At 35.1% G+C, this 288,358-nt stretch overlaps 9 protein-coding genes and 2 long non-coding RNA genes across 56 annotated transcripts in view; 4 read left to right on the top strand and 7 right to left on the bottom strand.

The window, feature by feature from the left end:
* Positions 1–71,009: 71,009 nt before the first annotated feature.
* Ass (argininosuccinate synthase) lies at positions 71,010–74,543 on the bottom strand. The gene is made up of 3 exons (XM_073988638.1): positions 74,000–74,543; positions 73,466–73,948; positions 71,010–71,408 (listed from the first exon to the last, which is right to left on the bottom strand). The coding sequence occupies exons 1-3, from the start codon at positions 74,411–74,413 to the stop codon at positions 71,076–71,078; spliced, it is 1,230 nt and encodes a 409-aa protein (XP_073844739.1). The 5' UTR covers positions 74,414–74,543; the 3' UTR covers positions 71,010–71,075.
* Positions 74,544–87,928: 13,385 nt separating this feature from the next.
* On the bottom strand, positions 87,929–94,331 carry LOC141406145 (uncharacterized). 2 transcript variants are annotated; one of them, XM_073991261.1, is made up of 7 exons: positions 94,162–94,331; positions 92,335–92,607; positions 91,425–92,215; positions 91,266–91,357; positions 89,154–89,544; positions 88,682–89,092; positions 87,929–88,622 (listed from the first exon to the last, which is right to left on the bottom strand). In XM_073991261.1, exons 2-7 carry the CDS (start codon positions 92,429–92,431, stop codon positions 88,482–88,484), a joined length of 1,923 nt encoding a protein of 640 aa, XP_073847362.1. In that variant the 5' UTR covers positions 92,432–92,607; positions 94,162–94,331; the 3' UTR covers positions 87,929–88,481. The 2 variants fall into 2 exon arrangements, with proteins under 2 accessions (XP_073847362.1, XP_073847363.1); XM_073991262.1 differs by lacking the exon at positions 92,335–92,607 and having other exon boundaries at positions 94,162–94,329.
* An 18,458-nt stretch (positions 94,332–112,789) lies between these two features.
* Positions 112,790–117,061, top strand: LOC141404736 (thioredoxin-related transmembrane protein 1). The gene is made up of 4 exons (XM_073988437.1): positions 112,790–113,198; positions 113,425–113,586; positions 113,872–114,046; positions 115,463–117,061. Exons 1-4 carry the CDS (start codon positions 113,038–113,040, stop codon positions 115,922–115,924), a joined length of 960 nt encoding a protein of 319 aa, XP_073844538.1. The 5' UTR covers positions 112,790–113,037; the 3' UTR covers positions 115,925–117,061.
* LOC141404737 (uncharacterized) lies at positions 117,049–119,157 on the bottom strand. 2 transcript variants are annotated; one of them, XR_012413071.1, is made up of 3 exons: positions 118,779–119,157; positions 117,569–118,727; positions 117,049–117,449 (listed from the first exon to the last, which is right to left on the bottom strand). It is a non-coding gene; the product is annotated as an uncharacterized lncRNA (long non-coding RNA). The 2 variants fall into 2 exon arrangements; XR_012413070.1 differs by having other exon boundaries at positions 117,569–119,157.
* Positions 119,158–124,943: 5,786 nt separating this feature from the next.
* cer (crammer) lies at positions 124,944–125,718 on the bottom strand. Its single transcript, XM_073990412.1, has 2 exons — positions 125,463–125,718; positions 124,944–125,381 (listed from the first exon to the last, which is right to left on the bottom strand). The coding sequence occupies exons 1-2, from the start codon at positions 125,499–125,501 to the stop codon at positions 125,190–125,192; spliced, it is 231 nt and encodes a 76-aa protein (XP_073846513.1). The 5' UTR covers positions 125,502–125,718; the 3' UTR covers positions 124,944–125,189.
* A 9,055-nt stretch (positions 125,719–134,773) lies between these two features.
* On the bottom strand, positions 134,774–258,254 carry hts (adducin 1-like protein hts). 38 transcript variants are annotated; one of them, XM_073988425.1, is made up of 15 exons: positions 258,011–258,242; positions 256,024–256,205; positions 221,532–221,635; positions 176,034–176,288; positions 175,409–175,889; positions 174,593–175,331; positions 174,407–174,530; positions 168,119–168,229; positions 167,752–168,046; positions 167,375–167,512; positions 164,970–165,041; positions 161,124–164,604; positions 159,011–159,079; positions 135,675–135,742; positions 134,774–134,943 (listed from the first exon to the last, which is right to left on the bottom strand). In XM_073988425.1, exons 4-12 carry the CDS (start codon positions 176,127–176,129, stop codon positions 164,465–164,467), a joined length of 2,196 nt encoding a protein of 731 aa, XP_073844526.1. In that variant the 5' UTR covers positions 176,130–176,288; positions 221,532–221,635; positions 256,024–256,205; positions 258,011–258,242; the 3' UTR covers positions 134,774–134,943; positions 135,675–135,742; positions 159,011–159,079; positions 161,124–164,464. The 38 variants fall into 38 exon arrangements, with proteins under 38 accessions (XP_073844526.1, XP_073844505.1, XP_073844528.1 ...); XM_073988404.1 differs by lacking the exon at positions 161,124–164,604 and having other exon boundaries at positions 258,011–258,249; XM_073988427.1 differs by lacking the exon at positions 159,011–159,079.
* On the top strand, positions 256,611–258,032 carry LOC141404738 (uncharacterized). Its single transcript, XR_012413072.1, has 3 exons — positions 256,611–256,742; positions 257,611–257,842; positions 257,895–258,032. It is a non-coding gene; the product is annotated as an uncharacterized lncRNA (long non-coding RNA).
* A 6,280-nt stretch (positions 258,255–264,534) lies between the features above and the next one.
* On the bottom strand, positions 264,535–272,387 carry LOC141404814 (uncharacterized). 3 transcript variants are annotated; one of them, XM_073988533.1, is made up of 3 exons: positions 266,906–267,081; positions 266,736–266,852; positions 264,535–266,073 (listed from the first exon to the last, which is right to left on the bottom strand). In XM_073988533.1, the coding sequence occupies exon 3, from the start codon at positions 266,053–266,055 to the stop codon at positions 264,916–264,918; it is 1,140 nt and encodes a 379-aa protein (XP_073844634.1). In that variant the 5' UTR covers positions 266,056–266,073; positions 266,736–266,852; positions 266,906–267,081; the 3' UTR covers positions 264,535–264,915. The 3 variants fall into 3 exon arrangements, with proteins under 3 accessions (XP_073844634.1, XP_073844636.1, XP_073844637.1); XM_073988535.1 differs by lacking the exons at positions 266,736–266,852; positions 266,906–267,081 and adding an exon at positions 272,162–272,387 and having other exon boundaries at positions 264,562–266,073; XM_073988536.1 differs by lacking the exons at positions 266,736–266,852; positions 266,906–267,081 and adding an exon at positions 267,140–267,290 and having other exon boundaries at positions 264,562–266,073.
* On the top strand, positions 269,732–276,674 carry ytr (U4/U6.U5 small nuclear ribonucleoprotein 27 kDa protein yantar). 2 transcript variants are annotated; one of them, XM_073988539.1, is made up of 3 exons: positions 269,732–269,884; positions 269,985–270,424; positions 275,122–276,674. In XM_073988539.1, exons 2-3 carry the CDS (start codon positions 270,153–270,155, stop codon positions 275,411–275,413), a joined length of 564 nt encoding a protein of 187 aa, XP_073844640.1. In that variant the 5' UTR covers positions 269,732–269,884; positions 269,985–270,152; the 3' UTR covers positions 275,414–276,674. The 2 variants fall into 2 exon arrangements, with proteins under 2 accessions (XP_073844640.1, XP_073844639.1); XM_073988538.1 differs by having other exon boundaries at positions 269,982–270,424.
* eIF6 (eukaryotic translation initiation factor 6) lies at positions 270,610–271,957 on the top strand. The gene has a single exon (XM_073988537.1). It carries the CDS (start codon positions 270,918–270,920, stop codon positions 271,653–271,655), a length of 738 nt encoding a protein of 245 aa, XP_073844638.1. The 5' UTR covers positions 270,610–270,917; the 3' UTR covers positions 271,656–271,957.
* Positions 276,675–285,568: 8,894 nt separating the features above from the next.
* AGBE (1,4-alpha-glucan-branching enzyme) overlaps positions 285,569–288,358 on the bottom strand; it is a 13,963-nt gene continuing 11,173 nt past the window's right edge. For all 4 annotated transcript variants that reach the window (XM_073992866.1, XM_073992867.1, XM_073992868.1 and 1 more), the window contains one exon: positions 285,569–286,623. In XM_073992866.1, the coding sequence (XP_073848967.1) occupies positions 285,757–286,623 (867 nt within the window). In that variant the 3' untranslated portion in view covers positions 285,569–285,756. The remainder of the gene's footprint in view (positions 286,624–288,358) is intronic.

The raw sequence follows: 288,358 nt of genomic DNA, 5'->3' as shown, positions 1-288,358 counted from the left end.
CCCTTTATGTAAAATAAATTGAATAAATAAGAAGGGTGCTCCTATAGACCCTTTCTGAAAGAAAAGTTGCGTCTATAGACACCTTCCGAAAGAAAGGGTGCTTTTATAGACCATTTCTGAAAGACAAGGTGCTTCTATAGACTCTTTCTGAAAGAAAAGGTTCTGCTGTAGACCCCTTCTGAAATGGTGCTTCTATAGACCCTTCCAGAAAGAAAGGATGCTTCTATAGACCCTTTAAGAAAGAATGGAATCGAACCATTTTCGAAAGAATGGGTGATTCTATAGAACCTGTTCCGAAAGAAAGGGTGCTGCTATAGACTCTTTCTGGAAGAAAGGGTGCTTCTATAGACCCTTTGTGAAAGAAAGGGTACTGCAATATACCCTTTTTGAAAAAGGGTGCTTCTATAGACCCTTTCTGAAAGAAATGGTGCTTCTATAGTCCCCTTCTGAAAGAAAGGGTTCTTCTATAGACCCTTTTTGAAAGAAAGGGTGATTCTATTGAAAGGTTGTTTCTATAAATCCTTCCTGAAAGAAAGGGTGCTTCTATAGAAAATTTCTGGAAGAAAACGTGCTTCTATAGACGATATCTAAAACAAAGGGTTCTACTATAGACCCTACCAGAAAGAAAGGGTGCCTCTGTAGACTCTTCTTGAAAGAAAGGGTGCTTCTATAGATATTTTTCTGAAAGAAAGGGTGCTTCTATAGATACTTTCTGAAAGAAAGGGTGATTCTATAGATACTTTCTGAAAAAAAGGGTGCTTCTATAGATACTTTCTGAAAGAAAGGGTGCTTCTATAGATACTTTCTGAAAGAAAGGGTGCTTCTATAGATACTTTCTGAAAGAAAGTGTGCTTCTATAGATACTTTCTGAAAGAAAGGGTGCTTCTATAGATACTTTCTGAAAGAAAGTGTGCTTCTATAGATACTTTCTGAAAGAAAGGGTGCTTCTATAGATACTTTCTGAAAGAAAGGGTGCTTCTATAGATACTTTCTGAAAGAAAGGGTGCTTCTATAGATACTTTCTGAAAGAAAGTGTGCTTCTATAGATACTTTCTGAAAGAAAGGGTGCTTCTATAGATACTTTCTGAAAGAAAGTGTGCTTCTATAGATACTTTCTGAAAGAAAGGGTGCTTCTATAGATACTTTCTGAAAGAAAGGGTGCTTCTATAGATACTTTCTGAAAGAAAGGGTGCTTCTATAGATACTTTGTGAAAGAAAGGGTGCTTCTATAGATACTTTCTGAAAGAAAGGGTGCTTCTATAGATACTTTCTGAAAGAAAGGGTGCTTCTATAGATACTTTCTGAAAGAAAGGGTGCTTCTATAGATACTTTCTGAAAGAAAGGGTGCTTCTATAGATACTTTCTGAAAGAAAGGGTGCTTCTATAGATACTTTCTGAAAGAAAGGGTGCTTCTGCAGATACTTTGTGAAAGAAAGGGTGCTTCTATAGATACTTTGTGAAAGAAAGGGTGCTTCTATAGATACTTTCTGAAAGAAAGGGTGCTTCTATAGATACTTTGTGAAAGAAAGGGTGCTTCTATAGATACTTTGTGAAAGAAAGGGTGCTTCTATAAATACTTTCTGAAAGAAAGGGTGCTTCTATAAATACTTTCTGAAAGAAAGGGTGCTTCTATAGGTACTTTCTGAAAGAAAGGGTGCTTCTATAGATACTTTCTGAAAGAAAGGGTGCTTCTATAGATACTTTCTGAAAGAAAGGGTGCTTCTATAGATACTTTCTGAAAGAAAGGGTGCTTCTATAGATACTTTCTGAAAGAAAGGGTGCTTCTATAGATACTTTCTGAAAGAAAGGGTGCTTCTATAGATACTTTGTGAAAGAAAGGGTGCTTCTATAGATACTTTCTGAAAGAAAGGGTGCTTCTATAGATACTTTCTGAAAGAAAGGGTGCTTCTATAGATACTTTCTGAAAGAAAGGGTGCTTCTATAGATACTTTCTGAAAGAAAGGGTGCTTCTATAGATACTTTCTGAAAGAAAGGGTGCTTCTATAGATACTTTCTGAAAGAAAGGGTGCTTCTATAGATACTTTGTGAAAGAAAGGGTGCTTCTATAGATACTTTCTGAAAGAAAGGGTGCTTCTATAGATACTTTCTGAAAGAAAGGGTGCTTCTATAGATACTTTCTGAAAGAAAGGGTGCTTCTATAGATACTTTGTGAAAGAAAGGGTGCTTCTATAGATACTTTGTGAAAGAAAGGGTGCTTCTATAGATACTTTCTGAAAGAAAGGGTGCTTCTATAAATACTTTCTGAAAGAAAGGGTGCTTCTATAAATACTTTCTGAAAGAAAGGGTGCTTCTATAAATACTTTCTGAAAGAAAGGGTGCTTCTATAAATACTTTCTGAAAGAAAGGGTGCTTCTATAAATACTTTCTGAAAGAAAGGGTGCTTCTATAAATACTTTCTGAAAGAAAGGGTGCTTCTATAAATACTTTCTGAAAGAAAGGGTGCTTCTATAAATACTTTCTGAAAGAAAGGGTGCTTCTATAAATACTTTCTGAAAGAAAGGGTGCTTCTATAAATACTTTCTGAAAGAAAGGGTGCTTCTATAAATACTTTCTGAAAGAAAGGGTGCTTCTATAAATACTTTCTGAAAGAAAGGGTGCTTCTATAAATACTTTCTGAAAGAAAGGGTGCTTCTATAAATACTTTCTGAAAGAAAGGGTGCTTCTATAAATACTTTCTGAAAGAAAGGGTGCTTCTATAAATACTTTCTGAAAGAAAGGGTGCTTCTATAAATACTTTCTGAAAGAAAGGGTGCTTCTATAAATACTTTCTGAAAGAAAGGGTGCTTCTATAAATACTTTCTGAAAGAAAGGGTGCTTCTATAAATACTTTCTGAAAGAAAGGGTGCTTCTATAAATACTTTCTGAAAGAAAGGGTGCTTCTATAAATACTTTCTGAAAGAAAGGGTGCTTCTATAAATACTTTCTGAAAGAAAGGGTACTTTCTGAAAGAAAGGGTGCTTCTATAGATACTTTGTGAAAGAAAGGGTGCTTCTATAGATACTTTGTGAAAGAAAGGGTGCTTCTATCGATACTTTCTGAAAGAAAGGGTGCTTCTATAAATACTTTCTGAAAGAAAGGGTACTTTCTGAAAGAAAGGGTGCTTCTATAGATACTTTGTGAAAGAAAGGGTGCTTCTATAGATACTTTGTGAAAGAAAGGGTGCTTCTATAGATACTTTCTGAAAGAAAGGGTGCTTCTATAGATACTTTGTGAAAGAAAGGGTGCTTCTATAGATACTTTCTGAAAGAAAGGGTGCTTCTATAGATACTTTCTGAAAGAAAGGGTGCTTCTATAGATACTTTCTGAAAGAAAGGGTGCTTCTATAGATACTTTCTGAAAGAAAGGGTGCTTCTATAGATACTTTCTGAAAGAAAGGGTGCTTCTATAGATACTTTCTGAAAGAAAGGGTGCTTCTATAGATACTTTCTGAAAGAAAGGGTGCTTCTATAGATACTTTCTGAAAGAAAGGGTGCTTCTATAAATACTTTCTGAAAGAAAGGGTGCTTCTATAAATACTTTCTGAAAGAAAAGGTGCTTCTATAAATACTTTCTGAAAGAAAGGGTGCTTCTATAAATACTTTCTGAAAGAAAGGGTGCTTCTATAGATACTTTCTGAAAGAAAGGGTGCTTCTATAGATACTTTCTGAAAGAAAGGGTGCTTCTATAGATACTTTCTGAAAGAAAGTGCTTCTATAGATACTTTCTGAAAGAAAGGGTGCTTCTATAGATACTTTCTGAAAGAAAGGGTGCTTCTATAGATACTTTCTGAAAGAAAGGGTGCTTCTATAGATACTTTGTGAAAGAAAGGGTGCTTCTATAGATACTTTCTGAAAGAAAGGGTGCTTCTATAGATACTTTCTGAAAGAAAGGGTGCTTCTATAGATACTTTGTGAAAGAAAGGGTGCTTCTATAGATACTTTCTGAAAGAAAGTGTGCTTCTATAGATACTTTCTGAAAGAAAGGGTGCTTCTATAGATACTTTGTGAAAGAAAGGGTGCTTCTATAGATACTTTCTGAAAGAAAGGTTGCTTCTATAGATACTTTCTGAAAGAAAGGTTGCTTCTATAGATACTTTCTGAAAGAAAGTGTGCTTCTATAGATACTTTGTGAAAGAAAGGGTGCTTCTATAGATACTTTCTGAAAGAAAGTGTGCTTCTATAGATACTTTGTGAAAGAAAGGGTGCTTCTATAGATACTTTCTGAAAGAAAGTGTGCTTCTATAGATACGTTCTGAAAGAAAGGGTGCTTCTATAGATACTTTCTGAAAGAAAGGGTGCTTCTATAGATACTTTGTGAAAGAAAGGGTGCTTCTATAGATACTTTGTGAAAGAAAGGGTGCTTCTATAGATACTTTCTGAAAGAAAGGGTGCTTCTATAGATACTTTCTGAAAGAAAGTGTGCTTCTATAGATACTTTCTGAAAGAAAGGGTGCTTCTATAGATACTTTGTGAAAGAAAGGGTGCTTCTATAGATACTTTCTGAAAGAAAGGTTGCTTCTATAGATACTTTCTGAAAGAAAGGTTGCTTCTATAGATACTTTCTGAAAGAAAGTGTGCTTCTATAGATACTTTGTGAAAGAAAGGGTGCTTCTATAGATACTTTCTGAAAGAAAGTGTGCTTCTATAGATACTTTCTGAAAGAAAGGGTGCTTCTATAGATACTTTCTGAAAGAAAGTGTGCTTCTATAGATACGTTCTGAAAGAAAGGGTGCTTCTATAGATACTTTCTGAAAGAAAGGGTGCTTCTATAGATACTTTGTGAAAGAAAGGGTGCTTCTATAGATACTTTGTGAAAGAAAGGGTGCTTCTATAGATACTTTCTGAAAGAAAGGGTGCTTCTATAGATACTTTCTGAAAGAAAGGTTGCTTCTATAGATACTTTCTGAAAGAAAGTGTGCTTCTATAGATACGTTCTGAAAGAAAGGGTGCTTCTATAGATACTTTGTGAAAGAAAGGGTGCTTCTATAGATACTTTCTGAAAGAAAGGGTGCTTCTATAGATACTTTCTGAAAGAAAGGTTGCTTCTATAGATACTTTCTGAAAGAAAGTGTGCTTCTATAGATACGTTCTGAAAGAAAGGGTGCTTCTATAGATACTTTCTGAAAGAAAGGGTGCTTCTATAGATACTTTGTGAAAGAAAGGGTGCTTCTATAGATACTTTCTGAAAGAAAGGGTGCTTCTATAGATACTTTCTGAAAGAAAGTGTGCTTCTATAGATACTTTCTGAAAGAAAGGGTGCTTCTATAGATACTTTGTGAAAGAAAGGGTGCTTCTTTAGATACTTTGTGAAAGAAAGGGTGCTTCTATAGATACTTTGTGAAAGAAAGGGTGCTTCTATAGATACTTTCTGAAAGAAAGGGTGCTTCTATAGATACTTTCTGAAAGAAAGTGTGCTTCTATAGATACTTTCTGAAAGAAAGGGTGCTTCTATAGATACTTTGTGAAAGAAAGGGTGCTTCTTTAGATACTTTGTGAAAGAAAGGGTGCTTCTATAGATACTTTCTGAAAGAAAGGGTGCTTCTATAGATACTTTGTGAAAGAAAGGGTGCTTCTATAGATACTTTCTGAAAGAAAGGGTGCTTCTATAGATACTTTCTGAAAGAAAGGGTGCTTCTATAGATACTTTGTGAAAGAAAGGGTGCTTCTATAGATACTTTGTGAAAGAAAGGGTGCTTCTATAGATACTTTGTGAAAGAAAGGGTGCTTCTATAGATACTTTGTGAAAGAAAGGGTGCTTCTATAGATACTTTGTGAAAGAAAGGGTGCTTCTATAGATACTTTCTGAAAGAAAGGGTGCTTCTATAGATACTTTCTGAAAGAAAGGGTGCTTCTATAGATTCTTTCTGAAAGAAAGGGTGCTTCTATAGATACTTTCTGAAAGAAAGGGTGCTTCTATAGATACTTTCTGAAAGAAAGGGTGCTTCTATAGATACTTTCTGAAAGAAAGGGTGCTTCTATAGATACTTTCTGAAAGAAAGGGTGCTTCTATAGATACTTTCTGAAAGAAAGGGTGCTTCTATAGATACTTTCTGAAAGAAAGGGTGCTTCTATAGATACTTTCTGAAAGAAAGGGTGCTTCTATAGATACTTTCTGAAAGAAAGGGTGCTTCTATAGATACTTTCTGAAAGAAAGGGTGCTTCTACAGATACTTTGTGAAAGAAAGGGTGCTTCTATAAATACTTTCTGAAAGAAAGGGTGCTTCTATAAATACTTTCTGAAAGAAAGGGTGCTTCTATAAATACTTTCTGAAAGAAAGGGTGCTTCTATAAATACTTTCTGAAAGAAAGGGTGCTTCTATAAATACTTTCTGAAAGAAAGGGTGCTTCTATAAATACTTTCTGAAAGAAAGGGTGCTTCTATAAATACTTTCTGAAAGAAAGGGTGCTTCTACAAATACTTTCTGAAAGAAAGGGTGCTTCTATAAATACTTTCTGATAAATACTTTCTATAAATACTTTCTATAATACTTTCTGAAAGAAAGTGCTTCTATAGATACTTTCTGAAAGAAAGGGTGCTTCTATAGATACTTTCTGAAAGAAAGGGTGCTTCTATAGATACTTTGTGAAAGAAAGGGTGCTTCTATAGATACTTTCTAAAAGAAAGGGTGCTTCTATAGATACTTTCTGAAAGAAAGGGTGCTTCTATAGATACTTTCTGAAAGAAAGGGTGCTTCTATAGATACTTTCTGAAAGAAAGGGTGCTTCTATAGATACTTTCTGAAAGAAAGGGTGCTTCTATAGATACTTTCTGAAAGAAAGGGTGCTTCTATAGATACTTTCTGAAAGAAAGGGTGCTTCTATAGATACTTTCTGAAAGAAAGGGTGCTTCTATAGATACTTTCTGAAAGAAAGGGTGCTTCTATAGATACTTTCTGAAAGAAAGGGTGCTTCTATAGATACTTTCTGAAAGAAAGGGTGCTTCTATAGATACTTTCTGAAAGAAAGGGTGCTTCTATAGATACTTTCTGAAAGAAAGGGTGCTTCTATAGATACTTTCTGAAAGAAAGGGTGCTTCTATAGATACTTTCTGAAAGAAAGGGTGCTTCTATAGATACTTTCTGAAAGAAAGGGTGCTTCTATAGATACTTTCTGAAAGAAAGGGTGCTTCTATAGATACTTTCTGAAAGAAAGGGTGCTTCTATAGATACTTTCTGAAAGAAAGGGTGCTTCTGCAGATACTTTGTGAAAGAAAGGGTGCTTCTATAGATACTTTCTGAAAGAAAGGGTGCTTCTATAGATACTTTCTGAAAGAAAGGGTGCTTCTATAGATACTTTGTGAAAGAAAGGGTGCTTCTATAGATACTTTGTGAAAGAAAGGGTGCTTCTATAAATACTTTCTGAAAGAAAGGGTGCTTCTATAAATACTTTCTGAAAGAAAGGGTGCTTCTATAAATACTTTCTGAAAGAAAGGGTGCTTCTATAAATACTTTCTGAAAGAAAGGGTGCTTCTATAGGTACTTTCTGAAAGAAAGGGTGCTTCTATAGATACTTTCTGAAAGAAAGGGTGCTTCTATAGATACTTTCTGAAAGAAAGGGTGCTTCTATAGATACTTTCTGAAAGAAAGGGTGCTTCTATAGATACTTTGTGAAAGAAAGGGTGCTTCTATAGATACTTTGTTTTTTTTTTTTTTTTTTTTTTTAATTCATCTTTATTGATATATATAACTATATAATTTACATTTCATGATTCCCACGAAGCGTCTTGCTTGTCTGCAGGATAACTTAGATGTACTTTACATAGATACATTTACTTAAATAGATTTTATAAGCTCAGCTGTATTAAGTTCAGATTTAATGATTATGAAGTTTACAAATTATTAGATTTCATTGTATAAGGTTTACTGAAAATTTATATAGTGATTTTTTAACAATTTCTTTCTTTTCATCTTATTTCTAGTGTTGAGTAGTCCTAGAGGCAATTCGTTTAACGTTGTTGGTAAACTCACTGCTAGGGCTCTTTTACTATAGTCATTTTTGAAGCTTGGTATTTTGTATCTTCCTTCCTGGCGCCTTCTAGTGTTCATTTGGTGACTGATGCGATGTAGAAGATCTGTATTCTCGGAGAATTCATTTATTATTGTAGTTTTGTAGAGGTTTTTAATGTTTAGGACATGTAAATTTTTGTGTAATTCGCTGGTACTGTTTTGCAGGTTTCGTCGCGATGTGGTGTTGATCTGACTATTTTCAGTTGTTAATGTAGAGTTGGTTGTTGTAATGTTATTCTGATGGTATAATGTAGATTTTTGGAGGCTTTTTTTGAGTATTTTGAGTATACTATTTTGGGCATTTTGTAATGTTCTGCAGTATGTGGCATTCCCCCAGGCTGTTATTCCATGCCTAATGTATGATTCTACCAGGGAAAAGTACGCTTGTCTTAGGACGTGGTATGGAGCGCAATTGCTTAAGTGATATATTGCATATGTTGATTTTCTTAGTTTCTTCCTCACGTTGTCTATTTGGGGTTTCCATTTTAAAGTACTGTCTAAGATTACACCAAGATATTTGTATGTGTCTACCACTTCTATTTTGGTTGCACATGTTTCTTCGTTATGTTGGCTGAATGTGGTGTTTTTGTGTAGACAGTTATAGTCATGGAATAGTATCGATATTTCCGAGGTTGGGGAATGTTTCGATCTGAAATGCATCAGTTTCGTTTTATTTGCATTGATAACTAGCTCATTATCATGGCACCATCTGGTTATTTTATTCATTTCAGATTGCATCCTTTGTTCTGCGGAGTGTAGAGATTTATCGAATACTAATAAGGCTGTGTCATCCGCGTATGAGAAAGCCAGACTATCGTTAAGGGACTTTAACATATCATTAGTATATATGATGAAGAGAATGGGTCCAAGTTTTGATCCTTGTGGAACTCCATACTCTAATCTATGTTTGCTGCTGGTGCACTTATCTATTTTGACTGTAAATGTTCGACATTTTAAATAGCTCTCGAACCATTTCAAACTGTGTCCTCTTATTCCATTCGATTCTAGAATGTTAAGCAGCTTTTGATGAGACAGTGTATCGAATGCTTTACTGAAATCTATAAACATTGCCAGGCAATGTTTTTTCTCTGATAAATTTTGGTTAATTTCATTCGCGAAATTACCTAAAAGTTTATTTATACTTTTTCCTTTTTGATAACCATATTGATTTTTGTTTATGACTTTAAATTTTTGTAAGTAACTATTCAATCTCCTTGTAATTATTTCCTCTAGTATCTTTTCAATGATTGGAAGTAAGGAGATCGGTCTGTAATTTTCATATTCAGATTTCGTTCCATTCTTATATATTGGGCGTATTACAGAAGTTTTGAGCATATCAGGTATAAAAGATTCGAATATACTTTTGTTAATCAGTTCTGTTAATATTGGAGCTAGAATGTCTGCGTTGTTTTTAAGATCAATTGGCCGAATTCCGTCTGAGCCTGCGCTTTTCTGGTGTTAAGACTTTTTAATATGTTTTTAATTTCTATAACATTAGTTTCTTCGAGGAACATAGTGTTTAGCCTGTTTGTTTCGGTCTGTTGCAGAGTTTGTTTATCACATTTATGTAAAATTTTTTCAACATTATTTTTGAATTGCAATGCGAAGTTTTCAGCAATTTCATTTGTATTTTGGTTTGTGAAGTTCATTTTTATAGTGTCATCTATATTGTAACATTTCTTTCCCATCACCTCATTTAATGTTTTCCAGGTCTCTCTGATATTGCTCCTGTTGCGTATAAATTCTCTGTAGTAATATGAGTTTTTGGCGAATATTATTTTCTTATTAAGTTGGTTGTTGAACTTTTATAAAGTTTCTCGTTATACGCATTTTTTGTTTTTCGATATTTTTTATACAATCTATCTCTTACATTGCAACAATTTATTAACTCTTCATTCAGCCATGGATACCCATTTCTGCTCGCAGTTTTATTTCTTCTAGATTCTTTCGATTTTTCGTATACATCACAGAATGTTTTATGAATTTTTTTAAAAAGGTCTTCCGTTCCATTTGCTTCTCTAGCTATATCCGACCAGTTTATTTGTTTTAATAGACTATTAACTTTTCTATTATTCATTTTAGATACTTGCATTGGTACCTCACCTATGTTCAAGTTTGTGGTTCCCATTTCGATGCATCCGCAAATCGTATAGTGATCTGATATGGTTGTGTTGATTATGGCTGATTTGATATTTTGTTTCGAATTGTGTCTTATGAACAGATGATCAATACAGCTTTCCCTTCCACTATGTTCATCTACTCGAGTTACCCCAGATATTATACATTCCAGACCATTGGACGCGCACATGTCTAAATAGTTTTTTGTTGATATGCTGTTTACATTAATATCAACGTTCATATCACCCACTAAAATGATTCCTTGTTTGGTGTTTACATTCTTCAAGCGCTGGTCTAATTCTTCGATGAAATGTTTTATGTTTAAATTGGGAGGTCGATAGCACGGAATTATTGATAATTTATTGTTGTCATTTATTGATATTTCAATGAAAATCGCTTCCATGTATTTTGTTTTCATATCTATATTTTTAAACGGGATTTGTTCAGTAATGTAAATTGCGATACCTCCTCCTCTGTTTTCTCTATTTAAAAAGGCTGAGTTTAAAACCACAGATTTCATAAAATTGGTTTTCATCATCATTAATATTTGTTTCTGTAAGTACTATTATTTTTAATTCGCTGATTATGTCTTTAATTCTTGTTAAAAATTCGGTGAAATTTTTTCTCAGTGACCGAATGTTCATGCATAATATGGATAGTGTTTGAGTATTCACATACTCCTTGAGTTCATTAAAGGTATTACAAATTTTGGTTTGGGAATTCATTTTAATTCTTTTGATTTTTTATAGTTTTACTTTTTCACAAAAAAGATTAAAAAATAGGCTTTGTTTATCTTTTTCACAAAAAGATTAAAAATAGGTTTTGATTAAATTGTTTGAAAAGAATTTATTTAATTTTGCATTAATTTAATATCATCTAAATGGGGCGGTTCGTTTATTATTGGGTTTTAGTGATCAGTTCCATATCTGATAAATTGCTGATAATAATTTGGGGCGAAGTTTCATTTTTTCTGGCGTAAATACGACCATCTCTCACCCATACATACTTCCAATCATTTTCTTTTGCTCTGTTTTTGGCCATCCATAGGATGCGCCTATTATCTGTCGTAAGCTCATCATTGATATATATATCTGTTAGTTGGACTATCAGTACCATCTGACAGAACGTTTTCATCAACTCGATGCCTATTCAAATGTTTCATCATCTCCTTTTTCTTTTTCATTGAAGAGAATTCCACAATTATTTTGTTTTTGGGTTTAACTCTGTATGTATTCTCAATGTGAGAGTCGTTAATTTCTACTCCTATTGAAGCTGCAATTTTTTTGACGACAGTCTCTGCTTCCATATCTGCAGCGCTTACATTATTTATTTCAATGTTTTTTTCTATCGCCTTCTGTTCAAGTCGTTTCACTTTCCCATCCAATTCTTTGATTTGCCTACTCTTCTCTTTATCTTTGTTTTGTAGGTCAACGACCTGTAACGAAATGTTATTGAGTGTTTCGTTTATTTTGTTTAGACTGGTGTTAATACTCGCAGTCATGTTGTTATTGCTGACCGCCAATGCGTTCATATTAGCAATCATTTGATGCATTACAGACTTGAGTTCTGCCATGTCTGTCTTAAGCTCAGCGTACTGTACATTATTATTGTTGTAGGGTTCTGTTGGCATAGGATTGTTGTCGTTTGTGATATTTGTTGTGTGAGCATCTCTAAAACGTTTTCTGTAAGAAAGAAAGGGTGCTTCTATAGATACTTTCTGAAGGAAAGGGTGCTTCTATAGATACTTTCTGAAAGAAAGGGTGATTCTATAGATACTTTGTGAAAGAAAGGGTGCTTCTATAGATACTTTGTGAAAGAAAGGGTGCTTCTATAGATTACTTTCTGAAAGAAAGGGTGCTTCTATAGATACTTTCTGAAAGAAAGGGTGCTTCTATAGATACTTTCTGAAAGAAAGGGTGCTTCTATAGATACTTTGTGAAAGAAAGGGTGCTTCTATAGATACTTTCTGAAAGAAAGGGTGCTTCTATAAATACTTTCTGAAAGAAAGGGTGCTTCTATAAATACTTTCTGAAAGAAAGGGTGCTTCTATAGGTACTTTCTGAAAGAAAGGGTGCTTCTATAGATACTTTGTGAAAGAAAGGGTGCTTCTATAGATACTTTGTGAAAGAAAGGGTGCTTCTATAGATACTTTCTGAAAGAAAGGGTGCTTCTATAGATACTTTCTGAAAGAAAGGGTGCTTCTATAGATACTTTCTGAAAGAAAGGGTGCTTCTATAGATACTTTCTGAAAGAAAGGGTGCTTCTATAGATACTTTGTGAAAGAAAGGGTGCTTCTATAGATACTTTCTGAAAGAAAGGGTGCTTCTATAGATACTTTCTGAAAGAAAGGGTGCTTCTATAGATACTTTGTGAAAGAAAGGGTGCTTCTATAGATACTTTGTGAAAGAAAGGGTGCTTCTATAGATACTTTCTGAAAGAAAGGGTGCTTCTATAGATACTTTCTGAAAGAAAGGGTGCTTCTATAGATACTTTCTGAAAGAAAGGGTGCTTCTATAGATACTTTCTGAAAGAAAGGGTGCTTCTATAGATACTTTCTGAAAGAAAGGGTGCTTCTATAGATACTTTCTGAAAGAAAGGGTGCTTCTATAGATACTTTCTGAAAGAAAGGGTGCTTCTATAGATACTTTGTGAAAGAAAGGGTGCTTCTATAGATACTTTCTGAAAGAAAGGGTGCTTCTATAGATACTTTCTGAAAGAAAGGGTGCTTCTATAGATACTTTCTGAAAGAAAGGGTGCTTCTATAGATACTTTCTGAAAGAAAGGGTGCTTCTATAGATACTTTCTGAAAGAAAGGGTGCTTCTATAGATACTTTCTGAAAGAAAGGGTGCTTCTATAGATACTTTCTGAAAGAAAGGGTGCTTCTATAGATACTTTCTGAAAGAAAGGGTGCTTCTATAGATACTTTCTGAAAGAAAGGGTGCTTCTATAGATACTTTCTGAAAGAAAGGGTGCTTCTATAGATACTTTCTGAAAGAAAGGGTGCTTCTATAGATACTTTGTGAAAGAAAGGGTGCTTCTATAGATACTTTCTGAAAGAAAGGGTGCTTCTATAGATACTTTCTGAAAGAAAGGGTGCTTCTATAGATACTTTCTGAAAGAAAGGGTGCTTCTATAGATACTTTCTGAAAGAAAGGGTGCTTCTATAAATACTTTGTGAAAGAAAGGGTGCTTCTATAGATACTTTCTGAAAGAAAGGGTGCTTCTATAGATACTTTCTGAAAGAAAGGGTGCTTCTATAGATACTTTCTGAAAGAAAGGGTGCTTCTATAGATACTTTCTGAAAGAAAGGGTGCTTCTATAGATACTTTCTGAAAGAAAGGGTGCTTCTATATATACTTTCTGAAAGAAAGGGTGCTTCTATAGATACTTTCTGAAAGAAAGGGTGCTTCTATAGCTACTTTCTGAAAGAAAGGGTGCTTCTATAGATACTTTCTGAAAGAAAGGGTGCTTCTATAGCTACTTTCTGAAAGAAAGGGTGCTTCTATAGATACTTTCTGAAAGAAAGGGTGCTTCTATAGATACTTTCTGAAAGAAAGGGTGCTTCTATAGATACTTTGTGAAAGAAAGGGTGCTTCTATAGATACTTTGTGAAAGAAAGGGTGCTTCTATAGATACTTTCTGAAAGAAAGGGTGCTTCTATAGATACTTTCTGAAAGAAAGGGTGCTTCTATAGATACTTTCTGAAAGAAAGGGTGCTTCTATAGATACTTTCTGAAAGAAAGGGTGCTTCTATAGATACTTTCTGAAAGAAAGGGTGCTTCTATAGATACTTTCTGAAAGAAAGGGTGCTTCTATAGATACTTTCTGAAAGAAAGGGTGCTTCTATAGATACTTTCTGAAAGAAAGGGTGCTTCTATAGATACTTTCTGAAAGAAAGGGTGCTTCTATAGATACTTTCTGAAAGAAAGGGTGCTTCTATAGATACTTTCTGAAAGAAAGGGTGCTTCTATAGATACTTTGTGAAAGAAAGGGTGCTTCTATAGATACTTTCTGAAAGAAAGGGTGCTTCTATAGATACTTTCTGAAAGAAAGGGTGCTTCTATAGATACTTTCTGAAAGAAAGGGTGCTTCTATAGATACTTTCTGAAAGAAAGGGTGCTTCTATAAATACTTTGTGAAAGAAAGGGTGCTTCTATAGATACTTTCTGAAAGAAAGGGTGCTTCTATAGATACTTTCTGAAAGAAAGGGTGCTTCTATAGATACTTTCTGAAAGAAAGGGTGCTTCTATAGATACTTTCTGAAAGAAAGGGTGCTTCTATAGATACTTTCTGAAAGAAAGGGTGCTTCTATAGATACTTTCTGAAAGAAAGGGTGCTTCTATAGATACTTTGTGAAAGAAAGGGTGCTTCTATAGATACTTTCTGAAAGAAAGGGTGCTTCTATAGATACTTTCTGAAAGAAAGGGTGCTTCTATAGATACTTTCTGAAAGAAAGGGTGCTTCTATAGATACTTTCTGAAAGAAAGGGTGCTTCTATAAATACTTTGTGAAAGAAAGGGTGCTTCTATAGATACTTTCTGAAAGAAAGGGTGCTTCTATAGATACTTTCTGAAAGAAAGGGTGCTTCTATAGATACTTTCTGAAAGAAAGGGTGCTTCTATAGATACTTTCTGAAAGAAAGGGTGCTTCTATAGATACTTTCTGAAAGAAAGGGTGCTTCTATATATACTTTCTGAAAGAAAGGGTGCTTCTATAGATACTTTCTGAAAGAAAGGGTGCTTCTATAGCTACTTTCTGAAAGAAAGGGTGCTTCTATAGATACTTTCTGAAAGAAAGGGTGCTTCTATAGCTACTTTCTGAAAGAAAGGGTGCTTCTATAGATACTTTCTGAAAGAAAGGGTGCTTCTATAGATACTTTCTGAAAGAAAGGGTGCTTCTATAGATACTTTCTGAAAGAAAGGGTGCTTCTATAGATACTTTGTGAAAGAAAGGGTGCTTCTATAGATACTTTCTGAAAGAAAGGGTGCTTCTATAGATACTTTCTGAAAGAAAGGGTGCTTCTATAGATACTTTGTGAAAGAAAGGGTGCTTCTATAGATACTTTGTGAAAGAAAGGGTGCTTCTATAGATACTTTCTGAAAGAAAGGGTGCTTCTATAGATACTTTCTGAAAGAAAGGGTGCTTCTATAGATACTTTCTGAAAGAAAGGGTGCTTCTATAGATACTTTCTGAAAGAAAGGGTGCTTCTATAGATACTTTCTGAAAGAAAGGGTGCTTCTATAGATACTTTCTGAAAGAAAGGGTGCTTCTATAGATACTTTCTGAAAGAAAGGGTGCTTCTATAGATACTTTGTGAAAGAAAGGGTGCTTCTATAGATACTTTCTGAAAGAAAGGGTGCTTCTATAGATACTTTCTGAAAGAAAGGGTGCTTCTATAGATACTTTCTGAAAGAAAGGGTGCTTCTATAGATACTTTCTGAAAGAAAGGGTGCTTCTATAAATACTTTGTGAAAGAAAGGGTGCTTCTATAGATACTTTCTGAAAGAAAGGGTGCTTCTATAGATACTTTCTGAAAGAAAGGGTGCTTCTATAGATACTTTCTGAAAGAAAGGGTGCTTCTATAGATACTTTCTGAAAGAAAGGGTGCTTCTATAGATACTTTCTGAAAGAAAGGGTGCTTCTATAGATACTTTCTGAAAGAAAGGGTGCTTCTATAGATACTTTGTGAAAGAAAGGGTGCTTCTATAGATACTTTCTGAAAGAAAGGGTGCTTCTATAGATACTTTCTGAAAGAAAGGGTGCTTCTATAGATACTTTCTGAAAGAAAGGGTGCTTCTATAGATACTTTCTGAAAGAAAGGGTGCTTCTATAAATACTTTGTGAAAGAAAGGGTGCTTCTATAGATACTTTCTGAAAGAAAGGGTGCTTCTATAGATACTTTCTGAAAGAAAGGGTGCTTCTATAGATACTTTCTGAAAGAAAGGGTGCTTCTATAGATACTTTCTGAAAGAAAGGGTGCTTCTATAGATACTTTCTGAAAGAAAGGGTGCTTCTATATATACTTTCTGAAAGAAAGGGTGCTTCTATAGATACTTTCTGAAAGAAAGGGTGCTTCTATAGCTACTTTCTGAAAGAAAGGGTGCTTCTATAGATACTTTCTGAAAGAAAGGGTGCTTCTATAGCTACTTTCTGAAAGAAAGGGTGCTTCTATAGATACTTTCTGAAAGAAAGGGTGCTTCTATAGATACTTTCTGAAAGAAAGGGTGCTTCTATAGATACTTTCTGAAAGAAAGGGTGCTTCTATAGATACTTTCTGAAAGAAAGAGTGCTTCCATAGATTCTTCCAGAAAGAAACGGTGCTCCTATAGATCCTTCCAGAAAGAAACGGTGCTCCTATAGATCCTTCCAGAAAGAAAGGGTGCTTCTATAGTACCTTCCAGAAAGAAAGGGTGCTTCCTTCCAGAAAGAAAGGGTGCTTCCTTCCAGAAAGAAAGGGTGCTTCTATAGTACCTTCCAGAAAGAAAGGGTGCTTCCTTCCAGAAAGAAAGGGTGCTTCCTTCCAGAAAGAAAGGGTGCTTCCTTCCAGAAAGAAAGGGTGCTTCCTTCCAGAAAGAAAGGGTGCTTCTATAGATCCTTCCAGAAAGAAAGGGTGCTTCTATAGATCCTTCCAGAAAGAAAGGGTGCTTCTAAAGATCCTTTTTGAAAGAAAGGGTGCTTCTAAAGATCCTTTTTGAAGGAAAGGGTGCTTCTATAGATCTTTTCTGAAAGAAAGGATGCTTCTATAGATCCTTTCTGAAAGAAAAGGTGCTTCTATAGATCCTTTCTGAAAGAAAGGGTGCTTCTATATATCCTTTCTGAAAGAGAGGGTGCTTCTATAGATCCTTTCTGAAAGAAAGGGTGCTTCTTTAGATCCTTTCTGAAAGGAAGGGTGCTTCTATAGATCCTTCCTGAAAGACAGGGTGCTTCTATAAATCCTTTCTGAAAGAAAGGGTGCTTCTATAGATACTTTCTGAAAGAAAGGATTCTTCTATATATCCTATCTGAAAGAAAAGGGTGCTTCTATAGATCCTTTCTGAAAGAAAGGGTGCTTCTTTAGACCCTTTATGAAAGAAAGGGTGCTTCTTTAGACCCTTTATGAAAGAAAGGGTGCTTCTTTAGACCCTTTATGAAAGAAAGGGTGCTTCTTTAGACCCTTTATGAAAGAAAGGGTGCTTCTTTAGACCCTTTATGAAAGAAAGGGTGCTTCTTTAGACCCTTTATGAAAGAAAGGGTGCTTCTTTAGACCCTTTATGAAAGAAAGGGTGCTTCTTTAGACCCTTTATGAAAGAAAGGGTGCTTCTTTAGACCCTTTATGAACGAAAGGGTGCTTTTATACACCCTTCCAGAAAAAAGGGTTCTTCTATGGTCCGCTTCTGAAAGAAAGGGTGCTTCTATAGACCCTTTCTGAAAAAAGGGTGCTTCTATAGACCCTTTCTGAAAAAAGGGTGCTTCTATAGACCCTTTCTGAAAAAAGGGTGCTTCTATAGACCCTTTCTGAAAAAAGGGTGCATCTATAGACCCTATCTGAAAGAAAGGGTGCTCCTATAGACCCTATCTCAAAGAAAGGGTGCATCTATAGACTCTATCTGAAAGAAAGGTTTATTGTATAGGCCCTTTCTGAAAAAAGTGTTCTTTAATAAATAGGGTGCTGCTACAGATACTTTCTGAAAGAAATATACTACCGCTCTCCTGCTGCTTAGTCCATTAAATTTCCTTTCCTTTTTTACGAGTTAAGTGCCTTACCCCTCTCCTAAAAACTACAATACCTACGCCAATGTCTATCAAGAAATCCTCCAACAAGACAAAAAAAACGCTTCTCATTGTTTGTTAACGGGCCAGAAAATAATCTCACATACAAAATATTTGCAATGAACGCGCGTTTGTGCGTATGTGTGTGTTTGTGATAAGGAAAAATATGAGTGTGCAAGTGTTTTTGCTGCTTAAGGATATTTATAAGAGATCACGGCTATATCTTTGGGCTAGAACGTGTTTTTATTAAGGAAATGTTGAATGGTTATGAATGTGTCGACCGACCACGACCTGCCATCTCACCTAACCGCCTTCCATGCTTCTTCTTTTTAGCCTGTCAATTTGCAATGTATGGCCTCAAATGTTTGGGGCATAATTGTGAATTATGGAAAAGACATTTCACCAGACACTTGTCTAACTTTCGACACATACTTCAGGACAGGGCTTCAAACAAAAAAAAAAAGAAGGAGGACGAACGTATAACGTATATAAGTAACACTGCGGCTTAGCAGACACTTCATGTTTTGTGGTTGATTTAATTTGGATGAAGATGAAGAAATGAGTGTTTTACGTGCTATTTTTTTGTTTTGTTTTGAAATAAAACGAAGGTAAGATAGGTAATTAAATAAGTAAAGCCTGTATTAACCTCGGATTATTCAAAATCTGATGATGACGTCTCCAGATGAGTCAGACCATCTCTCCATAATTGTTTATTTATATTAGCAGATTTTATTATACGTTATATGTTTATTTATATTAGCAGATTGGATCATCAGTTCTGGACGTCGCACTTCCATCAATCATGGGAAAGCTAATTAGCTTAGATTGAGAGAGTTCACTAATCACTCCTCCGGAGATCTGTCCAATCCTACTGATGTTCGGGTAGCAGAGACGGCGTTCCGAAACAACATCACTGCTACAGCCGCTCTCCATATACCTGCTGGTCGATTACCCGATGTGAGACCAAACTTCCCAGCAGAGTCGACGGGATTAGCAAATGAGCGTCGTGCTCAGGTTATCTGGGCGATTATCTTGCCGGGTTTGGATGGGTCACGCGCGCATTTATCCAGACGGTTGTGGGGCTCTTGACCTAGCCAACTTTGCGTATGAAGACGGATGGTTGCCCGACTGACATTCCAGCACTCTTTTGACCTCAGGCTGAGGATCTACAGAAGATCTTAACCTCTGCACACATGCCTGCTGCAAGGAAGTCTTCAGTTTGTGGTTAATGGACCGTCAATCGATTCTGACACTTGTCTTCTCGCCTGACCGTCATAGATCTTCTACTTCCAGCTCCAACTTTCCCAAATTTCTGTGGGCCAAACAGTCGCAGATGATGCTGTAGCACTGGTTAAGACCTTGTATGGCTAGCGTTGTCTTCGGTCCTTCTATTCCCCCAGAATACTGATAGCAGTTCTAATTATATGAATTTTCATAAATTGTTATTTATGCAGTACATAAGGTCGTATAACTACTAACGGTCACATAACAAGCATACGCATTGTTGTACCCTTAGGGTTAATTTTCATTTACAGTCAAACAAATATTTTAAGAATATTTTTGTGGGTCAGGCAGAGAATTAAAAAACAAAAAATCGACGATTTTTAGAATATAGTTAAAAACGTATTTTACAATTGTTAATGTCTGTCAGCTCTTGCTGTACGAGTATCAGTTCCCAGATTCCCTTCATCATCTTCGCAGAGAAATGTGCCTGCATCATACCCTTCAATCACCCAATTTTTATTTTCTCAATGGGTTTTGAATAGAAAACCTCCATTTCACAACAACTTCAATTCAATTTCAAAGAGAGAAAACACATTCTCCATCATCTATAGAACACAAACATTCTGTGGTACACTGCACACAGATGCTTCTTTATAACCACTTACCTTCCTACACACGCTATTACATATCATTAAATATCTGTGGTTATTGTCTTAAGTTGTTCGTACGACTTACAAAAGAAGCCAAAACAGAGAGAGAGAGGGAAAGAAAAATGCATTGACTTTACGTAAATAATGTGTAAGTAGGTAAGTACATACCAAGAAAAAGGAAAACAACAACAAAGTTGAAGAACAACAAGAACTATAATAAGTCCTTTTTGTACCACTTATTCTATTTGTTTGAGGCAAGAAACCCTGTAAATATACAGCAGCATCAGTCTACAAAAGAGGCTGAAGTCATGAAAGTTTGCAAGAAATTACCCAAGAAAATTATGATGCCACTTTAATGCAGGCACACCCACAGACTCCATATGACAAGGTACGCACATCTGCACATACAATGTGGTAAGTACACCTAAATAAAATAATAAACATAACGATGATATGAAAGCAGGAGTACACAATGAAAAGTAAATTCTACACATAGATCTATAGACCCTTTCTGAAACAAAGGGTGCTTTCTGAAAAAGGATGCTTTCTGAGAAAAGCGGGCTTCTCTAGACCCTTTCAAAAAGAAAGGGTGCTTCTACAGACCCTTTCTGAAAGAAAGCGGGCTTCTATAGACCCTTTCTGGAAGAAAGCGGGCTTCTATAGACCCTTTCTGGAAGAAAGCGGGCTTCTATAGACCCTTTCTAAAAAGGAAGGGTGTAACTACAGACCCTTTCTGAAAGAAAGCGGGCTTCTATAGACCCTTTCTGGAAGAAAGCGGGCTTCTATAGACCCTTTCTAAAAAGGAAGGGTGTAACTACAGACTCTTTTTGAAACAAAGGGTGATTCTATAGACCCTTTTTGAAACAAAGGGTGATTTTATAGACCCTTTCTGAAACATAGGGTGCTGCTATAGATTCTTGATGAAACAATGGGTGTTCCTATAGACCCTTTATGCAAAAGGGGCCTCTATTGACACCTTCTGAGAGACAGGGTGCATCTATAGACCCTTTCAAAAAGAAAGGGTGCTTCTACATACCCTTTCTAAAAGAAAGCGGGCTTCTCTAGACCCTTTCAAAAAGGAAGGGTGCTTCTACAGACCCTTTCTGAAAGGAAGCGGGCTTCTATAGACCCTTTCTGGAATAAATTGGGATTCTATAGGTCCTTTCTGAATTAAAGTGTGCTTCTATAGACCCCTTTCTGACAAAAAGGCACTTCTATAGACCCTTTCTGAAAGAAAGGGTGCTTCTATAGACACTTTCTGAAAGAAAGGGTGCTTCCATAAACCATTTCTAAAAAAACGGGCTAATATAGACACTTTCTGAAAGAAAGGGTGCTTCTATAGACACTTTCTGAAAGAAAGGGTGATTCTATAGACACTTTCTGAAAGAAAGGGTGATTCTATAGACACTTTCTGAAAGAAAGGGTGCTTCTATAGACACTTTCTGAAAGAAAGGGTGCTTCTATAGACACTTTCTGAAAGAAAGGGTGCTTCCATAAACCATTTCTAAAAAAACGGGCTAATATAGACACTTTTTGAAAGGAAGGGTGATTCTCTAGACACTTTCTGAAAGAAAGGGTGATTCTATAGACACTTTCTGAAAGAAAGGGTGCTTCTATAGACACTTTCTGAAAGAAAGGGTGCTTCTATAGACACTTTCTGAAAGAAAGGGTGATTCTATAGACACTTTCTGAAAGAAAGGGTGCTTCTATAGACACTTTCTGAAAGAAAGGGTGCTTCTATAGACACTTTCTGAAAGAAAGGGTGCTTCTATAGACACTTTCTGAAAGAAAGGGTGCTTCTATAGACACTTTCTGAAAGAAAGGGTGCTTCTATAGACACTTTCTGAAAGAAAGGGTGCTTCTATAGACACTTTCTGAAAGAAAGGGTGCTTCTATAGACACTTTCTGAAAGAAAGGGTGCTTCTATAGACACTTTCTGAAAGAAAGGGTGCTTCTATAGACACTTTCTGAAAGAAAGGGTGCTTCTATAGACACTTTCTGAAAGAAAGGGTGCTTCTATAGACACTTTCTGAAAGAAAGGGTGCTTCTATAGACACTTTCTGAAAGAAAGGGTGCTTCTATAGACACTTTCTGAAAGAAAGGGTGCTTCTATAGACACTTTCTGAAAGAAAGGGTGCTTCTATAGACACTTTCTGAAAGAAAGGGTGCTTCTATAGACACTTTCTGAAAGCAAGGGTGCTTCTACAGACCCTTTCTGAAAGAAAGCGGGCTTCTATAGACCCTTTCTAAAAAGGAAGGGTGTAACTACAGACCCTTTCTGAAAGAAAGCGGGCTTCTATAGACCCTTTCTGGAAGAAAGCGGGCTTCTATAGACCCTTTCTAAAAAGGAAGGGTGTAACTACAGACCCTTTCTGAAAGAAAGCGGGCTTCTATAGACCCTTTCTGGAAGAAAGCGGGCTTCTATAGACCCTTTCTAGAAAGGAAGGGTGTAACTACAGACCCTTTTTGAAACAAAGGGTGATTCTATAGACCCTTTTTGAAACAAAGGGTGATTTTATAGACCCTTTCTGAAACATAGGGTGCTGCTATAGATTCTTGATGAAACAATGGGTGTTCCTATAGGCCCTTTATGCAAAAGGGGCCTCTATTGACACCTTCTGAGAGACAGGGTGCATCTATAGACCCTTTCAAAAAGAAAGGGTGCTTCTACATACCCTTTCTAAAAGAAAGCGGGCTTCTCTAGACCCTTTCAAAAAGAAAGGGTGCTTCTACAGACCCTTTCTGGAAGAAATTGGGATTCTATAGGTCCTTTCTGAATGAAAGTGTGCTTCTATAGACCCCTTTCTGACAAAAAGGCACTATAGACCCTTTCTGAAAGAAAGGGTGCTTCTATAGACACTTTCTGAAAGAAAGGGTGCTTCTATAGACACTTTCTGAAAGAAAGGGTGATTCTATAGACACTTTCTGAAAGAAAGGGTGCTTCTATAGACACTTTCTGAAAGAAAGGGTGCTTCTATAGACACTTTCTGAAAGAAAGGGTGCTTCTATAGACACTTTCTGAAAGAAAGGGTGATTCTATAGACACTTTCTGAAAGAAAGGGTGATTCTATAGACACTTTCTGAAAGAAAGGGTGATTCTATAGACACTTTCTGAAAGAAAGGGTGATTCTATAGACACTTTCTGAAAGAAAGGGTGCTTCTATAGACACTTTCTGAAAGAAAGGGTGCTTCTATAGACACTTTCTGAAAGAAAGGGTGCTTCTATAGACACTTTCTGAAAGAAAGGGTGCTTCTATAGACACTTTCTGAAAGAAAGGGTGCTTCTATAGACACTTTCTGAAAGAAAGGGTGATTCTATAGACACTTTCTGAAAGAAAGGGTGATTCTATAGACACTTTCTGAAAGAAAGGGTGCTTCTATAGACACTTTCTGAAAGAAAGGGTGCTTCTATAGACACTTTCTGAAAGAAAGGGTGCTTCTATAGACACTTTCTGAAAGAAAGGGTGCTTCTATAGACGCTTTCTGAAAGAAAGGGTGATTCTATAGACACTTTCTGAAAGAAAGGGTGCTTCTATAGACACTTTCTGAAAGAAAGGGTGCTTCTATAGACACTTTCTGAAAGAAAGGGTGCTTCTATAGACACTTTCTGAAAGAAAGGGTGCTTCTATAGACACTTTCTGAAAGAAAGGGTGCTTCTATAGACACTTTCTGAAAGAAAGGTTGCTTCTATAGACACTTTCTGAAAGAAAGGGTGCTTCTATAGACACTTTCTGAAAGAAAGGGTGCTTCTATAGACACTTTCTGAAAGAAAGGGTGCTTCTACAGACCCTTTCTGAAAGAAAGCGGGCTTCTATAGACCCTTTCTGAAAGAAAGCGGGCTTCTATAGACCCTTTCTAAAAAGGAAGGGTGTAACTACAGACCCTTTCTGAAAGAAAGCGGGCTTCTATAGACCCTTTCTGGAAGAAAGCGGGCTTCTATAGACCCTTTCTAAAAAGGAAGGGTGTAACTACAGACCCTTTCTGAAAGAAAGCGGGCTTCTATAGACCCTTTCTGGAAGAAAGCGGGCTTCTATAGACCCTTTCTAAAAAGGAAGGGTTTAACTACAGACCCTTTTTGAAACAAAGGGTGATTCTATAGACCCTTTTTGAAACAAAGGGTGATTTTATAGACCCTTTCTGAAACATAGGGTGCTGCTATAGATTCTTGATGAAACAATGGGTGTTCCTATAGACCCTTTATGCAAAAGGGGCCTCTATTGACACCTTCTGAGAGACAGGGTGCATCTATAGACCCTTTCAAAAAGAAAGGGTGCTTCTACATACCCTTTCTAAAAGAAAGCGGGCTTCTCTAGACCCTTTCAAAAAGAAAGGGTGCTTCTACAGACCCTTTCTGGAAGGAAGCGGGCTTCTATAGACCCTTTCTGGAAGAAATTGGGATTCTATAGGTCCTTTCTGAATGAAAGTGTGCTTCTATAGACCCCTTTCTGACAAAAAGGCACTATAGACCCTTTCTGAAAGAAAGGGTGCTTCTATAGACACTTTCTGAAAGAAAGGGTGATTCTATAGACACTTTCTGAAAGAAAGGGTGCTTCTATAGACACTTTCTGAAAGAAAGGGTGCTTCTATAGACACTTTCTGAAAGAAAGGGTGCTTCTATAGACACTTTCTGAAAGAAAGGGTGATTCTATAGACACTTTCTGAAAGAAAGGGTGCCTCTTTAGACACTTTCTGAAAGAAAGGGTGCTTCTATAGACACTTTCTGAAAGAAAGGGTGCTTCTATAGACACTTTCTGAAAGAAAGGGTGATTCTATAGACACTTTCTGAAAGAAAGGGTGATTATATAGACACTTTCTGAAAGAAAGGGTGATTCTATAGACACTTTCTGAAAGAAAGGGTGATTCTATAGACACTTTCTGAAAGAAAGGGTGATTCTATAGACACTTTCTGAAAGAAAGGGTGCTTCTATAGACACTTTCTGAAAGAAAGGGTGCTTCTATAGACACTTTCTGAAAGAAAGGGTGCTTCTATAGACACTTTCTGAAAGAAAGGGTGCTTCTATAGACACTTTCTGAAAGAAAGGGTGCTTCTATAGGCACTTTCTGAAAGAAAGGGTGCTTCTATAGACACTTTCTGAAAGAAAGGGTGCTTCTATAGACACTTTCTGAAAGAAAGGGTGCTTCTATAGACACTTTCTGAAAGAAAGGGTGCTTCTATAGGCACTTTCTGAAAGAAAGGGTGCTTCTATAGAGACTTTCTGAAAGAAAGGGTGCTTCTATAGACACTTTCTGAAAGAAAGGGTGCTTCTATAGACACTTTCTGAAAGAAAGGGTGCTTCTATAGACACTTTCTGAAAGAAAGGGTGCTTCTATAGAGACTTTCTGAAAGAAAGGGTGCTTCTATAGACACTTTCTGAAAGAAAGGGTGCTTCTATAGACACTTTCTGAAAGAAAGGGTGCTTCTATAGACACTTTCTGAAAGAAAGGGTGCTTCTATAGACACTTTCTGAAAGAAAGGGTGCTTCTATAGGCACTTTCTGAAAGAAAGGGTGCTTCTATAGAGACTTTCTGAAAGAAAGGGTGCTTCTATAGACACTTTCTGAAAGAAAGGGTGCTTCTATAGACACTTTCTGAAAGAAAGGGTGCTTCTATAGACACTTTCTGAAAGAAAGGGTGCTTCTATAGAGACTTTCTGAAAGAAAGGGTGCTTCTATAGACACTTTCTGAAAGAAAGGGTGCTTCTATAGACACTTTCTGAAAGAAAGGGTGCTTCTATAGACACTTTCTGAAAGAAAGGGTGCTTCTATAGACACTTTCTGAAAGAAAGGGTGCTTCTATAGACACTTTCTGAAAGAAAGGGTGCTTCTATAGACACTTTCTGAAAGAAAGGGTGCTTCTATAGACACTTTCTGAAAGAAAGGGTGCTTCTATAGACACTTTCTGAAAGAAAGGGTGCTTCTATAGACACTTTCTGAAAGAAAGGGTGCTTCTATAGACACTTTCTGAAAGAAAGGGTGCTTCTATAGACACTTTCTGAAAGAAAGGGTGCTTCTATAGACACTTTCTGAAAGAAAGGGTGCTTCTATAGACACTTTCTGAAAGAAAGGGTGCTTCTATAGACACTTTCTGAAAGAAAGGGTGCTTCTATAGACACTTTCTGAAAGAAAGGGTGCTTCTATAGACACTTTCTGAAAGAAAGGGTGCTTCTATAGACACTTTCTGAAAGAAAGGGTGCTTCTATAGACACTTTCTGAAAGAAAGGGTGCTTCTATAGACACTTTCTGAAAGAAAGGGTGCTTCTATAGACACTTTCTGAAAGAAAGGGTGCTTCTATAGACACTTTCTGAAAGAAAGGGTGCTTCTATAGACACTTTCTGAAAGAAAGGGTGCTTCTATAGACACTTTCTGAAAGAAAGGGTGCTTCTATAGACACTTTCTGAAAGAAAGGGTGCTTCTATAGACACTTTCTGAAAGAAAGGGTGCTTCTATAGACACTTTCTGAAAGAAAGGGTGCTTCTATAGACACTTTCTGAAAGAAAGGGTGCTTCTATAGACACTTTCTGAAAGAAAGGGTGCTTCTATAGACACTTTCTGAAAGAAAGGGTGCTTCTATAGACACTTTCTGAAAGAAAGGGTGCTTCTATAGACACTTTCTGAAAGAAAGGGTGCTTCTATAGACACTTTCTGAAAGAAAGGGTGCTTCTATAGACACTTTCTGAAAGAAAGGGTGCTTCTATAGACACTTTCTGAAAGAAAGGGTGCTTCTATAGACACTTTCTGAAAGAAAGGGTGCTTCTATAGACACTTTCTGAAAGAAAGGGTGCTTCTATAGACACTTTCTGAAAGAAAGGGTGCTTCTATAGACACTTTCTGAAAGAAAGGGTGCTTCTATAGACACTTTCTGAAAGAAAGGGTGCTTCTATAGACACTTTCTGAAAGAAAGGGTGCTTCTATAGACACTTTCTGAAAGAAAGGGTGCTTCTATAGACACTTTCTGAAAGAAAGGGTGCTTCTATAGACACTTTCTGAAAGAAAGGGTGCTTCTATAGACACTTTCTGAAAGAAAGGGTGCTTCTATAGACACTTTCTGAAAGAAAGGGTGCTTCTATAGACACTTTCTGAAAGAAAGGGTGCTTCTATAGACACTTTCTGAAAGAAAGGGTGCTTCTATAGACACTTTCTGAAAGAAAGGGTGCTTCTATAGACACTTTCTGAAAGAAAGGGTGCTTCTATAGACACTTTCTGAAAGAAAGGGTGCTTCTATAGACACTTTCTGAAAGAAAGGGTGCTTCTATAGACACTTTCTGAAAGAAAGGGTGCTTCTATAGACACTTTCTGAAAGAAAGGGTGCTTCTATAGACACTTTCTGAAAGAAAGGGTGCTTCTATAGACACTTTCTGAAAGAAAGGGTGCTTCTATAGACACTTTCTGAAAGAAAGGGTGCTTCTATAGGCACTTTCTGAAAGAAAGGGTGCTTCTATAGAGACTTTCTGAAAGAAAGGGTGCTTCTATAGACACTTTCTGAAAGAAAGGGTGCTTCTATAGACACTTTCTGAAAGAAAGGGTGCTTCTATAGACACTTTCTGAAAGAAAGGGTGCTTCTATAGAGACTTTCTGAAAGAAAGGGTGCTTCTATAGACACTTTCTGAAAGAAAGGGTGCTTCTATAGACACTTTCTGAAAGAAAGGGTGCTTCTATAGACACTTTCTGAAAGAAAGGGTGCTTCTATAGACACTTTCTGAAAGAAAGGGTGCTTCTATAGACACTTTCTGAAAGAAAGGGTGCTTCTATAGACACTTTCTGAAAGAAAGGGTGCTTCTATAGACACTTTCTGAAAGAAAGGGTGCTTCTATAGACACTTTCTGAAAGAAAGGGTGCTTCTATAGACACTTTCTGAAAGAAAGGGTGCTTCTATAGACACTTTCTGAAAGAAAGGGTGCTTCTATAGACACTTTCTGAAAGAAAGGGTGCTTCTATAGACACTTTCTGAAAGAAAGGGTGCTTCTATAGACACTTTCTGAAAGAAAGGGTGCTTCTATAGACACTTTCTGAAAGAAAGGGTGCTTCTATAGACACTTTCTGAAAGAAAGGGTGCTTCTATAGACACTTTCTGAAAGAAAGGGTGCTTCTGTAGACACTTTCTGAAAGAAAGGGTGCTTCTATAGACACTTTCTGAAAGAAAGGGTGCTTCTATAGACACTTTCTGAAAGAAAGGGTGCTTCTATAGACACTTTCTGAAAGAAAGGGTGCTTCTATAGACACTTTCTGAAAGAAAGGGTGCTTCTATAGACACTTTCTGAAAGAAAGGGTGCTTCTATAGACACTTTCTGAAAGAAAGGGTGCTTCTATAGACACTTTCTGAAAGAAAGGGTGTTTCTATAGACACTTTCTGAAAGAAAGGGTGCTTCTATAAACCCTTTCTGAAACAAAGGGTGCTTCTATAAACCCTTTCTGAAACAAAGGGTGCTTCTATAAACCCTTTCTGAAACAAAGGGTGCTTCTATAAACCCTTTCTGAAACAAAGGGTGCTTCTATAAACCCTTTCTGAAACAAAGGGTGCTTCTATAAACCCCTTCTGAAACAAAGGGTGCTTCTATAAACCCTTTCTGAAACAAAGGGTGCTTCTATAAACCCTTTCTGAAACAAAGGGTGCTTCTATAAACCCTTTCTGAAACAAAGGGTGCTTCTATAAACCCTTTCTGAAACAAAGGGTGCTTCTATAAACCCTTTCTGAAACAAAGGGTGCTTCTATAAACCCTTTCTGAAACAAAGGGTGCTTCTATAAACCCTTTCTGAAACAAAGGGTGCTTCTATAAACCCTTTCTGAAACAAAGGGTGCTTCTATAAACCCTTTCTGAAACAAAGGGTGCTTCTATAAACCCTTTCTGAAACAAAGGGTGCTTCTATAAACCCTTTCTGAAACAAAGGGTGCTTCTATAAACCCTTTCTGAAACAAAGGGTGCTTCTATAAACCCTTTCTGAAACAAAGGGTGCTTCTATAAACCCTTTCTGAAACAAAGGGTGCTTCTGTAAACCCTTTCTGAAACAAAGGGTGCTTCTGTAAACCCTTTCTGAAACAAAGGGTGCTTCTGTAAACCCTTTCTGAAACAAAGGGTGCTTCTGTAAACCCTTTCTGAAACAAAGGGTGCTTCTGTAAACCCTTTCTGAAACAAAGGGTGCTTCTGTAAACCCTTTCTGAAACAAAGGGTGCTTCTGTAAACCCTTTCTGAAACAAAGGGTGCTTCTGTAAACCCTTTCTGAAACAAAGGATGCTCCTAAAGACCGTTCTGAAAGAAAGGGTGCTTCTGTGGACACTTTCTGAAATAAAGTGTGTTTCTATAAAGTGTGCTTCTTAATCAAAGTGTGCTCCCTTTCTGAAAGATGATACCATCTTTCCCGAGCGACTATTACAAAAATTTCCTCAATTATGAATTCCCTCCTGCCATTGTCGTCTAGTGCAGTGCATTCTTTCATAATGGCGTCGATGATGAAAGTACGCAAAAGGCACTTGCCATCATACTAATGTGTGTTTGGTGTTTTTGTGTGTTTGTTTTGACATTTTTACCCGTCGCTTATTGTTAACTACAACTTTAACTTGCTGCTGCAGGTGAGTTGTGTTTTGGATGATGATAATGCTGCTGCGAGATATTATCTTCATTATTTACAGCATCTTTTGGAGTTTGTTTTCAAATGCCAACATTCATGTCAACCTCCTTTGCTTTTCTTTATCTCTTTGTTTTTCGAACATTTCTTTATCAGTGTGTCTGTATGTCTTTTTCGCTTTGTGTTTTGCATAGAAACACGTTCTGCTTAGAAAAAACCTGACAGTGCAATGCCATTTTCATAAATTCTGAGTGATATGGTCGTTTTGAAAGAGGTTGGGACGAGTTGTTGTTTTCTGCTGCAAGCGTGCATTTCATTGTTGGTGGAATATCCTTGGATGATAAAGGACACCTAATGCAAAGAGTGTTAAAGGTACATAAGTACGCATATGTAGGTATTGGATGAGTTTTTACTTCAACAATAAGAAAGAAATGTAGTGACGTATGAGTGATGGGGAGGTTAGGTATAGCAGAAAGTCAACATCAACTGCCCAAATGCCTTGCCAAATGAAACAGAACGAATAAAACACCCTTCCTTTTAACAAGAATGGGTCTATGGAAGCTCCTACTCTTTCAGAAAGTGTCTTTAGAACCACAATTTCTTTCAGAAAGTTTCTATAGAAGCACCCTTTCTCCCAGAAGAAGTCTTTAGGAATACCCTTTCTCACAGAAGGGGTTTTTAGTAACACCCTTTCTTTCTGAAAGGGTCTATAGGAACACCCTTTCTTTCTGAAAGGGTCCATAGGAACACCCTTTCTTTCTGAAAGGGTCTACAGGAACACCCTTTCTTTCTGAAAGGGTCTATAGGAACACCCTTTCTTTCTGAAAGGGTCTATAGAAACACCCTTTCTTTCTGAAAGGGCCTATAGAAGCACCCTTTCTTTGAGAAAGTGTCTATAGAGGCACCCTTTCTTTGAGAAAGGGTCTATAGAGGCACCCTTTCTTTGAGAAAGGGTCTATAGAAGTACCCTTTCTTTGAGAAAGGGTCTATAGAAGCACCCTTTCTTTGAGAAAGGGTCTATAGAAGCACCCTTTCTTTGAGAAAGAGTCTATAGAAGCAGCCTTTCTTTGAAAAAGAGTCTATCGAAGCACACTTTCTTTTAGAAAGAGTCTATAGAAGCACCCTTTCTTTCAGAAAGCTTCTATAGAGGCACCCTTTCTTTGAGAAAGGGTCTATAGAGGCACCCTTTCTTTGAGAAAGGGTCTATAGAAGTACCCTTTCTTTGAGAAAGGGTCTATAGAAGCACCCTTTCTTTGAAAAAGGGTCTATAGAAGCACCCTTTCTATGAGAAAGGGTCCATAGAAACACCCTTTCTTTGAGAAAGGGTCTATAGATGCACCCTTTCTTTGAGAATGGGTCTATAGATGCACCCTTCCTTTGAAAAAGGGTCCATAGAAGCACCCTTTTTTTGAAAAAGGGTCCATAGAAGCACCCTTTTTTTGAAAAAGGGTCTATAGAAGCACCCTTTCTATGAAAAAGGGTCCATAGAAACACCCTTTCTTTGAGAAAGGGTCTATAGATGCACCCTTTCTTTGAGAATGGGTCTATAGATGCACCCTTCCTTTGAGAAAGGGTCTATAGAAGCGCCCTTTCTCAAAAAGGTCTATAGACTTTCTTTGAGAAAGGGTCTATAGATGCACCCTTTTTTTGAGAAAGGGTCTATAGATGCACCCTTTTTTTGAGAAAGGGTCTATAGATGCACCCTTTTTTTGAGAAAGGGTCTATACATAGATGCACAATTTCTTTGAGAAAGGGTCTATAGAAGCACCCTTTCTTTGAGAAAGAAAGGGTCTATAAGTGAACCCTTTCTTTGAGAAAGAAAGGGTCTATAAGTGAACCCTTTCTTTGAGAAAGGGTCTATAGAAGCACCCTTTCTTTGAGAAAGGGTCTATAGAAGCACCCTTTCTTTGAAAAAAGGGTATATAGAAGCACCCTTTCTTTGAAAAAGGGGTCTATAGAAGCACACTTTCTTTGAGAAAGGGTCTATAGATGCACCCTTTCTTTGAGAAAGGGTCTATAGATGCAACCTTTCTTTGAGAAAGGGTCTATAGATGAACCCTTTCTTTGAGAAAGGGTCTATAGAAGCACCCTTTCTTTGAAAAAAGGGTCTCTAGAAGCACCCTTTCTTTGAAAAAAGGGTCTATAGAAGCACCCTTTCTTTGAGAAAGGGTCTATACAGACACCCTTTCTTTGAGAAAGGGTCTATAGAAGTACCCTTTCTTTGAGAAAGGGTCTATAGATGAACCCTTTCTTTGAGAAAGGGTCTATAGAAGCACCCTCTCTTTGACAAAGGGTATATAAAAGCACCCTTTCTCTGAGAAAGGGTCTGTAGATGCACCCTTTCTTTGAGAAAGGGTCTATAGATGCAACCTTTCTTTGAGAAAGGGTCTATAGAAGCACCCTTTCTTTGAGAAAGGGTCTATAGAAGCACCTTTTCTTTGAAAAAAGGGGCTATAGAAGCATCATTTCTTTGAAAAAAGGGTCTATACAAGCACCCTTTCTTTGAAAAAAGGGTCTATAGAAGCACCCTTTCTTTGAGAAAGGGTCTATAGAGACACCCTTTCTTTGAGAAAGGGTCTATAAAAGTACCATTTCTTTGAGAAAGGGTCTATAGAACCACCCTTTCCTTGAGAAAGGGTCTATAGATGAACCTTTTCTTTGAGAAAGGGTCTATAGATGAACCCTTTCTTTGAGAAAGGGTCTATAGATGAACCCTTTCTTTGAGAAAGGGTCTATAGAAGCACCCTCTCTTTGAGAAAGGGTCTATAGATTCACCCTTTCTTTGAGAAAGGGTCTATAGATGCACCCTTTCTTTGAGAAAGGGTCTATAGATGAACCCTTTCTTTGAAAACGGGTCCATAGAAGCACCCTTTCTTTGAGAAAGGGTCTATAGAAGCACCCTTTCTTTGAGAAAGTGTCTATAGAAACACCCTTTCTAGGAGAAAGGGTCTATAGAAGCACCCTTTCTTTAAGAAAGGGTCTATAGAAGCACCCTTTCTTTGAGAAAGGGTCTATAGAAGCACCCTTTCTTTGAGAAAGGGTCTATAGAAGCACCCTTTCTTTGAGAAAGGGTCTATAGAAGCACCCTTTCTTTGAGAAAGGGTCTATAGAAGCACCCTTTCTTTGAGAAAGGGTCTATAGAAGCACCCTTTCTTTGAGAAAGGGTCTATAGAAGCACCCTTTCTTTGAGAAAGGGTCTATAGAAGCACCCTTTCTTTCAGAAAGTTTCTATAGAAGCACCATTTCTTCTAGAAAGGGTCTTTATGAGCACCCTTTTTTTCTGAAGGAGTCTTTAGGAGCACAATTTCTTTCAGAAAGGGTCTTTAGAAGCACCCTTTCTTCTAGAAAGGGTCTTTAGGAGCACCCTTTCTTTCAGAAGAGGTCTATAGAAGCACCCTTTCTTTGAAAAAGGGTCCATAGAAGCACCCTTTCTTTGAGAAAGGGTCTATAGAAGCACCCTTTCTTTGAGAAAGAGTCTATAGAAGCAGCCTTTCTTTGAAAAAGAGTCTATCGAAGCACACTTTCTTTTAGAAAGAGTCTATAGAAGCACCCTTTCTTTCAGAAAGCTTCTGTAGAAGCACCCTTTCTTTCAGAAAGTTTCTATAGAAGCACCATTTCTTCTAGAAAGGGTCTTTATGAGCACCCTTTTTTTCTGAAGGAGTCTTTAGGAGCACAATTTCTTTCAGAAAGGGTCTTTAGAAGCACCCTTTCTTCCAGAAAGGGTCTTTAGGAGCACCCTTTCTTTCAGAAGAGGTCTATAGAAGCACCCTTTCTTTGAAAAAGGGTCCATAGAAGCACCCTTTTTTTGAAAAAGGGTCCATAGAAGCACCCTTTTTTTGAAAAAGGGTCCATAGAAGCACCCTTTTTTTGAAAAAGGGTCTATAGAAGCACCCTTTCTATGAAAAAGGGTCCATAGAAACACCCTTTCTTTGAGAAAGGGTCTATAGATGCACCCTTTCTTTGAGAATGGGTCTATAGATGCACCCTTCCTTTGAGAAAGGGTCTATAGAAGCGCCCTTTCTCAAAAAGGTCTATAGACTTTCTTTGAAAAAGGGTCTATAGATGCACCCTTTTTTTGAGAAAGGGTCTATAGATGCACCCTTTTTTTGAGAAAGGGTCTATACATAGATGCACAATTTCTTTGAGAAAGGGTCTATAGAAGCACCCTTTCTTTGAGAAAGAAAGGGTCTATAAGTGAACCCTTTCTTTGAGAAAGGGTCTATAGAAACACCCTTACTTTGAAAAAAGGGTCTATAGAAGCACCCTTTCTTTGAAAAAGGGGTCTATAGAAGCACACTTTCTTTGAGAAAGGGTCTATAGATGCACCCTTTCTTTGAGAAAGGGTCTATAGATGCAACCTTTCTTTGAGAAAGGGTCTATAGATGAACCCTTTCTTTGAGAAAGGGTCTATAGAAGCACCCTTTCTTTGAAAAAAGGGTCTCTAGAAGCACCCTTTCTTTGAAAAAAGGGTCTATAGAAGCACCCTTTCTTTGAGAAAGGGTCTATACAGACACCCTTTCTTTGAAAAAGGGGTCTATAGAAGCACACTTTCTTTGAGAAAGGGTCTATAGATGCACCCTTTCTTTGAGAAAGGGTCTATAGATGCACCCTTTCTTTGAGAAAGGGTCTATAGATGAACCCTTTCTTTGAGAAAGGGTCTATAGAAGCACCCTTTCTTTGAAAAAAGGGTCTCTAGAAGCACCCTTTCTTTGAAAAAAGGGTCTATAGAAGTACCCTTTCTTTGAGAAAGGGTCTATAGATGAACCCTTTCTTTGAGAAAGGGTCTATAGAAGCACCCTCTCTTTGACAAAGGGTATATAAAAGCACCCTTTCTCTGAGAAAGGGTCTGTAGATGCACCCTTTCTTTGAGAAAGGGTCTATAGATGCAACCTTTCTTTGAGAAAGGGTCTATAGAAGCACCCTTTCTTTGAGAAAGGGTCTATAGAAGCACCCTTTCTTTGAAAAAAGGGTCTATAGAAGCACCATTTCTTTGAAAAAAAGGGTCTATAGAAGCACCCTTTCTTTGAAAAAAGGGTCTATAGAAGCACCCTTTCTTTGAGAAAGGGTCTATAGAGACACCCTTTCTTTGAGAAAGGGTCTATAAAAGTACCATTTATTTGAGAAAGGGTCTATAGAACCACCCTTTCTTTGAGAAAGGGTCTATAGATGAACCTTTTCTTTGAGAAAGGGTCTATAGATGAACCCTTTCTTTGAGAAAGGGTCTATAGAAGCACCCTCTCTTTGAGAAAGGGTCTATAGATTCACCCTTTCTTTGAGAAAGGGTCTATAGATGCACCCTTTCTTTGAGAAAGGGTCTATAGATGAACCCTTTCTTTGAAAACGGGTCCATAGAAGCACCCTTTCTTTGAGAAAGGGTCTATAGAAGCACCCTTTCTTTGAGAAAGTGTCTATAGAAACACCCTTTCTAGGAGAAAGGGTCTATAGAAGCACCCTTTCTTTAAGAAAGGGTCTATAGAAGCACCCTTTCTTTGAGAAAGGGTCTATAGAAGCACCCTTTCTTTGAGAAAGGGTCTATAGAAGCACCCTTTCTTTGAGAAAGGGTCTATAGAAGCACCCTTTCTTTGAGAAAGGGTCTATAGAAGCACCCTTTCTTTGAGAAAGGGTCTATAGAAGCACCCTTTCTTTGAGAAATGGTCTATAGAAGCACCCTTTCTTTGAGAAAGGGTCTATAGAAGCACCCTTTCTTTGAGAAAGGGTCTATAGAAGCACCCTTTCTTTGAGAAAGGGTCTAAAGAAGCACCCTTTCTTTCAGAAAGGGTCTATAGAAGCACCCTTTTTTGAGAAGGGGCCTATAGAAGAACCCTATATTTCAATAAGGGCTTATAGAAGCACCCTTTCTTTGAGAAAGTGTCTATGGAATCACCCTTTCTTTAAGAAAGGGTCTATAGAACCAATCTTTCTTTTAGAAAGTGTGTACAGAAGCACCCTTTTCTTCAAGAGGGGTCTATAGAACCACTCTTTCTTTCAGAAAGGGTCTATAATCTGTCAATGACTGCTACTCGAAGTTCCGCAAGTTCCTTGTTAGCGTGTGAAGCTGACTTGACTATGTTACCTTTCTGTTGGGTTGGATGTGGTTTCTCCGTTGACCTCATTCTCTTCGCCGTGGTTTTGATGAAGAAGGGTTGGTTTTGGTAGGAACCACACGTCCAGGTGGCCGGACTTCCCAGTTTTCTTAATTTCTGGTTTTATTTCCTTATCTTTCGTCCTCTCCATTCGCTGCCAATGTTCCTACTGAGGAAGTTTTGGTCGTAGTTCCATTCTCAACCGCATCCCTTCTCTAAAGACCAATCCTGTCGGCTACGGCCAATGGTCGGTTTGTTAGTGCGTGAGATGGTCTTCAGATTATCATCAGCTACAGTCGCTGGAATGATCGTGGTGTCAAATTCATTCCGATAAGCTATCCACGACCACAACAGAAATACTTGTGGGGACTTTAAAGCACATCATTAGTTGTGGCATTCGGTCCTCGGAAACGGCACAAGTGGAGCAAGTGGTTAAATCATTTGAAGAGTTGCAACATTGGAGCCGGTATAAATGAATTGTGGGCAACGGTTAAGACACTCTCGAACCCTGGAAAGAAGGAAAATAGGACCTCAGACACGTTTGGCGACGTTTCGTTGACTGACCCGGAGTGACAGAGCGAAGAAAGTAGTACTACTTTGCATCAGATCTCTTCCTGCCGTTGATGAACCACCGCACATTTCAATGGATGGTGTTGCGAATGCCATCAGCAACGCTTGATCATTCAAAGTTGTGGACCCTGATGAAATCTCCATGATAATGCTGAAACAGCTAGATGAGTCTGGAGAGGAGAATTTCACTAACGTTCTCAATCTGTCGCTAGACACACTTATTGTTCTCGAAGCCTGAAAAATGGGCAGGATGATCCCGCTACTTAAACCAGGCAAGGATGCCAGCAAAAGTGAATCGTACAGGCCGAGCTCGCTTTTGTCGCCCGATGCAAAGGCCCTTGAGGCCTTTATTCTCCCCAGCGTCAGAAATAACTATCCAGTTGCCGATCATCATCCATCTGTAAGCAGCACACATATTTGTCGAAGACTCAACCAGGATAAGCCGTATGATAGAACAGTGATGATGGCTCTTGACTTATCAAAAGCCTTTGGTCCTGTGTGGCACTCAACGCTGTTTGAGGACATTGAGCAGACAATCCTCCGGCCAAGTCTGAAACATTGGATAATCAATTTTATGTGTGGACGCCAGTCATAGATGGTATTCAGGAACAAGTACTCCAAACCCCGTAGAGAGAAACCATGAGTTTTCCAAGGCGGGGTGATATCTCCGGAACTTTTTAAAATCTACCTCTCCTGTATTCTGCCCCCTCCAGACGGCATCGAGATCGTAACGTATGCGGATGATTGCACAATCCTGGCGTCAGGTACCTTCCTTGATGACATCTGTAAAAGACTGAACTGAACCGATCTTACCACCTTCTTCCATGTGAGGAATATGCAGATATCCTCAACTAAATCTACGGGCACTCTGTTCATCACATGGACGGCACAGGTGGGAAGAGAGTTGAATGTCGTGGTCGATGGTAGCAGAATTCCGACAGGAAACTGCCACAAAATTTTAGGGATCACATTCGATAGCACATTCACGTCGTCCTCGCATGCCACAGCTATCTGCGACAAAGCGAAAAGCAGGAACAAGGTCCTCAAGTCCCTAGCCGGCAGCACTTGGAGTGCAGATAAAGACACCTTGTTGGTCTGTGGTTCGCGAGTTTATGTGATACGCAATGGAATAATAATTCAAACATCTCAGAATGCCGGCCTGAGAATAGCAACAGGGTGTATCCTCATGTCTTCAGTGGACCATCTATATGAGCAGGCAAAGATTCTTCCAGTACAGCAGCACAATAAGATGCTTTCGATGCAGTACTTGATTAGGTGTTACCGTGAGAGCCATCCCAATCACCATCTGGTGGGGACCCGACACACCCAGGTACATCAAGAAGGATCTTCACGTTCTAGAGCGCGAGGACAAACAGGTTGGAACAGCATTCACACGGACATAGTTGCTAAGACCGTAAGCAACTATAGTGTGAATAAAGTCCTCGGAGTACAAACTCCCTCTATTGCAGCTGAGGAGCGTCAGCTGCCACGACAACATAGAGAAGTTTTGGCTCATCTAAGCTCGGGATATTGCAGTCGCCTAAATTTTTATAGGACAAAGATCGATAGCACCATGCAAAACATCTGTCCAGCAAGCGGCATGGGCCCGTCCAACACACTGCACTTTTTCAACTGCCCTGCCAAACATACTCATTTAACTCCAGTGGATCTCTCATCATCTCATCGAAACAGCCACATTTCTGGAACTGGAGATAGGCCCAGAACTAGATTGAGCAGAATAACGAACACACAAACATACAATAACACTGTGTGTAATTTTTTGAGTCATGTTTTATTAACCATATTCTGACACCGCAGTGTGATAGAACACCAAAAATGAGAAGACACGTGTCTCGCCGTTTTTCCCTATCTCATCAACTTTCGCGGTTATAGGCCTCCAAAGGTTTGAGGCTTTGATGTAAAAAGGGTAATTAAGTCAGGACTATATCTTCCAAACCGTTAGGAAATTTGAATTTATCTCAGAGGCAAAGTTGTAGCTCGTGTCTTAAAGAACAAAAATTGTGAACACATATAACCCGTCAAGCTTCATCTGTAAGGTCAAAATCGCCATGGTCAAATTTCTTTTAAAACTTTTCTCAAGTTTTGTTATACAGCTTTCAAACCGATCAAATTTGAAGCAAACAACCAACTACAAAAATGTACCTCAGATCTCAATAAACATCTTTCTAGAATATACGAACTCTGTAGAAACGAATCTTAATGGTCAAAATAGCAAAACAATTGGGATTTTTATTCTCTTTTCTAGGATTCTGCTCCATAGATATTCAACTGTTCAAAATTCAAGAAAACAATCTTAAGTACATTTTTAAATCTTAAGTACATTTTTGTGGTTGGCGGTATCCTTAATTTTTGGGCGGTTGCGAATCTTTGGACCAGAGTCTGAGAAAAAAGTATAAAAATTGGATATTTTCAAAAGATTTTTGCTATTTTTACCATTAAGAACCGTTCATAGACATTTCGCATATTCCAGAAAGTTGTCTATTGAAGCCTTTGCTATACTATTGTGGTTGATTGTTTTCTTGAATTTTGAACGGTTTAATATCTATGGAGCAGAATCCTAGAAAATAGAATAAAAATCCCTATTGTTTTGCTATTTTGACCATTAAGATCCGCTTCTACAGAGTTCGTATATTCTAGAAAGATGTTTATTGAGATCTGAGTTACATTTTTGTAGTTGGTTGTTTGCTTCAAATTTGATCGGTTTGAAAGCTGTATAACAAAACTTAAGAAAAGTTTTAAAAGAAATTTGACCATGGCGATTTTGACCTTACAGATGAAGCTTGACGGGTTATATGTGTTCACAATTTTTGTTCTTTAAGACACGAGCTAAAACTTTGCCTCTGAGATAAATTCAAATTTCCTAAAGGTTTGGAAGATATAGTCCTGACTTAATGACCCTTTTTACATCAAAGCCTCAAACCTTTGGAGGCCTATAACCGCGAAAGTTGATGAGATAGGGAAAAACGGCGAGACACGTGTCTTCTCATTTTTGGTGTTCTATCACACTGCTGTGTCAGAATATGGTTAATAATTTTCGTGTTGCACAGTGTAATAAACACAGTTAAAACAACCATGGTTTTTTTCGCTGCCAAGTCTATCCGCAAACCAAAATCGTTTTGGGAGCTATGTCACGGCACCGTAGTCTTCATATAAGACCACTGAAAGGCCTTTTACTTATAAAAAGCAATTCTAAATAATGGTATAGGGCCTTCAGAATTGAATCCTCTTATTAACTTCTTCTTACTAAAACCCCGAGTATAGTCTTTAAATGGAAAGTGTAAGGGAGGGTTCTCCTAAGTGTCTTATGTGTGATTTTCTTTTATTTTTTGCCACAGATATGTTAATGATTTGTGAAGTTTGTGTTATTTGGCTAAAAGCCACCGTCGTCAGTGTGTTATGAAATATTTTATTTCTGTGGAAATTTCGTAACAATTTTCATAATTCACTTAATGTAACAGTTTAGCATTATTTGTCGCCGTATTCATAAGAATATTTAAATATTACAATAATAACAAAAACAGAGCAAGAAAAATATTATGGCTGTATTACACAAGTATACTTATTTCCCTGCCAACCTAATCCCTACCTTCCCGGGAAAACAAAAAACAAACAATTCTTGCTGACTCCATTTAAGGAAAGTTAAAAAAGCCCAGGAAAAGTAGCAGCAGACAATGAACATTGTCGGCTAATGTTGGTTGGTTGGTGCTGATGACAATAAATGTATTCAAATATATTCTGATTGAATTCAATGGAAGTCATCAGCTAGATGAGCGTTAGTATTTACCCATTCCAAGTGATACTTTTTCCAAATTGATACTGCTGGTTTGAAATGTATGAGGAGAATCCTCTTTGGCTTTCATGTCATACTTTCAAAGTTAAGTGGCCAAAGGCTTTTTCAAAGCGCAAATCCCCAACACCACCACAAGGCCGAGAGTTGTTTGTTTTTCTTAGCAGGACGGTTTTTTTATTTGTTTTTTTGCTTTTGAGACTGCCGCACTCACACTTATGTAAATTTCCACACTTTCCTTTCTCCATATAAATGAGCATCAGCAGCAGCACTTTGGTCATTTGTCCTTCTCGCAGTGATTCCTAAGAGTTATTTTTTTTTACTTTCCAATGTGACACTTGTCCAGGCAGTCGGGCAGTCATCATGAATGGTATTTGCGTAACGTCGTCTACATTTATTTTCATAATGGAAAAACTGTGTTCGGTAATTTTTCTTTGCATTATACATTTATATTTTATTTCACGTTCTTCTCTACACTTCATTGAGATTCTTCTTTTTAGTTTTAAGACATGAAATGCTTCATCACAATTGGATTGAGGTTTGGGGGGTGGCGGGGGGTTTAGGTTGGAATCGTTGAATGGCTTTGCAAAAACAGATTTTTCAAATAGATGCCGAAAGGATGTTACACGTGTTGAGTACTATTTTGTGTTCAGCGGGAAACGAAGTGGTGAGTACCTTACACTTCGCCCTAATGATGTTGAAATAAAATTGTGCTTCTATAGGCGCGTTTTAAGAGAAACGGTGGTTCCATAGACCCTTTCTAAGAGAAAAGGTGATTTTATAGGTCCTTTCAAAGAGAAAGGGTCTTCTATAGACCCTTTGTAAGAGAAAGGGCTCTCCTATAGACCTTTTGTAATATAAAAGGTGCTTCTATAGACCCTTTCTAAGTTAAGGTGTGCTTCTATAGACCCTTTCTAAGAGAAAGGGTGGTTCTATAGACCCTTTCTAAGAGAAAGGGTGCTTCTTAAGACCCTTTCTAAGAGAAAGGGTGCTTCGTTAGACCCTTTCTAAGAGAAAGGGTGCTTCTTTAGACCCTTTCTAAGAGAAAGGGTGCTTCTTTAGACACTGTCTAAAAGAAAGGTGCTTCTATAGACCCTTTCTAAGAGAAAGGTGCTTCTATAGACCCTTTCTAAGAGAAAGGTGCTTCTATAGACCCTTTCCGAAAGAAATGGTGCTTCTTTTGGCCCTTTCCGAAAGAAAGGGTGCTTCTTTTGACCCTTCCCGAAAGAAAGGGTGCTTCTTTTGACCCTTTCCGAAAGAAAGGGTGCTTCTTTTGACCCTTTCCGAAAGAAAGGGTGCTTCTTTTGACCCTTTCCGAAAGAAAGGGTGCTTCTTTTGACCCTTTCCGAAAGAAAGGGTGCTTCTTTTGACCCTTTCCGAAAGAAAGGGTGCTTCTTTTGACCCTTTCCGAAAGAAAGGGTGCTTCTTTTGACCCTTTCCGAAAAAAGGGATGCTTCTTTTGACCCTTTCCGAAAAAAGGGATGCTTCTTTTGACCCTTTCCGAAAAAGGGGTGCTTCTTTTGACCCTTTCCGAAAAAGGGGTGCTTCTTTTGACCCTTTCCGAAAAAGGGGTGCTTCTTTTGACCCTTTCCGAAAGAAATGGTGCTTCTTTTGACCCTTTCCGAAAGAAATGGTGCTTCTTTTGACCCTTTCTAAGATAAAGGGTGCTTATATAGAACCCTTCCAAGATAAAGGGTGCTTATATAGAACCCTTCCAAGATAAAGGGTGCTTATATAGACGCCTTCCAAGATAAAGGGTGCTTATATAGACCCCTTCCAAGATAAAGGGTGCTTCTATAGACGCTTTCCGAGAGAAAGGGTGCTTCTTTTGACCCTTTCTAAGATAAAGGGTGCTTCTTTTGACCCTTTCTAAGATAAAGGGTGCTTCTTTAGACCCTTTCTACAAGAAAGGGTGCTTCTTTAGACCCTTTCTAAGAGAAAGGGTGCTTCTTTAGACCCTTTCTAAGAGAAAGGGTGCTTCTTTAGACCCTTTCTAAGAGAAAGGGTGCTTCTTTAGACCCTTTCTAAGATAAAGGGTGCTTATATAGAACCCTTCCAAGATAAAGGGTGCTTATATAGACGCCTTCCAAGATAAAGGGTGCTTATATAGACCCCTTCCAAGATAAAGGGTGCTTCTATAGACGCTTTCCGAGAGAAAGGGTGCTTCTTTTGACCCTTTCTAAGATAAAGGGTGCTTCTTTTGACCCTTTCTAAGATAAAGGGTGCTTCTTTTGACCCTTTCTAAGATAAAGGGTGCTTCTTTTGACCCTTTCTAAGATAAAGGGTGCTTCTTTTGACCCTTTCTAAGATAAAGGGTGCTTCTTTTGACCCTTTCTAAGATAAAGGGTGCTTCTTTAGACCCTTTCTACAAGAAAGGGTGCTTCTTTAGACCCTTTCTAAGAGAAAGGGTGCTTCTTTAGACCCTTTCTAAGAGAAAGGGTGCTTCTTTAGACCCTTTCTAAGAGAAAGGGTGCTTCTTTAGACCCTTTCTAAGAGAAAGGGTGCTTCTTTAGACCCTTTCTAAGAGAAAGGGTGCTTCTTTAGACCCTTTCTAAGAGAAAGGGTGCTTCTTTAGACCCTTTCTAAGAGAAAGGGTGCTTCTTTAGACCCTTTCTAAGAGAAAGGGTGCTTCTTTAGACCCTTTCTAAGAGAAAGGGTGCTTCTTTAGACCCTTTCTAAGAGAAAGGGTGCTTCTTTAGACCCTTTCTAAGAGAAAGGGTGCTTCTTTAGACCCTTTCTAATAGAAAGGGTGCTTCTTTAGACCCTTTCTAAGAGAAAGGGTGCTTCTTTAGACCCTTTCTAAGAGAAAGGGTGCTTCTTTAGACCCTTTCTAAGAGAAAGGGTGCTTCTTTAGACCCTTTCTAAGAGAAAGGGCGCTTCTTTAGCCCCTTTCTAAGAGAAAGGGTGCTTCTTTAGACCCTTTGTAAGAGAAAAGGGTGCTTCTTTAGACCCTTTCTAAGAGAAAGGGTGCTTCTTTAGACCCTTTCTAAGAGAAAGGGTGCTTCTTTAGACCCTTTCTAAGAGAAAGGGTGCTTCTTTAGACCCTTTCTAAGAGAAAGGGTGCTTCTTTAGACCCTTTCTAAGAGAAAGGGTGCTTCTTTAGACCCTTTGTAAGAGAAAAGGTGCTTCTTTAGACCCTTTCTAAGAAAAAGGGTGCTTCTTTAGACCCTTTCTAAGAGAAAGGCTGCTTCTTTATACCCTTTCTAAGAGAAAGGATGCTTCTTTAGATCCTTTCTAAGAGAAAGGATGCTTCTTTAGATCCTTTCTAAGAGAAAGGATGCTTCTTCTTTAAAATAAAACGTTATGATCACCTGTTTTTTCTCAGCTTTATAGGTATCTTTCAATCGACTTTGGTACGATCAATTAATTGTTCACAATTTTCCAGATTACAATTAAATTTTGTTGTTTTTTTATTGGAAATCAAGCAAAGTATACCATTCGCTTTTAGTAGCGAACTTCTCCATAACAAAAAAAATATCATGCAAAACATGTCACTTCAAATAAAAAAAAAAAAAAAAAACAAACAAAAAGAAAGAAATGGTAAAAAGGGATAATACCACACCGCTGATTGCTTTCTAACCCATGTCTCAACAAATATTCTTCGTTTACTCTTCCAGCTATGTAAATGAAAGGCCAAACAGTCCCACACTGTTGGCATGATAGCCAACCATTTTTTCTTCTTACTTTTATTTGTATAAATAAGCATAAGAAAATACAACGAATTGAAAGCGCCAATCCTTGGTCTCAAAGTAAACTGATTTGTCTTACTTCTGCAAAGAGTATCAGCAGTGGCATCGGTTGAGTTTAAACAAATAGAGGTTGGTGGTAATTCAGCAAGAAAAAGTGTGAGGGAGAGACCCTGGCCTTCGTTATTATGGATTGTAAGTAATTGGCTTATGAAGAAGAAATAACAGCTTCAAATAGCTGCAGTAAATACTCAAATATTTCACGTCACAATATTTTCACTAAAGATTATAATAAAAAATTGAAATTGGCATTGAAATTTGCTGATGCTGCCGTTCGCTTTTGCTACTTCTTTATTACGTTCGGGACATTTGTTATGGCCATAAAACAAACAATAAAAAACGTTAATACGAAGGACATTATTTATTGAGAGTGAAATGAGATATGGCAAACGCGAATGCAAAAGACACCAAATAATATTGAACCTGTAATGCATTCGATATTTTTTCCAATGGCTTTATTTGCTGACTTCAGGTGAAGTACAATGAAGAAAACAGAATTGGTGGTGAATGGTGATGGGACTTGGTTGCAAAATAATGTAATGGAAGGTGTGTACAACAAAAAAAATAATTGTATATCTTCATACAAATGTAACATATTTTTAAAAATTTTCTGTGGATCCAAAGTCTAAAATTGTTGTTGATTTTTTAAAGATAATGTTCAAAACGTACTTTTGAAAATGTTGATAAGTCGACAATAAACATGAATAGCTTTTAATTCTTTAGGAAGCACCCTTTCTTGCAGAAAGGAACTATAGAAGAACCCTTTCCACTAGAAAGGGTCTATAGAAGCAGCCTTCTTCTTGAAAAGGTCTATTGAAGGACATTTTCTTCCTGAAAGGGTCTATAGAAGCATCCCATCTTTGTAAAAGGGTCCATAGAATCCACTTTTCGTTGAGAAAGGGTATATAGAAACACCCTTTCTTTCACAATAAACCTTTCTATTAGAAAGGCTCTAAAGAATAATCCTTTCTATTAGAAAGGCTCTATAGAAGCAGACTTCTTCCTGAAAAGTTCTATAGAAGGAACTTTTCTTCCTGAAAGGGTCTATAGAAGCACCCTTTCTTACAGAATGGGTCTATAGAAACACACTTTCTTTCAGAAAGGGTCTAAAGAAGCCACCATTTCTTTCAGAAAGGGTCTATAAAGCACCCTTTCTTTCAGAAAGGGTCTATACAAGCACCCTTTCTTTGTAAAAGGGTCTATAGAAACACCCTTTCTTTCAGAAAGGGTCTATAGAAGAACCTTTTCTATTAGAAAAGGTCTACAGAAACAGCCTTCTTCCTGAAAAGGTCTATAGAAGGTCCCTATCTTCCTGAAAGGGTCTATAGAAGCGCCCTATAGAAGGACCTTTTGTATAGAAGCACCCTTTCTTACAGAAAAGTTCTATAGAAACACCCTTTCTTACAGAAAATTCTATAGAAACACCCTTTCTTTCAGAAAGGATCTATACAAGCACCCTTTCTTTGTGAAAGGGTCTATAGAAGCCACTTTTCTCTGAGAAAGTGTCTATAGAAATTACTCGTCTTTGAGAAAGGGTCTATAGAAACACCCTTTCTTTCGGAAAGGGTCTATAGAAGAAGCCTTTCTATTAGAAAAGGTTTTCAGAAACAACCTTCTTCCTGAAAAGGTCTATAGAAGGACCATTTCTTCCTGAAAGGGTCTATAGAAGCACCCTTTCTTACAGCACAGTTTCTTTCAGAAAGGGACTATAGAAGTACCCTTTCTTTTAGAAAGGGACTATAGAAGTACCCTTTCTTTTAGAAAGGGACTCTAGAAGTATCATTTCTTTTAGAAAGGGACTATAGAAATACATTTTCTTTTAGAAAGGGACTATAGAAGTACCCTTTCTTTTAGAAAGGGACTACAGAAGTACCCATTCTTTTAGAAAGGGACTATAGAAGTGCCCTTTCTTTTAGAAAGGGACTATAGAAGTACCCTTTCTTTTAGAAAGGGACTATAGATGTACCCTTTCTTTTAGAAAGGGACTATAAATGTACCCTTTGTTTTAGAAAGGGACTACAGAAGTACCCATTCTTTTAGAAAGGGACTATAGAAGTGCCCTTTCTTTTAGAAAGGGACTATAGAAGTACCCTTTCTTTTAGAAAGGGACTATAGATGTACCCTTTCTTTTAGAAAGGGACTATAAATGTACCCTTTGTTTTAGAAAGGGACTATAGAAGTACCCTTTCTTTTAGAAAGAGACTACAGATGTACCCTTTCTTTTAGAAAGGGACTATAGAAGTGCCCTTTCTTTTAGAAAGGGACTATAGATGTACCCTTTCTTTTAGAAAGGGACTATAGAAGTACCCTTTCTTTTAGAAAGGGACTATAGATGTACCCTTTCTTTTAGAAAGGGACTATAAATGTACCCTTTGTTTTAGAAAGGGACTACAGAAGTACCCATTCTTTTAGAAAGGGACTATAGAAGTGCCCTTTCTTTTAGAAAGGGACTATAGAAGTACCCTTTCTTTTAGAAAGGGACTATAGAAGTACCTTTTCTTTTAGAAAGGGACTACAGAAGTAACCTTTCTTTTAGAAAGGGACTATAGAAGTGCCCTTTCTTTTAGAAAGGGACTATAGAAGTACCCTTTCTTTTAGAAAGGGACTATAGAAGTACCATTTCTTTTAGAAAGGAACTAAAGAAGTACCATTTCTTTTAGAAAGGGACTATAGATGTACCCTTTCTTTTAGAAAGGGACTATAGAAGTACCCTTTCTTTTAGAAAGGGACTACAGAAGTACCCTTTCTTTTAGAAAGGGACTATAAATGTACCCTTTGTTTTAGAAAGGGACTACAGAAGTACCCATTCTTTTAGAAAGGGACTATAGAAGTGCCCTTTCTTTTAGAAAGGGACTATAGAAGTACCCTTTCTTTTAGAAAGGGACTATAGATGTACCCTTTCTTTTAGAAAGGGACTATAAATGTACCCTTTGTTTTAGAAAGGGACTATAGAAGTACCCTTTCTTTTAGAAAGAGACTACAGATGTACCCTTTCTTTTAGAAAGGGACTATAGAAGTGCCCTTTCTTTTAGAAAGGGACTATAGATGTACCCTTTCTTTTAGAAAGGGACTATAGAAGTACCCTTTCTTTTAGAAAGGGACTATAGATGTACCCTTTCTTTTGGAAAGGGACTATAGAAGTACCCTTTCTTTTAGAAAGGGACTATATATGTACCCTTCCTTTTAGAAAGGGACTACAGAAGTACCCTTTCTTTTAGAAAGGGACTATAGAAGTACCCTTTCTTTTAGAAAGGGACTACAGAAGTAACCTTTCTTTTAGAAAGGGACTATAGAAGTGCCCTTTCTTTTAGAAAGGGACTAAAGAAGTACCCTTTCTTTTAGAAAGGGACTACAGAAAAACCCTTTCTTTTAGAAAGGGACTATAGAAGTACCCTTTCTTTTAGAAAGGGACTATAGAAGTACCTTTTCTTTTAGAAAGGGACTACAGAAGTAACCTTTCTTTTAGAAAGGGACTATAGAAGTGCCCTTTCTTTTAGAAAGGGACTATAGAAGTACCCTTTCTTTTAGAAAGGGACTATAGAAGTACCATTTCTTTTAGAAAGGAACTAAAGAAGTACCATTTCTTTTAGAAAGGGACTATAGATGTACCCTTTCTTTTAGAAAGGGACTATAGAAGTACCCTTTCTTTTAGAAAGGGACTACAGAAGTACCCTTTCTTTTAGAAAGGGACTATAAATGTACCCTTTGTTTTAGAAAGGGACTACAGAAGTACCCATTCTTTTAGAAAGGGACTATAGAAGTGCCCTTTCTTTTAGAAAGGGACTATAGAAGTACCCTTTCTTTTAGAAAGGGACTATAGATGTACCCTTTCTTTTAGAAAGGGACTATAAATGTACCCTTTGTTTTAGAAAGGGACTATAGAAGTACCCTTTCTTTTAGAAAGAGACTACAGATGTACCCTTTCTTTTAGAAAGGGACTATAGAAGTGCCCTTTCTTTTAGAAAGGGACTATAGATGTACCCTTTCTTTTAGAAAGGGACTATAGAAGTACCCTTTCTTTTAGAAAGGGACTATAGATGTACCCTTTCTTTTGGAAAGGGACTATAGAAGTACCCTTTCTTTTAGAAAGGGACTATATATGTACCCTTCCTTTTAGAAAGGGACTACAGAAGTACCCTTTCTTTTAGAAAGGGACTATAGAAGTACCCTTTCTTTTAGAAAGGGACTACAGAAGTAACCTTTCTTTTAGAAAGGGACTATAGAAGTGCCCTTTCTTTTAGAAAGGGACTAAAGAAGTACCCTTTCTTTTAGAAAGGGACTACAGAAAAACCCTTTCTTTTAGAAAGGGACTATAGAAGTACCCTTTCTTTTAGAAAGGGACTATAGAAGTACCTTTTCTTTTAGAAAGGGACTACAGAAGTAACCTTTCTTTTAGAAAGGGACTATAAAAGTGCCCTTTCTTTTAGAAAGGGACTATAGAAGTACCCTTTCTTTTAGAAAGGGACTATAGAAGTACCATTTCTTTTAGAAAGGAACTAAAGAAGTACCATTTCTTTTAGAAAGGGACTATAGATGTACCCTTTCTTTTAGAAAGGGACTATAGAAGTACCCTTTCTTTTAGAAAGGGACTACAGAAGTACCCTTTCTTTTAGAAAGGGACTCTAGAAGTACCCTTTCTTTTTAGAAAGGGACTATAGAAGTACCCTTTCTTTTAGAAAGGGACTCTAGAAGTACCCTTTCTTTTAGAAAGGGGCTATAGATGTACCCTTTCTTTTAGAAAGGGACTATAGAAGTACCCTTTCCTTTAAAAAGGGACTATAGAAGTATCCTTTCTTTTAGAAAGGGACTATAGAAGTACTCCTTCTTTCAGAAAGGGACTATAGAAGCACCCCTTCTTTCAGAAAGTGACTATAGAAGCACCCATTCTTTCAGAAAGGGAATATAGAAACATGCTATCTTTCAGAAAGGGACTATAGAAGCACCCTTTCTTTCAGAAAAGGAACTATAGAAGTACCCTTTCTTTCAGAAAAGGAACTATTGAAGTACCCTTTCTTTCAGGAAGAGACTACAGAAGCACCCTTTCTTTCAGGAAGGGACTATAGAAGCACCCCTTCTTTCAGTAAGGGTCTAAAGAAACACCATTTTATTCAGAAAGGGACTATAGAATCACCATTTCTTTAAGAAAGGGACTACACACACTACACCACATGTTTTAGCAAGTGACTATAGATGCACAATTTCTGTTAGAAAGTGACTATAGAAGCACCCTTTCTTTTAAGAAGGGACCATAGAAGCACCCTTTCTTTTAAGAAGGGACCATAGAAGCACCCTTTATTTTAAAAAGGGACTATAGAAGCACTCTCTCTTTCAGAAAGGGACTATAGATGTACCCTTTCTTTCATTAGTTTTTTTGTACCAAAGTTGACACTTTTTTATGTTTATTATCAATGTTTTTATCATAGCGATTATGAATCTTCACGTAGGGAGCTACTCACAAGTGAGTTGCAGTTCACTTTCACCTGCTCGAGCTATTACGATTGGGCAGGGAGGAGCACAAAAAGTGAACAAGGGTTGACAAGTCGGAAAATGGAAAATAATGGCGCGACTTGTGAACCCTTGAAATAATAATTTGTGTTACCATACCGTCATTTTTTGCACAAATAACTTTGGGATTATTAAATTCTTATTTTTTGCATAAAAAGTAAATAAATTTTCAAATTAATAAACATTTCTAGCAAGAAAAATGTCGGTTATTAAAAATCCACTGTAAAAGAACATGAATATTGGTAAAAGAAAATACAACATTGAAACAACATGGCAACATCTGTAACAGCTGTTCTTTTGTTTTGACAGATATGTGAAAATTGTTTATTTACACTGAAGAATTCGTGAAATTTATTGGAAAATCGTAAAAAAGTGAACAAATGTCGTTTAAAAACGTCATTAAATGGCTACAATAAGTAAATGTTTAATGTTGCATTTTGGGTAATAACAGAAATGGCAAGTTCTGAGGAATACCAAGGAAATGGAGTGGAAGCTGTACCAGCGATGTTAGGACATCACAGGAGATCAATGATTGGTTCAAATGAGGTTCAGCATTTAGCCAATTCCAAGAATTGTAAATACAATTCGTGAAACATCCGATATTTTCTCCAGTATAAGAACCAATTCTGTGAATGCTATGTATAATTCCTAATGCTTTCTTCAACACCTTAACCAATTTAATGAATTTTAAATACAATTTCAGTAAATTTCAATTGTAATTCCAATTTTTTTTGTTCATGGCATATAACAACCGGTACTTAAAATACTATTCCAGGAAATTGCTTGGTGTAGATACCATTCCACTGGGTTATCGACGATGACGTGATTAAGATCTCAAAATGGTTTGGATCTTTTTGGGGCAACGGTCTGGACTTATATTCCATCAAAATATTTGATTCTATTCAAGCTTGAGGGCAAGTGATTGGACATGTCATCTTTTTAGCACCAGCACCCATTTTTTCCAAGACTGCGACCCCAAAAGTTCCAAATCGTGTACATTACTCTCTCTAGGAACAACAATCGCAGACATGGGTTGCTCCAGATTGGGTCCTTGTATATTTGTGAACCGCTTTATACAGTATGCACCTTTTTGATCTGTCCATACCTGAAAACGGGGAACGCTTTAGTTACAGTACTTGCTTGGGCAGTACTTACCGTGAGAGCCATCCCAATCACCATCTAGTAGGTTGGCCCGACACACTAGGTCCATCAAGAATGATCTTCACTTTCTAGAGAGGAAAGCCCAACGATACAGGAGAGAACCCCTTGCTCAACAAGCATTTCAAGTAGGTTTGTATAGCTTTCACATAGTCGCAGTTTCTAATGTAAACAAATATAGTGTGAATAAAGTCCACCACAAACCAGAGTAGTTTTTGCTCAACTATACTCGGGATATTGCAGTCGTCTAAATTCTTATAGGGCAAATGTTGATAGCACCATGCATAGCACTCTTCGTCTTTTAAAGGTGCGATGCCAAACCTAGTCATTTAACTTCAGTGGATAGTTACATCCCATTCTTGGAACTGAAGTTAGACCCAATTTTGTACCAAATTCTGAAAGAATTCAGAGATTCAGACCGAGTTCGTAAAGAACTCTGAAAAAATGTTAGCGGTAAATGTCCTAATATTTGTTTTTGTCGAAAACATATTGCGATTAAAAATATAAAGAAACTCTTATCACAATAAGGTAGAATCTATTCCATTTCCAATATTTCAACCATCTTTGATGGTCATCCTCAGGGATTGGCTTTCAAAAACAAGAACATTTGTTTTATGCAACTATAAGCAATATGGTAGAAATTTATAATGATATTTCTTTCTTTTTATAAGAATAAAAACAAAAAAATTTTAATTCTTAAGTTGACCTCAAGCCAAAATTAAAACCAAAGAAAAAAGCGTCCAAAGGTCAACAATAACCTCAAAACATAAAAAATTTCTAATTATTTTTTGTTGCTTTCAACCTAAAATACAATTAATTATCATTACAGATACAAAATATTCGTATTTTTTAAAATAAATGACCACACTTAAATTTTTTTGTTCAACTCACTTTGATTTCGGTAGTGAGAAATTTCAGCACAAATTTGCCTCTTTTTCTCACTTTTTTTACATTTGTAATAGCTAATTTTTTCACGAACGTGAGTTTTGCTTACTTGTTGTTTATAATAAGGGAAGAGTGAGAACATAACAGCACTCACGGCGATATGATGTTTATAATAGGGGAGGAGGCGAGAAAGAGAAAACTCACGGTGAGATGCCGTTCATAATTGGGCTGTATATATATTGAAAATTATTTTTTAGAAATATTTTTTAAATATATTAAAACAAATCGTGCTCAATTTGCCACAGTTAAAATAAAGTGGATTTTTCTATTTTAAGATGGGAGATTTTTTTTTTGTAAATACCTGTTGTGACTGTACGTAGTATCCAATTGAAACAGAACGGCAATACCCACATCTATCAACCGATTTTCCTTAAAATTCATATTTAAGGGTTTCAGAGTGTAGAAAACAAGTATGTATATTTTTTTGGAAACAGTTCCATTTTTTCTCATAGCCCCCACATAAAAGTACCGTGCGATTTTAGATATTTTGTGGATTTTAGCGACACCTTATGACCGATTCGGCTGAAATTTGGTATTTTGACCTCTTGGAAGATATGGATCCTTTGTACCAAAAATTATTAACATAGGTCAATGTTTTGGTTTAGACCCCACACAACGGGACCACCCTGTTCAACAAATTTTGGCAGTTTTTGGTCATTTTGGTCGATAAAACGTAAGAATTGCTGTTTGTACACATTTATTATAAATAATAATCAATTTCAATACAAAATGGACGTTGAAATAGTTTTGGCCGGAAAATTTTGATTTGGGACCATTGTGCAGTGGAGTAGGGTACCATGAAATCGGCCCTGCTCGCCTTTAATTATTTCCTTACTGGTTTTAGTTCAAAATCTCTAATTCTAAACTAAAAAAAAATTATTACGGCCAATTTCAATCGCAACTCTTTATGTTTGCTGCCTTTAATAAAACTCTCCAAAATAACCTCACATAACCTCTATTCACATTAACCTCTTGCATAAATTTAAATTTAAATTTCCACAATAAACGTGAAATTTCGAAATAATTTTAGGTGGATCCAAAGCAGAAAACTGATGTAGATTTTAAGTTCAAAACGTACTTTCGCAAATGGCGATATGACGAAAATATACGTGATTTTTTTAAAAAATTTTAAAAGGATCATAAGATGGTAATAATTGTGAAATTTTTTCTATATACCCCTTCTGAAGGGTGTTTCTATAAATGCTTTCTGAAAGAAAGGGTGCTCCTATAAACCCTTTCTCAAAGAAAGACCACATATAGACCACATTTGAAAGAAAGGGTGCCTCTTTACACCCATTCTGAAAGAAAGGGTGCTTGTATAGACGCTTTCTCAAAGAAAAGTGACTTCTATAGACCCCTTCACAAAGAAAGGGTTCTTCCTGAAAGAAAGGTGGCTTCTATAGACCCTTTCTGAAAGGAAGGGTGTTTCTATAGATCCATTCTGTAAGAAAGGGTGCTTCTACAGACTCTTTCAGGAAGAATAGGTCCTTCTATAGACCTTTTCAGGAAGAAGTCTGCTTCTATAGAGCCTTTCTAATAGAAAGGGTTATTCTAATGACCCTTTCTGAAATAACGGTGGCTTCTATAGACCACTGCTGTAAGAAAGGGTGCTTCTATAGACCCTTTCAGGAAGAAATGGTCCTTCTATAGACCTTTTCAGGAAGAAGGCTGTTTCTGTAGACCCTTTCTAATAGAAAGTGTTCTTCTATAGACCCTTTCTCAGAGAAAAGTGGCTTCTATAGACCCTTTTACAAAGAAAGGGTGCTTGTATAGACCCTTTCTGAAAGACAGAGTAATTCTATAGTCCCTTTTTGAAAGAAAGGGTGCTTCTATGGTCCCTTCCTAAAAGAAAGGGTGCTTCTATAGTCACTTTCTAACAGAAATTGTCCATCTATAGTCACTTTCTAATACATGTGGTGCTTCTATAGTCCCTTTCTAAAGGAAAGGGTGTTTCTATAGTCGCTTTTTAAAGAAATGGTGCTTCTATAGTCCCTTTCTGAATAAAAGGGTGCTTCTATAGTCCCTTTCTGAAAGAAAGGGTGCTTTTATATTCCCTTTCTGAAAGAAGGGGGCTTCTATAGTCACCTTCTGAAAGAAGAGGTGCTTCTATAGCCCCTTTCTGAAAGAAGGAGTGCTTCTATAGTCCCTTTCTGAAAGAAGGAGTGCTTCTATAGTCCCTTTCTGAAAGAAGGAGTGCTTCTATAGTCCCTTTCTGAAAGAAGGAGTGCTTCTATAGTCCCTTTCTGAAAGAAGGAGTGCTTCTATAGTCCCTTTCTGAAAGAAGGAGTGCTTCTATAGTCCCTTTCTGAAAGAAGGAGTGCTTCTATAGTCCCTTTCTGAAAGAAGGAGTGCTTCTATAGTCCCTTTCTGAAAGAAGGAGTGCTTCTATAGTCCCTTTCTGAAAGAAGGAGTGCTTCTATAGTCCCTTTCTGAAAGAAGGAGTGCTTCTATAGTCCCTTTCTGAAAGAAGGAGTGCTTCTATAGTCCCTTTCTGAAAGAAAGGGCATTTCTATAGTCCATTTCTGAAAGAAAGGGTACTTCTATAGTCCCTTTCCGAAAGAAAGGGTACTTCTATAGTCCCATTCTGAAAGAAAGGGTACTTCTAAAGTCCCTTTCTGAAAGAAAGGGTGGTTCTATATACCCTTCTAAAAGAAAGGGTCCTTCTATAGTTCTTTTCTGAAAGAAAGAGTGTTTCTATAGACCCTAACTGAAAGTTCCTTTCTGAAAGAAGAATGCTTCTATAGTCCCTTTCTGCAAGAAAGGTTGCTTCTTTAGTCCCTTTCTGAAAGAAATGGTGCTTCTATAGTCCCTTTCTGAAAGCAAGGCTGTTTCTATAGACCCTTTCTGAAAGAAAGGATGCTCCTTTTGACCCTCACTATGTATGTTTTCGTTTTTTTATTGAATTATTAATATTTTTCTATATGCTTAACTTTGATCTCCCAGTACCACTGCGATGACAACGACCAACCACTGCACTGAAGTGCTTTCTATTTGAATAATGCCCACTTGAAGAAGAAGAATAAAAGAATTTTGTGGTTGCCATTAATTAAGTACAATTCCCCTGCAGGGGTTTCAAAGTAAAGGAAAAACATTATGTATGATGACCTTCTTCAAAATAAAATACACAACTTGTTCTGTTGCTGAAGAAGATACCCAGGATATATCAAGTATATGTTTGGCATTGTTGTTGTTTTTTGTTCTTTTGATATCCATAAATCCACTTCATGCATTGTTAAACAATCAATGGAGAATGAATGGACGAAGGATACTCCACGCATATTCTCTCAATTCATAGCAGACAGTAAGTAACGTATGACGAATACAATGCCTATGACGACTGGCTGTGTCCAGCAGCTTTGGTCAGCGCAAAACAAACACCGGAAAAATCGAATTGAACAACTTTTGTTTCCATATTATTTATTCATTAATTTCGGCCAATTCCGAATAACAAAAACAACAACAGCAAAAAACAGACGGCAAAAGTTAGTCCTTTGCAAATGAATATCCTTTTTCTGGCCGTTCATGGGGAAACAACACTATGCGTTTCACACGGCATACAACTCATCCTACCCCCTCTTTGCATGATGTCCATATGTACATGATGGATTGTTGAAGAATGTTTTTGATAAGACCCCCAACTGGGCAGTCAGCAAACCAGTCAGTTCGCCAACGGCAGCAACAGCAGCCAGCCATTCACTCATAACAAGGCAAAAAACAATAACAAAAAAACTTGTGGCCTCATCGCCAGTTTCCGGATTATAGATATTCATGGAACGGCCACATTTACCCAGCAGGAGAGCGTCCCTCGCTCAACTTGCATGCGTGCGTACATTTGATGTTTTTCTGTTGTCGTTGTTGTTTTTGTTATTATTGTATTCACATTCATTTATTCATTATTTTATTTCACTCTCAGTTCTTCCCGGCATTCAATATTGGCATGAAAACGCAATGCAATATCGGCTTTAGTTTCGTATGGTTAAAGCTCAGTGAAGGTGATGGGACTTTTTATTTTGGAGGGGGTGGTAGGCAACTAATTGAAAGGAAATTGCCAATAAAGAAACAACAAAAAATCCGGAGAAACAAGGAAAATCATGCAGAAACAAATTGTTGTGTATGGGTAATTAATGGTCAAAAGTTTTCGATTGGTATTGTTGTGATTTTTTTGGGGGGAAAGTGACTTGTTTTGGGGAAAAGACGAAACGATTTATTGGAAATTGATGAATTAAAGGTCAAGGGGAAATGAAGGTATTTATAGCAGGATCGAAAACTTAGATTGGAATCTGAATTAAAAAATAAAGCCTTTGTTCGGCTAGTCCGGATCGCAGAGAGAGCTCCCAACCTTGGGTTTTCTCTACAAAACCTCCAAAAAACTATGTATGGGGTGATATTTCCAATCATTGCCCCACAAAGCTTCTCGGAGACTATGTTCGGTCAGTGCGAATCTCTAGAGAGTTCTCTCATGGTAGTGGAATTTCTCTACAATTTCAGCCTGGAACTATGTTCGCTCAGTTTGTATCGTAGTGAGAACTTTCCAATAGCAGTGATTGCCTCAGCCATACTTCTATAGACACCTTCTGAATGAAGGGGTGCTTCTATTGAGCCTTTCTAAATGAAGGGTTGCTTCTCTTGAACCTATCTAAAAGAAAGGGTGCTTTTCAAAGAAATAATGCTTTTATAAACCCTTTATCAAAGAAAGGGTGCTTCTATAGACCCTTTCTCAAAAAAGGGTGCCTCTATAGACACTTTCTCAAAAAAGGGTGCATCTATAGACCCTTTCACAAAGAAAGGGTGCTTCTATATACCCTTTCTGAAAGAAGGGGTGATTCTATAGACTCTTCCTGAAAGAAGGGGTGATTCTATAGACTCTTCCTGAAAGAAGGGGTGATTCTATAGACTCTTCCTGAAAGAAAGGCTGCTTCAATATAAACTTTTTGAAAGAAGGGATGCTTCAATAGACCCTTCCTGAAAGAATGGGTACTTCTATAGACCCTTTCTGAAAGAATGGGTACATCTATAGACCCTTTCTGAAAGAATGGGTACATCTATAGATCCATTCTAAAAGAAAGCCTGCATCGATAGACCCATTCTGAAAGAAGGGGTGCTTCTATAGAGCCTTTCTCAATGAAGGGGTGCTCCTGTAGACCCTTTTTCAATGAAGCGGTGCTTCTGTAGACCCTCTGTCACCCTTTCTGAGTGAAGGGTTGTTTCTATAGACCCTTTCTGAATGAAGGGGTGCTTCTATAGACCCTTTCTGGATGAAGGGGTGCTCCTATAGACCCTTTCTGAATGAAGGGTTGCTTCTATAGACCCTTTCTGAATGAAGGGGTGCTTATATAGACCCTTTCTGAGGGGAAGGGGTGTTTCTATAGACCCTTTCTGATTGAAGGGGTGCTTCGGTAGACCCTTTCTGAAGAGGGGCGCTTCTGTAGGCCCTTTCTGAATGAAGGGGTGCCTCTGAAGACCCATTCTGAATGAAAGGGTGTTTCTGTAGACCCTTCCTGAATGAAGAGTGTTTCTATAGACCCTTTTCTGAATGAAGGGGTGCTTCTATAGACCCTTTCTGAATGAAGGGGGGCTTCTACAGACCAATTCTCAATGAAGGGGTGCTTCTGTGGACCCTTTCTGAATAAAGAGGTGCTTCTGTAGACCCTTTCTGAATGAAAGGGTGCTTCTATAGACACTTTCTGAATGAAGAGGTGCATCTGTAGACCCTTTCTGAATGAAGGGGTGCTTCTGTAGACCCTTTCTGAATGAAGGGGTGCTTCTGTAGACCCTTTCTGAATGAAGGGGGGCTTCTATAGACCAATTCTCAGTGAAGGGGGGCTTCTGTAGACCAATTCTGAATGAAGGGGTGCTTCTGTAGACCCTTTCTGAATGAAGGGGTGCTTCCGTAGACCCTTTCTGAATGAAGGGGTTCTTCTGTAGACGCTTTCTGAATGAAGGGGTGCTTCTGTAGGCCCTTTCTGAATGAAGGGGTGCTTCTATAGAGCCTTCCTGAATGAAGGGGTGCTTCGTAGACCCCTTCTGAATGAAGGGGTGCTTCTGTAGACCCCTTCTGAATGAAGGGGTGCTTCTGTAGACCCTTTCTGAATGAAGAGGTGCTTCTGTTGACCATGCTTTTATAGACCCATTCTGAATGAAGGGCTGCTTCTATAACCCTTTCTGAATGAAGGGCTGCTTCTATAACCCTTTCTGAATGAAGGGTTGCTTCTATAGACCCTTTCTGAATGAAGGGGTGCTTATATAGACCCTTTCTGAATGAAGGGTTGCTTCTATAGACCCTTTCTGAATGAAGGGGTGTTTCTTTAGACCCTTTCTGAATGAAGGGGTGCTTCTATAGACCCTTTCTGAATGAAGGGTTGCTTCTATAGACCCTTTCTGAGTGAAGGGGTGCTTACATAGACCCTTCCTGAGTGAAGGGGTGTTTTTATAGACCCTTTCTGAGTGAAGGGGGTGCTTATATAGACCCTTTCTGAGTGAAGGGGTGTTTCTAAAGACCCTTTCTGAAGAGGGGCGCTTCTGTAGACCCTTTTTGAATGAAGGGGTGCTTCTAAAGACCCTTTCTGAATGGAGGGGTGCTTCTGTAGACCCTTTCTGAATGAAGGGGTGCTTCTGTAGACCCTGTCTGAAAGAAGGGGTGCTTCTATAGACCCTTTCTGAATGAAGAGGTGCTTCTGTAGGCCCTTTCTGAATGAAAGGGTGCTTCCATAGACCATTTCTGAATGAAGGGGTGCTTCTGTAGACCCTTTCTGAATGAAGGGGTGCTTCTGTAGACCCTTTCTGAATGAAGGGGTGCTTCTAGACATCCATTTTGAATGAAGGGGTGCTTCTATAGACCCTTTCTGAATGAAGGGGTGCTTCTATAGACCCTTTCTGAATGAAGGGGTGCTTCTATAGACCCTTTCTTAATGAACTGGTGCTTCTATAGACACTTTCTTAATGAACTGGTGTTTCTCTAGACCCTTTCTGAATGAAGGGGTGCTTCTGTAGACCCTTTCCAAATAAAGGGGTGCTTCTATAGACCCTTTCTGAATGAAGGGGTGCTTCTGTAGACCCTTTCTGAATGAAGGGATGCTTCTGTAGACCCTTTCTAAATGAAGGGGTGCTTCTGTAGACCATTTCTGAATGAAGGGGTGCTTCTGTAGACCCTTTCTGAATGAAGTGGTGCTTCTGTAGACCCTTTCTGAATGAAGGGGTGCTTCTGTAGACCCTTTCTGAATGAAGGGGTGCTTCTGTAGACCCTTTCTGAATGAAGGGGTGCTTCTGTAGACCCTTTCTGAATGAAGGGGTGCTTCTGTAGACCCTTTCTGAATGAAGGGGTGCTTCTGTAGACCCTTTCTGAATGAAGGGGTGCTTCTGTAGACCCTTTCTGAATGAAGGGGTGCTTCTGTAGACCGTTTCTGAATGAAGGGGTGCTTCTGTAGACCCTTTCTGAATGAAGGGGTGCTTCTGTAGACCCTTTCTGAATGAAGGGGTGCTTCTGTAGACCCTTTCCGAATGAAGGGGTGCTTCTGTAGACCCTTTCTGAATGAAGGGGTGCTTCTGTAGACCCTTTCTGAATGAAGGGGTGCTTCTGTAGACCCTTTCTGAATGAAGGGGTGCTTCTGTAGACCCTTTCTGAATGAAGGGGTGCTTCTGTAGACCCTTTCTGAATGAAGGGGTGCTTCTGTAGCCGGTATTTTATTTTGGCATAGATTAAAGCCTCAATATTCACACATGCTGAGGGTTAAACCCGACTGGTACATTTTAATTGTTTTTTATAAAGAACTTTCTCTTAAGTTTTCAGGGTTCGTCAACAACCTTACAATGCTCATTTGCTAGTCCCGTCGCCTTTGATAGGAAATTTAGGTATAATTTTGGCCATCATTTATGTGGTTAGCCTGGGAATGGGCACGGCGGCCGGGCCGTCAACTCGGTTATTCACATTCAAGTTTTCTTCGCTAGTAGTTGAGCTTAGAATTTATTTATGACCATTCTCAAAAGTACGTTTGCTTTAGGTGGTCTAGCCACATTTTTCTATCATGTTCGCCTATCAACCTGTTGACTTCAAGAGTATGTTGAGTATGATTGCCTATTGACTTCTAGAGTAAGGTCCCCAACTGTTGGGTCTTCTGGGCTCGTACGACGAAGCTCATAAAGCTCATTTACTATTTCCAACGCCTTTGCTGGGAAATTTGGTCTAATTTTAGGTATTTGATCGGCAGGCATCTAGCAAGCGGCTGCGATTCTACGCACCGGATTGACTCGGAGGAATCTACGACCTGGATCTGCATTCACATTTATACTTCACTTCGTTAGTTGTTGAAATTAGAATTTAGTTATCACCATTTTCGAAAGTACGTGTTGTAGAGAAAAACTGAACAAGTGAAAACAATACAGTATTGATTTCATTAACCCTCTTCGCGGAAGTTAAAAATTGAATTGAAATTTAATTTTTTAATTTCAACATCCTACAGGTATAAAAATTCCCTTTTTCATCGGATTTTTTCTGGTTTTAAACCTCTTTCTAAAGTTCAAAATTAAGATCGGTTTGGATTTTTTAAGTTTCTTTACAAGTCTGTCAATTTCTTCATCCCTATTGCATTAGTTTTTTCAATTTTTTTCTCAAATCTTTACATTTTCATTCTTTACCTAAAAATATATGTTCTTATTCAGCTTCCCAAGAAATTTGCAAACAAAACAAAGATCCTAAACTATTTCCTCCCCCAACATTTTTACCTTAGACTTTTTCAAATGTACAAGAGATACCACTTAAAACATCATCATGGTCCAAAGTAATTAGAAACAGTTTTCTAATTTTTCCCTCCAGCACAACCATAGAAGTTTGAAAGCTGCAAAGAAAACAAAGATTGCTCAAGTAACTATTTTAGGTAATTAATGCTAAAAAATACCGAGAAAGAAAGCAAATTCCAGTTCAAAGAGTTGCTGTTGAACAAATTTCCTCTTTACCTGGAAGCCATCAAAAACAAAAAAGGAAACAAATATCAGACAACCATCATCGACAGCAGCAGCCACCACATCACTTTCAAAATCAACACCAAAACGTAGACAAAAGTTTTCTTTCTGTGGAAAAGTGGCAAACAATGATTTCCACAGCACCGCCACAACTACTATCATCACAACTGATTGCACACAATTAAAGTAAATTTGTTAAGGAGTTCGTGAGGGGAAGGGGGAAGCAAATATGCAACTATCTAGAGAAACTAGGAAAGGGGAAGGTAAAGAAGAACAAAATCTGCCGGAGTGTATTTAACAATTATTTCTAACATGATTCCAAGTAGTTTATTGTTTCCTAAAAATCTTGGAAACTGCAGCCAGGGAAGTAACAATCGGCAAAGCTTCGACTTGTTCTAGAGGAACTTTACTATGTGGCTGCTTTTCGGCAGCAATCAATTTAATATTCTTAAGGCTTCGCTACAAAAGAAGCCTCGCGTTCTGGCTTAATTTTTTGGCTGGTGTATTCGTCATGAATAAAAGAAAAAAGGGTAACATAGTTCGAAATTTTCGATACAAAAGCTTTGTTCCAGAACTAAAAAGTTTTTACAATTTTTACGACTTTTACACATTTTACCCAAAAATCCGTTCCCGTACACAAAAAAGTTGTAAAATCTTCATGTTCAATGTCGCCGCGAGTAGATTTTCCAACGAATTGTTACTACAGTTTTGTATATTTTTTGAATATACGTTAATAAAGGCGAGTTTAGTACTCCTTTAAACCGTATCAACGATTAATATGTAAAGGCCTGGGAAGCTGCCTCGCCTGCTTGCCTTGCTTACTTCTGATAAAAGAATAAAAAAGAAAAGGGCAACCCAGTTCGAAATTTGCTCGGCCTTCTTTTTTCTTTTATTTTTATCATGTCAGAAATGAAGCAGGAAAGCAAGGCAACCAGGCGAGACAGCTTATGTACCAAGGCCTTAAGAACTCATAATTGAACAACAGCCAACATATTGTTGTTCAATTATTTATCTATTTTTTTCATATTTTCTTATTAATATTGCTTCGGCCACCACTTCACCTACCTGAGAAGCTCCGTTATTAATAAGGTATCTGACAAGTGCCAGATGTAAGCTACTATTTCCAATTGGATGACAATAATACTAATCATTTTAACATGATGAACAATAATAAAGGTATAACATCATAAAGTCTAATCGATAATTAATAACAAATGTAGCATAGCTTTGAGCAACAAAAAGCAAACATATATTCCGGGAGTATAACAAAATAGCAATATTGTTTTTTAGCCAATATATTTTGTATTTCCTTTGTACTCGTTGTGGTGGGAGATTGGGAGATTAATGCTGAGAGTTTCATCCTTGCCTTCTGCTATTGCCATAAATCGTAATAATAACAATAGAATGTATACTGTCTGAGCATAATGACATCTCTCCATTATTTGGTTGACAGCTTGTCTTAATAATAACAATCAGACAAAAGTGTCATCAGAGTTAAGTTTGAATTGAATACTCCTCCAACATTTGGCTTATGGGAATATGCTGTAGATGACGTTATGGGAAAATATAATGTTTGATATGAAGATAAGAGGAAATTGAGTACACTATGGCAGCAGCAAATAAAACAAAGATGGAACAGTATATTTAAACAATGATAAAGAGTTTTTGAGAATCACTAAACTACTCGTCGATTATTTAGTGTAATTGAGTCTCAGGGCAGGAAATGTTCAGATCCTAATTGTCATCCCACCCTGAAAGCAAATATCAGGAACCTCAATATAATAATCGACAACTCATCACTAGATACGAGCGATTATTTTTTTAACTTAACTGGAAATCACCGAGGTAAGCTCAAAAAAACTACGAGAAAGTAAAGAGCTGCTGACCTCTCCTTTAGAAATCAAATCAAAAGAATTCTTAAAAACTGTGGAATTGTTATCTCGGATAACGCACATATGGCAGAAAAACTGTGGCCCCAATTTCATGCACAATGATATCAATTAATTGTGGCACACGATTTCTTTATAAAAAGACAATGTATTTTATTAATGTACAAAATTGGAATACATATTTTTCATATTCAAACTGAAAACTTACAAAAGTCAAAACAATGTGAACTACGATATAAATAATTTATTGTAAAGTAACATATAGTGTACCTACATCACTCCACCTCCTGAAGCATCAATGTCCAACTAATTAAAAGTCACTCGCTTTACTCGTTTGTCCTCATTTTGGGACTCGCTGGTCTCGACAAATGCAGGTTTAATTCTATCTATCGAAATAGTTCTACTATTTCCATCGATTTCTAGCTTGAAAAATTTCTTATCTCTTTCTATAACTTTGTATGGGCCCTCATATGGTTGCGTTTTCTACGCGTACAAATGCATATTTACAACTACAAAGATCTTTGGATATACATACCCCTTTAGTAGTGTTCTTGTAATGCGATAAATTGGATCGAATGTCTTTGAAATAACCCTTCAATTTATCCACCAATTTAGATTTGTAATCGATTGTACTTGGAACTACTAACTCACCAGGTAAACGTACGTCCTGTCCATACACCATCTGAGCAGGAGTATGGCCTAAATCCTCCTTTAATGTACACCTTGGCTCTAACAACACCATCGGAAGCACGTCGAACCAATTTGCTTGCTGATTGCTTACCATAATTGCAGCTATATGGGTCTATCTTGTATTGCCACTAAACTTAAGTTGCGTTGTCAGTTGTCTGCGCGACTGAGACGAAATGTTGTACCATTAATGTCAACTCAACTGGGTGGTCGATAAACATGTTATCGATCAGTATTTTTTCAAACTTGCGACCTCTATTCGCAAAAAAAAAAAAAACATTTTAAAAATAATTGCGCTTTGGATAACTCTTTTGTGTATTCTGGACAATATTTTAATATTTTGGCTGAGTTTTCGAGCAAATTTGGAAAACAACCCAAGATTGGAATATAACCTGCCCATTGAATCTTCGGATCGTCAAGTTTTATTTGCTGTCCCAAAAAATGATAAGTTCGGTGGAATTATTTTTTGATGATGAAGAAAATGTACAGGACATTGCATCTATTAGAAGAAATTTGAGGGACAAGTCGAATCCATTGGAATTGCCATATGCACTGTAAGCTGATGATCATATGGAAAGATCTGTATAATCAGTAAATTATTTCAGGTTTAAGGCGTATTTTCGATTGCCAAAGGATGCCGTAGTTTACGTTGTGGAAACGTTAAAGGATGACTACAAAGTAAGTTACAGATCAACAGCAATACCCCCACTTTTAAAAGTGTGCGCATCGTTGCGATTCTTGGAGGACGGAAGTTTCCAAAAGTCCCATGGCAATGATTTCAACAATTGCATGGCTCAATCTACATTGTCGAGAGTATTGAAGGAAGTTGTCCACTTGATAGAGGACAAATTGTGCCAAAATTGGATCGTTTCGAAGTTGACAGAGGAGGAAAAAAGGCAAAATAAAAACCATTTTTATTCAAAAACGAAATTCCATGGTGTAGTTGGCTATATAGATGGAGGATGTTCGTCATTTGTACTTAAACTGAACCTACTGTATTTGTCACCAAATGTATTTGCAAAAGATTTGCTGTTGTCCGCTCCAAAGGCGATAAATTCACTTATTGTGATGGACCACCACCAGTGTCGTTGAAGTTTATTTTATTTTGAGGCATTTTCTTTTTCAAAATTGCTTTAAAGTGAATCCAGACTCTGCCACTCTTCAGGTGTTCGTGTTTGAGGTTTTCATGGCTGTTTAAACTGTCCGAAATGGACCTCCACGCTTCATCCGCTGTGGCTTTGGTTTCACCAAAACTCCGGAACTCCTTGGGCTAAGTTTGGATTTTCACTCAGTTTATCAATTAATATTAATAATAATTATTATTAATAATAAAACTGCTGCTTTGTCGTTATTTTCACCATATTGATACACAAAATTAATTAATGATGCAAAGAATCAATAATTGTTAATAAAATGTTTATTTTTCCTTCTTGTTTCTTCGAAAATGTTCACTGCAACTGAAAATTTGTGGTTGCTGAAAAACAGCCGCTTCGTCAACTGAGATTCGCAACTTCAGTTGAGAGTTGCCATACGTGGATCAATTTTGACAACTGGCAACGCCACTCAATGATAATTGTTATCGAAGATCGACCCCTTAAGCTGCCTATGAAACCGCTCAACCATGCCATTTGCTTGGGGTTGATACGCAGAAGTGGTAATTCTGTGGCTGCCGAGTAACCGGGTTAATTCCGTAAACATCTTTGATGTGAACTGCGTTCCTCTGTCAATTGTTATAGTGAGTGGCACGACAAAAACGTGACACGTATCTAGAAAATAAAGTCCGAGCGACTGTTTCAGCAGTAATATCCCTAAGAGGGTATGCTTCTGGCCAACGTGTGTACCTATCGATGATAGTCAGTAGATATCGATGACTGCGTGAAGGTGGCAATGGTCCTACAATATTAACATGTATATGCTCAAAGCTGCCCTTCGGAATATCTATTTTTATTACAGAAGATTTTGTGTGCCTAGTTATCTTCGATTTCTGACAACCAATATAATCTCTAGCCCAAACATTAATTTCCTTGCTCATACCTGGCCAGTAATATCTTTTACAAATCATCCGGCGGCTAGTTCTAACACCTGGATGGTAAACAGAATGCAACTTTTCGAACACCACTCTACGCATTGTTAGTGGACTATACGGTCGCGGTGTCTCTTGTGACCCTTCGCAACAAAGATTAATATTAAACAACGGAATTTCGAATAGCTTTAAATTATGGAATGCATCCTTATTTTGCAAGATCTCTGTCAAGTTGTCATCTTTTTGTTGTTCTGCGCTCAATAATTTTAAATTCAGCTCGGAGCTATTCAAGACCTCAACCTCAAACGACCTTGAAAGCGTATAAGCTACGACTTTGGACGTTCTCGAACGTCGAATTGAATATCATTCGTAAATTGTGAAATGTATTCGAATCTGTCTCCATAGCACGTATCAGTGGTTTATCGTCTGTAAACACTGTTAAACATCTTCCTTCAAGCATATACCTAAAATGCTTTATGTTGTCGTGAATCGCGATCAAAAGCACTATATTTCGGTTCTGTAGGATACAGTTTCCTTGAAAAGAACGCCAACGGCTCCGTTACACAACCACGTACCTGCTGTAGGACCCCTTCGATTGCAGTACAAGACGCATCGACCGTCAACGTTAGTTTTGACTTACCATCAAAGTGACTCAACATAATTTGAGATGCGAAAGCTTTTTTAATGTCGACGAAGGCTTTTTCAGCTTTGTCATCCCATGTTACAATTTTCTTCTTATCACTGAAAGCGCAATTTATCATATCATGTATAGGACCCGACATTTCCGCCAGTCCGGAAATGTACCTATGATAATAATTGACCATATCCATAAATTTTTGCATAAGCTTAACTGTAGTCGGTTTCTCAAAATCTCGAATGGCAGAGACCTTATAATATGTTGGTCTAATTCCTTCCTCTGAAACATTATGTCCCAGAAAATCATGAAGGGAGCTTAACGATTATCGGTACATTGATTGAAGACAGAAATTCCTGCAGACCATATGTAGCATATTCCATATGTAGTCCCTAGCAATGATTGATTGGAAATCATAACACACCGATAGTTGAATTTAACGACGACCGACATCCTCAGCTGTTGATGGATCTCTATGGGATGACCAAGGACTTGTTTATCCAGACGTTGTCGAATCAGCCAAAGCGGGGCAATCACCAAAGTTCCAGGCATTGCCCTAAAGATGGCAGGATAAGTTATAATTATTTTCTTACAATCCTATTCAAGCAATCTCCTAGAAGGAAGCATTATTGGTACCAATCCCGAAGCCTAGAGCAGATGCTACCCTGCGTCGAAGCTATTGCCCAATTTCCCTGCTATCGCCCTTTGGTAAATTATTTTAGCATTTCCAACTGCAACGCATCAAATGCAAGTTGGGGACAATGTGGATTCTGAGAGACTGCCGATTTGGATTTCGATTAGTCCACTAAACAATTCAAGCAGTGGTAGCCTTCTTCACGTACGTAAAGGATGACTTTCAGATGAATAGAGATACCTTTGTGGTGAACCTGTAATTCGCCAATGCTTTTGATATCGTGTGGAAGCTATAGACCAAGTCCCCTGCTACCACCCTTTAGGAAATGGTGTGAGCATTTCCTACTGTGCCGGATCATCGGGACAAGGAGGATTCTGACAGACAGTCAATTTGAACACTCAACTCACCAATACTCTGACGTATGTAACGGAAGGCTTTAAGATGAAAAATTGAACATTGCCGTGATCCTAGATTTCGCCAAAGTCTTCGACACCAAGTGAAAGCAATGGGCCAATTTCTCTGCTATCGACCTTTGGGAAAATGTTGAGCATTTCCTATTGGGCCGCATCTAACGGATCATTGAGGCAAGGGGTATGCTGAGAGCCTACCAATTTAGCTTCCGAACTAACCCCTCAACAACCCATGCTCTGACAGTCTTCTCCACATACCTAACGGAAGGTTTCAAGATGAAAAAGGAATTATCGAGGCAAGGAGGATGCTGGAAGACTGTCAATTCGGCTTTCAAGCTAGCCCCTCAACAACCCGTGCTCAGATAGCCTCAAGGAATACTTCTGGGACCAAGTCCTGTATAATTTGTTTATCAGCGATATACCATAACCACCTAATGGAGGAATCTTGCTTACCTATGGCGATGATATCCTATTGGCGATACGACGAGGCTTTGGAAACACTGTGGAAAGAAGTTTGACCGGGTCTCAGGAACTCAACGTTGCAAAATGCGTTTTTAAGGAGCAATCCAAGTGTAAATCGCGTCTTTCGAGTGAGAGTTCATTACAAAATGTCTGAGCAATGGCAGAAGTGCCTCATGAGTCATCCCTGAAGGAGGAATGTTGCTTACCTATGCCGATGATACCCAATCAGCCATGGGTGTACGCTTTTCGGAGTACAGTGGAAACTAGTCTGAATGGGCATATGGGTACACTTCACAATTACTTCAACAAATGAGTACTCAATCTTAATGTTGGAAAATGCGAATCGGCGGTTTGTAAGGGAAAACTCATTTGTATCTCTAGTCTTTCCGGTGAGAATTGATGACAAAATATCTGAGCAACAACCAGGAAAGGCAGCAGTGACTCAAGAAACACTTCTGGGACCAAGTCCTGTATAACTTGTTAATCAGCGATATACCACAACCACCTGAAAGAGGAATGTTGCTTACCTATGGCGATGATATCCTATTGGCGATACGACGACGCTTTGGAAACACTGTGGAAAGAAGTTTGATTCGGTCTCAGGAACTCAACGTTGAAAAATGCGAATCTGTGTTTTAAAGGAGAAATCCATGGTAGAATAAGGAAGGTAGAACAGGTTCGAAAAAACCATAGAAAATCAACCCTACACCTGTGCCCGCTTTCTTTCAAAATTGCCAATGGTGACAATTTTCAAGTTTTGTTTTTGTTTATGTTTTGTTTTTTGTTTTCGAAATTAATAAAATGTTTAAAAAAATAAATGGAACGTTATAAAGAAAAATCAAATATTTTTATGCGGATCTGCTGAAAACGTTGCTATTACAGATGTTGTTGTGTTATAGCAACGCAAATACATATGTACATATTTCAGTTATCTGGTGGTGCTGGTTCCTCTGTATTCAGACTCAAAAATTCTGCAACATATACTGGTTGCGTCCATAAAGAATCAGGAGACAGTGGTGAATGAGCTAAACAAATGCAGGTCCCAATTCACATGCCAGGCATGTGTTGAATATCGTGACATCAATTTGGGCCCGCTACGAATTGAGATGGCTGCATCGTCCTCTAAAACCACTAGTTTTATCTTTATAGTTGGAGTTCTATTGTTGCAATAGATGGGTGGTACTGGCCTCCCAATACGGAATACACACTGTACCATTGTACAGCTGGCGCAACTGCATCAGTATGAATGCTATTCAAGTCTGCCTGATAGGCTCGTTGATAAAGAGGTCTCGATTATACCTCTCTCTCGAGATCATGAAGATTTCTCCTGACGTGCCTGTGCTAGGGAAGCCTGTACACTAGATCGTGGTAATGATGCTCAAGGCACCCAATGAGGTACTGCATCCACATTGTGTTGTGCTGATGCAAGGGTAAAATGTTCGTCTCCTCATGAAGATGGTACAACGGTGTCATGAGGAGTCACCCTGTTGCAGTTCTTAAGACGACATTTTGGCACGTTCGAATATTCTTCTACTGCGTAGCGCTAACATTTACATACCACGCTGCATAGCTTACCACAGATAGGCCTATTGCTTTGTAAGAGGTTACAAGGCTTCTTTCTTCTGCCGGCCAGCGACTTGAGGACCTTGTTCCTGCTTCTAATCTGTGGCATGCACGGACGACTTAAACATGCTATGGAAATTTAAACCCAATATCTTGGGGGAGTTAGTGGTCGGGATCATGGACCAATATATTCTGGAGAGGCCCATTTCAGCCGTCTGTGTGCTGAGCAGAGTGGCGGTGGATTTAGTGGAGGATATTTTCAGATGAAAGTACTGCGCTCATTTATGTAGATATTTAAAGACATTTAACCTATCACATATGTATGTATGTCATCGACGATAGGACCCGACGCTAAGATCGTACAATCATCCGCATACATTACAGCATCAGCCGTCTTTGGGGTGTCATGCGACAACTTCTCATTTTTTTAATTATAACGGCTTTTGTTTTTTGTTTCATTACGATAAAAATTCTTTTCGTTTTATGAAAATGAAAATTGTGTATTTGAAAATTGTCATAATTTGAACATTAAAATCAAAACATATCAAAATGGGTTTGACACAAGTCGGTCACCAAACGAAAAAAAAATTTAATCAGCTGTGAGGTCTGCCATACCTTTCTTATTATACCATGGAGAAATCCAAGTGTACATCGGGTCTTTTATGTGAGAGTTGATGACAAAATGTCTGAGCAATGGAATGAGTGCCTTATGAGTCATCCCTGGGATAAGTCCTGTATAACGTGTTCATCAGAAATGTAGCAACGAAATATCTGAGGAAAGACAAGAGTGCCTCAAGGATGACTTCTGGGTCCAGTCCTATATAATTTTTTAATCAGCGTTATACCAGAATAACCTGAATGAGGAATGTTGCTTACCATGATATCCTATTGACGAAACGTCGACGCTTTGGAAACACTGTGGAAAGAAGTTTGAATGGGTCTCATGGACTCAACGTTGGAAAATGCAAATCTGTGGTTTTTAAGGAGAAATCCAAGTGTACATCACGCCTTTCGCGTGAGAGTTGATGACAAAATGTCTGAGCAATGGCAGGAGTGCCTCATGATTCATCCCTGGGATAAGTCCTGTATAACGTGTTCATCAGCAATGTATCGCGACCATCTTAAGGAGGAATGTTGCTTACCGATGATACCCAATCAGCATTGGGTGTACGCTTTTCGGAGTACAGTGGAAACTAGTCTGAATGGGTATTTGGGTACACTTCACAATTACTTCAACAAATGAGTACTCAACATTAATGTTGGAAAATGCGAATCGGCGGTTTTTAAGGGGAAACTCATGTGTATCTCGAGTCTTTCCGGTGAGAATTGATGACAAAATATCTGAGCAACGACCGGGATAGAAAAGAGTGCCTCAAGGATGACTTTTGGGTTCAGTCCTATATAATTTTTTCATGAGATATAGCAGAAAAACCTGTTGAGGAATTTTGCTTACCTACGGCCATGATATCCTATTGGCTATACGTCGACGCTTTGGGATGACTGTGGAAACAAGTTTGAATTGGTCTCAGGGACTCAATGGAAAATTTGAATCTGTGGTTTTTTCTCGCCTGCTTCATTTCTGACATAACAAAAATAAAAGAAAAAAGAAGGCCGAGCTAATTTCGAACTGGGTTGCCCTTTCCTTTTTTATTCTTTTATCAGAAGCAAGCAAGGCAAGTTGGCGAGGCAGCTTATGTATCCAGGCCTTAAATGCTGAGCTTTGTATATATAAATATAAATCCAATGAATTTACTAAATTTAGTAAAAGGTAAACGTACTGTTAGCTCACTTAAGTAATTTCTTTGATCATCTTTTTCTGTCTCACATCACTAGGTTCCTCTCTCACATGACTGCATGATTGAAGAAGAAAGGGAACTATTAACTAACTGACTGACAAATTTGACAGGCTTTTGTTTCATTAGTGGTGTACAACAAGAACATATGAAAGTAACGTGCTCCCTCCTACATTCATCTTTGGCTCAATTTGGCTACCACCGTTTTGCTGCTGTTTTTTTTTTATTCTCCCTACTGAACTTTGCTGCCAGATTAAAAGGTACTGACAAAGCACTTTTTGAACAACAAAAAACAGCAAATAACCCAACGGATGAAAACAACAAAAACTGAGTCAAAGAAGGCGTTAAAAGTTTCACCACACACATCAACGCAATATAATAAAAGACTTGGTGGAACAGGAAGCAGGGCTCGCACATAGTTAACTAGAACTATAGTTCGAGTGGAAGTGTAGGAGGGGGAATGTAATGATTTTCGTACACCAATCAAGTATTTGATTGATTACGTGACGATTGGAATATACACAAAAATATTGAACGCTTCAAGAAGTAACAACAACAACAAAATGGCAAAGTCAAACCCCAGAATTCATTCTGTTGCTACTGCCATCCATAAAAAAATTTCCAATGAATTTTTGTGCTCAATAAAAAAGTATTACAACAATGATGACGACCGACCATCACCATATAGAAGAAACCAAACTAACATCATCATCCATCCGTTTCCCCTTTTTTTTCTCGTCCACACATTCAACAAACTAGAAATTTCCAATAAAGAAAAAAACTTTCTTTGCCCTTAGCATTTTAACCCAAAACAAAAAGAAAAAAACTACAAAAACTGCAAGTTAACAATAGTTGGCAATTGTTGCAAGTTCTCATCCTTTTTTTGCTGCTCTCTATCTTTATTACTTTTTAACTTCATATGCTCCAAATGCTCGTACATGTTCTCTAAGGCGTACCGAATTGATGGCAATAAAACCGGAAGCATCACGTGGCACATAACCACCATGGACATCCATTGACACCAATTCTTGATTGTACAATGCATTGTCTGTGGTGGCCTTGCGAGCAACAGCAATACAATAACCAGGTCTCAATTCCATTGTCACTTGTCCATTAACATTGACTTGGGACAATTCCAAGCATTGGCGTACATAATTGGCTTCAGGACTAAACCAGAAACCATTGTAAACATAATCAGCCATACGATCACGAAGATATTGTTTGCAGCGCAGCACCTGTAAGTGAAAGAGAGGGAGGAGGAATTAATTGGTGGTTGTCTGAGTGTCATAAAGTATAAATGATACAATTCTCAAAAAATTTTTAGAAAAACTTCACGTTAAAGATTTTCAAGGGATGCCTTGACAAGTCGTTCAAAATGCACCTCCAAGCTTCCGGAGCTACAAACCAACCTTCAAAGTGGTTGATGAAATAATAGGATCTTTATACAGAATGAAATATCTTGGGATTATGAGGTATATGTGCACATAAAAAAGGTTTTTTTGGAACCACAATTTCTTAAGAAACACACTTTCCCTAAGAAAGGGTCTTTAGAACACTTTCCCTAAGAAATGGTCTTCAGAAGCACACTTTCCCTAAGAAATGGTCTTTAGAAGCGCCCTTTCCATAGGAAGGGGTCTTTAGAAGCATCCGTTCCCTAAGAAAGTGTCTTTAGAAGCACACTTTTCCTAAAAAAGGTCTATAGAAGGACCCTTTCGCCAAAAAGGGTCTATAGATGCACCCTTTCGCCGAAAAGGGTCTTTGGAAGCACCCTTTCTCCAAGAAGGGTCTTCCGAAGCAACCTTTCCCTTAGAAAGCATCTTTAGAAGCTTCATTTCGCTAAGAGAGTGTCTTTAGAAGCTCCATTTCCCTAAGAGAGTGTCTTTAGAAGCACCCTTTCCCTTAGAAAGCATCTTTAGACGCACCATTTCCCTAATAGAGTGTCTTTAGAAGCACACTTTCCCTTAGAAAGCATCTTTAGAAACACCATTTCCCTAAGAGAGTGTCTTTTAGAAGCACCCTTTCCCTAAGAAAGGTCTTTAGAAGCAACCTTTCCCTAAGAAATGTCCTTTAGAAGCACCCTTTTTCTAAGAAAAGGTCTTTAGAAGCACCCTTTCCTAAGAAAAGGTCTTTAGAAGCACCCTTTCCTAAGAAACGTTCTTTAGAAGCACCCCTATCCTAAGAAAAGGTCTTTATAAGCACCCTTTCCTAAGAAACGTTCTTTAGAAGCAGAATTTTCCTAAGAAATTTTCTTTAGGTCTTCAGAAGCACCCTTTCCCTAAGAAAGGGTCTTTAGAAGCACGCTTTTCATAGGAAGGGGTCTTTAGAAGCACGCTTTCCCTAACAAAGGGTCTTAAGAAGCACACTTCCCTAAGAAAGGGTCTTTAGTAGCACTCTTTCCCTAACAAAGGGTCTTAAGAAGCACACTTTCCCTATGAAAGGGTCTTTGGAAGCACTCTTTCGATAGGAAGGAGTCTTCAGAAGCACACTTTCCCTATGAAGGAGTCTTCAGAAGCACCCTTTCCAAAGGAAGGGGTCTTTAGAAGCATCCTTTCCATAGGAAGGGTCTTTAGAAGCACCCTTTCCAAAGGAATGGGTCTTTAGAAGCATCCTTTCCATAGGAAGGGGTCTTTAGAAGCAAGAATCACCCCTTTCCCTAATAAAGGGTCTTAAGAAGTACACTTTCCCTAATAAGGAAGGGGTCTTTAGAAGCACCATTCCCCTAAGAAAGGAACTTTTGAAGCACCCTTTCCCTAAGAAAGGGTCTTTGGAAGAAAGTAATCAGGATTCCTCATTCAGGTGGCCCTGGTATATCACAAATGAAAATTAAATTAATTCGAAAATGTGCTCGACCTATTTTATTCTTTTATCAAATGAAAGCAGGCGAGGCTTCTTATGTAGCTAGGCCTTCAAGGTCCAAACTCAACTAGCTCGTCGATTGCTTTGTTTGTTTCTTATGTGTCAATTCCGCCATCGTTCTCCTCTATAATTTTGCTTCGAAAAGCGAAGAAAACGAGATAAGATTGATTGAAGACCTCGTTACATACGAAGCCTCGCCGGCTGTCTTTCTTGTCTTGCTTCATTTCTGACATATGTAATGTAAATAAAACAATGAAGAAGAAAGGGGCAACATAGTTCGAAATTGGCTCGGCCTTCTTTATTCTTTTATTTTTATTATGTTAAAAATGAAGCAGGCGAGGCAGCTTATGTACCGAGGCCTTGAGTTTTGGCCTTAAAGATCTCATATTTCAAACATTCTTTAAGAAAAATGTCCCCATTTCACCTCTCCACTTACCTCTCTATCCAGGCAAAATACTTCCAAATCCTGATGCGCCTTAAACAACACCGTACCGCCGGGAGTTTCATATACACCTCTCGATTTTAAACCGACATAACGATTTTCCACAATATCAATACGACCAATGCCATAGGATCCGGCCACATAATTTAAGATTTCCAATATCTCCAAAGGAGATTGCGGCTTGTCATTCAGCATAACAGGCAACCCCTTTTCAAAGGTTATGGTGATGCGCATTGATTCTTTGGGTGCCTGGGTCAAGGGATTTTTGGTCATTTCATATAACGACTCGGGAGCAATGTGATTGGGATCTTCCAACACCCCCGATTCATAGCTAATGTGTAGAATATTGGCATCTGTGCTCCAGGGAGTGGCAGGCTTGGCAGTCACCGGGATATTATGCAGTTTGGCATATTCAATTAAATCCAAACGGCCCTGGAATTGTTGGCAAAATTCATCGTCTCTCCAAGGGGCAATGATCTGAAAATGTACATGTTATTAAGTTCCCAAGATTTCTATCACATAACTTACCTTAATCTCCGGCATTAGTGCATAGGCACACAATTCAAAACGCACCTGATCATTACCCTTACCCGTGGCACCATGTGCTATGTACTTAGCCTGATATTTCTTGGCTGCCTCTACCAAAGCCACTGAAATACATGGTCTAGCCAGCGATGTTCCCAATAGATAACGTTCCTCATAGATAAGACCCATTTGTATTGCCGGCCATATATAATTGCGTACAAAATCTTCTTTAACATCTTTCACCACCACATCTTTGGCACCAATTTTCAAAGCTTTCTCTTTGGCTGCCTCGAAATCTTCTTTTTGGCCAACATCAGCCATTAGACAAATAACTTCATAGCCTTTCTCCAGCAACCATTTCAGTATACACGATGTATCCAAACCACCGGAATAGGCTAAAATTACTTTCTCAGCCATCTTAACAATGGAATTTGATGTGTGCCAAGTTAGAGATTTAGAATGAAACTAATTTCCAGTCGATTCTAACATTAGTTTATTTTTTCAAGAGATAATACAGCTATCATCATCTAAGGCCGCAGCAGCCAATGCTGCTGCTGGGGACTGATAAGAAAACTTTGTTTCTTTACTTTTGATTTTCTGAGATTCAAGTTTAAGGTTTTCTAATCTGCTATAGAAAAAGAAAACTACTAAAATGTATTCGCATGTAATGACAAGTGTTTTAAAAACAATGATTTCAGGGGGGGGGGGGGGGCAGGACCCGGTAGAAGGATTTTAGAAGCACCTTTTCCGTAGGAAAGGGTCTTTAGAAGCACCTTTTCCTTAGGAAAGGGTCTTTAGAAGCACCCTTTCCCTAGGAAAGGGTCTTTAGAAGCACCCCTCCTCTAGGAAAGGGTCATTAGAAGCAGCCTTTTCTAGGAAAGGGTCTTTAGAAGCACATTTTTCTATGGAAAGGCTGTATAGAATTACCCTTTCCACCCTTACCCTAGAAAAGGGCCTATAGAAGCACCCTTTCACTAGGAAATAGTCTACAGAAGCACCCCTTCTCTGTTAAAGGGTCTTAAGAAGCACCTTAAGATCCACTTTCCCTAGGAAAGGGTCTTTAGAAGCACCCTTTCCCTAAGAAAGGGTCTTCAGAGGCATCTTAAGAAACACATTCCTATGAAAAGGGTGCCTCCAAAGACCCTTTCATATGGAATGGTTGCTTCTATAGACCCTTTTCTATGGGAATAATGCTCCAGTAGACCCTTTGTACAGAATGGGTACTTCGGAAAAAAACCGATTTCTACAGAAAGGCTACTTCAAAAGGTCCGTTTTCTACAGAAGGAGTGCTTCAGAAAACCCTTTCCTATGAAAAGGCTGATTCTAATGAACCTTTCCTATGGAATGGGTGCTTCTAAAGTACCTTTCCTATGGAAAGGGTGCTTCTAAAGTACCTTTCCTATGGAAAGGGTGCTTCTAAAGTACCTTTCCAATGGAAAGGGCGCTTCTAAAGTACCTTTCCTATGGAAAGGGTGCTTCTAAAGTACCTTTCCTATGGAAAGGGTGCTTCTAAAGTACCTTTCCTATGGAAAGGGTGCTTCTAAAGTACCTTTCCTATGGAAAGGGTGCTTCTAAAGTACCTTTCCTATGGAAAGGGTGCTTCTAAAGTACCTTTCCTATGGAAAGGGTGCTTCTAAAGTACCTTTCCTATGGAAAGGGTGCTTCTAAAGTACCTTTCCTATGGAAAGGGTGCTTCTAAAGTACCTTTCCTATGGAAAGGGTGCTTCTAAAGTACCTTTCCTATGGAAAGGGTGCTTCTAAAGTACCTTTCCTATGGAAAGGGTGCTTCTAAAGTACCTTTCCTATGGAAAGGGTGCTTCTAAAGTACCTTTCCTATGGAAAGGGTGCTTCTAAAGTACCTTTCCTATGGAAAGGGTGCTTCTAAAGTACCTTTCCTATGGAAAGGGTGCTTCTAAAGTACCTTTCCTATGGAAAGGGTGCTTCTAAAGTACCTTTCCTATGGAAAGGGTGCTTCTAAAGTACCTTTCCTATGGAAAGGGTGCTTCTAAAGTACCTTTCCTATGGAAAGGGTGCTTCTAAAGTACCTTTCCTATGGAAAGGGTGCTTCTAAAGTACCTTTCCTATGGAAAGGGTGCTTCTAAAGTACCTTTCCTATGGAAAGGGTGCTTCTAAAGTACCTTTCCTATGGAAAGGGTGCTTCTAAAGTACCTTTCCTATGGAAAGGGTGCTTCTAAAGTACCTTTCCTATGGAAAGGGTGCTTCTAAAGTACCTTTCCTATGGAAAGGGTGCTTCTAAAGTACCTTTCCTATGGAAAGGGTGCTTCTAAAGTACCTTTCCTATGGAAAGGGTGCTTCTAAAGTACCTTTCCTATGGAAAGGGTGCTTCTAAAGTACCTTTCCTATGGAAAGGGTGCTTCTAAAGTACCTTTCCTATGGAAAGGGTGCTTCTAAAGTACCTTTCCTATGGAAAGGGTGCTTCTAAAGTACCTTTCCTATGGAAAGGGTGCTTCTAAAGTACCTTTCCTATGGAAAGGGTGCTTCTAAAGTACCTTTCCTATGGAAAGGGTGCTTCTAAAGTACCTTTCCTATGGAAAGGGTGCTTCTAAAGTACCTTTCCTATGGAAAGGGTGCTTCTAAAGTACCTTTCCTATGGAAAGGGTGCTTCTAAAGTACCTTTCCTATGGAAAGGGTGCTTCTAAAGTACCTTTCCTATGGAAAGGGTGCTTCTAAAGTACCTTTCCTATGGAAAGGGTGCTTCTAAAGTACCTTTCCTATGGAAAGGGTGCTTCTAAAGTACCTTTCCTATGGAAAGGGTGCTTCTAAAGTACCTTTCCTATGGAAAGGGTGCTTCTAAAGTACCTTTCCTATGGAAAGGGTGCTTCTAAAGTACCTTTCCTATGGAAAGGGTGCTTCTAAAGTACCTTTCCTATGGAAAGGGTGCTTCTAAAGTACCTTTCCTATGGAAAGGGTGCTTCTAAAGTACCTTTCCTATGGAAAGGGTGCTTCTAAAGTACCTTTCCTATGGAAAGGGTGCTTCTAAAGTACCTTTCCTATGGAAAGGGTGCTTCTAAAGTACCTTTCCTATGGAAAGGGTGCTTCTAAAGTACCTTTCCTATGGAAAGGGTGCTTCTAAAGTACCTTTCCTATGGAAAGGGTGCTTCTAAAGTACCTTTCCTATGGAAAGGGTGCTTCTAAAGTACCTTTCCTATGGAAAGGGTGCTTCTAAAGTACCTTTCCTATGGAAAGGGTGCTTCTAAAGTACCTTTCCTATGGAAAGGGTGCTTCTAAAGTACCTTTCCTATGGAAAGGGTGCTTCTAAAGTACCTTTCCTATGGAAAGGGTGCTTCTAAAGTACCTTTCCTATGGAAAGGGTGCTTCTAAAGTACCTTTCCTATGGAAAGGGTGCTTCTAAAGTACCTTTCCTATGGAAAGGGTGCTTCTAAAGTACCTTTCCTATGGAAAGGGTGCTTCTAAAGTACCTTTCCTATGGAAAGGGTGCTTCTAAAGTACCTTTCCTATGGAAAGGGTGCTTCTAAAGTACCTTTCCTATGGAAAGGGTGCTTCTAAAGTACCTTTCCTATGGAAAGGGTGCTTCTAAAGTACCTTTCCTATGGAAAGGGTGCTTCTAAAGTACCTTTCCTATGGAAAGGGTGCTTCTAAAGTACCTTTCCTATGGAAAGGGTGCTTCTAAAGTACCTTTCCTATGGAAAGGGTGCTTCTAAAGTACCTTTCCTATGGAAAGGGTGCTTCTAAAGTACCTTTCCTATGGAAAGGGTGCTTCTAAAGTACCTTTCCTATGGAAAGGGTGCTTCTAAAGTACCTTTCCTATGGAAAGGGTGCTTCTAAAGTACCTTTCCTATGGAAAGGGTGCTTCTAAAGTACCTTTCCTATGGAAAGGGTGCTTCTAAAGTACCTTTCCTATGGAAAGGGTGCTTCTAAAGTACCTTTCCTATGGAAAGGGTGCTTCTAAAGTACCTTTCCTATGGAAAGGGTGCTTCTAAAGTACCTTTCCTATGGAAAGGGTGCTTCTAAAGTACCTTTCCTATGGAAAGGGTGCTTCTAAAGTACCTTTCCTATGGAAAGGGTGCTTCTAAAGTACCTTTCCTATGGAAAGGGTGCTTCTAAAGTACCTTTCCTATGGAAAGGGTGCTTCTAAAGTACCTTTCCTATGGAAAGGGTGCTTCTAAAGTACCTTTCCTATGGAAAGGGTGCTTCTAAAGTACCTTTCCTATGGAAAGGGTGCTTCTAAAGTACCTTTCCTATGGAAAGGGTGCTTCTAAAGTACCTTTCCTATGGAAAGGGTGCTTCTAAAGTACCTTTCCTATGGAAAGGGTGCTTCTAAAGTACCTTTCCTATGGAAAGGGTGCTTCTAAAGTACCTTTCCTATGGAAAGGGTGCTTCTAAAGTACCTTTCCTATGGAAAGGGTGCTTCTAAAGTACCTTTCCTATGGAAAGGGTGCTTCTAAAGTACCTTTCCTATGGAAAGGGTGCTTCTAAAGTACCTTTCCTATGGAAAGGGTGCTTCTAAAGTACCTTTCCTATGGAAAGGGTGCTTCTAAAGTACCTTTCCTATGGAAAGGGTGCTTCTAAAGTACCTTTCCTATGGAAAGGGTGCTTCTAAAGTACCTTTCCTATGGAAAGGGTGCTTCTAAAGTACCTTTCCTATGGAAAGGGTGCTTCTAAAGTACCTTTCCTATGGAAAGGGTGCTTCTAAAGTACCTTTCCTATGGAAAGGGTGCTTCTAAAGTACCTTTCCTATGGAAAGGGTGCTTCTAAAGTACCTTTCCTATGGAAAGGGTGCTTCTAAAGTACCTTTCCTATGGAAAGGGTGCTTCTAAAGTACCTTTCCTATGGAAAGGGTGCTTCTAAAGTACCTTTCCTATGGAAAGGGTGCTTCTAAAGTACCTTTCCTATGGAAAGGGTGCTTCTAAAGTACCTTTCCTATGGAAAGGGTGCTTCTAAAGTACCTTTCCTATGGAAAGGGTGCTTCTAAAGTACCTTTCCTATGGAAAGGGTGCTTCTAAAGTACCTTTCCTATGGAAAGGGTGCTTCTAAAGTACCTTTCCTATGGAAAGGGTGCTTCTAAAGTACCTTTCCTATGGAAAGGGTGCTTCTAAAGTACCTTTCCTATGGAAAGGGTGCTTCTAAAGTACCTTTCCTATGGAAAGGGTGCTTCTAAAGTACCTTTCCTATGGAAAGGGTGCTTCTAAAGTACCTTTCCTATGGAAAGGGTGCTTCTAAAGTACCTTTCCTATGGAAAGGGTGCTTCTAAAGTACCTTTCCTATGGAAAGGGTGCTTCTAAAGTACCTTTCCTATGGAAAGGGTGCTTCTAAAGTACCTTTCCTATGGAAAGGGTGCTTCTAAAGTACCTTTCCTATGGAAAGGGTGCTTCTAAAGTACCTTTCGTATGGAAAGGGTGCTTCTAAAGTACCTTTCCTATGGAAAGGGTGCTTCTAAAGTACCTTTCCTATGGAAAGGGTGCTTCTAAAGTACCTTTCCTATGGAAAGGGTGCTTCAAAAGGACCTTTCCTATGGAAAGGGTGCTTCTAAAGTACCTTTCCTATGGAAAGGGTGCTTCTAAAGTACCTTTCCTATGGAAAGGGTGCTTCTAAAGTACCTTTCCTATGGAAAGGGTGCTTCTAAAGTACCTTTCCTATGGAAAGGGTGCTTCTAAAGTACCTTTCCTATGGAAAGGGTGCTTCTAAAGTACCTTTCCTATGGAAAGGGTGCTTCTAAAGTACCTTTCCTATGGAAAGGGTGCTTCTAAAGTACCTTTCCTATGGAAAGGGTGCTTCTAAAGTACCTTTCCTATGGAAAGGGTGCTTCTAAAGTACCTTTCCTATGGAAAGGGTGCTTCTAAAGTACCTTTCCTATGGAAAGGGTGCTTCTAAAGTACCTTTCCTATGGAAAGGGTGCTTCTAAAGTACCTTTCCTATGGGAAGGGTGCTTCTAAAGTACCTTTCCTATGGAAAGGGTGCTTCTAAAGTACCTTTCCTATGGAAAGGGTGCTTCTAAAGTACCTTTCCTATGGAAAGGGTGCTTCTAAAGTACCTTTCCTATGGAAAGGGTGCTTCTAAAGTACCTTTCCTATGGAAAGGGTGCTTCTAAAGTACCTTTCCTATGGAAAGGGTGCTTCTAAAGTACCTTTCCTATGGAAAGGGTGCTTCTAAAGTACCTTTCCTATGGAAAGGGTGCTTCTAAAGTACCTTTCCTATGGAAAGGGTGCTTCTAAAGTACCTTTCCTATGGAAAGGGTGCTTCTAAAGTACCTTTCCTATGGAAAGGGTGCTTCTAAAGTACCTTTCCTATGGAAAGGGTGCTTCTAAAGTACCTTTCCTATGGAAAGGGTGCTTCTAAAGTACCTTTCCTATGGAAAGGGTGCTTCTAAAGTACCTTTCCTATGGAAAGGGTGCTTCTAAAGTACCTTTCCTATTGAAAGGGTGCTTCTAAAGTACCTTTCCTATGGAAAGGGTGCTTCTAAAGTACCTTTCCTATGGAAGGGGTGCTTCTAAAGTACCTTTCCTATGGAAAGGGTGCTTCTAAAGTACCTTTCCTATGGAAAGGGTGCTTCTAAAGTACCTTTCCTATGGAAAGGGTGCTTCTAAAGTACCTTTCCTATGGAAAGGGTGCTTCTAAAGTACCTTTCCTATGGAAAGGGTGCTTCTAAAGTACCTTTCCTATGGAAAGGGTGCTTCTAAAGTACCTTTCCTATGGAAAGGGTGCTTCTAAAGTACCTTTCCTATGGAAAGGGTGCTTCTAAAGTACCTTTCCTATGGAAAGGGTGCTTCTAAAGTACCTTTCCTATGGAAAGGGTGCTTCTAAAGTACCTTTCCTATGGAAAGGTTGCTTCTAAAGTACCTTTCCTATGGAAAGGCTGCTTCTAAGGTACCTTTCCTATGGAAAGGCTGCTTCTAAATTACCTTTCCTATGGCAAGGGTGCTTATAAAGTACCTTTCCTATGGAAAGGGTGCTTCTAAAGTACCTTTCCTATGGAAAGGTTGCTTCTAAAGTACTTTTCCTATGGAAAGGTTGCTTCTAAGTACCTTTCCTATGGAAAGGGTGCTTCTAAGGTACCTTTCCTATGGAAAGGGTGCTTCTAAATTACCTTTCCTATGGAAAGGGTGCTTCTAAATTACCTTTCCTATGGAAAGGGTGCTTCTAAAGTACCTTTCCTATGGAAAGGGTGCTTCTAAAGTACCTTTCCTATGGAAAGGGTGCTTCTAAAGTACCTTTCCTATGGAAAGGGTGCTTCTAAAGTACCTTTCCTATGGAAAGGGTGCTTCTAAAGTACCTTTCCTATGGAAAGGCTGCTGCTAAAGTACCTTTCCTATGGAAAGGTTGCTTCTAAAGTACCTTTCCTATGGAAAGGCTGCTTCTAAGGTACCTTTCCTATGGAAAGGCTGCTTCTAAAAAGTACCTTTCCTATGGAAAGGGTGCTTCTAAAGTACCTTTCCTATGGAAAGGGTGCTTCTAAAGTACCTTTCCTATGGAAAGGGTGCTTCTAAAGTACCTTTCCTATGGAAAGGGTGCTTCTAAAGTACCTTTCCTATGGAAAGGGTGCTTCTAAAGTACCTTTCCTATGGAAAGGGTGCTTCTAAAGTACCTTTCCTATGGAAAGGGTGCTTCTAAAGTACCTTTCCTATGGAAAGGGTGCTTCTAAAGTACCTTTCCTATGGAAAGGGTGCTTCTAAAGTACCTTTCCTATGGAAAGGGTGCTTCTAAAGTACCTTTCCTATGGAAAGGTTGCTTCTAAAGTACCTTTCCTATGGAAAGGCTGCTTCTAAGGTACCTTTCCTATGGAAAGGCTGCTTCTAAATTACCTTTCCTATGGCAAGGGTGCTTATAAAGTACCTTTCCTATGGAAAGGGTGCTTCTAAAGTACCTTTCCTATGGAAAGGTTGCTTCTAAAGTACTTTTCCTATGGAAAGGTTGCTTCTAAAGTACCTTTCCTATGGAAAGGGTGCTTCTAAGGTACCTTTCCTATGGAAAGGGTGCTTCTAAATTACCTTTCCTATGGAAAGGGTGCTTCTAAAGTACCTTTCCTATGGAAAGGGTGCTTCTAAAGTACCTTTCCTATGGAAAGGGTGCTTCTAAAGTACCTTTCCTCTGGAAAGGGTGCTTCTACAGAAAGGTGCTTTGAAATTTCTGTTACTTTTGTAACTTTGAAATAAGATTTAAATTGAATTCCAACTCCCATTTATTCCCACATAATCTTATAATCACATTCATCTTTTTCGGTGGATTTTTTTTTTAGTAGCAGCTTCACTTTGACAACAAATAATCTACATACAATACACACACATACATATATATTGTATTTACATTCAATTCCGCTTTATGTTTTCTTTAGCGAGGATATTGTGGGTGGGTGGGGGTACCAAGAAAAGCAAGCAAAAATTGGCATGAAATTTCAATTTATATGCAACCAAACAAATTTCAAATGACTTTTCTTTCATTCCCTTTCCAGGTATTCCAGATAGTGCCACCACACATGTACATAAGGCTGGGAATATATTGATTGTGTTATTTTAATTTACTCCTCCCTTGCGCCGTAATGTTTATCATCACTGGCGTAACTAATATTTAGCTGATGTGTGCCGGTGCGTGCATGTCATTCTCAATAGAATTGGAAATTATTTGTCAAGGTGTCATCAGATGTTGAGTTTGAAGGGAAAATTCGGCGACAGCTTCATATGCATATGAGATCGGAATATATCTGCATGATGTCTTGCTTTTCTAATGAACCACAACCGATGATGATGTGGAGAAGATGGTGATTATCGGATTGTAATTTGCAACGTGTTAAATTTTGGTAATGATTTTTCGTTACGCGGAACTCAATTAATATGCTAAAATAATCGATTAGCCTGAAATTCATTGTTATGCGGGAGCCATTATAAGGAGTCAGCTGATGTGAAAGGGGTAGGGTATAGAAGGCGCCAACACTTCATTGATGACATGTTATAGTGTTATGAAGGTAACGTGAGTCCATAGGTTTTTAGGTTTAAGGACACACAACCGTGATAAAAGGAGGCGCTTAACACGCAGACTCAAGGTCCATTGTGTGGAAAAGATAGAATGGAAGAGAGGTATAAAAAATGAAGTTCCTCTTCTATGGATATGGTGCTTCTAAAGATTTTTTCCTAAGAAAAAGGTTCTCCTAAAGATCCTTTTCTAAGGAAAGGGTTCCTATGGAATGATGCTTCCTATGGAATGATGCTTCTAAAGAGCCTTTCCTAGGGAAAATATGCTTTTTATGCTTCTAAAGAAATTTTCTAGGGAAAGGGTGCTTCTAAAGACCCTTTTCTAGGGAAAGGGTGCTTCTAAAGATCTTTTCTAAGGAAAGCGTGCTTCTGAAGACCCGTTCTAATGGAAAACGCGTTTCTTAAAACTAGGGTGGTACTAAAAACCCTTTCCTAGAAAAAGTGTGGTGCTAAAAACCTATTCCTAATAAATAAATAAATAAGTAATAAAGCGACCCAACCTAACGTCTTTCCAATCGTTCACTTGGTATGTATAAAAAAACACCTTTGGAAAGGGTCTTTTGAAGCACCCTCTCCCTTGAAAGGGGCCTTCAGAAGCACCCTCCCCTTTGGAAAGGTTCTCCGTTGAAAAGGGTCTTTAGAAGCACTCCCTCCCTTGGTAAGGATCTTTTGAAGCACCATCTACCTTAGAAAGGGTCAATAGAAGCATCTTCTCCTTTGGCAAGGGTCTTTAGAAGCACCCTCTTCTTTGGAAAGGGTCTATAGAAGCAACCTTTCCATGGAAAGAGAAAGCACTCTTTCCATGATTCTTAAGAACCACAATTGCCATAGGACGGGTTTATAGAAGCACACTTTGCATGGGAAGGGAAAGCCCGCTTTCCATAAGAAAGGTTGTTTAGAACAACCCTTGTCATAGGAAGGGTTCTTTACACGCACACTTTCCACTGGAAAGGGTCTATAGAAGCATCCTTTCCATAGAAGAGGGTCTATAGAAGCATCCTTTCCATAGAAGAGGGCCTTTTGAAGCGCCCTTTCCTAAGAACAGGATCTTCAGAAGCACCCTTTCCATAGGAAATACTCTTTAGAAGAACCCTTTTCATTGGAAAAGGTCTATAGAAACGCCCTTTTCCGTAGGAAAGGGTGTATAGAACCGGCCTTTCCATGAGAAAAGTTCTTTAGAGTCACCCTTCCATGGGAAAGGGTCTATAGAAGAACCCTTTCTCTAGGAAAGGGTCTGCAGAAGCACCCTTTCCTTAGGGAAAGTGTCTTTAGAAGAACCCTTTCCTTAGGAAAAGGGTCTTTGGAATCACCCTCTCCTTAGGGAAAGTGTTTTAGAAGCACCCTTTCCTTAGGGAAAGTGTTTTTAGAAGCACCCTTTCCTTAGGGAAAGAGTCTTTAGAAGCAACCATTTCTTAGGAAAGGGTCTTTAGAAGAACCCTTAGGAGCACCCTTTCCTTAGGGACAGGGTCTTTAGAAGCACCCTTTCCATAGGGTGTTTGTAGAAGCACCCTTTCCCTAGGAAAGTGTTTGTAGAAGCACCCTTTCCCTAGGAAAGTGTTTGTAGAAGCACCCTTTCCCTAGGAAAGTGTTTGTAGAAGCACCCTTTCCCTAGGAAAGTGTTTGTAGAAGCACCCTTTCCCTAGGAAAGTGTTTGTAGAAGCACCCTTTCCCTAGGAAAGTGTTTGTAGAAGCACCCTTTCCCTAGGAAAGTGTTTGTAGAAGCACCCTTTCCCTAGGAAAGTGTTTGTAGAAGCACCCTTTCCCTAGGAAAGTGTTTGTAGAAGCACCCTTTCCCTAGAAAAGTGTTTGTAGAAGCACCCTTTCCCTAGGAAAGTGTTTGTAGAAGCACCCTTTCCCTAGGAAAGTGTTTGTAGAAGCACCCTTTCCCTAGGAAAGTGTTTGTAGAAGCACCCTTTCCCTAGGAAAGTGTTTGTAGAAGCACGCTTTCCCTAGGAAAGTGTTTGTAGAAGCACGCTTTCCCTAGGAAAGTGTTTGTAGAAGCACCCTTTCCCTAGGAAAGTGTTTGTAGAAGCACCCTTTCCCTAGGAAAGTGTTTGTAGAAGCACCCTTTCCCTAGGAAAGTGTTTGTAGAAGCACCCTTTCCCTAGGAAAGTGTTTGTAGAAGCACCCTTTCCCTAGGAAAGTGTTTGTAGAAGCACCCTTTCCCTAGGAAAGTGTTTGTAGAAGCACCCTTTCCCTAGGAAAGTGTTTGTAGAAGCACCCTTTCCCTAGGAAAGTGTTTGTAGAAGCACCCTTTCCCTAGGAAAGTGTTTGTAGAAGCACCCTATCCCTAGGAAAGTGTTTGTAGAAGCACCCTTTCCCTAGGAAAGTGTTTGTAGAAGCACCCTTTCCCTAGGAAAGTGTTTGTAGAAGCACCCTTTCCCTAGGAAAGTGTTTGTAGAAGCACCCTTTCCCTAGGAAAGTGTTTGTAGAAGCACCCTTTCCCTAGGAAAGTGTTTGTAGAAGCACCCTTTCCCTAGGAAAGTGTTTGTAGAAGCACCCTTTCCCTAGGAAAGTGTTTGTAGAAGCACCCTTTCCCTAGGAAAGTGTTTGTAGAAGCACCCTTTCCCTAGGAAAGTGTTTGTAGAAGCACCCTTTCCCTGGGAAAGTGTTTGTAGAAGCACCCTTTCCCTAGGAAAGTGTTTGTAGAAGCACCCTTTCCCTAGGAAAGTGTTTGTAGAAGTACCCTTTCCCTAGGAAAGTGTTTGTAGAAGCACCCTTTCTCTGGGAAAGTGTTTGTAGAAGCACCCTTTCCCTGGGAAAGTGTTTGTAAAAGCACCCTTTCCCTAGGAAAGTGTTTGTAGAAGCACCCTTTCCCTAGGAAAGTGTTTGTAGAAGCACCCTTTCCCTAGGAAAGTGTTTGTAGAAGCACCCTTTCTCTAGGAAAGTGTTTGTAGAAGCACCCTTTCCCTAGGAAAGAGTCTTTAGAAGCACCCTTTCCCTAGGAAAGTGTTTGTAGAAGCACCCTTTCCCTAGGAAAGAGTCTTTAGAAGCACCCTTTCCCTATGAAAGGGTCTTTAGAAACACCCGTTCCCTAGGAAAGGGTCTTTAGAAGCATCCGTAGGAAAGGGTGTTAGATGAAAGAAAGGGTCTTCAGAAGCACCCTTTCCTTATGAAAGGGTCTAAAAACGCCCTTTCCCTAGAAAAGGGTCTTAAAAACACCCTTTCCTTATGGAAGGGTCTTCAGAAGCACCGTTTCCTTATGAAAAGGTCTTCATAAGCAACCCTTACTTATGAAAGAAGCACCCCTTCCATGAAAAAGGATTTTTCTAAACACTCTTTTCCTAAGAAGGGGTCTCTAGAAGCACACTTTCCCTAAGAAAAGAGTCTTAAGAATGACCCTTTCCCTGGGAGGGTCTTTAGAAGCACCCTTTGCATGGGAAAGGGTCTCCAGAAGTACGCTTTAAATAGGAAAGGGTTTTTATAAGCCCCCTTTCCTTAGGAAAGGGACTATAGAATGACCCTTTTAGTAGGAAAGGGTATTTAGAAGCACTTTTTCCATAGGAAATTGTTTGTAGAAGCACGGTTTCCATAAGAAAAGAAAATAAGCTCCCAATCCATAAAGGAGAGTCTTTAAAAACACACTTTCCATAAGAAAGGGTCTTTAGAAGCAATTTGTTGAATTAAAGTTGATATTCATAGCGACATCTATGAAAATACAAAATTACTATTTGAAACTTACCCACAAAACTTTCCACCATCCTTGAAAACTTTTATAACCCTACAGATGATATTGGCAACTCTAATAGTCACAATGAAAGCTTTACGACATCATATAAAGCTTTTAGTACATAAATCCCTTTCCATTCATTTAAGCACATTTTTCTAGCACATTCAACCACTACGATAGGTTAAAAAGCGTTCCTGAAAGTATGTCAGGTGATTATGAATGCAAACTCCCCGTGAGTTTTGTTTTCCTGCAGTATCAAATTAAAGGAGAAATTGAGAAAACTCACAAGGAGTTTATATTCATGATTGGGATATATAAAAAGATGTATAGGAAAGATTGAGAGGGTGAATAATGTGTAACCGGGAGGGTTGAGAAAGGGTAGTGAAATGTTCATTTTCCGGCGACAACAAATTAGCTGTCGCCGTACATTTTTACTAACGAATAAAAAAAAAATAAAAATAACTTGTTATCGACGATTATTTTCTATCGCTGTACGTAGTGCATTTTTTAAATTTTGTCACAGAGACGATAGACGACGCGACATGACTCGCCTCGCTGTACGGAATCGGCCCATTAGTCATATGCTCACATTGGAATGTTAAACCAAAAGCTCACGACCTATAGAAGCGGATAAGAATCAATGTTGGGAGTATATTCAACATAAAACGCTGACTTCCGAAACGTCAGTTGCTTTGTATTCGTGCATGAAACTATGGGTTCTTAGATCGAGTTCCATACTAGAGTAATTTTATGAAATTGTAGTAGAGGGGAACTCGTAAAATCCATGTGACCACCACGATCACTGACATGTGAATTCTTTGTAAGTTGTAAATTACTACTTCGTCAAGATCAACCAGTAACTGTAAGTATTACAAAACTGATTTCAAGGTAGCAGCATTATCTTTAACACTACTACCTGTAATACCTTAGTTTGGGGCAAAAAGTTTGGTGATGTTCTGTTTTCTTCCATCTCATTAAATAAAAATAGCCCAATGTAAATCCAAAAAATATACTTAAAATTTATCATAAAATATTTAAAAATGTAAATGCACAAATTTCTTCGATAAGTTGGCTCTTATCGAGCCTTACAATAACGGAGTGGACAGAGTGTATCCGGAGAACCAAAAATATAACCGCTTGTTGTAACATACCTATTGTTGTTACAAAATGGATTGAGAATTCAGAACGAAACTCGAGATGTTTGGATCATGGACCCCACTGTCGCGGAAACTAAATTAAATGGTAACATGTAAGGAAGGTAAATATTTATCTTTACATCTGAAAGAAATAATTAAAAATAAAAATTCCAAACAGAAATTAAATTTATATTCTCACATTAATCGCATTTATTAATTTTATTTGATTTGTTCTTGTTTTATCTCTTTTTCTTTATCTTACAGTAATATTTATTATTTATTTATTTTATATCAAAAAAGAGTTGTTGTATTTGCCTAAAACTATCAAATAAATCTTCTTTTCATCAAGATTATTTTGAGAAAAAGAAATTGAATAAGCCATCGAAGATGATAGCTAAATTATTTAGAAGAATAAACCAAACTAATATAAACACTAACATTAAAAAAATAAATGTTCTTTTGTTTCGTTATACATTCAAAATGTACACAAAAATGTAAATTAAACGAGACTACAAACCATTGCATGAATAATACAAACTTTTTAGTTCTCAGCAGCAGCACATCAAATAATTCTAAAATATAATGGCTGGATTGAGTGGCTGCTGAAGCTACTGCTTATTTGTGTCAAGGCATAATGAATACTTTCAAATGTAGAAGGAGTCAAAGACGTTTCATAAAATGAAAACTAAACTCAAAAAGTTATCCTATGTTACTATATTTACACTCCAAGCTAATTAATTGAGTCTCTGGGTAATTGGTAACTTTTTACGTCTACGCTGGCGGGCAAGTTGTTGACGTTCCCAGTATTCATAGTAGCGTTCATGTTTAAGCCATTCTTGATATTTATACCACCATTCTTCCCATTTTATGTAATCCTAAAAAGAAAGATGATTTGAATTTCGACTAATTGCCTAAAGAAATTAATTTAACTTACCTTCAAATCTAAATCTCTCAAGTAGCCACGCGATTTATAATAATCATAACGTACACGTACATCATCCCACGACAGCATACCCGACGGCGCTGTTGTTGCCAATTCCTCGGGAAAATGACCAACCGGTGCTGGAGAATACGAATAACGACGCGGCGGAGATTCGAGACCTTCTTCAATCATAACTTTCAATGCGCCACCGGCCGAATCTTTTGTAATGCGCATATTTTCCATATTGCTGCGATCTATGGACCATTGGGCCATTTTTCCGAAACGTTCCGATAACGTTAGACGCGTTGTTGCGGTAAATGTGGGCAATGGTGTTTCATCGGAATCTGAACCACCGGAATCATCCGACTCGGAAGATGAATGCTTTTTACGTTTCTCCCCTTCAATTTTAATGCGAGTGCGTAACTGAAAAAGAGTAATACAATGGTTTAAGGGTGCCTTCACAATTTCTAATATCTTGACTTACTTCTTTTTCTTTCTTCTTCTTTTTGACCGGAGCTACTACTGCAGGAGTGGGCTCTGGTGGCTCTGGGGGACGATTTTTTAAACGCGGATCTTCTAGGGGAGAGTGGCGACTAGTCCGAACTTTGACAGGCCCATCGGAAACATGACCATCAAGGCTACGTTGACGACTTATACGTCGTACATTCAATTCTCTTTCTCTTTGATATTTGTCGAGATCTGAGCTACGTGGTGGTGAACTTGGTCGCACGGGTATCCGACCACTTGCTGATGTCGATGATGACGATGAGGGTGGTACTGCACCCCTATGATATTGCATTGAACGTGACGAAGATGATTTTGGTGGTGGTGAACGAGGTCCACGTTCACGTGGTGGACGGTGCATATCCATTGAACTGCAAGAAAATGTATATGGTTGTTAATAGGAACGAGAGAGGAAGATCTTTAGGTTAATGACTTTATAGAGACCCAAGGGCTTCCTATAGGACACCGTAAAGGCCTCCTATGGAAGATCCTATGATTATTTCACAGAAAAAAATTGGAAACATAAACATGGATGAAACTGATGGTCTTCCATGGAAAAACTGTATGTCATTTTATACAAAAAAAAACCTAGGGTCTTCTATAGGAAGACCTTAGAATATTAAATAGGAAGTCCTTTGGTCCTCCTATAGAAGAACCCGGGTCTTCTACATGAAGACATTTATCGTCTCCCACAAGAGGACCTCTATTTTTTCTATATGAGAAGATTTTTAGGATCTTCTAGAAAAAGGTTTGAAATTGGAATTATAGAAAAAGGTTTGGAATCATGGGCTTTTCTTGAGGAAGACACTTCGGCTCAAAGGATCTTTTAAAAAAAGCTTCAGGATCCATTCTTAGTCGAGTCTTTGGTTTTTCCTGAGGAAGACGCTACGGCTTTAAGGATCTTTCAGAGGAAGAATTTTAAAGGTTTCTATAGGCTATTTTTATAAAAAGCTTCAGAATCCTTCCTTAGTCGAGCTTCAGTGTATTTTATGAGATAACCCTTTATTATTAGGAAGAACTAGGGTCTTCTGCAGAAAGATATTAGATGTTTCTATTGGAATTCCTTAGTATATTTAATAGAATGTCCTTCGGCTTTCCTATAGGAGATCCTACGGCCTAATATCTTCTAGAATAAGACTTGTACAGTCTTCTACAAAGGGACCTTTATAGTGTTCTAAAAAAATGAAAAAAAGTAAGAAAAAAACCTTTGGGCCTTCTACACCTTTTTCAGATGTAATTCGAACTATTTTAATTGTAATTCGAGAATTATATTTGTAATTCGTAACATTTCATTTGTAATTCGCGAATTCCATTTGTAATTCGAATTATTCCATTTGTAATTCGAATTACTCCATTTGTAATTCGAATTATTCCATTTGAAGTTGGATTATTCCATAAGTAATTCGAATTATTCCATTTGTAATTCGAATTAATCCATTTGTAATTCGAATTATTCAATTTGTAATTCGAATGATTTCCTTTGTAATTCGTGTTATTCCATTTGTAATTCGAATGATTTCCTTTGTAACTACAAATGAAATAATTCGAATTACAAATGGAATAATTCGAATTTCAAATAGAATAATTCGAATTACAAATAGAATAATTCGAATTACAAATAGAATAATTCGAATTACAAACGAAATAATTCGAATTACAAATGGAATGTTAGGAATTACAAATAGAATTCTCGAATTACAAATGAAATGTTACGAATTACAACTAAAATGTTTCGAATTACATCTGAAAAAGTGTAGAAAAAAGCCTGTAAGCGTGACGAACACGCTTAGACTTTATTAGACGAGGATGCTTGGACTTTCTAGACGGAGATGGTCTGCCAGAGAAATACTTTTGAATCTTTCAAGAAGAACCTTTTAGGACCATTTAGAGGAAGAGTTTTAGAGATTTCTGCATGCTTTTCACAAAAGACCTAAGGGTCGGTCTTCCATATGAAAAGCTTTAGGGTCTTGTATAAGAAGAACTTGAGGGTAGGGTTACATTGGTAGAGCGTCAAGTAATACTATAAGAACACCAGAAACTTATATAGTATCTGATCTTATGTAATTATTTCAAAGAAAAAAATTAAACTTACCGAGAACGATGACGATGACTTGGTGAACAAACCGAACACGAATCATCGGAACAACTACTAACCGAGCTATTGGTACGCGAGCGACAAGAGGTCTGTAAAGAAAAGAAAATTTTAATTAGTGTTCATTATTAAAAATAAGACACCTTTGATTAAACTTACCCTAGGTGGTGGCGATGGTGGCCTCTTTGAACGTGGCAATATCTGCCCCCTTGCTTTTGGCGGTATTTCACCTCCGCGACCCAAAACCGGTGGCGGTGGAGTACGGCGACGACTACCACTCATGTTAGGCGGCGAAACACGTCGTCTATCTCTTTCCCGATCAATAGGCGAACGCGAATTCCGACGACGCATGGGAGGTTCTGGTGGCGAACGCGGACGACCACTACCTGCTCCACCGAGAGGACGACGACTTCCACCCATGTCGGAGGGTGAACGCGGCGGTGGACCACCCCCACCACCACGATATGGTGGTGAACGAGGGCGTCCTCTATCACGGCCATCCATTGACGATGGTGGCGAAACGCGATTTCGACTTATACGTTCCATATCACGCGGCGGTGGTGGAGAACGACGACGCATAGGCGGTGATTGTGGTGGTGTTTTACGTAAGCGAGAACGACTGCGTGACCGCGGCGAACGTGAACGTGGTGAACGACCATAACGACCGGGTATGGATTGTGGTGGACCACCAGATGAATTATAACCGCGATAACCATTACCGGCGCCGCTACCACCACCTCTCTCACCGCCAGGACCACCTTCACGATCACTTTCACCCGAACTGCTTTCACCTTGTATATACATTTTCTTGTAGCCTGTATGACGCCAACGATTCGGATCCTTTTCCTCAACTTCCAACAACTTTTTGTCCCAGTAATCGTTGGTATTGGCGCGAGCTTTCTTCATGACGTTATCAATTTCCCGACGTTTACCAGCTGGCAATGAAGGATCTGTAATAGGGTGATAGTAAAATTATAGAAAAAACGAAAAGAAACCAAAGAAAAGACATTTATTAGTTAAATATATTTCGGAAATGTCTAGGGCAACAAAAGCAGCAAAACAAACAAACCATTTATTCTGGTTACAGTCGGTTGACGATCCATGTGTAATTTGGAATTCATTTCCATACCGCCGCCGCCACGACGACGTGAACTAGACGACGACATGTTACTGTTGTCTGCTTTTGATAACTTCTAAGCAGCAACTACTAGCGCGTTATTTTACCGACAAATTAGACGAAAATAAAACGCGTCGTTTGCAATACCGATTTTTATTTTTTCTTATATTTGCACTCACTACTGTTTGGAAATTAGATTAGTTTTGCTTTAGCAAAGTATTAAGGCTGTAAAAATATACAGATCACAGATTAGAATTAAAGCTTTAAGTTAGGTAGTACTACAAGGTATAATATATATTTTGTTTTATAGATTTTTTTAATTTTAGGTATTTTATATTTTCATAGGTTACACACATTTAATTTTTTCAAATTTGATTTGGAACACTTTAAAAGAGCCAATTACATTTAATTCAATACTTTTTTGTAATATGTAGGGAGTTTTTTTTTTTTAAAATATGGCTATGTGAATGGTGGCATCATTTGGCCATTTGATTCTCTAATGGATGATTTCACGCTTGTTGGGGCGAGTAAACCTTTAACGTATACACCGACTGACCACCGACCGAAGATCATTGAAGGCGTTAGCTTTGTGCGAAACGAACTGAGCAGTGGTAATATCCATCATTTCCAAAGCAATACATTTAAACGAACTAATGGTCTTTGATCTATGGAACATATGGGTAATTTTTGAATAATTTGCGGCCTTCCTCTCTAAAGGATGTACATCATCAGATTACAAAATCTGACCAGGAATAGATTCCTCTGCTATCAATTTCATTTCAATAAGAGTGGTGGGCCCTTTAACCAAATACAGCATCACTTTTCCATACAAATTTTAAACATTACTTTCTATGGTAAAAATTCTAAAACGATAAAATATATTCTTATTACCACACGAAGCACGAGATGGCTTCACCCCTATTCCCTTAGAAAATAGTCATATTTAATATGTAAACATAGGAATTGAATAACTGGAAATCTTTAACTGTTTAGCAGTTTCAACATCGAATATCTATAATGATAATATTACAGTGTAAATAAAATTCAATATTTTCTGATTTGGAAATGATTTCTTATTAACCAAACACGATAATACGTACGCGGCGATTTGGCGTTGGCGTAACCACGATATCAAGGGAAAGTCAGCATACATTACTACATAGAAATACGCTGCTGGACTTTTCCAAAACCTTGATTTCAAGCGCGAAAATGAACGAAATATTAATATATCGGTTTATTCCTTTCGGCAATTGTCCGACTTTCCAATAAATATTCGTTTTACAATGACCTTTCTGCATTTTGGATCAGTTTTCTATGGGATTGTTTTTCAGCAAAACAAATTTTGTTCGTAAAAAATCAAATTCATGTCCTTCTAACCGAATAATCACGATACCGATGCACTAGACTGCAACGCGCGCTGCTCTGCTGACGCCGACGTGCATCATAACCGGCCGATACCCCAGTCATAATACCCGAGAGATTTCCGAATCACGCATTGTCTTTTTTTCATCCATGTTGAGTTTTTCCACCAATCAGTCAATCACATGGCGTTTTCCAATTACGTTGGCATTATTTTCAGAGAAAAGGCTAAAATTAAGCAAAATTAGTTTTGTCAACGTAACACCATTTTCCTCGCCGTTTTCGTTGACGCACACACCGACATTTTTTCTTTCAGGGTTAATTTGGTTAATTTCTGGCATTTTTAATTCGTTTTCTCTTCTCTTTTGGTTAATTATGTAGATTTAGCGAACACACTTAATTGTAGTTAACAATGCTTACGTTTTTGTTAGTTAATTATTTATTTTCCGTTGTTATTTTTGATATCAATGTAGTATTTCTTTTGGTTAATAAGAAAATGCTAAAATGCTTTTTATTTGCGGCTGAACCAAACCAAACGACGAACGACAAAGAAAAAATTCTCTATACGAATGAAAAGAAAACGCAGCTCCGTTGATAAGAAAGGACGGCGTTCACTTGATACCATCGATGCTGCAGTTTTATCGATAACATGTAAATAGTCAACAACGTAATGTACGTAGTAGAGCTGGCAAACCATCGATATTCCCAAGTAGTAGTAGTGATTTATTCGAGACTTCCTTTTTTATGTCATGTTCATACCAGCATTTGAATAACATCGTTCGTTCTCATAATTACGTACACGAATTAACCCGTTCATACGACATGGTACACAATTCATAGCAACATGATTCATATTTTCATAGTTTTTGTTTACTGATTTGAAAGAAAGTTTCAGCCAAAAGACGAGTGAAGTTAATTTATATGAACTGCCCCCCTATTCTGTAACTTTTTAACAACTTTACTCATTGTTTATTTTACAACAATTTCATTTGTTTGTTTTGTATTTGTTACAAAAACAAAAGAAATTTTAACAACTTTTCAATCGATAAAAGTTACAGAATAGGCCTACTGAAAAAATACCTATTTCTCTTTCTTTCTGATATCTATTTAATATTAAATTATATTATGCCTTGTTCAGACTGACGCTAATTCGCTCTCTATTCGTTGTTCGACCCCAAATTACGATATAATTACTTCATTTCCCATACAAAATTTTGAGAACGAACAACGATTTTTGTACATTGTTCAATTTAAATTACTCTCAGAACGACGATAAAATATGTCCCATCTCTAACAAATGAGAGAATTTATCGAAATAAATTAATTATGACAGAAAAAATATAAAATTTAAAAATTTATTAAAAACCCAAATATTTTTAGATAAACTGCAAAACGTGAATGAAAAGTGAACGGTTTAACGACTAGTATACATTCAAATCATAGCAAATTTTCTCTTCTCTTTTACTACAGCTGCATTTCCTGTCCATCGTTTTGAATTCGCGTACAAATTTAGAAACAAAAATCAAATGCCTGCCTGAAAGTCTGTATACCAAAAAGTTGTTTTGGCAGGTCTCACTCTCTCGATAATTTTGAAAATAGAAAAATTAAAAAATGTGCTGAAAACACCAAAATTGTGAGTAAAAATAGAAAAGATGAATGAAAATAATATTATTTAATATTAAATAGATATCTGAAAGAAGGACAAATATTTTTTCAGTTTATATCAATTAATTTTACTCGTCTTTTGGCTGAAACTTTCTTTAAATTCAGTAAATAAAAAATATGAAAATATGAATCATGTTGCTATGAATTGTGTACCATGTCGTATGAACGGGTTAATTCGTGTACGTAATTATGAGAACGAACGACGTTATTCAAATGCTGGTCTGAACATGGCATTAGTTTCATTCATGTTTTCTATTTGTTTTCTCTTTTTTTCAGTATATTTTCAAATTTTTCTATTTTAAAAATTAACGAGAGAGAGACGTGCCAAAATAACTTTTTGGTATACAGACTTTCCGGCAGGCATTTGATTTTTGTTATGCGAATTTGAAACGATGGACAAGAAATGCAAGTGCAATGAAAGAGAAGACACAATTTGCTATGATTTGAATATACATATACTAGTCGTAAAACCGTTTACTTTTCATTCATATTTTGCATTTTTTCTAAAAATGTTTGGGTTTTTAATAAATTTTTAAATTTTGTATTTTTCCTGTCATAATTAATTTATTTCGATAAATTCTCTCATTTGTTAGAGATGGGACATATTTTATCGTCGTTCTGAGAGTAATTTAAATTGAACAATGTACACAAATCGTTGTTCGTTCTCAATATTTTGTATGGGAAATGAAGTAATTACCTCGTAATTTGGGGTCGAACAACGAATAGAGAGCGAAACACCTTCAGTCTGAACAAGACATTATAATACAGTGAATTGATAACATTGGTATGATATACATACATTAACCCGGCAAAATTTTTTGGAAGTTTTGCAATTGGAGTTATGATTTCACAACATCTTTCGTTGTAGTAGCTGTGTTCCTTAACTTACCTGAGGTTACCATTTTTAACCTGCAAAGCGTTCCTTAACCCCAAATAGTGGCAAAACTGGCAGCAATTTTTAAGAGAGTGAGAGAGAGCACATATCCCTTTCTCTTCTACCACAGGCTACCAGCAAAATTTCTGCAGGTAAAAAATGGTAGAACTGATTTTTCGACTTTTTTTTGATACCCCGTTTATATATAACCGGATTTAACAAATCACATATTTTTCCAAAATGGATGCTGTGTAACTGTCCAAAAGTAATTCAAACACCTCCCCGATCCCCGGATTTGAATCCTATAGATAATTTATGGAGTATTTTGGAGACAAATATAAAAATCGTAACATCTAAAGCATAGACTAATAAATTCATAGACATTTATTTGCTCTCAGCAGTTATCTTCGAATTTTTCGAAAATTGGTAGATGGCGTTAGTAGGTGTTAGTAGTTTTATTTAAAGTTACTATATATTTTAAACTATTTATTCTGATAAAAGACAAAATATGGATAATCTTTGGCCAGATCTACATCCCCATGTAAACAAATTCAACAAAATATTGTTATTTATCCCAAAACATTGTGTGAAAAGATCAGGCACTGTGCATACCGGCGACACCTACAAAAAAGAAGCACACTACAACTCTCTTTGTCTATGAATTTATTAGTCTATGTCTAAAGTATAGGAACCCTGAAATATGCCATGGTAGAACAAGAAAAGGTAGCAGCAATACCCAGCTGACTGGCATTGCCCGTAACGTTAGTGTCAAATTCGATATAACGTTTTGTCATTTTTGTTCTGTATTTTCTGTCATCCAGTATATTTCTTTCTTCAAAAAGTAAATATAGACAAGAAATATAAATATTCAAATAGAAACAATTTGTTAATTATATTTAAATAAATTGTGAAAAATGCGAAAGTGTGCTCTGTGTTCCAAGAAAGAAGGCAAGGACAAAGGTCCTTTCTTCCGTATTCATTTAGATCCACGCCTCAGGGAAAAATGGATACAAATTTGTAGAATAAATTTCAAACCAAATGCATGATCATTTTTTGCCGGAAGATATGAGAATGTTGGAACAAACATGTAGACTTATGCCACGGACTGAACCATTTCTTTTATATTCTTCTGAAGATTTTAATATTGAAAAGTAAGTAAATATAATTGAATTAAAAGTATTTACGAATTGATATCTATTTGTATCTATTAATAGCAGTACGGATCTGTGTGTTCCAAATCATTCTATTCCTGTGGAAGAATATTCTGAAATGGATATTGATGATGAATATAAGTGTGTATTAATTTCGATTAAGATACTTTATTGAGATTTAATTTTTTTTCGCAGACACTTTTCGCATGACGAAAGTGTAGTAATTGAAACAAAAACTTTCGCAGAGTGTGGTACACAGACAGAGTAAGTTGTATATTAATATCTTTATTATCGCACAACACGTATTTAATGCATATTGACAGAAAATATACTGCAAAACCCAAAACGCCGTTGAAGTGGTTCAGCCAGAACAAATGATAGATGATGGTTTTGCAAATGGATTCAATGATGAAGATGAAATAGATCCTCTGAACTTTGAAGAAATGGAATATGAAGACTTCGGATTTTGAAAGTGATAATATAAAGAACATCGAAACCTCCCAAGAAGATGCTCTTGAAAACATGGCTGGCTACATTATTCGTAAGCTGAATCTTCGAAACCATGAAAGTCGTTCTAACACATTCACCTGGGTTGATCAGGTCTCCAAAGGTTTTCTGAAAAAACCATCTGAAGATTTTCTAAGGGACATTAAGCAGTTAGAACGTGTTTTCAACTCAGTTAACGGTGACAATATTCGACCCACGAAAAATTTAACAAATTTGCTCTTACAAAATAGCATACATGTAGCTCTTGACGAAAAAATAAAGCGATTTTTTTTAAATGTCGCATACATTTTAGGATAGCCTACTTAAATAACCAATTAAAAACTATAAAAGCTACTAAGCGCATTAAGGCTTTGAAAAAACTAAAGAAGATAGCAACATAAATTTGTAAGTTCATTAATTGCTATCTTTTTCTATAGACATTAACATTTATATACATAGCAAGCATATATGATTGAAAAATGTCCGTTAGAAGACCAAGTGGTCGCATAATTATACCTTTTTTATACTCAAATCATTGTAATATTTATATACATACAGTCAACCAAAAAAGTCTACATACACCCTATAAATCTCAGGTTTTAAGTGTAAGGAAGCATTTTTATGAAAATCAAAGTACATAGTTCTATTTCATATCTTTAATAAACAATATTAGATACAACAAAAATATATTCCATAATACGAATAACGGTATATTCTATAAAAACTAAAAAATTAATAGGGAAAAAGTGTACATACACCCAATGAAATATGGATATTACCGTAAAATTTATGGAATAAACAATACAAATTTCACATTTTCTTGCTTTAGCGAATGCCTCTGGTTGTTCATGACATCTTTTAGGCAAAATAGGAACATATTTGTGGATTAATTGCCGTTATTTAAGGTCAGACTTCGCGTACAGCTCGTAAAAGCGGACCCTTGCAGATTTCTTTGAGTTTTTCAGTCTGGTAGTTTATGAAACCCCAGAAAATACAGTGGGACTAATAATTTTGAGATCTTAGAGCGCTTTAAAGTTGTTCTTGTGGATAATATATGCTCCTGAGTTTCGCTAAATATACGAATTCCTGAGATTTCTCATAAATTTTATAGTTTTCACAGCATTCCAAGGAAAATTACATGCAGAAGCCTTGGAATTACTTTGTAATAAGGTCTGATATAATTTTTGGACTTTAACTCAATCAGAAATGTACAATATTTTTCTAAAAACCCGCTCCTAAAGCTTCCAAAGCATCAAAATAAAACCACCACCAAAGAGTGCATGAAATTTGTATGAAATTTACACTGTTAACTACTACGCTCTCGTATTATGATCGTTATGCTTAGTTTACATTTGGCGTCGTTTCGTGATTTCGAAGGCGTTTCGTGATTTCGCGCGGAATCAAGCAAAATTTATCATGATTTCGCATACAAAAATGAAATCCTCTCATTTCGTGATTTCAGCGAAATCAACATCGAAATCACAGTACACATGATATACAACCCTGCTTTTGCCTAAAAAAGTACCAAAAGTTGCAACACTTTTCACGCATCACCATAAACAAGGTAGATAGTCAATTGCTGCAACAAAAAATTTTAGTATCAAAATTTGTAAACAATGTGAAAAAATATTAAATTACTTTGTTACAATGATATTTTTTATTGTGTTTCCGTACTTTTTAATGGTAATGTTAGAAAAAAGAGCGAATTGTCAAAACTTGCTTCCCCATACAAATTTTATAAAAAATAAGGGAACGGAAAAATGACGGAAATTGCAAAAACTCCAGCATAAATATCAAAATCAACGTATCGGCTATAATATTAGATGCCAATGAACATGCTTGCTGCTAGTTTTCTACTAGGCCAAAATTGTATGGCAGAAAACAGAAGAAGAGGGTGTTATTCGGCGCTATTTTTGTTTAAAGAGAAGTGCAAGTCTTGCTAGATTTCGGAGTATGGGAACGCATTTTTAGCACTAAACGGGAAAACTACTGCAAGTACTAATTTTGTGCAGGTTCTGAGCACAATTTTTATCTATCGAATGGCCTGTTCCCGTACTTTATAAAGTGGTAAAAGTTGTAAAAGTCGTAAACGATTTTCATATACATTTTGTGTAAGGGAACGAAAATGTGTAAAAGTGGTAAAAATTGTAAAAACTTTTTAGTTCTGGAACAGAGCTAAAATTTATTATAACGAAGTCTCAACGATAAAATCATTTTTTGATATTTTCATTTGTTAGTACTATACGCAATTAATACGATATATAGGTCATTTTACGATAATTTTCAATATAAAGTTTTAATGTTCTATATTGTCGTATATTTTTGATGCTTAATTCAATTTACAACAACTTGTTTTGAAAATTCATGTTCGATCAGCTGCGCATATGCATCCACCTTGATCATTGTGATATGTTTGAAATCAACAAAAAAATAAGTGTAAACACCGGGGTGTATTTCAGGATTTCGTGAAATCCAGTGGATTTTGGAGCGCAAGTATAAACTTGGCATTAGGGTCACTTAAAGCGCTATAAATGTTGGATACTTTCACATTGCTGATTCAGTGGATGCTCGAGGATCGTACCAGACCTTATTACAAGGTAATTCCAAGGCTTCTGCATATAATTTTCAACTTGGAATGCTGTGAAAGCTATAAAATGTATGATAAAACTCAGGAATTCGTATATTTAGCGAAGCTCAGGAGCATATATTATCCACAAGAACAACTTCAAGGCGCTCTAGGATCTCAAAATTATTAGTCCCACTGTATTTTCTGGGGTTTCATAAACTACCAGACTGAAAAATTCAAAGAAATCTACCAGGGTCCGCTTTAACAAGCTATACGCGAAATCTGACCTGAAATAACGGAAATTAATCCACAAATGTGTTCCTATTTTGCCTAAAAGATGTCATGAACAACCAGAGGCATTCGCTACAGCAAGAAAATGTACAATTTGTATTGCTTATTTAATAAATTTTACGGTAATATCCATATTTCATTGGGTGTATGTACACTTTTTCCCTATAAATTTTTTAGTTTTTATAGAATTTACCGTTACTCGTATTATGGAACATATTTTTGTTGTATCTAATATTGTTTATTAAGGATATGAAATAGAACTATGTACTTTGATTTTCATAAAAATGCTTCCTTACCCTTAAAACCCGAGATTTATAGGGTGTATGTAGACTTTTTTGGTTGACTGTATATGTACATATGTATGTATGTATGTCATTATTTTTTCAGACTTGGATTACTGATCCTTCTTTCTACCATACATGTTGTTGGCATTGAAATCTGTTATTTTGTTGTATTATTTTTTAAACATTGCATTAATTTTAATAATATTTCTAAAATTTTGTATTAAATAATCATGAAATACATGTTAACTAGGCGTTTACACCAGACAGTTTGTCTTAAAATACAACTCTGATTTACTAACACATGCATACATTTGTCGTTTGTCTCTCAGCTGTCCATCAGTTTTTCACAGACAGCCGGGTTGACAAATTTTTGACATTTTTGTGAAAAAAAAGTGAGATGATAATTCAAATGTGCTGAAAACAAAAGAATATGTAAAAAACAAAATATGTGAAAGGAAAACAAAAAGAAATCGGTGATTTTCATTCATAATTTTACAACTGTTTTGCAGTTGTCTGGACGCCTACGTCACACAGGCAAGTGGTCTGATTTTGACAATCAATACATCAAGTCAATTGTCCTATCATGTGTAAACGCAGGGTTAAATAATAAATATATTTTTGTTGCAACAATCCTGAAAAATTGTAGGATACAACAAGGATTTATGTTTTTCATAGTTATTGCTGCATATGGAACGAACTACGATTTGTTCATACGGGTAAAATGTGCCCCATCGAAATAATGGTTTTAGACCTGAAGTATGTTTGGACGAAATTCATTCCAGACAATTTGGCGTTAATTCAGCCATGTCCGTCCGAATGTCTGGCTGCCTGGAGCGCACGATAACTCTCGAATGGATTAACCGATTTGGTCCGAAATTTGACATTCGTAAAATTTTGTCCAAGCTTAATTTCAGTTCGAAGAGGGAGAATACCGGCCCAGCCCAATATTTAAAAATGTCACTACAATGGTACGTACCACATTTCTTGAACGGGACAACCAATTTGGTCGAAACTTAATAGTTTGTCCATATTTAGTTTAACTAATAAACTGGCCCTTATCGGTCCCCCTTAGGGTACCTCTCCCACAAAATTTCGACACTTATGTCTAAGTGCAGTTTAGGGTAAAATCAAAGATCCTTTGGAACAACATCGGAATGCAGTTCGTTGTGGTTGACAGGACCAAAAAGTTATACGATGGCCCAATGACTAGTGGGCGCGATATTTATCGAAAAGATATTACTTCCAAAATAAGATCCACTTTCATAATGGACTGGACCGACATAGTCCTTCAAGTACCTCCTCCGAAACACATTTGAACTTTAATCCACATTTTTGTCGGCAAGTTCAAATGTGCAAAAAGAGCCACAACATTCTGAAAAGACCGGAAATACATTTGATCTGTACATAGAGGAATGTTTCAATTCACATACTGAGGGTATATCTCTGTCGGCAAAGCCAACTGACATTCCTTTTTGGCCTCGGCTCAAAAACGACATAGTCGATTGCCTAGTTGATGATATCTTCGAAATTAGTGGCATTTTAAGTCAAAGAACGTCTCTAACATGTTTGTTATGTGTTGTGTGCGATCGTCCGGCAGCATGCTTTAATAAAAACACTAGTGATTGATGGAACTAGATGTCATTCTACAATTTTTCAGAGATTTTCATTCGTTCGATCGAGTTGTATGGGAGCAAAAATTAATTTCTTCAATTTTCTTAACATGTTTGTGTCCCAGCCCAATTTCCTTCTTTGTCATCTCCGACGAACCTTTACATAATGCTACAGAACAGCTCCGCGTCCTTGGAGACAGTCGATGCTCGTGAAGTACAAGGTTTTAAATACGGGCCAAAAATATGATGTTCCTTTCCGGGATTAACAGCCGACAGACAATTGAACATGCATTATATTTTAATTTATGTACAGCTTGCCGCGAAAACGGTTTTATATTTGTTATCCATTGCATTTTTCTCACATGATGCATGCGAACTATCGAATGCCAAATCGACCTGAGTTCTATAAAATGTTTTATCATATTCATTGACCGTTCATCTTAGTTGTTTTGAGATCTATACTTACTGCATGTTATTTGTCTAAAATTCCGAAAGTTTGATACCATAAACATTGCAAAATAAACGGTTTCTCATCCATTTTCGGATTTACATTACAAGCAATATTTGAAATAATATTTATGAAAGTTCAAAATATATCTTGACATTTTGTATTTTGTTTACATTATTTGAGCATTTTCCGATGACACTAAAGTTCCCAAACAAAAACAATTTTCAATGTGGTTGTTGTTGAGTTGTATTTGTTGTAGTATTAACTTTACCTTGTATTTGTTCTACCATGAGTTGCGAGCATTTTTGAGGTAATTCACGAGGCGCAAATTTTTAATGGATTTTTTTAATTTGTGTTTATATAATAAAGTTCTTTGTATTCTTGTTTTACACAAATAATAAATGCATTTTATTAGTTATGGTATATTTCGCAATATCTTACGTTTTAGCTGCATCTTTAGATTGATTAAAACACAATCCGAAGAGTGCCTTTAAATTCAATCCAAACGACTACGACTAAGCTGTGATTTGGATCGAAAATGGAGTGCATGCTAGCTGTGTGATGTGGAAGCAAAATAGAGTGCATCCTAGCTGCGCGCTCTCTTGTAAAATTCATAAGTGATTTCGTAGGAAAACATGTACTCCAACGGCAAATGTACAGCATCCGCGGATGCAAAAAGTACATTTTTAAAGAAATACATTTTACTTTTCCGAAAAATGTGTATGTATGACTACCGACTTACGTTCTCACACACAAAGTCGAAAAGCAGTGAAATTTCTATTTATTTCAATGAATTTTAGATTAGCGGTTTTTATTGAATTTTTAATAAATAATCGATATTATCGATAGTGCCATCGATTTTTTGCCAGCTCTATTAATTCGTGTTAATTGGCCTGTTCCCGTACTTTATAAAGGGATAAAAGTCGTAAACGATTTTCATATAAATGTTGTGTATGGGAACGTAAAATCATGGTATAAGTAAAGAGGTAGATTTAAATGAAAAAAATCTATAGAACCCTTGTTTTTCTTGAATTCCTAAAACTTCAAAATAAAAGCAACAAGTGGGTTTGTTTACAATCCATTTTTTGAGCATTTTTATAAAAAACGCGAAAAATGAAGGAAGAGTTAAGTTTTCTCTACATAATCGAGTTGTGAATATGATAAACTGATTGTTTCAATGCAAATCTCACCAATTTCTTCCATACAAATGGTCTAAAAACAATTTTAAAAATCATTGAATTCGATTGTTTTTAAAATTGTTTGGCATATTATTCAAACACCACACACACATACACAGTTTGGTTATATTGTTTTGCAGTTTTCGGCATACTCGAATGAAAAAAATTCAAATTGACAAAAAGCTTTGGCTAACCTTTCTTATTAAACCATGCGTAAAATGTGTAAAAGTGGTACAAATTTTAGAAACTTTTTAGTTCTGGAACAGAGCTCATAAATACAACAAGCTAATTGGTCTGTTCCAGTACTGCAAGAATCGACTAATTTCTACTATTTTTCCGATAATATAAAGGAAAAACTGTTATCGTAGTAAAAAAATAGTAGCTTCTTGCGGGTTCTGCAACAGACCAAATAATTTTTACTACGATAACATTTTTTCATTTATGTTATCGAAAAAAATAGTAAAAATTAGTAGATTCTTGCAGTACCAAGGGCTGGATTCTTGTTCTATGAAAAAGTGAAATGAAAAATATTTCCTTTATAATTTTTTTCATTTGACAGTTTTCTCCTTTATAAAAGTTTTCATTTCATAGAACAAGAATTGAGCCCCATGGCGGAATAAGGTGTTACATCAGCTGTGTTCCTTTACTTACCTGAGGTTACCATTTTAATCTGCAAAGCGTTCCTTAACCCCAAAAAGTGGTAAAACTGGCAGCAATTTTTAAGAGAGTAAGAGTGGAGAGAGAGCGCATATGCCTTTCTCTTCTACAACAGACTACCAGCAAAATTTCTGCAGGTAAAAAATGGTAGAACTTTTTGTCGACTTTTGTTTGATACCCCGTTTTTATATAACCGGATTTAACAAACCGACTGGGTTTTAAATGTCAATTCCCATGCTTATATTTCAAACAAATCCTCATAAAGAAGGTTAGCCCTGCAAAAGGCTATAATATGAACGCCATATAAAGTACAAATATATAGAACCAGCATCTTCATCGTAATTGTAAACGTACCATAAGTAGTACTTTCTGAACTCGACATGTTACCATACCACCATAACTATATTTGCTCGGTATTCCCCTATCGACGAGCCAAATACATAGCTACAACGATTCTTCGAATTGATTGAAACGGAAAGTAAGTATTAAATAATAAATAAATAATAAAATATGTATATTCATTTTTCAGAAAAATTATGGAAAAAAAATTGGCAATGCAATTAAGAAACTTATTCTTCATATGCTGGAAAAGTTATAAACCTCGATGTTGGAAGCCGTAAAGAAGTGGCTGCTTAATTTGATTGCAGCAATTCTGTTAAAAGCCATGAACAAAATTTTGCGAGCGATAGTGAAAAGGTTTTGCACATTCATTGTGCAAATACTTTTTTTAAAATTTTTCAACCGATGTCATTAAGCATAAAATAAATAAAACCATAATTCCACATCCACATATTTAACGAAGCTCAGGAGCATATATTATCCATAAGAAAAGCTTCAAAGCGCTCTAGGATCTCAAAATGATTAGTCCCACTGTATTTCCTGGGGTTTCATAAGCTACCAAACTGAAAAACTCAAAGAAATCTGCAAGGGTCCGCCTTAACGAGCTATACGCGAAGTCTGACCGTAAATAACGTCAATTAAAGCACAATTATGTTCCTATTTTGTCTAAAATATATCATAGACAACCAGAGACATTCGATAAAGCAATAAAATATAAAACTTGTATTGCTTATTCCATAAACTTTACGGTAATATTAATATTTCATTCACTTTTCACTTTTTCCCTATTAATTTTTTAATTTTTATGGAATTTACCGTTATTCGTATTATGGAATATATTTTTGTTTTATGTAATATTGTTTATTAGGGATATGAAATAGATCTACAGTATGCAAAGTTCATATTCGTACACCCATAAAAAATTAATAAAATCGTTATTTATTCCATATTTTATGTGCAAATATGAAATAATTGATAGGAATTACCATAACGAAGAAAGATTTTATAATAACAAAACAAATTTTTAATTTATTCCGTCATTTAGGTATAGATGGCGCCTGTGTGGGTGGCAAAGTTCGTATTCGTACACCTATAAGCACTATATATTTGGAGTTTTTAAGGATTTTCAAAGCAAAATTCCGCAATTTTTTGTTCTTTTCTTCTTTTGGAATGCCTCTGCTATAGAAATATGTAAAAATAACGGTAATTTTATTAAAAATGTTGCATGAATAAAAAGTCGGACGAATATTTGGTGTTGCCAACACCATTGAAATTTTTTCTTGTAAGAATTTGCAAGTTTGCTGATTTAAATTCGAATGTTTTGTGGCGGAATTCTTGGCCAAAACATAAATAAATAAATAAATTATGGAAAACGATAATGTAAGTAAAATAACTTTTTTGTAGTTTATGGTGACTATTTTTTTATTTTTAAGGTATCAAATCCCAGCAAAAAGCGGTGCATCCATGGAGTAGGAGAAACACAATGTAGACGGCCAGGTATTCCCAACGATAGTAATAAATATGTATGCCAAACATCGCACTGCGTTCCAGTATGTTTATGCATTGGAAAGGGAATTATAGTTGTAGCAACACTAAGGGCTTCGTCACATAAGAGGCAGAAATGATTTCAGCCAGAAAGCCATGCTTCTTATGTACCGAGGCCTTAACACAATAGCCAGGTGGAACTCAGTTCCGGATCATTGGCGCAAGTCAACGGGGTTGCCTGCATAATTCAATCAACCACTATCAAATAAGAACGTGGAAGGAGAGCCACTACATTTGAAGGCACAAGCTACAACACCATTGGATTTTCGTGTCTTGGATTTCCGTTTTGCCCTATCTCACAAACTTTTGTCATAATCCAATCCGCATTCTCGCACTCAGAACAAGATGTAGGAAAGGCCAGAGAAGGAGAGAAGATTATTTTCACATCTGTTGACACAAAATCAAATAATATAGCTGTTAAGTGTGTTCAAGATTTTATGGATCAAAGAAGAATTTTAAATGAAAAAAATGGTAGACACCTTCAATTGTTAATTTTAATCTTTTCCGCCAACTTCTTGTTTATCAAATCAGCTGATGAGAGAGGTTACCGAGAACTTGCTGAGTGCATGCAAGTACTTTTCACTTGCGAAGTTATCGTACACACCTAATATTGGAGAGTTTTGTTTACAAGTTTTTGCAAGGAAAATTTTTCTTGTAAGAATTTGCAAGTTTGATCAGCTGATTTAAATTCGAATGTTTTGTGGCGGACATCTTGGCAAAAACATAAACAAACGCTATTAAAATAAAAAGATATAAAAAAAGGGAAAAATTATTAAATAAACTATGGAAAACGATGTTTGTGGAGATAAATGGAAATTAAAACAAAATGGTAGAAACCTTCAATTGTTACATTTAATCTTTTCCGCCTACTTCATGTTTATCAAATCAGCTGACTTCTTGCAAGTTTTTGCAAATTGCTGTTCGATAACAATCTGCAATTTTTTGCTTCAAGAGAGTTAAGCTGGGTACACATTGTCAGTTTTGAATGACAGCTGCTTTGTTGTTGCTTGTGTGGCCGTTCAGTTTTGTCATTCATCATGCAACCACAAAATATTTTGTGGTTGCTGAACGGTTGGACAGTTATCGATAATTGCAAAAAATCGTCATTCAAAACTGACAATGTGTACTGTACTTAAAAATGATGGAGAGAGGTTACTGAGAACTTGCTGAGTGCTTGCAAGTACTTTTCACTTGCGAAGTTGTCATACACACCTAATGGCGGAAATGCCAATGCTGTTCTTGACATTTTGCACAAGTAAATAAATGTACCACAAACATCCCAGATGGGACAAGGGAGACTTCTCTCATATCAATGAGTGCACCCCGATTCACATTAGCTCAATGACAGTTTATTGCGGAATCCGAACGGCGTGTCTTAAGACACCACTTGTAGAGAAGTTTTACATGGCTGAAATACTCAGGAAATGTCGCCAACATTACTGAGGGGTATTTTGTCACCGTTCAAAATTATGATGTTGACTGACAGGGGAATCGAACCCCCGACATTTAGTGTGCAAGGCGGGTGTGCATACCTTTGAACCTTCTCGGCCCAAGTAGTTCATAGAAATGCATGGTAGAATAAGGAAGGTAATTTCATGCTAACGGCTGATTTCAATTTTTTTATTTTTTTAAGTTTGAAGTACATTCGTTGTCAAAATGAATTTGACAAACATTGTGTAAATGTATATGTGCACACATACTAACATTTGGAAAAATGTCACATAATCTTAAAAGAATATAACAAGGTGAAAACAAACAAATTCAAATTAAAAATATATTATGTAATCCTGCATTTGAAAACACCAAACAATAGCTAGATGTTTCATTTTCCAATGTCCAGTACCTTCTCCGTGAACACAGAAACGACTAATCAAAATCCTATTGAAGTGTCACGCAACACAAGAAAAATTCCAGCAATGATAGTATGAATACCAAGGCGTCCAACTTTTAAAACATGTCGCCATTGGTTGGTCCATGGTACAATAATTCATAGGTAGGCCACAGCTAACAGCTGATTACAATTTTTTTTTTGTTATGGCTTAATCTGTCAAAACCGTGTTGACATGCAGAGTTGATATTTATTATTGATCAAAAAATTCAACTCTGTTTTGTTTTCATTTCAACATTTCGTTCTTCTTCTTCTTTGTATACTCATCCGTTATCATTCATCAAAACAATTTTGACGTTTTAAGCCATAGCGACAGGGTTGTATTTTTTTGGCGATTCTCATACCTGGCCTACCTATGAATTATTGTACCATGGGTTGGACCAATATTAATAATGTATTTCCTAGAATTTAAACACCAATATCAATAAAATCTTTTAAAATAAGTGATATATTCAAGGAATTATTGAACTTAAACTTAGTATGGAATGACAAAATGACGCAGAGAAAATAGAGCCTTTGCCAGAATGTCTTCTTATTATTTTCCTTTGGACGATTACTATTAATATTGAGGGGGTCTTGCAAAAATATGGTGGTAGTAGAACAGACCAAAAAGTCTTCTTGAAAGTTTCCTCAAAAGAAAAAATGGCCTGTTCCCGTACTTTATAAAGTGGTAAAAGTCGTAAACGATTTTCATATAAATTTTGTGTACGGGAACGCAAAATGTGTAAAAGTAGTAAAAATTGTAAAAACTTTTTAGTTCTGGAACAGAGCTAAAGTCACCTTTAAAAGCAGAAGGGCGCCTTATGGAACCAGAAATTATTTGTACGGAAGAATATTTTTCTGGAAGACCCATGTTCTATACCACAGCCTTGTCTTCTCCTACAAGTCTCTCTTGTCTTAATGGGACGGTTATTTAATTAAACACTGAATGATCTTATGAACATGGTAAGATTCTCTTATAGAAACGGTATAGAAGTCCAGACTCGTATTAAGGAAAGTATCGTAAATTTTAAAGGACTTCAATGTATTTTTTAACAACACATGTTTAGGGTTTTATTGGTGATGATGCATATTTCGTAAAGCCACTAATTGTTGTTGGGTTGATGCGACGGTGTTGGGTTTGATGCGACATCATATATAGTATTTGCTAGGTTGAGATAATACTCGTAATTGCAGATGTTTCTTTTAAAAAATAAAGTTTTCTGAGGTCCAATCTGAACATCCGCATTTAGTTTGGGTGAATTCAGTTCCCTGTCCCCCAGAGAATAGAAGTTTTCAGCACCAATAACTTTAACCAAGGAAAGCTTTTATAGTGAATACTCGTGATGTTGTTGCGTTTCTGCCTTTTGTTGCTGCTTGGTTGTGGTGGGTGTTAGCAAATATTCACTCGGCGGAATACCGGTTTAGGTATCACTCGTAGTATTTGCCGAAATTCTTAAAATGTTCTATTTTTCCAAAACGAAAAAGGTGTAATAATAAATAAATATTTTGGTTTTGTAATGAAATGTCAAATACTATTTTTGTTGTTTTATATCTGACACGGTCATGTACAGACATACAGAGTTGTATTTACATATATTTGACAGATGCGACTACCTTTTATTATTCTACCATGATAGAAATGTAAAGGAGAATAAACAATTACTTTTATTTTATAAAATATTAAAAAAATTTATTTTACTTTTTCCTTTATGTTATCGAAAAAAAATAGTAAAAATTAGTAAATTCTTGCAGTTCTGGAACAGACCATATATTAGAAGTGAAGCAGGAAAGCAAGCAAGAAGGCGAGGCTGCTTATGTACCCAGGCCTTTACTTTCTCACACACACAAAACCCAAAAGCAGCGAAATTTCTATTTATTTCAATGAATTTTAGCTTGGGTTTTTGTTCCGATAATATCGATAGGCAAAACTATCAATCGATATTTAAATTTTAAAAAATAATCGATTTTATCGATAGTGCCATCGATTTTTTGTCTGCTCTAGCCTGGGTTCCCACTGCTATCGAATATATATACACAATACAATTCATATTGGAGCATTTTATAACTTTTGATACTTTTGCCGGTTTTACCATTTTCAAAAGTAAGTCCCGGTCCACATTAGCGTGAATTACATTAAAAAATTTCATGAAATTAGGTGTTCTTAAATCGAGTTCTGCACAACAGCAATTTTAATATTTTACTTTACTATGGAAGTCAGTCTAGAGACGCATAATTTCATGCAATTTTTTCAATGAAATCACTGTAGTGTAGACCGGGGCTAAAGGAACAAACCATATACATATTTATATATATGGTCCGTTCCACCCATGATGAAATAATAAGGTGGCGTAAAACGTCCAGCTGATTGGTTTCAATCTGTCAAATTTTTTGTTATTGTGAATAAATTGTATGAAAACGTAAACAAACATTTTGACATATTGAAGAATTTTCCGCCAAAAATGAGTTGTTGTTGTGCTACTTAAGCTGGGTACACATTGTCAGTTTTGAATGACAGCTTTGTTGTTGCTTGCTAGTGTGGCCATTCGTTTTTGTCATTCATCATGCAACCACAAAATGTTTTGTGGTTGCTGGACGGTTTGACAGTTATCGATAATTGAGAAATATGGACATTCAAAACTGACAATGTGTACCCAGCTTTACGTGACCTGTTAAATAGATCTTGGTTCCACCACTGCAAGATTCTACTCATTTTTACTATTTTTTCCGATAACATAAAAGAAAAAATTGCTCTGTTCCAGAACCTGCAAGAAGCTACCATTTTTTACTACGATAACATTTTTTCCTTTATGTTATCGGAAAAAATAGTAGATTCTTGCAGTACTGGAACAGACCAAATGTTATCGTTGTGAAAAATAGTAGCTTCATGGAGGTTATGGAACAGAGCAATCCCAGAAAAAAAATTTTGGGAGTTGTTCATGTCCATGGTATAAGTAAAGAGGTAGATTTTAATGAAAACAATCTATAGAACCCTTGTTTTTCCTGAATTCCTAAACCGTCAAAGGCTTTGTTCCTTTACTTTTTTAATGGCAACAGTGGTAAAAGAGAAAAGTGTCAGCATTTCTCAAAATTGCTTTCTCATGAACATTTTTACTAGAAAAGTAAAGGAACGAAAAAATTGTAGATCTGCTAGCAATGTCAAAAAGAAACATAAAAGATAAATTTTCGTCTTTTATTTCACAATTTTAATTTAGATTTGTCAGTGTTCGACTTTTTCTTCTGTTTTTCGTTCATTTTTTTTCTTCATTGTGAAATAATCGTCAAACAAAAGTCGAAAAATCAGTTCTACCATTTTTTACCTGCAAAAATTTTGCTCGTAGCCTGTGGTACAAGAGAAATCCATTTTCGCTCTCTCTCCACTCTCACTCTCTTAAAAATTGCTTCCAGTTTTGCCACTTTTCGGGGTTCAGGAACGCTTTGCAGGTTAAAAATAGCTCTGTTCCTTTACCATTCTGAGGTTACCATTTCTTACCATTTTTAACCTGAAAAGCGTTCCTTTACTTTAACAAGCATACAATTTATATCGACGCCTCCAAACAATAGTATGCTAAGTCGACTTAGCATGTTTTCACGTTCTTTACATTTTTACATTTTACGTTCTTTAACTTAAATTCTGTCAAATTTTGGTAATGATCGGTCAATCCGAACAGAAGTTATAAACAAATGTTTACTCAGAATAGTAGTGAAGGTCAAAGGAAACTGAAAACTTTGAGAGCTTCTCCTGCAAAACTCACTTTTCAGACTTAGCATACTATTATTTGGAGTTGTCGATATGATAGCAGTTCACCATTTTTACCATTTTTGCTATTGTTAACATTTTTTAAAGCAAAGGAACAGACCAAATGGTAACAAAATGTAAAAATGGTAACCTCAGGTAAGTAAAGGAACACAGCTAAGTATTGGCGTGTTCCAGTACTGCAAGAATCTAATAACTTTTACTATTTTTTCCGATAACATAAAGGAAAAAATGTTATCGTAGTAAAAAATAGTAGCTTCTTGCAGGTTCTGGAACAGAGCATATATTCTTGCAGTTCCGTAACAGACCATCTACACTACAGTTCCAGTCATTCGTTATCGATAATTCGTTTAATCGAACAAATTAGTTATCGTTGTTTTCACATCACCAATTTATTCGTCATAATTTTTTTTCACAAACGTCACAAGAATTTCAGGCCGGTTCGTGATAAACGAAAATTATTTTCACCATTAACTGTGGAATTTTGAAATTCCCATTATATTCTATTATAATCCAACACAAACGAATTGTGTGGTTGTACAAAAGAATTGTCGCGGTTTAAAATAATAGCATATAAAATGCAGAAAATTGCAATTCGCAATTGGGCGTTTTTAGCCATACTTGCCTTTGTTGTTGTTCAGGCAGCAGAACAGCAGACAGTACAAAAAACTAATTCATTAATTGAGTTAAATGAAGAGAATTGGTCATTAATGTTAAAGGGAGAATGGATGGTTGAATTGTAAGTTTGACTTTTAGAAATGGTCTGATGCGAGATAATGGTAAACGCCGACAAGTCTCGTTAATTTACAACATAAAAATCAACAATGGCATGTGATTTATGTGTTAAGCAATGAAGAGTTGCCAGATACAACCAGTTGTGATTAAAACAAACGAATATTTAATGAGTGTTTATCGTGGTTTGACTTATTAACTTATTTTTCTTTCTTTTCGTGTTATTGTTTTAGTTTCGCTCCATGGTGTCCAGCTTGCAAGAATTTGGCTCCCACATGGGAACGCTTTGCATCGACAGCTGCCGATATTAATGTGAATGTTGCAAAAATTGATGTTACCACGTCGCCTTCTCTCAGTGGGCGATTCTTTGTGACCGCATTGCCAACCATTTATCAGTAAGTTTGTTCTTAATCCATCTTGTGAGGATAATTATTGATCTTTTGGGGGTTTAAATGGGTGTTGTGATTTAAAAATAAAATTACTGACAAATTCAAGAGGTATGGGGTATAAAAAACAGGCGTTAATTTATGTACAAATATTGTGAGCGTAGGTATGGGGTATAAAAAAACAGGCTTTAATTTGTGTACAAATATTGTGAGCGTACTTTTCAAGAGTTATAATTTAAATATACTATAATTTAAAGGACTCATAAAATGTTTCTTTTTTCAAACTTCCTATAGCGTCAAAGATGGTGAATTCCGCCAATATCGTGGATCACGTGATGGCGATGCCTTAATGTTCTTTGTGAAACAAAAACAATGGACAAAATTGGAACCAATTTCTGCCTGGAAGAAACCTGACACTGTCCACATGTCCGTCTTGTCATACTTCTTCAAATTGTCACATACCTTGAAGGTAAGTTGCTTTTGTTTCATATTTTAAATATGTAATTTTTGCCCCACTGAATTGTTTACCAAGTTCTGTCCATAAGGAAAAACTATCGGACATAAGTAAAAAAATTATTGAAGATAAATACACATGTCTTATTATTAACGGCGTGCTGTGCTATCTACGGCCAGATGAAGACCTCATATGGTCTTCTAGAGACAGACAGAACCTTTTAAGGTCTTCTAGAGACAGACGGAAGACCTTTAAGGTCTCTTAGAGACAGAAGAAGACCTTTTGAGGATTTCTAGAAACTGAAGATGTCTTGAGAACCTCTTAGAGCAAGAAGAAGATCGGTTGAGGGGTTCTATGGAGAGAGAACACGTCTTGAGGACTTCTATGGACATAAGACTATTATATCCTTCTGCAATCAGATGAAGCACTCCTAATTTCTTCTATAGGCAGAAGAAGACCTATTGAGGTCATCTTAGACATAAAAACCCATATTGAGATCTTTTAGAGGCAGAAACAGAAGACCTTTTGAGGACTTCTAGAGCTAGAAGAAGACCTCCTGAGGACTTCTAGAGATAGAAGAAGACCACCTGAGGCCTTCTATAGACAGAAGAAGACCTATTTAGGTCTTCTATACACAAAAGAAGACCTCCTGAGGTCCTCTAGAGATAGAAGAAGCCCTCCTAAGATCTTCTAGAGACAGAAGAAGCCCTCCTGAGATCTTCTAGAGACAGAAGATCTATTGACGTCTTCTATTGAAATAAGAACACGTTTTGAGATCTTCTATAGGCAGAAGAATACTTATTGAGGTCCTCTATAGACAGCAAAATACATCTTGAAATCTTAAGAGACAGAAGAAGGTCTATTGAGGTCTTCTATAGACAGGAGGAACTCTATTGAAGACTACTTAGGTTACCCAAATATTTTCCTCCGGCTCGTGTACAAAAACTCCTTTCTGGGGTCTATAGAAACACTACCTTCATCTGTTGAGACTCATCTCACCGACCTCGGCAGACTCCCTTGGGGTCGTCCATAAAAACTAGGCTCAGCTCGCCCATAAAGAATTCCTTCATGTAGACTATAAAGCCTTTCTTCAACTAGAAAATATATTGACTTTCTTCTTGCCGTCTATAAAGACTCCCATCAGATTGTTTATAAAGACCCCCTTCTGATAGCATATAAGGACTTTTTTCTTGTAGTCTATAAAGTTAGCCTTCAGCTCGTCTTCATACCGTCGTCAGCTAGTCAATAAGAATATCATTTTTCAAAACATTTTCTTGGCAATCTGTATTTATATATTTGCTCTCCTATATTCACCATAACACACCTCATTATTTCATGTTTTGTTCACGCATATGTGTTATTGTCCTTGTTTTTTTTTCTGCGTAAATGTTCCCATTTACTAATCTTTAGCTTGTCCAACATTCATTTAAGGATTTCAATGCCCGTCTACAAGAGGAATATGGTCTACCAACATGGGGTTCATATGCTCTCTTTGCCATTGGTACCATATTTGTGGGAGCCGCTTTGGGTTTGATGTTGGTGTGCGTTGTCGATTTCCTCTATCCACCCAAGAAACATCAACGTCAAAGTTTCTCTGAATCCAAGGAAAATGCACAAAATGGTATTGAAGATATAGCCAATGATGAAATTGAAGATGATGCACCCCAAAATGATGATGAAGAAGAGGAGGAGGATGAAGAAGATGCCGAGGCAAATGATGAAGATAATGAAGAAGCCTCCACAGAAGATGATAAACAAAGTGAATCTGAAGAACCAGAAAGTGAGAAAAATCAAGCACCCGCCCAAAAGCCACAAGAAGAGAAAAAGGAGGAAGCCGACACTAAACCTAGTCCCACAGAGGTGCGCAAGCGTAAGCCACGCAAGGCAGATTAAATCCATATTATTTTTCAATACAAAATAAGAAATCCCAAAGTTTCGTTTTCATTCTCTTTTATTGTTTTTTTGGTGTGTTTTTTCTAATACAAAATTTTGTGTAGTAAATTTGAATGAAAGGAAGAAAAAACATGCAACGAGACTCGAAATACGCACACACAAGTAAATAACATTTTTCTACTTTCTTAGACGAAATTTGATATTAAAACAAAACATTAAAGATGGAATTCCTGCAAAATGTATTAACAAAAATTGTACTGTTTCGGTATTAAAAACAACAACAAAACAACCATTCAATTTAATTTACTTTGTTCTTTTTTTGAAAACCTAAAGACATTTGTTTGCCTTATTTAAAGAAAAAACAAAAACAAAAAAAAAATACGATATGAGGTTTTCAAAGCCCAAAACACCCCCAAAAAGAGAAAAATCCGTGAAAAGCATTTTTTTAATTATCGAATTAAACAATAACATAGATATGAGTGTAGTTTTAAAAAACTTTAAAGAAAAATGCCTCTAAGGAAAACAATAAAAAAAAACAGAACTTAATTTTAGTTTGAGTAAAATATATATTTTCTCACTCACATTTAATTTTTAAATAATGACTGCTTAAACATTTCTTCTTAAATATAATTTATGTTTAAAACTTTATGCATAGATGTTGACTTTGTTTCTTAAAAAAAATATTTATAAATTTTCCCTTCTGTCTTTTTTCTTTATATTTACTATTTTTACTACATACTTATTTTTGCAATATTCTTGTCCATATATACAAAAAATATATACAATACCCTTAATTTTTTTTTGTAATGAAAATTCATTTAGTTTTTAGGAAAAGCAAACAAAAACATCGCATATAAGAGAATTTGTAACTCTTTAAACTCATTATTTCAGAATACTTAAGAGCAATGATAATGGTGATGATGGCGGTGCTGATATTTTACACGTCAAACCATGCAATTGCATTGTCATCATCACCATTTTTCTCTAGCATTGACATTAAAAAAATCACAATAATATTACAATTATTATTAAGTTGTAAGACCATTTAAACAAATCAACAACAAGTAACAAAATTATTAAATAATAAATACTAAACAAAAAAAATCAATAAACGACTATAAATGTTTAATATTACAATTAGTGGCGTTTTATTATTATAGTAAAAAGTGGTAAAACTTGAAGATTCTTCAACGTAAAGGAACAGAGCTACGATGTGTCACTTATTATCTTGAGTTGCCGCAAAGTTTGTAAGTACCTACATATGTACAAATGTACATTAAGTAATATGCACATTGTTCTATCGAGGAACAACAACTGAAGAAAGGGGTTGCCTCCTGATTGGGTCATCTTCCATTCCTGTTGCCATCCAATGATTCTGAACAGCTTCCCATATCTGAAAAACATTGGTCAACTTCAACTCCGCCTTCAAATTACGCCAAACTTGATTGAGGTCTTCCTTGCTTCATTAGAACACGGACGAACATGTACAGTTTCCAAAAGAATTTCTAATTGTTTTTTATTTGTTCTTTCAAAGTAAAACACAAATAAATGCAATTAATTATCATTACAAATGCAAAATATTCGTTTTCGTCGATTTTTTTTCTATAAAAAATGTCCATATTTACATTTTTTTGTTCAACTCACCTTGATTTCTGTAGTGAGAGAAAATTGCCTCACATTCTCACTTTTTTGACATTTATGATAGCTACTTTTCTCACGAACGTGAGTTTTGTTCTCCCTTATGATGTTTATAATAAGGGAGGAGGTGAGAGTAAGAAAACTCACGGTGAGATGATGTTTATGATTGGGCTGTATAATTTTGAGGTTATCGTAATTTATTATGGAGACCCATGAGTGACGTTGCCAGTTGTCAAAATTGATTCACGTATGGCAACTCTCAACTGAAGTTGCGAATCTCAGTTGACGAAGCGGCTGTTTTTCAGCAACCACCAATTTTCAGTTGCAGTGAACATTTTCGAAGAAACAAGAAGTAAAATAGAAGGAAAAATAAACATTTTGTTAACAATTATTGATTCTTTGCATCATTAATTAATTTTGTGTATCAATATGGTGAAAATAACGACAAAGCAACAGTTTGAAATATTAATTGATAAACTGAGTGAAAATCCAAACTTAGCCCGAGGAGTTCGGGAGTTTAGGTGAAACCAAAGCCACGGCGGATGAAGCGTGGAGGTCCATTTCGGACAGTTTAACAGCCATGAACCTCCAACACGAACACCAGAAGAGTGGCAGTCTGGATTCACTTTAAAGCAAATTTGAAAAAGAAAATGCCTCAAAATAAAATAAACTTCAACGACACTGGTGGTGGTCCATCACAATAAGTGAATTTATCGCCTTTGGAGCGGACAACAGCAATTTGGTGACAAATACAGTAGGTTCAGTTTAAGTACAAATGACGAACATCCTCCTTTGGACTATAATGTGCACATGTGCTCCATCTATATAGCCAACTACACCAGGGAATTTCGTTTTTGAATAAAAATGGTTTTTATTTTGCTTTTTCCTCCTCTGTCAACTTCGAAACGATCCAATTTTGGCACAATTTGTCCTCTATCAAGTGGACAATTTCCTTCAATACTCTTGACAATGTAGACTGAGCCATGCAATTGTTGAAATCATTGCCATGGGACTTTTGGAAACTTCCGTCCGCAAAGAATCTCAACGCTGCGCACACTTTTAAAAGTGGGGGTATTGCTGTTGATCTGTAACTTTGAAGTCATCCTTTAACGTTTCCACAATGTAAACTACGGCATCCTTTGGCAATCCAAAATACGCCTTAAACCTGAGATAATTTACTGATTATACAGATCTTTCCACATGATCATCAGCTTACAGTGCAGATGGCAATTCTAATGGATTCAAATTTCTTCTAATAGATGCAATGTCCTGTATATTTTCTTCATCATCAAAAAATAATTCCACCGAACTTATCATTTTTTGGGACAATAAATAAAACTTGACGATCCGAAGATTCAATGGTTCAATGGGCAGGTTATATTCCAATCTTGGGTTGTTTTCCAAATTTGCTCGAAAACTCAGCCAAAATATTAGAGTTGTGTAGTTTCGGAACGAACTAGTTCCAAGGAACTATTCCGGACAAGGAATTATTGGAACTATATCCGGCTCTTTCATTTATATAGTTCCTTCAGTTCATATAGTTCCAGCCGTGCATATAATTCCTTTCATTTATATAATTCATTTTCTTTCTTCGATCTTTCACCTTTGGTTCCTTCATCATTCAGATGCGGCCACATTGTTAAATAAATGTAAATTACATCCTCGTTACATTGCTGCAATTTATTTATTTTTGTGTCAATTCATCCACCAAAAAATGAAAACAAAAAGAAAGAGAAAGATGCGTTAAACTACTTCATTCTCGGAACTATTTGGAATTAAGGAAATAAAAAGAACGAGAAAGATGCATTGAACTATAACGGTCCCGGAACTATTTGGAATGAAGGAAATAAAAAGAACATGGAACGAGAAAGATGCATTGAACTATATCGCTCTCGGAACTATTTGGAACTATGGAACTATATTAAGGAACTAGTTCCTTTTAGCAAAAGGAACTAGAAAGATCGATCCGCTCCAGGAACTATATTGCCCAACTCTACAAAATATTGTCCAGAATTTTAAAAAGTTTTTTTTTGGCGAATAGAGGTCACAAGTTTGAAAAAACACTGATCGATAACATGTTTATCGACCACACAGTTGAGTTGACATTAATTGTACAACATTTCGTCTCAGTCGCGCAGACAACTGACAACGCAACTCAAGTTTAGTGGCAATACAAGATAGACCCATTAATTTTACATACCTCCCATGCATTTAGTTCATTTAGGGCAAATGTGTTCTTCTTTGACACGGCGGTGCCGATGATTTTCGGCAATTTACACACACACGACCCGAATGCACAGAAAGAGCGTACAAAACAGAACAAATGTTTTGATTTGTTATTGTTTTATAGCTTGCGTGAATACAAACTTACTAACACACTTGGTTTGTTCCAGAACTGCAAGAATCAACTAATTTTTACTATTTTTTCCGATAACATAAAGGAAAAAATGTTATCTTAGTAAAAAATAGTAGCTTCTTGCAGGTTCTGGAACAGAGCAACTGTTATAAGTTGCCAATATTTTGAATTTTCTCCGTTCTCTTTTTGTTCATGTCTGATTTAGACCTGCGTGAAGTTAGCAACGATAACAAAAGTTATCGAAAAATACAGGGTAACACAGAACGCCCAAAATGTACATTTAATACGTTTTTTCCAACTGTGGGGACGAAAAAGAGCTACGAATATGAAAATTAAATTTATTTATTAATTAAAAAATAATGTCCAATGTAAAAGAAAGAAAGAGGGATGGCATACTCCATATGTTCCAGGTCAGTTTTTTGTAGAACAAAGTTTCCAATTTTCTGGTTTCCAACTGGTGGTCAGGACAGAAAATTGCCTCTGAAAGCCATGATTAAATTTGACAAACATTTCCGTCTTTTTACTGATTTTAATTGTATGATTATTTCGTCGGGCAACCTACAGTTGATTTGCTATACATAATCGACCCATAATCCCCAGCCATAAACAAATAATTATATATATCATATCTATTGATGGTGGTTCAAAAATGATCAAATCAGGTGGTCTGAGAGCAAAGTTTTCAAACTTGTTACGAAATACTCTTCGAGAAAAAGAAAATTGAAAAATTGACGTAGTTCAATGGGAATTTCGTTCCACAAACGCGCGAAGCGAACAATAAATGAATTTTCGTAAACGGATGAATAGAAACGTGGGTAAATCAATTGCGTATTCCTTGAAGATCTGAAAAAACACAGTCTTTCTCGTAGAACACCAGGTAGGTCTAGAAACACAGTTTCGCTCAAAAAATTTTGAAAGCTCATGAAGACCAAGGCAAATATAGAAGGTAGCCGATTCGGCGAATTGCTACAACAAAGCAACTTTTGCCGTAACATAATACGTCAAAATTTGTAAAGAGAATCAATTCGCCTTGGCGCTTAAATTTGCAGCGATTTAGCTTCGGCCAATAAGAACAAGATGTTTGTTTACATTTCACAATCACAACAATTTTATTTGACATTTCATGTTCAATCAGCTGATACGAGTCGGCTACCTTCTTTAATGTACCTTGATGAAGACTACGTTTTGAATTCGCCTATTGCATCACCTTTATAAATTCGCCTTTGAACTAATTAAACAATTTCCGATGCCGAAATCCCGAATTTGAATTTCACGCTAATGTTTATTGTGTAAATATTTCCCCGCTTTCCGCTTTTTTCGTTCCTTCATTTTTATTACAACATCATTCACATCATCTTTACAAGATCATAGTTAATGATATGCGATACTCAGCCAAAAAAGGAAATGAAATATTTTTGTTTGAAAAATATCAGTTTTGCAATCCGAAACAAAATTCAAAAATATTTTTCTTTTATAGAAATCACGTTTCGGAGATAAAACATTGTTAAAATAATATTTTTATCCGCGTTTATTTTTAAATATCTTAACTATATACTTTTAAAAAATAACAACGTTATACATAACAAATATACCATACCATTGACGTATCCCCTATTCCTATTGGACGAATCCCCAGACGTTGGATTTCGAGGTATCAACAGGTAGCAGCATTTAATTAAGTAGCAAACAGCGCCTGAACTCCAGGGGAGCCGCTGAAACTATATTGAAAACTATAAACCCTTCAGAAGGTTCGGTATACCATTAAAGTAGCTCTCCGCTGAAAATAAGAAACAAAAATCCGTCCCCGGCCAAAGCGAACCAATCTGAACCGACATGGAGGAGAAGACGTGGGACCGCTATAATGGGCTCGGCATGAGCATACAAGCTTTGTCGGACGAGAAGAAACTTGCCGAGATGGAGCGCGATACGGTGAGGCACAGGATGCTGGCGTTGAAAGGCAGACTGTTGGCTGAAAAAAGGGAGCGGATGGCTGCCGAAAAGGAGCGGGATGCGCTCCGGCACAGGGTGATGGCCATGAGAGGCAAATGGTTGGCGGAAAAGAGAGAGAGGAAGGCTGCCGAAATGGAGCGGGATGCGCTGCAGAATAGGTTGCTGACAATGACCAATAAAATGGCTCCGTCAGCAGCCTCTCCGCAGCGCAGCCCAGCCCACCTAAGCCGCATGCCGGAATGCTCTGCTTCGTGTTACATAGATGGATCGCTATGTCAAACTCCTCTGGAGTGTATGGTTTTTCTTTTTTTCTTTTTTTGACACTTACCTCACTGCATGTATCATCGTTACATGTTTTGGTGGAAGAGTCTTCGGTACCAGAATCTTCGCTACCACATAATTCAGAAACTCTACCATCTGAATGAACCGCATCAATTGATGTCCTTGAAACAAAAATAAATAATCAGGTATGTGATGAATTTCGAATCGATTTGGTATGAAAACGATTTGTCCAAAACGAGTGAATTGTATTTAGATGTGATGGGAACCGCATCGATTTTCAATTCCACGTTGTTTCAATTTCATTAAATTCCCACATACAAAAAACGGACTAGTGATCCCGAATCTCCAGCTGAAAGCGACATAAAGGACTTTTTGTTGTGACGAAGGCAAAAGTCGAAATAAAATTTAATGAAAAAAAAAAAATAAATGTGTGTTCTTATTTAAATTGGTATATATTAGAGCTAAGTGAAGAAATTCTTGTGCTATTACATAATGAGAACTACAAACAGCGCATAACAAAATATTAAGCGGGTGTCTTCACCAATTTGGAGAAAACACGGATGTAAAAAGCAGATTTTTTGTGTTGTGCTTTTTTATCAAATTATCAAATATTTTGTTAACAAAATATGTCAAAAATAAGAAAAATAAATTTTAATTTATCTTTTTATTCCCTTTTTTACATTCAAACTTTTTTCATAAAAAAATCTATCCAAATTTATTACATCGTTTTTCAATCGACCACAAAAATATGACCGTTTTCAAAACGAGAAAAATAAACGATTATCGGATTGCTTTTTTGATACATTTTTCCATAGAACAAAATGGAATATGAAACCGATATCGAAAACAATTCGATGTCGGAAAATGTACATGCATCACACCTACAGTCGTTTTTGATTCGTTTTGAGCTCGAAATCGATGTCCATCACATACCTGAATATTTATTAATTTTAATTATTGAATAATTATTAATTATCAATTATTATTAATTAATTTATTATTGATTTACTTCGTTGACGTTCAAAACTGATAGTGTGTAAATGTCAATGTAGAATAAGTGTGAAATAAACTGCAGTATTCAATTTGCTTTTTTTGTTAAACGCCCCTTTCCTCTCAGTTTCGACACAACAGAAATTATTAATTATAAAATCATTAGCAGGTAGTCTAGCTTACAATATACATAGATAGACATTTTTTGCATGCAAATTATCCAATATTCAATGTTGTGCAAAGCTGGTGCCAGCCCAATCGGTGGGCTTTCAACAAAGTACAAGTGAAAAGTTAAGAAACATGTTCGCGCAAACTTTAATAACAATCATAATTTGGTTTTTATTTTAAACGGAATATTTGCAAATTGACTATATTCGTTGGTACATTTGAAGGCCGAAGAAGGTACATATATGCCCAATGCACTTGCTCATATGGTAGGCATCATATATGATGCAGTTGAAAATATTGGTGCTGACATCCAATATAATGTATGTGATGCAGAAGATCGGCACCAATTTTTAATGGAAGGCCTTGAGGATGGCATATCGTCGGTGTCATGCTTAAGTGTTCCATACGCCATTTTTGACATTTTGAGATAAAGGTACCTTACAAAGTTTTGAACCATGCTCTTTGAGATTTTTTGGTCGGTTTTTCTCTATCTCCTATAGTTTCTGAGATATTCAGATGCCAGTGTGTTCCATATCCGCTTTGTGACCCAAAAAATCTTGTCGTTTTGTTCCATATCCGTAAAGCCTGGCGTATGGAACAAAACAACTTTGAACATTTTAGTTCCGTATCCATGTCGTTTGGCGTATGGAACAAAAAGAGACAAAAACGAATTGTTCCGCACCAAAAATGATGGCGTTTGGAACAAAAAATTGCCCATTTTGCCCAAGTAACGGAAAAGTGTGGCGCATGGAACAAATTGTTTTAAAGGACTTGGTTTAAAAACTGAAGAATAATAGTTTCTAAATCCAAATATTTTTGAATATTGTATTGTTACATGAAAACGAACATTTATCAATCGTTTAAACAAAAAATCCCTAGTTTAAAGTCAAAATTTTGATGTAAGTCCACAAAAATATACGCAAAAACGTTCATTCGACTTGAAGCTAACCGACTACAAAAATGGTATTATAAGAAAATCGCGTTTAAATATTTTATGTTACCTTAGAAATGCAAAATATCAATCCGTTTTGTCCGATCGAAATTTTTACCACAAAAAAGTAGTGATAAGTGGAGGCAATCCCTTAAATAAGTCTTAAGCAAGCCTTAAATTATGATCCTTATTGAATTTATATGAGAAAAATAAATGTTTCATTTAAAGTCCTGATTTTTAAACTCCACAGTAGCACTTCATATAAGGGAGGTGGAACACGATTGAAATAAGGTGTTTTGGTTGAAATGTGACAAAATGTGTTCCATGTGACACAAACTGCCAAAAACATGAAAAAAAGATTCCACGGAACAATTCAGCAACTTTTTGCAATTATAAAAATTGGCCATAACTTCTAGACTATCACAGATATCTGACTAAAATAAACTACTGATATATTCTATGAGTTTAGTTAAGTAGAACTGAGTTCTTAAAGTATTGTATTATTGCACCATTTTTATCCTGTATGGCCTTAAACATTAACTTGAGTTTTTCTCGAATCAGGCAAATGGCGTATGGAACACTTAAGCATGACACCGACGATATGGGGTGACCTGACCCTGCCTCATAGACCTGAGCTGACCGCATCAAGAACAAAACTTTGGGGGTATGACATAATTCATTTGTTATGCTGACCGCATCAAGAACCTACCACTCCGCTTTATACCCTGCCGTGTTTACTGATAAAAAATTACAACTTTTTTTACAAACATTAATGAGATCATATGCTACATTTTATTGTTAAAAGCTCGAGTCATTTTCAATACAAACAAAAACATACAGATTCATTAACATTTCACTATAAAAAAGCAAAACAAACATTAAAATACATAGGACAAATGAACTGTAATAACTATTTGGTAGATTTTAGGTTTATTACACGGCAGTTGGAGCTACACGTTTCCACAACGACGCGACATTTCTTCTTCAGTGGCATCGGCCAAATGATTAATACCCATGGAATATGATACTTCACCATTTTCGAATTTTTTATTATGTTCCGCTACGCGATTTTTTGTTTTAGAAAAAATTTCACGGCGTAGTTTTTCCTCAGCATCATCGGCATAGGTTTTATTGAATTGTGTCTATGGAGAAAACAACAAAAACAACAACAAATAACTATGAGTTGCATATTTAGATTTTTTTGTAAATAAATTCAAATTTACCTTGAAATCATTCCATTCTTGATCGCTTACGTCGGCCATTTTATTTCTATGGGAAACAAGTATTGTTTGTTAGAGATGCTGGTGGCTTCTGTTGAGTTGATGATGATGAATGATTAATAACACTATTATTTAAGCGTAGTTTCAAGACTGCTTCAGAATAAAGAATCTTTGAGGGGGGCAAAAAACAACAAAATACCAACAAGCAAATCAACAAAGAAAAAATAATGGCCAGTGATCTGTAGATCGAAAAATAAACTGCTATATGGATCTGTAGATCGAAATGTATTGTGCAACAATCGATAATGGGTACTTTACACGATATGTTTTTTTACATATGAGTTGTCACTTTGCACATACATTTTGTATGGGAGAAGTGACAACTCATATGCAAAATACATATCGTGTAAAGTACCCATAACCAAGACACATTAATCTAGATCTGCGTGAAGTTAATACCCCTGTTACACTATTGAAGATTAACCCACTGGGTTAAATAGATCCAGTGGGTTAATCTTTGCTGGTTACACTTAGCTTTTCGAGGATATAAACTGTCAGCTGATGTTTGGTTACGTATACATACAAAATAACTAATAAAGTCGTGTTTTACACTTTTACAATTTCTCGTATGAGATATCGTCCCCTCTTTGCTCATATTGGTATATTTTACGCACAGGGATACATTTTTGTATCATGGTATCAAGCGTACTTTTGTTGAAAAAGTGCCTAATGTAAAAAATAAATAATTTTATGATTTTGAAATAACTTTAGATTTATTAACTCCATAAAATCTCATGCGACCAATCGTTAACGTGTAAAACACGACAAACTCTGTTGCAAGAACAGTTGCAACTTTTGGTACTTTTTGAGTAGAGTTGAATTTTTTGCACAAATACCGAATACAACACTGTATTTTTGGTGGATTTGTGCCGGATTTAAAATAAACCCAGTCGTGAGAGGATTTAACTTTTGTATGGCAAATCTGGTCAGATTTGACCAGATTAAGCAATAAATCCTCATGAAGTGGGTTAACCCGGCAAACAACTGTAGTGTAACCGTTGGTCTGTTCCAGTACTGCAAGAATCTACTAATTTTGACTATTTTTTCCGATAACATAAAGGAAAAATGTTATCGTAGTAAAAAATAGTAGCTTCTTGCAGGTTCTGGAACACAGCACGTGCTATAAACCGTAGTACACACGATCAGTTTTGACTGTCGATTTTTTGGAATTATCGATAATTGTCAAACAGTCCATCAACCACAAAATATTTTGTGGTTGCCTGATGACTGACAAAAATGATTGGCCACACTGGCAAGCAACCGATTATTTGAGCAAAAATTACAGTCAAAACTGATCGTGTGTACCCCACTTAAGTACAGTACACATTAGCTCTGTTCCAGAACTAAAAAGTTTTTACAATTTTTACCACTTTTACACATTTTGCGTTCCCGTACACAAAATTTATATGAAAATCGTTTACGACTTTTACAACTTTTAAGGCCTGCGTACATAAGCTGCCTATCCTGCTTTCCTTGCTTACTTCTGATAAAAGAATAAAAAAGAAAAGGGCAACCCAGTTCGAAATTTCCTCGGCCTTCTTTATTCTTTTATTTTTATTGTGTCAAAAATGAAGCAGGAAAGCAAGGCAATCAGGCAGAGCAGCTTATGTACGCAGGCCTTTACCACTTTATAAAGTACGGGAACAGGCCAATTGTCAGTTTTGGATGACGATTTTTTGCAATTATCGATAACTGTCCAACCGTCCAGCAACCACAAAATATTTTGTGGTTGCATGATGAATGACAAAAATGAACGGCCACAATAGCAAACAACAACAAAGCTGTCATTCAAAACTGACAATGTGTACCCAGCTTTAGCAACGAAAGTTAGCAACGATAACAAAAGTTATCGAAAAATACAGGGTGACACAGAACGCCCAAAATGTGCATTTAATACGTTTTTTCCAACTGTGGGGACGAAAAAGAGCTACGAATATGAAAATTAAATTTATTTATTAATTTAAAAATAAGGTCCAATGTAAAAACTTACACAAAAAATATACATCAAAAGAAAGAGGAAGTCCTTATGAGCATTTTGGCTCATTTTTGTAGAACAAAGTTTCCAATTTTCTGGTTTCCAACTGGTGGTCAGGACAGAAAATTGGCTCTGAAAGCAAAAATTTTCTGTCTTCCCCACAGTTAAAAAAACGTATTAAATGCACATTTTGGGCGTTCTGTGTCACCCTGTATTTTTCGATAACTTTTGTTATCGTTGCTAACTTTCGTTGCTAAAGCTGGGTTGCTAACTTCACGCAGGTTCCAAATTAATGGTGTTGACAACTTAACGCTAATATCGATAGCAATCGATATTTTAAAATATTATATCGAAAATATCTAATGTTGCTAATATCGATGGTTTGTCAGCTCTAACAGAAATGATCTGTTCCAGAACCTGCAGAAGCTACTAGCTGTGTTCCTTTACTTACCTGAGGTAACCATTTTTAACTTGCAAAGCGTTCCTTAACCCCGAAAAGTGGCAAAACTGGAAGCAGTTTTTAAGAGAGTGAGAGGGGAGAGAGGACGAAAATGGCTTTCTCTTCTACCACAGGCTACCAGCAAAATTTCTGCAGGTAAAAATGGCAGAACTGATTTTTCGACTTTTGTTTGACGATTATTTCACAATGAAGAAGAAAAAGTCGAACACTGACAAAACTAAATTAAAAACTGTGAAATAAACGAAAATTGATTTTTTATGTTTCTTTTTGACATTGCTACCAGGTTTACAATTTTTTCGTTCCTTTACTTTTCTGGTAAAAATGTTCATGAGAGAGCAATTTTGACACTTTTCTCTTTTACCACTCTTACCATTAAAAAAGTAAAGGAACAAAGCTACTGTTTTTTACTACGATAACATTTTTTCCTTTATGCTATCGAAAAAATAGTAAAAATTATTAGATTCTTGCAGTACTGGAACATACCAAAAATTAGAAGTTTACGGTTTTATGTTAAAAATTACAGTAAAGTATTGCTCTGTTCTAGAACCTGCAAGAAGCTATTATTTTTCCTACGATAACAATTTTTCATTTATGTTATCGAAACAAATTGTAAAGAGTTGTAGATTCTTGGAGTTCTGGAACGGACCAAATATGTTATTAAAACAAACGAAGAATCATTTTTATCGTTTAGACATCAACAAAGGCAAATAATTTGTAGCAATTTTCATCTGCATCTACCTTGATTATTGTGCCGTTAGCAGAGTTGCCATGAGTCGCAGTTCTCGCACACAAACATTTTTGCTATATTAGCTCAGTTCCTTTACGTGCAATAATCTTCAAGTTTTACCACTTTTTACTGTTACTTTAATTGATATACCCGATTGTAAGGCTTTTTAAAGTTTGAACCATATTTTCAAACAAATCGTTTTGCAAGTCATAATATCCTTAGTAATAAAAATAAACACTTCAAAAACGTTTGTTTTAATTAATCCTTTATTAATTTTACTTCTCTTTGCTATAATAAAGTTAAGAATTAAAAAAGCCATTTTCTTTTTTTTTTTGTTAAATGGATTTTTGTTTTTTTTTTCTGATTATTTTTTTGATTAAAGACACAAAATATATATTTTTGTTTCATTTCGCTGACTTATAACAATGTGATTGATACTTATTTTAAAATTGTTTTTGTTTACTATGGCAGTATAAAATTTTATTTTTTTGGACAAGAATCTCCTCTAACGAATTTCCAAAAAAGTTGAAAAATAAATGCCTAAAAATTGAATGATTGATTTTTGATGAATGAGCTAAAAAAACAAACAACATTGAACACGAATGGTATTAATGTGGTGATGATTAAAAATAAATAATAAAAACTTACCTTTTCAGCATCAATTTTAAAAAATGCCTCATTGACGAGATTGTGCTTTTTACAAAAAGTCTTTATACCAGTTGTAACAACCGTTATTACCAGTTAGAAGATGAATTGTGTTTTAATATAATAGCCTGTTTAGTCCCGGTCCACACCAGAGTTTTTTCACTGTAAAAATTTCACGAAATTATGCGTTTCTAGATCGAGTTCCATACTAAAGTAAATTTTTGAAATTGCTGTAGTGCGCAACTCGATCTAATAACGACTAATTTCATTAAATTATTTCATTGAAATCACTCTAGTGTGGACCAGGACCTATATCCTTCTTCATGAGGATTTATTTGACGTACACGCAATGGGATTTACATTTGTAAGTCTATGGGTTTATTAAGTCCGGTTATATGTAAACCAACGATGAACACGAAGAGAACATTTGTATGGAAAATCGTACGAAAACGTAAAGGCGAGTGCTCATCTTGTTCATCTATGATGTAAACGTACTATATTAATACTCACCATAAGTTTATTTTTTTAGAACTGTCTGACTGGTGACTTGAAAAGGAGAGTCAAAAAATATTATTTATGATGATGTAATGTTATGACAACCTCTAAGCAATCCAAACCAACAAAAAAGCCAATGAAATGGACAGATGATAAAAAGTTATTTAAAATTTTCAATGAATAAATAATTTGCAATTATTTTACAAATTGTTTAATTTTATTATTATCCTCAATCTCAATTCGAAAAAATAGGCAATAAGAAAATAAGGAAACACAATCTCTAACAATGAGGCTTATTTTTTAGCACGACTGTCTTGTTTTTACAATCCACAGAGAAAAAATTCATTCGTTAAATTTTGCATTATTTTCTTTTTTTTATCTAATTATCATTTGATATATAAAAATGTGATTGTTTTATTTCTCTTTTTTATAAATATATGTCGAAATGTTAATAATTTGTTTTTATTATTTCATTATTTTATTTTATCTTATAATAGCACATATATTACATACAATTTATGATTTTTAATTGTTTATTATTATTTAATGTTTTTTTCTAATTTTTTTTATTTTAAATATAAGTTTGATTTTTTTTTAATGTGGGGAAGTTTCAAATATGATGTACTATATGTGTGTTGGAGTATTTGCTTTTTTATTGATTTTGTATGGGGGCACATCAAGGATTTTCGCATGTGCTATAGGTCCGTCAACTTAAATAAAAAAGTGATCTCGAAAAACTTAGAAAGAATACGGGGGTTATCATGAATGAAATTTCCCCGTGAGTTTTGTCTTTCCGTGGGGAATGTGAAAAAATTCACGGGGAATTGCCGTTCATGATAACCACCTTTAATTTAGAAGATCGAATATAGGTTTGAGTTATGTTCCAAGGGATATATGTATGTACAAAGATATTGCTTTGAAGATTATCTAGTACCTTATATGGACCCTGTAAGTTATTATACGCCTTTAAATTACGTTTTTACAGACGACAAAAATAACATTCAAAGGTCAAGTTTCAGAATGCTAAGACGACTTTCAGGATCGTGGGGAACTAACATTTAGGACAAGAAAGCATAGATAATTATACTCCCACCTCCTTCAGTTTGGCTCACTCTCCGTACCTTTTCCAAGCAAGGACATTTGGGCTAGTAGAGTTATCACTCTGGATGGTCTGATAATATACTATAAACTAGTCCAGAGGTTCTTAGGTAATTTTTTCTATAGAAAAAACTAGTGCTGAGGTTCTCAGGAAATTTTTTCTATTAAAAAAACTAGTCCTGAGGTTCTCAGGAAATTTTTTTCTATAGAAAAAATTAGTCCTTAGGTTCCCAGGAGATTTTTTCTATAGAAAAAAATAGTCCTGGGGTTCACAGGAAATTTTTTTCTATAGAAAAAAATAGTCCTGAGGTTCACAGGAAATTTTTTTCTATAGAAAAAATTGGTCCAGATGTTCTCAGGAAATTTTTTCTATAGAAAAAATTGGTCCTGAGGTTCTCAGGAAATTTTTTCTATAGAAAAAATTGGTCCTGAGGTTCTCAGGAAATTTTTTCTATTGAAAAAATTGGTCCTGAGGTTCTCAGGAAATTTTTTCTATAGAAAAAATTAGTCCTGAGTTTCTCAGGAAATTTTTTCTATAGAAAAAATTAGTCCTGAGGTTCTCAGGAAATTTTTTCTATAGAAAAAACTAGTCCAGAGGTTTTAAGGAAATTTTTCTATAGAAAAAAATTAGTACTGAGGTTCTCAGGAAATTTTTTCTATAGAAGAAATTAGTCCTGAGGTTCTCAAGAATTTTTTTCTATAGAAAAAATTAGTCCTGAGGTTCTAAGGAAATTTTTTCTATTATCAGAATAGAAAAAAACTAGAGATCCTCTGGTCTCAGGATTTTTTTCTATAGAAAAAAATAGTCCTGAGGTTCTCAGGAAATTTTTTCTATAGAAAAAACTAGTCCTGAGGTTCTCAGGAAATGTTTTCTATAGAAAAAACCGCTCCTGAGGTTCTCAGGAAATTTTTTTATAGAAAAAACCGCTCCTGAGGTTCTCAGGAATTTTTTTTATAGAAAAAATTGGTCCTGAGGATCCCAGGATTTTTTTTCTATAGAAAAAATTAGTCCTAAGGTTCTTAGGAAATTTTTTCTATAGGAAAAAAAACTTGTCCTGAGGTTAACAGACTATAAAAAAATTAGTCCTGAGGTTCTCAGCAAATTTTTTCTATAGAAAAAATTATCCCTGAGGTTCTCAGCAAATTTTTTCTATAGAAAAAATTATCCCTGAGGTTCTCAGCAAATTTTTTCTATAGAAAAAATTATCCCTGAGGTTCTCAGCAAATTTTTTCTATAGAAAAAATTATCCCTGAGGTTCTCAGGAAATTTTTTCTATAGAAAAAACATGTCCTGAGGTTCCCAGGAAATTTTTCTATAGAAAAAACTTGTCCTGAGGTTCCCAGGAAATTTTTTCTATAGAAAAAACTTGTCCTGAGGTTCCCAGGAAATTTTTTCTATAGAAAAAACTGCTCCTGAGGTTCTCAGAAAACTGCTCCTGAGGTTCTCAGGAATTTTTTTCTATAGAAAAAATTAGTCCTAAAGTTCTCGGGAAATGTTTTCTATATAAAAAAAATAGTCCTGAGGTTCTCAGGAAATTTTTCCTATAGAAAAAAATAGTCCTGAGGTTCGCAGGAATTTTTTTCTATGGAAAAAAGAGTCCTGAGGTTCTCAGAAAATGAAACATGGTGAAGAAGTACGAAAACCCGAAATGTTTGGAAGCCTATTCTATGTTCTTCCTCATGTATGAACTTTAAACACAATTGTAGAAGATCAAACGATCTTCTTATATAAGATCAATATGTCTTCTAATGGAAACAATTAAAACTTCTATTATCTTTATATAGTCGGGTAGTTGACCATGGGTACTATTGTGGGGCAATGGTTAGCTCACCAAGCTGAATGCCCGGCAACGATTCCCAAACAAAAGAATCACATTATTTTTCAATGGTAAACATGAGCAGACCCATATTTCAGTCAAGTAAAACTTCGCTACAAGTGGTGTCGGACTCGGCGATGAAAAGATATACACTTCTTAATAGACCTTTTAGAAGATTGACTTACAAGCATTTGACTTACGGCATTTACAAAATGTCATAGGGGCAAAATATTTCATCACAGAATCAATTCTCAAGTCTTCTAATAGATCTTTTGAAATATTACATTGAAAAAAATTAATCAAGGGGTCAATTCTCAAGTTCATTGTATGACTTTGTATATATTGTCTTGCAAACAACCCCAAGGCCCTTTGAGTATAGACTAATGGCCTGTTTCACTAAGACGATTCGAATTCAAATTTGTTCGAACCACGACTAATAGTACGTTTATATATAGCGGGATTTAACAAACCCACTGGGTTTTAAATGTCAATTCCATTGCTTATATTTCAAATAAATCCTCAAAAAGAAGGTTAGCCCTGCAAAAGGCTATAATATAAACATGGCCTAAAGTTCTGTTTTTTTTTTTTAATTTTTGTTTTCCAACAAACAACAAATCTATAATAGGAGGAATTTGGTTGTAATTCGAACGAATTTGAATTGCTGTAGAAATTTTAGAAAATTAAATTTTTGAGTTGGATGATCTACAACATATGCCAAGATGGGTGATTCCCAATGCTATTATGTTATTATTTCTTTAGTTTCAATATGGAAAATGTTGTTTTACTTTGTTTTTCTTCTTTTCTTTTATTAAATAGTTAGTTTATTTGAAAAAAAAAAATATCTAAAGCATTTTTTTGTTTTTGTTTTATTTATTTTTTGTTTTTATACATTTGTTTTTGTTTTGTTAATCTTAATAATTTGTTTAAATATATATTTTCTTTATAATATATATAATAATAATAATCATTTTTGTGTGTGTGTGGTGTAAATTTGAATTTGAAAGTATATAATTTGTTTTAAATGGTATATAATTAAATTTTTTTTCTTATACATATATACCCTATGTTGTTGTTTTTGCATTTTATTTTCGTTACAAAGTTGTTTGTATGTTTTTTTTTTTGTTATGAACTACTACATCATTTTTGTTGTTGGTTTCTTTTTTGTTTTTATACTGAACATATATAAAAATTGTGTTGTTTCTTTTTGTTTGAAGAAGTAGTGGGGGTGAAGTGGGGTTGTTGGGGTAGGGAGGGTCTACTAATTAAGGATGTCTAAAATAGGGCATTTGTAAATGTATATGTATGCTGTTTCTCTGTGTCTGTGTGTGGGTGGCATTATCTGTCAATTATTGTATAAAAAAATATATTAATTAATGCATATCTGTCTGTTTTAATTTCTCTTAATATTTTTTTTTCTTCAAAAGGAAAAGCTGCTCTTCGTTACTATACTCATGTGGCTGGCAGGCTGGCTATGTGTCAAATTATCAAATCTTTTTGTTTCGTTATTTAAAATTATGCCTCTCTAAGTCGTCGTTTATCGTCGTTTTTTGTAAAAATATTTAGCTTGCACTTTCTTGTTTTGTTTCAGAAAATAAAAACAAAAAAACTTTTATATATAATTAATTATAAAACAAAAAAATTAACACGTAATAAAAAAAAATTGGGGGAAAGGGGATTGTTTTTCTTATTTTTGTTGTTGTTGTTGTTTTTTGCACATTATCATTTGTTGTTCTTAAACTAGTTAATAATAAATCATCCCGCGGAGAAGTTTCCATTTTCCACATAATCTCCTCCGTTCTGTTTTTTCTTTTTCATAACATAATTCGTGTATGTGTGTTGGTGTTTGTCTCCTCTTTTCTTAAATTTCCTTTTTTTGCTTTTATTTTACGTTGTTGTATTGAGTAAAAAGTTCTCTTTATCTTGTTGTTGTTTGTTTAAATAAGAAAAAATATCATCATGTTGTTGTTTTTTGTTTTCTTCTTTTGCATTTCTTTTTCCGTAAGGGCATCATATTTTTATTAGAATATTTCTTTCGTCTTCGCTCGTGGTGTTCATCCTTCTTACTGCTGTTTTTGCTGTTGAATGCATAGAAGAGGAGTTTAGGCTTCGGCCTTCTTCTTCTCCTTCTTCTTTTTCAAGAAGGAAGGTGTTCTTAGGCCCTTCTTCTTTTTCTTGTCTTTCTTGGGTGAACCGTCCGTTGAAATATCCTGGAACCGTAATAGAAATTTGCAATGAGAATATCGTTTGTGGTTTGTTAGTACTGAAGCAAAGGCAATACACCGCGCAAAAGTGTGCCGCCGAAGGAAGATGATGAGTGATGGTTGGGTTAGGTGTGAATGATTGTAAAAAAAATAAAAAAGAAGAAGAAAATCATAGCTAGATAAAAAAACAAAGCATGACAGGGGATATTGAACAAACCTCACAAAAAAGTGAGGTTAAACAAAGCCCCTAAAATCATTTAGAGGTAATATAAAGCTCCATGGCCTCTTTGGGCTGAGCCCCTCCCTCGCTCCTTAGGTGATTTGAAATCATAAAATCGAATTTTAATTCAAACTTAGGTAATTGTTTCCACTTGTTTACAAGTTAAGGCGATAACACACAAAATATGTTCAATTGAAAGCATACTTTTAGGCGTTATTTATTTTATTTTTATTTATTATTATATTAACTTGTAGTAAATACAATGTTAATAAGACATAGCATTGGCTACAACGACCATCAGCTAAAGAAAGCATACTTTTAGGCGTTATGTTGAAAATGGTGTAATGCAAATCATAATTTGTTTAGTTGATTTTATTAAGGTCAGATTTTTTTTTAATATTGAATGTTCTTAGAAACTCCTACAATTTTCTTCTTCAATTTAAAGGAAAAGTAAACAATAAAAGAACAGAAAAGAAAAGGTAGGTATAAAGGGATGACATTGCGCAAAATCTCTTACCTCTTTACTGCTGTGCGAAAATGTGCTCAAATGAGCTTCAGAATGATCACCGTTTTGTACATTTTCACCTAGAATTGGGAAAAGAAAAAAACAAGAAAACAAAAATTATTTAAAATATACAAAATTTGGTTACCAATTTTAAGCTGTTAATGAGTATTTTTATGGACGGATCACAATTTACAAGATATGAAGGAGAGAGAGAGAGACAACATGAGTTTATGAACGACAAAGTAGAAGATGTAGCAGAAGAAAAAAAAAACAAATGTTAGTAGTAAGTAAAGGAAGAGGAGAATGGAAATGAAAAAAATGTTAAAAACTAAATGCTAAACAAAAACATAAAAAATGACTTCTTTGCAGCATGCATGCAAGAAGGAGGCATAACTGGGTAGGAAAGATGGTTTCTATGTTAAACAAATTCAGCCAAATTATGTGAGGTTATGTGTAAGAAAAAACACATTTTTTTCTTTCATAATTGGGATTGCAATGTTTGGGTTTTGGACTAAAACTAAATTTACAACATTTTTTTTTTTCAAATATAAAACTAAGAAAAACTATTAACAATTCACAACACAACAAAACTAATAATAAAAAAAAATTAAATAAAACTTAAAATAATTACCTGTTGTAACTTAAAAATTAGGGATTTTTAAAATTTATATGAAAATTATAGATTAATGATTTTAAGCCATTTTGTTGTCTTCTTTGCACCATTTTTTCTGTTTGTATCTAAAAGTTTAAATTATAACCTAATTTTACAACAATTCTAAAAACTCTTCAACTGGGAATTGTGGGTGTTGTTTATTACATATAAGGCATAAGGGGATTTGTTATACATATTATGTAAGTTTATTTAACAAAAATTATTTCAAAATTTACATATTGACAATTTTCAAAATTAAAAAAAAAAAAAATATATATAAATGAAAAATTTAATACAAAGTAAAATATTTATACAATAGAATGAATTATATGTTACTTATGTGGTGCCTTGATGTACAATATTGACATTTTTAAGACCTTTTGTATTTCAATGCAACACTGAAAGTGAGGTTAGGTTCGCAAAGTGAAGTTTTAGTACAAAAACCCCCATTTTTGGGGGTGTATTGAAATAAACAGACATCCTAATACTTGTTTCGGTCTCTAAAATGTATCCACTACTGACGTCAATAACTTTATTTATACCGCAACAAAACACTACATAACCTCACTTTTTTTTTAAATTATGTACAAATGAAGAAAAACAAAATTCTTAACGCTCACAGGGATACCCACAATTTACACATTAATTTTAGTATTAAATTTATTTGAATTTTAATAAAAAACAATTTTAACTAAAAGTGAGGTTACGATGTTCAAAATTTTACCATAACTTTAATTTCTTGAGATTGGGTTGTAATTAAAAAGAGAATATCAGAATATTTTCATCACTGCTAAGAAAGAAGAAACTATTTTCATTATTAAATATATCTGAATTCTATTAAAACATTAGCTCTGTTCCAGAACTAAAAAGTCGTTACAATTTTTACCACACATTTACACATTTTGCGTTCCCGTACACAAAATTTAATACGGGAACAGGCCAATCATCTAAAAGTGAGGTTATTATAGGAAATTTCGACATAACCTCAATTTCTTAAGATTTCATTGCAATATCAAACAAAACACATGTAACACAAATACCCTAACTGCGCCCTTATAAAGCAAGCGCTACTGTTTTTTATTAATTTATTTGAATTGTAATAAAAACACAAACTTAAATTGAGGTTATGTTTAATATTACAATGAGAAAACATTTAAATAACAAAAAAAGGTATCTTAATATTATCATCGCTGCCTACAAATTAATCTCTATATAGACCTCGTTGTTTCTTTTAGGGCCTGTTTCACTATGTCGAAAAAAATGAATGCTAACGAAAAACACCTAAACCTTGATTTTGTTTTTGTTTCGAAACAGCTACAAAATTTGAAAATCATACACGAGTTTAGCAGCTTTTCTTTCGTTTGGCATAGTGAAACAGCCTGTTAATTCCAATAAAATCTATCTAACTGTGAGGTTATGTTCGGAAGTTTTATCCTATGGATGGCATTACAAAGCTAACTGAAAGTGAGGTTATCGGGTATGTGATGAAAACCGAATCGACTCGATTTGCAGAATCGAACACCCCTTATTTGAATATTTTTAAAATCCATTTTCAATTTCATTAGAATATTCACCAAAATTGGAGATATACGATTTCGATTTATGGCAAAACGAGTCGAATCGGTTTCCATCACATATCAAAGAAAATATATTTCTTAGTCGAAGGTCACACTAGAGTGGTTTCATTGAAACTTTTAGGTATTTATAGATCGAGTTCCCCACTACATCAACTTCATGATGTCACTCTACTGTGAAACTCGACTTAGGAACCCTTGTTTTCATGATATTGTTTTAATGAAACACTCTAGTGTGACCTTCAACTTACTATCATCGCTCTAAAATACACTCTATTTAGACCTCGCGCTATGTTTATGTCAATTCCAAGAAAATCTATTTAATTGTGACGTTATGTTTGGAAGTTTTACCTCATACATTTTGCCTTGAGAGTATTTGTATAGAAATTGAGAGTATTTGTCTGAAAATACCTTAAAACACATACCTGAAAATTCTGTCTAAAAGTGAGGTTATAACCGAAATTTTTACCATAACCTCAATTTCTTGAGATTTGCATTACAAGCAATATAAAAAATAAAACGATGTTTGAATACCCTTCTGCTGTGTACAAAATGAAAATGTATTCCAATTCTATAGAAAATTTATCTAAAATTGAGGTTATGGCCAAAAATTTTACCATAACCTCAAATTTCTTGAGATTACATTGTGATATGAAAAGACAGATGTCCAAAATTCTTCCTGTTGCGTACAAAGTAGACAGGATTGTCTTTGTTAAGGGGGTTTCCATTCGTTTAGAAAATTATTTAAAATTGAGGTTATGTCCGAAAATTTTATCATAACCTCAAATTTTTTGAGATTACATTGTGATATGAAAAGACAAATGTCTCAAAATTCTTCCTGTTGCGTACAAAGTAGACACGATTGTCTTTGTTAAGGGGGCTTCCATTCGTTTAGAAAATTATTTAAAATTGAGGTTATGTCCGAAAATTTTATCATAACCTCAAATTTTTTGAGATTACATTGTGATATGAAAATGCAGATGTCTCAAAAAATTCTTCCTGTTGCGTACAAAGTAGACACGATTGTCTTTGTTAAGGGCTTTTTTCCATTCCTTTAGAAAATTATTTAAAATTGTGGTTATGTCCGAAAATTTTATCATAACCTCAAATTTTTTGAGATTACATTGTGATATGAAAAGACAGATGTCTCAAAATTCTTCCTGTTGCGTACAAAGTAGACAGGATTGTCTTTGTTAAGGGTTTTTCCATTCCTTTAGAAAATTATTTAAAATTGAGGTTATGTCCAAAAATTTTATCATAACCTCAAATTTCTTGAGATTACATTGTGATATGAAAAGACAAATGTCTCAAAATTCTTCCTGTTGCGTACAAAGTAGACACGTTTGTCTTTGTTAAGGGCTTTTTTCCATTCCTTTAGAAAATTATTTAAAATTGAGGTTATGTCCGGAAATGTTATCATAACCTTAATTTGTTGATATTACATTGCAATAATATCTTACTAGTCTCATTGCTGTCGACAAATTACACACTACTGTCTTTATAAGGAGTAGTTGAATTCCAATAAAAAACAATCTTAGAGTGAGGTTATGATCGAAGTTTTTCAGATCCCATTGAAATATAACAAAGAGACGTTTTAATACTTTAACTAATGCCCCCAAAGTGCTATTGTCCTCATTTTATGTATTTGAAAGACTCTCCTAGACTAAGGTTGTGGTTGAAACAAAAAGTTTTCTATCCTAACCTCACTTTTGTTTGGGATCACATTGAAATATAAAAAAACAGTTCTCATAATACTACTAGAGTGCCTACACGTTGCATTGCTGCTTACAAGTGTCCTTTTTATCATTATTTTATGTATTTGCAACACTTTCCAAAAGTCAGGTTATGTTTGGAACATTAAGTTTTTTATAACCTAACCTCACTCTTTATGGGACTGCATTGAAATATCAAAAAACGGAAGAGTAAATTAATAGATGCCTAAAAAGTGTCAATGTTCTTATTTTATGTTTTTGAAAAACTCTCAAGAGTAAGGTTATGTTTAGAACAGGAACGTTTTTTAACCTAACTCCACTTTTTTTTGGAATTTTATTGGAATTTCCAAAAACAGATCTCATAAAGCTATCATGGATGCCTTCACGTTGCCTTATGGTTGTATTTTATGTCATTGTAATTAGCATTCCAAAAGTGAGGTTATGTCTGCAACCTTGAATTTCACCCTAACCTCACTTTTTTTGAGATTACATTCAAATGTGTGTCACTTTCTTGGAACAAGTGAAATTTTTGGTCCTGTCTCTGAATTTTTCTATATTAATTCCCAGTTTCACTAAGTAGATTCGAAACGAAATTCGTTCGAATATGAACAAACTTCTGTTTTTTGAAAAATATTTGACTTAATTTTGTTTTCAATCAAACCAGAAATTTCACGATAACGGGAGTTCGAATCTTCTTAAAGAAACAGGCCATTAGGCTGCAGTTAGCCCTCGATATCCAATTTGCTTTTTTAGGAGTCCATACTATTCAAAATATGACCATGGTATATACCCCAGGTCGGCCAGTTAGACTACTAATGACAAAAAACTTAATAATATATGGTCTGTTCCAGTACTGCAAGAATCTACAAATTTTTACTATTTTTCCCGATAACATAAGGCAAAAATGATTGTCCCAATTTACATTAGGCGAGTTTACTTGCGGCAATTGTCAGTTTGATGGAGAGAGAGGTGAGGTATATGGTAACCCTTTGCCTCTCAACGCCCTCTCTCACCCACAAACTGACAATTGCCGCAAGTAAACTCGCCTAATGTAAATTGGGACTTATCGTAGTAAAAAATAGTAGCTTCTGGCAGGTTCTGGAACAGAGCAACTAATTTACATTTGCTCTGTTCCAGAACCTGCAAGAAGCTACTATTTTTTACTACGATAACATTTTTTCCTTTATGTTATCGGAAAAAATAGTAAAGATTAGTAGATTCTTGCAGTACTGGAATAGAACAATTATTTTGATTTGAAGTTCATTGTAATCCAAATCACAATCAAGTATTTTGGAAGCTTATTTAATAGTCAGCTGGACTTACTATCCGTTATGAACGAACCGAGTCCCAATTTTAAACTACACTTAAGCCCCTTTCTCTCTTTAAACCACTTTCTCTTATTGCAGTTAATTGTTTACAAAAGTAAAGTGATTCTGACATTTACATTGATTCGATTTGACATTTAATTAGCATAAAAAATATAAAAATACATTTCAATTGTTTTGAAGAAAGTAATACAAAAAAAAAAAAAAAAAATGGAATGAAAAAATGAAAATGCATGAAAAGAAAATCAAAATACAATTCATTGTTCTCTTTCTAATTGATCTCTCCTTATGTTCCCTCCTCCTTTTTACAGCCAACCATCTCCAACAGCCGCTGTATCTGCTGTTGATCTTGTGTGATGATGCTGATGATAATGACGTTTATCTCTTGACTTTTTACCACCGCCACCAACAGCACCAGCTCCCGCCGCCGAACTCAAGGGACCCACATGCAAAGTGGCTGTGCGTATATCCTCAGAGATTTGAGAAATTTTTGTCTTACAATCACACATATTGCGAATTATGCCATTCAAAAGCATTTCCAATTCATGTTCCAACAAGGCCAAGGTATGACGATAACGTAAGCTGTGTAAATTCGTTTTATCAGCAGCAGTACCACCAGCCATTAGCCCACCATGACTTGGCAGGGGAGTAGATGCTATGGAATTTAAATCATCATTGTCATAGCTGGAATAATGGCGATCAGCCTCAATGCAAGCTGATTCGGCACCAGCTACTCCCGTCTCATCAATGTGATGTTTATATAGATCTATGGCATCAGGGGCCGACATACATCTTTGTGGATAATTTAAGACAAAATTATTGGCCTCCTCCTCACCCTCCGCCACCGCCGCATCAATATGATGAGCCATGGCAGCAGCATCATTGTCATGATTCTCCAATTCTTGGGTAATCAAATTGATTTCATTGTCAATCACCTTTTCCAATTTCAATTTAAATTCCTGCTCATGATTTTGTAGATTTTTGACGCAATCACTGTTGCGTATATTGACATTTATGTGGATCTCAATTGCTGTTGCTGAGTTGTTACTGTCATCTGTGGTGGATGGGGTGGTCGTGGTGTTTTGTTGTTGTTGTTTATTATGGGCAAAAACTTGTGAAAAAGATGCCGATGATTTGCTGCCCCGGTGATAAGCTGTTTTATCCTTACGCTCATTAAGCGAAGAGGCACGACGTTTCAGTGAGTTCAATGTCAAAGTGACATGGCGATTGTCACTGCTGGAATGCAATGATTGTGTGGAGGAGTAGATGATTTTCTCTTTTGGCTTTGCTGCCTTTGGATTGCCCTTGATGGCCTTTCCGGTTTGTTGTTGTTCACATTCCGGCTTGTGTGGATCATCATCATTGTGTTCATCTTCATTAAAATGATCCGACTCCGGTTGATTGGGTATAAAATGGCGCTGCACATAAGACCGATAAAGGTTTTCTGAAGAAGTCTTACGTCCTGCCCCCAATGGCAGATCACAATTTGAACAATTATCTGCTGAATCGGTGTTGAAATGATAATGATCATGATCTCCATCATTCTGGGAATGGCTGGCTGCCGGATAGGTGCCACTTATTGAGAGTAACGAGGAAAATTGCTCAGACAGCAAATCGATTTGAGGATTATGTGATGATTTCGTTACTGGTTGTTGTCCCGATGAAGAGCTGGATATGTGGCGTGTCTTGCGTTTATTATTTAGCTGAATTTCTTTGATGGAAATAAAGGATTCCCCACTACTTTCAAGTTTCTTGGTATTTTCATAAATGTGATCTTCTTTTCCCGTTAGTTTGAAATCACGTTTTTGATTGGAGCTTCTCAAACTTGACTTTTCGGCCATGGAGGATGAGGATGTTGCTTTTGCTGTGGCTGCAGCAGCTGCATTTGCTTCCATATTTAAACGTTTTATAAAGGCAATCACCTTTTGCCTTTGCAAATCCACTGGTGTGGCTGAACAAGCTGGATGTAAATTAACATGTGGTTTATAGGTTGAGGGGTAATTGAAACCATAATGTGACACAGTACGATAGGGTGGTAAAATATCGTGATCTTCTTCCACCCCGGTTTGTTTATCAACATGTAATTGCAATGCTTCACGGCTCATTTCCAAGGCATGTGTCACGGTTTCGTCATGACAGTGGTCTTCAGAATGTGAGACTGGTGGTGGTGCTGCTGCTGCTGGTGCTGGATATGTGTAATGGGGATATATTTCGATTTTATGTATCATGTATATATGTAACTCCTTACATTGTTCCTCCGGTGGCCATTGTTGCTGATATAAGAATTGATATTTTTTGGCAATTGTTTGAATTTTTTGATAATTTTCATAATTTTTTAAGAATTTTTGTGTCATGGGATGGTGGTATGTAACTAATTCATGGGATTGCAGTTGTTGTTGTTGTTCTTGTAATGATGATGATGGATAATGTATAGTATGTAGATGATCAGCATGATGAAATGTATGAAATGCATAGTCTTCTTCTTCTTCTTTTACTGATTTGTGAAAGAGAAAAATAAAATAAAGAACAAATGTGTGTGTTGGCTGCTGCTGGTTGTATAAAGAAGAAGTATTGACACATACGGACGAGGACGAGACTATGGCACAATGACAACAAGACATTAACCTACAGTTAATAATTATTACAAGTTACTATAGTAGAGTTCCGATACTTCGCAATCCAAAGGAAAGGTTTGGTGACTTATAATTTTAAGTTTAGAGGGTAATTCTGAATGAAAACTCCTCGTGAGTTTTGACTCTTTGCCGTTTCAACTTAAAGTAGAAAGTGAGAAAGCACCCAGGAAGTTTTCATTCAAGAGTAATCTTCGTTAATTTTCGATTTATCGGAGTACTACGAATTATCGGAATTGTGGAATATTATACAAAATCACACAAAAAAATCTTTAAATTGATTAACATCTACCCTATTTTGTTTAAGATATCAGGATTTTACAAATAAAATTTACCTATAAAATACGGTATTTCATTTTGTAAAGTGAGGTTAAGAACGAAAAATAGTAATTTCTTTGAAATTTTTTTTGGAAATCAACTCCTCGTGGCTTACAAATGTGATTAAACGTTGCTTAATGTATCATCAGTAACATAAATTGGTACATCACCTAAGATTTTTTCTTAACATAAATATAATTACATAACCTCACTTTATACACTTTTAACAATTTAAAATCTAATTAAGAAAAAGCTACTAAAATGAACTTTAAGTGATTATAAATCAACATTTAATGGCATAGGAATGTTTAAACCTCGATTGATATGACATTTGTATGCCATAAAGTGGTACATAACCTAACTTTTTCTTAACATAAATTTAATACATAAACTCACTTTTTTATACAACGTTAGCAATTTAAAATGTAAATAAGAACAAGTAAAAAAGTATCAGTCGGCTTTGCCGACAGAGATATACCCTCAGCCTGTGTAAATTGAAACAATTTTTTCCCCAAAAAACGTATGTATTTAGAGGGTTTTACAAATTTTGGGCGTTTGAACAGACAAAAATGTTGATTAGGATTAAATATCAAAAGTTTTGCGGAGGAGATACTAAAAGGAATGGATCGACATTGACCGTTATGGAAGTGGATCTCCAGCCAAAACATATGGTGCCATAGGGGGTTTTTACACTCTTCGGGCTGTTTGCTCAAGAAGTATGGACTTGCTCCTAAAAAAAACTTTTACCATAGTAATTGAGGCAGCGAATGCAAGTAGCTTCAACGAAAATCAAAGTGATTCGATATCAGGTCTTAAAGGGAACTTATTCGAAATTTTGTGTGGGAGGTACCGGATGGAGTGACCAAATATAGTCTATATTTGAACCTGATCTATATCTGGTAGATATATTAGCATGTGTAAAATATAGACCAATTCGGCCACTCCCTTCACCACTCCCACTCCTTTACCGCACGAACAATTTTTCCGAACATTTTTGAACTTTTGTGGGGGAGGTACCTGAAGGAGTGGACCGATATGGCTTATCTTCAAACTTAAACTATGTTTAGACAAAATATTACTAAGGCCATATTTTGGACCGAATCGGCAAATCCGTTCGAGAGTTATCTTGCGCTCCAACCACCTCACACGGTGTCATAGGTTTTTTTTTTGCAACTTTCATGCTATTTTCTCAGGAAGTATGGACTTGCGCCTGATGAAACTTGTACCGTCGTATGGAGGGCAGTGAATACAAGTTGATAAAACAAAAATCAAAGCGATTCGAGAGATGACCCTAAACTGAACTTTTCCGATGTTTTGTGTGGGAGGTACCCGAAGGAGTGGACCTATTGAGACCATATTGGAACCTCATATTACTCTGGTAAAAAGTTTACGCTATACACAGTATGAACCAAATCGGTCACTCCCTTCAAGAGTTATCGTGCGCACAAACTTTCCGAACATTTTCGAACTTTTGTGGGGGAGGTACCCGATGGGGTGGACCGATGTAGCTCATCTTCGAAATTAAACTAAGTTTGGGCAAAATATTACGAAAGCCAAAATTTCAACCGAATCGGTTCATCCGTTCGAGAGTTATCGTGCGCTCCAGCCAGCAGGACAGACAGACGGACGGACATGGCTAGATCGACTCCAAATTGTCTGAAACACATTTCGTCCAAACATACTTGGGGTGTAAAACCATTATTTCGATGAGGCACATTTTCATCGTATCAAAGTGTATATACCCTCCTTAGCCTAAAGGCTGAGGGTATAAACAGCAACCAACCGGCTGAAGAATAATAAAGCAGCAGGAGCCGATGGCTTACCAGCCGAGCTGTTTAAAACCGGAGGCGACGTGCTGATAAGGTGTATGCATCAGCTAGTTAGCACCATCTGGCAGGAAGAATGCGTACCCGACGATTGGAACCTGAGTATCCTATGTCCCGTCAACAAGAAAGGAGATAAGACTGTATGCTCCAACTATAGGGGCATAAGTCTCTTCTCCCTATTGCCTATAAGATAGTGTCAGGGATATTGTGCGAACGACTAAAGCCAATGGTCAACGAAATAATTGGACCATACCAATGTGGCTTTAGACCTGGCAAGTCCACCACTGACCAGATATTTACCCTGCGGCAAATCCTAGAGAAGACCCAAGAGATGTAGATCGACACATATTACCTTTTTGTCGATTATAAAGCAGCATTCGACAGTCCCCTCCTATCAAAGGTATTCCATGCAATGACTGGATTTGGTATCCCCGCAAAGCTCATCCGACTTTGTAAGATTCCTTTAACTGATTCTAGGTCCTCAGTTAAAATTGGAAAGAACCTCTCCGAAGAATTTTGTACCAAAAGAGGTTTCAGACAAGGAGACAGCCTTTCGTGTGACCGATTCAACATTTTGCTGGAAAAGGTAATACGAGATGCAAATGTCAAAAGAAATGGCACAATTTACACCAATAGCCACATGTTACTTGCCTACGCTGATGACATAGACATCATGGGACGATCAGTAAAGGAAGTAACTGATACCTTTAGAAAGGTCGAAGCAGAATCTGCGAAAGTGGGTCTGGCGGTAAACGGCGAAAAGACCAAATTGATGGTGTCGACGCGCAAAGCGTCCATAGAGCTCGGACCAACTGTGGAAGTTGATACCAACAATTTAATTTTGAGGTAGTTAAAGACTTAAACACATAAACACAACAAACAAAATCACTTGTGAAATAAGAAGAAGAATTGTATTGGCCAACAGATGCTACTATGGTTTAAGTAAGCAATTTAAAAACAAAGCCACATCTCGTCAAACAAAAATAACACTATACAAAACGCTGATACTACCCGTGCTAATGTATGGCTCCGAAGCATGGGTACTTGCGCAAGCAGATAAGGCAGTGCTTGGTGTGTTTGAGAGGAAAATTCTTCGAAAGATCTACGGGCCGATTTGCGTTGACGGTGAATATCGACGTCGTATAAACCAAAGACATGAATATAGTTAAACGTATCGAGATGCAACGATTGCGTTGGCTAGGCCATATCATAAGAATGAACAATGATGAACCCACTAAAAAGGCGTATGAATACATGCCACATGGCGGTGCAAGCAGAATCGGCAGGCCTAAGCTTACAAGTGGATGAAGAAATGAAAAGGCTCGGTATTCCAAAAAGTCAAGCGAAAAACAGAGAGGAATAGAGATCTTTTCTTAGTTCGGTCTATGGAACAAATGTTCTGTAATGGGCCAACTAAGTAAGATTTAGATCTGGCCACGGATATTTTATCGGAGTTTTGAGAGACATTTTGCTCTTCATTTTGTGGACTTGATGGCAAATTACTTCCCAAGTCTTGCATAACCGGAAAAGCATCTTTGAGATTAGACTGAATATTCTGGGAAATACTTAAATTTCCTTTTTCTTTATTTGTAAGGATATTTAATTGGTGTCCAAAGAAAAACATTACTACTTTGCTCTTCATTTTGTGGACTTGAGGACAAATTAACCCCTGCAAAACTTGCTTTTCCTTTACAAAGAGAATTTGCAGTTTGGTTTTTGAGGTTAGGTTTAAAATTGAAAATCTCACTATCTCTGGTATCACCATCACACAGCGTATTTAGAGATTTAGGAGATGTAAGAGAGAAGAGATTTAAATATGTAAGCTTTTTTATTAATCTTCTTTTATATCATTTCTAATATCTTTAAAATTTTTGAGGTTAGGTTGAATATTTTTAAAATTTATAAAATATTCATTTGGTTTTTCATTTTTTAAGGTTATAAAAGTCCCCATAGTTACTGGAAATTGTTGTAAATCTCTTTCCCCTTCGATAAGAGGATTCGAATTTTGAGGTTAGGATCAAAATTACAATTCGAATAATTTTTGTTTTCCTCATGATGGGTATTTAGAGACCCAGTGTGTGTATGGAATTGACATAGAAGTTGTTATCTTTAACTCAGCCTCTTCTAAGTACTTTCTAATTTCTTCAAAAATGTTGAGGTTAGGTTGCATAATTTTAAAATTTATGGCATTTTCATACGGTTCCCTTTTTTTGATGCCAAAGAAGTAATGTTGATATCTGGTAATTGCTGCATGTTTCTTTGACTTTGGCTAAAGAAATTTGATTTGTGAATTTTGCGCAAAAGTTCATTTTGGTTTCCTTTAAACTCCTGAACATTTTTAATCTCAATATTTTTTGTCATGAGAACATTTTGTGTTTGTTTCAAAACGCAATAACATTAAATTTTTTTTAATAATGGTAAATGGTAATGTTCGAATTACTATGGTATAAAATATTATCTTAAAGTGAGGTTATGTTTAAAAATATTTTCTTAAAAGGCAATTTTGATAATTTTATACTTCCTAAAATTTGCGCTACAGCTGTTTTATGATTTAAAAAGATATTTCCAAAAGAAATGGTCATATTTATAATATATACAATAAATGTTTTGAAAATGAGGTTATGTAAAAAATATTTTTAATTGCAAAAATGGCATAAAAGATTATTTAAAAATAGTAATGTTTATATAATATATTGAGAGATAAAACTGTATTTTTCACATTGATTTGTGTTTAATATTTATAGAGAGAGGTTATAAAATCTCCTAAAACTTAAAGAAAGTTTTCTTTTTAAGACTAAATCTTAAAACAAAAACAAATTTGTAAAACAAAAACTTTTTTTATTAAAGAAAAAACTCAAATTTATTTCAAATTCAATTGATCAACACATTGTGAATTCTATACGTTCTAAAAAATACTTATACAAGCAATTAAAAACAAAACAAAAAAGCGTGATTCAACATAAAATGCATAAGGAACATAAAAAAGCAACATTCCAAATTTAGCATAAACATAAAACAAATTTACAAAAAAATAAAAAATACATAATAAAACCATAACCATGTTTTAATTGTTAATTTATTTCATTAATTTTGATTTATACAAAAATATACAGTGGAACAAATTTAAAAATAAAAGACAAATGAATATAAAAAAAAAATACACAAAAAACCATAACCATGTTTCAATTGTTAATTTATTTCATTAATTTTGATTTATACAAAAATATACAGTGGAACAAATTTTTTTTGTAAGAAAATAATAAATGTCTGTTTACTAGAGTGTAAGTATGTATGGCACTGCACTGGTCATAACAAGTTCAAAAAAATTGAATGGAAAATTGTTGTTGTTTTTAAGGTTAGGTAGGTGTGTCATAAAAACTTGAAAATGTGATTGGAAATTTGTTGTTTCCTTTAAGAGGTTAGGGGGATTGTTTCTTTGTTGTGTGGTACGGTGTTTGGCGTAGTGACAAAAAAAACAAACTTCAATGCATTTTCTTTGTAATGTTATGGGAGAAGAATTGAGAATAAAAAATATATATTGTTTTATATAAGCAAGACTCTTCATGTCCGCTTTTCTACGATTTTTCCATCATTTTCAAAAATTTTGAGGTTAAGATGAATATTTTTTAAAAAAAGTAATATTTTGAATTGTTTGGCCCTTTGTTGAGGTTAAATCAGTCTCCTAGGCTTCATTCGTAAATGATTTCATTTGTCTAAAAATATTCTTTCAATTCTGTTTTTTCCTGACAAGATAATTTTTATTTAGATTTTTGAGGTTAGGTTGAAAAAAAAAACAAATTAAAAAAAAAAAAAAAAAATTTCATATACTGGCTTTTTAGAAATCCAGTGTATGGAAGAGTCTTAAATGCAAATTTCTTTAATTCGGCTTTTTCTATAAATTTTCCATAATTTTCAAAAATTTTGAGGTTAGGTTGAAGATTTTTTCAATTAGTAATATTTTCAATTCTCTGTGCCTTTGATGACTTTAAATAAGTCTCCTTGGTAGTTGGCAATTGTTGAATATCATTTTTCTTTTACATCGAAATTTTGATGTATTCAAAATTTTTGAGGTTAAGTTGATTTTTTTTTTCAAATTATATTTATATATTATTACTTTATATATTATTATATAATATTTCCATATCTTGATTTCTTTGTTGAGTTCAATTATTATTACTTTATATATTATTATATAATATTTCCATATCTTGATTTCTTTGTTGAGTTCAAAGAAGTCTCAGTGGCTGCTGTAAATTATGGAATAGCATTTTGTTTTAATCGAGATTTTGATGTATCCAAAATTTTTGAGGTTAGATTGAATATTTTTAAAATTTGTAATATTTTCAATTTCTTGTCCCTTTGATGAGTTTAAAAAAGTTTCTTTGGTTGCTGGAAATCGTTGAATATAATTTTCCTTCTATATCGAGATTTTGATGTATCCAAAATTTTTGAGGTTGGGTTGAATATTTTTAAAATTAGTAATATTTTCAATTTCTTGTCTCTTTGCTGAGTTTAAAAAAGTTTCTTTGGTTGCTGGAAATCGTTGAATATAATTTTCCTTCTATATCGACATTTTGATGTATCCAAAATTTTTGAGGTTAGGTTGAAAATTTTTAATTTCTTGTCTCTTTGATGAGTTTAAAAAAGTTTCTTTGGTTGCTGGAAATCGTTGAATATAATTTTCCTTCTATATCGGGATTTTGATGTATCCAAATTTTTGAAGTTAGGTTGAATATTTTTAAAATTAGTAATATTTTCAATTTCTTCTTGTCCCTTTGATGAGTTTTAGAAAAGTTTCTTTGGTTACTGGAAATCGTTGAATATAATTTTCCTTCTATATCGAGATTTTGATGTATCCAAAATTTTTGAGGTTAGATTGAATATTTTTAAAATTGGTAATATTTTCAATTTCTTGTCCCTTTGATGAGTTTAAAAAAGTTTCTTTGGTTGCTGGAAATTGTTGAATATAATTTTCCTTCTATATCGAAATTTTGATGTATTCAAAATTTTTGAGGTTAGGTTGAATATTTTTAAAATTTATAATATTTTCAATTTCTTGTCCCTTTGATGAGTTTAAAAAAGTTTCTTTGGTTTCTGGAAATCATTGAATATAATTTACCTTCTATATCGAGATTTTGATGTATCCAAAATTTTTGAGGTTAGGTTGAAGATTTTTAAAATTAGTAATATTTTCAATTTTTTGTCTCTTTGATGACTTTAAAAAAGTTTCTTTGGTTGCTGGAAATCGTTAAATATAATTATTCTTCTATATCGACATTTTGATGTACCCAAAATTTTTGAGGTTAGGTTGAAGATTTTTAAAATTAGTAATATTTTCAATTCCTTGTCTTTTTGCAGAGTTTATAAAACTATTTATGGTTGTTGGAAATTGTTAAATTCTATTTTCTCTTTGACTAAGGGATTTTGGGTTTTCATTTGTGAGGTTAGGATCAAAACTGAAAATTCCAATCAACAAACGGGATGGTATTTAGACATCCAGACATAGAATGTGACATCATTTATGCAATTTTTCAACTCCGTTTCTTCTAAATCGAGATTATTTTTTAGCCGAAAATTTTGAGGTTAGGTTGAAGGTGTTTTTAAAATTTACGAAATGTTCATTTTGTTTCCCCATTTATGGTGGGTACTAAGATACTCAATAGAGGTATGCGTCATAGAAGTTATTTTATTCAAGTCATTTTCTTCTATGTCTTCAAAAAATTTGGAGGTTAGGTTGAAAATTTTCAAAATTTACGAAAATAAAATTTGAACATAAATTATACAAAATTAAAGATAAATTATTACACCCAAAGGAAGACTGTGAAGACGAAGTATATTCGCCTCAGTCGAAATAGAAGTCTGTACTTCAACCCGGCGTTGGAAGTTATGAACCTTTCGACTCTGGTTGGAGGTGAGGGTTTCTATACTCGACTCTGGCTACATTATAGAAAGAATATATGTCTGTTCCAGAACCTGCAAAAATCTACAAATTTTTACTACGATTTCAATTTTTCCTTTATGATATCGAAGAAAATAGTAAAAATTAGTAGATTATTGCAGTTCTGGAACAGACCATATGTTTCGAGACTACACAGCCTTGCATCCAAAAATGTAGATAAAAATTATCTTTAACTTTGAAAAAAATCCCCTTTTTTGAATTTAAATTTGCTTAAAAATTATCCTTTCTCCTTTCTTAATCTTCAGTTTCCGACAATGAAAATGTATCCACCCGACAAATGATATCATCAACATATTGTTGTATGGTCATGGCTTCCTTAAACTCTTCATGATCGCTAATGATTTCCTCTTGGGCGGTAATGCATTCATCCATATTGCGGGCACATTTGGCCACACGATCACCAAAATCATCCAATTTACGTTTATAATTCTCTAGGCGGGGATGAATTTGTTGAATTTCCTCACCCAAGGCATTAATTTCAGCATCCACTTTAGAAGATAGGCTACTGGAAGAGGTAGTGTCAGGTGAAGAAGTGTGTTTCTTCAATCTCTTTTGGCTGCTGGTGGAAGATTTCTTAAAAGTACTTGGCGTATGGTTATCCCTGAAAGAAGTGAACGATGTCTTTCTTTCCGGGCTCTCAGACATACTAACCCAAAACCGCGGTGAACCACGAACCAATTTTGTTTGAAAAGTATAAACATTGGTGGAGTTACAACAAACCGGAGAAGATTGTGTTTTAGTTAAAGGACTTTTGCGTGGAGATTTTAGTGTTGCTGATGAAGGTCTGGGACCAAATGGATTCCGACAAAATATGGCCTGGCAATTGCCCTGTAAACGTTTAACATGATTGGTGGCCGCCATACTTCCTCCTCTTGGTTTGCTTACATTGCGTATATTTTCCAAAATAAAATTACGAGTTTTAGAGGAAGAGGAGGAGGTTGAGGATTTCAAAGATTTTGTTGAAGAAGAACAAGCACTTGGAGAGGGACTTGGTAGCAGCTGTGGTGTGGCTTCTTCGCTTGTATGAGTGGTGTTTCTTTGCAGGGCCACAGGTGGTGTTGTGGTCTTGTTTAATTTCATCGAATCTTGTTTGAAACATTTGACGTTTTCATTAAGCGGTGTCAGGGACCGCGAACGTCGAGAGGATACTTGACAATGCTGAGGTGGGGGAGTTGAGAAAATTGTTGGTGCTATTTGTGGTAAAACATTGTGATTGGAGCAGTTACTTGCAGTTATCTCATCTTGATTGTAGAGCTTCAACCATTGCTCTTTGATAAGCATTTCCAATTTACTGGGTGTTAATTTGTTGCGAATACTATTTTCAATTTTATTGAAAATTTCCTCACTTTTATTTAGCTGATGTTGTTCAATTTTCTTTAGGATTTCCCGCTCCAAGGAGGACAACTCATTTCCCTCAGCTTGGTTTTCTTTATCATCGAGAAGATTTCCCAAAAGAGTTTGAGAACTTGGAGATGTTAGGGTGTTTTTCTGCTCTTTGTTTTCCTTTAAATTTTTATCTTTATTTTGCAAATTATCAATTCTTTTTAGAAGGTCCTCAAAATCTTCATCAGAGTCACTTGGATGATGATCTTCATGCTTTGAAGATTGTGGCTTGGGATGGTTTTCGAAATACAACTTATCTAAAATACCAGATTTATAACGTACCATAGACGTTCCAGCGGGATTTTGAGAAGAAATTTTCCAAATTTGGTTTTCATTTGAACTCAAATTACATTCCAAATCTTTCATAACCTCAACAACATTTTTGGTAAATTCTGATTTAGAGCGTACCAAAGATAATTTATCAGAGTCTTGAGAGAAAACATTACTATTTTGCTCCTCGTTTTGTGGACTTGAAGTTAAATTACTTTCCAAGGCTTGCATAACCTCAACAGTTTCTTTGAGGTTAGGTTGAATATTGTGGGAATTATTTAAATTTCCTTGTTCTTTGTTATTTGTAAGTAATTCTTTGCCATGTTTGATTGCAAGGAGTTCTACAAAGTTTGTTTTTTCTTGACAAAAAGAATTTGTATTTTGTTTTTTGAGGTTAGGTTCAAAATTAAAATTCCCACAACCTTTGTTATCATCATCACGTTGAATATTTAGGGATCTAGTAGAACCATCCGTTACATATGTAAGCTTTTTCAGTTCATTTTCTTCAATATCTTTGCGAATTTCTTCAAAAATTTTGAGGTTAGGTTGAATGTTTTTCAAATTTATAAAAGTTTCATTTGGTTTTTCATTTGTTGAGGTTATAGAAGTTCCTCCCATTGCTTCTGGAAATTGTTGTAAATCTTTTTCTCCTCCAGTAAGGGAATTTTGATTTTGTGGTTTGAGGTTAGGATCAAAACTAAAATTCCCATAATCGTTGGTTTCCTCATGCTGGGTATGTAGAGATCCACTGTAAGGTAGTGGCATAGAAGTTGTTATCCTTAACTCAGCCTCTTCTATGTATTTTCTAAGATCTTTGAAAATATTGAGGTTAGGTTGTATATTTTCAAAATTTATGACATTTTCATTCGATTGCGGATCTTTTGAGGCTAATTGTTGTATGTCTATTTGACATTGGCTAAGGGAATTGGATTTTTGGTTTTTGAGGTTAAGTTCATTTTGGTTTCCTTTAAACACCACAACTTCTTGAATCTCAATATTTTCTTTGTTGGTGGAGACATGTTGTGTTTTAGTGTTTAGTTCTTCCATTTCAAAGTTGTCTTCTTTTGTTAGTCCTTGGGTTTTGAGGTTATGATCATTTTGATTTCCTTTTAATACCAAAACTTCTTGAATTTCAATATTTTCTATGTTTGTAGGAAGATTTTGTGTTTTGTTGTTTAGTTCCTCCACTTCAAAGTTGATTTCTTTGTTAGTGGGGAAATTTAGTTTTTTTAGGTTAGGTGCCCCTTTTTCATTGTTGGCAAAGAGATTTATAGCGAAATTTCCATCAAGATCTGGATTATTATTTGAATAATCAAATCCAACAGCTCCATCAACAATAGAATTTTCAGTAATGTCATTAGATTCACACGCTTCATGAAATGTCACCTCCTCTTCTGCCATTGTTTTACAACATGATGGAGAATTATTTTCAAATATGCTTTGATTAGCATAATGCCTTTCTTCCTGAAATTCCAATATTAAATCTTCTCTGTTTTCTTCCTCTTCTTGGCTATTTTGTTTGCCTTCCAAAAGATTTGTCTTACCAAAACTGCGCTGCAAAAGAGTCTCTTCAGATGCTGATGAATGTACTTCACTAATGTTAAAGGTTAAATTTGAGTTGGAAGATAAATTATCCTCCTCAAATGGTTCATTACTATCCTTAAAGGATTTGTGGCATATAACCACACTGTGACCATGAAAAATTTCTTGTTGTTGGGCATTTAAATTTTGAAAATCATTCACATTTAGTGTCTCATCAATGGCTGATTCGGTGTCACTTAAGCCACCGCCCAGGCCTCCACTACCAGCACCCCCATCATTCAACAAGACCTGTTCTCGATTACCATGGTAATCAATATGATCTTCCCACAGCTCTTGAAAGACTAATTTGCGACGGGTGCGCTCTTCACGATTCATTAGACAACGTGGGGAGGCGGGACTGTCTTCTTGATGCAAATGAGTTCTATTAAAATGTTCCAAGAAATTATTGTCAAACTCCAAAATTTCTGTAACCGAAATCAAATTGGGATTACTTTGGGATTTTTGAAATTCGGGGGCGGAACTGTCTTCTTGATGTGGATGATTATCATCAGTTCTATAAAAATGTTCCAAGGAATTGTCAAACTCCAAAACTTCTGTAACCGAAATCAAATTGGGATTACTTTGGGATTTTTGAAATTCCCCATGTTGACCATTAATATTTAAATTTTGAAATGCTTGCTCCAAATCTAGAGGCTGTTGATCTTCTTCACCACCTTGTGCTGCCAACTCAAGCTGGGGTGTATTATTTGATATTTGAGAGTAATTCATGCGTGCTATTTGATCAAAAAATGAGGAACTTGGGGCTGAATGATGACTATCGGAGCTATCTTTTTCATCCACTTCAATGAGGGGTTCCAAATGACCCCCCGCAACAACAACTTCCTCATTTTCATTCTTATACAAAATTGATTTTTCTTCAGCATCAGAGGAATTGAAATCATCTGAAGTGGTGGTGGACGTCGTAACCTGGTTATAGAAATCAGACAAATTTCGTAACTTTGTCCGGTATTGCATCAATTCCGGTTTAAAACGTACAATTTGCTCAAAACAATGTTCACACAAATCAATATAACGAACAGAAGAAAAAATCTCCTCATAGGATACTGAACGACGTAAAGGTTTATATTTCGTAGAGTCTTTGGCGGGGGGAACATGTTTGTGCTGTGGTCGAGGATCTTTTTGGGGTGAATTAAAACCAAAGTGAGATAATGTACGATAAGGTGAACGTGGTTTTCTGGGGGAGGTTGTTGTGATGGAATTTCTTTTCCTCCCCTTCTCCCCCTTACGTGGTGTATTTGACATTTCTGGAGTAATACATGGACTATAATGTCTACGTATGGGTATATTCCATATTAAATCCAAAGGACTACGAGCATTAACATAGTGTTCCTGTAGATTTGTGGGTTTATCTAAAGATTCCAAAATGGGTTTACATATTTTGGGTGTACAACATTTTGGAGATATAAAGAAATTTCGATTTAATGTAAAAATTCCGTCTTTAAAATCCATTTCGGAATTATTGGTGTAATCATAGATAGGCGAATTTCCCTCATAGTGGGGGTAATCATAAACTAATGGTTCCACATTGGAAGTATACAAAGAAAATGCATTGAAATTTGATTTGTTATTGTCATTAACTGTTAAATGAGAATCTTCTAAGAGACTTTGTGTGGGGGAACTTCTATTAGTAAAATGGTCTGGTGAATGTCTTTTGGCATTGGGTGTTTTAAATGAATTGAGTTCCTGTTTTCGTTTTTGTCTTCTAAATAAAGAATCTGTTTGCATTTCATTAAATAAAATGTTATGGCCATGTAAATTATTATTAGTAGTGAATTGGCGACGATGATGAGGGTGATTCTGTTCAGCAGTACTAGTATTGCTGTTGTTGTTGCTGCTGCTGCTGCGGTTTTTAAAATGATTGTGAAAATTATTTGCACTATTGCTCTCTAATTGACCACCACTGAATGATGGTGCGGCTGATGGTGGTGTTATGGTTAATGCTATGCTTTGATTTGCTGTTAAATCTATGGTCTCTTGAATACAACAACTTTGATCTTGAGTTATTCTTGATTCATTTGCTATTATATAATCTATAAAATGAAGAGATTTTATTAGTAATGTGAATACAATTAAATGAATCAATTATTCATGAGAAGAATAAAAGGCATTTACATACATATTGAAGAATGTAGTTTGCATGTTTTATTATGAATATAGATATCAAAAGATTTGAAATATAATATAAAGTGTATAATAACTGTTGAAATGTGTTGTAACACCCCCTTTAGTAACTACGGAAAATTTCAAACAAGTTATTTACAAAAAATATTAAAATAAATTTTTAGCGGTATTCACTCATTGTGGTAGATTTACAACTCTTGTTAATGTACTATATGTACCAGGGTTTTTTACAACAAAGTGAGAATGTCTTTTTTGTGAATATCGTAAACAGATCAAAGCATCTTAACGTCGTCGTAAGTCTATCTTTTAGTTTCAGTTTTATTACACTTTTTTCATAAAAAAATTGTTTTTTCTTGGCCTCCATTCTTTATTATTCCTTTATTCTTTTTATTTTCCTCATTTTTCTACCAAAAAAAAAAAAAAATAAAACTCCCGACGTAAATAAAACTCACAACAAAGTGACGACACAACAATCAGCTGTTCTAACCCTTGTAAAAGTACAATGGAATGTTTGCAATCAAAGACATAAATACAACAAGATGACATTTCTTTTGCTAGCATTCTTCAGTGAATGGCTTTTGAATTTAACATAATGTTATGTTACGATATGGTGATATAACATTTTTTTCTTTTATACATTTTTACGTATTTAACCGAATTTACCGATCCAATTGACATGACAATTATTCTTGAATAGATCCTTGAATATATAAATTTCGTTTCTGATACCATTACATGAAATGTTCCTCCTTGGTTGCGATTTTGAATTAACTGCAACCTGTTAAGGGTAATGTTTCTATACATAGTTTCGTAAACATTTTTTTGTTGCATGCATTTTGTCAGGTCTTTATTACTTTATGTCTTTGTTGCAATACTTTTAGGTCGAGTAAATTAACAACCCTGTGGTAAATTAAACTTTCATGTAAGCTCTGTTCCTTTACGTGCAAGAATCTTCAAGTTTTACCACTTTTTACTCGAAAAGCGTTCCTTTACTTTAGACACCTTACAATTCATATGAGAGCAGTTTACAATTTTTACTACTTTTGCCGGTTTTACCATTTTCAAAAGTAAAGGAACAGACCAGTATTTTGTTGTTGTGGTATTGTAAACACTTGTAGATCTACAATATTAACAAGATGTACAAGATCTACAATGCCACTTTACCAACATGAGTGAATACCGCTTTTAATTTAATGAGGTTAAAGCTTTTAAGATTGTATTGACAAGCCTGGCCTGAAGTTATAAACATTGGCCAAGTCTTGTTTCATATAAAACCGTAGATTTGTCCGTTATGTCAACAACTTTTTATTGTTTATGTTTTAGTAGTTATAAATGTAAACATGTTATCAGTTCACCTAAGAATGCCGCTTGTATTAAGTTAATGAAAAGTAAAGCATACTTTCAGGAGTTTCGTGGAGCAATATTGCAAAATGTCATTGTAATGTAATACAATCGAACTTATTTATAAGAAACGTCTCTATAACAAATAACTTTCTATAATGTATGTATTCCCACCAAAAAATTGACTCTTTATAATGATATTTGTCTAGAACACAGCAATTCTTCGTCCCCAACAGCTACGTTGTAGAAATGTTTGGTAGTACTGTCAAACGAGTGCTATATTTTTCCAACATTAGCATACATGGAAATAATTAAAAATAGCTATATTATACGAGTGGAAATCTTATAATCCTTAAATCACATGTTAAATTGCTACCTTTAAGCACCAAATATTGCCGATTATCTTAGGCTTCGAAATTCATATTTACAAGATATATACACTGGATTTTATGAATTTTTTAAAATGATTTTTGAGGTTAGAAAGAGAAAAAGATTATGAAGGGTAACAAATGTGTGTTTGTGGGGTGAGAGGTAGTGAAGTTTGAGGTGGTGGTGGTATTTATTATGCGCAGCTGTTTTGTTAAATATTGCTGCTGCTATTTTGGCATATTGTAGGAACAGGACATATATATTACCTCGACCTGTTGGTGGCTTACGATTTGTAGCCGTATGGGAACGTTCACCATTGATAAAACTTAGAGTTGCTATAAATGGAACGGAGTAGGTGGTGTCAACAAAGTTTGTTCAATCAAAAGGTTTATATTGAAACACACACACACATAGTCGATTGTAAGGGCGGGTGGTGGTAGGTAGAATAGAAGAAACCAAAATAAAGAATAAAAAATAAATAACATTTTTTTAAATAACAATAAATTATTAAAAAGAAATAAGTAAAAAAATTAATGTTTCAATAGAAATCAAGCTTTTTAATACAGTTAGTAAGTGCTGGTTTTTTGTTATGTGGCAAAGAAAGAAAGAAGTATTGGGGTTCGGGGGTTAGTAGTTAGAAACATTTTAGCAGCTGCAGTTAGGTAAAACAAACATATTCTCATTTCTAAACAAAAATAACATTTGAACATTGAAACACATTTAAGCTGTACACTCTCTATGCTATTTTTCACTATATACTAATACATGACTGATAGGTTATTTTGTAACACAATAATAAGCCCATTTTGAAAAGTTATGTACAAACTAAATAGTTTATCAATTGAGTTGAGAACTAAAAAAAACTAGCTAAAGTTGTAAAGCACATCCGTTTTTTTTTCGTATGGACAAGTTATGGTACAGCAAATTGGTGAACACAAGCTGCTTGTTTGGGAGGTATGAAGCATTTTCCTATAAACTAAATGTAAGGAAAAAAAGTATGTGTTGATTTGTTGTTGGTTATTTAAAAGTCCATAACCACAAAGGAGAGGGTTTCATTAGTTGCCCGAGGATGCTTAGATTGTTATAAGCCTAAAATCAAACAGGGATCTTTAGATTGTTATAAGCCTAAAATCAAATTCGCAAAAAACATGGGTGGGGTGGTATTCACAATACCTTAATACGAGTCAGGGTATTTGCAATTCTCAATGTTTAGACATGTGAAGGTCTTAACACGAGAGACATTATACTCAGAGGGGTGGCAATCACATTGGAGATATAATTTTTATTTATTTTATAAATGAGAACCTAGCCAAGAGCGGTTCCAAAAACTACAAAACTCGTACATAATCACCAATCTAAACTTTTATTTACTTAGAGCAATTATCCCAAGCATAGATAGATACATGGATTATGCCAAGAGACCTTCCACACCCTCATACTCTTTATCGTGGGAGTAATAATCTAAACCCAAACATTAAGTTTTTGGCATAAACAAAGAAATTTTCCTTTACATGTCAATAAACAGCATTTGTGCAAAGAAAGCATGCCGAATTTAAAACATACTTTTAGGGGGTTTTAAAGTAACATTTATTTACATTAAATAAATTGCAACTAGATGAACTGTAGAGCCTTTATCATAGATATAATTTCCTTAGAAATAATTTCCTATTTCCAAGAATTTAATAGTCCATGCATAGGATACAAGGATTATGCCAAGAACCCTTCCACACCCTCATTCTCTTCATCGTGGAAGTAATAATCTAAACCCAAACATTAAGTTTTAGGCATAAGCAAAGAAATTTTCCTTTACATGTCAATAAACAGCATTTGTTCAAAGAAAGCATGCAAAATTTAAAGCATACTTTTAGGAGTTTTTAAAGTAACATTTATTTACATTAAATGAATTGCAACTAGATGAACTTTGGAGCCTTTATCACAGAAATAATTTCCTTAGAGCCATAAAATGTGGTACCCCCAGTGTCTTCTAAATAGTATAGTGATGGTCCTGATATAAATTATGCTAATATTTACATGTTCGTATAAACATCTGCCCGGCAACATTATGAAATCCCTCTTCTACTTGGCATTTTGGGGGTAGAATGTCATAACACAAAAAATAAAAGTGAGGCAAATACGAAATTAAAAATTTCCACGATTCTGATGAAGCGAACACTAAATAAATTGTTTTATGCTTATATATAAATTCAATAAAAATGTTATTCGAATGACACAAACACGATAAAATGGGATAACTAAAACGAACGAAAATAATGTAAATAATGTTTCGTTGTTGTTGATTGTGTGGTTGTGAGAAACTACACACTAGAGAAACTTGCTTGATTTTGAAATGTTACCAAAAAAAAGAACCAAAAAACTCACCTCACTTACGTTACGGCAAGATTTGATGTTGTCGAAGAAGTGGTAGAAGAAAATGAAAATTGGATTTTGGAAATTGAAGACGACTGACTGGCGCTTTGCTTTTAATTTTCGTGGAGTTTGATTTTGAATTTTTTCTTCAATCCTAAATGTTCTCAAAAATGTTGATGTGCGCTTCAGACTTTTTTATGTTGGGAAGTGGTAGTGGTGGTGTTGGCCTGTCTCTAAGACGATCTTCGACGACAAACAAGTTAGGGGGGAAGAATTCTTGTGTGCGTGTTTGTGTGTGTGTAAAAAATATTAACTAAAAAACTAATTGGTCTCCAATGGATGTGGTGAACACCGTTTGTGGTTTTCATTAAATAAAACTAAACTATAATTAATTCCTTCGTTTTACCAATTCACTTTTTCTTTTTTGAGCGGGCTATACAAAAATTTGGAAAAAAGGGGAAAATACAAAAACATTTTTGGGGGAAAAAAAATATTTGTCGATGGGTTAATTCGGTTTGATTTCTGGGGTTTTGGCTTATTTACAGAAAAAGAAATACTATTTTTAAATTATTAACTACAAATTAAAAAAAAAAAAAGTATCAAGAAAACGAAATCATGTTGACATACAGTTATCAAAATTGAGGTTATGTGATAGAAATTTCGCTTTAAAGAGCGAATTATAATTTTTGATACAAATATGTATAAAAACTTTGATATTAGGAAATGTCATCCAATCTGCAATATATTAATATTGCATACATATTAATAAACACCATAATCAAAAGTGAGGTTATGTAAAAACAACATTATTGAGGTTATGGCCATAACATAACTTTTAGCAAATAAACAATGTCATATTGGGAAAATTGGTAACATGGAGTATAATAAAACAAATAATATTTGAATATTAAATGAAGACAGTATTAAAAATTGGAATATGATAAATGTCATTTTTAGAGGTTTCTTTTGACAAAATTACATCCTACATACAGAGTATCATCAAACTGCAATGTTTGAATACTCAATTTGGATACTAGATACTGCCATAAATCTGCAATATTTGAATATTCAATAAACAAAATAACTAAAAGTGAGTCTATATAAAAACAAAATATTTGAGGTTATGACCACCAACATAATTTTTTTTTTATATAAAGTCATATTGGGAAAATTGGTATCATGGAAGTAAAATTGCAATGTTTGAATATTAAACCAAGTTAGTATCAAAACCAGTCGGGCGGGCCGACTATATGATACCCTACACCACTGTGAATATGTAAAATATAAATCGAAGCTATATCCAGATCTTAACCGATTTTTATATAATTTGGCACATTTATTTCTAGACTGAATTCAGTCACACATTCCAAATTTCATCGAAATCGGAAATATATAGCGTGTTTGGTACAGAAAATACGTGAAATCGGCCGAAAATATATATGGGAGCTATATCCAAATCTGAACCGATTTCTATATAATTTGGCACATTTATTTCTAGACTAAATTCGGTCACACATTCCAAATTTCATCGAAATCGGACGTATATAGCGTGTTTGGTGCAGCAAATACGTGAAATCGGGCGAACACATATATGGGAGCTATATCCAAATCTGAACCGATTTCGATATAATTTGGCACACTTATTTCTAGACCGAATTCAGTGAAACATTCTAAATTTCATCGAAATCGGAAATATATAGCGTGTTTGGTACAGAAAATACGTGAAATCGGCCGAAAATATATATGGGAGCTATGTATATCCAAATCGGAACCGATTTCGATATAATTTGGCACACTTATTTCTAGACCGAATTCAGTGAAACATTCTAAATTTCATCGAAATCGGAAATATATAGCGTGTTTGGTACAGAAAATACGTGAAATCGGCCGAAAATATATATGGGAGCTATATCCAAATCTGAACCGATTTCGATATTATTTGGCACACTTAATTCTAGACCGAATTCAGTCAAACATTCCAAACTTCATCAAAATCGGACGTGTATAGCGTGTTTGGTGCAGCAAATACGTGAAATCGGGCGAAAATATATATGGGAGCTATATCCAAATCTGAACCGATTTTCACCAAAAGCAATAGCGTTCTTGCTATGGCTAAAAAAATTGTAGTCCCCAATTTTCAGCTGAATCGGACAAAAAATGCGACCTTTATGTTGCGAACAAAAATACATGGACAGACGGAAGGACACGCATAAATCGACTTAGAAAGTGATTATATGTATATCCCCAAAAGGAACGGTGGGTCTATTTCGTTTCCTTTTGTATGTTACATACAAATGCACAAAGACATAATACCCCTTACCACTGTGTGGTGTAGGGTATAAAAATTAGATTATGACAAAAACATTTTTGGAGGTTATGTTTTAAACATGTTTTTTAGCGTTTTTTTTAGCAAATATATAGTGGGATTTTGACAAAATTAAATACTACAGAGTCATCAAACTGCATTGTTTGAATATTCAATAAACGGAGCCATGAAAATGGAATTGAGGCAAAAATATTTTCTTTGAGGTTATGGTCGAAAAATCATTTTTTGGAAGTTAATAATGTGATTTGAAAAAAAAAAAAAATGGGACTACGGAGGCCAGTTTAATTTCAGTTTGTTATTTTTAGACACCAAAATTTACCAAAAACGGAAGTTTTGAGAAAAATTTTAGGTTATGTCAATTTTTTTTTTTTAATAAATTATGACATTTTCCAAATTTTATTTAAACTAATAAAACTGATTTCGTTTTCTTGAAAAAAAAAAAATAAATAAATAAAAATTAAATAAAATTTCAAAAAATCTGAAAAACTGCAGCTGTTTCCTAAAGGGATTTTTTTTTGTGTGGGACTTGGTGTTAGAAATTAAAAAAAAAATGTTTTAAATGGTTGTGCATTGATTTCTTTGATATATAAAAAGATTTTGTTTAAAAGCAGTACACAGGTTGTTGGTAGGTGGTGAGTGAGTGTTATTTGTTAGAAAGAAACAGTTTTCATAACAGGGGATTTTTTTGTTTTAGACAAAGAAATTTTCAATAGAGAGTATACAAGTTGTTGGCCTAGTGTTCTGGTAGTAGTAGTTATTAGCAGTAGTAGTAGTTGTTGTTGTAGTAGTAGAAAATTTGTTGCTTTTGTTTTTTATTGTTGTTGTATGCATAGTTATTTAGAAATTATCTCATATAACACGCCGTACAACATGTAGGGTCTGTGAAAAAAGTTAGCGTATTGAAATATAGAGTTTGTTTTAAAAATAATTGATTATCATGATTAGCAATAAGTTTCTAAAAAAAAAGTATTTTTAATAATGCCCTTTTTCCGTGTTTTACACAACAAATATTGGTTTTCTTTTTTTTTTAAAGAAATGTTATCGAAAGCATATCAAAAATGCATAATAAATGCTCAGTTCTAACCACTACAATATAGGAGGAGGATTTTTCCGATTTTTTACGTTTCTGATTATCAACAACTAATTTTAGCGTAGTAGTAGTTTGTTCTTGTTTTGTTTTTTTTACACAAATAATTAAAACAAAAACAATTTTGGTTATAAATAAAATAAACAAAATAAAAGAAGTAAAAAAAATGAAAAAAATGTTAAAAGAAAAATAAAAAAACAATTTCTATATAAACACAAATATAAATAAAAAGCCAATATGGTTAAGACAAAAACAAAACAATAAATAATTTTCGTAGACAATACACAGTTATTTTTTCACTTGAATTCAATTTAATTAATCGTTGGACAAATGCAAAACAAAAAAACTTTCAATTTTGGAAAAAAATAAATAAAATTTAGAAAAGTAAACTAAAACGGACAATGGACTCACTAGGTAATAGAAGAAAGTTTGGAAATAAACTTACCGTCGCTCAAAACTACTTCGGGCTGACTGGGAACTGGGGCTTGTTGTGTTTCTATTCTCATAACTTGATGTTCTAAAATGAGGGAAGAAAAAGAGAGAGAGAGATAAGAAGGGGAAATGAGAGATTATTATAAACAAATATGTGTTTCAAGGACGAATCATCCTCAGGATAGAATGGATAAGTTAATCCGGACCATAAACAAGACCAACATCTTAAAGAAGACCAATATTCCGTATGGGGTTATAATTACCCAGCAAACCAAATGTCGGATGTCCGACAATGTCGGAAAGAAATTTCCTTTCCGAATTTCCCAAGGATTTTCTTCAGATTTCGTTACGAAATCGGATCGAAATCGATACGATGTCACTCCGACATTTCGTTCCGAAATTATGTCAACCACTTCATACAACTTTCGTTAAGATATCGTTACGATTTCGGATCAGACATCGGACGTATCGTCCGAATTTTGTTCCGATTTCGTTAAGATGTCGGTACGATTGGTTTGCTGGGTAGTCACCTTAAAGAGCTCACCTTCTTATAAAAAACGAATAGATTTTCTTCAATAAGAACCGTATGTCTGCCTCTGGAAGACCAGTGGGTCTTTTAATATAGAGGGTCTTAATTACTTTTTATGGAAGACAATTACGTCTTCTAATAGAACACCGCAAAGTCGTTAGGTAGAAGAAGACCAGTTGAAGATTAAATAAGTCCTTCTGAAGAAGAATAGGCCATTTAAAAGAGGACCAAGGGTCCAAGGGTCTTCTAACAGGCGATAAAGGTTATTAGAGGGCTAATAGATAACCCAGGGTATTTTAATAGAGGACCAAGATTTTTCTAAAAGAGGATCATTGATCTTCTAATAGAGGACCAAGAGCCCTCTAATAGAGTACTAAAGGTCCTCTAATAGAAGACCAAGGATCTTCTAATAGTAGACCAAGAGCTTTCCAATAGATAACTAAGGGGTCTTCTCATAGAAAATCAAGGGTCTTCTTATAGAAGATCAAGGGTCTAATAATAGAGAACCAAAGGTCGTCTAAAAGAGGATCAAAGATCTTCCATGGTCCTCTAATAGAAGACCAAGAACAAAGGGGCTTCTAATAGGAGGCAAAGGGTCTTCTAGGATAGATGACCAAAGATATTCTAGTATAAATCTTCTATTAGAGCACCTAATGGTCCTCTAATAGAGAACCGAGGGCCTTCTAAAAGACGATCAAGGGTCTTCTAACAGAGACCCTTCTATTAGAAGAACAAAGGTCTTCTTACAGAAGATCGAGGGACTTCTTATAGAAGAGCAAAGGTTTTCTAATTGACAGCCAATGGTATTCTATTCGAGGACCAATGGTCTTCTGATAGAAGACAAAGGGTCTTCTAATAGAAGACAAGGGGTCTTCTTCTAATAGAAGACAAGGGGTCTTCTTCTAGTAGAAGAACAAAGGTCTTCTAATAGAGGGGCAGTGGTATTCTATTCGAGGACCCATGGTTTTCTAATAGAAGACAAAGGGACTTCTAATAGAAGACAAAGGGTCTTCTAATAGAAGACAAAGGGTCTTCTAATAGAAGACAAAGAGTCTTCTAATAGAAGACAAAGGGTCTTCTAATAGAAAACAAAGGGTCTTCTAATAGAAGACAAAGGGTCTTCTAATAGAAGACAAAGGGTCTTCTAATAGAAGACAAAGGGTCTTCTAATAGAAGACAAAGGGTCTTCTAATAGAAGACAAAGGGTCTTCTAATAGAAGACAAAGGGTCTTCTAATAGAAGACAAAGGGTCTTCTAATAGAAGACAAAGGGTCTTCTAATAGAAGACAAAGGGTCTTCTAATAAAAGACAAAGGGTCTTCCAATAGAAGACAAAGGGTCTTCTAATAAAAGACAAAGGGTCTTCTAATAGAAGACAAAGGGTCTTCCAATAGAAGACAAAGGGTCTTCTAAAAGAAGACAAAGGGTCTTCTAATTGAAGACAAAGGGTCTTCCAATAGAAGACAAATGGTTTTCCAATAGAAGACAAAGAGTCTTCCAATAGAAGACAAAGGGTCTTCTAATAGAAGACAAAGGCTATTCTAATAGAGGAACAATGGTCTTCTAATAGAGAACCAATGGTCTTCTAATAGAGAAGCAATGGTCTTCAAAAAGAGGAACAAGATACTTCTAAAAGAGGAAGACAAAGGGTCTTCTAATAGAAGACAAAGGGTCTTCTAATAGAAGGCAAAGGGTCTTCTAATAGAAGACAAAGGGTCTTCTAATAGAAGACAAAGGGTCTTCTAATAGAAGACCAAGGACCTTCTAAAAGGAGACCCAGGAACGTCTATTAGATAAATAAGGGCCTTCTTATAGAGGACTAAGCGTCTGCCAATACAGAATCATGGACCTTTTAATAGAGCTTAGAGGTCATTACAGTTCCTTAATTACCTGAAACATCTTCTGGCTCTGATTGACTAACAGCGGCAGTTGTTGTTGTGGTAGTGGTATTTTGTTTAGTTTGTTGTTGTGCGCCTGATGTTTGTAGTGAACTCAACGCTTCAGATTCTGAGAAATCTGTGTCAGTATCTGTAATTTAAAAAAAGGAACAAAGAGGAAAATTCAACGACTGATTAGGAATGGGACCAAAGAAAAGTTACACAATGGGGGTTATTCTGAATCAAAACTCACCGTGAGTTTTGTCTCTCTACCGTGTTTCAACTCACTGGGAGTTTTAATTCAGAATAACTCCCAATATCGTAAGGAAACGATTTTTGATTTCAAAAATCAATAAAATATGCCCAACATCCTGAATCGTCTCTACTTACATTCACCATGAATACTCTTCTTTTTACGTTCCACCGTGCGTTTGTATTCATTCAATTCATCATCGGTAACATTATCGAATGGATTCTTGGCATATGGAGCCTTATAGACGGTAGCATTGTGTTGGAAGCCACGTTGAATGATACCCTTGGAGGCGGCACCCATTAGCACAACATGATCACCGGTTTGACTGACTGTGGCATCCTTAATGCGATTGGCCTCATCCCAGGTGACACCTTCCAAAATGTGTGATTGTGGACCGGCAGAAATTTTATCGGCACGACGATTATCTTTGATCTAGAGGGGGAGAGAGGGGAAAGAAATGTCACAAATATGGCCGAGTAGTATAAGAAATGTTTGTGAAATTACCTGTTGTTGTACCCGTTTAAATTCCTTGGGATTTGTATTGACTGGCACAAATTGTAATGGATCATCAATGCGTACTGGTGTTGAGTGTGTGGGTGAACCTTCAGCAACCCACTATATGGTTATGGAATTTGTGTATATGTGTAGGTTTTTCACAATACATAATGGCAATTATGGAACCCAGCGGAGAGAGATGTAAAAACAACGTAGCAGAATTTGTAATGTGGATCAATGGAAAGAGAAAGAAAAACAAGTTGTTATTTGCTCAATTTTTGTTAAATTCTTAACTAAAAAAAAACTTTTAATGTTTAAAAAACTATTGTTAATAACTGTAAAGGAACATGTCAATAAACTTTTCTGGGAAGAGACTTATTATTTGGTGGTTTTAGGAATAGTCTTATGCAAGTTTAGATTTAAGTTGGAATTGGATAAAAAAATGTTTAACAAAATAGAGTTGAGTTTCTTCAAAATACAGTTAACAAATTAATAAATTGATATACACTGAGTATTGTTATTAGAATGAATCGTAAACCGATTCATTTTGTTACACAATACAAAGGTCAAAGACCGAAATATTGTCAAATGTTAGATTTGACCAATTGAATCTCAACTGTATTATTACGAATATCCAACAAATATTGTTTATACTAGATTTAATGTTCGTTAAATTATCTTAATTAGCGACAATACAAATACAAATGATGATGTAGTGTGAAATTTAGTTTAGATATGATGATGTCATAAAAACAATAACAAAAAATATGTTAATTAACTTAAAATAACACAATATACATACAGTATGAATACATGTTAATTAAAGTTTTCAATGAATTTGTTTTTGGAAATAATTTTGTGCCAAAGAAAGTAATAATGATGATAACTATGTACACACGAGAAGGGCAATTTGGAAACATAACCTAACTATCTAAGCGAAAATATTGATAACAAAAGGCAACTGAAAATATGAGACTATGAATTGTGATTATCTGAAAGATAATACTCAGAAAAATTACTAGTTCCACAGTGGAAATGTCGTTTACTAAGGAGAGAACAATGACTTTTTTAGTTTTTTTTTTTTTTTTTTTTTGATCCCAAGATATTTCAATTCAATATACCTTTCTAAGTTTATTTTGAGAAAAACAGATTCATTGCGAAAATGAATTATCCAAAAAAAAGTTGTGTCATAAAATTTTAATCATACAATGACATTTCCTTTGAAAGATGAACAACAAAAACATGCAATAAATAATTAGAAAAGTCATGAGGTGCTTAAAAATTATAATTTTTAACTTATATTGTCGCTAATGGTTATGAGTAATACTGTAAATCTTTAATATTAAGAATTAAGTTTTTGAGGTTATGTTCAACTTAACCTTAAAAGTAACATTGATGAAAACTCTCCTAAAAACCTATTCAGAAGTACTTTCAAGGTTTTTATAACATTTATAACAACTTTTTTAAACGTTTCAAGGGATATTTGCGATATTTATTCAACATAACCTATAAATATAATTTAAAAAAATATGGCTAATTATGAGGCTAATAAGAAACTATTAGTATTTGCATAAAAATTATAATTTTTAACTTATATTGCCGCTTATGGTTATGGTTAATGCTGTAAATCTTTAATATTAGGAATTAAGTTTGTGAGGTTATGTTCAACTTAACCTTAAAAGAAAAAGTTATGAAAACTCTCCTAAAAACAAATTCAGAAGTACTTTCAAGGTTTTTATAAGATTTATAACAACTTTTTTGAACGTTTCAAGCGATATTTGTGATAGCTATTCAACATAACCTATAAATATAATTTAAAAAATATGCCTAATTATGAGGCTAATAAGAAACTAATAATATTTACTATAACCTGATTAATATTGAGTGAAAAAAAATATTTTAAAATGAAGTCAAACTCTAATTAGTGTTTATAACCCATTTTATTGCTTAAGAGGTTGGTTATGTTAAACATAACCTCAAAATTAATAAGTCGAAAATTGACAACTTTATACAAAAACGATTTTGGAAGCATATATAAAATTTTTCAAACAAACCTAACCAGAAAATAATTTTAAAAAAATCTGTTAAGATTTTGGTTTATATTTTGACATAAAATTAAAAAAAAAAAAAAAAACAATATTAGCTGTGTCTTTTTACGTGATAATTTGTAATAATTATTACTAATGTTGCAGATTTTGACAGTTATATAAAGGAAAAGTTGCTGAAAAAATGTTTCAGCAACATTTAGTAAGTAAAAAGACACCCCTAATATTTGGTTTATTTTTCGGCATAACCTCAAAAAATATACTTAAACAAATACCACCATATTAGAAAACCATTTCTGGGTTGCTCTTTGAAAAATTTACTAATGTGAATTTCCTTTAGTTTCAATAATAATGGTTAAAAGTTTGGTTATGTTGGACATAACCTCAAAATTAATAAGTCGAAAATTGACAAAATTATACAAAAACGCTTTTGGAAGCATATCTAGAAATTTTCAAACAATTCTAACCAAAAATCTGTTAAAATGTTGTTTGGTTTATTTTCTGACATAAAATTTAAAAAAAAAAAAATCTATTAATATTTTGGTTTATTTTTCGGCATAACCTCAAAAAAATATGCTTAAACAAACTCGACAAAATTAGAAAAAACATTTCTCGGTTACACTTTGAAAATTTTACTATTATGAATTTCCTTTAGTTTCAATAATAATGGTGTTGATACCCTATTATTCTGCTTAAGGTTGATTAAGTTGAACATAACCTCAAAATATATGAGTCGGAAACTTAAAATACAAAAAAAGCTTTTAGAAGCATTACTAATTCTATCTAAAAAATAATTCTAACAAAATGTATATTAAGATTTTGCTTTTTTTCGACATAACCTTAAAAATTGTACCTAAAAAAATAGAAAAAATTGGAATACTATTTTTGGATAACTCTTTGAAAATGCTCTAATAACTCTTTGAAAATGCTAAATAAATTACAAATATTATTTTTAAATAATTTCTATAAAAACAGTGTTGATATTGTATTTTTCTGCTTAAGGTTGGTTAAATTGAACATAACCTCAAAATTTATGAGTCGGAAACTTAAAATACAAAAAAAAAAACTTCTAAAGGATAACTAATTCTATAAAAAAAATAATTCTAACAAAATGTCTATTAAGATTTTGTTTTTTTTTTTCGACATAACCTTAAAAATTGTAACTAAAAAATAGAAAAAATTGGAAAACTATTTTTGGATAACTCTTTGAAAATGCTAAATAAATTACAAATATTATTTTTAAATAATTTCTATAAAAACAGTGTTGATATTTTATTTTTCTGCTTAAGGTTGGTTAAATTGAACATAACCTCAAAATTAATAAGTTGACAATTTACAAATTAAAACAAAAAATGATTTTGAAAGCATTTTTAATAATTTTCTCACTATGCTAATATAATTTTTAAAAAATTATATTGATTTATTTCTCGACATAAAATTGGACCTAAATTTTCTAGTTTTTTTAGGTCCAATTTTATGTCGAGAAATAAATCAAAATATCAATATAATTTTTTAAAAATTATATTAGCATAGTGAATGTTGTGTTTCTGGATAACTCTTTGAAAATCCTCTAGTAAAATATGATTTAATATGATTAAATATCATTCCAAATTTTCTCTATAAAAATGTTGTTGATAATAAGTGGAAAATTTACAAATTAATACATGAAATGATTTTGGAAGCATCCGTAACAATTTTCAAATAATTCTAATATAAGTAATTTTCAAAGTTTTCTATAATTTTTTATTTTCATTTCATTCTTCGACATAACCTTAAAAAAATCGAACAAATTGGTCATTCACAAAAAAAAAAAATAGAAATCGGCCCAATCATGAACAACAAAACTCCCCGTGAGTTTTCTCACTTCCTCCCTTAAGTTGAAGCGACAGAAAAAAGCAAAAGTCACGGGGAGTTTACATTCATCATCGCCCTGAATGTATTCTTTAAGGTTTTTCTATAGAATCATGTCTCTTTTGAAGTTATTTCCTATAGAAAAATGCCATCACGACGATATTTTCAATAGAGAAATGTCATTTTAAAGATATTTTCTATAGAAGAATGCCTTCTTTTAGAAGTTGTCTATAGAAGATGGTCTTCTTTTAGATATTTTCTATAGAAGAATGTCTTCTTCTAGACATTCTCTAAGGACTGCTTCAAGTAATTTTCTATAGCATAAATGTTTATTTTTGGATATTTTCTAGAGAAAAGTGGCATCCAGATATTTTCTATACAAAAAAGTAGCCTTGAAAATATTTTAAAAACTAAAAATCCCATCTTGAACATATTTTTTTTAGAAAAAGTGCGACCTTGAAGTATTCTTTTTAAAGAAAAATGTGACCTTGAAGAAATTTTCTAAAAAAATGTATTTTCAATGCATTTTCTATAGAAAAATGTCTTCTACAGCACAATGTGTAAAGAAAAAATCTTCTCAAGACATGTTCTATTGAAAAATATGTTTGTGAAGATATTTTTTATGGAAAAATTGTTTCTTCGGAGGATTTTCTATAGAAAAATATCTTGTTCAATATATGATCGGCAGAAAAATGCCTTCTTCAGAATATTTTCTATAAAGAATGTCTTTTCTAGGGAAAAACGATTTTTCAAAAATTTCTTAAGACATTTTCTATAGAAAATTTTCTAATGACATAATTTTCTACAGAATCATTTTCCACAGGAAAAACATCATCTGCAAAATATTCTAAGTCCTCTAAGACAAATTTTTATCAGGTGGTTATGAATGTCAACTCCCCGTGAGTTTTGCATTTCTGTCGTGGGGAGTTGCCATTCATAATTGGACTGTATATCTTTCCAATTAGAAAACGTCTTTCCCATCTAACTTGACATATCCCATTACAAAACTAAACTATATAACCCATTTTTATAGAAAACTTTTGACGTTAAACAATTGACATTTTTTCTTTCTCTTTCTCGTTGGCAGAGTCTGAGTGTGTGTGTAGGGTGGTGGTTGGGGGTTTAGGGAAATTAAGGAGTGGTCATCAAATAACATTAAGAACTTATTGTTAGAAAAAAATCTTAGAAAACGTAGAAGTGAAAATATTCCAATTTCATTGCCGTTACTGATTGTTTGTTCTTGGTGAATGGAGAAGACGATCGATTAATTTCCTCATAAGGCACAAAATTATTATCCTTGTTATGTGTTAGTAATATAGTAGTTTGGATTTACTTTGACATAGAGAACATTGCATAAGTTTCTACACTTTTTATTGAATATTTTTGTTTTAATTGCTATTACATAGTAATGTATATAATATCGGTTTGTTTAATATATGTGAAAAGGATATACATATACTATATATGACGACATATAAAGCGCGAATATTTCATATTTTATTTCCTTTTATATTGTTTGGTATTTTTTTGGGCGTTATAAAAATTGTATTTCTTTTCAAAAGTTTTGATTGGTTAGTTCTTTTTGGTAAGAGAGTTGAGTGAAGAAGAATTTTACTTGGAATGGTGGTTTGAAAAGTATCAATGGTGGTTAATTGTTAATATAAGCTACAATTTAAATTGTGTGTTTTATCATTTTTTGTTTTCATTTAGTTTTTTATATTTAGCTAAAAAATTATTTAAAACATAAAGTGAGGTTAAAAATGATTTTCCTCAAAAATAAAATGGCAGCAAAAAAGTAAATTTTTCTTTAAACAAAACACATAGACTAGTAGTTGCAAAAAAGGAAACACATAATATATTAAACTTAATAAAAAACCATACTTAAAGTAAAAGGATAAACGGTTTTGATTTAATAGAAGAAATTAACTAAATTAAATGTTTTGTGCTTTGCATAAATACAGAAATTACGGTGCAAGTTAAGTTTAGGTGCTCCAACCACAATTTTTGGGAAATTCTTAACAAAGAATAACTTTTTCTGTGAAAATCTGGAGCACCCAATCCCTACTTAAACCGTACAAACTAAATAAGGAATGTGTTTTACTAGTGGCCTTGATAAAATGTTTTCAAAAAAGGAAAGCTAAAACTAAAAACAAATCAAATGCCTTTGTCTTCTTCGGCGGAAAAAGTTCAGTTCCATGGTGAAGCCCTAATCTGAACTTTAGCCCTTAGACCTCAGCTTTCATCTTTTTCATAATTAATTTTTTTTTAGTTATTTTTTAAAATTATAAATGGAAATAAAATGTCCATATTTTCGTCATTTTGTTTTGTGGTGTGGTTGGTTAATAGCTTAAATCTAATTGTCTTTTGGTTGGGTTTTATCTTCAAATGTTATTATCTCTACCTTGGTAATCTTTTTGGGATCTGGTGTGCCGGTTTCTAAGACTTCCACTTTTTGATAGACATTGGGTGAGTTTAACCAACGGCTGCGATCACCACCCTTGCCTGCAACGCCCTTTTTCCAAATGCTAAAAGTAAACAAAAAATTCAATTTAATAGTCTTTCCAAATAAAAAAGTATTTCTTCTTACCCTTGACGGAAAAGTTCCTCTTCCTCAAGCAAATAACCCAATGATGAGACGGCTGGTGGCAATTCAACATCATTTTTGGGTTTTGGTGGATCCGATTTAATCAATGGATGACGATAAATATAGCCAGTACGATAGCCAGCATTATCCAACATACGCATTAATGCCTCAAATTCAGCACCTCCAACACGCCATTTTGGTGTTTGACCCAAAACCTTGGTGGTTGTAGCTTCCTTTTTCTCTTCACCCTCCTTCTTCTCCTCCTCTTCCTTATTCGAATCACTAGTTATGGCGGCGGCAGCAGCAAATTTCTTGGCCAAATCCTCGGGTGGACTGCGATATTGTTCATAGATGGTTTTGCGCGATTCTTCGGGTATCAATACCAAATTATCCAAACCAACGGGCAGTAATTTCAATTGTGTCTCACATGCCTGGACAATGTGGCAGGCAGCAAAGAAGGCTTCCTCAATGGTTTCACCACAGCACAAGGCACCATGATTGGTCAGTAGCATTACTTTTGAGTTGGGACCCAAATTGCGGACCAATTTTTCACGTTCATCTTGATCGACAAGACAACCAGCATAGGCAAATGTGGTGACCTCACCCAAGACACAGGCATCTTTAGTTAAAGGCAGTAGACCAGTTTTCAAGGATGAAATAGCCACCACGGGACTGCAGCCAATGTAGATAATGCAACGGATATCGGGACGTGCAGCATGGACAACAGAGTGGAGCACAAAATCTAAAAGGGAAGTTAAATAAACAATTCCATTTAAGTCAAGTTCTTATTCTTGTTTTATTCTCCTTCTTCACACTTACGACTTTTGTTAACACCAAAATTTGTTGTACCCTGTTCCACAATATTACCCTGCATATCCACCTTGTTGAGGGATGAGGCGGTAATCTCATGATACAACAAACCATATGGATTAACCAAAAAGTATTCCTGATCAACCTTGAGGCGTGCTGTAATTTGGGCCCCCAAACCCTGGGTCCAACCATATAAATCCAATAATCTAAAAGTGGCAGCCAATTTACAACGTAAAATCTTTTCACCCTTGGCATAGCCCATAGATTCCACACCACGTATGTCATTAATTGGTTGCATGCAATTGGAGGCACGGAATACACTGCCCACACGGGTGGCTGGTACACCCACAATATCGGATAATTGTTGTAAAATACCATCGGCATTGCCACTATCACGTGCTGAATCAACAATACGTTCTAGCTCTTCACGGAAGAGTTTGGAACCCATAATAGCTTCGACACGTTTGCGTCGTTCCATTTCGCGCATATCCTAGAAACAAGAAAAACGATACAACAAATGCAACACATATAGAATTAACAAAAAAATATGAGATGGGAAAAATCAATAGAGGTCAGGTCAGAGGCATTTTGCACCAAATACCCAAATGGATGGATTAGATGGACGTTAAATTACCTGTTCTATGTCAGCTGGCCGGGATTTGCTATTATCATCTTCTTCATTGGCTGACAAATCAATGCCATTCTGTGGTGGTTGCTCAACTTCAGTCATTTTTGTTGAAAATTATGTGTGTTAATAATGATGATAAACGCCGCCGTGTCCTTTTCTTGCTTCCTTTATAAAAAGGGCTGCCTTGCAAAACGAATTTAATCTTCTTCTTCTACTGCACACACAACACACACACGTACAGCCTTAATAATGCAAATTTTTCTGCAAAAACGCAATGAAATATAAAGAAAAGTTATTATAAATATTTAATAAATTATTAACAAAATAGAGTATTCTATTAAATTCTTCTTTAATCCATAACTGGCTGCTATTATAAAACACACACCCTGTCTCTAAGTTAGTTGGCGTCTATATGATGATGAAAAAGTGTCGTCATCATAGTTAAACTACAAAAACAACGAAAATCCACAAAAATTGAGTACTGAGCAAGGAAAACTCCCGACGACAACAGAATACAAGAGAATGAGAGGAAATGCGGAAGAGATAGAGAAACGAAAAATAGATTAGGAAAGAGTGTGGCAAAAAACATGGGCAGTCAGGCGGGCAGGCAAGGCAGCAATTGCACTTTTTGGGGTGTTATAGGGTGGGTGTTTGTCAGTCTGTCACAGTTTGTGCGCCGCCAAACGAACATACATAACAACCAAGCATTGACAACGAGAAAACACCACCAGTGCCCACCGTTGTCGTCACAACCCACAACCCCCACCAACCCATTTTATCAACCACTTATTCTCCTTCTCGAAGCTCTCTCTTCTTCCCCCGCCACCTCCAAAAACACTTCATATTCCTCTCCTGTTGTATTCACATTGTACATAATTAAGCTATGACCTCAACATTCAAATGAAAAACAAAAAAGTGGCAACAACAACAAGTATAAAATAATTGAGCAAGTTTTTTTACTATACTATTCATTGCTCCCCCTTTATTATCTTTTTCAAAAAAAAAAAAAAAAAATAAAAGAATTAAAAAGAGAAATTTAGTTGTATTCAAACAGGAAGAGCCACTACTATGCATGAGAGAGGAAAAGAGAAAACTTGTGGAAAGAATTGGGGGGGGGGGGGGGACCGAATGACACTTTTATAGAGTGCATTGGAGAAAGTTGTTGTTGTTGCTGGGGTTCTTTTGTATGAAAATTCACATTTGGCGACCTCATTAAAATTAATAAAATATGAGTTTAAAAGAAAAACAGATGTTTTTAGTATAAACTAAAATTTTAATTAAAAGGTGTTTCAGAGGGAAAATTCTTTAGGATAAGGATCGTTCGTTTATTTGCCGAAGTTAAATGGCAGGGAAAAATGAAATAATGGTTTGACGAAGAGATCACATCACTTTGCCGCCTTTACCAATAACGCTAGGTTTACATCAAAAAAGAAAAGGAAAAAGGGAATGTTTTTAGAAAATAACAAATGTGTTCCATATAAACCATGGTAGAACAAATACAAGGTAAAGTTAATACTACAACAAATACAACTCGAACAACAACCACAAAGGAATTTGTTTTTGTTTGTAAACCTTAGTGTCAACGTAAATGTAAACAAAACAAGGAAATGTCTATAAATTATTGGAATTTAAAAAACTAATAATTTTTCACATTTGATTGAATATTTTGGAAAACATGAATGAAAACTCGTTAGATTTTCAATTTGAATGTTTCCATATCATTCCACTAAATGCATAATTTCTCGCAGAAAGTAGAATACTTGCAAAAATGTTTCGGGTCGCTGGTAATCCATTGAAAAAAGAGAAGATGTTTCAATCATTTGCTTTTGAAAACAAAAAAGCACATGTTTATTAGGGCTTTATTCTTTTCAAGTTTAACAAAATACCACACATATTAACAAATATTGTACCGCCTCTATAAGCGGTGTTTTAGTGTGCGGCATGTCGTTCGGACCTGGAGGAGGTTACATGTCAATGATATGAAGCCGTCTTTATGGGAAATAGTTTTTTTTTCTGATGAATAAATTTGTTCTTCAAAAATATATATCCCTAATATACATCGAACATAGAAATAAATACATAAAATGTCGAATGGAATTTGACACTAACACTACAACCCAGTTCAGTCAGCTGGGTATTGCTGCTACCTTTTCTTGTTCTACCATGCATATAAACTATACTTTAATTAAAATACTTTTAATGGGAAATTCTTAAGGATAAGGGTCGTTTATTTGCCGATGTTAAGTGGCTATTTACATTGACTATCATATGATAGTCGCTATTTACATTGAGCAATTTTTCTTGCTGCTATTCTCAAAGGGTGTTAAGAGGCAAAGGGTTACCATATGCCTCACCTCTCTCTTTGCATTAAAGTGACAATTGCAGCAAGAAAAATTGCTTAATGTAAATAGCGACATAGTTGGTTCTTTTACATCAAAATTAAGCAAATATCGCTTTAAGGGACATATTTAAGGAAAAGTTTCCTTAATTTGATGAAAAAATTGTATAAAAAGGGAAATGTTGAACGGGTTGACAAAGAAGAGACTTTGCAAAATTTACGGTACCATCCGGCAAGTCTCGATTTGGCGCTATTTTTTTTAAGATAGGCTGACTTCATAAATGCAACATGATTCGTCTCGTTACATCGTTGCGAATTCATAAATGCTGTACGTCTTTTTATAAATGCAACAAGACGCGTCACGTTGCGCAAAATTTGTGCAGTGTTACCACTTGTACTGCACTACAATTGACATTTGTTTAGTACTCTTATGCCAACTGACATTTGCGAAGAAATCCATAAAATACATAAAAAACAATTATAAATGGCTGATTTGTGGTGTGTAAAAAATAGTTAATTTACTTTAAATAAAAACCGGATAAAAAAGAAAACAGAAAATAAAGCAATGTGTGCGTTCATAAATGCAGTAAAAAGACATGCCACTTTTTTGACAAAGTCAGCGTTGCCACACATGTTTCCTTTAGCTCTGTTCCACAATCAAAAAATTTTTACAATTTTTACCACTTTTACACATTTTGCGTTCCCGTACACAAAATTTATATGAAAATCGATTACGACTTTTACCACTTTATAAAGTACGGGAACAAGCCATTTGTCTTTTAATGATGTTGTCAATATTTGCAATGTAAATATTGCATTTATGAAATCACCCATATTTTTATTCAGATGAGTTTCCTCGAATCAGTATTTAATCTTTTATTAAGTCATGGACACACCACTACTATGACCTTGAGACATAACTTTGTACTGCAAACTGAATTTTCAAGTTCTCAATTGGTAAAATTCGACCAAAGTGGGCACCAACACAGACACATCGCCGTTATCGGATCTATTTTTATACGAATTTCGTAGCAATTCAACTGCTAAATCTGTAAAATTCCGTTCATATGGACTTCACCTACAAAAAATGTACTTTCCTGAAATCAGGAGGACAAGATCTTTGCGACAAATTTCACAACAACCTAGCGGGGTCAGCTTTTAAAAACAGTTTTTTGTTCGATTTTTGACTACCTAAAGCTAGGTACACATTATCAGTTTTGAATGACAGCTTTGAGGTAGCTTGCTGGTGTGGCCGCTCTAGGGATAGGTAATGGAAAGCAATAATCGATTTTTCGATTTTGGTCTAAAACTAAAAATGCAATTTGTCGGTCTTGCGATTATTTCAGTTGTCATAAAACTCTACTTTCGACTTTTTCATAACCGCAGAAAATCGATTATAATCGACTATTCTTCGATTTTCGAGTTTTCTTTTGAAACTGTAAAACCGCCAAGTCCGCAATCTATGGGCAAACTCGAAAATCAATCATAAGATAATCGATTATGCGATTTTCCCTCCAGACAAAAGTCGACTACGATTTTTAGATTTTTGACTGCAAAAAGTCGTTTAATCGATTAACCGAAAGTCGACTTACCAATCCCTAGGCCGTTAATTTTTGTTTTGTCACTCATTATGCAACCACAGTTATCGATAATTGCAAAAATCGACATTCAAAACTGGCAATGTGTACCCAGCTTTAAAGCGAGATGCACACGATCAGTTTTGAATGCCAGATTGGCATGTTTTACAGTGTGACCATCCAATGTTTGTCAGTCATCCACGAACATTTTGGTTGTTGGATAGTCAGAAATCTATAAAAAAAACTGGCATTCAAAACTAATCGTGTGTACCTTGCGAAAATGTTCGCCGATGACTGATAAACATGGGTGGTCAGGTCACACTGTCAAGCATGAACAGAATGAGTAAAGCGGGGTACACACGATCAGTTTTGACTGTCATTTTTGCTCAAATATACGGTTGCTTGCCAGTGTGGCCTTTCATTTTTGTCAGTCATCAGGCAACCACTAACTATTTTGATGTTGATGGACAGTTTAGCAGTTATCGATACTTCCGATCGACAGGCAAAACTGATCGTGTACAGTAGAGCTGTCAAACCATCGATATTCCCAACATTAGATATTTTCGATATAATATTTTAAAATATCGATTGCTATCGATATTATCGTTAAGTTGTCAACACCATTACTTTGGAGATGAAAATGGCGGAAATGTCAATGCTTTTCTTGACATTTTGCACAAGTAGTTCTCAGAAATGTAAAGGAGAATAAACAATTGCTTTTATTTTATAAAAAATATAAAAAATACATTTTACTTTTCCGAAAATTGTGTACGTGTGACTACGGACTTACTTTCTCACACACACAAAACCAAAAAACAGCGAAATTTCTATTTATTTCAATGAATTGTAGGTTGGGTCTTTTTGTTCCGATAACATCGATAGGCAAAACTATCTATCGATATTGATATCCCATGATATTATCGATAGTGCCATCGATTTTTGCCAGCTCTAGTGTACGGTGTACACCTAAGATACTCCAGAAATTTCGCGAACAGTAGCCTCTCAGCGCACTTTACTATTTCGATAGTGGCGATTCACCATCGATTTTTTGACATTTCAACAGAAAAAGTCCGATTAATCTACTAAAATCGGCTTACCTGTTCCTATAAAGTGAGGTACACATGATCAGTTTTTCCAGGGGGTGTCTCTAAAGTAACTTGGAAATTTAATTTGACGCTTTAAGTTCTCAGACGACAAGACTTCGATGCAAATTTCATAGCAATCCGAGTGGTCTCCCTAGACTACCTTGACATTTTAATAGTGGGTAAAATACCACCCAACTTCCACACTTCCGAGACTTCCGCAAACACTGTTGTTAGTGCATGGTTTTTCAATTAGTGAGTGGAGAGAGAAAGCTCTCTTTGCTTGCTCGTGAGTAAAGGGCTGTGAAATGTTGGCTTAGATCAGCGCCGCCAATAGGAATACAAACAAAATGAATGAAATTAAGTTTGTGGTTTTCCCGCTACTTGTGGTTATTTTTGACGTACAAAAACCACTTTTTAAGCTGGAATGTCAACTGTTTTAAGGTAAAAATCGCTACAAACCTATGGTGCGTATGTGGCTGTAGCGATTTTTACCTCGGAACAGTTGGCACCCCGATGTGAATATATGAGGGACAAAAGCAAATGCAAAGACAAAGCCAACTCACTGGGATAGCTGAGTATACTGTCTTTGCAAAGAAGCGCAGCCCTGGCTTAGATATGTAGTCGGATTTAATACCGAAACTATTGCTTGGTTTACATTTACGAAATCCACTCGATTTCAACTGTCAATTCCATTGCTTAAACGTCACATGAAATCGAATGGATTTCGGATGAGTTTTCATTTGACGTATACGCAAAGGTAGTGACAGTTGAAATCGAATGGATTTCGTAAAAGTAAACCAAGCATTATTCATTCTTTTCGCAAACGGAAAAATAACAAACGACAAGTGTGCATTGACCACAAAAACTCCCCTATACTCGCACTATCTTTACTTCTACTACAATAAAGTTATCTGAAACACTCTAATATCCATTTCCTAAAAAACTGACAAAAGGCATGTGTTACAAACACCCTAATATCTTCATTATCTCCCATTTGCCATCAGTTACAGGTATTTTTCAATACCAACTTCCCGGAATTGATATTTGCATAAAATACCATGTAAAGTTAAAACTTATTACCGTGACAAAAATTGTTTGCCATTTAAAATCACACAAACAATTATTTTTGCAAAAGTTTTCTTTCATAAAAATAGTGTAAAAATTTCATAGAAATGACAAATATGGTCATAAATTACAATGGCACAAGGGCCACACATCAAATTACAAAAACAATTGAGTAGATAGGTAAGCGAAAGTAAAAAAAAAAACATGCCAACGTCAAATTTCCCTGCTTTTTGTGACAATTGGCATATTGTGAGAGATGATAATGTTGATTATTTTAACGGTTGAATTGTTTGCAGAAGTGGAGAGAGAGAACAAACAACGGCCGATAGTATTTTCATCAGAGAAAGAACATTATTATGAGACAATAGAATACGATGAGCACACGAGAACCCCACCAACATCGTCGTCATAACAGTTAAATGAAATGTAAAACACATTTCAAGCAGGACAGAACAACAACCATTTACCTATCATGACAACGGCGACAACGTCAACGCCGATAAATAGTATGTCATGCGGCACTATAGTGTAACATAAGCACTAAACTAGGCATACAGGTAATTGAACTTTCGATAATGAGTAAGTGTATTAAGTTCTTTTAGTTTTTTCTTCTTTTTGTTAAGCGGCAAGAAAAAAAAAAACAAAGAAACCAATAATTGCTAAAACATAATTACATACACATAAACACATGTATTCTTTCATAGGCATACAAGAAGTGCAAAATAAAACATAAAGAAACCACCACTAAAAAAACAATCAAAGAACTAAAAAAGGAAAACAACCATTAAGAATTGCAAAGGCAAAAAATGGTAGGTAGGGTAGATGATGAAGGTGGCACTTGAAAATCGTACATGTAGTAAAGAAAACGAAAAACGAGTGCCCAATGATTACTATCACTGATGACGACGCTGCTTTCAACAAGACATACTACGACGCTGCTGCATGTCGACACATCCAATGTCTTTTTAATGATGATGACACCAAGTGTGTGTGGTGTAGGCGGTGTTCATGCCAAATGTGTCAATGAAATAGGAATTGAAAAATAAAAAGAGCACTTCTTTATTTTTATTCACAACAACAACACCATTTGACACAAATCGCGTGCAATCAATTATAGCGCCGGCCGTCGCGTCACCTTTTTATTGTACAAGTGGGAAAACTAAATGAACTCTGTGATTATACCATTTTGGGTTTAATGAAGTGAAATGATTTCTGTTCTTATTCGAGAGGGAGATTATGCTTGATTGTGTGTAAATGTAATCAGGGTAATAATAAAAAAAATACGAAAGTAATAGCTCATTTAGACTAGCAATAAATCTTCGACTGGATTTAATAAATCCAGTATAAAATCTCATTGCATTTAGATATACATTTTGGAGGATTTAAATGGCAGTCAGCTGATTTTTGTTCATAGCACAATTAGCAAGGTAGATGCATAGATATTTGTCAAATTTTTTACATTTTAAATTATTTTTACTGTAGCAATTCACCGATGCATCTACCTTGTTTCTTGTGCCAGCTTGCAACTTTTTGTATTTTTTAGCAACATGTCGCTAAAAACAGAGTTGTATACGAGGATTTATGCCAGATTTAAAACAAAACCACCCAATATGAGGATTTATTTGTGTATGGGAAATCTGGTAGATTTTGGCTGGATTTAGCCTGATAATGTGCTAAATCCGGCTAATAGCTCATTTAGACTAGCCATAAATCCTCGACTGGATTTAATAAATCCAGTACAAATCTCATTGCATTTAGATATGCATTTTGGAGGATTTAAATGGCAGTCAGCTGATTTTTGTTCATAGCACAATTACCAAGGTAGATGCATCAGCCAATCTGATCGAATTTGAAACGTCAAAGAATGTTTTGTAAATTGAATTTGTCTCAAAAACATACGCCAAATTACAAATTTATTGTTTAATACTGAAAATGTTAGCACATTATGCTACTAATGCTAACTAAAGAGCAAAAAAAAAAAAAGAGAATTTTATAGAGGTTTTCCCATCTAAAATAAATAAACGAATTATTTTATCGTTTAGACATCGTAAATATTAGTCTTGGTTGATTAAAATCAACTTTGTACATCAAAACAAATTTAATTTTTCCGCCTTGTTTACAAATTTTTATATTTTAAATTATTTTTAGAGTAGCAATTCACCAATGCAATGCATCTACCCTGTTTCTTGTGCCAGCTTGCAACTTTTTGTGTTTTCTAGCAACATGTTGCAAAAAACAGAGTAGTATACGAGGATTTATGAAAAGATTTAAAACAAATCCACCCAATACAAGGATTTATTTGTATATGGGAAATCTGGTCGATTTTGGCTGGATTTAGCAAATAAAACCTGATAATGTGCTAAATCCGGTCATATCTAAATGGGCTATAATGCCCATATTTGTCGTTGCATAGTTATTCTGGTTGCAGATTGGGCCAAAAAAGATCGACTTGGTTAGATACGGATCGTCGACTAATGATTTTTAAAAGTATAAAAAAAAAATCGTTTATAATGGTGTTTATTATTATGATTTCGATTGATGTATAATGTATGAAAAATTAAATCAAAATCATTATTATGATAATAAGCGATAGTATAAATGTACTCTATGTAGAATTCATACTTTTGAAGGTCATTGATGCAAGTTTTTTGAACTTATTTCACACAAAAAAATTGTTAAAAATTAAATATATTTAATTTTTGTTGTTGTATTTTAACACTTACTCTATATTTTCATAAAAAAATATATCTAGCACATGCTATTACTTTCAATCAAATGTTTTTTTTTTCCTTTGCAAAACATAAGAAAATGTGTCTGGTTGTATGTATGTGTGATATTTGTTTATTTTCTCCAAAAAGACGAGAATACAAATCCATTAAAGTGTGTTTATTTATACATGGAGAATTTCAGTTGAACATTTAGCACAGACAAGGGGTCGTAGCATTGGCATACCACATACATAATTTCGAAAAAAAAAAATGCTAATACAAATATATTTCTCCCAACATTTTTTTTGTTAGAATTAAGATATCAAACTTTTTTCTATATTGTATGTTTTTAGTTTTTATACTTCATATTATTTTTGAAAAAGTATTTAAATATGAAAATAAATTTAAATATCGAATAAATGAAGAAAAAAAATATAAATGATATAATATGCCTCACTTTTTCTACTACGTAACGCATTTTTATCTGCTACGTTACGTTACATTACGTATTAATTAATCATAGGTATACAGTATCCCGTTGTCATAACACCTTAATTACTTTTACATTACGCATTTTACAATTGCACTTAATAAAGGCGTTTTGGGAATTTACGTCATTTATTTGACAGATCTTGTATGAAATTGACAACTTAAATGATGCATGATTTATAAAATATGCTAAAAGTAAACTGCGTTTGAGATGGAATTATCTAATTTTTTTTATAATTTAAAATATTTCAACTTACGTTACGTTACATTACGTACTAACTGGTAGTTTACACTAAACATCATAATATATGCACGAACTATCAATAAACACTCTCTACACAATTTTTTATATTTCTCATAAAATTTCCGTATCTGACATCGGATCGGATAAAACGTCATTATTGTGAATGATTAATATTTAATCATAAGGCCGCATTCAGACTTTCATATGTATGGCATCAGCTTTTCTGTATATTAGCATACCCAAAGTGACAACATACATGTGAAAAAGCAGATGGTCTGATGGCCGCTTAAACATGGCACAATAATACAGGTACAGCGGCAAAAACAGCTGATCTTTATACTAGTTGTCAAAATGCATTATTGTGAATACAATTACATACAAAATGTAAACATGCAATTCACAGTAATGCATTATTGTGAGCAAATTTGACGTTTTGCATGATTTGATGTAACACCTTATTCCACCATGATCATAATATAATTACCACTACATTACTTATACGTTACGTACTAACTAATTGATATCGGTAGACGTTGTCGTTAAATTTAATACGGCTTTGCTATATCTGTAGATTTAATCGCTAAATTTACTACGACTTTCCACTAAAGAATTAATGTAAACATAACTTAGGTATAATACCTATACCTCTCTATACGATTTGATATGTGCCCAGATGACTTAAGGTAATGGTTAATCATGAAAAATCGTGTCTAATTGTTCCTAATTAATGGATATAAGGTAAATACCAGGTAATTCGCCAGTTGTGTGTGTTTATTAAGGTACATGGCCACATGACAAATTTCACATAAAACGACAAATTACAAAAAAAATCCTCATAAATACCAACTAAATACTAACTACCATCCCTCAAATAGCTGAGATAATTTAATAAACATTTAAAATGGCATACCATAAATTAATAAATAGAAAAAATTAAAACAAATGTTTAATAACATCATCATCACCGTCGTTATTATGAAGATTGCGTAAACAATTATTTTTTGTTTTCTTCGCTATTATTTATTATTCAATGACGCATACCGGCCTGCTGCTAGGCAGGCATGCCAGGCAGTATGTGCACATGTGTAAATGATAAGCAGCGTATACAGACATATTCTACGATATGCATATTTATATTCATATATAAACTTGTTATTATTTCAAGTGCACTTTGGAAAATTGATAATTGGTACAGGGGCGTATACCGGCAATTCTAAATACAGACGCACACACACCCACATAAACACACATTTGCATACCATAAAACAAACACCAGCCGCACTCACTTGCGAATGTTGTTGATAATTTTATTCTCAGGCATGATAGAATAGAAACGGGATTGCCAGCACAACTAAGTTAATATAACCATGAAGTTAAAATGTTTACTTAGAAGAAGATTAATTTCAATTAGCAAAAAAGTATGTATACAAATTGCATTAAATTCATTTTTGAGTGATTCGAGGTGGAACCTAAAACATGTAAAATCACATAAATGGCTCAAAGGACCAATAAAAAATGATCATCTATCTTCAGACTCTTCGAAAGCTAATATTTCCCTTAACAGATGCCATGTTTAACACATAACGATCAATAATCATGGTGCATTTATATCAAACAGAGCAATAAACAAATAGTAAACTAACTCTTCATTAAACCTAATTTACACTGACACCTAAAACACAAGTTTTGCGTAAATACAAAATGACTAAATGATGCAATTTTTTATCCCTTTGGATGTACATGCGCTAAATTTCGATGTAAATGTGCTATAATTTGACTCTTTTGACGTATACTCAATGCAATTGACATTTGAAATCCAGTGAATGTCGTAAATCATAACGTTCTATAATATTTTTATTAACATTTGCCACGTTTTTATGCCTATAACGTATTGACAACTAATTATAGCGCATTTACATCTATTTAAATCTAACGGGATTAAAAAAACGCATCAAAATACCATAATGATGCTATTTTTAAATCCCGTTAGATGTAAATACGCTATAATTGGAAGTCTTTTGACGTACAGTCAGAGTCAAAAGAAAGTTTACACCTCACAAAAAGTTTACACTTTTGCCAAAAGTAAGACATGTTGTTAATTCTTTAGCTTGACATGCCTTAATTTTGGCTTTTTAGCTTATTTTGATTCTATTCGAGTGTCTAAATAATAAATCCACCAGTATTTTGGTGAAATACCCCATTGGACCCGAATTACAGCTTTCGGATAATTTTGGTACAAAATGGGGCTTTATTTAACATTATTTTGGATTTTTTCGGTAAGTACTCAATATATCAGAGGTCTAGGGACTACAATTAGTGATACTAGATGCATGGGAGTAAAGCATAGCAATATGTTATCCATAAATATGGGCGAACCCTTCATATCCCTGCCCAAATGTCAGATCCCCCTTTGATATACGCCCCATTTCAGTTCACTAGGATCTGTAATCTCGTGTCAATATGAGTATATGATATTGTTCTTGTATCCTCGAACCCATACAAACTATTTCTTTGAAGCCCGCTTCTGTCAGGTACCCGATGAACATATATAGGACACTCCATCAAGTTTGATTTTGTATACAACGTTTTCGCCGTTAACAGCTTCGTTCACAGTGTAAATTAGGTTATACAAGAGTTAACTATTTACTCCTTCGTTTGATGTAAATGCTACACTTGCTGCAAGCCAAAATGGGACAGGGTGAAAAATTGTTTATAAAGTTAAATAAACTCTAAACTATTTGTATTAGATTAACATGTAATATACATTTTAAATGTCTATCATGTCAACATTAAAAAATACAAAAACATTTAGATATAATTAAATATAATAAATAAGTATAGGGTACAATGTAAAAACATCCAAAAATAAACGTGCAAGCCAAAATGGGACAGAGGGCAACACTTATCCCTAATATTACAACGCTGTATATGCGTGTGTTGTTACTTCACTGTGATTACTTACACAATTGTGGGGAACAACTAAAATTACAATTTAGTGTGCATTTTGCGGTGTAATAACAACAAAAATGGCGAAATCTGGACGAGGTGCCCAAACTGCAATAGAAGTTAGAAAACTTGTTATTAAACATGCAGAAGATGGCAAATCTGTTCGTAACATTGCCAAAATGGTTAATCGAAGCCACTCAATTTTTTACAATATCATTAAACGCTATAGAATCTCCAAAATTATACAAAATAAACCAAAAAAAGCCCATAACAAAATTTTTTACTGAAGCCGAAGAACGGTTTCTCGTACGAAAAATAAGATCAAATCCATTTTTAAGTGCGCCAAAACTTGCTTCCATATCACAAAATGAGTTAGGTAAAAAAGTTTGTGAGAATACAATACGCAATGTGCTACGCAGAGCTGGTTTTAATGGAAGAAGAGCACGACAGAAACCTCTTATTAACCCACCTCTTATTAACCGAGTAATTGGATTCAATTTCGCAAAAGAGCACGAAATGAAGAATTTTTCTTTCTGGAAGAACGTTATGTTTACAGATGAATGTAAATTTAACGTTTTTGGGTCAGATGGAAAACCTATAGTGTGGAGAAGAAAAAATGAAGAGCTTCGCTTATATAATCTAAAACCGACGGTTAAGCACGGCGGTGGTTCTGTAATGGTATGGGGCTCATTTTCGGCAGAAGGGCCAGGAATGTTGCATTTTATTGATGGAATCATGGACCGAAATATGTATTTAAACATTTTAAAGGACAATATACCAAAAAGTGTGGAAAAATTGGGTCTTAGCGAAGGATGACAGTTCTACCAAGATAACGATCCCAAGCACAAGGCGTATAAAGTTCGTTCTTGGCTGCTGTACAATGTTCCCCATGTTATGGAAACACCTCCCCAGAGTCCAGACATTAATCCCATTGAGAACTTGTGGGATTTTTTGAAGAAAAAAGTTATTGAACGCGGAGTTTCCAACAGAATTGAACTAAAAAGGGTCCTTTTCGAAGAATGGGGAAAAATACCACCTGACTACTGTAAAAGATTGATCGATTCTGTTCCAAAACGATTAAAAATTGTGAAAAAGAATAACGGATTACATATTGACTATTAGTTTATAAAAAAAAAATCACTTAAAACTTGAAAAAGTATAAACTGTCCCATTTTGGCTTGCGGATGTATTATTGACTATTTTATGTTTTTTCAATACAACTTTTTGAATAATGAATAAATTTCAATTCTGGTTTTTGTTTTTTATAGTTTAGAATATATATAATTAAAGGTCCATATAAAAAGTTTTTAATTTTGTTTTTGCTTTTAATTTACAGTTGAACCTCGATTATCCGTGAATCGATTATCCGGGAACCTCCATTATCCGTGATAGAAAAGAAATGTTGGACTAATTCCATTTCTTCTATTTTTCGTTATAAACTTCATTACCCGGGAGTAAAAACACACTTTCCAATTAATTTGATTAGGTAAACAAAAGGTAAAAAAACGAAAACTGGAAATTCTGCCGTATTACATAATTTGTGTATTTATGGTATCACAAAAACCATGCGACAAAGTCAACTCAGATGAATCTGATAATGATATTATGCGTCCTTCTAAAATTTGGTGGATTACCGTAACAAATTTTATAAAAATTGCAAGTTTTTTTTATTATTGCGATTTTTATTTAAAAATATGTTCAAAAACTGCATAAAAGCATTGCCTCCATTATCCGGGAAAATCGATTATCCGTAATGCTTCCGGTCCCGACCATCACGGATAATCGAGGTCCGACTGTATTTGGTTTACAAATGAAGTTTGAGTACTGTCCCATTTTGGCTTGCACTGAGTGTATGTAATTATTGGTCAGTATGTACTAAACATGATAACTGTTAACATTTAACGTCTAATTATTGCACATTTACATCAAATTATATTACATTTACATCTAATTGTACCACATTTACACCTATTTATAGCGCATTTACATCTAAGGGTTTTTAAAATAGTATAATTTTGACCACTTACATATAATACCTTTCGAAAACAATATGAATTATCATAAAACATGTGTTTTATGTATAAGTGTAAATGATGTTTAGAGAATATTTAACTATTTATTCCTTCGCTTTATGTAAATGTGCTATAACTATTGGTCGTTATGTACTAAACATGATAACTGTTATCATTTAACGTCCAAATATAACGCAATTAACCCATAATTATACCACATTTACATTTAATTATACAACATTTACATCTAACGTGTTTAAAAAAAGCATACTTTTGACAAATTGTATACTATTCCTAGGAAATATAAGATGTATTATCCAAATATGGTGAAATTGACATATAGAAAACATATATCAGAAGAAGAAGATAAGATGTATTATATAATTGTGTTTTAGGTGCCAATCTAAATTAGGTTTAGTGTTTACACTATCATATAATTTATATGCAAGTAGTATATTTAGTCGAATCTCGGCTTAGCATGACATTATTAAACTTCCTTTACAATCCTCGTATAATATGTAATAATCCATTCTTTAATCCACCTCAAATACCATAGAAATTGATATGTTTGTAATGGCGGCTTTTCACAACTTTGGAAAAACAAACAGCCTAACACATGGGCTTTGCAGGGTTGTTGCTTATTATTGGAGGAGTGCGTAATGAATAGAAAGAAAATAACAACAAAACACAAACTTTACAAGTACCTAAATGTACATATTCAAATGCCAAGTGCATTCATATCAACATCATTTGTAATTGTTAATCTTTTTAATTGGATTTTCCACTTTAGTGGCCATAGAAAAAATTACAACATTTGTATGTTCTTTAAATATATTTTTTTTTTGCAGTTGTTATAAGTTTATTGACCTTCAATTTGAAAAATAGAGAGCTACATATGGCATATACATATTTTACATTCCCTTCCACTATTCCACAAACATTTGAATGTACATATGAATAAAACGAATCTACTTATGTTGATTCAAAATAATATTGAAACCTTAGAGAGGTCGGCCGGTCGGTCGTTCATTGGCAATACAAGTTGTCGCATTAGCATTAAAAAAAAAAGACAACATAAAAAACCCAACAACATTTACACCAGAGGCCACAGTCAATATGGCTCCATCAATTGCAATCTACCCCATACCTATCCTCCCTCCCTTCTTCTCACAAACAACAAGAACCAACCACTCTTGGCCGGTCGGTCGGTCATCGAATTGAAATTTGATATTTGGTATTTGTTTTTAGCGGAAGGGCAGCAGCAACTACCAAATGCAACTACTACCAAGAGAATGCAAGCAAGCACCAGAGTTCATATTACAGTCCGTCACCCCGATTCTGTCAGAATACTGCTAGAGAAGAAATGTTGTTTTAATTTAATATTGACCTTTATTTTCGCTTTTCATTATGAGACAGACAACCTAAAATGCATGGCTGGGTGATGGCGCCAGTTATCGCTTGAAATTTGATCGTAAATGCACACATTTCATTGACTGCTCTAACTCTACACTACCGGTATTTTCGGAAATTAGGGAGTGCCATCTTTTCCCTACCTTCAAATCATTGAGTAAAAGTCAAAACAATAAACTGTCGCTTACATACATTGGCATGTGAATGAGCGTATCAAAACATTTTGTTAAAAGCTCTTTGTTAATTAACGGAAATAAAGAAGAAAGCTTTCAACTACTTGATGAAGGGGAGGGTAGATGATAGAAAATGTACAGAGGTTATATTTACACAGAGTATTTTAATAGTGGCAATTCACATTGTGTAGGTGAAAGAGGTGAGAGGAATGCAAACCATTTTTAAACCTTATTTACATTGAGAACTTAAACACATTTTTTGTGAAAAGAAATATTTTATTCCGTATTATATGTATATTGATTTTTAAACGCTTTTCCTATTTTTTGGCATAATTATTGCCAATTGATAACAAAAACCTTGCCACATTAATTCCCCGTACTCAAGCAGAAATTATCGTGACAAATATCTGCTAAACACTTGTCCCTATCTATTTTGAGGTGAAAATCGCGACCATTTCCATGTTAGGCCAACGAGCAAGTCCACATTACGTACAAGGTACAGTAGGTACAAAATATTTTGTGGTTGCTGGACGGTTGGTCAGTTATCGATAACTGCAAAATATCGACATTCAAAACTGACAATGTGTACTGCTCTTTAGAAGTTAATGTAAACATACACTCAGTGCAAGCCAAAATGGGACAGTACTCAAACTTCATTTGTAAACCAAATAAATTAAAAGCAAAAACAAAATTGAAAACTTTTTATATGGACTTTTATTATACAGTTGAACCTCGATTATCCGTGAATCGATTATCCGGGAACCTCCATTATCCGTGATAGAAAAGAAATGTTGGACTTTTTTCCATTTCTTCTATATTTCGTTATAAACTTCATTTCCCGGGAGTAAAAACACACTTTCCAATTAATCTGATAAAGCAAAGAAAAGGTAAACAAACGAAAACTGGAAATTCTCCCGTATTACACAATTTGTATATTTATGGTATCACAAAAACCATGGGATAAAGTCAATTCAGATGAACCTGATGATGATGATATTATATATCCTTCTAAAATTTGGTGGATTACCGCAACAAATTAATTAAAAATTGCAGATTTTCATATTATTGTACAATATTATGTCATTTTTACTTAAAAATATGTTCAAAAACTGCATAAAAGTATTGCCTCCATTATCCGGGAAAATCGATTATCCGTAATGCCTCCGGTCCCGACCATCACGGATAATCGAGGTCCGACTGTATATATTCTAAACTATAAAAAACAAAAACCAGAATTGAAATTCATTATTCAAAAAGCTGTATTAAAAAAACATAAAATAGTCAATAATAAAAAATAAAATGGGACAGTTTATATTTTTTCAAGTTTTAAGTGATTTTTTTGTATAAACTAATAGTCAATATGTAATCCGTTATTCTTTTTCATCATTTTTAATCGTTTTGGAACAGATTCGACCAATCTTTTACAGTAGTCAGGTGGTATTTTTCCCCATTCTTCGAAAAGGACCCTTTTTAGTTCAATTCTGTTGGAAACACGGCGTTCATTAACTTTTTTCTTCAAAAAATACCACAAGTTCTCAATGGGATTAATGTCTGGACTCTGGGGGGAGGTGTTTCCATAACACGGGGAACATTGTACAGCAGCCAAGAACGAACTTTATACGCCTTATGCTTGGGATCGTTATCTTGGTAGAACTGCCAGCCTTCGCTAAGACCCAATTTTTCCACTCTTTTTGGTATATTGTCCTTTAAAATGTTTAAATACATATTTTGGTCCATGATTCCATCAATAAAATGCAACATTCCTGGCGCTTCTGCCGAAAATGAGCCCCATACCATTACAGAAACACCGCCGTGCTTAACCGTCGGTTTTAAATTACATAAGCGAAGCTCTTCATTTTTTCTTCTCCACACTATAGGTTTGCCATCTGACCCAAAAACGTTAAATTTACATTCATCTGTAAACATAACGTTCTTCCAGAAAGAAAAATCTTTCATTTCGTGCTCTTTTGCGAAATTGAATCGAATTACACGGTTTCTGCCGTGCTCTTCTTCCATTAAAACCAGCACTGCGTAGCACATTGCGCATTGTATTCTCACAAACTTTTTTACCTAACTCATTTTGTGATATGGAAGCAAGTTTTGGCGCACTTAAAAATGGATTTGATTTTATTTTTCGTACGAGAAACCGTTCTTCGGCTTCAGTAAAAATTTTGTTATGGTTTTTTTTGGTTTATTTTGTATAATTTTGGAGTTTCTATAGCGTTTAATGATATTGTAAACAGTTGAGTGGCTTCGATTAACCATTTTGGCAATGTCACGAACAGATTTGCCATCTTCTGCATGTTTAATAACAAGTTTTCTAACTTCTATTCCAGTTTGGTCACCTCGTCCAGATTTCGCCATTTTTGTTGTTATTACACCGCGAAATGTACACTAAATTGTAACAAAGACATAAATACAACAAGATAAGACATTTTTTTGCTATCATTCTTCAGTGAATGGCTTTTGAATTTAACATAATGTTATATCACGATATGGTGATATAACATTTTTTTCTTTTATACATTTTTACGTATTTAACCGAATTTACCGATCCAATTGACATAGAATTATTCTTGAATAGATCCTTGAATTCATAAATTTCGTTTCTGATACCATTACATGAAATGTTCCTCCTTGGTTGCGATTTTGAATTAACTGCAACCTGTTAAGGGTAATGTATCTATACAAAGTTTCGTAAACATTTTTTTGTTGCATGCATTTTGTCTAGTCTTAGTTGTATTTATGTCTTTGATTGTAATTTAGGTGTTCCCCACAATTGTGTAAGTAATCACAGTGAAGTAACAACACACGCATATACAGCGTTGTAATATTAGGGATAAGTGTTGCCCTCTGTCCCATTTTGGCTTGCACGTTTATTTTTGGATGTTTTTACATTGTACCCTATACTTATTGATTATATTTAATTATATCTAAATGTTTTTGTATTATTTTAATGTTGACATGATAGACATTTAAAATGTATATTACATGTTAATCTAATACAAATAGTTTAGAGTTTATTTAAATTTATAAACAATTTTTCACCCTGTCCCATTTTGGCTTGCAGCAACAAGTGTAGTTTAAGTATATTGCTGCATATGATTTGATGTGTGCCCAGATGACTTAAGACAGTTGCTAATCGTTTATGGAAACCGACCATTTATCTATTTCGTGGCGTAATTCGTGAAAGGGGTATTAAACGATTATCACATCACGTATTTTTCAAATGTTTACCACTTTACTGTACACAAAAAAGTTGTAAAATGTTCATATCTCTTGAAACAAAAACTACGCTGAATGACACTCTCTTTAAATACTTTTTACACGACAAATTTGAGCGTGTAAAAAATAGTAACATAGTTACCGGCTTTTGATTGGCTGGTATAGGCAGACTTTGAAATTAGTTCCAGTTTTTTGACGTTTTTTCTTTCAATTTTACGTTCCCGTAGTTTTTGAACAAAGTTGTATGTGTATCTCATTTTTCACAGTTCGCACCTTCACTACTTTTTATGAACTGTTAATTTAGGTGAATCGTGTGAACCTACCTTTTAAACGATAAATTCCAACGCTTTAGAAGAAATATATATATAGTATATATCGTCACCTGAAATGCCAAAAGACGTAACCCTCAAAGGTTTACGTTGAAGGTTACGTCTTTGGGCATTTTAGGTGACGATATATAATTGTTCCACAAACCTCTCATACGGGACAAGGAAGACTTCTCTCATATCAATGAGTGCACCCCGATTCATATTAGCTCAATGATATGGGACCTACTGTTTATCGCCGAGTACGAACGGCGTGTCTTAAGACACCACTTTGTAGAGAAGTTTTACATGGCTGAAATACTCAGGAAATGTCGCCAACATTACTGAGGGGTATTTTGCCACCGTTGAAAATTTTGATGTTGACTGGCCGGGGAATCGAACCCCACGACCTTCGTGCGTGCGAGGCGGGTGTACATACAATTGCACCACGGTGACACTAAAATTTGTAATCAAAGTCAAGTTTACGTACGTGGTATAGTAATTATTACATCACGTCTACGTCACGCACTAACTAACTGATATCTCTACATTTAATACGAGTTTTTCACTAAAAAGTTAATGTAAACATAACATAAGTGTATTTCTACATATGATTTGATATGTGGCCATATGGCTAAAGACAACTGTTAATTTTTGGAAATCGTGCCTGTGATCAAATCTTTTTTCAATAGTTCTATAACTATAAAAGCAATAATAATAATTGGTAAAATATTTAATATATCGTCTCTCGCGCTCTCTCTCTTTAACACATTTATTACCAGGGATGCCAACTGTTCCGAGGTAAAAATCGCTACAGCCACATACGCACCATATGTCTGTAGCGATTTTTACCATAAAACAGTTGACATTCCTGCTTAAACAGTGGTTTTTGTACGTCAAAAATCACCCCAAGTAACGGGAAAACCACCAACATGGCACCCCTGTTTATTACCATAAACTGTTTCCAAAGAGTCTGAACTATTTACATAACAGTAGTTTCGCAGTAGGTTCACACGTTTGCCAAAAAACGATTGATTGCCTTAAGCCATCTGGCCACATATCGAATCGTACTGATGTTAATAGATTGTCATGCCAGTGCTGCGGCTCTGTACAAAATCAAATAGGGTTTTGATGACGTTGTATTGTTTCAGTGAAAAAAAGTATTTATAATATATAGAGAGAAGTGGCGCCAAGTTTTTTTTTTCTTTTGGCATTCATCATTTCATATTAAATTGAGTAGTAAATTGTTTATGATAGGTAAAACAATGACTGATAACCTTAGGCAAACAATGCACATATCGAATGTAATTGGGGATTGTGGGTTATCGCTGTTGAAAAAGTATAATTTTCTTAAGAATCCTTTACAAATTACTGATAAACTGAATATACATATAGATATATAGAGCAATTTCCAATAATCCACCTTGAAAGATCCGTGAATCAATGCTCTATTAATATTTTTTAAATAAATTTGTACATAATTTTTGTAAAATAAAATAAAAAATCTTCGAAAAAATCTTTGTATGGAAAATGAAGTAATTAATACATAATTTGGACTCGAACAACGAATAGAGAGCGAATTACCGTCAGCATGAACAAGACATTACTTTTCCGTTATACATGTAATAAAGCGGCCTGGGCATATGTTAAACCCTTTATTAAAGCAACTGTCGTCCGTCACCCATAGAAATGCCAAATGTTGTGAACACACTTTTATTTTCATAAAAATGCCTGTCAACCGATTTGAATTAACGTCAAAAAGTATGTCTGACGTTTTTGGTTTTTGCAAAAAAAAAAACAACTATTTTTTGGCAACCTAAAGCAGACACTGTACGACATAGAGATACCCCCTCAATAACAAACGGAAAAGGCTAACCATGTTTGGCAATGCAAAAACTATTGCAAAATATGTGCCTAAACCAAACAACAAAAACAACAACAACAAGAAAAGAAAACTTTCAGTTTCTTTTTCTCACATAATTTGTTGTGCTGTGTTAATGGTAATTTTTGTACACTTTGTTTTGATCTTGTTGTTGGTAAATATCATCATCCTCTCACAACAACATGCAAGGCAAGAAGAAGAAAACCAAGTTAATGTAATTCTTAAACAGCACAACAACACAGTAGCTTTTAAATCTTAATGTCTTTGCGTGTTTTGAATAAAAGATTTACTTTAAAATTATATTAATATCCATTATTTTTTTTCTTTAAAAAAAAAGAAAAAAAAAAGTAACAGCGGTGGGAAGAAGTAGTAGAAGACATAAATATTCATTGTGCCCATCATTCACTGCAACAACAGCTAACAATAAGTGGCTTAATAATGACAGTAAAAGTCCTGCTTGAGAAAGACTTGTAATGAATTCAAATGAAGTGCTGAGTGGTGGTGCTGATCCATTGTTATTATTATTCTGTTGTAACGCGAACAAGAAACGAATGGCGGCTGCTAATAATGTAAACAATACAACCAAACAACATTGAGAATGTGGTTCACAGGGTCAGTGTCTTACTTAAAGAAAACTAAGGTGGTTCACATGTGATAAAAATATTCAAAAGCAGAACTTTTCTGACAATATTTAGTTGAATGGCTTATAGTACGTTTATAAACAATCGGATTTAATAAACCCACTGGGTTTCAAATGTCAATTCCTTTGCGTATACGTCAAACAAATCCTCATTAAGAAGTTTAACCCTGAAAAAGGCTATAATATAAACATGGCATTAGATGGAGAGTGAAGGAGAAAAAGGTTCACATGTTTGATTTTTTAACTATAACAACTTATTTACATAGCTTTCTCACTATCGTCATCATCATCTGATTTACTCATTCTCTATTAATAGAATTTATAGAGACAAACAAGAAAAACAACAATAACTAGACTGTGTATTTCCTTTGGTTTGTTTATAAATTCTTTTTTTTTTTTTTTGCTTTTTGTGGTATCTCTCAATTGGAACAAGAGCAAAAACAAAAAATAAACACACAAAATTGCGGTTAGAGTGGCATAGTTTTGTGACGTTGGGCATGGGATGTTGATGAAGACATTTTATTTGAATATTTCTATGTTTTGTGGCCATAAAAGGATACGTGTATTTAGTTTTAGATAAGTAGTTAGCAAATCATTTAAGTATTAAAGGACCAAAAAAGGCTTTAATTAACTAGTTTTAAAGGAGGTTCACATTAATGCCAAAAGAGGATGGCTTGCCTTAAGTCATCTGGCCATATATCAAATCTTGTAAAGTTAATGATGTTGGGATAATTTACTTAAGTCACGTTTACAATTACATGAATAATTGTTTTATTCCTATTAATTATGATATTTATTTGAATATTACTATATATTTAGCAATGGAGAATCTGTATTATTTAATTTTAGATTAATATTTCATAAAAAGTTTAACATAACAAAGAGATTTATTCATAAAGTAGGTTCACATGATTACCAAAAATGATCGCTTGTCTTAAGTCATCTGGCCACATATCGATTCGCTTTACTACACATTAAACTATATATGCCAATTCCAATAAATGAGTAATAAGCGGCCTGGTGACATATGAAATAACCATGTTTCTGGCTTTTACAACATTCAACAATCATTATAAATATAAATCATGCAGAATTTGCAATTTGCGTATGTGGCCAGGCTGCTTTATTACACATTAAACGATAAATGACATTTCCGATCAAATAAAGCGGCCTGGTAACATATCAAATTATTATTTTTCAATCTTTTACAACATTAAACAAACATTAGTAGCTTTCGCGAATTTAATAATTTAAATTATTCATAAAATATATATATTACATATAATACTATAATTTGCATTAACTTCGGAGGTATAACAAATACGACAATACGTGTGACACTATTTGTATAAAGGTTCTGTCATTCGTATGAAAAATTACAACTGAAATCAAATTCTTTCACGCTTTTTCAAACAAAAAAAAATATATATATGCAAGCCTAAAAGGAATTAATGTTACAAATCGTAAAACAAAAAATATTTGTGCAAAGTAAATAAAAAACTCACAGAAATTTCTATTTTTGTCAAATATCTATTGTCTGTCGTCTATATCTGTGACATATATAGAGAGTGAGACGACAAACCAATGACAAACACAACAAAGGCGGACGGATGGCATTTCACATAGCATCGCCAGCTAGAGTGTTGACAAATCACATTTGTATTCTTCGAATCAATGATGAGTAATATTAAAAGTGAATAAAATGTTTGTTATTTTATGAAATAAGTATTAATCTTTTACATATTAACATTATTCATATTGCACATAATCCACACACACACCATAAACAAAGAGAATGTAACAAGAGTAACATAATCAAAGTTCAAATTATTATATGTAATTTGTGTGATCTTTGTTCTCAGAGTTGCCATTTGCTATATATGGTTTGCATTGACCCTTGTTAATCTATTGCCGTTTTTTTGTCACATTTAAACAAAGTTATTTGTTGTGTTTTTTTATTCACAGTTCTCTTAGCTTTTCACAAATCAATTGAGCGGAAATTACGCCAAGTCGACAAATAAAAACGGCGGCACACATAAACCATACACACACATAATTGCAGGTCTATTTGAAATAAAAAAAAATATATATTCTTTTTATTGCCGAGATAATTTTGCTAATTTTAGTATGGAAATAATACGAGGGAATGCAATTAATGCTAAGAAAAACACGCTAAATTATGATCTGTTCCAGAACCAGCAAGAAGATACTATTTTTTACTACGATAACATTTTTTTCTTTATGTTATCGAACAAAATAGTAAAAATTATTGTATTTTAAAGTAAAAAGTATGATGGCTTTGCGTGAGGATCATTGTCATCACTAATTTTATTTTATTAGTTTTATAGAATTAATATAATTAATTTATGTATAATTCAACATAATCCACGTGGCAATAACAACGACACCTCATAACTCATAAACGTTGGTGATTTAATTAAAAAAATATATATATTTCATTAAACATTGACATGTGACCAGGCCGCTTTGATTTTCATTTTGATATGGTATAATAAAGCGTCCTGGCCACATATCAAACGTTGGCAATTTAACAAAAAAATGTATTTAATTGAACATTGACATGTGGCAAGGCCGCTTTAAGGTAGAAACACAATGAAATACACCGCTTTTACACGCTCAGTTTCATGTAATAGACTAAAGGCCAAGTACTACCTAATTCGAATGAATTAGTCAGCATTTGAATTAGGTAGTACTTGGCCTATAATCTTTTACATGAAACTGAGCGTGAAAAATCGGCGTATTTCATTCTGTTCACACCTTTACTCTCCATTCTGTTACGTTAAAATAAAGCGTCCTGGCCACATAACAAATTATTAACCTACAATCAATGTCATCACTATTCGAAATGTAGTTAAGTTTTGATAATGTAAATATTGTTCTACTTATTTTGCAATAAAATCCCCTTCATATCCAAAATTATTTAGCTACACTCCGTATTAAATTAAAAATAAAAAACAATATAGAACCACATAAAAAATGCTTAATTTCAAACAAGTATGGCAAACAACCGACGCCGACAACAACAACGCCGCAAGCAGACTGGACGGATTAGTCTCATTACCTAAATTTCAATATATTGTCGTTGGCCGGTTGATTACCGTACAAGTGCAAAGTTTTGTTGTACAATAAACATAAAATAAAAAAAAAAAAAAACCTGAAAATGAACTAAGAATAGATGGCAAGACACGCGATTTGATATAAAGAAAAAAAACGTAATAAACATGTTCTTCATTTTTTGTGTCAAGCAAATAAAACAAAATTTAGTGATCTCTCACAGCTGTGAAAAAAAAAACAAAAATTGAGGTTGTCATTTGATATTAAAAGTCTCAATTGTGGATTAGAGAAATATTTTTTGCAAAGAATTTGGTTTTTTGATGGGGTTTCTTAAGTAAGTTCGTCCGTCATGTGGCCAGCCAGCTTCATAAAATGAAAGCGGACAATTGACATGTGGCTATAGGGCTGCATTTTAAGACTTAAGCTCCGTTCCAGTACTTTTTTAATGGTAAAATGTGCAAAAGAGCAACCGTCAAAAATGAGTTCAACGCACACATTTTTCAAAAATGTACGGAAACGTCAAAAAAACTGGAACAAATGTCAAAGTCGGCGTTTCAACCAATCGGAAGCTTGCAAACATGTTGCACATTATTGCTCGCTCAAATTTGTCGTGTAAAAAGTTTCTAATGAGAGAGTCATTCAGCGCAATTTTTGTTCAAAGAGAAGTGAACATTTTGCATCTTTTTTGGTGTACGGGAACCCATTTTTATCGATAGTGCCATCGATTTTTTGCCACCTCTACCTGTCACACGCTGAAACTTGCTTTAAAAACTTTCCCATTTTATAGGGGTTCTTAAATCGAGTTACCCTCTACAGAAAATTATTAAAATTACTCTAGTATGGAACTCGACCTAAGAGGGCACAATTTCATGAAATTTATTTCGCCGTGTGGCACGAGGCTTTTTATTAGGCTTTAATTGAGAGATTATGACGCTTATTAAAAGAATTTCATTCACTTTGTTTCGTGGTGGAATAAGAAGGTGTAAAGCGCCCCATACACTATCAAATTTTGATGTCAACATTTGTAGTAGTATGTGTACATTTTTCAAAATATGAGAATGTATGTGTGTATTTGATGGATTGAGGAAAATCAAAATAGTTTTGATTTTCAAAATGAAACCCAATCAATCCGATGAATATGGTTTATTTTCAAAATTGTCAAAAAGAAATTTTGAAAAAAGAAACATTGCGTTTGGAAAGAAATACAAAAAATTAAGTTCATTCGTTTTTAGAGGACAATTTGAAGATTTCGGTTGCAGATTGAAGGCTGATTGAATGCTTTGCTACACACTTATCAAGCACACACGTACAGAAGGAGTTCATCGGATGGACAAGCCAATTTGATAGTCTATGGCCCGCTTTACATCAAATCATACCAAACGTCAATAACGCATTGGCTGTGCATTTTGCTTGTTTTCCTTTTGTATGTGATTTTATTCACAATAATGCATTTTGACAACTAGTGTGATAATCAGCTGTTTTTCCCGTTGTACCTGTATTATTGTGCCATGCTTTGTTTACATTCAGAGTGATTAGGCTTTTTGGCCACACATCAAATTACCTAATTAAAATTGAATTTTTAATTGATTGCTACAAATCTTCTAATATAACGTTTTCATCAAATGCATTTTAATTAGAGGGATATGGGTACCTTTATATTTATGTTTATTATAACGGCAATTGATATAACCCAGGTATCGGCTGCCTATTTTCTTGTTACATATTTTAGAGCGCTTTGTGGGTGTATGGTTTTCCAATAAGTAGAATTGTGTGAGTGGAGGTAGAGAGAGACTCTCTTGGAGGGCACGTTTCCCCCTTTTTCCGGATAGTGCTCCAACGAGATGTCCAACCGTTTCTGCAAAGTGTGTATAATAGTACGTTTTGACTTGAAGACTGCGTACATAAGCTGCCTTGCCTGCTTACCCTGCTTACTTCTGATAAAAGAATAAAAAGGAAAATGGCAATCCAGTTCGAAATTTGCTCGGCCTTATTTATTCTTTTATTTTTATTATGTCAGAAATGAAGCAGGAAAGCAAGGCAACCAGGCGAAGCAGCTTATGTAGCCATGCCTTTATGAAATCCAATCGATTTCAAACGTCAATTCCATAGCATATACGCCAAATAAAATCGAGTGGATTTAAAACTAGGATTTATTTGACGTATTAGCACGGTTACACTAGAGCTTTTTGCCGGATTAACCCACTTTTTGAGGATTTATTTGACATTTGCGCTATAGAATTTTGAAACTCAAATCCACTGGTTAATCCGGTTAAGTGTGTAAGTGTGTAAGTGTGTGAGTGTGTATAAATGGTATAAAAATGTTCAATGTTCAACTTAAATTTAATTTACACTTCATTGTGACAAATTTTCAAATGTAAAGTTTGCATCAAGGGTATTTTAGTGAACTTATGGAAAAAAATGAGTTTTAACATAATATATATCAGCTCTTTATATAATCCACAAAATTAAATTAATTGATTTTATCGGTATTTCCATTTATTTTTGACATTATTTTACTTTTCTTTTAAAATAGTTGAAAATAGGAATGGTCCTTTAGTAGCAGTTTCGTCTCAACATGTCCGAGTTGAAGAAAATACTAAAAAGTATGCTGAATTTGGAGATTGTTATAAAGAAAATCTCTACTTTATATAATTTTGATATGTGGCCAGGCCGCTTTGCTGAATACTTAATCGATAACTGGCATTTCCGATAAATGCGTGATAAAGCGGCCTGGCAACGTATCAAATTATTATGTTTCTACATTTTACAATCAATAGAAGCTTAAAAAATTTTATTGTCGCGAATTTAGCTATTCAAACTATAAATTCGAATTATCAAATTTAAAATTTAATTTAATTTTAACATTTCAATTTAAAATAGGTGGCACTTTTAGTAGCACAACTACACACAATACTTCTTACGTCAAGTGTTTACAATTTAATTATATTTAATTAAATTAACAATGACTCTAGCCATATGACACAATTAAATTTTAAATATTTATAGCTTTTCTTTATTATTATTACGATGATTATTTGCCACGCTCGTCTCAATATCATAATTCATAATAAAAGAAAAATACTCTTGGGAAACAAACACAAAATGAATGAATGAAAAAGAAGCAAATCAAACGTAATGACAATTGCAGAATGAATGAATTCATCACACAATGCCCAGTAGTAACATTGCTTGGAGCGGTTGATGTAAACACCATACGGTCTATTGCAACACAGACAGTAATGTAGAGGAGAAAAAAGAATACTCAAAAGAAAAAAAAAAACTGCAAAAGAAATGTGGCGAGTGCCATTGACAAGCAAAGGAGAAGAAATACAATAAGGCAATTCAACAAAAGTAACCCTAAAGCAAAAAAAGAGTAAATAACTTTTCTTTCGAGTACATTTTTTGCTTTAAAAAAATGTGAATGAATAACCCAGTGGGAAAATTGGGAACATATTACATTGAAAATGTATTTATTAACGCATTATAAGCAATACGTTCCAAAACGTATCCGTAAGAATCGAGAAAAGAATATAATTGGACAAAAAGTTAAATTATTAAATATATTATAGAAGATACGTTATATAATATACCGTAAAGAATCGAACGAGTAATTCCACTTGACAAAAAATTCATATTAATTACCTCTTACATTCCCACTGGATACGATAAGGGAATGCAATGTTTCTTTTTGTTGTATTCTTTTTCTTTTTTTTTGTAATCCCGTTATCTGCCGACGCTTTTATGTCGCAGCATAAATTTGCCAGTTTTGTTTGTGTCGTGTAACAATTAAGACGTAATTTTGTAAGAAATGTAATGAACTATTTTTATTTCTGTTTTCAATGAATGAATCTTCTTTTTTTGTATTCTATGAATACTTTTTTTTGGGGGGCCACCGTGGTGCAATGGTTAGCACGTCCGCCTTGCACTCAGAAGGTCTGCGGTTTGAATCCCAGGCCAAGCAACATCAAATAACCAACGGTGGCAAAATTCCCCCTCAGTAATGCTGGCGACATTTCCTGAGTATTTCAGCCATGAAAAACTTCTCTACAAGTGGTGTCGTAAGACACGCCGTTCGGACTCGGCAATAAACAGTAGGTCCCATATCATTGAGCCAATATGAATCGGCGTGCACTCGTTGATATGAGAGAAGTCTCCCTTGTCCCTTCGGGGATGTGGTAGGAACATATGTATGTATGTATGAATACTTTTTTAACTACATAAAATCCTTATATTTCTAAATATAAATAAAAAATGAATTAAAATTAATGGTTTTCTATTTTAATGCAATAAATTACTTAAGACATACGGCGGAATAAATTATTTATAAAAGAGAATACATACATAATACGATGCATTCCAGTATATGAATTCCATTATATATTACTAAAGAACTATAAAAAAATATACCCATTGATTACACGATGCTTTCTATGGATACTATAAAGGAATATATTATTTTCCTAGGACATGCACCGTGTTACGAATAATGTATTCGGTAAACAATAAAACATAGTGGCTCTATATTACCCGTTCGATTCCCATCGATTACATTTTCCCACTGGGAAATTATGCCACACCACACATTAGCACACACTCAACTCTGTGAAGACCAAAATAAGCCCAAGAAATGCATCATCTCTGCTGGATCTGCTGCCATCGTTATCATATTGACAGACAGAAAAATATACATATATTCGACTTAAAGATTACGTAAGAAATAATACAATAAGACGTAACAATGGTTTCTTTGCTAATCTTTTGAAAAAGGCGGATAGATCATCTTTCAGTCAGACTTTATTTAGTTGTTGTTGTTGTTACCATGCATTTAGCTTTCAGTGGGCCACCACCACCACACTATATAGCTATTGTGTGTGAGATAATTGAATGAAAAGAAAATGTTTGAGGAGGCCAGTCAGGGAAGAAGATTATGAGTAAAGGAAAATATAATTGAATGTTCATTTAATGCAAACAAACTTGCAAATTAATTAAACAGATAAACATTTTCTTTTTTTGTAGAGCAGAAGCCAGTAATTAGTTGGAGGAAGGAAATATTAACGGAATTAGATCATATTTTAAATAATAAGATAGTTTTTTTTTTTTTTCTTAGAAATATGACAAGTAATTAGTTAAGTATAAACTAAGCTGCATTTACATTAAAATGTGGCAAATAAAACACATAAAGTAATATTAAAACAAGATAACCTAATCTAGTTAATGCTACGTTACGTCTGGACTAACTTTGATAACTGTTTGATAGATTAACGGTGTTACAACGAAGAATCAATGGCAGCTATTTTTAATCTCTTTGTCCTTGTGATAATTTAAGTGCCAGGTGTAAGAAAGAGGAAGGAAATATTAGTGAAATCAGATCGTAATTTAAATAAAAAAACATTTTTTCTTCTTAGAAATGTGGCAAAATTAGTTAAGTACAAACTAAGGCTACATTTACATCAAATCTCAATTTCGTTGGATAAATGCTAAGAAAAACACTTAACATTATGCCTGTTCGATAACTTCGCAAGTAAAAAGTATTTCGTCACCTGATATGCCCAAAGACATAACCCTTTGAGTTCTTGCAAGTACTTGCAACTACTTCTCATATCTCTTTTATTGGACAAGTTTGTTATCGAACAGCATTGGGTTTTAAATGTCAATTCCATTGCGCATACGTCAAATAAATCCTCATAAAGAAGCTTAACCCGGCGAAATGCTGTAATATAAACAGCCTATAATGCTACACTACGTCTGGACTAGAGTTGTACAATCTAGTTCATTTGAAAGATCTAGTTCAATAGCTCAGCTCTTTAAACTGAACTAGGTCAGTAATATAGTTCATAGTTCACTGTCCAGTTCAATCATTCGGATAAAAATCGTTCACCGGCTCTTAATCGGTCGTTAGATGAAAACGTATACATACACCAAATACAAACAAACAAAAGACTAATATAATTAAACAACTTCATAACAAAAATATTACATTTACATAGTTTTATTGCATTCTTAAAGAAAGATTAATTAATTAAAAAAAAAAACATAGTTAATTTAGGTGGCTGGCAAAAAAATCTTATGTTGTGTGTGTGTGTAGAAATTGTCATTGCGAAAAGGCTTTGTGCGTGTGTGTTTCTTTTTATGTTTTCCCTTTTTTCTATCCAAAAAGGCAGATTCATTAGGTAATCGTTTCGACATATTGTAATATATTATGTCTCTATGTTTTTGTAGAAATCTTCATTTTCGGACAGCTATTCCATGTACCTTGATCCAAAACATAACAAATTACGAAGGCAACCCTTAACATAGACGACGCCGTCACTTTATGTATTTGTGAACGACATGTTGAACTAGATTGTGAATCGTTCGTTGATCGTACGGTCGCCGACTGATTATAGTTCAGTGAACTATAATGAACTATATCGACTGATCTAGTTCATACGCTCTTTTCAATGAATCGTTCAATTGAACTAGTTCGTTCATGAACTATACAACTCTAGTCTGGACTAACTTTGATATCCGTTTGATAGATTAACGGCGTTAAAACGGAGACTAATGGCAGCTGCTCTCCCTAATGGCATAAATGGAAAGCTAGGTTATCATTTCCCCGTACATAAATGTTACAGATACATTACAAATAGGTAAATCTTTAAGTGGCCCGGTCATACTTTAAATTTCTGTTTACAATAACATTGAAAGCCATTTTATCGATTAACACGAAATTTAACGAAGACTTATTACTAGAGCTGGAAAACCATCGATATTCCCAACATTAGATATTTTCGATATAATATTTTAAAATATTGATTGTTATCGATATTATCGTTAAGTTGTCAACACCATTAACCTGACATTTTGCACAAGTAGTTCACAGAATGTAAAGGAGAATAAACAATTGCTTTTATTTTATAAAAATATTGAAAAAATATATTTTACTTTTCCGAAAAATGTGTACGTGTGACTATTTTAGGTTGGGGGTTTTTGTTCAGATAATATCGATAGGAAAAACTATCTATCGATATTTAATTTTTAAAAAATAATCGATTTTATCGATAGTGCCATCGATTTTTTGCCAGCTCTACCTCTTACTCCTTTTTTACATAAAGCAATAAAAAATCCTTAAGCGACCTGGCCACATGTTAAATTTATAACGGAAGATTGTTATTCTTCCATACATAACCGTTACAAACAGTGCTCATTGTGGCTGTAATCGATCGCTTTTCTCATAAGAAGTCAAATTCCTTGAATGACCTGGCCACATGTCAAATTTAGAACAGAAGATTGTCATTCTTATATACCTTACCGTTACAAACAGTGCTGATTTCTATTGAAATCGATCGCTTTTCACATAAGAAGTCAAATGCCTTAAGCGACCAAGTCACATGTCAAATTTATAATACAAGATTGTCATTCCTCCATATATAACCGATTGCGATTGTAATCGATCGTTTTTCATAAGAAACCAAATTCCTTAAGGGACCTGGTCACATGTCAAATCTATAAGACATTTTTCTTTGTAGCAACGATATACATCATATACACACATTTCTATATGAAAAGAAAGCGAATGATGCTTTCAAAACAATAACATACAAATACTGACTCAAAGTATGATGGGATATGCTAAAGATAAATTGTAGATATTGTAAATTCGAACGATATAATCACGATAATTTGATATGTTGTGTAGAATGAACATCTTTTAAAGTCGTTCCATTATACATAACATTACCAGTATTTAAATCTTGTTAACGCACGAGTAAAAGGTGGTCCATCAAAAACATATGGTCACAATACAAGCTGCTGAAATACTTGTTATCAATGTTTTCAATGTCGTTTAAACGCCGATTTGGTTTCAGTCGGCCTAAAAGTCGTAAAGTGAATTTGGCGCCCAACGTAATATCATGAATATAAGGCTCAACTCCTATTCCGCCAAATTCTTTAACCAGCAAAGTGGGTTTTTACGTCGCCCTAACATTGCACAATAAAATCTCCTTTCATTATTTTGGCGCCCAATGCAATTTCATAGCAAATCTGTAAAAATGTTTTTGAATGTATTATTACACAAAAAAGTCTAGATTTACATTTTATAAATGAATTCCGTCTTTGGTCCTGTCTTCTCTTTCAACCCATTCACCCACCCACAATCACCACCTTGGCGTTGGGCGCCATTCTCACCTGCCTTAAATTCATGCAATATAACCTGCCATAGAAATCTCCACAGACGAGACGTCGACGACAAGAACAAAACATGACGCCGTCTGTCCTTGTGTCTAGTCGGTCGGTCGGTCTCTCCCTCCTTCTTTCTCTTGGTTAAAACAATTAATGTTACATGAACAAGATTACGAGTACATACAACAGCAACCAAACCAACCATGTTCAATTTGTTCACATCAATAGATTTGATATATCGCACAGGGGGAAAAATTGCATGGAAAAACTGTCAATAGTGCAATTGTTGTCTGTGTGTGAGTTGCATTTATAATCAATGACAAGTGTTTTATACACACACACACACAAAGCTAGTCGTCGGTCGTCATCAATCCCTTGTTGAAACACTGTATAATTTATAATTTTTCTCTCTCTTGTATTGTCAATGACTTGTCTTTAAAAAAAAAATGTTTTGTTGGTATCGTGTGACAGGACCATAGAATTGACAGTTACAATGCCAATTGTAAATAGTATACAGAGAAATTGTGAACATCTCAAAGGAGGATATGCTATGAAGTGATGTGTTTGAATTGATCAAAGTGTAGGAAAAATGTGACAAAAAAACATTGAGACCAAAGAAAGGGCATATTGATATTTTTACAAGGATGTTTACTGTAAAGAAATTGGTCAGAAATTTTATTCATGGCCTTTAACATAGCAGCTAAACTACCAGATTTAAATAAAATTGATGTGAACGAGACTTTATGTTAAAACACCTTTGTACTTTTAGTAATTGTAAACATCCATCTCTGGCTATAGCACAACTCAAGTATTATAGTACGTTTATATATAAACGGATTTAACAAACCCACTGGGTTTCAAATGTCAATTCCATTGCTTATATTTCAAATAAATCATCATAAACAAGGTTAACCCCGCAAAAGGCTATAATATAAACATGGACTAACCTTCTATTAAAAATCTTTAGTACAACAATAAACATTTAGTTCCTTTTTATATTCCTTCCCATCCCATCCCTTTTATTCATACTTCCCATCCCCATTATGATAACACAATACTTCTTTTTAATTCTAAACTTCCATCTCTGATTTTAGTACAACGTAAAAGGCAATTTATATTTAAAATATTAAAAAACATGCATAAAACATGCATAATTTAAGGGCATAAGATGAATGTAGTGGCTGGATTCAGAAAGTTTTGAAATTTTGTCCACTGGTAGGTCTTGGAATGCTGATTACGCCAATATGTATATCATTCATGGGAAATCTGTATTTCCCGAGATATAGGCTTCGAAAGTTCCGAAAAACCATATGATTTTTGACAAAAAAATTAATTTTGAAAAAATATGATCGCGTTAGCCCTGTTTAGCATCTGTCCATAGGAGAAAGTCTTAAATCCCGGCCGAAGGCCGGCTATTTTCCACAAAAAATTAATTTTTGAAAACTTTCTGTGCAAAAAGTTCCAAATCCAGCCACTACATTCAACTTGCTCCAATTTAAGTTGTCAATTCCATAGTCAAATAAATGACGTAAACTCCCAAAACACCTGTTTTAAGTGCAAGTGTAAAATGCGTTTAAGGCTTTCTCTCAATGAGAGATAATCTTAAAGGACCAAAACCTAAAGCACGCTTTTATAAGAAAATTATTGTTTCACTTGATCGAAATGACAATTGTGAATGACGTGTGTTCTAAAAAACATGTTTGATATATAGTCCCTTTTGTAAACACCATACTATTTGTTGACAATTCAAAACAGCCATCCCTGGTAATAGCACAATTCAATGGTTTTTAATAGATTTGCGATCTTTTCCGAGAAAAGAAGGATCTGTCAAATAATGAAGGCTATCTAGACATAAAGCCAGTTGAAATCCACGTTGCTTTAGCATAAAAAGTAGTTTTTATTATTGAAAATTCATTAATGGTTATTTTGGCAATTCACAAATGGTTGATAGCACAAGACTTTTGCAAAGTACTACAATCTTTACGGGCTCCAGGTAATATTTGTGAGGGATTTTACTAAAATTTTTGACATTTTGGAGAACAATGACCATATATTGAATCATAGTTTTTTTGTAGGCACATATCCCTTTGAGAAAAAAGTTCCTATATTTGTTTTTATAGTTTCTTTTATAAATTCACAACTGAATAATAACACAAGACTTTTTATGTTTTATTTGATATTTATTCATTGGAATTGACAATTTTAAATAGGATGTGTTGTAAAAAATGACGTTCGATTTAAACCTAGCCTCTTTTGAAAACACCACACACTACTTTTTTATAATTCAAAACATCCGTCTCTGGCAATAAGTACAATTCATAGTTTTTTCGTGTATTTATTGAACTTTTCTAGGTAAAGGAGGTTAAATCAAATAGTTGAGCGTATCTAGTCACAACGCCCATGTTTCCTTAGCCTTAAAAGCAGTTTTTCATAGAAATGCATTATTTGCTCTTTTAGCAGTTTACAAGCGAATGATAACACAAGTGTTAGATTTTCAAGTTCTTAGAGGATTTGGAATGGATTTTTCGAGTTAAAAGATGACCCATTAATTCATCGAGACACAAATCCAGAACAAATTCCTTTTCCAACACAGTAGTTGTTATTCATAATACAAAGTGGCTTTCGTTTTTGACTATTCACAACTGAATGATAACACTAGACCCTCAAAGAGGTGTAACATTTTGCGAAAGTTGTCAAGCCAAGCTCTACGTCATAAAAGTTATGTTTATTCGTAAAAGTTCACTTTTGTTTATTTTAATCATTCAGCACTAAATGATTACGCAAAACATCCGCTAAAACCTCATAAACTGAACAACTGCTTTAGTTTAAAAACATATTTTTATTCATTAAAAATCACTTTGTATTTATTTCAAAGACATAAATACAACAAGATAAGACATTTTTTTGCTATCATTCTTCAGTGAATGGCTTTTGAATTTAACATAATGTTATATCACGATATGGTGATATAACATTTTTTTCTTTTATACATTTTTACGTATTTAACCGAATTTACGGATCCAATTGACATAGAATTATTCTTGAATAGATCCTTGAATTCATAAATTACGTTTCTGATACCATTACATGAAATTTTCCTCCTTAGTTGCGATTTTGAATTAACTGCAACCTGTTAAGGGTAATGTTTCTATACAAAGTTTCGTAAACATTTTTTTGTTGCGTGCATTTTGTCTTATCTTAGTTGTATTTATGTCTTTGTTTATTTCAAAGACATAAATACAACAAGATAAGACATTTCTTTTGCTATCATTCTTCAGTGAATGGCTTTTGAATTTGACATAATGTTATGTTACCATATGGTGATATAACATTTTTTTCTTTTATACATTTTTACGTATTTAACCGAATTTACCGATCCAATTGACATGGAATTATTCTTGAATAGATCCTTGAATTCATAAATTTCGTTTCTGATACCATTACATGAAATGTGCCTCCTTGGTTGTGATTTTGAATTAACTGCAACCTGTTAAGGGTAATGTTTCTATACAAAGTTTCGTAAACATTTTTTTGTTGCATGCATTTTGTCAGGTCTTTATTACTTTGTCTTTGTTTATTTTGACCATTCACAGCTGAATGATAACACAAGAAAAATATGATCTATTAAACCATAGAGTTCATTTATGCAGACTTGACACCAGTAGAAAGAAAGTTTGGGTTTTAACTATTCACAGCTTAATGATAACACAAAACTTTCTGTCTCAAAGCCGTGTAACATTTTGCGAAATACAGTTGCCAATCAAACTTTGTCATAAATTTTCTTATAGTACGGTTACACTAGAGTTTTTTGCCGGGTTAATCCACTTCGAGAGGATTTGCTTGACGTTTGCGCTATGGAATTGACATTTGAAATCCAAACCCGCTGGGTTAAGTGTAACCGGGGTATTATTCATAAAAAACCCACTGCATTTTAAACATTCACAACTGAATGATAACCCAACACGTCCTCTATAATCTTATTGGACTATAGAGAGAATCTGTTATAAACTAAACTATATCTTTGGCCTGGAAAAAGTATTTTTATTCGTGTTTATTTCAAAGACATAAAGTAATAAAGACCTGACAAAATGCATGCAACAAAAAAATGTTTACGAAACTTTGTGTAGAAACATTACCCTTAACAGATTGCAGTTAATTCAAAATCGCAACCAAGGAGGAACATTTCATGTAATGGTACCAGAAACGAAATTTATGAATTCAAGGATCTATTCAAGAATAATTCTATGTCAATTGGATCGGTAAATTCGGTTAAATACGTAAAAATGTATAAAAGAAAAAAATGTTATATCACCATATGGTAACATAACATTATGTTAAATTCAAAAGCCATTCACTGAAGAATGATAGCAAACAAAATGTCTTATCTTGTTGTATTTATGTCTTTGTTTATTTTGACCATTCACAACTGAATGATAACACATGCCGTTTAACATTTTGCATTAATTAATACGATCCATAAAGAGTAGCCAATGAAGCGCATTCTGTCATAAAACTTATGATGTAACCAAAAAAAAAAAAAAACACCCTAATTTAGCTGCATTTCACATGAGATCATTTTGGGATTGTAACCCATTTACACCAACTTTGAATGCATGATTTCACTTAACAGCACAAGTCATAAATTCTTTCTTTTTTGCTCTAGATTATCAAATGAAATAAAATGCATTGCATTTTTAAGGGAGTGTTTGTTGTTGCTGACATCAGCAATCCATAGGGTATTTTAAAATCAATAAAAGTGCATTTACATTGTGCATATAAAAAAAGTTCACCCCTAAAAAGTTTTGAAAACAATGTACCTACAACATTTGGAATGACCTCATACTCCTTGATATTCACGCGTGTCGATATGTTCCGTCAAAAAAGCAAATTTGGCTTGACTTGTTAATAAAAAAATGACATCATTTGGGTTTATGTTGCTGACCGAGAGTGAGAGCAAGAGGAAGAGGGAAAAAGTGGGGGAGGGGTGTTATGATTTAACAAAGTTGTTGTTGTAATTGCATGACAAACTGTTTGAAAACTTATAAAGGCAGTCAATAACAAATGCGGTTTGATATAACATGTGGGGGGATGATTTAATACCACAACCCCACAAAAGGGGGCCTTGTCTACCCTCTTCTCTTCATAAACATAGACCACAGTAATTTCATGGAGACGCCAAATAAATGTTTAAGCAATTCAATGCATAAATTCCACAAGGATTGTCATAACTAGTTTTTTAGTACTTTTTCAGATAACCATCAACGTAAACATTGGTGGGTTTCCCCCCTAAACTTTGTGTGCATTATTATTTAAGTTCTATAGTTACGAAAAAGGAAACCGGCAAACTAAACAAAAATTGTTGATTTCATTGTAGTTAGGTCGTCCTTTTTACTACCACATCGTCTTCCTTGTTGGCGTGCAACACGCAATGCCAAATAATTGTTGCCATACCCAGTCATCATGTTCCGCTAGTTGGGTGGAGGGTTGGGTGGTTAAGGTTATTTGCGTGACAGTATTGTTATATATTTGCATATTATACATGTCAATGACCTTTCAACTGTATGTGTATTTGTTAAAGCTGAGTATTATTGATGGAAATAACAATGACATCAGCAGTGGATTGTTAGAATGTGTTTTAAAAACAGGGGAAATAAGTTAGTTGGTGAAAACTTTAAGGGAAATCATTGAGAATTCTAAAAAAGGAGGCTTGTCTAATATTCTTACAAAACGAGTATCCTGCCAATAAATATAAAAATGACGACATATCCTCTATTGCCAGTTTGACAAGTAAAACAGTAATATAGACAGACGTCTGTCATCATTAGTTGACGTCATTTTATTTCCGTTTATTAGGAAAACAAATAAAAAACCGGCCGGCCGGCAAACTGTTATAATGGATTTTAAGCTTACATGTCAAGACCGACACCCACCTGTCATAATGGTAGATATTTGTAAACTTTGATGTGTTTTATGGTTGCATTTTCAAAATGTGGGTGGAAAAATTGGTAACAAATTTTGTATAGATTTTGTTAATAATGACTTTGCGTGTTGTTAATTGGGGAAAAAAAAACTTGTATGTAGTCTTTTTTATGATTACATTTATAGACCATAATTGTGGATAATTATCCTTTGACTTCCCTCGAAATATACCTAAATATTTGTTGTCAAGGACAACGGACAGTTTTGTAAGAACAAGAGCAATAAACTATTTGTTCGTTGAATAGTACAAAAGTATTTCCTTTTCTTGTGATAACATCAATGAAAGTTGAATTAGTTACCTTTCCAATTTGAAACATTCGTTGTCGTTAGCCTACAAAATACTTTGTTATTTTTTAAAAAACACGTTTAGTTCCTTTTTACAATGCACAATGCCCATTCTGGATGATAACACAATACTGTTTCGATAATTCTAAACATCCTTCTCTTGTTTTAGCACAACATAATACTATGTTTACATTTACGAAATCCACTCGATTTTATCTGTCAATTCCTTTGTGTATACGTCAAATCAAGATCTATTTAACAGGTCACGTAAGTAGCACAAATACAACACTGTTTTGGCCAAAAATTCTTCAATATGTCAAAATGTTTGTTTACGTTTTCATACAATTTATTCACAATAACAAAAAATTTGACAGATTGAAACCAATCAGCTGACCGCTTTATGCCACCTTATTATTTCATCATGCGTCAAATGAAAACTCACATAAAATCGATTGGATTTCATTTGACGTTTGAGCAATGGAATTGACAGTTGAAATCGAGTGGATTTCCTAAATGTAAACATAGTATAAGGCTTTCTCTCAACGGAAGAGAACCTTAAACACCCTACACTTAAAGTAAAATGTTATAGAAAAATTGGGTTTTATGTGGTGTATTCAATGGAAAGAACAAATATAAATGAAGTGTATTCTTAAAAACATGTTTGATTTAATCCCACCCTCTTTCCTAAGGGGTAGTTTACACTATATGTAAATGTCATATGACATGAAATTTTCCATCGTTATATATTCGCTAATATTTGCAATATTGGAGATTTTACTTACGCCATTTACTCTGTGGGCCCACACCAGCAAAAATGTAAAAAACTACGTCTCCACATTGCCTTCGTGGGTAGATATGGAATGGTTTTTTTTCGTGTCATATGACATTGATAAATAGTGTAAACTACTTCTAAGTACCACACTACAAAAATTTTTGATAGTTCAAAACACCCATCCCTGGCTTTAGTACCAATCATAGATTTTTCTTAGATTTGTTTATATTTTCGTGGAAGTAGAGTATAAATCAAATAATAGAGTTTATTCAGAAGCATTGCAAGTTGAAACCCATGTTGCTATAGCCTAAAAAGCAATTTCCAGCCTTGAAAATGCATTAATGGTTCTTTTGGCAATTCACAAGAGAATGATAGCACAATACTTTTTCAAGGTACTACAACGTTTACTGACTCCCAAAGAAATGTGATGGATTTTATTCAACTTTTAGACATTTTCGAGAAAAATGGGTGAATGTTTAAATATAGTTTTTGTGTCTACACATCTCCCATTGAGAAAAACGGTTCCATAGTTTCAAAAGTAATTTCTATTTATACTTTCTTTTGTCAATTCACAACTGAATGATAACACAAGACTTTTTGTATTTAATTTGATACGTATTCAAATGGGTGCCACCGTGGTGCAATGGTATGCACGCCCGCCTTGCACGCAGAAGGTCGGGGGTTCGATTCCCCGGCCAAGCAACATCAAACATTTTTCAACGGTGGCAAAATACCCCTCAGTAATGTTGGCGACATTTCCTGAGTATTTCAGCCTTGAAAAACTTCTCCACAAGTGGTGTCTTAAGACACGCCGTTCGGACTCGGCGATAAACAGTAGGTCCCATATCATTGAGCTAAATATGAATCGGGGTGCACTCATTGATATGAGAGAAGAAGTCTCCCTTGTCCCGTATGGGATGTTGTGGAACAATGTTTACGTATTCAATGAAGATGACAATTATAGCTTTGTTCCTTTACTTTTTAAATGGTAAGAGTGGTAAAAGAGAAAAGTGTCAAAATTGCTCTCTCATGAACATTTTTACCAGAAAAGTAAAGGAACGGAAAAATGGTAGATCTGACAGCAATGTCAAAAATAAACATAAAAAATCAATTTTCGTCTTTTATTTCACAGTTTAGTTTTGTCAGCGTTCGACTTTTTCTTCTGTTTTTCGTCCATTTTCTTCTTCATTGTGAAATAATCGTCAAACAAAAGTCGAAAAACCAGTTCTGCCATTTTTTACCTGCAGAAATTTGTCTGGTAGCCTGTGGTAGAAGAGAAAGCCATTATCGTTCTCTCTCCTCTCTCACTCTCTTAAAAATTGTTTCCAGTTTTGCCACTTTTCGGGGTTAAGGAACGCTTTGCAGGTTAAAAATGGCAACAAATTGTAAAAATGGTAACCTCAGGTAAGTAAAGGAATACAGCTTATAAGTGATGTGTGCTGTGAAAAATACTACTACCACTGTTCGATAATTTAAAACTTCCATCTCTGGCAATAGTTCATAGATTTTTCGCAAATTTGTTGATCTTTTCCTGGTAAAGGGGGTATGATATAAGCAATGGTGGGCAAATTGCGAGAGACTCATGTATTTTTACACCGAGCATTTCTACCCAATGTTTGGTTTACATTCGGCGTCTTTTCGTGATTTCGAAGGCGTTTCGTGATTTCGCGCGGAATCAAGCAAAAATTATCATGATTTCGCATACAAAAATGAAATCATCTCATTTCGTGATTTCAGCGAAATCAACATCGAAATCACAGTACACATGATATACAACCAAGTTTGTGACTTAAAAAGTACCAAAAGTTGCAACACTTTTCACGTATCACAATAAACAAGGTAGATGGTCAATTGCTGCAACAAAAAATTTTAGAATCAAAATTTTTAAACAATGTGAAAAAAATATTAGATTACTTTGTTACAATGCTATTTTTCATTGCGTTCTCGTACTTTTTTAATGGTAATGTTAGAAAAAAGAGCGAAATGTCTAAAATTGCTTCCCCATACAAATTTCTTAAAAAATACGGGAACGAAAAAAATACGGAAATTGCAAAAACTGCAGCAAATCAACGTATCAGCTATCGTATTTAGATGATAATGAACATGTTGCTGGGTTCTACTATGCCAAAATTGTATGGCAGAAAACAGGAGAATAGGGTGTTATTCGGCGCTATTTTTGTTTAAAGAGAAGTGTAAGTCTTGCTAGACTTCGGAGTACGGGAACGGGTTCTATACACAATGAATACGATATATAGATAGTTTTACGATAATTTTCGAAATAAAGTTGTAAACTTCTATATTGTCGTATATTTTTGATGACTAACTCAATTTGCAACAACTTGTTTTGAAAATTCATGTTCGATCAGCTGCGCGTATGCATCTACCTTGATCATTGTGATATGTATGAAATCAACAAAAAAAATAAGTGTAAACACCGGGCAACAGTGTATAAGTGAGATTGAGCTTTCTTTAGCCTAAAAAGTTGTTTTTATTCATAAAAATTCATATTTGGTTCACTTTAACAATTCAAGACTGAATGATAACACAAGACTTTCCTTTAAAGTGGTATTTTTCGGACTCTAAAGAATTTGGAATGTATTTTTAATTTTCGAGGAAAAAGATGATCTATTCAATTATTGAGGTTATGTAGACACAACTCCAGTACAAAGCGCCATTTCAATAGCCAAAAACGTAGTTGTTATTCTCAATAAAAATTAACTATGGTATGTGACTGACTATTCACAACTGATTGATAACACAAGATAAATTTTGCGCAGTAGTTAAATCAAGCTTTATGTCATAAAAGTTGTGTTCATTTATAAAAATACACTTTTGTTTATTTTAACCATTCACCACTGAATGATAACACAAGATATCCTCTGTAGTCTTAATCTCACAATGAATAAAAACTGTAATAAACTAATCTACTTCATTAGCCGAAAAACAAATTTTATTAATTAAACAGTCACATTGTATTTATTTTGATCATTCACAACTGAATGACAACACTAGAAAAATATGATCTCTTAAATCGTTGTTTAGTTTATGTAAACACACAACTCCACTAGAGAACCTATTTCGTAAGAAAAAAATAATTTGGATTTTAACCATTCACAACTGAATGATAACACAAAACTTTCTGTCTCGATGCTGTGTAAAACTATAAACCTTGTGAAGTTGGCCTTGTAATAATTTGTATTTTTTTTAGATAGCAAGAGTTACCAATGGAACGCAAGTGGAGCGTTTTTCTGATTAAAAGTGTATGAACATTTGCGACAATCAAACCAAGATAGTGTCATTAGTATGAGAAGAGTTGGTGTAAATGTGGCATTATCATAATAATACCCCGGTTAGCAATTAACCGGATTATCCCAGTGGGTTTGGGTTTCAAATGTCAAATCCATAGCTTAAACGTCAAATAAATCCTTATAAAAAAGATTAACCCGGCAAAAAGCCCTAGTGCAAACGCCGTTTAAGAGATGTTCGTATAAACTTCCTTCAATCAAAGCAAGCGACGATTGATTCTGTTCTGGCCTTAAGAACATTGCTATATATCAAATATATTCGACAAATGGAGAACTTTTTCAGACATAAGTGTTGTCAATGTAGCAATTTTCTGATGCATATCCAAATGCCCTCCACTGGAACGTTTTTGTGCAAAGTATCACTTAGACCGCTATCAGACCATCTGCTTTTTCACATGTATGTTGTCACTTAGGGTATACTAATATACAGAACAGCTGATTCATACATGTGAAAAAGCAGATGGTCTGATGGCGACCTTAGCAACCTATAACACATATGAGAAGTGTTGACAATAGTGCGTTTTTGTAATACTAGATCTAAATATATAATATTTAGAAAAATCGCTTAGAAGCTACTTTTATATCAATTTTATCGGACACTGAAACGCTTTGTGAAATGACAGCTAAACTTTGACAAGGTAAAATGTTATGTTTTAATACAAAATCTCAAATATTTAAAAACAAAATTCAACCACCCCACTGAAGGTTAAAGTACTTACATACGAAGAAAAATCAGACTTGTGCTCTAATTCACATATGCGTAAAATATTCAAGTAAATGGAAGGCATATGCGTAATTGGAATTAATTTACCGTGAGAGAGAAACAAAATTTAATTGAATTAAGAATGAAGCGCGAAGAAGAAGACAAGAAACGAAGAAACAAACAACATAGAGCAAATGATGATGACACAACAAACTTAGAAGCTTTTAAAACATACCTTTAAAATTCCACACTACTACTATATGTAGAGTAATGTGTTCTAATGTCACAAAAGGTCTAAACAAGTGGCACAATAGCCAGCAGCAATGCCTTGTCATTCCGCACCTCCTTCCCTAACGGTAAAAATAGTTGTTTTCGTCTTTCGTTTACACGACTGATCTCAATTGTGATATAAATTTCAATTAAAATGTACTTGAGATATTACTTTTTTTCAAAAAAAAAAAAAAAATATTAAAAAAGTAAATGATAAGTACACGTATCATGAAAAATATTTGCTTTGCAATATAAAGTGGAAGAATAGTAAAAAGAGAGCAAAAAACCACACCTATTTTGATGACAACAACCACATTTTGCTGTTCTACATTAAGAAGTGTCAGAATTATGTGAATAGATGGATGGATGGATGGTTGCTTGTATGAGAAAAAAACAAAACAGGTGATAAATTAGGCGGAAATAAAGGTTAAAGTGAAATGACATAACGTTTCAATTGTTGAAAATCTAAAGTCTAGACAATTTGCTTTTTCCTAAATGATTCATGATATGTAAATAAATCTGCCATTAGATAATGTATTCTTTATTATTCGAATGCATTATTTAGTTCTCATTTTTTCAAACCAGAAAAAGTCGAGTCAAAACATTTGGAAAATTTAAGCGAAATTAATAACATCAATAATAATAACCCTGCGGCGGGCAAAATTAACACATTAATTACCACTAAAAATCCACTGAAAAGACACTACATAATAATACCTACATCAATCATAATCTTTGTCAAAATACTGTCACATTTAAGAGGAAACTTAACGCCCAGAAATATCAATCAAAATTGGCTATTTTTTTTATAAATTATATTATAATTTATTATATGAATTAATAGGGGGAAACTTACCCAAAATTTGCAATGTAGAGAGTGAGTTTGAGTATTCACTTATTTTGAATACAATTATTAAAACTTAAACTATTTCAGTTGTGATGAATGATTAATTATAAATGCTGAAATGAAAAAGAGAGAAGAAACAAATTTCAATTAATAAAGATGTTTTTCCAAAAGAAATGTACTAACGGAATATGTTAGAAGATAAGTATATTTTACATTGTAACAAAGTTAATTGTATGTATTTGTATTAAATTCTTATATTTTCATGATGTCATATTCATAAATAGACGACGCCATTTGGTGGTAGGGTGGCAATTATGGTGGTTTTGTTGGTATTGTTAGTCGTCTGCAAGAGAAGTTGTAAAGTATGCTAATTTTCTGCCGCCAGTTTTGTCTTGCTTTTAGCATTTATTTTTCTTACATCACACATTTTACTTGGCCATAATAATGGCATACATTAAAATATAGATGTATGTGCGTGTCAATACTCTAGCACCCTTAATTCCACCCCCTTTTTGTTGTGGCAAATAGCATTACAACATTTTTTTATTTTTCTTTTGCATGAACGATTGATTTTTCCACATTATTACAATGTGTGAACAAAATTTATGAAGTAATAAAAAAATGTGTTATTAAAATGTATTCCATTTCAATTTTGAAAAGTGATTAATTTATATTTTTGCAATAAAAATAATATCTTTAGCGATTTTTTCCTAATAACGACATAATTTTTCAAAATCTGCGACTTTTAGGAAAAAAAATAATATAAAACGCAAAGTTGGCATCATTGTTATACTATATGTCACCAAACAAATTCGTATAATTGATAATCTTAAAAGATAATGGTAACAAATGTTTAGAGAAAAACGCATAATTGACATTTTATGTATTGCATAAATGGTCTGTTCCAGTACTGCAAGAACCTACTAATTTTTAATATTTTTTCGATAACATAAAGGAAAGAATGTTATCGAAGTAAAAAATAGTAGCTTCTTGCAGGTTCTGGAACAGAGATTTGCTCTTTAAAAGTTCAATAAATGACATATTTTATTTTTAAGGATACTATCCTCATCAAATAGTACATATCGCAATCAAAAACGCATAGTTGTCAACACTTTTGCACTATATGACGAAAATAGCATGGTTGACAACGCTGTTATACTATGGGTGTGTTCCAGAACCTGCAAGAATCTACTATTTTTTACTACGATAACATTTTTTTCCTTTATGTTATCGGGAAAAATAGTAAAAAGTAGTAGACTCTTGCAGTTCTGGAACAGACCATATATGTGGCCAAAACATTATAGTGAAAAATTTTAACAAAAAACGCGTAATTGACAACATTGTATGGATTACATGACGTGTCTTTCAAATTTATTAATTATACTATCCCGATAAAATATTCTACATTGCAATCAAAACACATATTACATAGTCCATTTAACTATGGAACGTATTTTATTCAGGTTTGGCTGGAATAGGCGCAACCCTGACGGTAGCTTTTGTCTTTATTTGATATGGTAGGTATTGCAGCGTTGTGAATTTTGTTAATATAAAAACGCATAGTGGGCAACATTGTACACATTTTTATGATAACAGATCCCGTTAAATACTTAATTATTTAATTTGTATGATATATGCAATAAATGCCCTCGAAATATCATTTGACTATGGAACGATATTTATTCAAGTTAGGCTGGGATGATGACCACATTGCAATCAAAACACATAGTAGTCCATTTAACTATGGAACGTATTTTATTCTGGTTTGGCAGGAATAGGCGCAACCCTGACGGTAGCTTTTTTTCTTTATTTGATACGGTCTTGCAGAGTTGTGAATTTTGTTAATATAAAAACGCATAGTGGGCAACATTGTACACATTTTTATCATAACAGTTCCCGTTAAATACTTAATTATTTAATTTGTATGATATATGCAATAAATTCTCTCGAAATATCATTTGACTATGGAACGACTTTTATTCAAGTTAGGCTGGGATGATGACAACCCTGACGGCAGCTGATTTTAATTGTTATTTATATTAGAGAATTTTATTTTATAATTTTTCATTGCAAGGGATTGTTGAGAAGAAGGGGTTACTGTTTCTCCCACCTCTCTCATCTATAAATTGATGATGATGTCAATAATAGACTAAAAAAGCTAACATAAGGGTTTCCGTAACAGTCTAGTTTAAAACAAAATGCGTTCCAAAGTAAAGCAAATGAAAGATCAATGACACAAAATAAACTACACAATAACACAAAATTATGTACCTATGTGACATTTTCCCTTAAACCCCCAACTGTTTACACCAATAATGCAATTCCACCATAAAATCATTGATAACTTATAACATGTTTCAAGGTGTCAAAATACAACAAATCACTTGGCAATAAATTACAAACAAATAAAAGCAAAATTATACCATTATCTAAAGAAGAAAACAAGCTCACAAATTCCCTATCAACATCTTTGGTGATAAAAGCTTCACCTTAACTAATTTTGTATACAAACCTGTTGTAGACAAATAAAATTTAGCATCCATTATAAATACCAAAAATAATAGTAGCATTGATAATGATCTGAAACTTGAAAACAAAAAATACAAATAAACTCCCCAACTAAAATTTGAAAAGGTCATTAAATTTGAATAGGAAACACAGCTATTAACTAAAGAGATTGGAAAAATGTAAACAATATTGACCTTTAAATAACATTTAATGATATTTGGTGCCATACAAAAACAAAAAGCTAAACATTACAACAACAATGGTTGATGACGAGCAGCAGACGAGACAAAACCAGCAGCTCTTCTTTACATTGGCGCAACAAAGTTCATTCCAAAAATAGGCGCAAAAAAAGTGGAAATCACAAAAAATAATACTTGTCTAATGTCCACAGACACATTAACGCTAGGATTGCTGGTTGTATACAAATTGCAACGTGATTTATAGCCCACCACCTCCTCGTCAGCCTCCTCCTATCAAAACATCTTGACAAACAAAATAACACAAAATAAATATTTAAAAAAAATTGTCAGCTAATGAAATGTTGTCTCTCAAATAAATTACAAAATCATGATTTTACACGAAAATGCAACAAAAGTTAAAATTTTTTTTATTTCGTAATAATTCATATTTGCCAAGTTGCAAAGTCATGATTTATGGGGAAGTAAAATTTTCACAAAAATTCACAATATTGTTTGAAAATAATAAAAAAAATTTGTCATAATAATTTCCTTTAAAAAAAATCAAAATTTTAAATCTCTAAATAACACAAAGGCATTGACTAGATTCCCTATTATAGTACGTTTACATATAAGCGGATTTAATAAACCTACTGGGTTTCAAGTGTCAATTCCATTGTGTATTTGTCAATTAAATCCTCATAAAGACGGTTAACCCGGCAAAAAGCTATAATATAAACAGACTATTAAACATGCCAAAAGTTGGCAACACTGACAAATTCTCATCACCTTTACCAAAGTCTGAAAGCGTAGAGTTTCTCTCACAGAGATAAGGTTATTGGACTGTGCTTTTTCAGGAAAATTAATGTAATTAAGATTTCCTGCAGAATCTTCAAGTTTTACTATTTTTAATCGAAAAGCGTTCAATAACAGCAAAAAATCATACAATAGATATGAGATCAGTTCAAAACATTTACTACTTTTACATTTATCATCCTTAACCAAATTTTCCTTACTGGAACGTTTTTGTGTTAAGTATGACTGTGCTTGTTTATGGGTACTTTACACGATATGTATTTTACATATGGGTTGTTACTTTGCATATACATTTTGTATATAAAAAGTGACAACCCATATGTAAAATACATATCGTGTAAAGTACCCATTAAGGGAAATAAAATAAGTCCCAATTTACATTAGGCGAGTTTACTTGCGGCCATTTTTCTCGTTCCTTTTTAAACTTGCCTCTTGCGTTTATAAAAAACAATTCTGTTCCGACAAGTTTTTTTTTTCAAAACAATGAAAATAATGTCAAATACGAAAAATATAAAATGAATTGCCTGAGAATTGAAACTGGGTCTTGCCGCAAGTAAACTCGCCTAATGTAAATTTGGACTAAGTATTATTTCTGCAGGTGTATAGCTCTGTTCCTTTACGTGCAAGAATATTCATGTTTTACCAATTATATCTTGAAAAGCGTTCCATTTACTTAAAAAAAAACATACCACTTGTAACCAAATTTCCCCCTCAGGAACGTTTTTGTGTTTAGTATCACTGTGCTTGCCAAAAAAAGAATAATACAATTAATAGTACGTTTACATATAACCGGATATACGTCAAATAAATCGTCATAATAACCTCCTTTATCCCGACAAAAAGCTAGAAAATAACTCTTGTTCCATTTATATTTTACTCGAAAAGCATTACCAACTTTTACTACTTTTGCAAATTTAGCATTTACAACCAAATATTCCCCACTGGACAGTTTTTTTTTTGTTTAAACAAGTTACAACGCCATGTTTATATTAGGGTTAACTTCCTTAATGAGGACTAATTTAAAAAAAAAAAAAACAAGTAAAAAAGTGTCAGTCGACGAGTTTGCCGACAGAGATATACCCTCAGCCTGTATATATTGAAATAATTTTTCCCAAAAAACGTATGTATTTAGGGGTTTTTAAAAATATTGGATTAGGATTATAGATCAAAAGTTTTGCGGAGGAGATACTAAAAGGAATGGATCTACATTGACCATTATGGAAGTGGATTTCCAGCCACTACATATGGTGCCATAGGGGGCTTTTACACCCATCGGGATGTTTGCTCAAGAAGTATGGACTTGCCCCTGAAAAAACGTTTACGATCGTAACTGAGGCAGCGAATGCAAGTTGCTTCAACAAAAATCAAAGTTATTCGATAGCAGGTCTTAAAGTGAACTTATCCGAAATTTTCCACACAAAATTTCGGTACCGGATGGAGTGGACAAATGTAGTTCATGTTTGAACTTGATCTATATCTAGTAGATATACTAGGATGTGTAAAGTATGGACCAATTCGGCCACTCCCTTCAAGAGTTACTGTATGAACAAATTTTCCAAACATTTTTGAACTTTTGTGGGGGAGGTACCTGAAGGAGTGGACCGATATGGCTTATCTTCAAACGTAAACTATGTTTGGACAAAATGTTACTAAAGCCAAATTTTGGACCGAATCGGCAGATCCATTCTAGAGTTATCTTGCGCTCCAACCACCTCACACGGTGTCATAGGGGGTTTTTTTGCACCTTTCAGGCTATATTCTCAGGAAGTATGGACATGCCCCTAATGAAACTTGTACCTTCGTATGGAGGGCGGTGAATACAAGTTGCTAAAACAAAAATCAGAGCGATTCGAGAGATGGCCCTAAACTGAACTTTTCGCAAATTTTGTGTGGGAAGTACCCGAAGGAGTGGGCCGATTGAGTCCATATTGAAACATTATCTAAGTCTGGTGCACACTTTACGATGGGCAAAGTATGGACCAAATCCGTTACTCCCTTCAAGAGTTATCCTGCGCACAAATTTTGGAGTGGAGGAGTGGACCGATATAGCCCAGTGGAGGAGTGGACCGATATAGCCCATCTTCGAACTTAAACTAAGTTTGGGCAAAATATTACGAAAGCCAAAATTTGAACCGAATCGGTTCATCCGTTCAAGAGTTATCGTGCGCTCCATCCAGCCAAACAGACAGACGGACGGACATTGCTCAATCGACTCCAAATTGTCTGAAAAAAAGTATTTTTGGTCCAAACATACTTGGGGTCTAAAATCATTTTTTCGATGAGGCACATTTTGCCCGTATGAAAGTGTATATACCCTCGTTAGCATAAATGCTGAAGGTATAAAAATATGAAACATCTGTCAAACATATCCAGATTATCTTGAAAATATGTGCTAATATAAACCTACGTTTATTCTACAAAAACTTAGTAATTAAAATCGTGATCGTCCAAGAAAAGTGTTAGGAAGTTTATTTGCAACTGGAACGTTTTTATATATGCAAGTGGAACGTTTTTGTGGTCTAAAATGTGTGACACCGTGTGTCAATCAAATCAAGCTAGCGTCATGATAAAGACTGGTGTAAATGTGTCATAATTTTAAATGAGCTTTTATTTTAGAGAACTCTTCGTTAGCAAAAAGTGTTGTCAAGGTTGCGATTTTCTGCGGCAGTGTGCCAACTTCCACCATTGGAAAGTGTTTATCTTAAGCATGACTTAGGGTAGGTCACATTAACTCTAAAGCCAAACGTTGAAACTTTCATACGAAACCTTTTTAGCTTTTGTGAGAGAACGGAGGTGAAGAGCTCCTTCATAAGCAAATATTTGATCCAAATGTTTTTTCCATATTTGTCCAAACAAGTGTGAATTTCATAAAGAGTTGAATTTGTGTTCACATTTGGTCTGTTCCTTTACTTCTGAAAATGGTAAAACCGGCAAAAGTAGTAAAAGTTGAAAACTGCTCCCATATGAATTGTATTATATCTGAAGTAAAGGAACGCTTTTCGAGTGAAAAGTTGTAAAACTTTAAGATTCTTGAACGTAAAGGAACAGGGCTATTATCTCCACTGGATTTACTGGATAGTCTAAACGTACTGTAAGAAATGAATAACAAACACCGTATTGATTTTCATTTAGCTTTTATACCCGAGAGTTCATTTGAAGCTAGATCTATTTATAAGGTCACGTAAGGAGAAAAAGTACAACTCTGATTTGACCGAAAATTCTTCAATCTGTCAAAATGTTTGTTTACGTTTTCATACAATTACAATTAATTCACAATAACAAAAAATTTACAGATTGAAACCAATCAGCTGGTCGTTTTACGCCACCTTATTATTTTATTTCATCATGATTTGAAGTCATATGTGGTGTCAATGATTCGATTTTTGATGCAATTGTTTTCCATTGGAACGTTTTTGTGTTAAGTATCAGCTGCTTGTATATTGTCTGTTCCTTAACTTTTTAAAATGGTTAAATCGGCAAAAGTTGTAAAGGTTGTAAATTGCTCCTATATGAATTGTATGGTGCCTGAAGTAAAGGAACACTTTTCGAGTAAAAAGTGGAAAAACTTGAAGATTCTTGCACGTAAAGGAACAGAGCTATAAATGTGTAACTATTATTTCGATATAAGTGTTGTTAATGCTGCGATTTTCTGCTACAATATGTAACTGACTTCTATTGGAACGGTTTTGTGTTTAATTTCACTTAGCAACCCATAACGGCTATTAGAAGTGTTGCCAAAAATGCGTTCTTATACCCTCCACCATAAGATGGGGGTATATTAAGTTTGTCACTACGTTTGTAACTACTCGAAATAATCATTGTAGACCTCACAGACTATATATATTCTTGATCAGCGTGCAATTCTACATCGATATGGCTATATCCGTCCGTCTGTGGAAACCACTCTAGCGTCTGAACGGATTGACGTAGGAGGATGAAATTTTGGGAAAATCTATTATTTGTACGTAGGACTTTTGGTATTGAAAGCGGGCTATGTAGGTCCACGCTTTCGTATAGCCCCCACACAAAATGACGAGTGACGCGTCGTCGTTTTAAGGCATTTTTAAGATATTTGTCCCATTTTACCACCGAATTGGTTGTAATTTGGTATTTTGTGTCTCCAGAGAGCAAAAAACTTTCCTACTAAAGTTGGTTTATATAGATCCACGTTTTGGTACAGCCCCCATATAACGCCCCATATGAAGTACGCGTCATTTTAATATGTTTTGAATGTATTAGTCCCATTTGACAATAGAATAGGTTGTAACTTTGTATTTTGTGTTTCCAGAGGCTAAGAAACATTTCTACCATAAAATGTTTATTTATATAGGTCTACGTTTTGATATAGCCCCCATAGGACGATATCTCCCGATTTTCGGTATTTTGAAGGGTTTGGCCTCATTATCACACCGATATGGCTGAAATTTGGGATTTAATCTTCGTTGGGGGTATAGAACTTTCCCCCAGAAAATTGTAGTTATAGCTCCACGCCATCATATAGCCCCCATAGAACGGTACCTTCCGATTGTCGGTATTTTGAAGGTTGTGGTCACATTAATCCACCGAAATGGCTGAAATTTATGGTGGAGGGTATAAAAAGTTCGGCCCGACCGAACGTAACGCTTTTCCTACTTGTTTTTATAAACATCTTAGAATCAGAAAATCTCCTAGTAGATACTTTTTCGTTACTTTTGTATAAAAATATGAAAATAATAATGTGATATATAAAAACTATTATAAAAATTTGTTTGTGCTACATTGTCTCTTTAAAAAGTATGACTGTTTTAGTACATAGTTATTAAAAAAACACTTTTATCGTACACATCCGAATCAGAAAAACAGCCCCGCAGCTCCTTTTCAGACTGTTCCAGTAAAATGTCTCCATTTTCCATAAATCATGTCTATAATAATATACAAATAAAAAACATTCAAGTTTGATATTTAATAAATAAATGACCTCCAATTTGATCGCTTGTGACCTAATTTATGTCAACTTCCTGCTAATCCCATTGGCTTGCTCCTCCTAAAGATCAACACAAATCAATGTTAAATTCTAAAAATGTCTGTGCTAAAAATATATGGACATGACATGGCCCACAATACCTTACACATTACGCCGCTCTGTTTTCTTTCACTTTTTTTCGTTGAAGAGACAAGCAGAAAACAAAAAAGATTAAAATCAAAAGTTCACTTTCTCAAAATAAATTCATTATAGGGAAAAAGAAGACATTTTATTTATAGAATTAGTTTAGGTTTTTTTTTGGGGGGAAGAAAACAACAACAAACATTTCTTGGAGGCGGCTCTTCTAGGCCTATTTTCACGTATCATCAGCAATTTATGTTGAACAAAACAAACATTTCACTTCACTTTCTTGTCTGATTACTTCCTCCCCCTTCCCCACATAGCCACACGATTTACCCAGCCCCTCCCCATATTTGGAAAATATTTCCAAAAAATTATATAAATAAATGCATGTTTTTTGGTGTTAATGAAAAGAAAATTGTTTTTGAATTTGGCTTCTTGGCATTGTCACGATAATGGACATAAATGACTAAATGTGCGGAAGGAAGTAGGCAATGTGTAGGCGACTTGGTTTATTTTTGGGAGTGCCTACCAAAAACACACAACGACCAAACACCACCACAGCAATGTAATAGTAATGGATTTCCGTTTTAGTTTTTAACTAATTTGTCTTTGATTTCAATCCATGATTTCAAGTAGGTACTTGAAATTTCAAAACCGGAAAATTTGTAACATTTAATTTTGTTTAATTTATGTCTTTAAAAGTGTTAAACGTTTGTTCTCCTTTTTTTGGGTAGTTTCTATTTTTTGCTATTTCTTGTTCTTCCTACATAAATACGTACATACATACATAGGTATACGACACGACGTATGTATATGATTTGTATATTTGTTTTCTGTGTCAATTTCACTTGTCAATTTATTTACGAGGTGCTAAAGAAAAAAACCTGTAATACTCGTTACCATATCATCCAATCATTCGCAACGCTTCGTATCGTCGTCGTACGTACATGCAATAATGTTTAGACTTTGAGGCTAGGTTTTGGAAAAATTTTGTATAAACACACACTCGCACAATACACAAACACATGAAATGTGCGTTTCGAGTGATGTTTATTTACGACCGCCATCTGTTTAACCACCAGAAAATATCAACCGCAGAAGATATGGCGCTAGCGAAAGGCTATATGTAGGTATTATGTCAAAAACTAGAAAAAAAGTTAGTTGTGGTTTTGTATAGAAAATACTTTGGAGGTGACTCCAGATATATTAAAAAAATAAAAAAAAACATACAACAAATTTGTGACATGATTTTTGTCTAGGAATTAGAGCGAAAAATATGAGATATTAAAACATATAACGGTTATTTGCAAGGTACCTATCTACTAACCAGGTGAAAAAAACATATGTCATACATATCATATTTTTCAATAGCCGCAATTGTTATATCGAATAAATTCTCAACAAAGTTGCATATTTTTTATATGTGAAAAATATATCCAAGGGTAGAGTATCATTTTGAAGTCCCATTTTTTAAAGTAGATTTCTTTATAACCTCATACCATGGCACAATTACGCAGGTAGTGGCATCGTAAAATTTTGAATATGTTATGTCAAAGCTTTCTTTATGTTGTTGGGGAAATTACAACAAAAATAATTTTTTTATAAAGGGATTTGACTTTTCATATTCGATCAGCTGGTGTGATACCACTACCTGGTAGTTCTGCCATGCCTCATACCTACCGGACACCTATTAAATATTTTCTATATCTGCCTTATGAATACTGTTCAAGGTCAGCTCCTTATTTTTTGTAAAGGATATATTAATTACCAAGCAAATTCAATTAAGTCATGTTTACATTAGAGCTTTTTACGGGTTACCATCCTTTATGATCTACCAAATTCAGTTATATGTAAACGTACTGTTAAATTACATTACATCCATGTGGAACGCAATTTGATAAGATTGAACCCCTGAAGTATTACCCCAACTCAATCTCAAATAACGGTTTCCCCCCTAAATCTCTACAAAAATGCAACAAACTGCCTATTTTCATTAGCATTAGAAACTAATGTGTTGTCAATTTTGCGATTTTCTGCAGCAGTATGTAAAAACAGTCCATTGGAACGTTTTTGTGTTAAATATCACTTAGCAACATAAAACGCATTTTAGAAGTGTAGCCAACAATGCGTTTTTATATTTTAGATATCAGATTAAGAAATATAGATTAAAAGATAATTTTAAATTGCTCAAAAGTTTGACAAAAATCGCCTTGTCGGCCCAAAAATGCTTTAAATTTATCATTTACTTGGTAATGGAACGCATTTCGTTTAAGTCTAACCAAAACAATCATCAGTATAACCAACCCTGCGTTTACCATTTGTAAACAGGACAGTTGACTTCATGTATTGATTGTCAAAATCCCATAACTTGCATGTGTGACGTAGGCGTCCCAACAACTGCAAAAACAGTTGTAAAATTTTGAATGAAAATCGTCGATTTCTTTTTGTTTTCCATTCACATATTTTGTTTTTGTTCATGTTTTTTTGTTTTCAACACATTTCAATTATTATCTCACTTATTTTTACAAATAATGTCAAAAATTTGTCTTCCCTACTGTCTGTGAAAAAATGATGCACAGCTGGGAGACAAACGACATAAGTATGTACATATGTGTTAGTAAATCAGAGTTGAAGACAAACTGTCTAGTGTAAAGGCCTAGTTAGGCCATGTTTATATTATAGCCTTTTGCAGGGTTAACCTTTTTAATTCGGGTTTCTTTGACGTATAAGCAAAGGAATTGACATTTGAAACCCAGTGGGTTTGGTAAATCCGGTTATATATAAACGTACTATAATACCCCGGTTACACATAACCGGATTATCCCAGTGGGTTTCGATTTCAAATGTCAATTCCATAGCGCAAACGTCAAATAAATCCTCTCGAAGTGGGTTAACCCGCCAAAAAGTCTAGTGTAACCGTACTATAACTCTTTTAAATAACATTCTCATACTCTCACGAATGATTTCCACAAACCAAGTTATCATTTGTTTGGTAATGGAACGCATTTTGTTTAAGTGTACAAAAAAATCTGTGATCAGTACAACTCTCGTTTAGGGGCACCTCTCGGATCGGGCTGAAATTTTCACCATAGGTAGTCCTTGAGACCCTGATCACAACGATATATAACTTTTCCGGGGGAAGTACATACTTACCGAGATATGGGTCTTGACATTTTACTATTTTTACTTGGGCAATATGGGTATCATTTTAAAGCTCGTGGTGAGTACTTTTCTTTGCCATTACGACATTTGCTTCAGATTACAACAATATATAGCCGGGATTAAAAACTTTCTCCTATGGACAGGAGCAAAAGTGGGCTACGCGAACAAAAGTTTCTCCAAAATTATAAGTTTTCTTTCCTCCGGGAAAGATATATATAGTCGTGATCAGGGTCCCAAGCACTATCTATGGTAAAAATTTCAGCCCGATCGGAGAGGTGCCCCTAAACGAGACTTGTTCCAACTTTCTTTATGTTGTTGGGGAAATTACAACAATAATAATTTTTTATAAAGGGCGTTTCATATTCGTACAGCTTGTGTGATACTACTACCTGGGTAATTGCGGCATGATTGATTTCTAACCTATTTTTTATTTGTTGGGTAATGGAACGCATTTCGTTTAAGTGTAGAATGAACCGCCATGACTATAACTTTTTTTAAACAACATTCTCACACTCTCAAATTTGGTTTAGACCAGGGACGAGTTTCTTTGCTTAGATCGTATAGTGAGGGCGCCCACTGAGTTGTTTTTGCATTTGCTTCTCTCTCTCACGTACAGTGTAAATGAATGAAAACAAACAAAAACATAATGTGGTTGTTGCTTTTTTCACTCATACGTTCAACACCTTTTGAGATTGAGTCTTTTAAATAAACTTCTCACACTCACAGTGAATGGTTTCCCCAAATTCTCCCCACAAGCCACTGCCTACTAGATGGCGAATAAAGTAAATTTCCATTAGAACTACAGATTAAGTTCAAAAATATGTTTAACTCTTTCACTATAATTGATGATGGAAATTGTTTTTCCAAATCAATAACATCATCCATCCATCACATTAAGGTAGATACAATTTCAGTTATTCATGTTACCTAGAGGAGTTGAGTGTAAAAACTGATGTGTTGTTGTTGTTGTTGTGGCCAAAAAGGAACAGCGGCACAGAGGTGGATGAGTAAGAATTAATTGCTTTTCTATTGAAACTATTTAATTACAGACGCTCTTAACATGGAAAGTCGCCGAGTATTATGTCTGATAAGCTGTGCTAAGTGCTGCTGACCAGCCATAAAAAATACAAAAAAATGGAGCAACAAGAATTGAAGAAGAAAAAGTAGCCCCACTCCTTCTCCAGGTAAATGGATAACTGCATTTATTTCATTTTTTCAAGATGGATGGATGGTCGTTGGCTGGTTACCCAGTGGGTTTATTGTCAGCCAGAGCCACCAGTCATGCTATTTGAGTTTTTGTTCCACAGCGAAAAGATGGGGAGCGGGGGGTTCTGATGGCAATAGAAAGAAAAGTGGGTTTCTGAATAGCAAAAGAAGAAGAAAACAACAAAAACACAACAACAAGAGAAGCGAAAGCAAGTGGGAAGTAAATAAAGAATCCCCTTTTTAATGGCAACAACAACCCATCAACCCAGAAAAAAAAGTAAAATAAAAAATTACTATGTCTGCTGCTTGAGTTTTATGCTTAAGCCGTTGTTTGTTTTTGTTGTTATGCCCATTCTTGTTGTTGTCCGGTATGCATGAATCTTCTGTTGCCTCTGCTGCTTCTTCTTCATTGCCTGCCTTTGTATAAATATTTTAAAAAGAACATTTTTCTTGGCCATATAAATCAGCAGCAAAAGAAAACAAAAATGTATTTAGCCGGTATTGCAATGCCAGTCAGAGCGAGCCTCGAGTAACTCAATAGATATGTGAGTATGCTGCAGCAGCATGTAGATATGTACATGCTTCTTCTTGAGTCATCGTCTCGTCGTCGGTACAGCTTCAAACTGTACATTTAATGTTGTTTTACTTGATTTACGTGTTTTGTATTTGATTGCTTTTGCTGTGTGCTCTGTTATTTTCTTTCATTTCACTTTAACAATATTTGATAGGGACGGAACGGACTTCTTTCCTTGATTGCGGTGTTGCATTGTTGTTGTTCTCCTTCTCTTATTATTATTTGGTAAACATAACATCATCTCTGAACATAGGCAATAACGTAAACAAAACAAGGCTAACGTCAACATCATATCACTCATGGGAGAGAGAGAGGTAGGTAGCAGACTCAATGACTCGGCTCTCTGTTCACTTTTAATTTATAGAATATATTTGAGTTAAATAGGAAAATATGCTCCAAATATTGAATAAATACATAGAAAATTGTTAAATAAAGAAAATTCCCATTGATTTGCGTTAATATTTAAAGAAATTTTCTTTGATTTGCCCAAGAATTAAGATAAAGCCAAACATTCACAATGAAGTGATAACACTAGAAATTTATCATTCATTAACATCAATGGTTCTCTGTTCACGTTAAATGAAATTTATAGAATCTTTTTGAGTTAAATAGAGAAATATACTCCAAATATTGAATAAATACCTACATGGACATGTATTAATAAAAGAAAATCAAAAATGATTTAAACAAATTTACTTTTTTGTTCTAAAAATTAAGATAAAGCAAAACATTCACAATGTAGTGATAACACTAGAAATTTATCACCCTTTATAGCACGGTTACACTATAGCTTTCTGTCGGGTTAACCCACTTTAAGAGGTTTTTTTATGTTTGCGCTATGGAATTGACATTTGAAACCCAAACCCACTGGGTTAATCCGGTTAAGTGTAACCGGGGTATTAACATCAATGGTTCTCTGTTCACTTTAAATGAAATTTATAGAATCTTTTTGAGTTAAATAGAGAAATATACTCCAAATATTGAATAAATACATGGACATTTGTTAAATAAACGAAATTCCTTTTTGATTTAAACAAATTTACTTATTTTTGCCCTAAAAATTAAGATAAAGCAAAACATTCACAATGAGGTGATAACACTAGAAATTCATTATCGCCTAATAGATATCACCTCACAAACATGGTGATGGAAGTTGAGGTACAGAGTGGTACAGAGTATCATAATTTATTTAGAGAAATTAAACAAAATAGTTAAATAATAACTTAAAATTGTTAAAATATCAACAAAGTTACTCAAATTTATCCAATAATGCAAGTGTAAGAAAACCATTCACCACAGATAAATTCCTCTTTACCCCAAATAGATTTCGTGATTAATGGGGGAGGACTTGTAACAGAAATCTCACAGATTCAATATAGATTATCTCTATTTTTCTATTACTTTATAATCAAAATAACCTTAATCTACATTGTAGAGAACGAACATTTCTATAGCAATTCAAAATAAATTCTGACACAATTGTGTTGTGGTGGCAGCAGAAACAAGCAGCAGCACACCGAGGCAATATCTCTTGGGCTAACGTCACCACCCTCCATGCCACCCCACATAATTCGTGAATAGTATATCACAAACACTTGTTAATTTTTGTGTAAGCATTGCAACAATTGTATATCCACATTCAATGGCACACAATGTGGGGTGGAAGGAATTTGCAAGCCACAAAATAGAAAAAAAGTTGGAATGGGGTCGTCCATCGTATGTCTGTTTGTCTACATCATCCATATATAAGTATGTGTAAATATTAATTTTATTTGGGTACACTGTACTGTGTATGCCTTAATTTTGGGTCAGTTGGTGGGTTTGTCATGTAATCTCACCAACTATATTATGGAAAAATAAACATACCATCCATCATCAATGCAAATTGCACAAAAAATCACACCCTAAATGTAAATATTTTATTTTTTGGTTACATATTTCATTTTTTACATTCCCATGGTGGGAATTGTATATGCAGAAGCTGCGCGTTTAATAAATATGCGCAACAAAAGGCTAGGTTAATGATTTTGATATGCAAAATATTTATTTATTCGAGATTAACTTGAAATTTACACTAGCAGTAGGTTTACATTTATTAAATCCACTCGATTTCAAACTGTCAATTCCTTTGCGTTTACGTCAAATGAAAACTCATCTGAAATCCATTTGACATTTAAGCAATGGAATTGACAGTTGAAATCGAGTAGATTTAAATGAAAACGTAATAAAAATTTCTTAATAGTACGTTTATATATAACCGGATATAACAAACCCACTGGGTTTCAAATGTCAATTCCTTTGCGTATACGTCAAATAAATTCTCATAAAGAAGGTTAACCCTGTAAAAGGCTATAATATAAACATGGCCTAAGACTAGACAATATAACCATCTCACTAATCTAATGCATGATGATAACAAGTTTACGAATAGAGTGTAAAACTACTTTTATTTTATACACTTATACGATAATTAAGAGAATTATCTTGATTTATTTGACATATATTGTATGAAAATTGACAACTGAAGTCCACCGGATTTGCTAAATCCATCGTAGTGTAAACGTTCTATAATGTAGACATCGGAATTTGCATAATTTTTAAAAATAAAAAAATTCTGTTAAATTAACCAAAAATGTTCACGAATCTTTCAGCTGCTTAACTATGGAGCGCATTTTGTTTAATTTGGTCAAGAGGAACAACCATGTAGTGCAATTCTCCAACTCATTTTGCCGTTACTGACACAAAAATCGGTAAAAATTAAAACGCAAAATTATGAAAGAAATATACCCATAAAAGTAGACAACACTGTTGTTATGTCTCGGACACAAGGATAACTTTTTTGGTCGCTTAATTACCGAAAAAGTTTGTCAAAATTTGTCGATACTTTTTTTTCACTTCAAATTCACAAAAACGCATGTTTCCTCTCTAAAAGTTCGGTATATCAAGTATTAATTGATTGGTATGTTCCTTTACTTTTGAAAATGGTAAAACCGGTACAAGTAGTAAAAAATATAAACTGCTCCCATATGGATTGTATTGTGTCTGAAGTAAAGGAACGCTTTTCGAGTAAAAGGTGCTAAAAATTGAAGATTCTTGCACGTAAAGGAACAGACCATATATGTATTGAATATTTAGTGTCCAAAATCTCCTTATTTTTCTAGCATTCCCCTCCAGTTTTTATTTATCAACCATTAAGTTCCATTAACCGTGCATTTTTTGGCTATGGAGCGCATTTTTTTAGGTTTGCCAATAAAAACAATCCTGTTTGGAGGTTTGTTTACAATGTTAAGAGACTTTGGCTTTTCGCGAATAACATTTTCTTCATTCACAAAGGATTTCTTTTCCCCTCAATGAAACTGTGAAATAATTATTAATAGGTAAATAATTTACCAAATTTATTACACCTCCCTTGTTATTTATATTATTTAACCAATGAATGATGATATTTACTTTTTTTTTGCCTTCCTTCCTTTTTTCCATAGAATATTATGCAATCCAAGCAATTTTTATATCAATACATATTGATAGAATCCAATAAAAAAAGAAAAAACGATTTTTTTTCAAGATAAAAATCCACTCTGCATGAAATTTTATTTGTATTTGCCATGAATTTGTGGTAAGAGTATTTTTTATATGCCAAACAGGGTAGGCAGGCAGTCGAGGCGTCAGGCAATGCTTACTTTTGGCCTGTTTAGGTTGGAGAGATATGTTTACTTTTGTTGCTTGGCTTATCGTATTTGTGCGATCGATCGTGTTAACACAAACATATGAAAACACTCACCACACGCAACACGAAGAATTAAAAAAAAAAACAAAAACAAAAATGAGCGAACAAAGTTAAACAAACCATTATCTTTTGATATGTTTTCATGATACCAAATTGAATGGCCGGCAAGTTCTGCCTTAATATACACGACTAATCAAACATAAAACATGCCTTATGACGTCATACTTTTATATTTAGTTAAAAAAAAGTGATGTGTTTTGCCATAATTCTTCTTCTAGCTATCCATGTAGTACTCGTTTAAAATATGCAAAGAGTAACACACACGAATGGTACGAATGGTGCGAATGATGGTCGGTTTGGTCTCCGTCGTTTGTACACATCACTTTGCCATAACCTTTGTATTTAACTCTGAGAATGAGGTACCTACAATAGATGTCACAATTGTGTTAACCACTCCGAATGTATGACAACTACCGTGTCGTTTCGTTTATAGGGCCCGATTAAAAGTCTTTCTCCCATTACCCCCCTTTGCTTGTTTGTCATTATAATGAAACCATGAGTGAGTGCTGGGCAATAGTGTAGAAGTGTCCACAAGTTCCATTATAGTGTTGTAATTTATGCAAAAGTGCTCTAGAACTCAGCAAAAAACAAACCGGAAGGAAATTATTGTATGGAACAACAAAAAACCTACAACAGAAAACCATTGAAAAGGCATACAATTGCCATGACGTTTAGTGCATGTGCAGGCAGGCAACAGTAAAAATATAATAATGGAGGGCGCAAATCATGAACCGAGACTTTAAGTGGATGCAAATCAGTCAGAAGAAGAAAGAAGAAGAAGCAGTTGTTATTATTGCTTGGTTGGTTGGTCATTGATAATTGTCGGCTAATCAGGAAAGAGACGTCTTAAACTTTTGGCACCAGACATCTTAACAGTAAAAAAAAAAAAACTACAAAATAACTGTAACGAGTCTCGAAGTAAAGAGGAGAGGGTGATAGGGTTGCCATCATATAGAGGACAATTCTTGTTTAGTGGCAATAACACTGAAAGTGATGTCAACTTTACATGTAAAATCACATTTATTTCATATGAAACTTTCAATATGAGACGTTTTTCCTGCAATTAGACACTTATGTTACACGTAGAAACTTTAACACGTTCGCGGACACCCAATTTTTTTTCAGAAGTTAGTTTTTTTGTATTTATTAAATAATTATTAGTCCTATTACAATTTTTTATTTATTATATTATGTATATTGATAAAATTAATAGTACTATGTACTTTAATCGCAAAAACGTACGATTGTATAGAAGTAAATGACAAAAAATTGACTTTGCAAATGAATGCTATAGCATTCACGTCCGCGTGTTAATACGAAACTTTTTTGAATTTATGGGTGAGAAAAGAGAAAGAAGCTACTTCACCTCCGTTCTCTCCCAAAAACTATGAAATTCCGCATGTAAAAGTTGCATTGTGTGGCATAAGAGTTAGTATACTGAAATATAAGGACATGTTTATATTATAGCTTTTTGCAGGGTTAACCCACTTTATGAGGATTTATTTGAAATATACGCAATGGAATTGACATTTGAAACCCATTGGGTTTGTTAAATCCGGTTATATATAAACGTACTATAAACTTGTATTTGACGATAATTCCCGTTAATTGTGTTCTTTTCGATTGAGTTCTTTTCGCCGACAGTGATGCCAACTTGACATTTGTCAACAATTCATTTTCAGGTCACTTACGAATTTTACACTCCTTACCAGGGGTGCCAAGTTGGTGGTTTTCCCGCTACTTGTGATTTTTGACGTACAAAAACCACTGTTTAAACAGGAATGTCAACAGTTTTAAAGAAAAAATCGCTACAGACCTATGGTGCGTATGTGGCTGTAGCGATTTTTACTTCGGAACAGTTGGCATCCCTGCTCCTTACTTAGTTAAAAAAGTCCGTTTAATGCGAAAATGTAAAGAATAAAAACACTCCTCAACTATGGCGAGTTATTGCCAAACAGTGATGCCATCTTGGCGATTTTTCATCCTTTACGTTTCTACAAGTAATGATAACAAATCGTTTTTTTTTTTCTATTAAAAACCACAAAAAATTATTATATATTCTTCATTATATTAGGCAAATGCCAAATGATGTGCCAACAATAATGCCACCGTTCTGAGCAATAGTGGGATTCTCTAACGCATTTTTTGGTCACCGACAAAGGTCGGTAAAATCAGGGTTTCGGAGTCGAGGTATTTTTGGCTCGACTCCGACTCCGACTCCAGGCGAGTTTTTTTCACGACTCCGACTCCGACTCAGACTCCGGGTCGACTCCGAGAGTGAATTCCTATATCACTAAAAATGAATAAAATGTGCACAAATTTTTAATATTTTCCTATATTTTGGCCTATATAGGCTAATGTCCTAATTTCCTTACATATTCATTACTGTTTCTGAATAATCTTACATTGAAATATAGCAAAGTTCGAAAGTTTTTGTCAGTTTTCCATTTGTTGCACTAGTATATTCTGGGCGGAATTCTTTCGCGTGAGAAAATCTTTAAGCTTTCAAAATATGTGAAAATGATGGGGCAATACAAGTCGTAAGGACTACATGCAATAAAAACTATAAGCAATTCACGACTAAGTTTCAAACTGGATGTAAGCCAACATTTTAGAGTGCTTAGCCTTACAAGGAGACCCCAAGTTGTAAAGCTCAATAAAAGCCATTTTTCATAATTGTTTTTCGAGAAAAACTACGTATCTTTTTTGCAGATTTTTTTCTTCATCTGAAAGAGAAAAATATTACGAAGTTTTGAGGCCGTCTACGAAACCCTGTTTTTATTAAAGCATTTTGCGGTGCCCACTCTATCTCGACAACTAATAAACCAATTGTCATATATTTTTGTGGCCGATTTCGAGAAAAACACAGTTTATATGCTGCATACAAAATTAAATAAATTGTTCCCATCCAACGCTTATTCTGAGGCATTATTGTTCCGATCGACTTTAAAAATTTGACCACATATCATATGCTTTTTTCTGAAATTTACAAATAGGGATTAAGGGGTGATCCCCATTTGTAAATTTCAGAAAAAACTAAAATTCAGCGCTCACATTTTGAATTTTGGTGTGGGTGGAGTGGATAATTTTATTGAAATATTTGAGATATATTGTGTACACCACTCAGCACGTAGGCAGATGGATGTTTTTTTGGAACTGAAAAATTAGCAAACGATGAGATTTCGTACATGAAAATATTCTACAAAAATGTTGCTAGAAAAATTTTATGTAGGGTCGGTCCACTAGGACAAGAAATCGACATTGTAATGTCATGTCATTTCATTGTCCTGTATCACTTTTAACGGATCCTTTCTCATGAAAACTTTATGATTATGTATTTCATTGAATTTCGTATATGCAATTAATTGCGTAGAAAACTCGGATACACATGTTATTTGAATGTCTCCATCTAAAGCCCTCATTGATTATATAATGAATCCTATGGGATCATTTGAGGTTCTCAATTGGGGATATCATTCACAAAAGGAATTGTCCTCCCCCAGATCATAACTTTCATTTTGTGTCACAGGGTATTCACTAAGATTTCCCATAGAGACCACAGTGTCTTTAATAGAAGACAAGGATGATTTCTCATTCAAAACAAGATGAGAATACCAGTAGACCTTTGTGAGAAGACCAGTAAGAAATCTGACGAAAGAAGTTAAGAGTCCAATCTTAATTCGATCTCAGAGGATAGTAAATATCCTGTGAAATTTCATTTTACTTAGTATAAAATATAATTTGCATATATATTTTCTTATACCTTTCTTTTAAAATAAATAATGATTTAAAAATAATGTTCTTGTTCCAAATTTAATGTTATATTTCTATAACGTGGAAAAAAATTTGCCCGGAGTCGGAGTCGAGTTATTTTTTTCGACTCAGACTCCGACTCCGACTCCAGCAAAATTGCTCGACTCCGACTCGTAGACTCCGACTCCGACTCCGACTCCGAAACCCTGGGTAAAATTTATGAATGAACGCAAATTTATGAATGAAAAGAATGAATAAAAGTTGGAAACACTGTTGCTATCGGTAATTACCGATTTTTCCGATTTTTGTCGATAACCAAAAAAAATGCGTTAAAGAATCCCACTACAGGGCTGCTATAAAGGGACATATTTCAATCAGTGTTGTCAACTTGGTGATTTTGGTGCTTTAAAACTTCTAAAAGTGATGACAAACAAGAGATTTTTTACATTAAAAACAACAAAAACTGTTACATTTTCTTGCAAATATTAATGAAATGTCAAATGACGTGCATACAATAATGCCAACCTGGTGATTTTTTAAGTACAACGGGCACGTTTGTGTAATCATTAGTCCTTTTTATGTACATATTAGGTAACTAGTTGCAATAAAGCAGCAATTATGATGAAAATAAAAGTTTTTAAAGTAATTTCCATATCTGTACACAAACGATTTTTCTATAAAAAGTCAAACGAACAAATTAAAATTCGTTTTAAGATAATTCAAAAATATCTTCTAAACTATTCAAACATATCTCTAACAGTGGTGACAACTTTACGAGTATATTAACATTACATTCTCTGTTCATCATTACAGAAATCCTCCACGAGGCCATTATTCGTCGGCACCAATTGAAACGATTTGGGACTAGAGAAAGGACTGATAATTAATCGCCACGAACTTTTGCAACTCATTACAAATTGTGAAGCGTCAAGAAACGGATTTTACAAAAAATGATGTCAACATGGCGATTTTGCTAACTATAGAACTCTTGAATATACTAACAAATGGAGGCATTTTTAAAGATTTTAATAAAAAACCTTCGACACAGTCTTTTATTTATAGAAAATCTTCCTAACAGTTCAGCAATGATGCAAACTTTGTGATTTTGTAAGTTAAGTTATTTGGATCTAATGTTGTAAAATATTCGACACAGAATTTTTCCCACTTCCCATCTATCAAAATCTATGTCAATGCCTTAAGGTTAAAATGAAGAAAAAAGAAATATCACTTCAAATTTAGCATAGAAAGAAGAAAAATAACCCACCTATATAAACTTGAAATACAAACAAAATGAGGTTGATTCATACATTTTTGGTCAAACAAACCATCCACTACAAAGTTATTCATCAACGTAAAACAAATCATAATCATCATCACCACTTCTCTATAATACATCGTCATCATCATTCTGTGCTGTTTAATTTCGCCCAAAGATTCCACAAATGAATATATTTTGTATTATGTTTTCACACACATAGACAGGCAGCCAGCCAGCTAGGTATGGGAAAGAATAAAACAAACAAAAAAAATGGAAAGCAAAAAATCAGCACCCACGCATGAAATTATTATTGCTTTGGTTGGCTATGTTATTTTTGTTCTCGTCCGTTGTATGTTGCTATTAAAAAGTCAACTGTTGAAAATAATAAAAATAAGTGAAAAGATTTTGGATTTGGAAAAAAGCAAATTCACAAAAAACCGTAATAAAATCAAAAACCGCATAAACCATCATCTATGGTTGGTGGTGCATAACGAATTTCTTGTGTACTCTATTGTTTTGTTCGAAAATAACAAACATTTAATGGTGAACATTTTTTTTAAATTTTATAATCCATAGCGCGTTAATAATGGATTTAAGGTGAAAAATCTCAATTTTGTATGTCACTTTTGCAATAGTGATGTTATTTTGATAGCATCTTTATGTTAAAAGTTGAGAAAAATTTTATTTCTTTAAATAGGGTAAGTGCACCAATAGTCGGCACTTTAAGAGTTTGCCTAACTTCAATCCTTCGCCATTCCGACACAATTTGGCCAATTGCAATGCAATAAAGCTTATTTGCTTCGAAATTTAGTTTACTTTCCGATGACATAAAGAAATTTTGAATTATTTCTTTTAAAACTTGTGAAATTTGCGAATTTATAAGAATAGTGCTTTTTTGCTAGTAGTCGGCACCATTTTCCAATAGTCGGCATCACATGTTCCAATAGTCGGCACCTTGCATTTTTGTATATAAATGTTCTTTTTTATTATTTTAAATAACAAAAAGCATACTTTTACACAAATAATACATATTTCAACCGATATTGCTTTTAAAAAATAAATAAAATAAAGATTTTGTTAACATTTAGAATTCATTTAAAATTGTTAGTTTTATATTTGTTTTTAACATAAACGAAATTACTTGAAAGGTCAGTAGTATCTACAGTATTAGTTCATATTTCAAATAATTTTACATCATAAAAGTAAAACAATTGTAAATATATTGCTTAAATAAATTATTTGGTGCTATAGTCGGCAACTATTACCCAATTGCCGGCATGACACAAATGTACGCACTTCAAACCATGCCTAAATCACTAAAAAATCATTATTTTAATCAAACTATTTTTATTAATTAGACTTTAAAGTACTTATTTAACATTTTTGTACAATTTTGAGCTAAAAATAACGGACAAATCGGGTGTTTTTCACCCCATGCCGACTTCTGGCAAACTTTACATTTTGTTGTCCCTAAAGTCGGCATCGGCAAAAAGGCCAGAATTAAAATAATTTTTTAATAATTTATTTTTCTAAAGTGTTCTTTTGACTATTCTTTACGAAAACAACAACAATTTTGTAAAAGTTTTTTAAATTTTAATATAATTACAGACATTATTATGTTGACGTATCCACTAATTTTTTCTTAAGAGACATGCATTTTCGGTTGTGGTGAAAAACGCTCACTAACAAAAAGCTAAATTTCGATATAATAAATGGTCTTAGCTCAATGAAATTTTACACATAGTTAGCTGAGAGTATTGTTAAAGCCTTTTTGATATTATTTTCATATTTTGTTACAGAAATTTTGAGTTATTTAAACTCAAATACGAAAGATGCCGACTACTGGTACATGCCGGAGATAGGAGCACTTACCCTACCAATGTGAGCGCGCTTTTACCAATAAAGTTTGCAACACTGTTGTATTGCATTTTACAATCTCCCTGAAAATCCGTTATATTTTTAATAACAAGAGAACAATTTTTTACGTTGAAATGATAATGAATAGCGGTTGTCAAAGGAGTCCAACTTTATTAGCAGCTGATCAAGATAACAGCTTATTAAAGTTACACCATGTTTACATTTGCGCTTTTTGACGATAATGTTCTTTATTTATTTGACATATACGCAAAGGAATTGGCAATTGAAATCAAGACGATTTATTATATCCAGCTATGTGTAAACGTACGATACATTAGCCGCAAAAAAAATTACAGTTTCCAACCCTGGCATTCCGTTACTCCTGTATTCTCACAATGCTGTTGAACCGTTTTACGCCATGAAATAACTGTTCAATGATAAGAGAATATAGAGAGAGGTTGCAAAAATCACAACACATGCAATTGCATTAACAGCTGATCGGTATAACAGTTTGTTGGCAATCATAGACTCGAAAAAAAAAACGGAATGCCATATAAAAACTTTATATATTCTAAATGTTTTATTATAAAAATACATTATTTAATAATATAATAATTTTGCCTCAAGTGTTTGCGAAATTTTCTCCATAAAGAAACGCATTGAGGGTGGGCGTGCACATTAACATTACGAATCGAGAGAGTAGGGTGATATATTTGCTGAAATGTTTTCATTAGTGACAGAAAATATAATTTGTCACATGAAATTTTATAGACAAAACAAAATAAGATGAAAGATACGACGACAAATATGAACGAAATCCATTTGGTACGTGACGCGCTTTATTGACATTGAAAGTTTTATACATGAGCGAGAGGAGAGAGAGAGAGAGACTAAATTCCCCCAATAGTAGAAATGGCACAAAATTGACCTCGACCTCTATCTTTTTCTTGTCCAGAAAAATCCTGTGTAGTACCGTTTTTGAATCCCTTGTTAATGTGAAAAATGTCAAGAGTAAACTTCATAACTATGACAAGTAACTTCACAAGCAGTGATGACAACTTTGTGATTTCTGGTTCATCAAACTTCTAAAAGTGATGACAACTAACCGATTTTTTACATTAAAACCCACTAAAATTTTATTTTCTTCTTGTTTATAATAATGAAATTTCAGGTGATCTGCCAACAATAATGACAACTTGGAGATTTTTAGATACAATGGGTACCTTTGTGAAATCTATTGTCTTTGTTCATTTGAGACAAAACGTCAAACTTCATAACGATGACGGGACATTTTACGAACAGTGATGTCAATTTAGCGATTTCTTGTCATTTAACTTCATAAAGTGGTGACAACTAATGGATTTTTACATTAAAAACCACTAAAATTTTATTTTCTTCTTTTTTATAATAATGAAATTTCACGTGATCTGCCAACAATAATGCCAACTTGGCGATTTTTACGTACAATGGGTACATTTGTAAAATCTATTGCCTTTGTTCATTTGAGACAAAATGTCAAACTTCATCACGATGACGGGACATTTTTCGAACAGTGATGTCAATTTAGCGATTTCTTGTCATTTAACTTCATAAAGTGGTGACAACTAATGTATTTTTACATTAAAAACCACCAGCATTTTATTTTTTCTTGATTATAATAATGAAATATCAGGTGATCTGCCAACAATAATGACAACTTGGCGATTTTTAGGTACAATGAGTACCTTGTCCTTTTTTATATTACACTAAATGTGAAACTTCATAACTATGACGAGACGCTTCTCAAGCAGTGATGTTAACTTGGTGATTTCTGGATCATTACACTTCAAAAATTGATGGCAACTAATCGATTTTTTACATTAAAAAGCCAATAACATTTTATATTTTGTGATCACATTATTGAAATGTCAGATGATGTGCCAGCAATATTGCCATCTTGGCGATTTTTCAAGTACAATACATGAATACATTTGTGAAATTATTTGTTCTTGTTTATATTACACGAAATGTGAAACTTCATAATTATGACGGGACATTTTTCAAGGAGTGATGCCAATTTAGCGATTTCTGGGTCGTTAAACATACAAAATAATTACAACCAATAACTTTTTTTTGTTTAAAAGTGACTAAAATTATATACCTTCTTAATTATATTAATCAAAGCGCAAAGAATAATGCCAACTTGACGATTTTTACGTACAATGGGTACCAAGGATGGGTACTTTTGTGAAATCATTTGACCATGTTGACATTAGGCAAAATGTGACTATGACGGGATATTTTTTTAAGCAGTGATGCCCACTTTGTGATTTCTTGGTCGTTAAACATATAAAATAATTACGACTAATGAATTTTTATACCCTCCACCATATGGAGGGTGGGTATAATTAAATTTGTTATTCCGTTTGTAACACATCGAAATATTCGTCGGAGACCTCATACATAACGGTACCACCCGATTTTCGGTATTTTGAAGGTATTAGCTTCATTATCACACCGAAATGGCTGAAATTTGGTACTTAGTCTTCGTTGTGGGTATTTTAATTTCTGCCAAAATTTTGTCGATATCGGGCCATGCCTTCATATAGCCCCCATAGAACGGTACCTCCCGATTTTCGGTATTTTGAAGGTTTTAAATTCATTATCACACCGAAATGGCTGAAATTTGGAACTTAGTCTTCTTTAAGGATACAAAACGTTCCCCCAGAATTTTGTCGGTATCGGTCCACGCCTTCATATAGCCCCCATAGAACGGTAACTCTCGATTTTCGGTATTTTGAACGTGGTGGCCTCAATATTCCACCGAAATGGCTGAATTTCGGTATATAGCCTTTGTTAGGGGGTATACAACTTCCCCCTATACATTTGTTGGTATAGATCCACGCCTTCATGTAGCCCCCGTAGAACGGTAACTCCTAATTTTCGGTGTTTTGAAGGTTGTGGCCTCAACTTTCCTCCGAAATGGCTGAAATTTGGTATTTAGACATCGTTTGGGGGTTTTAAACTTTCCTCTTTAAATTTGTCGTATAGGTCCACGCCTTCATGTAGCCCCCATAGAACGGTACCTCCCAATTTGCGGTATTTTGAAGATTGTTGCTTCAATATTGAAAAAATGGCTGAAATTTAGTATTGAATTTTCTTTGAGTCTAAAAACTTTCCGTCAGATATTTGTCGGTATAGATCGAAGTTTTAAAATACCCCCGGTGCTTCACATTGTTTTACCGAAATTGCTGAAATTTTGTATTACAGGGTATAACAAGTTCGGCCCAGCCGAACTTAACGCTCTTCTTACTTGTTTTCTTTAAAAGTCACTAAAATTATATATTTTCTTGATTATAATAATGGATTGTCAAAGTGCAAACATTAATGCCAACTTGGCGATTGTTACGTACAATGGGTACCTTTGTGAAATAATTTGTCATTGACGGGTACATAGTACAACACCTTTTTCACGGTCAAATACAGGAGTTTTCTAGCGACAGAAGACTGTGAACCTCCTTAAGTGAAGTCAATTTCGAATTTTGCAGTTTCAAAAATATTTGCAATATCATAAATCAATCAAATTTGGTAAACCTACAGTTATGTCAGTCGGTAAACATTTCTAGTGATGTCTAGTAGTCCCAAGTTGGCGATTTTTTATCTATCAAATAGATCTTGGAACGCTAAAATTTCAACCTGTGTAACAATAGAGATTTATGAACATTTCTTAGATGTGGGGTCAATTTGGCGATTTTCATAATCTCTGAAATTTGACAACTTTGGTCGAAAGAAAAAACTGATAATTAATCGACAAAAAGTTTTGCAACTCATAACAAAATTTTCACGGGTCAAGAGAGGGATTTTACAAACAATGATGTCAATTTGGCGATTTTGCTAACTTTAAAACTCCTAAATTTGATGACGTTCTTACAGATTTTAAAAGAACAAAGACATTTATTTGTAAAAAAATCAACAAATAAGTTGAATTATAATGCAAATTTTGCGGTTTTTGTATATGTTATTTGTATCTAATGGTGTAAAATATTTGCCTTATTAAATCTGCAAGAAAATTGTTCAAAAACTAATTTCAACAAAAATCACTACTAGCAGAATCGATCGATCTGTCTTCACAGACTCCATTTATGAATATGTTGTTTCCAAATTCGAAATAATATTAATAATGAATAAACAATTTTTTTTTTGTTATTATCAAAAAAGGGGGCGTAGTTGCGGTGTTACCAACTGCAGTTTGTTTACACAAATAAACTTATGTATGCTTATTTTTCTTATATTTTCATTTTGGCCTTCTATTTGGTTGTGAATCACCACAAACTATTGCTTTTCTACATAACATAAATATACTGCTTGAATTTCTTCGTTCCTTCCATTTTATTAATTTTCTTTTTTTATTAAGAGAAAAAAAGTGAATAACATAATAAATGTTTACCGCTATTAGTGATTATGACTATCGTTGTTATTGCAAGTGAAGGTGCTGCTGCTGCCGCTTGCAGTGGTGATGAATGCTACTTTTTTTGAATAACTTGCTAGTGGCTTTGTTGGATGGTGCTTGCTTACTGCTGCTGCTACTTTTGTGTGTCGGATGGTTGGTTGCACGTTGGTGGTAGTATATAATTTAATGCCGCTCCCACTTTCATTTGTTATTGTGATTATGTTTTTTTATGTACTTTTTTTTTCTGGCTTGCAACCTAAATCTTTAAGGAGTTTTTTCTGTTAAGTTTTCCACACACACCTTTTTTACTTATTTGCGGCATAGGAAACTCTAGAGTAACTGTTTACAATTGTATAATACAACTTTCTATAAAATAACCGCTACTTTTCTCCACAGGTTCCATTAGGTTTTATTAATATTTCAAGAATTTTTATATTAACAAGAAAAGATAAGTGTTGACATATTTTTTAAGAAAAGTATTGAATCATTTAAATGACGTTAACATTTGCGTTTAAAGGGACGGGGGTATAGAGAAAATATTTTAAAATTCTATCTTATCTTATCATTTTAAAATGAGCAAATAAAGCTCATAACATCCATAGCCCAACGACGTCTTTGAAGTGAAGTGGCTGGCTCTCTGTTAACTTGTTTTAACCAATTTTATTAGTTGCCCCCATATTTTTAATAACCGTCCTTCAATATATGTATTATACAATATTTTAGATGACAAAAACAGTTATTTGTATTATCGCTAAAAGTTTTACATAATTATTTTCTATTTTACCAAAAAAAAAAAAGATAATTCTAACCATCGTATATTTTATTTGTCAAATAAGTCGATTTGAAATTAGATTCTGAAAGAAAACTGTAAGTGTTTAGTTGCAAAGATAATAGTACTTAAATAACCACCAACTCATGTAAGGCAATGTTTATATTATAACCTTTTGCAGGGTTAACCTTCTTAATGAGAATTTATTTGACATATACGCAAAGGAATTGACATTTGAAACCCAGTGAGTTTGTTAAATCTGGTTATATATAAACGTACCATAATAGCTTAATTCGTTTTTACTGCCAGGCATCTATTTTATTTTATATCAATTTCATTTTATTTACTTTTAATATTCGAATTCTCTAGTAATTGTAAAGATTTTTAACATTTGGCACAGCTGCAAGACTCTTTTTTATATTATTTGCCCTTTTCTTACTAAATTCCATGTAAAATGTAAGACTTTCAATTGCATATTCCGCAAGAATAGCTTCCATGTCTTATAAATCCTTTTTAACAACATTATACTGACAATGGCAATCCTACAGCGCCCATAGTCAAGAAATCATCTAACAGTGATGCCAATTTCGAGCTTTTGTTATGAATATCAACTCAATGAACAACATCATCAGGGACGGGAACTTGGTATTACTGTTAATTTGGCAACAAGGCAACAATACAAGGTGTAATATCAACAAATTCTCTAGCAGTAATGACAATTTAGAGCTTTTGTTATTGGTATTGGCAAATCTTAAAACAAGAACATACATCACCAGGGATGGAAACGTAGTATTAGTGTTACTTTGTCAGCACTTTTTACTCGCAAAATACATAAATATGTGGGTTCCATTTAATAGTTTTTTACATTATTAGCCTTTTTTATTATATTAGCCCTTTCCTTACTAAATTACATTTAAAATATGAAACTTTCATATTCTGCAAGAAAGGCTACCTTCCATGTCTTATAAATCCTTTTTAACATTTTATTGACAATGGCAATCCTACAGCGCCCATTGTCAACAAATCTTCTAACAGTGATGCCAATTTCGAGCTTTTGTTATTGACATTTATGAATATCAACTCAATGAACAACATCATCAGGGACGGGAACTTGGTATTACTGTTAATTTGGCAACAATACAAGGTGTAATATCAACAAATTCTCTAGCAGTGATGACAATTTAGAGCTTTTGTTATTGGTATTGGCAAATCTCAACTCAATGACTACATCAATAATAGAAATTTAGTATTAGTCATATTTACAAGACTATTGTAATGCTACAGCGTGTAATGTCAACAAATCCTCTAGCAGTGATGCCAATTTAGAGCTTTTACAATTAACATTGGCAAATCTTTAAACAAGAAAATACATCACCAGGGATGGAAACGTAGTATTAGTGTTACTTTGTCAGCACTTTCTACTCGCAAAATGCATAAATGAATGAGTTTCGTTTCTTAATAGGTTTTTTACATACAAAAGTCCAGAAATATTCCAACGGACAAAATTTGAAATTTTGCAAAATAAAATATACAAAAATTTTTAGCATTTCCCCCACTCTGGCTACGACGGTGCTGAAAAGTATACATCAATTATGATATGCAGTATGTTCAACCTATAGTTTGCCAACCTATAGTTTGCATATAAAACCCAGAAAGCAGGCAGGAGACCGAGGTGATAAATTTCATAGACATTTTTATACCCTCCACCATAGGATGGGGGTATATTAAGTTTGTCACTACGTTTGTAACTACTCGAAATAATCATTGAAGACCCCACACACTATATATATTCTTGATCAGCGTGCAATTCTACATCGATATAGCCATGTCCGTCCGTCTGTGGAAATCACTCTAGCGTCCGAACGGATTGACGTAGGTGGATGAAATTTTGGGAAAATCTATTATATTTACGTAGGACTTTTGGTATTGAAAGCGGGCTATGTAGGTCCACGCTTTCGTATAGCCCCCAAACAAAATGACGCGTGACGCGTCGTCGTTTTAAGGAATTTTTAAGACACTTGTCCCATTTTACCACCGAATTGGTTGTAATTTGGTATTTAGTGTCTCCAGAAGCCAAAAAACATTCCTACCAAAGTTGGTTTATATAGGTCCACGTTTTGGTATAGCCCCTATATAACGCCCATATAAAGTACGCGTCATTTTTAAATATTTTCAATGTATTATACTTGGTTTACATTTACGAAATATACTCGATTTCAACTGTCAAATCCATAGGTTAAACGTCAAATGAAATCCAGATGAGATTTCATTTGACGTTTGAGCTATGGAATTGACAGTTGAAATCGAGTGGATTTCGTAAATGTAAACTTAGCATAAGCCCCATTTGACAACAGAATCGGTTGTAACTTTGTATTTTGTGTTTCCAGAGGCTACGAAACATTTCTACCATAAAATCTTTACATAGGTCCACGTTTTGATATAGCCCCCATAGGACGATATCTCCCGATTTTCGGTATTTTGAAGGTTTAGGTCTCATTATCACACCGAGATGGCTGAAATTTGGTATTTAGTCTTCGTTGGGTGTATAAAACTTTCCCCCAGAAATTTGTAGATATATGTCCAAGCCATCATATAGCCCCCATAGAACGATACCGTCCGATTTTCGGTATTTTGAAGGTTGTGGCCACATTTTTTTTTTTTTTATTTCCTTTATTATTCCACTTGGGAACATAGGGCTTCTACATGAGTTTTATATAGAGGTTTATTGTGGCACAATGATTTTAAGTCATGGAATGATTTATTTTGTTTTTCGAGTTCCTTCATCGTTGTTCTTCGCCATGTATTGCTTGGACGGCCTGGACGTCGGCTGCCCTGTGGGTTCCATTCTAGGGCTATCCTTGGGATGCTGTGTTGAGGCTTGCGCAGAGTGTGGCCTATCCAACTCCATTTCTTTCTTAATAATTGCCGCAATATAGGCTCTTCATTTGTCAAGGACCATAGCTCTGTATTTCTGATTGTGTTAGGCCAAAATATGCGGCATATTATTCGTAGGCATTTGTTGATGAATGATTGTAATAATTGAGCCGTTTGTTTCGGGTGTGGCCACATTAATCCACCGAAATGACTGAAATTTGTGGTGGAGGGTATAAAAAGTTCGGCCCGACCGAACATAATGCTTTTCCTACTTTTTGTTGGTCAGGATTGTTACCATAGCGTTTACAAAAAAGGTCATATTATAAATATATTAATTTTTTGAAAAAAAAAAAATTTGAAAATTTTTTTTTGATTTTTTATTTTAAATTTATTTTATTACTTTTTTTGTAATTTTTGTAATCGGGTTTGGCTATTTTAATATATAGGAAAATATAAAAAAAACACCAAAGCACTCTTATACCCCCCTAGAACGATACCTCCTAATTTTCAGTATTTTGAAGGCTTTAGCCTCGTTATGCTGTTAAAATTACTGAAATTTGTTATTTAGTCGTCCATGGGGCTTCAAAACGTTCACCTAGAATTAAATCAGTACAGAAAAGGTCGCCCCAGCGTAAATAATGCTTTTCTATTAACGTATTTAAATATTTAAATATTCTGCATTTCCAAAAAAATGTTTGCATTGACTCCTTATTAAAATTAATAGTCTGACTTTCATATCCGTTCCGCTCTCTTGTCAAACTCTGTGCGTCTGATCCCCCGGCCTCTTGATACATTAAAGAATAGTTAAAACTACTTTTCATTAAAAGTATTAACGGTGCTATTCCCAAATATTATATTTATTTTTCTTTCTCCAAATCTAAAAAAAATCTTGGAGGAAGGGCAAGACAGTATCAAAATTTCCCGATTTGTTAACTTGACTTCACTAATTTTCTAAGACTACGGATGTTTATTTGCAATATTTTATTCCAATTACAACAAATTATGTCGAGATTTTCCAAAAATGTAAGAAAATTTTGTGTAATTTGCCTCGAAAAAGAATTCAAACCAAAAAATGATAAATTTTGGCGATTTTTTTAACTAAAAGACTTGACCACACTTTTATCCAAATGTATATTTCGAACTGTCATTTCCGCAAGTGAAGTAACAGCAGTTATTTTCATTTAATCAGCAAAGAATCTTAAATCACGTTGTCAATCACATTCGGGTCAAGTCGGGTTTACTAGTGCAAAAGGATACGAGTACTACTCATTGCCTATGAACTGTCAAAGCACAAAAATATAGCGGCTTTTTATTCAAGTGACGTTGCAACATTGTAATGTAAACCTATGCTAGTAGTAGAGAGAGAATGGCAACAAAAAATCAGTTCTGTCCAAACATCCAAAACATTCGGTAAGGATCGGGTGTATCGTGTAAAACGAGCCCAAGTACCACTAACTAGCTATGGACTGTCAACTCACTTAAATGGTACAAAAAGTTAGCGATTTTTGATTCAAAAGACTTGACTACACTCTTTACTAAGTCCGCTATTTCTCACTGACATAACAGCTGATGTTTCTGCAGTTTTGTCACATTGATCATAAATCATTGTATAATGCGACCCCAATATCTTAGTAAAAGAAACCCATTCGGTACGGGTCTAGGTGCAAAACGACCCGCCGAGTCAAACTGGTCGGCTAATGACAGGCATTTTAGGTCATTCGGTAATAATAAGACTGTATTTACACCTCGCACTTTTAACTAACAAAATTCTTGGTTTGTAGGTGAAAAGAAGTGTGAGGTTTCCCAATTCCCTTATCCATTACCAGAACAAACTGAATAATGCGGCATTCAATGTTTACTATTCCTCATTACAGTCAATTCTTAAAGGATTTTAAACTATTGTGGAAAATATAACAAAAATGACTGATTGAAGGCGATTGAAAGACAAAATAAAATGATCATTCATCATCATCAAAATACTCCGATCTGTCTGTAAAAGTAATCAAGTGATCACAATGATGATGATAAATACAAAAACATCTTCACAACAACACCAAAAATTCCCTTTATTTTTGAAGATAATCAAATTCGTAACACACACACAAGAAAACTTTTTTGGTGGAATACGTGAGTAAAGAGTGAAAGAAAAATTGAGAATTTTGTTTTTGATGTTGTCTGTGCTTGGATTTTTGTTTTCGTTGTTTTTTTTCTACTTTTTTTGACAGCAGCGTGCCTTAACAACTTACCGTTTACTGGGTGATAACCGTTGCTATCTCTTTCTTACGTATTAGCGTATATATGAGATGAGGATGATGGCTTCGATAGCTTTTTTGCGGCGTTAATAAAAAAGTAAAGTACACACAACAGCAGCCAGACCAAAAGTAAGAATATTTGATCAAAATTCTTCTTCAACAAATACTTTTCTCAACTGTATGAAATATATTTTATATTAAACGGATAAATTAGTGAATATTTTTTTATTATATTTTAGGCAAAAACAAAAAAACGAATTGAAATCGCACTGAGAAAATAGTATAATAAAGAAGAGCAAAGAAGAATCACTCGCTTATTAGAAGTGGCACAAAAATCTTTTTTCCTTTTGTCTTTTTCACATAAAATTTTACTTTGCACTTTTATTAGTTTAATTTATTTTGTATTATATTACTTTTTTCAATTAATTTCTTTAACAATTCTTTCGGCCTTTTAGTTTTCGTTTAATCGGCGGCTTTAGTAGTTGCCTGTCATTCAAAATGCACACTATTTTTCTTTTGAAACAATTTTCTTCCAAGATGAAGCGCTCTAACACACGTACACACAAAACTCGCGGACCGACAACAACGAGCAATCGAGACGACAGTCAAATTCAAATTGAGGCAAGAGAAACCCGAAAATACAAAATACCCGCTCAAGAAAATAAAACAAAAACAATGGTGAGAGAGCGCATGTGTCATTGCTCAACAAAAGGGTAAGAGAGTTAAAAAAAGAGATGTCAAAAACACTAAACAAAACAGTGATGTCAACTAGGCAAATATGTTTACGACTTCATGAGAAATTATCTTATAGGGATAGGTAAGTCGACTTTCGGTTAATCGATTAATCGACTTTTTGCAGTCAAAAATCTAAAAATCGTAGTCGACTTTTGTCTGGAGGGAAAATCGCATAATCGATTATCTTGTGATCGATTTTCGAGTTTGCCCATAGATTGTGGACTTGGCGGTTTTACACTTTTGGCGGTTTTACAGTTTCAAAAGAAAACTCGAAAATCGACGAATAGTCGATTATAATCGATTTTCTGCGGTTATGGAAAAGTCGAAAGTCGAGTTTTAAGACAACTGAAATAATCGCAAGACCGAAAAATCGCATTTTTAGTTTTAGACCAAAATCGAAAAGTCGAAAAATCGATTATTGCTTTCCATTACCTATCCCTATTATCTTATTGGAATATATAGAAGAAATAAAGAAATTTATCATCAAAACAGTTAATATCAATACTTTATTACAATAACACTACATTTGTTGACACCTAAAAGCATTTTGCTTAGTTTTATTATGTTATCCCCACACGAAAAGCGCCACATTGACAACACAACCCCAAAGAGAGTACAAAAGTCAACAAATCAAAGAGATTTTTTAATGGAGGAGTCAGCCCAAAGAAGAATCAATAAAAAATTCAATTATTCTCGATTAAAAATAATGTCATATTTGTATTAAATTATATTTATAATATTTCATAATTTATTTATATTATACCCCCCAACTATTATTCATTGATTCATCAACAAAAATACCCATGATTTGCCTTCAAATAACCCTTTCGTTTCATCTTCCATTAGAATAATGTGGCTAGCAACGCCCAAAAATCAAAAATTGGTAACACAAAAAAAGAAGACAACACTCACTCAGCCTGAGAAGAAGAAAAGCGGGTATAATTCCACAAAAACCCGAAAAACGGCACACTTTAATAAACTACAACAAATGAAGTAAAGACCGAAAGCCAACAACAAACAACACACTTGCCAACAATATCCTTAACACTTAAAAGGTTTCAAAGGTCCACATTTAAAGGTATTTTAGGGTTATTTGGTTTAACAAAATCTAATGCTTCTTCTTTTTCTAGTGTTTTGGAGAATATACAAATCAAAAAGACCGACGCCCGATTATGTCATAACTACAGCAACAACACAGTACTTTAGAAAAACCAAAAAACTTGTTGGAGAAGATGAAAACACATACCCACAACAACGAAAATCGGAAGAATTGTTGGATTTTTAAACGTTTTTTTTTACCGGCAATTTCTTCCTCAATTTTTTGTGTTTACTTTTATTTTTCGTGTAACTGTAACTGTTTGCTTACTTCATTCGCGGCGCGTTTTCTCAAAATGTTTGTTTGCACAATGAATCCTGAAAATTTGTATTTCTTTTACGTGCTTCGTTCGTTCTGTTTTACTTTTCGACTGTTTCTACTTTGCCTATTTTTTGTTGTCTTTTCTTGGCCAAACAAAAAATGTGTAACGTCTCTCTCTCAAAGTAAATTTTGTTTTTGTATACTCTCTTGGTTTTGGAACAAAAACAAAAAGTAGGGAAGTGTGAAAGAGACAACTATATATTTTCACAGCCGAAATGAAATTCAAATTAGAAAAAAAACAAAAGATGATGTCATATTTGACAAAAGAGAATATAGTACGTTTTGTAAGAGAATATTTGAAGTAAATGAGAGAATTGTTATTTTTGTTGACGTCAGAGCTGGAAAGTGTGAAAAAAAATCGAAAAAAAACGCCTAAACGCAGCATGTCACAATAAAACAGGTACAGCGTCAAAAACAGCTGATCTTCATACCAGTTGTCAAAATGCATTATTGTGAATAAAATCACATACAAAATGTAAACATGCAATTCACAGTAATGCATTATTGTGAGAAAATTTGACGTTTTACATGATTTGATGTAACACCTTCTTATTCCACCATGATATGCAATTAAAGACGCATTTACTACATCTAACAGGTTTTAATAAAACGTTAATTTCTTTAAAATTCTGTAAAATAAATGACAAATAGCTCAAGGGGTCGATTATACATTTCCACTAAACTTGAGTCGCTCAGAGAGACTAATGCACAAAATATTTTGAACACCACCGCATTAAAGAGAATCCAGACTCTCTGCCACTCTTCAGGTGGTATTCGTGTTGGATGATCATGTCGATTTAAACTGTCCGAAATGGACGTCCACGCTTCATCTGTTTTGGCCGAATTTCTCGGGCTACGTTTGGATTTGCACTCAACTTATCAACAATATTTCAAACTATTGTTTTGTCGTTATTTTCACCGTATTTTTGATACACACAATTAATTAATGATGCAAAGAATCAACAATTGTTAAGAAAATGTTTATTTTTCCTTCTATTTTACTTCTTGTTTCTTTGAAAATGTTCGCTGCAACTGAAAATAGGTGGTTACTAAAAAAATAGCCGCTTCGTCAACTGAGTTTTGCAACTTCAGTTGCCTTACATAAAGTAATTTTGGCAACTGGCAACGACAATTGCTGTAGATAATCAACCCCTATGTCTCGTTTAGGGGCACCTCTTAGATCGAGCTGAAATTTTCAGCATAGGGTGATCATAACGATACATCGTTTTTCCGAGGAAGTCCATAGTTTAGGTTTAGGATGCGTAGCTGCCATGCTGGCAGCCACTCCACTCGGAGACCTTGAGGTCCATTGTGATCATCCAGACTATTGAATTATGTGTATTGTAGAGATGATGATGTTGTTGTGATGTGATGGTGTGTGAATTGGGCTATTTGTTTGTAGATGAAGAATGTGGCTATGTGTATTGTTGAAAAGGTGTTCCGGTTATGGATGGAAGAGATGTAGGATGTGATGTCGGTTATGGTCGAGGTGATTGTAGATGCGACTATATGGTGTGCATGCAGATGGTGTGTAATAAAAGTATGATGTGATGCTTGTTGTGGATGAGACTATATGGTGTTGTGTGACTGCAGATCATGCTGATGAGTAACTGGTGGCTATATGGTGATGTGTGCATGCAGATGATGATGGTGTGTGAGAGACGTATGATGATGATAGATGGAAAGAGGAAGTCCATACTTCCTGAGATATCGGTCTTAACATTTTACTATTCTTACTTGGTGGGTATCGTTTCAAAGCGTATGGAGAGTACTTTTGTTGACGTAGCCGACCTGCCCATAACCGGCCAAAGGTCGACAACTTAACAAAACTTAACATTTTGAAGAAATTTTGTTGTAAGAGTATTTTATATGTGTGTATGTTCCTCTTTCAGCTTAATCTGTCTCTGGGTCTATATCCACTTCTAGGAATGTGGCTATTTCGATGGGATGTAACCACAGATCTACTGGAGTTAATTGAGGGGGTTTGGCAGGGCAGTTGAAAAGGTGCAGAGGGTCGTGCGGGCATGTGTCGCGTGCTGGCAGCTGTTTTGCACAATGTCATCAATCTATAGAAGCACCCATTCTTTCAGAAAGGGTCTATAGAAGCACCCTTTCTGTCGGGAAGGGTCTTTAGAAGCACCCATTCTTTAAGAAAGGGTCTATAGAAGCAGCCTTTCTTTCAGAAAAGGTCAATAGAAGCACACATTCTTTAAGAAAGGGTCTATAGAAGCAGCCTTTCTTTCAAAAACAGTCTATAGAAACACCCTTTCTTCTAGAAAGGGGCTTCAGAAGCACCCTTATGCAAATGATCTACCCAAACAGCTGATTCACAGTAAAGTGCATTTGTACGCCGATGACGTGCAAATCTTCTTAAGCACCAACTTAAACGATTTAGATAGATCCATTCATAAATTAAACGTTGATCTCGACAGAGTTTGTAAGTGGGCTAGTGCAAACGGTCTTCTTTTGAACCCTACTAAATCCAAATGTCTCATTATACAGAAGAAAATAACACTTCAATCCGAAAACATAAATATATTTGTGAACAAGCAAAAAATTGAAATAGTATCGCATGCAAAAAATCTTGGGGTAACTTTTAATTCCACACTTAATTGGTCAAACCATATTAATCAGGTTGTTGGCCAAACCTATTCAAAATTACGCTCTTTATGGCTAACACACTCTTTCACCCCCTTTAACATGCGACGTTTATTGGCTAAAACATTTCTAGTACCTGGTCTTATATATGGCTGTGAACTTTATAGCAATTGTGATTCCGATAGTAGGCAAAAACTCAATATATGCTTTAATAGTATTACTCGTTATGTTTTTGGACGGAGCAGAACCCAGCACATTTCCGAATACTCGCGCCTTCTTTATGGAATTAGTTTTAACTCTTTTCTACATACTAAAGCTATTTTGTATTTGCATAATATTATTTACAAGCGGAAACCACCATATCTGTTTAATAGACTACAATTTTCAAGATCTAAACGTGGAAAGAGGATAAATACTCTCAAACGCCGAAGCAAAGTATCGGATTGGCATTTTTTTATCGGAACCGTACGTCTCTGGAACACACTACCTTACGACCTACAAACTGTCAGCAATGTGTATATTTTCAAGAAAAAACTTTATATGTATTTTGTGAAACAGGAATCATTGAAATAAAATTATATATGTATGTAATTTTGCTATTCTTTCCATCCACAATTGATAAGATAATTATTTTAAAACTTTGCAATTGTAACCATTTAATTATTTTAAAGTTAAACTTTTATATTAAATTAAGATGGATATGTTTTGTAATTGTAGTCCTGCACTTTAAATTATAAGATGTTAATCTTGTTGTGCAGGAATTTATAAATAAATAAATAAATAAATAAATAAAAACGTCTATAGAAGCACCCATTATTTAAGAAAGGGTCTATAGAAGCACCCATTCTTTAAGAAAGGGTCTATAGAAGCACTCTTTCTTCCAGGAAGGGTCTACAGAAGCACCCACTCTTTAAGAAAGGGCCTATCGAAGCAGCCTTTCGTTCAGAAAGGGTCTATAGAAGCAGCCTTTCTTTCAGAAAGGGTCTATAGAACAGCCTTTCTTTCAGAAAGGATCTATAGAAGCAGTTTCCTTTCAGAAAGGGTCTACAGAAGCAGCCTTTCTTTCAGAAAGGGTCTATAGAAGCAGCCTTTCTTTCAGAATGGGTCTATAGAAGCACCCTTTCTTTCAAAAAGGTCTATAGAATCAGCTTTCTTTCAGAAAGGGTCTACAGAAGCAGCCTTTCTTTCGGAAAGGGTCTATAGAAGCAGCCTTTCTTTCGGAAAGGGTCTATAGAAGCACCCTTTCTTCAAGGAAAGGTCTACAGAAGCACCCTTTCTTTCAGGAAGGGTCTATTGAAGCAGCCTTTCTTCCAGGAAGGGTCTACAGAAGCACCCTTTCTTTCAGGAAAGGTCTATAGAAGCAGCCTTTCTTTCAGAACGTGTCTATAGAAGCAACCTTTCTTCCAGGAAGGGTCTATTGAAGCACGCTTTCTTTCGGAAAGGGTCTGTAGAAGCGCCCTTTCTTTCAGAAGTGGTCTATAGAAGCACCCTTTCTTCCAGGAAGGGTCTACAGAAGCACTCTTTCTTTCAGGAAGGGTCTATTGAAGCACGCTTTCTTTCGGAAAGGGTCTGTAGAAGCGCCCTTTCTTTCAGAAGTGGTCTATAGAAGCACCCTTTCTTTCAGAAGTGGTCTATAGAAGCACCCTTTCTTTCAGAAGGGGTCTATAGAAACACCCTTTCTTTCAGAAGGGGTCTATAGAAGCACCCTTTCTTTCAGAAGGGGTCTATAGAAGCACCCTTTCTTTCAGAAGGGGTCTATAGAAGCACCTTTTCTTTCGGAAAGGGTCTATAGAAGCACCCTTTCTTTCAGAAAGGATCTATAGAAGCACCCTTTCTTTCGAAAGGGTCTAAAGAAGCACCCTTTCTTTCGGAAAGGGTCTATAGAATTAGCCTTTCTTTCAGGAAGGGTCTATAGAAGCAGCCTTTCTTTCAGGAAGGGTCTACAGAAGCACCCTTTCTTTCAGAAAGGGTCTATAGAATTAGCCTTTCTTTCAGGAAGGGTCTATAGAAGCAGCCTTTCTTTCAGGAAGGGTCTATAGAAGCAGCCTTTCTTTCAGGAAGGGTCTACAGAAGCAGCCTTTCTTTCAGAAAGTGTCTACAGAAGCACCCTTTCTTCCAGGAAGGGTCTACAGAAGCACTCTTTCTTTCAGGAAGGGTCTATAGAAGCACCCTTTCTTTCAGAAGGGGTCTATAGAAGCACCCTTTCTTTCAGAAGGGGTCTATAGAAGCACCCTTTCTTCCAGGAAGGGTCTACAGAAGCACCCTTTCTTTCAGGAAGGGTCTATTGAAGCAGCCTTTCTTCCAGGAAGGGTCTACAGAAGCACCCTTTCTTTCAGGAAGGGACTATAGAGCAGCCTTTCTTTCAGAAAGTGTCTACAGAAGCACCCTTTCTTCCAGGAAGGGTCTACAGAAGCACTCTTTCTTTCAGGAAGGGTCTATTGAAGAACGTTTTCTTTCGGAAAGGGTCTATAGAAGCACCCTTTCTTTCAGAAGGGGTCTCTAGAAGCACCCTTTCTTTCAGAAGGGGTCTATAGAAGCACCTTTTCTTTCGGAAAGGGTCTATAGAAGCACCCTTTCGTTCAGAAGGGGTCTACAGAAGCACCTTTTCTTTCTGAAAAGACCTTTCTTTCCGAAAGGGTCTATAGAAGCACCCTTTCTTTCCGAAAGGGTCTATAGAAGCACCCTTTCTTTCAGAAGGGGTCTGTAGAAGCACCTATTCTTTCAGAAAGGGTCTATAGAAGCACTCTTTCTTTCAGAAGGAGTCTATAGAAGCACCCTTTCTTTCGGAAGGGGTCTATAGAAGCACCCTTTCTTTCAGAAAGGGTCTATAGAAGCACCTTTTCTTTTTTAAAAAAGGCCTTTCTTTCCGAAAGGGTCTAAAGGAGCACCCTTTCTTTCGGAAAGGATCTAAAGGAGCACCCTTTCTTTCGGAAAGGGTCTAAAGGAGCACCCTTTCTTTTGGAAAGGGTCTAAAGGAGCACCCTTTCTTTCGGAAAGGGTCTAAAGGAGCAGCCTTTCTTTCGGAAAGGGTCTAAAGGAGCACCCTTTCTTTCGGAAAGGGTCTAAAGAAGCAACCTTTCTTTCGGAAAGGGTCTAAAGGAGCACCCCTTCTTTGGGAAAGGATCTAAAGGAGCATGCTTTCTTTCGGAAAGAGTCTAAAGGAGCACCCTTTTTTTCGGAAAGGTCTAAAGCAGCACCCTTTCTTTCGGAAAGGGTCTAAAGGAGCACCCTTTCTTTCGGAAAGGGTCTATTGAAGCAGCCTTTCTTTCAGAAAGGGTCAATAGAACCAGCCTTTCTTTCAGAAAGGGTCTATAGAAGCACCCTTTCTGTCGGGAAGGGTCTATAGGAGCACCCATTCTTTATGAAAGGGTCTATAGAAGCACCCATTCTTTAAGAAAGGGTCTATTAAAGCAGCCTTTCTTTCAGAAAGGGTCTATAGCAGCAGCATTTCTTTCAGAAAGGGTCTATAGAAGCAGCTTTTCTTTAAAAAGGGGTCTATAGAAGCACCCTTTCTTTGAGAGTCTATAAAAGCACCCTTTCTTCCAGGAAGGGTCTACAGAAGCACCCTTTCTTTCAGGAAGGGTCTATAGAAGCACCCTTTCATTACGAAAGGGTCTATAGAAGCAGCCTTCGTCCGCTAAATAGATGCAAAGGTTAAAATATAATGTTTCTGTTTGGGACATACATTTATGTTTTTGGGGGAGAAAATCAAACCTCGTTTTGTACCGAAAAGATTATACAAAAGCAACATGAAGTTTTTTTAAACAAAATTATTTATACATTCATATTTTATTAAAATCAAATTCATGGTATAATAATTCTACCATTTTTAAAATTAATATTAATTTGCAATTCTATTCGATTGGTTATACCAAGGCATGCGATTGGCAACAAATCCAGTTTAGTTAGGGGCTCCACTCAAACTTTTTTATTTTATTGGTATATTTAGGAGATGAAAAATCCTTGCTTTTCGAAATACTTTTTGTTTAACAATGTGATCAGCACCAAAACGAGCCAACTGTGGTGAACACTTCAGAACGATCCAGTCCCTCCTAAACTGAAATTAAACCACATAAATTAAAGCTGGAAATTTTTTTATCGCACTCATGAGTTTGACCCTTTAGTTCATTCAACACTTATTCTTGTTTTATCTGCAGCAATTGATTATTGGGCAGTATAGTAAATGAATCGAGATTTGAATTTATTTGTATACTACCAATTTGTATAGCTTGTAAACCATTTGGTAGTGTTATTGTATGGGCATTTGGCATTGAGGCGACAATATCTTCAATCTTAAGGGGTTGTAATGGAGGATGAGTTGGAATTTTAATATATTCTAATTGATTTAAAGATATCAAAGGTACATCTTCAATTTTAATCATTTGTATTTGGTTTCCAGTACTTTGGTATTGTGTTGGGGTAAAATTTTCCATTTGATTAACTGTATATGAGGATAATTTGTTGTTGAAAGTTTCTTTGTTATCTGCAGCAGGTCGTGGTGCATTAATAATTTGAAAATTTTGAGATGCCTGCAGAAAATTTGTTGTTGGGACATATGACACATTTCCCAATGTTGTGTATTGTAGTTGAGGTTTATTATCTGCCATAAATGAATCTGAAATGGTTTCTTGTTTAATTGTGCTTGGCAGCACATTGGGCACAGATAATTGCACTTGAGTACCATCGGCTAAAGTTAATGTACTATTGGTCATGACAGTTTCCTCGGGTTCCGTCTTTACTTCAAGCTTAATATTTTCCTTTATTTCAATAAATGTTTTGTTGTTGGATTTTCTTTTATTCTTTTGCTCCGTCTTGGTTTCATTCGGCTTACTATTCTCTTTTTCCATAGTTTTGGAATCGATTTGTTGTGTCTCTCGGTGTTTTGTCTTTTTGTGCTCATTCATTTTATCCGGTCGCGAGAACTCTGAATTGCAAATAGGACATCGAAAAATTTTACGTATACCACTGTGCAGCAAGAAGACATGCCTTTGAAAACTATATTGATTTTTAAAGGTTTTAGTTACACCATTTTGAGAACATAGCAAACAATGTATTATCCCATCGATCATGGATTTAATATTCTGTGTATCCAAACCACGAACAGACATTTTTTCCAAATATTCTTTCTCCATGTTCGATTCTGTTGTTATTCTGTGGCGACGTTTTCTTTTTGTGGTTGGTGTTAAATTTGTTTCAATGACGGCATCGTTGCTAATATTAATTTGTCCTTCTGCGGCAGGAATAACTGTTGGCGACTGATTAGGATCATGTGACATATCCTTTTTGAAATAAATCTGCAAATAAAATTTAATTATTAATTAATTGAATTAATGGAACTAGGATGACCTAAATCAAGGTGGTTTAATTCAGCTCATCAGGCATATCCGATGTGAGTGTCTAGAAGACAAAGGCTGAGTTTCATAACGTCTATTTGTACCTACATTATCGCAAATTTGCAGATATGAAGTATTTTTGAAGCAGCTGCCATGGCTAAGGTTTGAACCTGGGTCCTCTCCATCAAACTGACAATGTTGTCGAGGTCTTCCCCCTTCGATTATACATAAGAAATGATTCTAGACAAAGACACTAGGTTTTATCAAGTCAACCTAGTGTCTTTGTCTAGAAGAGCTCGACAACATTGTCGGTTTGATGGAGAGGACCCAGGTTCAAACCTCAGCCATGGCAGCCTCTCCAACAAATGGGTCCTCTCAAACAAACGGACAATGTGAGGTCGGTCTTAGTGTTCTAAGCCACTGAATTAAACCACTAGCGAAACGATCGTAGCATATTGGTTGGGTGTGTGGGACTTCACAGGAATTCACTTATTCAATACAAACTTCTTAGGATTAATTAAAAACTTTCATAAATAATGACCTTCATCATAATACAACAATGAATAAAATATAATTATGTTTTTTTTTTAATTTCGCGCCAAATAGATAGTTATGAATCTTACCTATTTAATTTTATGGTATTCTCACTTAACTGAACACAAATGGTTTGTGCTCAATACCAAACGGGAGTTATCTTAGATTTGTATTTGCGTATTTTAAGTTAAAAACGTTAAAAAATCCTGGAAAAATGTTTAATTAACAAATTGCAAATTGTTGTAAATGATTGCGATACATTTGACATTAGAACAGATGGACAGTTAGCGTCGAACACAATTCCGGCTGCTGCCGTTAACGTCTAGCGTTTTCAGCGATTGTCGTCGTATGGCTTAAGCCTTATAGCTCATTTAGAATAGCCATAAATCCACGACTGGATATATTAAATCCAGTACAAATCTCATTCCATTTAGATATACATTTTGGAGGATATAAATGGCAGTCAACTGATTTTTGTTCATAGCACAATTACCAAGGTAGATGCATCAGCCCATCTGATCGAATTTGAAACGTCAAAAGAATTTTTTGAAAATTGAATTCGTCTCAAAAAACGTACGTCAAAATACAAATTTATTGTTTAATACTGAAAATGTTAGCACATTATGCTACTAATGCTAACTAAAGAGCAAATAAAGAATTATTCTATCGCAGTCTGCCCATCTAAAATAAATAAACGAATTATTTCATCGTTTAGACATCGTAAATATTAGTCTTGGTTGATTAAAACCAACTTTGTGCATCAAAACAAATTTAATTTTTCCGCCTTCTTTAAAATTTTTTACATTTTAAATTATTTTTAGTGTAGCAATTCACCGATGCATCTACCTTGTTTCTTGTGCCAACTTGCAACTTTTTGTATTTTCTCGCAACATGTTGCAAAAAACAGAGTTGTATACGAGGATTTATGCCAGATTTAAAACAAATCCACTCCATACGAGGATTTATTGTTGTATGGGAAATCTGGTAGATTTTGGCTGGATTTAGCAAATAAAACCTGATAATGTGCTAAATCCGGCTAATGAAGTCATATATAAATGGGCTATTATGGGTACTTTACACGATATGTTATTTTACATATGTGCTGTTACTTTGCATATACATTTTGTATATAAAAAGTGACAAACCATACGTAAAAAACATATCGTGTAAAGTACCCATTAAAGGTGTGAACAGAATGAGACACGCCGCTTTTTTCACGCTCAGTTTCATGTAAAAGATTAAAGGCCAAGTACTACCTAATTAAAATGCTGCCAAATTCATTTTAATTACGTAGTACTTGGCCTTTAATCGTTTACATGAAACTGAGCGTGAAAAAGTGGCGTTTTTCATTCTGTTCACACCTTAAAGGTTAAAATACATTGAACTTTGTTGCTTGCTTCACGCTCAATTTCAAGTAAATGAATAAAGACCAGGTACTACCTAATTCAAGTGCGATTTTGGATTTCTTTATTCCTTTACACAAATTCCGGCTTGGATAAGCATGAATTTCTCATTGTGTTCTCATCTTAATGGCCTGGGTACATAAGCTGCCTTGCCTGATTGCCTTGCATTCCTGCTTCATTTCTGACATAATAAAAATAAATGAATAAAGAAGGCCGATCAAATTTCGAATTAGGTTGCCCTTTCCTTTTTTATTCTTTTATCAGAAGCAAGCAAGGTAAGCAGGCAAGGCAGCTTATGTACTCACCCCTTAACTCACTTAACTGCTGCGAAATTACTAAAAACTAAGCTACAGGATGCAAACAAAACAAAAAAATTTCCCTTGCCGTTTGTCCCGGTCCACACTAGCTTGAATTTTATTTAAAAATTTCATGAAATTAGGCGTTCTTAAATCGAATTCCCCACTACAGCATTTTTATGATTTTACTCTACTATGGAAGTCGATCTAGAGACGCATAATTTCTTGCAATTTTATCAATGAAATCACTCTAGTGTGGACCGGGACTTTATTGTAGACAATCAACTCTCAAGTCCCGGTCCACACTCGCGTGAATTTCCTTAAAAAATTTCGTGAAATTAGGTGTTCTTAAATCGAATTCCCCACTACACAAGATCTATTTAACAGGTCACGTAAGTAGCACAACAACAACTTCTTTTTGGCTGAAAATTCTTCAATATGTCAAAATGTTTGTTTACGTTTTCATACAATTCATTCACAATAACAAAAAATTTGACAGATTGAAACCAGTCAGCTGGTCGTTTTACGCCACCTTATTATTTCATCATGCCACTACAGCAATTTTATGATTTTACTCTACTATGGACGTCGATCTAGAGACGCATACTTTCATGCAATTTTTTCAATGAAATCACTCTAGTGTGGACCGGGACCAACCGAAGTTCGAAAATTTTGTTCGTGAGAAGAAGAAACGAATTAAAATTTCTTTTCTTTTATGTGCAGAGTACTTGGAAACTAGCTTAACTGCGTTAAATTTTTTGTATGATTCACACCATGTGTACAAGATTCAGATTTGCAAAAAGTGACAATCGTTATGTATAAAACATACCGTGTAAATTAACAGCAGAAGCGCTATAATAGCTTCGTTCCCGTACTTTTTAATTGTAAAACTCGTAAAAGAGAGAACTGCCAAAAATTTGTTCTCACACACAAGTTTTTTGAAATAGTTCGGGAACGGAAGAATGGAAAATACGTCAAAAAACTGGAACAAATGTCAAAGTCGGCGTATCAGCCAATCAGACGCCTGCAACCATCTTACTATTTTTTTACTCGCCCATATTTGTCGTGTAAAAAGTTTTTAAAGAGAGCGTCGTTTAGCGCCATTTTTGTTTAAAGAGAAGTGAAAATTTTACAACTTTTTTGTGTACGGGAACGCTTTTTCGAGTAAAATGTGTAAAAGTCGTAAAAATTGTAAAAAGTTTTTAGTTCTGGAACACAGCTAATAACAATTGCAAAGATTTTGCATTTTATTAAAACTCGTTTAATATAAATGCGCTACAGCAGTCTTCCTGACGTTTTAATCACGTTTTTGCGCTGACGCTTTCATTTAAGCCTCCCGCTGATACAACACACTGGCAACTCTTCAAAAAACAGCTGATTGCCATAGGGAGAAAAAAATGCTATGGAATTTATTAGACAGTCAGAAAAGACAAGACGCGCGTGAGATTTTATTTTTTTATTAGTTCTAAGTCCGTTTTTGTTAATAAAAATTAATGCCGGTGTCATAAAAACTATTGTGGGACACGCATTAATATAAAGGTAAGTTGTGTTCATAAAAAACAAATACAGCAAAAAATTACAGAAAAAATCCATAGTGAAATTTGTGAATAACTTGGCAATTTTATGTCTCTTTTAGAAGAGTTTGGATTCAACGCGAAAATAGTACACAAAAGAAGTAGAAGAACAAGCATAAACAAAAGCAACTAAACGTTTACCCACCAAATCGGCGGCAAGGCTGAGCGCTGAGCAAGACGACAACAACAAAGCAAAAAACCACCACCACGTTACAAACGTAAACAAAAGAAAAATGGGCAGGAGTCCCTCCCCTTCACATAGACGGCGTGAGAAAGAACGCACAGAACGTAAAAAGCGACGAGAACGTCGTTCAAGGGAACGTGAAAGGGGTGGTGGTACTGGAACTGGTGCAGATAGTGATGTAGAAATTGTGCCCACAACCAGCAGTTCAGGACGTAGTTTAAGAAGACGCTCACCACATCATAGAGAACGAGAAAGGGACAGGGAGCGTGAACGTGATCGCAGCCGTAGTCGCAGCCGGGGACGTGGAAGACGACGTTCGAGGTGAATAAAGTGTAGTGTATTCAAAACCAAACAGCCAAATGATAAGTATACTGTTTTCTAATTCTAAAAGTAGTTGTAGAAATTGTGAGATTTGAATTCTGAAATTGTAACGGCGTGTTTGAAGAAGGGGTTGTGTGAATGCAACCCTGTTGTTAATTGTGTCGATAAAACAGTTGAAATTTGACACTGACATTTGTTGTTGTGAAATTTGAATTTCATCAATTTGTGAGAGCGAGGAGAGCACACTCTCTTCGGCTTCTGCTGTCAGGGAATGTGTCATTTTTGTTATTGAATTTCACCGCATTTCTTGGCATTACCACGTGAAGTGAAATAGTTCTTGTTTCTTGAAATTGTTTCGCTAAAGAAAGGATATAAATTTTGCTTGGAAACAAAGGAGTGGCATTACAAAAGCTTGTTTCTTTTTATACACATCTCTGTGACCGGAAGTTAATTGGATATTTGTGCTTGTGTTTTATTTGGATATATCAACAAAATGGCCTTACGTGTTCAGTTCGAAAACAATGACGATATTGGCGTCTTCAGTAAATTAACAAATTCCTATTGCCTGGTGGCCATAGGTGGCTCCGAAACATTCTACAGTGTTTTCGAGGGTGAATTGTCAGAAACTATACCCGTTGTCCATGCCAGTATTGGTGGTTGCCGCATCATTGGCCGTCTCGCTGTTGGAAATCGTAATGGCTTGTTGGTACCCAACTCCACCACAGATGTTGAATTGCAACATTTGCGCAACAGTTTACCCGATGCTGTGAAAATCCAACGTGTTGAGGAACGTTTGTCAGCCTTGGGCAACGTCATTGCCTGCAATGATTATGTGGCCCTTGTACATCCAGATTTAGATAAGGAAACAGAAGAAATTATTGGTGACGTGCTGAATGTGGAGGTGTTCCGCCAAACCATTGCCGATAACACATTGGTGGGCTCCTATACTGTCCTCAGCAATCAAGGTGGTATGGTACATCCAAAAACCAGTATACAAGATCAAGATGAATTATCCTCCCTGTTGCAAGTACCACTTGTGGCCGGTACTGTAAATCGTGGTAGTGAGGTGTTGGCTGCCGGTATGGTTGTCAACGATTGGATCTCATTTGTGGGAATGAATACAACTGCCACGGAAATTTCAGTTATTGAAAGTGTCTTCAAATTGAATCAAGCCCAACCATCGACGGTTACAACAAAATTGCGTGCTGCTTTGATAGAAGATATGTCATAAATTGTTGGTGGAATTGGAATTTACTTTTAAGGGAATGATGAATTGATGAAGAGAAGTCCAAGGGCTGGCTGGCCGTTCGGGAGCTTAAGGCGCCCGTTTAATGCATTGCGTCCTTTGGGAAGTTTATATTTTAGTTTCTACGTATATTTCTTATATAAAACCACAACTGTAATATGTATGACAAAAACACAAATTTCTGTTGTAAAAGAAAGTTATTTGCATTCTTTTTTTTTATAAAATTTATAATAAATTGTCATTTTCATTTGCAATTTGCAAATATATTAACAAAAAAGATGTTTAGTGTAAATATTATTGAGTTAAAAATTTAAAATTGTAATATGTATTAAAACACTTTTGCATTCCATATGGCAGAGAGTGAATATCACAAGGTAGACTAACTCCTTGAAAGGCAGTTTAAAACTTTCAAACCGTAAGTAGTTCTTGTGGTTACATAAAGTCCGAATATGGACCACATGGAAGAAATGGATTCATTCCTTTAATCTTACCTTCCCACAAAATTTGAAGTTATTTTCCGGATCGTGTTGAATTTTTATAGTAGGTAATCCTTGCCTTGTATAGGTGTAATGTTTTCTTATGGAAGCTCATACTTTCCGGGATATTGACCCAAAAATTAATTCAAATTCCACCAAACACGAACCAACATAATTTTTCATTTTGTAAAAATTATAGAAATAATTTTTTAAAAATATTTTTCAAATGGGAACGTGGATTTTTTAAAAATAGTTTTCAAATGGAAACGTGGATTTTTTAAAAATATTTTTCAAATGGAAACGTGGATTTTTTAAAAATATTTTTCAAATGGAAACGTGGATTTTTTAAAAATATTTTTCAAATGGAAACGTAGATTTTTTAAAAATATTTTTCAAATGGAAACGTGGATTTTTTAAAAATATTTTTCAAATGGAAACGTGGATTTTTTAAAAATATTTTTCAAATGGAAACGTGGATTTTTTAAAAATATTTTTCAAATGGAAACGTGGATTTTTTAAAAATATTTTTCAAATGTTTCCAGTAAACGTGGATTTTTAAAAATATTTTTTAAATTGAAACGTGGATTTTTTAAAAATATTTTTCAAATGGAAACGTGGTTTTTTTTTTAGAAATATTTTTCAAATGGAAACGTGTGGAATAAACGTGGATTTTTTTAAAAATATTTTTTAAATGTTTTCAATTAACGAGGATTTTTTAAAAGTATTTTTCAAATCTTTTCAATTAACGAGGATTTTTTAAAAGTATTTTTTTTTTTAAATATTTTTAGAAAATCCACATCTTCGAAAATATTTTTAAAAATCCACATTTTGGAAAATATTTTTAAAAATTCATGTTTGAAAAATTTTTTTTACAAAATCCAAGTTAAAAACCAAACAAATGTTTTTAAAAATCCAAGTAAAAAAATGAAAAAATATTTTTAAAAATCAACGTTTTGAATAGATATGTTTAGAAAAACAAGTTTCCATTTGAAAAAAAAAAAAAAAATTTAAAAAATTCATGTTAAAAAATTAAAAAATATTTTTAAAAATTCACCTTTTGAAAATCAATGTTTGGAAAAAACGATTTCAGAAAATCCACGTGTAAAAACTTATTTTTGAAAAAACACGGTTTAAAAAAATATTTGAAAAAAATATTTCTCAAAAATCTAAAAATTATTTTTTTTTACAAAAAATCTTTTTAAAGACATGGTTTATTAAAAGACAATTTAAAAAAGTATTTTTAAAAATCCACGTTCTAAAAAAAAATATTTTTAGAAAATCCACATTCTCGAAAATATTTTTAAAACTCTACGTTTTAGAAAATACATGTTAAAACCCAAACAAATAAACAAATAAAAATCAACGCTTTGAATAGATATTTTTAGAAAAACCCGTTTCCATTTGAAAAAAATATTTGGAACAAGTCTCGTTTAGGGGCACCTCTCCGATCGGGCTGAACAAAAGTTTTTCCAAAATTATAAGTTTTCTCTAAGTAGTCGGCCTTCGGCTGGGATTTAAGAATTTCTCCTATGGACAGGAGCAAAAGTAAACGCAATCAAAATTACTCACCACGAGCTTGAAAATGATACCCATATTGCCCAAGTAAAAATAGTAAAATCTCAAGACCCATATCTCGAGAAGTATGGACTCCTCCCGAAAAAGCTATATATTGTTGTAATCAGAAGAAAAAGTAGTAATTGCAAAGAAAAGTACTCACCACGAGCTTTAAAATGATACCCATATTGCACAAGTAAAAATAGTAAAATTTCAAGACCCATATTTCGGGAAGAATGGACCTCCACCGCGAGATATATATATATATATATATATATATATAGTTGTGATCAGGATCCCAAGGACTACCTATGGTGAAAATTTCAGCCCGAGCCGAGAGGTGCCCATAAATAATGTAATGGTGTTAAAGTAGGACTTTCCCGAAATGTCCCATATCTCGGGAAGTATGGACTTCCCCTGGGAAATATATATATAGTTGTTATCAGGGTCCCAAGGACTACCTATGGTGAAAATTTCAGCCCGATCCGAGAGATGCCACTAAACGAGACTTAAGCCAAATATTTTTTAAAAATCCATGTTAAAAAATTAAAAAATATTTTTAAGAATTGACGTTTTGAAAAATTTTTTTTGAAAATCAATGTTTGGAAAAAGGATGTCAGAAAATCCACGCGAAAAAAAATTATTTTTGAAAAAAAATCACGGTTTGAAATAATATTTGAAAAAAAAAATATTTCTCAAAAATCTAAAAATTATTTTTTTACAAAAAATCTTTTTAAAGACATGGATTATTAGAAGGCAATTTAAAAAATATTTTTCAAAATGTGGATTTTTACCAAAGTGTAGGTAAAAACATCAAAATACCTGAAATCGGGTATATGTCCAGAATTTTTATGAAAAAAGACACTCGAGTGCAAAAATATAGCGTTCTGACTCAATTATTGTGAACGCTGGAGTAATTACAACAGACGGGCATGGTCAGATTGACTCAGAACTTCACCATGAACAAGAAAATATTCACTTTATGAGATGCGAATAATTATTTATATAAGTTACAAACAGAAAAACAAACTTAGTATACCCTCCCTACCAAGGTGGAGAGTATAAGAATTAGATACTTATTCACAGGGCCCCTGTGGTAAAAACATTAAAGAATGTCCGGGTGCGGGCCCCAAAACTGGACTTGTTCCTTATTGAATCTTAAAAATTTTAAATCATACTTTTTTAGGTCTTTTTGGAAGAAAGGTGTGTATTTTTATTTATTTTTTTTTCAAACATATGCTCTGTTCCAGAACCTGCAAGAAGCTACTATTTTTTACTTAGATAACATTTTTTCCTTTATGCTATCGGAAAAAATAGTAAAAATTACTAGATTCTTGCAGTTCTGGAACAGACCAATTTTTCTTTGTTGGATGACCTTATTAATAATATTTTTCTTTTTCTCTCTTTTTCGTTTCACACAGATCACGTTCCTATGGTCGTGGAGGCTCTAGCTCAGCATCAACATCATCACGCCGCCGAGGTGGTAACACTCGCACTGATCGTCCAAAAATCAGTGAAGCCGATTTAGAAGGTAAATCGGCCGAAGAAATTGAAATGCTTAAAACCATGGGTTTCTGTACGTTCGACACAACCAAAAATCGCAAAGTCGAGGGTAATGATGTCGGAGAAGTACATGTAATCCTGAAGAGAAAATATCGCCAATATATGAATCGTAAAGGTGGTTTCAATCGTCCATTGGATTTTGTGGCATAGCATTGCCATTATCGAATATTTGGCAAGAAGAAGACGAACAGCAACACCACCTACATCATTATCATTATCGTCATAATGATCAGCAACACCACAACTACTACTCTTTAGTAGTGTTAATGTTAATTTTTGTTAAAGAACAAGTTAGAGATAAGGGTTGGGGCATCGATTCCCCAATCATTATCTTTAATTTGTTCTATTGTAACAAGAAACCTGCAATTTTATGCAATAGACCGGTTTACAAAATTTTACCATTTTCTACAAATCAAAATTTCCACCACATACACCACACCCCCCAACTACCTCTCATTCAAAGTATATAGTTAGTTATTTAGTAGTAGTACAACTATAGATAGGATTTTTATTTGAGTTTTTCGTTTTGTTTCTTTAACTAAAGGAAACAAAAAAAGGAAGGAAGACATTTTGAAGTAGTATTTCATAGAGAATTTAATATGGATTGGTAACGGAAAAACAATTGAAGATAAAAAATGTAATGAAAACATATTTGGTCTGATTAAAGGAGATCAAATTTTGAAATTAATTGATCCTAAATATCAACCAAATTTCCTTTGGAACCTTCATAGAATTTATTTGGATTTTTAATTTTGGAATACTGCTGACCCAATTTACTCTATCCATATTAATTTCTTCTTTACTACTTGAACCCTACACTACACACCTCAAGCAGAAAAAAACCTAACTCACATACATACCTAGACCATAACTTGTTTTGAATTAACTGATGTATTCTGAATACAATTCCAAAAAAAAACTTTAAACACTACATACACAAACTCTCCACACACCCCCACAACTTTCCCCACAGACAGTTACAAACTTACCACACACACACAACACTTTATCCTCCATACACTGCAATAGTACAATTTTTTGTTAACTAGATTTTAATAAAATTGTGATTTTTTATTAAATATTTTTTATAAATAACCATACCCCCACATCCCATCCTGACATATCCTACCCATCACTATAACCCCCCGCCACCACATATACATATACACAACTCCACAACAATAGACCAAATATGCAATAGCCAGGGATTTTTAATTTACATTTTTTACATACATATATTTACACACACACATTGTTAAAATAGTAACAGATCTTTTTTTATATATGAGAAAAAAAAAGAAGAAAGAAAAAAGAATATCATTTACCACATAAGCAAAAGAATATAACAGGTTTTTTATATAATAATAATAATTGTTAAAATATAAACAAGTGACAGTTAATTCAATCACAAGTGCCGTTCAATTGAATATTTACAGAAAGAAGCCTTTAAAAAATTTAATTGTTTAAATTTATCTAATAACGGTGGTTTTTCTGAATGAAAACTCTCCGTGAGTTTTGTTTCTCTCGGCTGTTTTAACATAACGGAGAAAGTGAAAAATTCACCGGGAGTTTTTATTCAGAATAATCCCCAACATTTGATAGGTCGGCCCTCTTATTGTTGGGCCCTCAATCCATAATTTTGTATTTCTTTATTTTTTTGTTATTTTATGTTTTTATTTTCTTTTCTCTTCTATACACCACAACCACCACATATCTGCAATAGTTCAACTTTTGGCATAAACAGGCTTATAAACAAAATTCAATATTTTTGGCTAACACACACACACACTTACTCCACTTATACATAGTTTTTAAAACGAAATTGCAGGGATTTTTTCATTATTAATTTTTTTATATATAAACTTGTAATTATATAAAATATATAATTATTATTTTTCATTACTGCTCAATAAAAACGAAGAAAGAAAAAAAATATGTTTTAATAATTACATTTTGGAGTTGTTTTTTTTATAGCATCCACCATAGGATGGTGGAAATAACCATCTGCGACTCCGGTATATATAAGTATATATATTCTTGATCAGGGTGAAATTCCACAAAAATTAAGCTAGAATGCTATGTTTTTGCACCCGAATGAATGTGAGGAAAAAAACTAGAGATGCGCCCATAGAAGAAATAGCGCAAAATAGACCTCTACCACTCTCCCTCTATTGTCCCCCAACTCGTATAGTAATGCCGTTTTTGAAGTCCTCGAAAAGGAAAAAGTGTGAAGAGTAAACTTCATAACCAATGTATTCAGGATGATCACAATGGACCCCAAGGTCTCCGAGTGGAGTGGCTGTCATCACAGCAGCTACGCAGCCTAATTGCACAGTGCAACGATGACGAAATGCCTGAGGACCTACGGAGCGAAAAGGAAGTATGCCTAGATATTATATCTACTCCTAAATCAACATATTCCGTCAAGGAACAAAAGGTGTTAGTTAAAAAAGTATTGATTTCCAGGGATGCATACATAAAGGAGAGAATTGAGATGGGGTTGTCCTCGCCTCCCATTGAATATGTGGAATCCTTATTTCCACAGTGCCCCATGGCGTATTTAGACAACACAAGCACTGTACTGAAGGAAATCGTGGAGCAGATGACTGACAATGAAAGGAAATGCATATTATGTTTTGATGGTATCACTGTTACAAATCCCAACATTAGATACGCACATTGCTTTCATTTAACCGGCCTTCTGTCGGAATGGAGCATTGTCGCAGGCGTTGTGGGCAAGGAAGGTTATACCATTGACAACTTGAAAGATTGGCTGACAATTATTTATAGGGCGGCACGTGAAATTGGACTTGACATCGAATATAACGTCTGTGATGCAGAGACGCTGCATGCGGCGTTGTTGTCGCCGTTGAAAGTACATGAAGTCTATGTTGAAGTTGTCCAAGGAGAAAAGTTGCTGTGGGGCATCGATATGATGCATTTAACATACAACCTACTTAAGTCGCTCATGGTAAACCGGATTAATGCAATTAAAAATCGTGTGGCGGTTCAATACAGTTTCGTCAAAAAATATAACAAAAAATTTGAGAAGGCACTGAAATTTGGATATGCCTATAACACCTTCAACATCGACGAATACTGCGAATTGTTCAGCGACTATGTGTTAGATGAACTTTCGAAATTGAAGCAAGAGGCCGTTTTGGAGGCGACAAAGCTTGTGGTGTCGAGTGTAAAACCGTTTGTACAGTTACTAAAAAATTAGGCAAATATGTGTCTAGAGGAGAAGCAAACAACTTTAGAAGCATTTTTAAATTTCCTTCAAACGGTGCATTTTTACACCAACGATTTTTTTGTCGCATCAATAAAAGGATGGCAAATTTTATTGCAGAAATTCCCAAATATTTCTCTTGTAAAATGTACAACACACTCCAACATAGAACGGTTTTTCAACAATGTAAAAAAAACACTCAATACTTACTTACAATACAAAGAACCCAAATTCGGCAATACATAGTTTGGAAAACATGATATATGTGAAATCGAGAAGTGACGCGTTGTACAAACCACCAGAGTGTTGACGCTACTTTATACTGGGCTGAGACGATATTTCCACATTAATGAATTCCACTTCCATACTTTACGCACCATATCACCCATATTTAGTTTGCCTCCAAGTCCAAGAGTCAGTGGACGAGAGCCTCATTGATAAGGTTGTAAGCAGAAACAAAATAACGTGGGCAGTAAGTACATTCAAACCCTATAAGTCACCTGGTCCAGATGGAGTAATTCCTGCGATGCTTCATTTTGCCGCACCGCAGATATACCAAATTCTGGAGGAGAACTTTAGGGCCTGTTTGTTTCTTTCCTGCGTACCAGATCTGTGGAAAGAGGTAAAGGTAACTTATATCCCCATGGCGGGGAAAGCCAGTCACTCTGCACCGAAAGACTACAGACCTATAAGCTTATCCTCCTTTCTCCTCAAGACACTCGAACGACTGATCGATCTGGAGATTAGGAGCTTTGTAGACACTGCCTCGCTGAGCAACTCGCAGCATGCCTACATGAAAGGTAAATCTGTCGAAACCGCTCTTCATGAGGTCGTGGGTTTCATTGATAGAAATATGGAGAATTCAAACTTCACCTTGGCGGCTTTCCTGGATATAGAAGGAGCCTTTAACAACGTAAAACTTGAATCCATTCATCTCTCGCTTAGAGCGGTCAACACCCCGGAAACCCTGATCTGCTGGATAAAGAGAATGCTGGAGAGCAGGATCATTAATTCCAGCATTGGGGAGTTGACAACAAGGAAGACAGTAACTAGAGGTACTCCCCAGGGAGGTGTACTCTCACCGCTGCTGTGGCTACTTGTGATAAACAATATTTTGGCGGAATTCGATAATCAGGGCATCAAGGTTGTCGCATACGCGGATGATGTGGTTTTACTAATAACTGGCAAATTCTTGTCCACAATTTCGGAGCTTATGCAAGGAGCCTTATCAAAGCTGTCCCGTTGGGCCACCACAAATGGCCTTGGTGTAAATCCAACGAAAACAGAACTGGTATTGTTCACCAGAAAGCGTAAGCTCAGCGACTTCATGCCACATTGGATGGAGTGCAGTTACATCTACCTCCTGAGGCCAAATAACTAGGTACAATCCTGGATTCTCAATTGAGATGGAATAGGAACGTCGAGGAACGGACGAAAAGAGGTATGATCGCACTCTATTCATGTAAGAATTCGATGGGGAAAAGTTGGGCATTAAATCCAGCTATTATACACTGGTTGTATAATACTGTTGTGAGACCCATCCTATGGATGTCTTGTCTGGTGGCATGCGCTTCGACATAAATCGAACTCTGGCAACATAGACACGGAGCAAAGGGCAGCCTCGATCCTGATAACTGGAGCTTTTAGAAGTACACCACAAGCAGCTCTGAATGCGATGCTAAACCTCTTGCCCACGAGACTTAGCATCAAAGTTCAAGCAGCACGTTGTGCCCTAAGGCTACATGAATTGAATCGTTGGCTTGACAGCACCTATGGTCATGCATGCATTCTTCGGGAGCTAGGGCCAAACCTTAGCTTGAATCGGCAGGGGAAATTCAGCGACTACTTATCACCAATCCATAGATTTGATGATTTTGAGGTCGTTATCCCTAGTAGAGATGACTGGATCCGTAGTAACCCTCCTCTGGACGGTTTGGCTTTCTATACAGACGGTTCCAAGATGGAAGAAGGTACCGGAGCTGGCGTCCACTGCGAAAAGCTTTGCCTCGAATACTCATATAGGTTGAACAGCGACTGTAGTGTTTTCCAAGCAGAAATCTTCGCGATCAAAATGGCCGCAGAGTTGATAAAAAGTCTGGATGCTGAAATCTTTGAACCGGTGACTATCTTCGTTAATAGCCAGCCGGCTCTTAAAGCCATCAAATCCCCCAATATCAAGTCTGAGGCCGTTCTTGAGTGTAGAACTGCTTTGGCGAACCTCACTAACGCTGTCCGACTCTGCTGGGTACCGGGACACTGTGACATTGTGGGAAACGAGAAGGCAGATGAACTGGCAAGACATGGATCTCAATCAACAAGTCAAGCTATCACTGATTCTATCAAACCACCCATATGTCACGTTTTTCGGATGGTGGAGACGTTCTTTGAAGAACAAGCCAAGGAACTATGGCATAATGAACCAAGGTGCAACGTGTCAAGGGCCATTTGGCCGACTCTATCAACAAAGAGAACAACTTCACTTTTAAGTTTAAGTAAGTCAGAAATCAGGGTATTGACGGGATTCATTACCGGCCATTGCAACATCCGAGCTTTTATCGGCAAATGGCAGGATGATGGCGTGGACTATTGCAGGCTCTGTGAAGATGAGGAGGAAACGGAGACGATTGAGCATATTTTATGTCGTTGCCCGATGTTAACTCGAAAGCGATATAGATTAACAGGAATATGCTTTCCTCCATGCTTAACCTTCTACTCAAACATGGAACCAACAATCATAAACAACATCATCAAAAATTTGAATTGGCTGGGACGGCGCGACCCATAAGCGTAATTCCGAACCTCTTTTTATGGATGATCACAATGGACCGAAAGGTCTCCGAGTGGCGTAGTCAATATACACATGACTACACATCCCCAAACCTAACCTAACTTCCTTAAGGGATGGAATGTTGGTCGGTACCGTCAAGCCTTGATGGAGGTGGCTACTGGTGAAGAGATTGACAAATCTCTCACTTCCCCCTCCATCAAGAGCAGTAAGGCCAGGGAAAGGAAAGATAAGCATGGCTACAAGAGAGCAGCACATTACTGCTCTAGATTTGTGGACAAGCTACCTACCAGAGGAGGTCTCTCAGGCGGAATTCCGGGATATAAGGTTGAAGCTTCGCTTTTTGAGGAGGATTGAGAGGAAGTATCCTCACATTGAGAAGCTTCCACTGCCTATCGATTGGATTCCGCGGCCTGACCCGGAGATAGTCACCAGCCCAAAGAACGGGTTGATTACTCCGGATCAAGCCGGAAGGTGTCTGCGGCAGGGACGGCCACCCCTGCTTCATCTGCCCCACCGACACGGTCCCCGAAGTCGGAGAAGCCAAAAGGGCATGTACGGGCGGAGTTGCCACACAAGCCCCCTACTACTAAAGCTGCTGGGGAAAACAGGGACGGGAAATACTCTGAAGCTACTGATTTGCGGAAGCCTGATAAACAGGCATCTGCGGGATCAGTGGCGGGGAACAAATCCAGCCCCTCGGGGAAAACAAAAAGCGGAGGTCGGTCGACTGATGGGACTGACGGTCCATCAACCTCAAAGCTGGCTACCGGCCAGAAGACAACGGGGGCAATTCTCCGTGAATTTTTTCACTTTCTCCCTTAAGTTGCAACCGCGGAAAGACGGAACTCACGGGGAAATTTCATTCATGATAACCCCAAACCTCTTAAGAACAATCGTGTATGAAGAGAGTGAGGTCTTCTGAGGACCCGAACCCAGAGGCTAAGAGGTTGGGTGATCGCCAGTCTGATAGTCGACCGGCATCGTATGCGAAAATGGCCTCTCGACCGTTAAGGGAGCTCAACCAGGGAGGGCCTGCAAAGAAGAGAAGCCAGTTGAGCCGCACAGGCCTGCGAGAATGACAGCCTCAGATGACCTTCTGGTGGCGATCATTGATAGAACTGATCCTGAAGGCAGGATCAGTGACGATCACTTGTTGCTGGTAGAGAGGGCCTTCTGAGGAAGGTCATTACTACCGATGATGTGGATGAGGAATCGCGTGATTTCCTGACTCAAACAGTGAATGGCTCTGCTCCTCTGTGGGACGGTTGCAGGCTGGCTGCGATTTCCATCACCGAAATCCCATCCAGAATCGCGGCGACAACATGGGTGCCACCTCCTGATTCGGGGATGTGGCACAGGTGTTGAAGCTGATCAGGAAGCAAAACAGGCCCATCCAGACCGACAGCTGGAAATTGGTAAAATCCTTCCCGGAAGGAGGAGGTACGGTGATGAAGTTCACCATCGATAGTTTGAGCGCCGAGTTTATTAAGAATTGTAAGGGAGAGCTGTACTTCGGGTTGGCCTGGTTTCGGTTCCGCTTCTCGCAGTCTCAGTAAGGAGTTCGGGCAGCAGAGCGTTTGCGTGGTGCAGATCAACCTGCATCATTGCAAAGCGGCGGCTGCAGAACTTCTTCTCTCCCTTACAAAATCTGAAATAGACATCGCTTTGGTTTGGTTTCTGGACTAAACCTGAAGGCAGAATCAGCGACGATCACTGGTTGCTGGTAGAGAGGGCCTTCTGAGGAAGGGCTTTACTTTCGATGATGTGGATGAGGTAAAGACCGGCTTTGGCAGGGCAGCCGTATACAAGGGCGTCAAAGTTATTAACTGTAAGGATGAGGAATCGCGTGATTTCCTCACTCAAACAGTGAATGGCTCTGATCCTCTGTGGGACGGTTGCAGGCTGGCTGCGATTTCCATCACCAAAATCTCATCCAGAATCGCGGCGACAACATGGGTGCCACCTCCTGATTCGGATGTGGCTCAGGTGTTGAAGCTGATCAGGAAGCAAAACAGGCCCATCCAAACCGACTGCTGGAAATTGCTAAAATCCTTCCCAGAAGGAGGAGGTACGGTGATGAAGTTCATCATGGATAGTTCGAGCGCCGAGTTTATTAAGAATTGTAAGGGAGAGCTGAACTTCGGTTTGGTCTGGCTTCGGTTCCGCTTCTCGCAGTCTCAGTAAGGAGTTCGGGCAGCAGGGCCTTTGCGTGGTGCAGATCAACCTGTATCATTGCAAAGCGGCGGCTGCAGAACTCCTTTTCTCCCTTACAAAATCTGAAATAGACATCGCTTTGGTTTGGTTTCTGGACTAAACGATGGACGTTACTCCCTTTTCTTTACATCGAATGGGGAGAAGGTAAGGACTTGTATTATAGCGAAGAAAAGTTGAAATCTTATTCAACTCTATAACTACAGTGATGGCGATACGATAGTAGTGAGGCTGGAAGTAGGCTCTGAAAGAGCTTTGGTGCCAGCCTCGGTCTACATGCCGTATGAGGTACCTGACCCACGTGGTCAACAAGGTTTCTTTATCTGCACCCCAAGTGCTGCCGGCTAGGGACTTGAGGACCTTTTTCCTACATTTCAGTTTATCGCAGATAGCTATGGCATGTGCGGACGACGTGAAAGTGGTGTCGAATGTGATCCCTAGAATTTTGGGGCAGTTTGTTTTCGGAATTCTGCTACCATCGACCCTGATATTCAACTCTCTTCTATACTGCGCCGTCCATGCGGTGAATAGAGTGGCCGTCGATTTAGTGGTGAATATCTGCATATTCATCGCGTGGAAAAAGGTGGTAAGATCGGTTAAATAGGAGTTCAGTCTCTCACAGATGTCATCAGGGTAGGTACCTGACGCCAGGATCGTACAATCATCCGCATACGTTACGATCCCAATGCCGTCTGGAGGGGGCGGAATACAGGTAATGTGGAGGTTGAACAGTTCCGGAGATATCACCCCTCCTTGGGGAACTCCCTGTTTCACTCTACAGGGCTTGGATTTCTTGTTCCTGAACTCCACATACGACTGGCGACCACACATATAGTTGATTATCCAACGTTTCAGACTTGGCCGGAGGGTTGTCTGCTCGATGTCCTCGAACAGCGTGGAGTGCTTGACAGTATCAAAGGCTTTTGATAAGTCAAGCGCCACCATCACTGTTCTATCACACGACTGCTCCTGCTTGAGTCCTCGAAAAATATGTCTGGAGATGGCGTGCAGCGTGTGTTGTCGTGATGTGCTGCTTACGGAATCCATGCTGATGATCGCCAACTTGATAGCTATTTCTAATGCTGGGGAGGACCAAGGCCTCAAGGGTCTTCCCTACGGGTGACAAAAGCCTTGAGGATTAAGGAGCTACATCTGTGGCGTTGTTCACATCTTGGACATGCTAGTGTTCTACAGCGGATATTTGGTCAGATTGGACTAAGAGACAGGGGAGATGAGATTGACTACATCTCACCAAACCTGGACTTTGACATAGCTGAAGTAATAATCCCCGACAGGAGTGAATGGGAACAAGGCAGACAGACCACTTCCCGATAGCTTATCAATCTTCACCAATGGGTCGAGGATGGAAGAAGGCACGGGATCTGGTGTGTTTTGTGAAGAACTAAATATCAGGAACACGTATAAGCTTAATGACAATTGTAGTGTTTTTCAGGCAGAAATGCGATTTGGAAAGCCCTGGATCTACTAGTGGGAATGACGGACTTTGTAGATAAGATAGTCACTGTTTACGTGGACAGTCAGGCTGCTCTGAAAGCGTTAAGGTCACATACACTATTAAATCTAGGAGTGTTCAAAGTTGTAGGTCTATCTTTAAAACATGTAACATAGTTGTTAAGTTTTGCTGGGTTCCAGGATATTGCAATGTTGAGGGAAACGAGATAGTTGATGAATTAGCAAGACGAGGCTGCCCCTCCATAGCTATTCCTGGCTACGCCCATGACCGATATAACCCGATTTCAGTTATTTTCAAGTTTTTATCTACATTTTACGAATCAGATAACACCTTTCGGGTAACTCTCTCAAGAAAGTTCAAAATTTTGGCTTGAGTTCACTTTTAGACCAGCTCTCGGATCGTTTTGATTTTTTTTACAGCAGATTGCCCTCGCTCCCCCTATTATGATGTTACAATTTTTATCGGTGCAAGTCCATTCATCCTGAGTTATGGGGGGGTTATCAAGGGCTTCTTCCTGTAGAAGACCAATAGGGTCTTATATAAAATCGGTTTTTATATCATTTACATTCCTCCCGTTATAGCGAATAAAAATAAAACATCAAATTAAAAATACATCCGTTTTTTTTATTATAAAAAATAATAAATTTCTCTACAAAAGAAACATTGTTTGCATATATTATATAATAACTACTATATATAAAAATAAACTGAGATTTTTTTCTCTGATTGATATCACTCTGTGTTCAACATTGGAAACCTATAAACAAATCCAATGATCATCCAACTCATCACTAATCACTAACATGTTCATATACGACGGCAGTTCGCGCTGGTGTGTATACTTCGAAAAAGTTTTCACGACCACCATAGTGTTCGTGTCTGGTCAAATGTTTACATTCCTTGTCAAGACGATTGAAGCCACCAAACTGGGAGTCATCGGAAGATAGACAAATCTTATAGGCACCAGCCCAATTGGTGCCAACACGATAACCGGTAAAACTTTGGGTGGGATGGAAATTGAAAACAAATACCAAACCGGCACGTTCAAAGGCAATGATCTTATCACCTTCATGTTTCCAGCTAACATAAGCCGGGTCGGAATGCAACCAGCCAAAACGTTCTTCCAGCTCATTCATGGCACGATCAAATTCATTGAGGAATTTATATTTTAACAGTCCATCATCCACCAAATTCCATTGACGCCGAGCATAGTGATAGGAATCATTGTTACCGACTCGAGGGAAATCTAACCATTCAGGATGACCGAATTCATTGCCCATAAAATTCAAATAGGCCTCACCGCCCAGCGCATGGGTAATGAGTCGAATCATTTTATGTAGAGCCAAACCACGATCAACAATTAAATTGGGCTCGGACATCACCGACATGTGGGTGTACATTTCCTTGTCCATCAACCAAAAGGCAATGGTTTTATCACCTACCAAGGCTTGATCATGGGACTCGGCATAGGCAACGGTATTTTCCTTCCAACGGCGATTTGTCAAAGTGTGTACTATGTCACCCATGCGCCACTGATCATCCGTAAATTCCTTTAGCAATTGAATCCATTTGTCTGGTATGGCCATACCCAAACGATAGTCAAAACCAATACCACCCTCGACAATGGGACGGCACAGAGTTGGCATACCAGAAACATCCTGTAAATTAAGGGAAAGTTAAAATAAAGTATTAAACAACAAGAGGATTTAGGTTTTGTTTAGGAGAGGTACATTTCGGAAGGGTTTGAAATGTTTTATCAGGTGCAGTCCTTGTTATGCTGATCACAACCCTATATTTACAATTTAAAAGAATATTTTGCTTGCTTGGGTGTCACCGTGGTGCAATTGTAAGCACAGCCCCCTGGCACTCTGTATTCGGGGTTGGCAAAATACCCCTCAACCCTAAACTACTTTCTGTACAAATTTCCGAAATGTAAAAAGGTGTTGTTAAGGTCCAAAAAAAGAAGTCAAGCATTTTTTTCACAATTTTCGGTGTAATTTCTAAAAATTTGCAAAAAGTGAGGTTATGGTGAATCTAATCTTTTTAAGTTTTGCAAAACGTTTTAAAGGCTTCAAATGGTATCTGGTATAATTTCTCGTCACAATTTGGAAGCCAAGTAATTTTTAACTATTTTTCCCTGTAATTTCCCAAAATGGCAAAAAGTGAGGTTAGAGTGAAAAAAATGTTTTTTTCATTTTAAGAAATGTAAAAATCTTCGAATGGAAATTTAAATAATTTCTTTTCACAATTTACAAGCCAAGTCATTCTTGAGCTATCTTCGGTGCAAATGTCCAAACATTTAAAAAAAGTGAGGTTAAGGTGAAAGTTTCTTCATTTGCAATTTGTATTCAATTTATAGGCTTGGAATAAACAGATTTCAATTATGTAGCCAGAATAAACTCAAAATTTAGATTTCAAAAAAATTTTTCACAATTTTCGGTGTAATTGCTGAAAATTTCAAAAAATTAGGTTATGGTGAAAAATATTTTTTTCAGTTTTACGGAATGTTTTCTTTTCACAATTTAGAAGTGTAATTTTTCAACTATCTTCTGTGCAAATATCCTAACATGTAAAAAAGTTAGGTTAAGGTGAAAGTTTCTTAATTTGCAATTTTTATACAATTTATAGGCTTGGAATAAACAGATTTCAATTATGTAGCCAGAATAAAGTCAAAATTTAGAATTCAAACAAATTTTCCACAATTTTCCGTGTAATTTCTGAAAATTTCAAAAAATGAGGTTATGGTGAAATTTTTTTTTTTTAGTTTTACAGAACGTTTTAAAGGCTTTAAATAAAAAATTGCATAATTTCTTTTCACAATTTAAAAGCCAAGTATTTGTTCAACTATTTTCTGTGTAAATGTCCAAACATATAAAAAAGTGAGGTTAAGGTGAAAGTTTCCTCATTTGCAATTTGTATACAATTTAAAGGCTTGGAATAAACAGATTTCAATTATGTAGCCAGAATAAAGTCAAAATTTAGATTTCAAACAAATTTTTGCACAATTTTCCGTATAATTTCTAAAAATTTCAAAAAATGAGGTTATGGTGAAAATTATTTTTTTTAGTTTTACAGAACGTTTTAAAGGCTTTAAATAAAAAAATTGCATAATTTCTTTTCACAATTTAAAAGCCAAGTATTTGTTCAACTATTTTCTGTGTAAATGTCCAAACATGTAAAAAAGTGAGGTTAAGGTGAAAGTTTCTACATTTGCAATTTGTATAGAATTTAAAGGCTTGGCATAAACAGATTTCAATTATATAGCCACAATAAACTCAAAATTTAGATTTCAAACAAAATTTTCACAATTTTCCGTGTAATTTCTAAAAATCGCAAAAAGTGAGGTTATGGTGAATAACTTTTTTCAGTTTAACAAAACCTTTTTAAAGGCTT

This window comes from Musca autumnalis, unplaced genomic scaffold, assembly GCF_047663935.1.
Source record: "Musca autumnalis isolate F117 unplaced genomic scaffold, ASM4766393v1 scaffold_5, whole genome shotgun sequence".
Lineage (NCBI taxonomy): Eukaryota > Metazoa > Arthropoda > Insecta > Diptera > Muscidae > Musca > Musca autumnalis.
This window is presented reverse-complemented; position numbering and strand designations above follow the sequence as displayed.

Coding starts and splice junctions, on each gene's coding strand:
- Ass (XM_073988638.1), bottom strand. CDS start 74,413: ATGGCTGAGAAAGTAATTTTAGCCTATTCCGGTGGTTTGGATACATCG. Junction 73,949..73,999: donor CACTAATGCCGGAGATTAAG/GTAAGTTATGTG, acceptor GTACATTTTCAG/ATCATTGCCCCTTGGAGAGA. Junction 71,409..73,465: donor TATTTTGCCTGGATAGAGAG/GTAAGTGGAGAG, acceptor TTTCACTTACAG/GTGCTGCGCTGCAAACAATA.
- LOC141406145 (XM_073991261.1), bottom strand. CDS start 92,431: ATGTCGTCGTCTAGTTCACGTCGTCGTGGCGGCGGCGGTATGGAAATG. Junction 89,545..91,265: donor AGTCATCGTCATCGTTCTCG/GTAAGTTTAATT, acceptor ATTTTCTTGCAG/TTCAATGGATATGCACCGTC. Junction 88,623..88,681: donor TGAGAGATTTAGATTTGAAG/GTAAGTTAAATT, acceptor CTTTCTTTTTAG/GATTACATAAAATGGGAAGA.
- LOC141404736 (XM_073988437.1), top strand. CDS start 113,038: ATGCAGAAAATTGCAATTCGCAATTGGGCGTTTTTAGCCATACTTGCC. Junction 113,587..113,871: donor GCATTGCCAACCATTTATCA/GTAAGTTTGTTC, acceptor AACTTCCTATAG/CGTCAAAGATGGTGAATTCC. Junction 114,047..115,462: donor AATTGTCACATACCTTGAAG/GTAAGTTGCTTT, acceptor CATTCATTTAAG/GATTTCAATGCCCGTCTACA.
- cer (XM_073990412.1), bottom strand. CDS start 125,501: ATGGCCGACGTAAGCGATCAAGAATGGAATGATTTCAAG. Junction 125,382..125,462: donor AAGAATGGAATGATTTCAAG/GTAAATTTGAAT, acceptor TTTTCTCCATAG/ACACAATTCAATAAAACCTA.
- hts (XM_073988395.1), bottom strand. CDS start 176,129: ATGACTGAAGTTGAGCAACCACCACAGAATGGCATTGATTTGTCAGCC. Junction 174,531..174,592: donor GAGGAACTTTTCCGTCAAGG/GTAAGAAGAAAT, acceptor GTTTACTTTTAG/CATTTGGAAAAAGGGCGTTG. Junction 168,047..168,118: donor TTAAACGGGTACAACAACAG/GTAATTTCACAA, acceptor CTCCCCCTCTAG/ATCAAAGATAATCGTCGTGC.
- LOC141404814 (XM_073988535.1), bottom strand. CDS start 266,055: ATGTCACATGATCCTAATCAGTCGCCAACAGTTATTCCTGCCGCAGAA.
- ytr (XM_073988539.1), top strand. CDS start 270,153: ATGGGCAGGAGTCCCTCCCCTTCACATAGACGGCGTGAGAAAGAACGC. Junction 270,425..275,121: donor CGTGGAAGACGACGTTCGAG/GTGAATAAAGTG, acceptor CGTTTCACACAG/ATCACGTTCCTATGGTCGTG.
- eIF6 (XM_073988537.1), top strand. CDS start 270,918: ATGGCCTTACGTGTTCAGTTCGAAAACAATGACGATATTGGCGTCTTC.